The 243,233-nt window shown below is 45.5% G+C and overlaps 1 protein-coding gene and 2 non-coding genes across 4 annotated transcripts; all 3 read right to left on the bottom strand.

Annotated features, from left to right (window-relative positions):
• Positions 1-11,059: 11,059 nt before the first annotated feature.
• On the bottom strand, positions 11,060-181,192 carry ANKH (ANKH inorganic pyrophosphate transport regulator). Of its 2 annotated transcripts, XM_061393852.1 has the most exons (12): positions 180,772-181,192; positions 84,084-84,300; positions 66,817-66,935; positions 62,833-62,916; positions 56,299-56,469; positions 54,231-54,365; positions 50,943-51,035; positions 46,942-47,037; positions 16,607-16,736; positions 14,296-14,419; positions 13,475-13,574; positions 11,060-13,077 (listed from the first exon to the last, which is right to left on the bottom strand). In XM_061393852.1, exons 1-12 carry the CDS (start codon positions 180,865-180,867, stop codon positions 12,964-12,966), a joined length of 1,479 nt encoding a protein of 492 aa, XP_061249836.1. In that variant the 5' UTR covers positions 180,868-181,192; the 3' UTR covers positions 11,060-12,963. The 2 variants fall into 2 exon arrangements, with proteins under 2 accessions (XP_061249836.1, XP_061249837.1); XM_061393853.1 differs by lacking the exons at positions 11,060-13,077; positions 13,475-13,574; positions 14,296-14,419; positions 16,607-16,736 and adding an exon at positions 43,653-44,153 and having other exon boundaries at positions 180,772-181,112.
• On the bottom strand, positions 102,687-102,759 carry TRNAG-UCC (transfer RNA glycine (anticodon UCC)). The gene has a single exon. It is a non-coding gene; the product is annotated as a tRNA-Gly (tRNA).
• A 40,257-nt stretch (positions 181,193-221,449) lies between the features above and the next one.
• Positions 221,450-221,555, bottom strand: LOC133233856 (U6 spliceosomal RNA). The gene has a single exon (XR_009731900.1). It is a non-coding gene; the product is annotated as a U6 spliceosomal RNA (small nuclear RNA).
• Positions 221,556-243,233: the final 21,678 nt, after the last annotated feature.

Here is a 243,233-nt window from a genome sequence, read left to right as displayed (position 1 = left end):
GTGTTCACACTTACCATCATCCCTTGCTTGAAAGCTGGGCATTCTTTCCATAGATTCTCCAAATCGTCTCCCCTTCCCACTCCTCCTACCACCACCTCTGGCCTGGGCTCCATGGGAGTGGCCTGGTAATGACCTTCTGACTTGCTGGGTCTGGAGGATTCCCTCCAGACTCCCGGCCCTGAGCACAGCCCCAGAGGCAAAGCCAATTTGGCTCTGGGGTGGGACAGCCTGGGGTGACACTTTCTAGCTCCCTAGGGCTCAAGGAGGGTGTTTCTTCTGCCTTCTCACCACCCTGCAGCCCCCAGCCCTGTACCCTTGCAAGATCCTCCCAAGAATGGCTGAGAGATCTGGTGATGGTGGTTTTTCATTCTCTGCTGCAATTTGGATTATTCAGTAAAGCTGAGGATTCTGTCTTCCAAATACCCCTCTACTGCCATTTCCCCCAAATCCAGACGTAATTACGGCAGAAAACACTGCCGTGCTGGGCCGTTCACTTAGGAGACAGCGCTCCTTGGAGCATCGGAGAGAATGCTGAGAAAATAAAAAGCAAACACACCATGAGCATTGTCTTCCGTGTTCGTGGAGATCACATCCTATTTGTGCTAGATGGTGAGGAGCTGTGATATACTCTGAGGTTTAAAAAAAATCCTAGGTAATTAACACCATTGACTATTTCCAGTTTTCTCAATTATGATAGTGCTATAATGAGCCTTCTCATTCATCAGTCTTTTTATGCATCTCTAAATTGACCCAGTTCAAGGCTCTCCCAACCTTCCCTCAAAAAAGTTTCAAGAATTTCACCCTCATCAACTGATCCTGCTTCATTGTCCCTTGGGTGACTCTCAGTTCAGTTCAGTTCAGTTGCTCAGTCATGTCCGACTCTGCGACTCCGTGAATCGCAGCACGCCAGGTCTCCCTGTCCATCACCAACTCCCGGAGTTCACTCAGATTCATGTCCATTGAGTCAGTGATGCCATCCAGCCACCTCATCCTCTGTTGTCCCCTTCTCCTCCTGCCCCCAATCCCTCCCAGCATCAGAGTCTTTTCCAATGAGTCAACTCTTCGCATGAGGTGGCCAAAGTACGGGAGTTTCAGCTTTAGCATCAGTCCTTCCAAAGAAATCCCAGGGCTGGTCTCTTTCAGAATGGACTGGTTGGATCTCCTTGCAGTCCAAGGGACTCTCAAGAGTCTTCTCCAACACCACAGTTCAAAAGCATCAATTCTTTGGCACTCAGGCTTCTTCACAGTCCAACTCTCAGATCCATATATGACCACAGAAAAAACCATAGCCTTGATTAGACGGGTGACTCTAGGGGTATTTTAACTTTAAACTTTGACCACCTGGCAAGAAAAAAAAAATTAAACGAGACATTTAATGCTTTTGATTCTCATAATGGTGAACATTTTTCCTAGATAATTGTGGATCAGTGGTATTTCTTCCCTGCCTTGCTTTTTTATGTGCTTTGCCCATGACGTGAACCTCTCCTAGCTGAGTGTGAGCTTGAAACATCTCGCCAGATTGTCCTCTGTAGAAATGCCGCTGACTGATATTTCACTGCAGAGCAGGAGTGCCAACACTTGCTCCATCAAACTTTGATCTTTGCCGAGTCGATAGCTGGTCTTTCAGTATGTGTTCCTTCCCTTGAGGAAGCCTGCTTCCCTTTTGTAGAAGCTGTTCACTAGTCATTTTCTGGGAGCCTTCTGCTCATGCCCTTTGCCCAGCGGTTATATTCTCTCACTAGGCAGTTGTGTGTGAGAATACTTTTGGCTTTCCCATCTGTATTTCACAGATTAAGGGCTGGGAGCTTCCAGCAGGAAAGTCCAGCACAGGGGCTCCCAGGGATCCGTGTTAAGTGGCAAGTGACAGGAACTGGCTCAGGTTATCTTAGTTCGTGGAGGGATTGACCTTAGTGACAGAAAGAGGGGATTTGGAGGTGCGAAAGGCTGCAGGAAACAGGGCTCTCACGCGGGGGACCAGGGATCAGAGCATGTTCGGGGGAGGAAGGTGTGAGTGACTTTATTCACCAAAGAATGTCTGCTCTGGGCAGGCACCTGCCAAAACCAGGGCTGTGAGACGAGCTGGTCCAGGCCTCCTCTCCCCACCTCTCCGGTTCCCTCCTCCCCAACCCCGCCTGCCCCTTGCACAGATCAGCTGGACCGGGGTAGAATCGCTGATCACTTCCTGCCCTGTCTGGAGCTAGAGCAGGAGGAAGGAGGCTGGAAGGGCAGAGGGTGAGAGATCTCTCTTCATAGTTGCTGTCTTGCACCAGCCTTACTCCCAGGCCTGCCCGGGCTCAGCTCTTTCCTTTCCTTCCCACACCAGGTGCTTCTAGGGATCTTGGAGACCCCTCTGCCCTCAGGGCCTCTCCTGGCAGTTCCTGTGCAGTGGCTGAGGGTCCCTCCCCTGGCCCGCCACTTCCTCCATTGCAGCTCCAAGAATCCAGTGTCACCTCCAGCCTCTTTCTGAGCCCCTTTCACCCCCCTCAGGACCTCGGACGCCCCCCTGGGTCAGCTGGTTGATCTGTGTGGGCCAGGCCTGGTTCACAGGAAAGACCTTGGCACCTGCTGTCATCAAACGTGGCACGCGCCCCTTCCCCGGTGACTCTGTCTTCTGTCAGATCTGACCGTCCTGGCGGACACCTGTTCACTGAGTGCCCATCATTGTAGGGGCCCATCTCAAGTTCGCTGAGTGTCTCCTCTGGAGCCCTACCCTTAGGCCTAAGGTGTCAAGAGACCCCTCCATCCTCTCCCCCATCACACATGCATGCACACACACCCCTGAGGGGAGGAAGGGACCAGTGAAATTCTGCACAGAAACCATCTCTACAAATTCTCTCTCTTTTTTTAAACAAATTCTCTTTTTAAAATACCTCCTCTTGGGCCTTTGATGCCTTCATGGTGAATGAGGGATGAAAGTGGAAACAGGTGTGAGGAGGAGGCGTGGCATTAAGAAGCTTGGAGCCGAGGGCCGGGCCACCACCAGGGGGGTCCCTGTTTTGTGTCGCTGCTTCTCCACGGGTGTTAGCATCCTCCTTTCTAGCCGGGCCCTTGTCACCCAGACTCAGCGTGATGCCCACCCAGGTGAGTTCAGAGTCCTTCTTACGACACCCCCAATGCCTAGTGAGAGAGAGGGAGGGCCAGCCTGGAGGAGCAGGGTGAGGTGGGGTGGGAGGAGGTGGGCAGGCTGCTGGGAACGGTTGTGCAGGTTGCACACTGCAGCACTGGGTGCCATTCATGGTCCAGGAGGACACGTGAGATTGGAGAAGGAAAACTATTTTGGAGATTTAGCATTCAGGCCATAGTTGACCAGGAACCCCTGAACTAAGCAGTGAGACTGCAGAGGAAGGGAGAGGAGTGAGCGATGCTGGGGGAGAGAGAATCACCAGGGAGAGTGACTTGACTGAGGGAGGGGCGGGACGCAGTGTGGGTTGGTTTCTGGGTGGGTGCTCATGTGATTCATCTAGTCCGGAGACAGCGTGGGAGGGCTGGTGGGGGAAGGGTGCCAAGGTCCCCGGGGGACCCCTCTGAGGATGGGTTGAGTGGTGACTGGACTGCAGGTCTGGAACAAGTCAGGGCTGGCAAAACAGCCCCGGGGATCCCCAGCATGCCCTTGGAGTTGGAAGCAGGCCCAAGTTAGGTCACGCAGGGCGTGTAGGACTAGATTCCAGCTGAGAAGGGAGCAGGTCTGGGGCCCGGGCTGTGGACACCGCTTCGAGTCTTTTTAAGGCATCAGATGGAGTTAGATAGCTTTGAATAAACACAGGTGGAGAGTGAAGAAGGCAGCCGAAGTCTGTGCAGTGGCTGCGCTGGGGGAGAGGCAGAAGTATAGAGCTGAGCTGGGATGTGGTGTTGCCAGGCATGGGGCAGAAATCGCTTCTTGACTACATCACCCATGAATCTGGGAGCGTCTGTCCTGACAGAGCCCCGGGACTGGGGGAGACTGGAGCTGACCACAGCCAGCTCTCTTCAGCCATTTACATTTAAAGCAAGAGAGCCTGGTACGTGAAGCAAGTTAGATGAGAACTGTTCTATCCGTTCATTCTATTTTTGGTCTTTGAATTCAATGGTTCTGAACCTAAAATGGGCTTCCCACTTGGCTCTAGTGGTAAAGGACCCACCTGCCAAAGCAGGAGGCCTAAGAGACACAGGTTTAATCTCTACGTGGGGAAGATCCTCTGGAGGAGGGCATGGCAACCCACTCCAGTGTTCTTGCCTGGAGAATCCCATGGACAGAGGAGCCATGAGGTCCATAGGGTCACAAGGAGTCGGATGCGACTGAAGCGACTTAGCGCACACAAACCTAAGATTAGTCTTTGTTTTGTTCTTAAAGCTCTAGTAGTTTTCCTCTGTTGAAAGCAGCTGGCATGACTTTCCTAGATTTCTTGGCTGGGGCACTTCCAAGCTGCTGGAAGCTCAGCAGATGTGCACCCTCGTCTTCATGTGCCGCTGTCGACGGCTCTACAAATCCTGATGTCGCAGTGGGTGAGAACTAGAGAAGATCTCGTTCTGTCAGTAGAGCAGAAGAGGCCGATCCAGAGTCAGCCAGTAACTTGCCTGGCTCACAGCTGATAAGCAGCAGAGATGGAACTAGGACTCACGGCTCCTCATTTCTTTTGTTCCTTTTGTGCAAAGACCAGTGTACTGAGCTGTGAAATCAGCATGGTATTTACTGGCTTGTGTTGTCCAGGAAGAAGCCTGGAGCTTGTTGGGGGCAGAAGGTAATGAAGACAAGTAGGAATGCTAGAAGGGCTTCCCTGCTGGCTCAGTAGTAAAGAACCTGTCTGCCAATGCAGGAGACGCAGGTTCAATCCCTGGGTCGGAAAGATCCCCTGGAGGAGGAAATGGCAGCCACTCCAGTACTGTTGCCCGGGAAATCCCTTGGACAGAGGAACTTGGTGGGTGACATAGAGTCCATGAGGTCACAAAGAGTTGGACACGACTGAGCAACTAAGCAACAACAACGTGGACACCAGAGGTCCTCTGCAACGTGCAGGGGATGGGGAGGCAGGGGCGGGCAGGCCGCTGGGAGTGGCTGTGCAGGGGGAGGCAGAGGGGGGCAGGCCGCTGGGAGTGGCTATGCAGGGGGAGGCAGGGGTGGGCAGCCTGCTGGGAGTGACTGTGCAGGGGGAGGCAGGGGAGGGCAGGCTGCTGGGAATGGCTATGCAGGTTGTGCACTGCAGAACTCTGGGAAGTGTTATTTACATCATTGCCCAGGGGGAGCCTGGGGCCAGGAGAAGGGAACGTTTCCTTAGGTGACAAGAACCCCTGAGCTGAGCCAGTGGGACCAAAGAAGATGCAGGGAGAGGGATGGCTGTGCGAGAACTAGCAGGGAAACTGATCGGGGTTAGGAGGACCCCACTGGCAGGGGATGGGGGTGTCGTGGAGGAGGTTTCTGGGACAATGATAATGTGATCCACCTGGGGCATCAGGAGAAAGAATGAGAAGGGGCAGATTTGTCCCTTGTGGTAGGACTGCTCCCCACAGGGAAAACTGACAAGGCTTAAGCCAGGACGGCTGCACATCCTGACATCACAGCCAGACAGGAAGCCACACTGCGTCCCAAGTGTGTGGGTGGAAAGAAGCATGACCTCTTGGACTTTGTGTCACATTAGAGGCGGTCGTGGGGAAGCATGCTAGAGGTCACACTGAGATCTGGGATTTAACTCAAAGAAGGAAAGAAACAGTAAAGAAAATATGTGATCTCAAGCAAGTTGGTAGCAGGCTAGCATCCTTGCTGATTACAGGCAGCTAATAAAGCACGCTCTTGGGACTCCCCTGGTGGTCCAGTGGCTAAGACTCCATGCTCCCAACGCAGGGAGTCCAGGGTCCAATCCCTGGTCCGAGAACTAGATCCTCCCTCAGGCCTCCACTGAGGATTCCACGTGCCACAGCTAAGACCCAGTGCAGCCAAATAAATATATACATATTTAAAGCAAAAACTCGTACTCTATATAATCTTTCATAGGTTAAAAATATGCTGCTGGGCATACACACTGAGGAAACCAGAATTGAAAGAGACACGTGTACCCCAGTGTTCATCGCAGCACTGTTTATAATAGCCAGGACATGGAAGCAACCTAGATGTCCATCAGCAGATGAATGGATAAGAAAGCTGTGGTACATACACAAAAATATGAGAGCCTTCATTCTTTGAGGTTAAGACGTTAGGGTTGAAAGAAGAGAATTGCTTTACGCATAAAGACTGCTAAGAGCAGGATTCCTTAGATGTGGGCAGAAAGGGTTTTCACCTTCTGTTCCTCCAACGTTCCTAAAGCCCGGCCATCTGGTATCCCCATTCTAGAAGGGGTGGGGAGAAGCCAGGCCTCAGAGAAGAACTTTCAATATTACTGCCGTGATGGGAAGTAAAAATTCATTTTAATACAGATTAAAATTTGAAGAAATAGGTCATATTTAAATAAGACAGAGTTTGGGGAAATACCCCAGTGGGCAGAGGTTTCAGCTACCAAGGCAAAGGGAGAAGTTTGAATATCTCCTGTACGTTTGGCAAAAAAGGGAAATATAGTCAGGATTAGGAAACCACATACTGTGGGGTATGTAAACAGACTAATGGTCAGATTAAGAAAATCAAGAAGCAAAGCAATCTCAATCATATGCCAACCGTTTAAGTTTTACTTAAAGTAGAAATTATTTGAAAGCTATTTGACAGTATATGAGCACAGATTTCTTCCTCTCACAAAAAAGTACCCCTCTCCCCAAGAAAAGCACATATAAACTCTCTTAACAATGCAAAACTAACATCTATTTAGTACATACACAGCACTTGTTTAAATGCAACATATATTTTATACTCACCTCTGCAATCAGTTTTAATCAAAGCTGTGCAAATGTTTTAATGTGATTGGTGTCAACAGTTTAACTTAAACCCCTGGTTTTTATAAGAAACTGAAAAGCCTATAATCTGACAGCCATATTTAGAACAATGACTCCTAGTACATTTGGTTTCATTAAAAAAAGTTCTGGATTGCTGCTAATGTTCAGATCTGAAACAAAGAAAGAGGTAATTGTATTTTTCCATTGCAGGACCCCATACCATGTTCTACACCACAGCTCCCACAATAGCCTGTTAGACCAGGAAGGAGCTTTAGCAATAACGGCCTGAGCCTCTTATTATCCGGGTGACCAACATGTGGCTGGAGAGGTGTGAGTGATGTGATTTGGAAGGTCTCCTTAAATGAACGAGCACAGGCTTGTCAGAGTTGAACAGAATCCCATTTGTGGCTCTGTCAAGATTCCTGAAGCTCTATGACTGGTTTCTTGGTCATTCTAGCTTTAGATACTTGCCTTCTGAATATATCACTAAGCAAACCAAATAAAGCACTGACTCAGTGCATCTGCCCACAAGCCTTGTGAATGTGGTACCCCCAGGGGCGTGGCTTGCTTCCAGGTGACTGGTCCATGCAGCAGGGGCTGGGAGGCTAGAGTTGCTGTGAACTCTGAACCTCCTTGGTTCCAGCAGGGTAGCTTTAACTTCTTCAGTATCCAGTTCATCCAGATTGTGGGTCCCCCACATCCATGGCCCCACAACTTCAGGGAGCCAGAGTCCACCTGGGCGTGGTGTTTTCCACCCCGAAGGCACCCTTACCTGTCCCCGGTCCATGGTTGATGCACATCTGCCTCTAAATCTTATAGTAACGACTGATCTCCATACATCACTGAATTTCCACGAAGCCAGACGGTTGATGGTAAAAGCATTTTTAGCAGGTTTCTCCCCATCTCCTCCTTCTTTAACCTAAGGAAACCATGTATCCTGGAGAGAGAAAGGCATTCTGGCTCTTGTGAGTTTCTGTTTACATATACGGGTTGCAGACACCAATGCCACATCTTGCTAGTAAAGTGCACTTTAGGTTAATCTCCTAATTTAAAAAGAGGCACCAAACAGAAACATGAGCTGAAGCCGTGGGTAGCTGACAGCCATTTATAAAAGTGCATGGATCTTACACAGTCTTTCAGAGACCCTGCTTGATTGCAAATGAAGCAGAAAAAAGAATTCTTCTGGAACCCCTTGGACTGGACGAAGATGATTTAAAAAAGTTAGAAGACTTCAGACACGCATCTTTGGTGCTCTTCTTTGCTCAGAGTACAAGAGATGATAATAACCAGAGTACAAAAGATGATACTAGCCTCCTGTCTGGAGGAGAAGGTGAAATGTTCAAATGAGATCTCACCATCTCCTCTTCCCTGGTGAGATCAGACAGCAAACTGTAATTGGCTACGTGTTTTCTGATTTGGGAGTGCGGTGTGGGCTATTCTGATTATGTAATTACATGTTTATCATTATGCACGTTTAGGTGGTTAATTTTAGACATTTAACCTTTAAAAGGGCAACAGGGTCTTTTACTGTATTTTTCTTAGATTTTTTTCGACATCCTGTTTCATGTGTGGTTAGATCAGCTGATGAGCCACGTGATGTTTTGCTGCTTCAAAGGACAGAAATAGAGACCCCAGATAACCCCCCTGAGGAGCATCCTGAATGTTCACTAGACATGGTGCTCAAAAACATGCTTTCCTACGGTTCAAGTGCTTTTTATGAAAGAGCCTGGTGGGGGCTGTGCCTGGGGGTGGGTAGGGGGCAGGCAGGAGCCTCCTTTCAGGGATGGGCTACACGTGAACCCAGAGATCTCAACACTTACAAATTGCCACGAGCTATAAAGCCTTGCTCCTTGCAATTTCGGTTATAGTCTTAAAAAAAAAGATTTAGGACTGAGAACATGATAGCCCCTTTCCTAGACCATGCATTGCTTTGATTGATGAAGACTTCATCCTAAGTTTAGAGGTCAGCTCACTTGCAAAGGGGCTTCCCTGGTGGCTCAGGAAACATAAGAGACGTGGGTTCGATTCCTGGGTCGGGAAGATGCTCTGGAGGAGGACATGGCAATCTATTTCAGTATTCTTGCCTGGAGAATCCCATGGACCGAGGAGCCAGGTGGGGCTACAGTCCATAAGGTTGCAAAGAGTCGGACATGACTGAAGCGACTGAGCACGCATGGACCTGTAAAAAGGCCTGAAAGCCTGGCTAATTTGTACACACCAGTTCATGCTGTGGGCTTCCCTGGTGGCTCAGACAGTAAAGCATCTGCCTGCAATGCGGGAGACCCGGGTTCAATCCCTGGGTCAGGAAGATCCCCTGGAGAAGGAAATGGCAACCCACTCCAGTACTCATGGATGGAGAAGCCTGGTGGGCTACAGTTCATGGGGTTGCAAAGAGTCAGACACGACTAAGCAATTTCACCTAGTTCATGCTGTCTTGGGCACTGGTCTGCATAGTTACAGATGGAGAAAAAAAATGTTTAGTATAAGAAAATATTTTTCAAGATAATGTCATTTGATACAACAACGTAAATACTTGCTCAGTCTCTCTCACTTCAGTTTGAAGTAAGAAAAAGAACCCAGTCAGAGAACTATTGCGTGTTTAAACAGACGTGTGTCTTGGAATTAAAGGTACAAAAATGTACATCTCCCCCTACCCCTTCCTTCCAGAAGACCTCCAAATGAGGATGAGTTAGGAGGGTAGGAAGCCGTTAGCTTTTATACTTCTTGCTCTAAAGGTGTCATTGAATAACTTTTCTGATGTTAGGGACGTGCAGTGATTATCCTAACCCCAAGACAGACCAGACAAGGCTGCCGGGGGGACCACAGAGCTGGCCCCTGGCTGGGAAGTGCCCTGGACTACTCTAGAGAGCTGGACCAGAGTGGAGCCCTGGGCCTCTCTCCTCGTGGGCCTCCTATCGTTGTATGCTGGGAGAACTCAGAGAGTGATAAAGTGCTTTTTACTACTGTAGCCATGTTTATTTGGTCCCACCTGACATATCTTAAACCAACGCTGGAAATTTCCATTTCTGAGAGTAATTGGCTGTCTCTGGACATTTCCAGAGCCAAATTACCTGCTAGAGCTAAAAAAAGCAAGACAAAACATACATGCAAAACCTCAAAGATGGACTCTGGGACAAGAGCAGCCGAGGCAAACAGAGAGTGGGCACCCCTGGCTCTTACACTCGGTGACATAAACCAGCGGCCTTCATGCCCAAATTAAAGAGTGCCAAGCAGGTGAGGGGTCCCAGCCGTTGTGCAAACCGGTGTGCAGACCTCTTGAGGAGCCCTGAGCCGAGTGGTGGCCGGCAGGCCCCTTCCCGTCCGGACTTTGCTGGAGCAAGCCTGGACGGCTCCCTCCTGGCTCAGATTGTGGTGTCTCATCGATGCCAGGGACGCTGAGGTCTGGCTCGGAGCCCACAGAGATGCATCGAGAATGACCTCAGCAGTGCCCCCCAGAAAGCAGAGGCCACATGACCAGCTGCTCTTGACCCGAGCTGGCCCAGAGAAGGCCTTCAAGATGGGGAAACGCCTGTGAGTGGTCCACTCTCACTTCTTAGCATCTAAATAAAAGCAGCTGTATACCCCCCACAGTTTTAGCTTCTGTGCATCTATGAGGCATGGGTCCCCACTGAGAAAGCCATTTCTGGTCTTTCCATGGTTCTTGACCTGAGATTCTCCAGGCATGGCGCTGTCAGCTGAGTAATGTGCATGAGAAAAGAAACCTGTGTCCGGGGGAATGTTTCTTTGGGGGGGGGGGCTAAGTCAAAGGGGTGCCCTGCCGTCTCCCTGAAATGTGGAAAGGAGACTCATCCCCATCCCTCTCCTGTCTGTCTTGGTTAGAACAGCTGCAGAAGAGCCTGCCGGCAGTGGGTTTTGCTTTAGAAGCTAAGGTGTGTGCCTGGGAGCCCAAGCTGTGACGTGAGTGACTTAAGCAGCCCAAGCGAATGGAGGACGGGGTGTGCACCTCAAGGAGAAAGATTTTCCACACCTGTTGCCCTGCCATTGTGGCCTGGGTCTGGGCGTCCTTCCTGTGTTTTCTGAAACCCTAACAAAATACCACAGTCCATCCTTCTTTATCCCCGAAGATGTCTCTGATGTTATAATGCCATGTTCTAGCTGCATAATGAAGGATCTAGCTGGTCTGTCCCGATCTAGAGGGAACGGATTTGCTTTTTCAATGTACTCTTTAGGTTCCAACCCCACAAGCATGAAATACTAGTCACACACGTTAAAAAATACTGCCGTTTAATTTTCTAGTCACGTATTTTAAAAAAGCCGATACAATTAGACTCTTTTTCCCCACATCTTCTCAGATCTGCCCCCTGCAACCACCCCAAAGCAATGCATCTTAATTCTAAGCGGAAAACCCACTCAGAGGAAGCCCATAAGAATTTGTCCCCCAGTGGTCACTGGGTGTCCAGACGTGTGAACGAACCCTGTGAATGTTCATGGCTGACTCTGAGCCCTTCCATTCTTTTTTTTCTATGAGGAATGATATGATTACATGGCACTGAAAGCAATAAACACAAAAGGCTTGGCTTTTTCTTCTTTGCCCTGCGAGCGTATATTTCTATTCCCACTACGGTCTACATCAGCTGACCCATTTACACCCCTGTTACTCATAATGAAAAATAGTTCTTTTGTCACTGACTGGCCCTTACATTTGTATACAAATGACAGACTGTAAAACTGCTGCAAACAAGACACACTCTTCATCAATACAATATGTTTCCACTGCAGGTATGTTGAGCACACAGGCAATCACCGTATTGTATTAGAGACATTTTATTGAAAATGCGAAAATAGGAAATGTATTATAGCCTAAAATAAATTACATAACATATACAGTATATATTTATATCTTTAAAATATTTTTGTGTTTAGGTTCTTTCCGTCTAGGAATTTTGACTAAATCAAGAATTTAGTGAACCGTGTCCATAATTTTTTAAAGAAAAAACCCGCTTTCCAAAACTTAGAAAAATATACTGCACTGAATGGATTTCAAATGTGTCATTTCAGGGAATATCATACAGTGACTTTGCTGTCGTTTATAAAATGTCTTGCTTTCTCATGTGATGTCAGAGGCGAGGACAGAAGAACACTTGGAATTACCTGTACCCCAGGGTTAGGACTAAGAACGGCAGGACCAGGTCATAAATCTACTTCCAAAGCGAGGACATAGCAACCTGGCATTAGATGCTAGATTATGACTTAAAGCTTCAGTTCACTTTATAAAGACTAAAATGTAGTTAGAATACTCCTTCTCCCTTGCTTTAGTGCCATCTTCAGGAAAGGTGAGTGAAAAACAAGCCTTCGGGGAAACTCATGCCCAGGGACGCCGGTGATGGGGGGACAGGCTTTGGGACAACTTTGACAAGGCAGCTTTCGTATGTACACGGCTGGTGTGACAGCGAGCGCACACGCAGATCCACGAAGCGGCCAGGGGAACGCTGTTGGCGTGTTGGTGTGCTGCTCCCGGGACACCTCTAACCTGCCCGCCGGAGATTATTTCCGGCCGGCCGTCGGTCCAGCACGTTTGCACATCCATTCCTCAGCGCCGCCGGCCACCCCGGGCTGCAGGCAGACCCTGCCCTCGGCCCGGGTATGGCAGACGGTTCAAGACGCCACGGTGCGAGGCCTCAGCCACAGCCCTTGGCACAGCCACGTGACCTGGAAGCGAGTTGTCACCGTGATTCTTGAGCGATGCGAGGGGACAGGGTGAGTCTGCGGCCTGCTGGGCGGTGGTGGCCGAGGGGACGCTGGACGGCACAGCCGCGGTCCTTTGGTTCCAAGTGGAGATTGTCCGAGGACGGGAGGGGTGGGGGGAGGCGACTGCAAGGCGGCTATGTCTTTGGGCTTTTCACGAAGCGGGGGCATGAAGTCAGTTGTTTTGTTTCCACAAAGCAGTGGTGAGACCGTTCCACAAGTCCCTTCATGAGTGTGGGCACACCCGGTATGCCAGAGTGTCCGTGAAACCTTTAGATCAAGGCCTCTTTTGTTACCCAAACAAAAACCAAAAAAAAAAAACAGAAAGTGGAAGAAAACACGTCGGGGAGGAGTAGATGGCGGCGCTGGGGCATCACCTGGGCCCCCTGCGCCTCCCACCCGAGGGGTGAGGGGTGGGGGGCGGCCTCATTCCTGCTCCTCCCGCATCTCCACGATGTCCGTGCCCTCCTCCGCCGGAGGTATGTCCGTCATCGCCGAGTCCTCCCCCTCGGCGGCCGACTCGTTCTCCATCTTCTTTTTCTAGACCAGAGAAGACGCATCAGGGGGGCTGGGGTGGCGGTGGAGGGGGTGGTGGGTGGGAAGCACAGCGTGGCAGAGGTCTCAGGGGACCCCTCGCCATGTACTTGGATCTCATTTATGTTTGGGGGCGACCTCGTCGAGGCTGCATTTTTAGGTCCGCGTGTTCCTTTCAGCGGGGTGACTGGGGAGTTGGCTGCGTGCTGGGCTCTGTGAGAGGCACTGGCGGGGGTGGGGGACTCTTGTCTCCCATCTCCCCTCCCATCATCTATGAAGACCTGGCACTGCCCGAGGACACCACCTCTGGTGCCCTCCCCTCCCCTCCCGCTCATGACCATCTGCAGGCTCCCACACCAGGGGGCGTGCCCTGCAAGGGTGCTGTTCTGTTGCCCTCTCTCACCTGTTTCCGATAGACATAGCACGCTGCTATGGCGACCATGGTGGATTCTCCCACAAACCCCGCGAGGAGGGAGCCCACGCCCAGGGTGGCTCCGTGTACCCTGGGGATGAGAACGCAAAGGGCATCTGTCTGTTAGAGACCCGCGGAGGCACAGAGAATCAAAACCCAGCCAAAACCCAGGCAAGGTGTAGGCGACAGGGGTGCCTTCGAGATCTGCCTGTTAGCGCTGCACCTAATAAATACTCCACCTGGGTGGGAGAGCGGCCTGGGACCCCCTCCGGGCCCTGCGACTCCCACTCCTGCTCCAGATCTCAGCTCAGCATCTGCTGGGGAAGGGGCACGTCTCCCCGCCCGGCCCCAGGTGCCCGCAGCATCCCGCCCCTCCTCTCTGTAGAGTGCAGTTTCCCAGTAGACGGGGTCCCAGGAAAGTGGGGATCCCCGAGAACAAGGGCAACACCCTCGCTCGCTCCCTTGCGTTTTTCACCTTGCCCCTGCCCGCCACACCACGGTGGATGCTCAATGCTGACCGTGTAGGTGGGCATGACCCCGGAAGTGCTTTTCTAGAATGGATCTCAACAGCCTCCAACCTGGTCCCCTGGGCAGAGAAATGAGGCATCACTCAGCATTTCTAACTCTAGACACGCTTGGGGATTTCCCAGGAAAAAAAGCTGATTTAATCTTCTGGACAGAGTGCCGCGGTGGCAGCAGGATCCCATAGCTCCGCCCGCACCTCCCCCACCTTCACACGTACCCCAGGTAGGGCAGGACCAACGGCAGCAGGATCCCATAGCCCAACGCCCACCCCCCACCCCACCACGTACCCCAGGTAGGGCAGGACCACGAGGCTGGTGATGAGAACAATGATCCGCAGCACGGAGCTGGGCGCCAGGACGAAGGTCTTCTTCAGGGTCATCAGCCACCCGGTCAGATGGGCCCTCACGGTGACTGGAGGGAGAGCCAAGGACTGGTCAGCAATGCCCCCCTTCTCTCCATCCTGCTGCTTCTACCCCCAGCTCCGCCCCCCAGAGCCCGCCCGCAGCAGCACATCCCTGGTCCCAGGGGCGGCTGGGTGGGACCCAGGCCCTGCGGCTGCCGCCCTGGGCCCATCTTCCTGCCGGGGTTCCTGATCCCTGCCTCGGGGTTTGGAGGAGACCCGCCCCCCGCCTCTCCCCTTCCCCCACTCCGCTCCGTGCGCAGCATAGTCCTTAAGTGGCGTTTTCCCACTGTGATCGCCACCCCTGGGCGGGGAATGGAGGGGTGGTGCTCCCTCCACCCCACCCTCACCCCCACCCAGCCTCAAGCTCCCATCACGCCCGTCTAGGAAAACTCAAGAGAAGAGCGGCGACTTGACGGCGGTCCAGTTTGATTCCCGGAGCAGAAAACCTGAACTGGACGCCCGGTTTCCCCGCGCATGTGGGCGGGGCGAGGAAGGGGCGAAGAAGGAGGTCCGGCTCACTTCCGGGTTTCTTTCACAGCCTTCCGACCGCGGACCGCGGCCGGCTCCATCTGTCCACGCCTCACAAAGACCTCACAGCAGGTTCCCAGTACCCCGTCTCCCCAGCCTGATCTGTGAGCTTCGGGAGCGCAGGCAGGGCACCGGCCCCAGCACCCAGGAGGGGCTCCACGGAGGGTGTGTCAGTGACGACCGGCTGATCTTGGCGGACGTTTCAGTTCAGTTAAGTCGCTCAGTCGTGTCCGACTCTTGGCGACCCCATGGATTCCAGCACGCCAGGCCTCCCTGTCCATCACCCAAACTCATGTCCACAGTTTACTCGACTCATGTCCATTGAGTCGGTGATGCCATCCAACCATCTCATCCTCTGTTGTCCTCTTCTCCTGCCTTCAGTCTTTCCCAGCATCAGGATCTTTTCCAATGAGTCGATTCTTCTCTTCGCATCAAGTGGCCAAAGTATTGGAGTTTCAGCTTCAGCATCGGTCCTTCCAATGAATATTCAGGACTGATTTCCTTTAGGATGGACTGGTTGGATCTCCTTGCAGTCCAAGGGACTCTCCAGAGTCTTCTCTAACACCACAGTTCAAAAGCATCAATTTTCAGCACTCAGCTTTCTTTATAGTCCAACTCTCACATCCATACATGACTACTGGAAAGGCCATAGCTTTGACTAGACGGACCTTTGCAGACATTTAGGTTTGATCTGAAACTGGACGGGGTTTGAGGAAAAAGGAGGTCTAGTCCTTTATGGCAAGTAGGGGTAGCACAAGGCACAGACCTATGGAGGGGAAGGAAGCGCCCACTCCTGGAATAAAAGCTCATGTCCAGTTTGGAGGAAGAATCTGCATCTGACGCAGTGTTCCTCCCGCCCCCAGTGGAAGAGTTGAATTTTGAGGTACAGGTGGCTGCACAGGCGGGATGCTAACCTGACGGGCCCAAAGCCAGCAGGTTGCAAAGATAGGTGGGGTCGGCTGTCTTCAAGCACCTGGTTTGACAGGCGAGGAAGGGGCGAGGAGAGGAGATTCAGAGTCCTACCCCAGTCCTAGCTCTGGGACTCCAGCCCCTCCTCAGGTTCAGACTGAGGAGTCAGCAACTAGTGCCTTGATCTCCAGGTGGCGGCAACTCTCGGGTCCCTCAGTGTCCCGCCCCAACCTCAGGGACCAGGCAACACCCCAGGCAGCCGCCGGGAACGCTTGACATCTAGGAGCAGGGGCAGCTCCTGGCCTGACTTGGGAACAGCTCAGGGTGGCAGGTGAGCCATCAGCCGCGGCGTCGACTGGCCCCACAGCCCATTTCTAACCGCCGTCTTGCTCCTGGATGCTTTTCTCCAGCAGTCCTTTTAGAATCTCAACAGATGCATAGATTTGTGTCACCAGTCGCTACAGTGAAGGCAGGGAATGGTTCTACTGCCCCTGAAAACGACTCATACTATCCCCTCAGGCTCTTTCTACTGAATCTGCAACCACTGTCCTTTAAGAAAGAAACTATGCCTTTTTGACTGGCTTCTCCAACTTTCAACCTGCTGGACAATATCTTTGCATCTTTTTAATCCACCGTGAAACTTTGAAGTGTATACATTTATTTTGTTTGGGACAGAACTGATAATGTTTCTAAAGAAAGAAAACTGAGTCAGGCATGAGAGTGATTAGGAATTTTTCTTTCATTCTGTTTTCCTTTACCTGGAACCGGGAAGAAGGAAAAGATACGCAAGGGAACAACGCAGAGTTCTGCAAAGGCAAAGTCCACACCGATGATGTCTATCAGAATCTTCTCGGAAACGTTGGGAGTCCAGAACATCACAAAACAGAGCTGCCAGGGGGAAAAGGGCAGGAAGCAAGATTATTAGAAAAAGGTGTAAAGGAGTGAAATGTGACAGGTATTACATGGTCCCCGAGGAGCTAGGAAAGAGGGTGAATGTGCCCAATTGGGGGGCTGGCATGTGGGTCCTCAAGTGCCACTGCCTTGCTCTCTTCTTACCTGACACAGGTAAGACCCTGGCCATTCATCACACCTGCCCACAGGAAGCCTGGCAGGGGGGCCCAGGTGGGAGCTAGGAAAGAGGGTGAATGTGCCCAATTGGGGGGCTGGCACATGGGTCCTCAAGTGCCACTGCCTTGCTCTCTTCTTACCTGACACAGGTAAGACCCTGGCCCATTCATCACACCTGCCCCACAGGAAGCCTGGCAGGGGGGCCTAGGTGGGAGGCAGGCATCTGAGCAGGTAGCCACACCAATGTAGAAAGTTTACATAGGCTGCTGGACAACTCAGTTCAGGGTGAACATGTGTATTAATGTAATTTTTACAACTTTAAGCAAATAATAAAAAGTAATCTGAAAGTATCTGGATGCATGCAGAACTCCACTGAATCAGATCTGGGAGTAGGAGAAGGGGTGGGGCAGGCTGAGAGAAGAGCTGCTGTTGGGGGTCAGCCCTTAGGGGACCGACTTTTTAAGCTTTGTGTAGGTATAATCGATAGAAAAACTGAATTTAAAAATGTAACAATATAACTTTGGAAGAGGGTGTTAGACAAATGCCAGTTTGTCTAACACTTGGCCAAGTTAAATGCCAATTTTCATAAAATACTTCTCTGCTTTTCTTAAGAGGCAAGTGATTCTTCTCTAAGATGAAAGTGAATGCATTATAAAGTGAATTGCAGTTGTTCCCTGGAGGCTCAGCAGTGAAGGATCTTCCTGCCAATGCAGGAGATACGAGAGACTCGAGTTAGATCCCTGGGTCAGGAAGATCCCCTGGAGAAGGAAATGGCAACCCATTCCAGTATTCTTGCTGGGAAATCCCCTGGACAGAGGAGCCTTGGTGGGCTACAGTCCATGGGGTTGCGAAGTGTTGGACACAATACCACAACAGAAACAGAACTCTGAAGGTTTAGAATATGGGCTCCTCTGTCCGTGGGATTTTCCAGGCAAGAATACTGGAGTGGGCTGCCATTTCCTACTCCAGGGCGTCCTTCTGACCCAGGGACTGAACCACGTCTCTTGTACCTCCTGCATTGGCAGGTGGGTTCCTTACCACTGGCGTGACTTGGAAGCCCATAACAATGTTCAGGCTTTGGGTAAATTAAGTTTCATAGAATTAGACTGGTCCTCAACCCCATGGACTGCAGCCTACCAGGTTCCTCCGCCCATGGGATTTTCCAGGGAAGAGTACTGGAGTGGGGTGCCATTGCCTTCTTCGAGTTACTATGTCATGTTGAAATTTATTAAAAAACATCTTGGTGGATTTATTATCAATATGTTTCACTTTTATAAGTGCAATGGAACTTTTATTCTATCTTGTATTTTTCAACATCTGGGAAAATATTCCATTTGGTTTTCAAGGATGACAGACATACTGTCATTTAATCCTGTTGCCTGATGGCAGTACTTCCACCGCATATTTGACAAGAAGGGAAAAATACTTAGATCTAACAAGAGCTCAGAGGCTTTATTACCGAGTGGCCTGGACAAGTGGCCCTGTCGTCTTTTCCCACTGCAAAGCTGGTTGCCAGTTAGTCATTCATGCCCACAGCTGGGTGTGGTGGCAATTTCCCTGAGCACAGCACTGGGACTCAGTCCCTTTTCTTGACGGGATCATCCCTCCCTCCAAATATTTTCCACAGCTATAAGCATTACGTGCTAAGTGAGCATCACCCCAACTCTGGACTTGATCAGGACTTATGGAGGATAAGCTATCTGGGGTTCCTCACTGGCTGGAGTGAGCTCTCTAGGCTGCATTCTGATAAAAGAAAAATTTAAGCTTCCAGGAAAGTCATAGGCAGGCTTTCCTTAGTTTGTAACCAATGATTATTTGAATATGAGATAATGCAGTCTCTCTGTGCCTTGCAAAATCACTGTAAAGTGGCTTTTAAATGACAAAAAACTGAGGAAACAGGAGAGGGTAACTTCGTGTCGGAAGGAAGGTGTGAGCAAGCGCCTGCAACAAAGGTTACTTCCTCCCACCAACTTCTCGGCACCGATAATGTCCACCTGGAGGCTTTCCACTGCCCTGGAGGAGGGGGCCAGTAACCCCTGGAGGAGAAAGTCCAACCTCAGGCTTCAAGATAGTGAGTGCATCCATATTAACAGAGACACTGCCATAAGTACCCTGAGCAGGTGACTAGTTCTGGTCCCCTGAAAGCAAAGCAGTAAGGCTTGATGGATCTCTAATGGAGCTTCTCAGGAGGGAGGCTTGTCGTTAGATCTAAGGAATTATTTTTCCCTTCTTGTCAAATATGCGGTGGAAGTACTGCCATCAGGCAATAGGATTAAATGATAGTACATCTGTCATCCTTGAAAATCAAATGGAATATTTTCCCAGATGTTGAAAAATACAAGATAGAATAAAAGTTCCATTGCATTTATTGATACATCATTTCTAAAATTCACAGTGTGGTTTAACTTGGTACCACTAAGCCCCTCTGTTCTCCATGCGGTACCCGTCTGTGCCAAGCACATCCTACAAGGCCCTGTCAAGGCCACTGAAGTGCTTCTTCAGAGTTTTTAGCCCCACACACCTCCAGCCTAGGTTGGGTCTTTCTCTTTAGCTGCTCAGTCACGTCCGACTCTTTACGACACCATGGATTGTAGCCCACCAGGCTCCCCTGTCCGTGGAATTTTCCAGGCCAGATTACTGGAGTGGGTGGCCATTCTAGAGCAAAGTAACTGACTGCTCTCAGTCTGATCTGGGCCTCAGCAGTCACAGGTTTAAAGAGAAGAAATACCACATGGATCAATGCTTCCTTTCTTTATCTCCCTCAAGTCTCTGAATGTGACTCAACCTTCGCCAATCTGACCCATGTTTCCAGTATGAAAATGCTCCTTGCCTTCCAGCTTGCTTCTTAAAAAAAAAAAAAAAAAAGACTGGTTCCAGCATTGCCCAGAAAGGAATAATGTAATTCAGCATTACGTATAGTGTTGGTTACAAGCTGCAATACCTATTTGCGGGTCAAAATTATCCAAGAAACATACTGAGCCCTAGCACTGTAATCAGATGAGATTTAACCAGTCTGTTTCAGGAAACAGGAAACTCTAGAAGGTAACCTAACAAAGACTCTTTCAGGCAAAGTGTCTTTCTGATGCGTTCACCTGGAGTAGTTTCAACTTAGCTAATGCCCTCTGAGTTGACCAGAACATGCTGTGTTCTTCAAATATTTGCAGAGCCTAATGGCATTGACTTTTCCAAACCAGAACACAAACCTAATAAACGACTGACAGCGAAGATGATTTGTTTCTTGGAGTCGCTGCAGGGTTGGGTTTTCTGCTGCTGAGTGTGCAGTCAACATTATCTCATTAGGAAGCAGCCAGCAAAACAGAACAACCCACTCCATGCCCAGATCTTGATTTTTCTGTTTATTCTCTAATAAAAAGAACCAGAGCTTCTTGGAGAAATGGCTTATTCTAGGACTAGGGTGGGAAATGTACAAGATAATCAACTTGAAACACAGGAACCCGGAAGGGAGAGATCCCAATGGCAAAGCTGGAGGAGTCAGAGCAGCTAAAAATGATGAGTTAGGACCACAGGACACTCATATACAGATACGGCTTTCCTGGGGACATGGGTAAAAAATGCCTGCCAGTGCTGGAGATGCAGGTTCAATCCCTGGGTCAGGAAGATCCCCTGGAGAAGGAAATGGCAGCCCACTCCAGTATTCTTGCCTGAAAAATCCCCATGGGTGGAGGAGCCTGGCGGGGTACAGTCCATGGGGCTGCACATAGTCGGACACGAGTTAGCGACTAAACAACGACAAACTACACTGATATAAGTAAACAAACGGGGAGACTTACCTGGTGGTCCAGTGGCTAAGAATCCAGCAGGGAACATGGGTTCGATCCCTGGGCTGGGAACTAAGATCCCATATGCCTCAGAGCAGCTGAGTACATGAACCACAACGAAAGAGCCCACGTGACCCAGTGAAGATCCCGAGCGCCGCAACTAACAACCAGAGCAGCCAAACGTCAACGAACCAAGCAAACAAGAGGGACGGATCTCCGGCACAGAACGCCCAGTCATGTACGTAGCTACTCTCCTCTTAGGGAGGTGGGCATATCTCCCACATCTGAAATGTGGGCTGATGACTAACTTCCCTCTAGAAAGAGGACAGGGAGAAACCCAGCAAAGACAGGCTTAGCCGTCAAGGTAATATCATCAGTAGTGACAAGTCACGTTGATAGCGTGATCTCTTGATAAGATGGGATGAGAATGGCCATTTACCTCTGTGGTTTTCCCCTGGAAAGCAGTCTAACCATGAGAAAACCCCCAGACAAACTCAAATTGAGTACCTAACCAGTAGTCCTTGAAACTAATAAGGCCACAAAGACAAGCCAAGTCTGAGGACCCCCCACAGACCAGACGAGGCTAAGGAGACGTGGTAGCGTGGATGGGATCCTAGAGAAAGGACGTGAAGAAAAAGCTTGTGAAATCTAAATAAACTGTGGCATGCATGCATGCTCAGCCTCGTCCGACTCTCTGCCACCCTTTGGACTGTAGCCCACCAGGCTCCTCTGTCCAGGGAAGTTTTCCAGGCAAGAATACTGGAATACCCCATTCTTTCTTCAGGGGATCTTCCTGACCCAGGGTTTGAAGCCCTGTCTCATGAATTGACAGACAGATGCTTTACCACTGAGCCACATGAGAAGCCTGAATAAACTGTGGAGTTTAGTTCATAATAATGTACAGGGGTTGGGTCCTTAGTCATGACAAATGTACCATAGCAGTGTAAGACGAAGTGTGGGGTGAAGGGTCTGTGCTATCTTCACAAGGCTTCTGTAAGTCTAAAATAATTCTAGCCAATTCTCTGGCAGTCCACCTGGTCTTCCCATGTGGCACTAGTGGTACAGAACCCGCCTGGCAATGCAGGAGACCTAAGAGACCCAGGTTTGATCCCTAAGTCAGGAAGATCCCCTGGAGAAGGGATATGCTACCCACTCCAGTATTCTTGGGCTTTCCTGGTGGCTCAGATGGTAAAGAGTCCACTACGATGCGGGAGACCTGGGTTTGATCCCTGGGTTGGGAAGATCCCCTGTAACAGGGCAGGGCAAGCTCACTCCAGTATTCCTGCCTGGAGAATCCCATGGACAGAGGAACCTGGCAGGCTACAGTCCATGGGGTCGCAAAGAGTCGGACAAGACTGAGCAACTAAGCACAGCAAAGCTAGGTTCCCAAATAGGGTGAGAGTGTACAGAAAGAATGGAGGAAGCCCCAACCTTACAGAAATAACACTTCTGGGCCTAAGATGCTACAATCTGACTCAGTGTGACTGGGATCACACAATGGGCATCTCTCTCAAGACCCTCCTCATCCGGAGTCAGTCCCTGACCCGCCCTGGGACTGAGTCTCCTTCCCAAGAACTAGGGATTGGAATTCGAAGAAGCTAATGGTCTCCATCAGCATTTGAACTCGGAGAACAACCAAACCCAGCATGTTGGGATGTCCGTTTATGCGATGTTGGGACATCCGTTCCTGCACATCCAGAGAGGATTCCTTTCCATGAAGGAACAATGCCATGTCTTCACTTAATTTCCAGAAGCTGTTGGCCATGCTTTTGAGGAACTCACAAAGCTGTCTCCATTACCCTGAGTAATCAGGATTAGCACTGTCAGAAATTCTGATGCCCTGCAGTTAGAAGTGAACTACACTGCAGCTGTTTTGAATTAAAATAGTCCGCGCTGGGCATCAGTTTTATTTGGAGGTTTTACTGAGAAAGAAGGGTTCAACTTACGTTTAATTGGGTTTAAGTCTCCAGTAAGGTAAACCGGTGGTTAACCCTCAACAATGCCACATACAAGGCGGTGGTTACAGGCCTGGCTCAGGACTGTGCGCTGAGGGGCCCGGGATCTGCACAAAATGCTCCCATCAGTGCCATGCACAGTGTAGGTGATCGATCTTAGCTGTCATCATAATAAAAGGTTTCCTGGGACCACAATATAGCGCTCACTGTGGGGTCATCAGCAGGTGTTGAGATTAGCATCAATTTTATTTTCCTCTTTGTACTTTTTCCTGTTTTCCAAAAAACTGTGTCTTCTTTTTTTTCTGGTTCAGAAAACATTTTAGAATAAAAGAGACCCCTCTTACTGTCTTTACAGATTAAGTCAATCAGGGCTTCCCTGGTGGATCAGACGGTGAAGAATCTGCCTGCAGTGTGGGAGACCCAGGTTTGATCCTTGGGTCAGGAAGACCTACTGGAGAAGATCCACTCCAGTATTCTTGCCTGGAAAACTCCATCCCCGGGGTTGCAAAGAGTCAGACACACCTGAGCAACTAACGCTTTCACTTCACTGTTCATCGTGCTGCTGACAGGGACGGGAGCAGTCTCATTTCAGCCAGAGGAGCACCTTTCAGAGGTGGCTGATGGCTCGACTTTTACAGCAAGGGTCTTTGGAAAGTGCATCTGATGTCCGATCTGATTTACTTGGGGATGGGGGTGGAGGTGGGGTGGGGGGCAAAGCAAGGCTGGACACTATCGGACACACACAGGCCTGTCTGGCTTGTTCTCAGAGAGAGCTGGGGGGGACCTGAGCAGCGCATCTGGCCTTTCGACTCTCAGCTGCACATCGCGTTGTCTGTCCTCGTGTGGTGGAGGGTGGGGTGGGGGCGTTTCTGAAGGGTTTTGTAGGGCATGGTTGTGACTCTGGGAGCCTTGGGACATTGTGGATTGGAGGAGTGATATGATTGGATTATAATTTTGACAGGCTGTCCAACCCTGAATATTCACTGGAAGGACGGATGCTGAGCTGAAGCTCCAATACTTTGGCCACTTGATGCGAAGAGCCGACTCATTGGAAAAGATCCTGATGCTGGGAAAGATTGAAGGCAGGAGGAGAAGGGGACAACAGAGGATGAGATCGCTGGATGGCATCATTGACTCAATGGATGTGAGTTTGAGCAAGCTCCGGGAGATGGTGATGGACAGGAAAGCCTGGTGTGCTGCAGCCCATGGGGTCACAGTCAGACATGACTGAGCAACTGAGCAACAACCCAGATCATGTGAGAACAGACTGTGGGGCGGTGGTGGGGGGCCAAGTGCAGAAGCAGGGACGGATCTTGTTGGGGGAGGGGCTACTCTAACCATCCCGCTGAGAGATGGCCCAGGACCAGGAGCTGAGAAACGGTCAGATCTAGCAGTGTTTGAAGTTAAGGGAGCTAACGAGATGTGCTAAGCGCTCCACGTGTGGTATGACAGGGTGTCATGTGACTGACTAAGCACCGCCTTCCTTTAGCTAGAGGCCTGGCTGCCCACGAGGGCCCCTCCTGGCCTGTCCTCTCCGCAGTCACTCTCCTTGCGGGTAGCCCCCTGAACCAGACGGGGCCATTTCTAAGAGCTTTCCTAATGCAAACGGTGAGGTCTTGAGAAGTCACCACATCCCCAACGGAATGACAGCATCTCATCAGGACTGACTCTTAGACCCAGTTCAGTTCAGTTCAGTCGCTCAGTTGTGTCCTACTCTTTTCGACCCCATGGACTGCAGCACGCCAGGCTTCCCTGTCCATCACCAACTCCAGGAGTTCACTGAAACTCACGTCCATTGAGTCAGTGATGCCATCCAACCATCTCACCCTTTGTCGTCCGCTTCTCCTCCTGCCTTCAATCTTTCCCAGCATCAGGGTCTTTTCAAATGAGTCAGTTCTTCACATCAGGTGGCCAAAGTAGAACCAGGGGGAGCCCAAATTTTGAAGGAAAAAAGAATGCCGTTTTACTAGTGTGGCAATGCTTAAGCAGACCACGTGTGATAAAGCTGATGAGCCCGATTCCTGGGGAGCAGCCTTAAAGGCAGTGACGGGAGCAAGCTTGTAGTCATCGCCAGACAGAACGGGCCGCTCTCCTGTGGGGCTGCTGATCAGGGACCACTGACCCAGCCTCTGAAACGGCGAACAGTCACGTGGGCATGGAGACAGAGGGGCGTCATGGGAGCGGGTGATGGAGAAAAATACTTCAATGCGGGAGGTAGGACCGTGAGTATTACAATAGGGTACAGTGAGGAGCTACATAAAAAGGGGGACTTTTTATGTAAGGTCAAGCCAGTAAAACTTTTAGTAAACTGAAACAGATGGAGTAAACCACATCTATTAATGAGAGAAGAAGAGCTTGGTTTTCAGTTAAGCCAGAGAGCATGGCAAGGCTTTTTAGAAAGTGTTTATGTACTCTCTAATATTCTCAGTGTGGCTAGTCTCTAGTTACAATTATTATTATACATCTACCTGGAATACTTTCTCATAGGGGGGTTGATGCAATGGTTACAGCACATTTCTGATAAAATATTAACATTTTCAGATGCGATTTTAAAAATGCATTTGAGAATATGAAAACGAAATCACCTCTGTTATCATTTAGACTTAGTGAAACTGCCATATACACATAAGAGCAGTTGGTGCAGCTTTCAGATATAAGATGATTAAAATTCTTGGTAACTCTAACTAACATTAAACACTCGGTAAGTGCTAGTCGCTCAGTCGTGTCTGACTCTGTGACCCCATGTCCTGTGTGTAGCCCGCCAGGCTCCTCTGTCCATGGAATTCTCCAGGCAAGAATACTGGAGCAGGTGGCCATTTCCTTCTCCAGGGGATCTTCCTGGCCCAGGGACTGAACCCAGGTTTCCTGTATTGCAGGCAGATTCTTTACCATCTGAGCCACCAGGGAAGAATTGATTGGTTAAGAGTTTTTGAGATAAACAATATGCTTCCAACAGCAGGGGGCGCCATGCACTAAGCCCGCGGATGGAGCTCCAGTTCGCTTGTGCCCATCCCATCTCTGCAGAATGTTCTTTCCTTACACGATTTGAAGAATGTTTAGAGAGTTCCAACCTTAGTTTATGTTGAGCCTTTACTTTTTTGACTGTTAATAGTCAAATCAGAGCTTGCTAGAGGCTGGGGGGGGATGGGGGGATGGAGAGTTATTGTTTAATGGGTAGAGAGTTTCACTTTCCCAAGATGCAGAGTTCTGGGGACAGACAGCAGTGACAGGTGCGGTACTGAACTGTGCACTTAAGCAGGGGCTAAGTTATATGTGAGGGGTTTTTTACCACAATTTTTAAAAATCAAAAAAATTGGAACCTCTTTGTAACAACACAATATGCTTGTTCATCTGCTAATTGTTTTAAGAATGCACTGTGAACTGTTGGTGGGAATGTAAATTATGACAACGACTATGGAGAATAGTATGGCAGCTCCTCAAAACACTCGAGTTGCCATATGATCCTGCAGTTCCACTCCTGAGCATATATCTGGACAAAACTATAATTTGAAAAGATACACGCATCCCTACGTTCACGGCAGCACTATTTACAACAGCCAAGACATGGAGACAACCTGAATGTCCTTCAGTAGGTGAATGGAGAAAGGATTTGTGTGTTTTTTTTTAAGTTGCTCAGTCATGTCCGACTCTTTGCGACCCCATGGACTGTATAGTCCATGGAATTCTCCAGGCCAGAATACTGGAGGGGGTAGCCTTTCCCTTCTCCAGGGGATCTTCCCAACCCAGGGATAAAACCCAGGTCTCCCACACTGCAGGTGTATTCTTTACCAGCTGAGCCCCAAAGGAAGTGAAAGAATACTGAAGTGGGTAGCCTATCCCTTCTCCAGGGGATCTTCCCGACCCAGGAATTGAACAGGGGTCTCCTGCATTGCAGGCGGATTCTTTACCAACTGAGCTATGAGGGAAGCCCAAATACATATAATAGAATACTACTCAGCCATAAAAAGAATGCCATTTGCAGCAACATGGATGGACCTAGAAGGTATCATGCTAAGTGAAAAGAAAGAAAGAAAGTGCAGCCGCTCAGTCGTGTCCGACTCTTTGCGACCCCATGGACTGTAGCCCGCCAGACTCCTCTTTCCATGGAATTCTCCAGGCAAGCATACTGGAGTGCGTTGCCATTTCCTTCTCCAGATACTAAGTGAAAGATGTCAGAAGGAGAAAGACAAATACCATATGATATCACTTATATGTGGAATCTAAAATACGACACACATGAACTTATCTAGGAAACAAACAGGTTCACAGACGCAGAGAACCGACCCGAGGGGCAGAGAAGGGGTGGAGAAGGGATGGATTGGGGGTGTGGGATTAGCAGATGTGAACTATTATATATAAAATGAATAAACTACAGGGTGCTACTACTGTATAGCACAAGGAACTACATTTAATATCCTGTAATAAACCACAATGGAAAAGAATGTGAAAATGTCTGTGTATATATATACATATATATATATATATAATGACTGAATTGTTCTGCTATACATCAAAAATTAGCACAACATTGTAAATCAACTATCCCTCAATAAAATAAATGTAAAAAAAAGAATGCACGTGTGGGTTTGTACTGTCATGCTATTACAAGGTAGGGATTTGGGGAACAGTCTCAACTGTTTTTATCTCCCCCGAACAAAACAACCGATCCCTCAAGTCTACAACTAATGATGACTTAAAAACTGAACGCTGGACTTCTGAAGATTTGGAGAGAAGCGTGAAGGCAGGCAGAGGTGGAGTTCAGGGGAAAAGCACTAACTCTTATCAGTAACTTACTGTAAGCCAAGAGGTTTCCTTTACTGTTGTTCAGTCAGTAAGTCGTGTCCAACTCTTTGTGACCCCATGAACTGCAGCACGCCAGGCTCTTCTGTCCTCCACCATCTCCTGCTGCTGCTACTGCTGCTAAGTCACATCAGTTGTGTCCGACTCTGTGCGACCCCACAGATGGCAGCCCACCAGGCTCCTCTGTCCCTGGGATTCTCCAGGCAAGAATACTGGAGTGGGTTGCCATTTCCTTCTCCTAGATTTGCTCAAATTCAGGTCCGTTGAGTTGGTGATGCTATCCCACCATCTCATCCTCTGCTGCCTCTTCTCTTTCACCTTCAATCTTTCCCAACATCAGGCTCTTTTCCAATGATGTCATTTAACCCTTATCCCAACCCCAGGATCGTGGCATTGTGGAGTGGGGCCAGGAGTTCGACCCTGGCCGTGGGGACTCAGAAGGCTTGCTCCCCCATGTTTCTGGGGTGTCTGAAGGCGCTCACCTGGCCAGTGGCACCCAGTACCCAGAGACTGAGAGGAGCACCAAATGAGAAAGTCTTAGCTTCAGCACCTTGGGTGCTTTTCGTCCCTACCCCACCCCGTCCCCATCCACAAAAAGTCCTTCTCTTCTCCTGGATAATCTGAACAATGAGAAAGCAGTCTCGGGGCGCGGGGGTGGGGCGGCCAGCAGAAACAAAGCCGCAAACAGGCCGTCCTTGTTGGCGACAGACAGGACCAGCATGGTACCACGACTGGAATAAGGCTCATAGTGTTCACCACCCCGGCGGCCGAGGGGCAGCTCATGGGTCCAGTGCAGCCACAGGAGTGAGCCTGGGTCACACTCAAGAACTGACCTTTTTTTTGGTGTTTGAAGATTTTCTGATGTGGCTCATTTTTGAAGCCTTCATTGAATTTGCTATAATATTGCTTCTCTTTAGGTTTTGCTTTTTGGCCCTGAAACATGTGGAATCTTCGCTTCCTGACCAGGGATCTAACTGGTATCCCCTGCATTGGAAGGCGAAGTCTTAGCCACTGAACCACCAAGGAAGTCCTGAACTGATCTTTTAACTCTGAGCACAGGAGGTCGTCCTATGGGATGGTGGCTTTTGCCCTTCCTTGGCTCAGATTTCGCACCTTTCCAGCACCTATGAGAAGGACTCAGGGCTGAATGCTTGGCTGAAATGCAGCTCTGACTAGAGGGATGCAGTAAGAGAAGGGGATTCTCGCTGTGCTTGTTGGATGCTGACACGTGTGGGTGCAGACACATCCTGTCCTGTGAAGCAGCAGCAGAGAAGCAACGTGCAGACCAGAGCACGTGGGACTGTCCATTGTACTTGTTGCTGTTCAGTCGCTTGGTCGTGTCTGACTCTTTGCGACCCCATGGACTTCTGCACGCTAGGCTTCCCTGTCCTTCACCATCTCCTGGAACCTGCTCAAACTCATGTCCATTGAGTTGGTGATGCCATCCAACCATCTCGTCCTCTGTTGTCCCCTTCCCCTCCTGCCTTCAATCTTTCCCAGCATCAGGGTCTTTTCCAGTGAGTCGGCTCTTTGCATCATGTGGCCGAAGTATTGGAGCTTCAGTTTCAATACAATATGGACAGGGAAATAGTGGGGCTTATCTCGAACTGCAAGATGCAAAACTGCTCCTTTTTTAAAAACTCTTTTACACTGGAGTAGAGCTGCTTTATACTGTTGTGTTAGTTTCTGCTGTACAGCAAAGTGAATCAGCTCTATAATCCCCTTTTTTGGATTTTCCTTCCCATTTAGGTCACCATGGAGCACTGAGTAGAAAAACTGATCCTTACGTGATGAAAAAGTCCCCTAGCTGGGGGAAACTGAGGCTGTGACAGGCAGGGCTGGATGAGCCTCCAGGCCTGTGACCGGTAGGCCGGGTATTTTCTGGTGTTTTCCACTGGCAGCCGACCTTAGCTCAGCTGTGCAGGCCTCGCAGGGAGCAGGTGGCCGGAGCTGGCCTGGCGGGATTAGAGGCGCTATAAATACTACCACCGTCAGTGAGCTCGCTGCCTTTCAAAGGCAGTAGCCACGTGGGAGGTGGGGCAGAGGGGACACGGCAGAGTGGAGCCGTCTGCATCTGTGGGATTTGTGCTTCCTGAGGACTCACCTAGTGTGAACAGCAGAAGCAGCATTTCAAGATTAGCTGAACCTCCCCACAAGGGACTAGCTCAGTGTGTCCCAGAGGAAGATGCTGATGCAGTGGATTTTTTTGACTGCTTCCTTCTCTGATGGAAAGCCTTTTTGCTTTCTTTCCCTCAGGGAGGGTCCCTCTGGGGCCCTGAAGTTCTGAAGCTTCAGGACACAAATGTTTTAAAGGTCAAACCTCAGCCCTTTAAATTCTACGGTGGCCACCATCCTCTGGACGACATGTGATTTCCATGCTGGCCTTGGCAAGATGAGACAGGTACCTAATGGTGTTGCAATTCCAAGCTCGATTTCTACAGAGCACATGCTCACCTCCTCCCTCTCCAGCAACCTTCCAGCTAACCCCTCCCCGACAAGGCTGAGCTTGGGAGGCTGGGGATCATGGCCATCAGGGAGGGGACGGCCACTCATGTGGGAGTGATCACGTCCTGTTAAGTTCACAACAACCAGGGAAATTGAAAAAAATGAAATAAAGAGATTTCAAAATTTGTGAGAAACAGGCAAGGAAGATCAAATAAAACCAAATTTTCTGAAAGGAGCTGGAATGCTCTCGAAAGAGAAATTCCTGCCCACCCGCCACAACTAGAAAGGAGAATGGGTGGTCCCCAGGCTGCTTTTGGTGGGGAGGGAACGTGCCAGGTGAGGAGGAGGTATCTGCCATCTCCCTGCCTTGGTCTGCCAGCTCGCAGGCTCTCTCTTCCCCAGTTCCTGGGAGGTGAGCCCAGATGAAGTCTATGAACTACCACCTCCAAGGGCATGCAATCTCATGGACGAATAAAGTCAGGAGGGTGAAGCCCAGATGGGTGCAAGTGCTGAGATCCAGAAAAGAGCTTTAAACAAATATGTTCAAGGTACGAAAAAGAATGGGAAAGAACCACTGGGTCCAAGGATACACTCCAAGCCCCCTTGCTCTGAGTTTGCCGTTTCCATGAAGGAGGGTCACCTTAAAACAGGTGAGCAAACATGGTTAAAAGAGATTTGAAGACCAAAAGTAATGAGAGGCAGCGAAGCATTTTGTCTGTGCAAGTCCCAGATTGCTAACAGCATCTGTACTGAAAACACTCGTAGACGTGGCAGAAAAAGTGATTGCAGAGATTCTAGGAGCTCAAGGTGGGCAAATCCCCTGAAGATGGATTTGAGAAGGGGCCAGTCCCCGACCACCATGGGAATATGAACAACTGGGTCTTACCAGCTCTTGTGTTTTCCCTTCTAACCGTGCTACGCGGCTAAATGAAAAAGCCCACATAGCCTTAGGCTGCATTGATGAGAATTATAAAGTCAAAACCAGACCAATTTACTCCATTAGCTCAGGTCAGACCTGATTCCGAGTTTGTGCTCCATGTTCTCAGAGGAGAACCAACAGGCACAATTCAAAGAGCAGAACCAAAACACCTCAGGGTCTGGAAGTCAGGCTGTTAAAAGGGATCGAAATGGGCTTTGGCTATTTGAAAGGCTGCCACGTGGAAGGTGGATTAGATGGACTCTGTGGCAAAGGGTCGGCTTCCCCGGTGGCTCAGCAGGTAAAGAATCTGCCTGCAAGGCAGGAGCCATAGGAGACGCAGGTTTGACCCCTGAGCTGGCAAGCTCCCCTGGAGAAGGAAATGGCAACCCACTCCAGTATCCTTGCCTGGAGAATCCCATGGACAGAGGAGCCTGGCGGGCTACAGTCCACGGGGTTGCACAGAGTTGGACACGACTGAGTGACTGAGCATGCAGGCACGTGGCAAAGGACAGAGAGACGAGGATGACGCCCCATCAGCCCTTTATCTGGGGGGCGTTACGTCACCACCTCCTCCCTGCCTCCCAGGTAGCCGCGTTCTAATTACTTCTACAGTTTTGATTCTACAGGGACCTATTGGTTTCCGCAGCTATCAGTTTGTTATTATGACAGTGCGCTTTATATGTGTATTCGGTCAAAAAATAATTACTGGGCACCTGTCCCATGCCAGGCGCTATGGGCATATATTGGATTAATAAGTTTGTTCAGGGTTTTCCATCCAACATTATGGAAAAACCTGACCGAACTTTTTGGCTAACTCGACCCAACGGCGAACACGGCAGAGGTGATGCCAGCCTCACGGAGTCCCCGTGACTCCAGAGCGCGGTGTCGTGATGGGGGGTTTGGGGACAGCAGCGGCCACAGGGTGTGGGAAGCCGGCTGACCACATCCAGTCCCGGTCCCAGGTGCTGGACGAGGAGGTGGAAAGGGTTTCAGACTAAAGGGATGACGCAGGCAGAAGCTTGGGCGAGAGAACACACGAAGCGACCCTTCAGTCCCAAGAGCTCTGTGCGGCTGGAGTGGGGAGCAGGACACTGAGATGGGCCTGGCACTGTGTTTCAGGCTCAGGTTTACATTGGTACCAGGGATCCAGTGGAGGGGCCGTATGCCGTCCGCTCCATGAGGACTGGTTTGGACGCGATGTGCGTGGACCCCCGCCCCGGGAGCTGTGGTCCCAGAGGAGGGGGAGCTATATGAGTAGAAACAGGGATGTGCTTAGTTGCTCAGTCATGTCCGACTCTTTGCGACCCCACGGACTGTAGCCTACCAGGCTCCTCTGTCTATGGGGATTCTCCAGGCAAGAACACTGGAGTGGGTTGCCATGCCCTCCTTCAGGGGATCTTCTCAACCCAGGGATCGAACCCAGGTCTCCCTCATTGCAGGCAGATTCTTTACCAGCTGAGCCACCAGGGAAGCCCAAGAATGCTGGAGTGGGTAGCCTATCCCTTCTCCAGGGGATCTTCCAACCAGGGTCTCCTGCATCACAGGTGGATTCTTTACCAGCTGGGCTATCAGGGAAGCCCAGAAAGAGGGATATGAGGTCGCGAATGGAGAAGAGGGAGGTCCCATGGGTGTTTAGGAAGCCAAGACAGGGCTCTGCACCCGAGTGGACCTCAGGGTGAGGAAGACGGCCAAGCTAGGGAGGAGCCCAGGCTTCCGGTTCTGCCAACTCCAGGCAGAAGTCCATGCTGGTTACTGAAACAGGGTAATGGAGAGGAGAAAGAGTGCCAGCCATAAGCACCCTGTGGGACAGGATGGGCTGGCGCCCGAGGGAAATAATAGCACATCTCCACAAAGGAGGCAGTTAGTGTTTGGGTGAGAAGCTCGGGAGACAGATGCGAGGCAAAGATGCTGCTTCAGGAAATCAGCCAGATGGGCAACCAGAGTCACATTCTACAGAAGGAGGGCTGAGGAGGGAGGTCACTCGGACAGAAGGAGGTGCCCACCTGCAGTGAGGAAGAGGGATGTTCCAGCCAGGAGCCTGTGAAGGGATACTCAGAAAAGAAAGTGAAAGTGAAGTTGCTCAGTCTGTTTGACTCTTTGCGACCCTGTGGATTGTAGCCCATGGAATTTTCCAGGCAAGAGAACTGGAGTGGGTGGCCATTTCCTTCTCCAGAGGATCTTCCTGACCCAGGGATAAAACCCCGGTCTCCCGCATTGCAGGCAGAGGCTTTACCTCTGAGCCACCAGGGAAGATACTCAGAAAGGAAGACAGCAAAGCAGCTGAGCTGAGAGCCACCGAAGCCACAGGAGATGAGCCTAGGTTGTGGACAATGGCCGCCCCAGACACGGGGACATGAGAAGAGGACAGTGTCCATGGGAGCTGCGGCCTGAGCGCACGGGGATTGGGGTCAGCTCTCTAGGGGGACAGTGGCAAACGGGGGCAGGAATGCAGCAGAGGGACGATCTCGGAAGGAACAGGTGTCCCTCGCTCCAGAAGGAGGAGGCAGGTGGGCTGCGGTGGGGACCGCAGATGGCCCAGGTGGGGAGCACAGATGGGGGCCTGCAGCAGTGGGAAGCGTGGGCGAGAGGTGCTTTTGCATAATTCTCTTGAGGAGCTTGGATGCCACGGAGTGGAGAAATGTAGGAGCCTGCTGGATAAAGGTTTTCATGTTTTCTTTAAGTTTTTTCCAAAAGTTGGGAGCCTTGAGCATATTTAAACACTGATACGAAGGAGCGATTTGGGAGAGGTTAACATCGGAGACAGGGAGACACTGAGACAGAGTCCCTGACCAGAAAGAATGGATGAGATTGTGCAGGTGGGCAGACACGGAGGTGCCACTCAGATGGGGGGTGGGGGAGTGTGGTTCACGCCTCCACGGCTGCAAACACACAGGGGCCCTGGGCCTCGGGGCATGCTGATTACTCTAAGTGTGATCCCTCAGTCCAAAGCGGCATCTCCCTCCTCTTTGCCTTTACTTCATTTTTTCTCCCAAGCAGCTGTGACTACTGTGGAAGGCTGCGTACATGCAAGCGTGCTCAGTCGCTTCAGTTGCATTTGACTCTTTGCGACCCTGGTGGACTGTAGCCCACCAGGCCTCTCTGTCCATGGGATTCTCCAGACAAGAATTCTGGAGTGGGTTGCCGTGCCCTCCTCCAGGGGATCTTCCTGACCCAGGAATCCAACCCACGTCTCTTATGTCTCCTGCACTGCCGGCAGATTCTTTACCACTGAGCCACCAGGGAAGCCCAGAAGGCTGCGGAATGGGCCCTCAAAGAGATGCTCCCACCCTCATCCCCAGCACAAGGGTTCATTACTGTATATGGTAACAGAGATGATGAAATTATGGAGCTAAGAGTGCCTGGGCAGGTCCTAAATACTGTCACAAGTGTCCTGATGATAGAAAGAGGGGCACGTAGAGGAGGAGATGATAAGAAGACCAGAGATGAGAGTGACTTGGCCAAGGAATGCCAGCCGCCACCAGGAGCTGCAAGGGCAAGGCCTGGATTCTTTTCTAAACCCACTGGAGGGAGTCTGCCCCGCTAGCGCCTCAAATTCAGCCCAGTGAACTGAATTTCGACTTCCGGCCTCCAGAACTAGGAGGGAATAAATTTCTGTTGTTTTAAGCCATCAGGTTTGTGGTCATTTGTTACAGGAGCCACAGGAAACTAACACACTATCCAACACCACCGAATGTGTCAATTGCCTGTCTTCTCCCAGAGATTATAAACCCCTCTAATAAAATAGACAGTGTGTGTTTGTTTCACTGGGGTAGCCATAGAGCCTGGTGTGGAGCAGCGGCTCAAGCATTTGCTTTAAATGACTGCATGAATAAACACGCACGTGCTCTGTCTCTGGGGAGCTGTGTTGTAAATAGAAAAACTCTAAGCCAGGGCTCCCCAACCTCCGGGATCTAATGCCTGATGATCTAAAGTGGAGCTGATGTAATAATAACAGAAATAAAGTGCACGATACATGTAAAGGGCTCGAATCAACCTGAAACCATCCCAACCCACCCCACACCAGTCTGTGGGAAAACTGCCTTCCATGAAACTGGTCCCTAGTGCCAAAGACGTTGGGGACCACCGCTCCAAGTGTCACCCAACCCACTGGAAGTCTTCCGTCGCCCAGGCTTTAGACAAGTTTGGCAATGCATCCGTGAGTGCTCAAAAACTCTTTCCTTACTGGCATTTCTAACATTTGGCCGGTGTGTACAGATTTACCAGATCTAAGCCAAAGGATGACATACATCAATTTCTCTCTTTCAGAGCTCACCGAAGCTTGTGGGTAACGGCATGAGTGCGTGCTCAGTCGCTCAGCTGTCTTTGTGACCCTACAGACTGTAGCCTGCCAGGCTCCTCCATCCATGGGATTCTCCGGGCAAGAATACTGGAGTGGGTTGCCATTTCCTCCTCCAGGGGATCTTCTCAACCTAAGGACCGAAGCTGCATCTCTCGTGTCTCTTGCATTAGCAGGTAGATTCTTCACCGCTGAGCCACCTGGGAAGCCCCGTGGGTAACGGACATTTCTGAATTAGCAAGACAACCAAAGGTTGGGATGAGCACTGTCGACACCTGGCAGTGGAGACTGTGAACAGGTTCTCAGGGAGAAAAACACGCAATATGTGTCCCGTGTGTGGGTGAAGTCTATCTAGAGAAGGACTGTATAAATCTATCAAGAGGTTGAATTTATTTTAAACACAGAAAAGAAAAGAAAAAAACACATCCCACAGAAATTTGGAAGGGTATGATAGGTATCACTAGAAGAATTCACAAAATGATTCACTGGCATCGACTATACCAGTAGCTGTTCATTGACATACAGCCATCCTTCCGTTTCACGGGAGCCAGTGTGTCTGGGGACCACGGAGCAGGGAGCTGGCGTTTTCTGCTTCCAGCGTGCCAGATGTGATGCTAAGCTATTACTCCTTTGAAAAGTCTCAGAAGGTGGGTATTCTTACCATGTCTGCATGGCAGCTGGGGAAGTCTAGGCTTTCAGTATTCAGTGACCTCCCAATGGGTGAGTGGTGGGGTCAGGGTTTGAACCCAGGCCCGGGGGGCCCCTAGACCCACACTCATGAGCACTGAGCCACGTGGCCACGAATTCAAGCCTAAGCTAACCCCTCCCCCTTGGCTCTCTGCCCCCTCCCCAACCCACCCGTTTTAAATCAAAATCCACAAAGAGGGCAGTCAAGTGTCACAAGAGCCCAGGGCCACTTGGCACAACTCACAGCCCTGCCTTTGAACCCGTCTCCGGTTCAGAGAGGGGCCAGCTCTCCAAACCTTCTTGTTTTCTGTTTGCTTTGGTAAGGGCCAATTCATTCCTCAAGCCACATGGGTTAAGAACCGTGTCTGCGGGAGGATTAAAGGCGGGCCTTTGAGAACTGTCTGGTTTCTGATTAGCGATGCGCAGCTTTCCTAGGCACTATTATCTGCCACACGTGTTTTTTCTCAGCATCACACTACGGTTCTTTGAGGTTCACCCTGGGCTCAGAAGGAGTGCAAAAGGACTCCCAGAATAATCTCCTGAAGCAACTTAATCGTGTTTCCTTCACTGCCTGAACAAGCGGGCACTCCCACCCAGAGCTGGAAATTGTGCGAAACCCTTTAAGCTAAAATTTTATTTAAGATAAAATAAAAGAGCACGTTCAGCAAAGGCCATGGATCAGTTAGCTAAAGGCAACTGTACTTCTCCATTCACTCTTTCAGTCTGCCTGCAGATACAAGAGACACCTAAGTGCTGGGCGAGGTACAGCAGGTGTTAAGTGCTCCACTGACTGTTTTCTTAAGACATTTCTGTTCTTGTATATTTCCAGCTTCTCCAGGTGAGAACTTGAATCCAAGGTTTGCTTAGAAATATTGTTTGTGCAGGTCAGCACTGTTCCCAAATTTATGCGCTTAATTATGTCTTTTCGGATGGGGCTTTTGGGTGGCGAGGGGTGAGGGTGGGAGGGTGTTGGTATCACAGCATCCGATAGAAGTACCAGTGTGTGATTCGTTCCTTTGACCAAACTCCGGGAGATGGTGAGGACGGGGAAACCTGGCGTGCTATGGTCCATGGGATTGCAGAGTCGGACACGACTGCGTGAACAACAGCCATGCTGTTGGGAAACACTTTTGTGTAACCAGGATGATACCTGATTGTTTTCTCTTATTTCTGGGTCCAGTGGTCTCTATCTTCCCTCAACACAAAATGACCAACTGAGCATACCAATCAGCGTTTTCTGTCCTCATGTGCTCATTTCAATAAGTCTATTCAGTGTTTCTTGAGATAGTTTACAAAAAAAAAAGTGTTTAAGATATTTTACATCGGCTCTGCTGACTCCCCGCATGTCCTTGTCAGCATGGATCTACCGGACATCAGAGTTCCAGGCCACCAGGAAGGTGCTCCTGTTCATGGCCCAAAGCACCAGGGAGTGACAGCAGATGCTGAAATCGGAAAGCCATTCAGCCACCAACACCATGGCCCCGTTTTGTCCACAAGGGTCTGGACCATGCAACCTGACCAAGCCAATGTCTGGGCCCTATATGCTATAACAGGCCCATCAGATAAGAAGAAAAATGCTCCCCTATTTCTGTTATCTTTAAACTGTGCGTGCATGTATCCATGCTAAGTCGTTTCAGTCCTGTCTGACTCTGTGCGACCCTATGGACTGTAGCCCACCAGGCTCCTCTGTCCATGCGATTCTCCAGGCAAAAATACTGGAGTGGGTTGCTGTGTCCTCCTCTGGGGCATCTTCTTGACCCAGGAATTGAACCCATGTCTCTTATGTCTCCTGCTTTGGCAGGCAGGTTCTTTACTACTAGCGCCACCTGGGAAGCGCAGGCATCTCAGTCTTTAAGCTGAGATGAATAACAACGTTTTTTTAAAAAGCCACAGACAGACATAAAATACAATTCCTGGAAGTCTATGAGTTGATCCCCACTGGGTTATTTGGCTACTGGGTGGGATGATTCCTGACTGCTGTCTTTCTCTAATAAATCTGCTTTTGCACCGGGAGAGCCTCGGAGTGCAGCCTGGGAACCACATCCTCGATATGAGGCTGGGGTCTGGCAGGCAGCACCTGCAGAAGCCGGAGGAGAATGCACGCGTCTTCCCCCTGGTTCCCAAGCCGTTGCAGGTGGCCGCCCTGCACCTGTTCTTTGCAGAACCCAGGTGTCTACTGATAGGTGAAACTGAAACTAAGTAATTACAATTTTGTGCCAAATCAGATACTACTGTTTACGCAGGAAGCAGCAGAAGGGATCAAGATCGTGAGACAATTTGGGGTGGGGGGCGGGAATGGATAAACACAACTGGATAAAATACTAGAAACTTAATTTCTTCCCTGAAAATTGTGAACGTGTTTCAACTTTTCAGGGTTAGTGATGCTGGGTTTGCAGGGCGTGGGTGAGATAGCACTGGATTGTTCAACTAATGGTAAGCAGAATAAACCCAAAAAGCAAAGGGACCCGACTTGAACACTGGTACTTCTACTGGATACTACGATGCCAACCACACCCTCCCAAAAGCCCCATCTGCAAGGATGTAACTAAGCACATAAATCTTGACAAGTGTGTTAGTCACTCAGTCGTGTCTGACTCTGCACGACCCCATGGACTGCAGCTCACCAAGCTACTCAGTCCATGGGATTTCCCAGGCAAGAGTACTGGAGTGGGTTGCCATTTCCTTCTCCAGGGGATCTTCCCCACCCAGGGATCGAACCCGGGTCTCCCACATTGCAGGCAGACTCTTTACTGCTGGAGCTTGGGACAGTGCTAATGTGCAAGAAGAATATTTCTAAGCAATTCCTACACTCAGATCCTTACTTCAAGAAGCTGGAAACACAAGAATACCTAAGTCTTATGGAAATAGTAAGTGGGGCATTTCAAAAGAAAGCAAATGAGTTGGATAGTTTGTTGTTGTTTAGTCACTAAATTGTGTCTGATTCTTGGGACCCCATGGGCTGTAGCCTGTCAGGCTCCTCAGGCTCCTCCAGGCAAGAATACTGGAGCAGGCTGCCGTTTCCTTCTCTAGGGGATCTTCCCAACCCAGGGATGAAACCCATACCTCTTGCATTGGCAGGTGGACTCCTTACCACTGAGCCACCAGGGAAGCCCCTAGTTGACTAGTTAGGTCTGGTCAATCAATCCATGTGGCCTTAAATGACAAGAGGGTGCCTCTCTTTCAGAGTTTGCTAGAGCTGCTGTAACAAAGCACTGCAAACTGGGCAGCCTAACAACACGTTATCATCTCTCAGTCCGGGAGTGACACCAAAGTCAAGGTGCCAGCAGGGTCACGCTCCCTCTGAAGGCCCAGGGAAGGGTCTGCTCCAGGCCTCCCAGCGTCCAGCAGCATCCAGCATCACTCTGGTCTCCAGGCGGCACCCTCCTTGTGTCTGTGTATCCATATCCCACCCCTGCAAGAACAGCAGTCAGATGGAACAGGGGTCCACCTGACCCACCCACCAGGACCTCACCTGAACCCTATTTCCAAATAAGGTCTCATTCCAAGGTGCTGGGCCTAGACCTTCAATACAGAGCTTTGGGGTGGACACAGTTCAACCCATAACCATCAGAACAGAACACTTGGGATTGTGTACAGAGTCATACTTTCCCTTTTTACCACCCATTGACGTCAAAAAGCAAGGCTCAGGGTGGATCCAGGGTAAAAACCTATTTTAAATCTTTTTTAAAAAATAACCAGATCCTTAAGTAGTAACAGCCACTGGCCTGAGATACTCCTGCATCCTACTGTGAGATGCTCTGGTTGGATGCTGAAGCTGAAGCTCCAATACTTTGGCCACTGGATGCGAAGAGCCGACTCACTGGAAAAGACCCTGATACTGGGAAATATTGAAAGCAGGAGGAGAAGGGAGCGGCAGAGGATGAGATGTTGGATGGCTTCGCCGACTCAATGCACATGAGTTTGAGTAAACTCCGGGAGATGGTGAAGGACAGGGAGGCCTGGTGTGCTGCCATCCATGGGGTTGCAAAGAGTCAGACATGACTGAGCGACAGAACAACAGCAGCAACCACATGGTTGGATAGCAAGGCTGCCTTCTCTCTCTGCCCTAAGTGACAGCCACACACACGCACACACACACTCCCCACCCCACCACTACCACCACCGCCGCCATCAAACAGCCTCCATTTGTTGGAGCTGGGGGAGGCCAGTGGGGTGCAGCCTGGAGGCCTTGGCACGGCCCCACAACCTCAGCAGAATCTGAATCTGGGGCCATGAAGCCCACCCTGCAGCAGCCTAGCGAGAGAATCCCTTCATACCCGCCTTCCTGAAACAGCTGAGTTCACCCACATCAACCTGTGGATAGTCTATTTAGCCCATTGACAACTTGTTGCAATTACTCATTTCTTAAGAACCTGCCTCTTTTAAACTCTTCTAAAGTTCACAGCGGGCTTCCCAGGCTGTGGTAAAGAACTTGCCTACCAATGCAGGAGATGTAAGAGACTTGGGTTCGATCTCTGGGTTGGGAAGATTGCCCTGGAGGAGGGCAGGGCAACCCACTCCAGTATTCTTGCCTAGAGAGTCCCACAGACAGAGAAGCCTCTCAGGCTACAGTCCATGGGGTCACAAAGAGCTGGACATGAGTGAAGCGACTTAGCACGCACACGGTTTACAGCAATTGCTATTGGAAGGACTGGCAAGGCCCGGGGTGGGGGTGTGGTGGCACTGGGGGGGTCTCTGGGGCCTTCCCATCCTCCCTGCTGTCTGCCCAACCCACCTCCGCCACTCTGCTCCATCTCCTCTGACACTCCAGCGCCCCCTTCCCTCCTGGGCTTTGCGGTCCCTCCCCTTCCCTGCTGACCTCACTCTCCGTTGCTCTGACTCTGTCTCTCCCTTTCCTCTGCTCCTAGCTCTTCCCCTCTGGCCTCTCTGGGTTCAACATCCAGAGCTGCTGGGTGTGACCGTCAGGTCGTTCACCGCACGCAAGTGCTTTGGTGGCTCTTCCTGCCAACATCCCTCTGGGTGGACGCCATTCCCATTTTCTATGAAGGGGGTTAGGGAGGTTCAGCAGCAGCCAAGCCTGTGCTTTGCAGGGATTCTTCCCCACCTCTCAAGACAGAAGGGCCCCCTCTCTTGGCAACGGCTCCCCCACACTAGAGCGGCAGAGAGCGTAAGAAAAGAGCAGATGTTTAAAAACTGGCATTGTGAAGTAAAAATGGAAACTGGTCAGCTAAAATCATCTAAAGCTGCTAAAACTTGCCTACTTAATATGATTTGCTACGAATTTTAGAAAAAAAAAAAAACCAACCACTCCCTGGTGGCTCAGATGGTAAAAGAATCCGCCTGCAATGAGGGAGAGACCCAGGTTCGAACCCTGGGTTGGGAAAAAGGGAATGGCAACCCAACTCCAGTATTCCTTCCTGGAGAATCCCATGGACAGAAGAGCCTGGTGGGCTACAGTCCATGTGGTCGCAAAGAGTTGGACACAACTGAGCCACTAACACTTTAGAAAAAAAAGACCACGCGTTTGGGGTACCAAATTGGCAAGTTGGGTACATTTAGCAAGCTCATCCATTCACTTCACCACAGTGGCCTCACATCCAGGAATATGGGGGTCTGGTACCTTTTGGAGTGCTTCTCTGCACTAAAAAGCCTATTGAAAAGACATATCCTACCTGGTTAGTGGTTTCTATTCTGTCCCCAAGGCTGGGATTCAGGGGGCAATTGTGATCAGTTCCAAGGGGCTGTGTTTCTGTAAGTTTAGTGTTATCAGTTCCTCTCCCCAAGAGGAAGGAACACCTGCCTCCTTCACCAGCTCATGGCCACCACCCTCTGTCTGCGATCACCACAAGTGTCTACTAGAGAAACGCAGCCTCTCAGGACACTGGGTGTCATGGGGCTTTATACTCAGTAACGTTAGGGACGGAGACCATGGCTCTGCCGGAAGGTTCTGGGCCAACCTGGCTGCCTGCTTCTGACCCCAGCGCCAGCTACAGCCTTGTTCTTCGTGGTGCCACCTTGTCCTGCACAGCTCGGATCGCTGGCCTCCTCTGAGTGGCCGCTGCACCACACCTGCTCCCGCCATGCGGCATGCCTTCTGAAGCTATTCTTTCAACCTTACTTAAAGAGAGCATATTTCTGAACTGTGCGTTCCTTCACCCCAAACAGCAGTGTGTCCGCCTGCGGTCACCCTGCTGACCCTGGTCTGCATCATGTCTGCTCCTTTGTTGCTATTGAGGGGATTAATTTTTATCAGGGGGTTCTTACTATTTTGAAGTTGATCTTTCAGATCAGCTAAAGCTCTCCCTTTTCACCCTCACTCCCATCAAATGGTCTAAAGAAGACAATCAGTGATTTTCTAAGTTTCCTAAAGGCAGGGAAGCAAGATGCTCTTTGGGACAAACTTCTGCTTTCCTACCTTACACTCTTCCTAAATCCACTTCCTCTTCCAACTGGGCAGAATGCATTCTGGGCTGCTTGTCTTAAAGCCCAGTGGTTCAGACAAACTCTCAGATAAGAAAATGAGGGAAGAATGAACTTTTGGAGTCAGGGATTCACTCTAAGTTAAATTGAAAATCTGTACTCGGGTATAAGCATATACATGCATTGTAGCATGCTGAAATATTAGTCTCGTGTTGTTGCTAAGTTGTGCTCAACTTTGCAACCCCATGGACTGCAGAATGCCAGGCCTCCCTGTCCCTCACTATCTTCCAGAGTTTGCCAAGTTCATGTCCCTTGAATCAGTGATGCCATCCAACCATCTCATCCTCTGTCGCCCTCTTCTCCTTTTGCCTTCAATCTTTCCCAGCACCAGGGTCTCTTATTAACTGTCAAAAGTATTTTTCACAGGCAAAGACAGATATTGAACTGAACATGTCAGGGCCTGAAGAATGGGCCTGTTCTGACTGCAAGATGAGTTTCTGCTCTGGAAAGTACAGGTTTTCCTTCAAAAAGCAGTTAGCATCACTGGGTCACTGAGTGTCTGCAACATCTGTGGTGCCAGCTCTTCTCAAAGTCCCGGAGAGAAGAGTCACTAATGACCAAAGGACCAGCGCTTGGCAAAGTGCTCTAATCCTAGGCAATGCGTAGAAAGCTCTGGAACCATCAGAAGGCTCGCACTTGGTACAGAATATCGCCCACTGCAATAAGCACTATGTGTCTACCCTAAGTGCTCTGCAATGTTAATTTCCTGATACTATGTAGTTTAAAAATTAAAAAGGTGAAAATAGACTCTCAAGTAAAAGGCCTCTTAAGAGCTTTAAAAAGAAGATAACCTCAGTATAAATAAGGAGACTGTGGCTCAGGAGGGGTGAATGCCATCGGCACCTTTCTGATCCTGATCACACAGGTAAGTATTAATTGATTCCTGTGTTTGTGTTTTGCTTATTGTGCCCCTTCTGTGTAAGGCAGGATGCTAGGCCCTGGGGATAAAAGGTGACTAACCCACAGACCCTGCCTAGGGAAGTTCAGGGCCTACAAGGAATAATAGATGTGAAGAATGAACATGGTAAGCGCTATACAAAGCTGTATGCACTAAAGTGACAGCATACCAATGAATTTAGGGGAAAACCCTTATATTTTTTCTATATATCTTTTAAGGGCAATTCCTGGTGGCTCAGTGGTAAAGAATCCGCCTGCCAATGCAGGAGATGCAGGTTCGATCGCTAGGTTAGGAGGATCCCCTGGAGAAGGAAAGGGCAACCCACTCCAGTATTCTAGCCTGGAAAGTCCTATGGACAGAGGACCCTGGTGGGCTACAGTCCACAGGATCATCAAGAGTAGGACATGACTGAGTATGCACACAGGCCAGCCTCTAGCCAAGATGTCAGAGCCGACTGATTGAGGACCAGTTGATTGAGTCATTATAAAGATAACGTATCTGCTGCTGTGCTGTGCTCACTTGCTCAGTCATGTCCAACTCTTTGCAACCCTATGGACTGTAGCCCACCAGATTCCTCTGCCCATGGGATTTTCCAGGCAAGAATACTGAAGTGGGCTGCCATTTCCTATTCCAGGCGATCTTCCTGGCCCAAGGATCGAACACTCACCTTTTGCGTCTCCTTCATTAGCAGCCAGATTCTTTGGCACCACCTGGGAAGCACCATCTGAGACACACCATAATACTACCGTTTGTGTTGCTGAAGAAACCACTGCTTCAGGCGTGCCGGCAAGCCCTGGCCTCAGGGCCAACTATCTGTTCCTGTTTGCTGGAACAGCACAGTGCAGAGGAAGGCCCTGGAGAAGGAGCTTGGAAGGCGGGCTTCTAGCTGGTGCTATCACAGGCAGACCTCGGAGATAATGCAGGTTTTGGTCTAGACTTCCTTGGTGGCTTGGATAGTAAAGAATCTGCCTGCAATGCAGGAGACCTGGGTTCAATCCTTGGGTCAGGAAGATCCCCTGGGGAAGGAAACAGCAATCCACTCCAGTATTCTTTCTTGGAAAATTCTACGGACAGAGGAGCATGGTGGGCTACAGTCCATGGGGTCACAAAGAGTCAGACACAACACTTTCACACTTTGACTTTTTACTGCCACAGTAAAGTGAATATTGCAATAAAGCATGATTTAAAATTTAAGCTTTATTAAATACATGTATAGACATCTCTTGGAACTATTTTGCGCCATCACCGTAAAGTGAATATTGCAATAAAGTGAGTCACATGAATTTTTTGGTTTCCCAGTGCACATAAAAGTTATTTGTTGTTGCTAAGTTGCTAAGTCATGTGCGACTCTTTGCAATCCCATTGGCAGGCAGATTCTTTACCACCAAGCCTCCTGGGAAGACCTTTTAAAAAGTCAAATTTACCCTATACTGTAATCTGGGCTTCTCAGGTCACTCAGTGGTAAAGAATCTGCCTGTGAATGCAGGAGACTCGGGTTTGATCCGTGGATCAGGAAGATCCCCTGGAGAAGGAAATGGCAACCCACTTCAGTATTCTTGCCTGGGAAATCCCATGGACAGAGGAGCCTGGCAGGGTACAGTTCACAGGGTCGGGGTTGCAAAGAGTTGGACACAACTGAAGCTACTTAGCACACATGCACAGATGGTAGGATTAGAATAATTAAATAGCTAAAACTAAATAACTAATACTAAAAATTAAATAACACCTATGGGAAAGCGAAGCATTTTTCTAGCTTTTACATGGTTATCACTTCAAAATACACTTGCTGCTTTTATTTTAGAAGTACAGAGTATTGCCTGTGAACTGAAGGAAGGAAGGAATATCCGTAAACTCAGTCTGCTAAGGTTCTCCATCAGACTTGACCGTAACTGAGGGAGGAGGTCCACGTGGAGTGAGAGGAGACAGGGGAGCCAGACCCTGACCGCAGAGTGAGCAACAGCCCAAAGCTTCCAGCTCTTGGAACTGGATGGTGTCCAAGTCACAGACCCTGGCATCCGAACCAACTTCCAGTCTCTTAACACAGGCTCCAAAAGCTGAGGTCTGCTCCGGGAATAGAAACCTTCTCTGTTTTTCCTAAAATCCTCTTTTAAATGGTTTCAAGGTTGTGCAGTGTTTTGCTAATGTTTTAGGGAACTATGGAAAAATTTGCACACTGTAGGGAGAAATAATACAACCAGGAGAACCAGGAGAACAGGGTTGCTGGGCTACCTGACTCAGGCAGCCGTGCTGTCAGGGGTCTCCCCACCCAGGGGAGGTGGCCTGGAATATGCTTCTGACATCCCCTTGCAGTTTCCCAGTTTCATGGGGGACGGACTGAGAGGGAGGGCTGGGCTGGGGTGATGGAGTGGCCAAGGATGCCGAGTCATGACCCAGTGTCAGAGGGCTTAGGTGATGGGGCTATAGACCTCGTGTTGTCCTTGATGAGTTTATTCAGGTGCTGGGTCAAAGGATCAAATATTAAACTATGGGTTTTTTTTTTTTTAATCCAAGCGAAGTTTAAAATGTGTGTCAGACTTGATTTTAAGGGACCCCTCTTAGGGCTCATCTAGCTAAGTGGTTCTTGTGATAATGGCCAGTGACAACGCTCATGATGTTCCTGTCATCACTTGTCTCCAAACCTCTTCTTGTCTTATGTCCTCGGTACCAGTCATTTATGATGGGAACTGCACACACTCAGCTATTTCTGTTATGGTTTTTCCATTATGCTGTAAAAAAGGAGAATTTCTACAGGACTTAAATATGTAGTCACCACAACAAACAAGGAACTGAGTTCAAAAGACCTCTATTTCATCTTATCCTCTTCTCATCTCCATCTTTAAAACTCACAGAGCACAGTCTACGATGTGGAGTTGTTTATGAATGCCATTATTATTTTCTTGCTGCTGTTGATAAATGTTACAAACAACCTTAAATTATATACTGTGTACTTTGGATTATAGAGCATTTTGGAATTTTTTCTCATGTTTTCTGAACATATCTCCTACATCTGAACTGCCCAGGTGAGTTGATAAAGGAAGGGTGTGTACTGCTTATTTAAGGCTGTGCAGCACCACCGACAGGCCCTGCCAATGAGGAGGCTCTATCCACTCTTGTTCACACCTCTATCCTTGAAGACGGCACAGGGTTTCAGATCCTGTAGGTGCCTGGTAAGTGTGTGGTGAATCATGGCTCCATAGGAAGGATATAGCAGTGTAAACATACAAAGAAAGGAACTTTCACCCATGAAACAATCATACCAATTAAATTTGGAAAAGAGACAGTTGACTCTGGGTGTTTAAAGATGGGCTGGAAATTATTCAGTAAGACAGAATATCATTAAGAAAGGCAAAGCCTGCCTTCTTCAGCAGGAGGAAGCCCCTTACAGAAATGCCAGAAGTTCTTAGACCCAGTGAAAGTGAAAGTTGCTTAGTCGTGTCCGACACTTTGCGGCCCCATGGACTGTAGCCTGCCAGGCCCTCTGTCCAAGGAATTCTCCAGGCAAGGACACTGGAGTGGATGGCCATTTCCTTTCTCTAGGGGATCTTCCCAAACCAGGGATCGAACCCAGGTCTCCTGCCTGCAGGCAGATTCTTTACTGTCTGAGCCACCAGGAGAAGCATAGACCTGATGCCATCCTTGATTAACTGTCATTTGTATTTTGGGATGAAAATATCTAGGAGAGGCTGTCACCTTATCCAGCACAGCACTGCATTATGGAATACAAGACTTCTCCCTTTAAAATGGCAATTTCCTCTTTTCTAAAACCAGACACAGAGGCGGGGGCGGGGGTGGGTCTGTCCTTACCGTCAGCGACAAGGCCATGCAGACGAACGTGAACTTCTTGATGTGGGCTGCCGTGACCGTGTTGCTCGTGCTCACCAGTTTATTGCTGGGGTTATTCTAGAGGGGGCAAGAAAAGGCTCCGGGTTATCCTGGGCTGACCACTCATGCTTCTTACCGAGCATCTCGTTTCTGTTTGATTTGACGCGTCTGAAGCATAGATGTCAAGGGACAGCTTCGAAGACGGCTGCCACTGGACGTCTCTCTCAGACAGCTGTCAGGTTTTTGGATGTGATCGCTAACCAGAGGGAGCTCCGGACTGAATTGCCCAGCAGTGTCTCCAGAGTCAGTCCCCTCTCTGGGGCGCTGGGTGCCCAGCCACCTAGTTCAGGGCCCCAGCACTTCCTGCAGTGTCCGACCATCCTGGGCTCTTCAGTCAAGGATGGCAACTGAGCCTGCATCAGGGGGCAGCTGAGCCCCCAGATCGTATCTGGGGGCACATGTCAAGACTCCTGTGAGGGGCACATTTGCTCCCTAAGATAAAGGACTGGGTGTTTTACCCATCTCTTTAGCTCCTGCAACTCAGCACCACCTTTCTTAAGTAGAGAAGATGCTCAAACAGCCCTTGTTAAATTGAAATGTGAGCACACGGATGTAGGGGCCCTCTGACACATCCCCGAGGCTGGCTGATGCCATCTCAGCGTCATTGCTAAGTGTACCCACCACTCAATCAAAACCCTTGATTGAGGGTTGCGTGTCCGGCCCTCGACTATGAACGGCAGCTGAGAAAAACAACGCCCGCCTCGTTATGGATCCACCGAGCCCCAGAGTTGACTCACGGAAACAAACGACAAGCCCCTGGCTCCCACATCAGCCTAATGACAGATGTACAAGTGGAGGTGTTACAGGTCCCACTTGCAAGAGACCTTTTGATGTGTGCTTCCCATCAGAGGCTGAGACAGTCTCTGGAAGCCCTTCTCATTTGTGCTGCCAGCGCAAACCCCTGGAGGGGTTTCCGTTTTCTTCACTCCGGTCTCTAAAGCACACCTGCTTTTCCTGGAAAACAGACTGCTGTGCTGGCACAGTGCCCACCACAGCGTGGAGGACATCTCTTCATCTGCTCTCCCCAAGGATCCACGAGGATGGTCCCCTGGTGGGCTGGGTGAGGAGGAGGCCCCTCTTCCAAATGCACATGCCTGCCCCCTGCCCCTTCGTGGTGGCAGCCACAGGCCCCAGCTCCCCCAAGTGTGCTTTGATTTTTAAGACAGCAAATATGTTTGCCAATATGGTTGGAGTAAACCAGCACGTATCATTAGCTCAGCATCAGTGTCTCGTCTTGCTTGCCCCGTCAGCTTTTTCTCAGAGACACAGTCTTTTGCAAGATGATAACCAAACACTAGAGAGAATGTGGAAGAGTGGAAAACTCTCCCATCTCCCTGTTTAGCTAGAAACATCAGAAGTTATGCGAGAAATGTTAAATCTCTAAGTCTGGAACCCACAAGCAGGCTAAGGATTTTCAACTGTCAATGCAGCAAATTCCGGAAGTCCACACAGAGGTGTCTAAGATCTGGGTGAATAGACGGCATTCATGGGAATGGCCGGGGAAGTGTGGTGGAATGCATGGTGACGACGGGGAGGTTTCACAAGGATCCTGATTTCCTCCAGCATCGAGCTTAAGGGATGCTCCTTAAAGGGATTTTTTTCACAGCATCTAACCTCTGTGATCGTGAATAAAACAATGTTTTTCTTGGCTGCTCTTAGCGAAATTGTACAGGGCTGTATTGTTAAGTTTAATCATTTCAAGGTAGCCAAAACCAATTTCAGATGAGACGCTCACAACCAGGAGGTTTGAACACAAGTACAACCCTGCTATTGGATGTTATTGCTGCTGCTGCTGCTACTAAGTCGCTTCAGTCATGTCTGACTCTGTGCGACCCCATAGACGTCAGCCCTCCAGGCTCCCCCGTCCTTGGGATTCTCCAGGCAAGAATTCTGGAGTGGGTTGCCATTTCCTTCTCCAATACATAAAAGTGAAAAGTGAAAGTGAAGTCACTCAGTCATATCCGACTCTTAGCGACCTCATGGACTGCAGCCCATCAGGCTCCTCTGTCCATGGGATTTTCCAGGCAAGAGTACTGGAGTGGGGTGCCATTGCCTTCTCCGATTGGATGTTATTATATATTCTTATTCTCCAAGAGCTAAACATTTAGCAAGAAGACTTATATCCATCTTGGTTTTCGAGGACTTATTTCTATACACGTGTTCCTTGACATGAGAATACTGATTTCCCTCCATAGATTGGCTTAAACCCAGTCCAACATAGCTCTCTGCTGCATGTGACTCAGACCTTCTGAAGTCCACTCTCAAAGGGCTGGGAAGCAGGCATCAAAGGCATTTTTTAGGACACGCTCTGCATTCTGATGCTCCGAGTGAATGTTGGCAAGCAGTGGAGCGACCAGCTCATTGTTTACTGGGGAAGTTCCAACCCTGTAAAGAGTTCTGAACGAGAGCCTCCCTCTCTCATGTGTGGCTGTGTGGGGGTGATCCCTGTCTTGCCTGGAGGGGAGCTGCTACTCATAGGTGACTGATTATGGGTTGGGGGAGAGAGGCAGGTAATCTGCTGGGGATGCTGGTGAACACACTTCCTCTAGTCACCTCTCAGGGCTCTTTTGGGACCAGATTAAAATGATGTCAGCAATGACTCTGAGCTGCTGCTGCTGCTGCTAAGTTGCTTCAGTCGTGTCCGACTCTGTGCAACCTCATAGACGGCAGCCCACCAGGCTCCCCCGTCCCTGGGATTCTCCAGGCAAGAATACTGGAGTGGGTTGCTATTTCCTTCTCCAATGCATGAAAGTGAAAAGTGAAAGTGAAGTCGCTCAGTCATGTCTGACCCTTAGCGACCCCATGGACTGCAGCCTACCAGGCTCCTCCGTCCATGGGATTTTCCAGGCAAGAGTACTGGAGTGGGGTGCCATTGCCTTCTCTGACTCTGAGCTAGTTCTACATAAATCCAAACAGTTGCTATTATGAGTACAAGGGGTACGTTGTTTGCTTTTTTCCTATTTTTTCATTTTAAAACATTGCATACCATCTTTTGGGGGAGGGGTCTCTTTTTCTACTTATTTGCTTTAGGTTGAATGTTTAAATAATTATGCTTGAATGAAAAAGGCATTTCTCAAATGATCTGCAGGTCAGTGTTGACCTGGTCTCAGGTTACAGGTCTGAAGACTTATGTGCCTCCCTGAAATGTCAGCAGAAGCTTTCAACTAGAATAAGTTCATCCCAGTCCTGAATATTCATTGGAAGGACTGATGCTGAAGCTGAAACTCCAATCCTTTGGCCACCTGATGTGAAGACTGACTCATTGGAAAAGACCCTGATGCTGGGAAAGATTGAAGACAGGAGGAGAAAGGGAGGACAGAGAATGAGATGGTTGGATGGTATCACTGACTCAATAGACATGAGTCTGAGTAACCTCCAAGAGTTGGTGATGGACAGGGAAGCCTGGAGTGCTGCAGTCCATGGGGTTGCAAACAGTTGGACACGACTGAGCAACTGAACTGAACGGAACCAGCCTGGACCCAGGGTGTGCATGTACTCCCTTGAAAGAAAGCCATTAGCTTATGAACTCAAGCACACAACTGTCTGTACCTTCACATCAGCTATGAGGTCAGTAAAAACAAACAAACAAAAAGCAACAAACCACAGAACTGAAAACAATATATTAATTTTTTTGAGAGTATCGTTTCCCTTTTGCAAATAATTTCTCAACAGGAGTAACCTAGAAGTGAGGACCAGTTTGGAGACACGTCCTGGGAGCCGCATCAAGGCAAGCATCAATTCGCCTCTGTGATTTCCTGAGGGACGTGTTCCACAATTACCTCCGCCAGCCCCAATGCTAAATCAACCTTGAAGAGGGAGGTGAGGCTGAGAGACACTGAGGTCTCCATCACCGGAGACTGCTGTCTCTCAAACGCTAATTTTAAAGAGAGTGTTTTGGAAACCGCGCCACAGGAGGTTCTCACCTTGTCAAAAGCGGGGTAGACAGCACGGATTTCCGTCAACCAGCCATACGGCATGTGACCCACGGGGTATGTGGCCGTCAGAATTGCCACAGCCTGCAAGAGGAAGAGCAGGCAGTTAGCAAGGCATCCGCAGAGAGCATCTCCAGCCTCTGCCTGCCGCCTGCCACGTGGCAGCACGAGCCCACTCAGCTACAGTCCCCCGACAGGTCATTCCATCCTGGGTGACAGCATGGCCAGCCTTGGAACGGCCCTGGAGCAGGAGGAAGGGGCAGAGGCCCCCTGCATCCTGGGGAGCGGGCTGAGCAGGTCCAGGGTATGCATCTTGTTTTAGATACGTTTATCCAGGCCCCGATCGCCAATTGAAAAGCCAAGATTTCAACCCTGGTCTGCCAGGTTCTCACGGAGCCAAACGGAACCCTCTAGTCTAGCCCGATTCTTGAGTCTCCAGATGCGATTCTGAGCTCCACCCCTGCTGTCTGAACACTCGGCACTCAGGGACCACCTCTCCGCCTCCACGCTGTACTTCAGGGAAGCTGCGCACCTGTTCATGGCTTTATGGTACTTGCCACCCCACTCAACTCCCTTCCAGTCTGTTCAGCCCAGGAGAGCCCAATTCTGATGTTTAACTTGAGACAACTAATACTTCTCACAGGAAGCCAAACAGGTTCTTCCAGGAATAGGAGACTTTCATTTCTTTGTTGTTGTTCAGTCTCTAAGTCTCGTTCCACTCTTTGCGACCCCACGGACTGCAGCATGCCAGGCTTCTCTGTCCTTCACCAACTCCTGGAGCTTGCTCAGATTCATGTCCATCGAGCCGGTGATGCCATCCAACCATCTCATCCTCTGTCGTCCCCATCTCCTCCCCTGCTTTCAATCTTTCCCAGCATCAGGGTCTTTTCCAATGAGCCAACTCTTTGCATCAGGTGGCCAAAGTATTGGAGTTTCAGCTTCAGCATCAGTCCTTCAATGAATATTCAGGGTTGATTTCCTTTAGGATGGACTGGTTTGGTCTCCTTGCAGTCCAAGGGACTCTCAAGCGTCTTCTCCAACACCACAGTTCAATTCTTCGGCACTCAGCCTTCTTTATGGTCCCACTCTCCTATCTGTACGTGACTACTGGAAAAGCCACAGCTTTGACTATACAGACCTTAGCTGGCAAAGAGATGTCTCTGATTTTTACTACGCTTTCTGATCTTGTCATAGCTTTTCCTCCAGGGAGCAAGCATTTTTTAATTTCATGGTTGCAGTCACCCTTCATTTTGATGCCAGAAATGTGAGTGAGGTAGGTCTTTAGCTGGTGAAGACACTGCTCTGAGGAGCAAGTGGTAGAATCAGGCAGATCTGGATTCCAGCATCACTCCATCACTTCCCAGGTGTGTGTGAAGCATGAACCCTCTCAGGCCCCCTCTCTGTTCCTCCAGCAAAACCACGAGACTAACAACAACCACAGCACAGGGCTGTTGGGAGTCAATGAGATGTATGCAAGCACCAACACCATCAGAAGCAGACAGTTAATTCCTGTCAGTTCTGTCCCCCTATGCTGAGGTCTGTCTCTATGCACTGAAGTCCATTTAGAAATTATTTTAACATACAAATTGTCTTGGTTGTTTTTTTATTTTTAGGGGAAGATGGAATTCTAGCACACAGGTGATTGGTGGTGGTGGGGGGGCGGGGGGCACGTCCCATGCTTTTTACAGGACAGCTGAAACAAAAGTATTAGGTTAAAAAGCTGCTGTGTCACAGAAGCCACCCCAGAGGACATTTATGAGTCAAGAAAACAAAATCCAGGAACCTACGGAGGCAAGAGAAAGCATTCGGCTTGTGATTTATGTACTTCTCTTTCCAGGCCAACATGAGCTGCTTCCCGGGACATGGAACCTGGCAAGAGACCCCGGCCTGGAGACGTGCTGAAAGTGCATGCAAGGGCACTTGTGTAAACAGGAGGCCCTCAGGAGCGGCCACCGGCTTTCCTGAAGGATCAGCAGTCCCAGAGCCAGAATTAATTCCCCAGAAGGCAGCAGATGAGCAAACAAACGAAGTCTTTCTATTTGTTTATACCATACTGGCATGATGGAAAAAAATTAAAAAATGCTTCGACTCTCTCCCTAGAGGAGCTGCCAGTTTCCCGAACAATTTCTTGAGTTGTGAGTAAACAGAGGAGACTCTCCTTTGAAGGAGGGCAGGTTGCCAAAGATGCAGAAAGCCATGGTGGGTTGGGTGGCACATGCAGGAGGCAGAGCAACGACAGGTGAGGGAGGTGGGCAGAACACAGAAGCATCAGCCCTTGCCCTCTGGGTACTTCTGCACATGGCCGGTCCCATCGTCTTCTATGACTACAGTGAAGAGGCTCCATGCTGACTCCATGGGAAAATGGAGAGGCCATTGAGTGGGAGAAAGAAAACCTGGATTCTAACACAGTCCAGCTTCTTGCTACTTTTGCGTCCTTACCTCGGTTTTTTCATGTGGTAAAAGAGAAGGAAGAATAAAATATCTTCTTCCATACTCATTATATTCGTTCAGTTGCTTAGACGCATCCGACTTTTTGCGACCCTAAGGACTGCAGCCCGCCAGGCTTCTCTGTCCTTCACTATCTCCTAGGAATTTGCTCAAACTCATCTCATCTTCCGTCTTCCCCTTCTCCTCCCACCCTCAATCTTTCCCAGCATCAGGGTCTTTTCCCGTGAGTCGGCTCTTCGCATCAGGTGTCCAAAGTATTGGAGCTTTATCATCAGTCCTTCCAATGAATATTCAGGGTTGATCTCCTTTAGGATTGACTGGTTGGATCTTCTTGTAGTCCAAGGGACTCTCAAGAAGTCTTCTCCAGTACCACAGTTCAAAAGCATCAATTCTTCGGTGATCAGCCTTCTGTATGGTCCAACTCTCACATCCATATACAACTACTGGAAAAACCATAGCTTTGATTATACAGACCTGTGTTGGCAAAGTAATGTCTCTGCTTTTTATTAGGCTGTTTAGGTTTGTCATAGCTTTTCTTCCAAGGAGTAAGTGTCTTTTAATTTCATGGTTGCAGTCACCGTCCAGTTGATTTTGGAGTCCAAGAAAATAAAGTCTGTCACTGTTTCCATACTCATAATAAAACAAAATCACATCATTCTAAGTCACGGATGGAGATCCTCAATGCTTCCTTGTGTGAAGGTATCATAGAACGTAATATCACAGAATTTCTTAGCTCTCAAGAGGAACTGGAAACAAATTTGTCAGCCATCTCCCCGCCCCGATTTGTTACACGGTGACTTTGGGCACCCATGTTCCCAGAAGGTGCCTTACCTCCGTAGCTGCAGAACTGCCACCGAGGTCCCGGGAAACAAAGAGGTTGACAATGGGCCTACTGATTCTTTGTGTGGCCAAGATGAGCGCCAGAGGCCACCAGAAACTCAGCATCTTTCTTATTGTTGCATCTCCCTGTATCAACAAAATGGGATAAAAGTTCGCTGAACTTGAGAAGAAGAACAGAAAAAAATAATTCGGAGTCAAAGCCTTTTCTTTTGATGTCAATCATGAGTCAGTTCACTATACTTAAAAATAATGTAGGAAAAGCCTCTGTAGACAAGCCAAGTTGAATTAAAATAAAATGTACAGTCTTATTAGAATTGAACTTAGACAGCTGGCAAGCTCCCGTGAAATCAAAACACGCCTTTAAGCTTGATGGCTTCAAACCACTACTGTCTAAACAGGGCAATGCTAACCCAAGCAGAACCCAGCTTCACAGCCCGAGAAACAGGTGGGAAAAGTTCTTGTTCATATCATAAAACGGACTGGCTAGAAGCCATGTCGGTAAGAGGTAACTTGTAGAAGTAAAACATTATTGTAATTTATTTTGGAATCAGTATGGTCACAAATGTGCCTAATTATTTGGGCACTCTATAAGTCTATGACAGACATTCCTAATCTCAAGGCTCTGACATGTAAATGTTCACAAGCATAAGCAAAATAAAAGCACAGTAAAGAGAAGGCTATTTATTAACAATTCCACAGCAAAGATAGGCACTATCTTTAACACCTGGCTTTTATCAAGTGACTTTGGTTTTGAGCCTTCATAAAGGTAAGTGTTGCATCCTGGAGCCATCTCAGTCACTTTATTTCCCTTTGCTAGCAGCTGAATGTTAGGATGGGTTGCTACCATCAAGACCAATCTGATGTGGTGGTCCTCATGATGGAAATATCTCAATCTGATATTATTGATGGCCTGACCTCAGATCAAGGTGAGTGGTCAGTACAAGGACTGTTTTGACATGACAAAAGTAACATATGGTCAAAGGTGGGATCAGGGTTAGAGTGTGGTAATGTACTTAATTTATATATATATATATATAAATTGAAATTGCTAGTCATTCAGTCACGTCTGACTCTTTGCAATCCCATGGACTGTAGCTCACTAGGCTCCTCTGTCCATGAGATTTCCCAGGCAAGAATACTGAAGTGCGTTGCCATGCCCTCCTCCAGGGGATCTTCCCGACCCAGGGATAGAGTGGTCTATTTATATTTATATATAAATACAAAGTCATGTCTGCTTGCCTTATAGCTGGCTAGATACCAACCCAACTGATATTAGAAGGTAGAGAAGATTAGCATACATATAAATCAGATACTGTTTACACCAGTGATGAAAAGTATGCTTTGGGCATCTGGGTAAGATTATACCTTGCTTGTACCATATTCACCTTTTGAGGCACAGGCCAATCTCTGTGGGCTTCTGAGACCACATCCCTCTCTTCCTTCTCTCAGCCTCAGAGGGGAAGCTCTTGTATTCCCATTGTGGTCTCTGTGCTGTCTTGTCTGAATATTGTTCCTGTGTTGGTGACTAAGCCAAATGGGACATAAAGCTGACTGAGGCCACAGGCCATATTTAAAATTTCCTGTGTCACCTAAACCTTCCCCAACTCTCTGTGTAGAAGGTACCTGAATGAGTGTGTTTAGCCAGTACAGAAAGCCCAAACCCAGTCTGGATCCCTGATGTGAAATTAAACAAATATGAGTTCAATGGTACCAGGGCTCCTGAAATCTTTGTTGATCAGAGTGACTTCCTTTTGACCACAGAGTAAGAAGAACCATCAACATTGTGCCTCCTCCTCCGCCTGACATGACTCACCGTGACTCAGTCTTCTTGTACGGAGATAAGAAGGCTGGAGAGTGACCTCTAAGGTCTCTCTTCCATCTCTACAGTTCATCAGCTCTCCAGCTGTTTATCCCTGTGGACATTACCAAGCACTTGACCTTGGGATATGACATCCCAGAGCACCTGCCTGTTAGCTGATATGTCGAATCACAGGGGTAGGATCAAACTGTATTCCCCTCGGATGTACAGACAGGCTGTCCTCAGGGACTAAGGACCTACCCCCAGCTCCGGTCCACTCCTGTCCGGGATGATGTCGTGGATGTTCTTGTAGTAGCCCAGACACAGGGTGGTGCAGCGCACGAGGGCGCCCATGTACAAGGACAGGATGGGGATAAGCAGCGGCTCCCTGCATTCCAGGTGACTGTGAAGTAGAATGGCTACAAAAACGACCTGAGGGGAGGGGAAACAGACAGTCATCAGGGAGAGGACAGAACCAATTAACAGAAGCCCAGCCCAACTCTTGCACCCGGAACTGAGATGGATGTCTGAGCAGAAGCCTTGACACTGAAGGTGAGGAGAGCAGGACCTGGGGTTACCGCTCAACGCTCCTCTGGGAGAATCCAGGGTCAAATGTTTGGGAAGCACTGGAAGAACACACAGCCACCGTGTTATGTTCACCACTAAGTACTTCTTTTAAGGCAACTGCACACCTGGTCAACGTTATTGCTAAAGACTGTCCAGAAGCTTTGGCTTCCCAGACCCTAAACGATGCCCGCCCCAGGTGTACATGTAATCCATGCCAGAGGACCTAAGTGACCTTCCGCAAAGGACAGAACAGTGAAGTGCGACGGGCCACAGAAAAATGACCATTTACATTTATACCCTGGATTCCACTAAACATGCTGCGAAAGCCGTCAGTGTTAATTACAAAGCAGAGAATCAAAGTTTAAGATATGGACTTACAAAGGTGGCATAGGTCAGAAAAATACAAAGTCAGCAGGGATTGAAATAATAGTAAAGTGTCAGTCTCTATTGAATGGTACAGGCTCCGAAAGCAAATTTATCAAACCATTTAACTTCCCATCTTGTAGAAATGAGGGAATCAGTCCAGCCTCTGGGCAGAGTCCTGGGATTCCCATCTTGGGAGGAGCCCTGAGGAATAGAGGGTGAAGAATGGAGGGTGCTGAGGTAGGAAAATGGGGGAGGGGAGAGAGGATCTGAGCTACATCAACCTTCTTAGCCAATCATCCATGGAAGGATAGGCTTGTGAAATATACTGTTGCTAAGTGAGTCTGACCCAAGGAGGCATATTCTGATTGCTGCATTCTCAAGAAACGACTGGTGACAGAAAGTTAAAAAAGAAGCTGGAGAATGAGCATGATTCATCAAATGTGTGCATTCGACTGCTATAGGGAACAGAGCAATCCAGAGGGACTTTGGAATGAAAAGTATTAGACGTTAGAGGTGGTCAGCTTATCCCACAACCTGACACGTGTGCCGGGGCTGTTGTTCTTAAACCACTAAATGCGACAGAACCTGTCAGAGATGCCCGCAGGGGAATGCAGACGACAGAGCTACGAGACCCGGCTGCCTGGGCAGGACCTGGCTGCCCGGAGCACGGATGACGTGAGTGTCCATTCACGCTCAGGATCACACACTCACGTTCATGCTCACTGAGGATACAGCGGAGCCCACTGATGGAAGGAAAGATGCCCGTGACCGTCTCCACGCCTGCTGCTTCCCAGGGGAACAAATGTTCTGTATTAATTGAAGGATGGCAAAGACCAGCTGGGCAAAGCCTTGTTAAGGCCCTATTGTGTTTGGAACAGAAGACTGAGTTTTGCAATGTGGCCAAGATGCCCATTTATTTTGCTAACTAATCAAAGACCTCTCAGGGGCCCTAATGTGCAAACGGACTAGTACATCTGCAGCAGGCTTCACATTAGACATACACAAACCTATGGCGTTAACGAAGATGACAGTGTTTAGAGACTGAGAACACGCTGGAGGGAAAATGAGTATGTAAAGATGAACCCCTCCTCTGCCAAGTCCAGGAAGGCTCCTGGTGGCGTCATCAGGACGGCCAGATGAGCAGAATCGAAGAAGGAGATCTGGACATGAAGGAAAAAGGAGGGGGAGGTATGGAGAGGACCAGAAGGAGAAGCAGAGTGGGCTAGAGTGGGACAGAGGCGGGCAGGAGACTTTCGGCCCAGACCAGTCCAAGGCCAGATGGTTTTGTCAGCCTCCCCTGTGTTGTTAACAGCTTGATGCCGTGTGGTCCAACACTTATTGTACATCTTACATCTTCACTGCGGGCTGGGTCAGTTATCAATTTAAAACAACAGCTGGCCCTTCTGCATTTCAATCTAGAATTAAGATTTTCAGATCTGATACAGCCATCAAAACTGTATTGGGTTATTTTGCAAGCGGAACCTACAGACTCAGTAGTGAGGATTTTCCCAGGGAGAGCCTGCTCTGGGCTGGTGATTCAGTGACGGATAAGGTGGTCCCAGACTCTGTTCTCCTGGAGCTGACAGCCTCACAGGGAAGGCAGGAGTCATGGTCAACCCCTGACAAGGCCGGTGAAAGGAAGAGGGTGGCGATGATGGGAGTGAGGAGGAGGCTGTGGAGTGAAGAGGGTCGCCCCGTGGGGTGCATCTGAGCTGAGACCCAGAGCCCAGGCAGCTGGCTGGCAGCAGGTGGCGGGAGCCAGTGGTTGGTGGGGATAGCAGAGGCCAGGGCATTCCCTTCTGGGCAGAAGGATCCAGGCAAAGCCCCCAGGGGGAGGGGCTCGGCTGCATTGGGTCTGGAAGGGAGGACCGGGGCCTGGAGGGCAGAGAGCAAGGGGACAGAGGAGAGTGATTGGGCTGGGGAGGAAGCAGGGCCAGTGGGTTTTCAGCTCCTCTCAGCCTGTGATCAGGATACTGGCTTTTTATCTTAAGAACACCAAGGAGGTAATTTGAAAGCAGGTTTGAGGAGGGGGTGAGGTGGCCAGAATGTCACTGAGAATCGATTACTGTGGCCCCAGTGGGGAAGGAGGGAGGAGACCCAGAGCAGAGGGGCAGGCCAGGGGACAGGAGGCATCTCTAAGGATCCAGGTGGGAGAGCTGACCTCTCAGAACTGAGCAGCCGAGATGGGGAGAAGTGGGCTGATAAGGAAGCATCTAGGATTAAATGTTTTAGACAGATGGGAATGAAGAGGGGTGCTGCTAGGGTGGCTCCCGGGTTTCTGAGCAGATGGCAGGGGCAGAGGTTCATTCAAAAATGCAGCCATCAAGATCATGAAGATTATGAATGGAGGCTTATGATGCCTTTGAAGGATCTGAGTAGAAATATCATAGAGACATTCAGATGCCTTGTCTAGAGCCCTGAGCAGAGGACTTGGCTGCAGACAATTATTTGGTGAATATCAGTCATGTTACAGATGGTATAAATGCAGGGCAACCATCAGATTCTTCATGAATAGAATACACAGTGAGGAGGGATGGGTCTTGAGCAACTTCAGCATTTACACATCAATAGATGACCTGGGCTGTCGGAAGTAGGAGAAAAACCACGATATGGTGGTGTGAGAGCCAGTGGGAAGGGGTGTTTCATGGAGGAGGGCGAAGTCAACAGAATGAAGAGTTACTGAGACATCCGTGAAGTCAATGGAAACTGTTGTACTGGATTCAATGGCAGGCAGGTTATTAGTGAGAACTGTGTGGGTGAGCTGATGGGGCGGAAGTCAGTCTGCAGCAGGTAAAAGAAGGAAAGAGAAGGGAAGAAATGGAGACCCTGGGTGGAAACCACCTTTCTGAAAGGCCTGGCTGTGAAAAAATAGAATTGTAGCTACAGAGGTACATGGGAGCCAGAAAAAGCTTGTTGCTGATGCTGTGGTTGTGGTTGTTTTAAGAAGGCAGAAGTCTGAGCATGTTTCCACGTCAAGAGAAATGATCCAGGGGAGAGAGAAGGAGTCACTGATAACCGATGAATAAAGTTCTCCAGAAAGCGGGACAGGACGGGCTCAGAGGCACCGGAGGAAGAAGTGGCCTGGGACCAAGGAGGGACATGTGCTTTCCTGTAATGGGGACAGCAGAGGTGATGCAAGGGTCTGAAAGTAGGCATGTGGCTTTGAGCTCCTCAGTGAAGTAGGCAGTGAGGTCGTCTGCTGGGGACAGTGAGGTGGGTGGAGACGCTCGGACATGGTCACTAGAGTCAGCTGAGGTGAGTGATGGGATTGTGAATGTGTCCTGCGATCAGTTTGTCCCACTGTGAAACTTTCTGCAGGAGCACTTGCTGCCTGGGTGCACGTGGTGCGAGGTGCACACCACTGGGTGGCTCAGGACCGGGATCTCGGCAGCAGGCTGCGATGGAGAGGCAGGAGACAGGGGACTTACAGCAGTACAGCCAGATTACTCAACTGGGTTCCTGGGATCCCACCTCTGGGGCCTGAGCTGACTTCAGAAGGCCAGGGCTGACGAAAATAGCAGAAAGAGGAAAGAACTAGAGGTTCCAGCGAGGTCCAAGAACCCGCCCCACCCAGCCGCCAAAAGTTTCATTTAACACTGAGCAAGCTAAGAAAGTCCAGGTGATCATGAAATATATACAAAAGATGTGATTATTACAATAATGGTGACACAGAAAACTGTATCATTTTGGAACCAAACCAAGAGCTTTTTTTGTATTATGACATGAAATTAATTAGCTTACTAAAAATTACTTTTTAAACAGGAGTTGGCACTGACACTCAGGCATTACAGACTGTTTTCACGTTATCATTGGTGATCACTCCCTTCCTATCTATGCCAAGCTGGTATTTCAAGGGACTTTGCCTAGGACTCTACATGATTTCAATACGTTTAGACCATGAAATTTTTGCACCTTGTTTTATGTCCCTGGATAATTCCAATGTCTCTTAGTTTATAGTCTATGGGAACTTGAATATAATTTGTATCCTACTTCTGTGTGAAAATTGTACAAATCTTAATTATGTTGAATTGGTTCATGGTGCTTTTCAGGTCTACCGTATTCTTCTACTTTTCTATATATTCATTTTATTAATTTTTGAGAGCTTGATATTGAAACTCCAACCAAAGATCTTAATTCATCTACTTAAAAGTTGTAATACATAGTGAAACTGTATGTAACTTTGTTCTGGATTTTACAAGTCTCCTGTAAATGTGTTATCATACTTTCATAATTTAAAAAATTAAAAAAAAAAACCTTTAAAAATGTTTTTTAAAAAGGACTTTGCCTGGGATCTATTTATTCATTACCAGATCTGGTAATTCACAAATGCTTTCAAGTAATGAGAGGAATGAAGTTGAGGGTGGGAGTGAGAGCAAAGGACTTACGAACCAAAACTGAATTTATTCCCTCAACCAAACCGTGGTAGGGACTCAGGCTATAAGGTTTAAAATAACTACATCACTGGGAACAGCCCGAGGTCAGATGGCACCTGAATCCAGCTTCCATTGCCCCGAATAACCAGGTAGGTTTATTCTGAAATTTCGAGCCCTCCCAGCAGGCAGGGGTCAGTACTAGTTTTAAAATTAAGAAGGAAGAAGGCTGTGAGCATACTGGGAAAGCATTTTTCAGGGATATGATTTCTTTCTTTTACTCTTGGATGCCTGCTATATTTATCTAAGGCAAAGATGTGTGTTTTCCTTTTTGCCTTTGAGGATACCACATCTACAAATGCTTACTCAGGCATCAATGCTCATGTTGAAAATGAGAGGTGTTCCCTTAATTTCCAAGTAAGTGATTAGCGTGAACGAGGCAGTTCAGTTCGTCCCTCAGAGGATGAATCAAAAGTAAGACCAAGCAAAAAATCTCCAATAACTCAATAAGAAAATTAACAAAGATACATCAAAGAATGATGTTAGGGGATATTCAGGCATGTGCTAGAAAATGCACACACACTCATACACACACAGACTCACACACATAATGTTAGCAGGAAGCAATTTAAATTACTTTAAATAGTGATCCATGGAGTCAATGCAATTAATTTGGAAATTTAATTCTTGGCCTTTAGGGAGTACTAACAGTTGAACAGTAGATTACTTAAAAAAGGTGATTGAAAGACTAGCATGCTCAGCAGGGAAAAACCAGGAAGAACCATGTGGACATGTTCCTAGCATGGAAATGAGAATTGGAAAGCAAGTTTAGAAATCAGTCTGCCTCCTTCTCCATAAAGAGATCATTCTCCAAATCCCCAACTGTAGGAACTAAGTCTAACTTACAGACGATAGCAATTAAATATCTTCTGCTAAAGTCTGTCATGTTATCTTTGATGGAAGAAGAAAGGATGGAGCATGGAACTCAGGGCTGGTGCCAGACCCTGGGGAAACTGGACAGAACATGTTCTCAGACTCAATTTCCTGATTCTAAGTTTGGGGGAAAGATGCCTGAATTGCCCAGTGGCGATGACAATTAAAGACTAAGCTCTAGGTGCGCTCTTCTAAACCCAGCCCCGGGTGACTTGGCCACACAGAAGCCCGGGTGTCCACCCCATCAGGTGCACAGTGGCCCTGTGACTACGTGCTAGCCATGGCTTTAGAGTCATTTCAAATGCAAGAGCCTTAACAATACAGGTCAAAACCTCTGATAGTGAGATTCAGTTCCTACAATCCCCGCTTTTCACAAGGTTCTACACACTAAATCACGGAAGGGTTCGTTTGCTCATTCATTTAACTAGCTGTTATCAAAGTCCATGTTTGATTTGAATCAAGTAGGGATGCACTGCAGAGTGGATGGATGTAGATGAGGCGTCGGCCAGTTCTGCCCATCACCTAAAAGGAGCAGCTTTGACACACGCACTACACTTACCTGAGCTATGACATCTGAGATTGAGGCACATCCGACCAGGAAACTGTATTTGTGTTTTAAGAGAATGCCAGCATGGGTCCATGCCTGCCAGGAAGGAGAGATTTGGGCATGAGATACATTCAGGATTAGGTTACTTCTGGTTCCTATGACTTCCTGGGCATTCTTGAAATAGACTTTATACCCACCCACCTCCAAACCTTAGTAGCACAAGTTTAATGAATCTTTGATTGATACAATGATTGTAACTTAACCTGGCACCCAGGACCAAGTGAGGTTTTTAAGTGGAACCAGTGACCACATAGCATTTGTTTCGTACCAATTATCTGAAGACTAGTGTACTGGTTCATGGGCCTGGCAGGAAATCTGGGTGAATACCAGGAACGGGGACCACTGTGAGTCACAAAGCACAGCTTTCTGGTCTGTGAAGCAGGTTCCAATGAGGAGGGCTCAGAACTGGTTCTGAGTTACTGCAGTCATTACAGGCTCCCACTGAATGATCAGGGCTCTACCACTTCCTTCTCTTTAAGTTTGGGCAGGATCTGATCTGACACTTTGTGCCTTTGAGGGGAATTAAGAGGAAAGTGCTAGAAAGCCTGCAGACAACGAAAAGCCCAGCGGATGGCAGGTTTGGAGAAGGTTTGAAGTTCAAAGTAAGATCTGTTTCAGTATCATCTTTCTAACTAGTAAAGGTCAACTTGAACTGACACAGAAATAACATTTCACGTGGGCTAAACCCAAGCACACCTAGGGAATAACCTAGGTCTGTGTCAAGACTATATAAATAACTGCTTCTATTGCTACTTCCTCCTCAGCTCACAGGTCCCAAGGTGCCAAATATGAAAAGAAAGGCAAAGTGTAGATGACAATTGTAAATTGTGGATGGTAGACTGTCTTTATTGACTGAAAGTGACCTGGATGATAAGATTCAAAAATATTATCTCTCCAACTAATACATCTGGGCCATGTGGTAGGGTGTGTGTGTGTGCACGTGTGCATGTGTATGTGTGTTTGGGGAGATGATATGTATTATTTTGGTCTTTATCAGTAATCTTTTACTACTGGTCTTTTGGGGGAGTTGGTAGATGAAACATGGAAGAAAAGTGTGCTGATCACAAATGTTTTGAGTTCTGGGAACTTCTTTGGCAAATGAGTCTGTGAGCCACTTTTAGTCCTGCGTTCCCTGATTAATAGTAGTTCTTCTGTGTGTTAGCAGAGTCTCAGTGCAGATAGGAGGAAGGGCATTAGAATCTCAGACTCTGCCTAGGAAGCTGGGTCTTCACTCTCTTAGGCTGTGAAAAAGGTCGGTCACCCCATTCAGTTCTCTCACTGCTTTGAGGGCACTGTGGTGCCACCTCAGTCCAGCCTGGGCCCCGTGGGGACTCTGCTTCCATACACCCCAAATCCTTGGCCTTTTTCTTTTGGAGGCAGGGGGCATAGGGGTGGACGGTCTGTGTCAGCTACCAGAGTAAACACACCTGGTGATAAGTAAGAAAAGGGAAATCCAGGTACAAGTGTTCCAATGGCCAAATTCTTAGCCTAAAGTGATGTCAGGACAACTGAAAATCAGAACCTTTGGTGGAAACTGAGGGTTTAGTATCTAAGGCTCCCCCACACTGCTAGGAAGTCGTCAGATTCAGTGAGGCTGTGCCCGTAACACAGCTGTGGGCACAGTGAGCCTTCTGATGACATTTGAGAGGATGGACCACGTGCATTTTTATTAGTACCTTGCCTCCTTCCTCCGAGGATTTGGGGCTGCTGCCTTAACCTTGATACAGAGGTCCACTCACCTCACACATCTAATGTATACAGAACTGGAGGAGAGGGGTGGTTAAGCAAAACAAAACAAAACAAAACCTATATAACAGTAAGATCAAAGGCCATTTCTTATAAGAAATGCCTTGTTGCATGCTAATGATTTGTGTTTACTTTCATGTATGTCTAAAATTTTTCATAATAAAAAATTGTTAAAAACTAGAAATAACCCCATACAAATGATCATATTTTAAAGCTTCCTTCCAAAGGTAATTTAAAATGGATCCCAAAGAAAGGGTTTATTTTCCACCATCAGCCATTATTGGAGATATATGTATATGTGTGTATATATATATATACATACATATATATATATTTTTTTTTGCTAAGTCTCTTTTATATCTATAATACAGACAAATAGGAAAAAAGCATTCTTTGAGAACTCTTCAGTATCAGGACAAAGAATGTAATCTATGGAAGTGAGTCATCCTCAGCTACTCTAGCGAAGCTGGTTATTAAAGTAATAAAGCCCTATCAGGATATTCAAGTGAGTCTTACTGTAAGCAGCTTTGGGTGCTTATACCACACAAGTGGTAAGTTTATCTGAAAGCTATCCTGATCTCTTGAGCCTGAATATATCAGAAAAGAATTTATATTTGAATCAAATTTTCAAGGGAGCTCTCTTGCCTCCTGCCAGAACTTGTGGCAAATGCAGACAATTCTCATAAAATAAACTGACAAGATGGACTGGTTATAAGTCAGTGAGTGGTCAGTTGGAACCCTTCCGCACAGCTGGTGGAGAGGTAAAATGGTGCAGCTGCTCCATCAGTATGATGGAGCCTCAAAACCTTAAAAACAGAATGATTATATGACTTAGCAATTCCTCTTACGGGTATATACTCAAAAGAATTACAGCAAGGATTCAAAGGGATATTTGTACACTCATCTTCCTAGTGGCAGTATTCATAGCAGACAAATGTAGAAATAACCCAGATGCCCAAGGATGGATGAAAGGATAAACAAAATACAGCTTATACATACAAGAAATATTACTTAGCCTTAGAAAAGGACATTCTGACACAGGCTACAACATGGATGAACCCTGAAGATAGTCTGTGAAGTGAAATAAGCCAAAGAGCCACAAAAAGACAAATACTGTATTATTCTATTCATGAGGTACCGAGAGTAGTTGAGTTCACAGACACAGAAGTAAGAGTCGTGGGTGTCAGGGACTGGGGGAGGGTGGGGAGTCAGTGTTCAGAGGGGAGGATGGAGAGAGCTGAGCATGGATGGTGGGGATGGGAGAAGAGCAATGTGAAAGCACCCAAGGCCACTCAACTGCACTTAACAACGGTTCATATGGGAAATTTCACGTTATATGAATATTCCTCCAGTGAGAAAAGTGTAGAGGGCAGTGAAGAGAGCCTCAAGGGTGTAGGTCATTTTGTAGAGAGTTCAGTTCAGTTCAGTCACTCAGTTGTGTCCAGCTCTTTGCAACCCCATGGACTGCAGCACACCAGGCCTTCCTGTCCATCACCAACTCCCGGAGTTTGCTCAAACTCATGTCCATTGAGTTGGTGATGCCAAGCAACCATCTCATCCTCTGTCATCCCCTTCTCCTCCTGCTTTCAATCTTTCCCAGCATCAGGGTTTTTCCAATGAGTCAGCTCTTTGCATCAGGTGGCCAAAGTATTGGAGTTTCAGCTTCAACATCAGTCCTTCCAATGAACGCTCAGTACTGATCTCCTTTAGGATAGACTGGTTGGATCTCCTTGCAGTCCAAGGGACTCTCAAGAGTCTTCTCCAACACCACAGTTCAAAAGCATCAATTCTTCGGCACTCAGCTTTCTTTATAGTCCAACTCTCACATCCATACATGACTACTGGAAAAACCATAGCCTTGATGAGACGGACCTTTGTTGGCAAAGTGACGTCTCTGCTTTTTAACATGCTGTCTAGGCTGGTCATAACTTTCCTGCCAAGGAGTAAGTGGATCTATTGTAGGGAGTAAGTGGACCCATTTCCATTTCCGAGTTGCCAGGGGCTGGGAGAGGGGTGGATGGGGAGTCAGTGTTTAATGGGAATAGAGTCCGTATCCCAGGATGAAAAGAGTTCTGAAGATTCACAACAATGTGAATATACTGCACACACAAAAATGGTTAAAATGTAAGTTTTAGGCCATGTACTTTTTCCCACAATGTAAAAAAGAGTGCCAACGACCTTCCTACTCACCATCGCATCCATAAAAGGGAAGGCAGCAAGATACAGGAAGGCCCTTCTTGTTTTATTCCCCACCGACTCATCCACATGGTGCAATTTATTGATGATGTAGTAGCCTAAGTCACTATATGCTGCAAAAAAAAAAATACCCGGCAATATTTAGAAAAAGTTATCCTCATAAGCTTTTTATCTCAAAAGTTTAAAAACAATTTTAAAGATTATATATATATATATATATATTTTGTAGAAAAATCTAGACAAGCAAAAGGATGAAAATCATCTACAATCTCATCCATCCTTCTGCCCAGAAGAGGTCACAGTTGACACTCTGGGTGCTGATCACCCAGTTGTTTTATGGGTGTTATGTGGTGGAGTATGCTTGGGTGTTTTAACACAAAAATGGCCTCACACTAAAAGGTTGTTGTTGAATCACGCGAAGACACGGGGATTCTTGGCCCCCGGAGGAGAAGAATTCAATCCGGGGCCAGAGACGAGGCTTGATCGCTCAGAGCTTTTGTGTAATAAAGTTTTATTAAAGTATAAAGGAGATAGAGAAAGCTTCTCCTAGGCATCAGAAGGGGGCAGAAAGAGTGCCCCCCTGCTAGTCTTCAGCTGGATGTTATATAGTCACTAGCAGTCTGTTAATGAAAGAAAGGAATGTCTTAAAACTCAGAATGGCACCAGGCCCCTCACCCATAAGATGCATTTTGGGATAATCTTGGCACCAAATGGTTTATCCTGGGCCATAAAATGATTAACTTGGATCTTGAAGAAGGGCAGATCACCATACAAATAGTTTTGTTTACATAGATTAGGGGAACAATATCTGAGTATAACATACTGGTTTGTCAAGTAGGTTCTGAGCCAAGAGGAGGAACCGACTTGAAGACGGAGTTCGGGGTAAACGCATAGTACATTAGCATAGCTTAAGACAAACGTTTCAGTAAGAAAAAGGCATTGGTTATCTCTAGGTTTGAGAATAGTTAACTTCAGGCGAAACCAGGTGTCATTATGGCAACACAGTATTTTAAGAGAAACCTCCTTTTAAATTTGTATAGAGAAGGAAAAAAATATCGCGTTTGTTTCCTCCTGCCGCTTAAGAGAGATAAAAATGTCTGACACTTGCAGGCTATTTCCTCCGTTTGGAGAGCCCTGGCCTTCCTGCCTGTTACCCTCTCAACACTACATACATACTCGTTTGTGAACCATAAACATCCTTTCCATAACATGCTTCTATATGTGATTGGTTGTACTGAATTCCTTTTTGCAGGTTTATTTAGTATCACTTGCTCAATCTCCAATTAGTATATATTTAGGTTGTTTCCATTCTTTTGATATTATAAAAGAATGCTTGATGGCTAGTTTGAAAGCTCAATGCCCGTGTAGTTGTTGTTTAGTTGCTAAGTCATGTCTGACTCTTTTGCGACCCTATGGACTGTAGCCCACCAAGCTCCTCTGTTCATGGAATTTCCCAGGCAAGAATACTGCAGTGGGTTGCCATTTCCTTCTCCTGGGATCAAACCTGCATCTCCTGCATTGGCAGGGGGGTTCTTTACCACTAAGCCACCAGGGAAGCCCTCAATGTCTGTAGGTATTCTTAATTATTTACTAAGAGAAAATTCCTATGTATTAATATGCCTTTTCTTTAATAAGTTTAATGGATCTACAATATTATGCTAGTTCCAGGTGTACAACACAGGGATTCAACAAAACGTGGCTTGTCAATAGAAATTTAAAGGTAGCTAGTCACTGTTTGTAATTCCTTTTGTTTCATTTTTCCAAGGAAGGCAAAAATTGTGGGGGATAGAAACTGTGTGTATAGTTTGCCCAGTGGAAAAATGCTGTCTCTGTGCTTTCCAAGTCCCTCCAATGTGAGGATTTGGGACCAGTGTGTAACTAGAACATAATGGGCTTTAACCGACAAAGGCTGAATGAGTGTGTACGTGCCGAAGGGTGAGAAAGGTAGAAAGAGAAAAATTCCATAATGTATGAACTAAGCACTGTGGCACTGCTGTGTGTGTGTGTGTGTGTGTGTGTGTGTTATTTGTCTACGACTCTTTGTGACCCCATGGACTGTGGCTCTCCAGGCTTTTCTGTCCATGGGATTCTCCAGGCAAGAATACAGGACTGGGTAGCCATTCCCTTCTCCAGGGCATCTTCCCAACCCAGGGATTGAACCTGGGTCTCCGGCACCACAGGCAGATTCTCTACCATCTGAGCCACCAGGGAAGCTCCCTGACATTTTAGTAAAGGTTAAATAAAATATTGACTATTTCCTACCTCACTGATACAAAGTTTAGACCATACAGGAAAACAATAATCTTTGTGTTTTCATAGGGTTTTACATAGTGCTCTAATAGCAGCGTTCCTGCTGTGTTCACTCTTTCATTAATATGAATATTTATACACTTGAGAAGTGCAGAAGCTGCTTTAAAATCAGAAAGGAGGTCAAATGCAGTGTCCCGCTTACTTTTTGTGAAACAATCAGAATCCCTTTCTCCATTTCAAAGTGTGGGGGACGATTTGTTACCACTTGTTATTGTCATTGTTCGGTCACCAAATTGTTTCTCTTTGTGGGTTTATTACCATATTAATTGGTAAAAAGAAATAATTCTCCATCTTTTGTTGGGATTAGCCTGGAATTATGAGAATGTGGCGGAGAAGGCAATGGCACCCCACTCCAGTACTCTTGCCTGGAAAATCCCATGGATGGAGGAGCCTGGTGGGCTCCAGTCCATGAGGTCACTAAGAGTCGGGCATGACTGAGCGACTTCACTTTCACTTTTCCCTTTCATGCATTGGAGAAGGAAATGGCAACCCACTCCAGAACCCTTGCCTGGAGAATCCCAGGGACGGGGGAGCCTGGTGGGCTGCTGTCTATGGGGTCGCACAGAGTCGGACACAACTGAAGCGACTTAGCAGCAGCAGCATGAGAATGTTGAATCAAGCATGCTCTTCAGGATGAAAAAAAAGATATTTAAATGCACAAATGGAAATCCCAGTGGGAGTGACGTATGAGTAAGTGATTTCAAGAGGCAGGGGGCTAAGATGACTGAGTCATACAGAAAACAGGGCTGGTGAGGGAGGCAAATGCAGGAGGGGAGATCTGAATCCTCCCAGGAGGAACAGAGGTGGAAATCAAAAGGCGAACCTCCAGGTGAGCCCAGGTGTCAGGGGTGGAGCATGGTGGGGCCAGCAGAAGAGGAAGGGAAATCCAGGAGGGAGGCTGGCACTTGGCAGAAACAGCAAAGAAGGGAGAAGTGGGATGAGTTATGGCCAGGGACCAGGGAGGCAGCTGTGATGTCCTGCTTGGATCAGAAGGTACGAAGGTGACCTGACCCTTGGAGGCAGGGAGGGAGTCCTCCAGCCCCACTTTGCAGCGAGGTGAGAAATGCATTCAGATCCGAGATGAGCCGCTGAAACCCGAAGCTGGGATGCAGATGTTACTGAACCACACACACAGCTTACTGTGAGTGCTGAGACTTGGAAATCATGGTCACTGTTGATCTGTACATGCCTTTTCATTGTCGGTCAAGTTCATTGTGTGGAGATCCCCAGAGAGATGTCCTGATCCTGCCCCCTTGCCCTTCCTGGCAGAGGCAGCTGCAAATGGCAAAGGCAGCCACGCTGGGCAAACAGAGCCATGCCAAGTGCAGGAGCCCAGGGATGGCTATGAATAGCTCAGGAACTAAAATTCCCTGGTAAAGGTTAGAGCTGATATAAATGCCAGCTGAGCAGACCTGACTGGATGGCCAAAGTGGGGACCTTGAGACTGGAGAAAGGCTGAGATTCAGAGGGGGATGTATGGGTTGACCTCTGTCCCCTCACAATTCATTTGTTGACTCCTAGCCCTGAGGACCTCAGAAGGTGACCTTATTTGGCATCAGGATCATTGCAGGTATAATTAGTGAAGGTCGGGTGACCCTGGGGCTTCCCTGGTGGCTCAGATGGTAAAGCATTCGCCTTTAGTGCAGGAGACTCGGTTCGATCCCTGGGTGGGGAAGATCCCCTGGAGAAGGAAATGGCAACCCACTCCAGTATTCTGGCCTGGAAAATCCCATGGACAGAGGAGCCTCGTGGGCTACAGTCCATGGGATTGAAGAGTTGGACATGACTGAGCGACCAAGCACGCACGTGCAGGGTGACACTGAAGGACAGTGGGCTTCCAACCCACGGAAACTGGTATCCTTCTAAACGGGGAATTTGGAGACCTACAGAAATGTGCAAAAGGACAAGCTCACAAGACCATCAAGGGAGAGATCAGGGAGATGCCTCCTCAAGCCAAAAGACACTAAGACACTACATATCACAAACCCCCAGAAGCTGGAGAGGGGCCTGGGACAGGTTCTCGGTCATGGCCTTCAAAGGAACCAACCTCACCACCACTGCCTCGATCTCCCAGCCTCCAGACTGTGAGACTACGCACTTCTGCTGTCTGTGGTGCTTTGCTAGGACAGACCTAGCAAACTCATACAGGTGGCTTCTAGAGAGAATTCTTTTCCCATGAGACTGTAGGATAGCAGCCAGAGAAGAAAGGTTGTGTGAGTTTGAGAAGCTGTGAGCAGAGCGAGCAGTTGGCTCATGTGGTCTGAGTGTATAGGGGTCAGTATAAATCAGTTTTTCTACTTCTATGAATATACCTAAGTATTGCCACTGTTGCTGGTTGCTGTTAAGTCATGTCAGACTCTTTTGCGACCCCATAGTCTGTCGACCGCCAGGCTTCTCTATCCGTGGGACTTCCCAGGCAAGAATACTGGAGTGGGTTGCCGTTTCCTTCTCCCATGACATCTTCCTGACCCAGGGATCGAACCCAGGTCTCCTGCATGGCAGGCAGATTCTTTACCGTCTGAGTTGCCTGGGAAGCCCATATCTAAGTATACCAATTTATTAGAATATTTGAACTAAAATGTTAAAAACAGTGCCTTTACGCAGAGCAATGAAGAGCAAACATCTAAAGTTGAAGAGAGTCTGCAGGACTGCTGGGTGCTGAGCTCAGCCAAAGCTCTGATTCTGCCAGGATGTCCCCCACCTCCTCGTTTTGTTCAGACTGCAGCTCCGGGGTCCCCAAGTGCCAGGGTACTTTAAGACCAATGGGCCTGAGGATGCTTTTGCTTCTTTTTACTTCCTGTCCTCTTTTAGCTACTAGAGGAAAATTCTGGAGGCCACGGAAAGAAGCTTTTCTTCCTGTTTTTCTTCCTTCCTTTTACTCCTCGCCTATGCGGTAGAAGAGTCTGATTTTAACTACAAAGGTTGTTTCCACCCTGGGAGTTGGGAATGCTCAATTCCAGCAGCTGTTTTTCACCTAATATCCCCTCACCCTCCCCTCTGTTTCCCAGAGCTGTTTCTGGCTGGAGCTGGAGGCTGGGGGTAATTTGTTTAAAGTGCTTTGCATCGAGTCTATAATTACCAGGCTAGCTGCCTTCATGACACTTAGTAACCTTCAACTTTTATAAACGGCCTTACTAAGACTGTTCTGAAATAGCCTATATTCCTTATGAAAAGTAGAACATTAGAAAGAGAAATTAAGGGAGGCTTTTGAATAGATGTAAATGGATTTCATGGCCTGGCTGCAGCAAGAGGACACGGACTTGACCTATTTACAGGTATTTGAGCTGCGGAAACAGGAAACAGGAGGGGCCGTCAGTCATTCAAATCCCTAGCTCCTCCTACCTCAGCCCACTGGAGTGGTGGACCCTCCCAGAATCAGTGGTTCCCAAACTTGTTCAACCAGAGTAACCAGTGCTTGTTGCAATATGCCATGAAATATTGGTATTAATCAAAACAAGTCTCATTACCTAAAATTTTCCCATGGGAGTTGACGAAAAAGCCTTCCTCCCATTTTAGGGAAAGGTTAATGTGTGCGTTTCCGAGAGGCAAATTTGGGAATCCTTGTTGCTGTTGTTCAGTCGCTAAGTCGTGTCCGACTCTTTGCAACCCTATGGACTGCAGTGCACCAGCCTCCCCGTCCTTCACCATTCCCCGAAGCTTGCTCAAACTCATGTCCATTGAGTTGGTGATGCCATCCAGCCATCTCATCTTCTGTTGTCCCCTTCTCCTCTTGCCTTCAATCTTTCCCAGCATCGGGGTCATAATTATATACATTGTATATATGCTACATATGATAGCACATAATACAAGTGATAACATATAATATATATTAAAGTATAGGGAACTGTACTCAATATCTTATAATAACCTATACTGGAAAAGAGTCTGAAAAACAAATATATGTACAACATTCACTTTTCTGTACACTGGAAACTAATGAAGTGAGGTGAAAGGCGCTCAGTCGTGTCCGACTCTTTGTGACCCTGTGGACTATACAGCCCGTGGGATTCTCCAGGCCAGAATACTGGAGTGGGTAGCCTTTCCCTTCTCTAGGGGATCTTCCCAACCCAGGGATCGAACCCAGGTCTCCCGCATTGCAGGTGGATCCTTTACTAGCTTAGCCACAATACCTCAATAAAAAAAGACTTGATTGAGTGGGTAATGTAATAATTTATTGCATGATTTCTGCTTCTCTCTAGAGAACAAGCCTTACGCCTGAAATCCCAGGATATAGGCCAATATTTTCCACGTAGGAAGTGTTCAGTCTCTATGGATGGAATAAATGCATGAATCCATAATCCTGCCAAGAAGTGAGTGTAGCAGGCTGATGGCTACAGTGTCCTCAACTCTTCTCTCCTTCTTACGTCCCTACCCTGCATGTGATTTTGTAGTTCCTCCTGTCAAAAGTTGAAGTCAATTTCCCTACTCCTGGAACCTGGGCTGGCCTGTGACTTGTCCTGCCCAGGAGCGTGCAGTGGCAGTGAAGTTGAGCCGCATCTGATTCTTGGCCCAAGAGACCCTGTGTGTCTCTATCCATCGCTGGAGGTACGGGCACAGCTGTTTAGGCAAGCTTGGGCTGGTGGAGGAGGATGAGAGGCGATGTGGAACAGAGCTCAGCTGTCCACGGAGCCACCTGGACCAGCCTACTGTTACCTGACAGATCCTGGTGAGCCCACCAAGACTGGCAGAGTCTCCTTTGGATTCAGCTGACCACAGAGGCATAAACATGGCCAAGTGCAAAACAGCCACCCCACCGACCTATGGTCTAGTGAGCAAGAATGAAAGCTTGTCTTGTGAGTCAGTGAGTACCGAGGTGATTGCCACACGGCAATAGATCATGAGACTGTACAGACCTGCCTGTCCATTCCTACCACCCTTGCTGGTTTAAATGATACCAAGTTGTCCCAATTTACTCTTTACAGGATTGGTTTATAATCCATGAATAATGGACAGCTTTGTTGACAAGGGAACAAGGACAAACAGAGTCTCTTGAGAAACTGTAGAAGCACAGGAAACTGTACAAGTTTTGTTCCTCTGAGCTCTGCGGATTGCCTGGACTCCTCTGTGGCATGGAAGAGGGCTTGCAGATCACTGGAAGGAGTAAGTGTGGAAAGAAGTAAACAAATCCACAGCAGTGGTTTCTACCTCTGTGTGAATTAGGAGGCCAGGCCATACTATAATTTCCATGCATGTGAAGTTGACTTGGACCCAATGAAACCAAACACAAGGTTGGCAAATTTTCCTCTCTTTTATAGATAAACAGGGAGAAACAGGAAAACATCTGACCCCTGGGTTAAACTAAGGTCTGGGGCTGGCAAATCTCATGACTTGCATTTTTATAAAATGGAGTCTCATAGATGAGTTCATGACTAGGGTAGCGGCTACAATTTAGCTTAAGTAAAAGTATTAGTCACTCAGCCATGTCCAACTCTTTGGGACCCCCATGGGCTGTAGATTGCCAGGCTCCTCTGTCCATGGAATTCTCTAGGCAAGAATACTGGACTGAGTTGCCATTTCCTTCTCCAGGGGATCTTCCCGACCCAGGGACTGAACCTGGGTCTCCTACATGGCAGGTCGATTCTTTACAGTCTGAGACACCAGAGAAGCCTATAATTTAGTTTAAAAGGGACACTTACTGGCAGTTGCCCAACAAATGACAAGAACAAAAAGCCAGGAATACTTTCAAGGCTCCTGCAATTTGGGTTTCTTGAGCCAGGCCACAGGTGTACATAGAACAGACATCAACTTTTCGGCCAGTGGATTTCTCGATTTCAAGTCTGTCCGTTCGACAAGTTCCAAGTGTCTACTTCTCTGACTAATTGTATAAGGTTTGGGGCAGGAAATTTTCTGGAACCATCTTTTCCTCAGCATCTCCCCCACAAATTCCTGGGGAAGTGCCTGTCTGGTCAGTGAGAATCTCCCCAGTCATGTCAGGGGAAAGCCACCACCATGTGCAAAACTCCAAGGATGGGAGAAGATCTGGCTCAGCAGCTGGCTCCAAAAAGAACAAGAAATCAGAGAAAATGAATATGAAACACACTAGGAAAAAACCTTATTGTAAATGTAATAGGCAAATGCAATAAAAAGGACCTAGTGAAAGATTTCTCTTTTATTGGGACAAACACAAAAACCCTACAAAGGATGACCCTACAAAGCAGTTTTGGGTCCTCTCTGACCTAAGTCTATAACATCTTGCTGTAACCCACCAGTGGATGTCCAGATATAATACCAGGTAAGTGAAGGAAAGGAGAGACATCTGAAACTGGGTTGCTCAAAGCTGGAGACGCTCATTTGAAATCTCTTCCAAGTAAGAAGATCCTGCAGGAACTGGTAGATGACTAGTAGACACTGAAAAGTTTGAAATGTCAAAGTTCATCCAAATTGGGGGAAAAAAACTCTAAGAGATCATTCTGGGAATGATGATTTCTCCAATGGGAAATACACAATTTTTGGAAAGAAAAAATCTCAGAGTACTTAGCTAAGGCATTAGTTCATAACCAAGGAGACTATGCAGAATGACAAAATATATTCAGCTTTTCTAAGCAATAAAAATTTCTTTAGCGACCATAAAGTTAAAAAGCAGTAATCAGAACATATAGATCTGCCTTGTTGTTAAGGCTGTATTAAACATACTTATATGAATGTCTGTTGGATCATTGAGAAAGCAAGAGAGTTTCAGAGAAACATCAACTTCTGTTTTATTGACTATGCCAAAGCCTTTGACTGTGTGGATCACAACAAACTGTGGAAAATTCTTAAAGAGATAGGAATACCAGACCACCTAACCTGCCTCCTGAGAAATCTGTATGCAGGTCCAGAAGCAACAGTTAGAACTGGACGTGGAACAACAGACTGGTTCCAAATTGGGAAAGGAGTACATCAAGGCTGTATATTGTCACCCTGCTTATTTAACTTATATGCAGAGTACATCATGCGAATTGCTGGGCTGGATGAAGCACAAGCTGAAATCAAGACTGCTGGGAGAAATATCAATAACCTCAGATTTGCAGATGACACCACCCTTATGGCAGAAAGTGAAGAGGAACTAAAGAGCCTTTTGATGAAAGTGAAAAAGGAGAGTGAAAAGTTGGCGTATAACTCAACATTCAGAAAACGAAGATCATGGCATCTGGTCCCATCACTTCATAGCAAATAGATGGGGAAACAATGGAAACAGTGAGAGACTATTTTTCTGGGCTCCAAAATCACTGCAGATAGTGACTGTAGCCATGAAATTAAAAGACGCTTGCTCCTTGGAAGAAAGATATGACCAACCTAGACAGCACATTAAAAAGCAGAGACATTACTTTGCCAACAAAGGTCTGTCTAGTCAAAGCTTTGGCTTTTCCAGTAGTCATGTATGGATGTGAGAGTTGGACTATAAAGAAAGCTGAGCCCCAAAGAATTGATGCTTTTGAACTGTGGTGCTAGAGAAGATTCTTGAGAGTCCCTTGGTGAGCAAGGAGATCCAACCAGTCCATCCTGAAGGAGATCGGTCCTGAGTGTTCATTGGAAGGAGTGATGCTGAAGCTGAAACTCCAATACTTTGGCCACCTGATGTGAAAAGCTGACTCATTGGAAAAGACCCTGATGCTGGGAAAGATTGAAGGCAGGAGGAGAAGGGGATAACAGAGGATGAGATGATTGGATGGCATCACCAACTCAATGGACATGAGTTTGAGCAAGTTCCGGGAGATGGTGAAGGACAGGGAAGCCTGGTGTGCAGACCATGGGGTCGCAAAGAGTCAGACACAACTGAGTGACTGAGTTGAACTGATAAATTTGTTTTATTTTATATAGTTGTCACTGAGATGTAACAACAACAACAAAAAATGCCCACTGGTATCAAAGGCCCTCCAAGGGACCCAGGGACAGCTGCAGGGCTAAGTGCCTAATGCCCTCTTTGCTGGTCCTCTTTCTGCTTGGCCCTTCCCTGCTCTCCTTCCCTTTCGTTCTTCCTCCGCCTTGGCCATCTGTGTTGTTTAATGGGCTCTTCCATAGTCTCAGGCTGCACATCTCCTGTGCTGGGTTACCTGCCCCAACCTGAGCATCAGACATCCACCTGGTACTTGTGACATTCAACACTGAACCCTTTTTCCTGCTTTATTATCCCCTATTTATAAATGTATGGTGGCTGTGTGCCTCCCACATCTTCCCCCACCACCCAATAGCCCCTTGTCTTGCCTTCTCCACTGTCACTGTGCTCGCTCAAATCCACTTTTGACTCCTTCAACTTTGACTCTGGTTTACTTCTACCATCTTGCTTTTCTTTTTAAAAATATTTATTTTACAGTAGGTTCTCATTAGTCATCTATTTTATACATAGTAGTATATATGTATATGTATATAGTAGTATATATGTATACATATAGTATCAGATCAGATCAGATCAGTCACTCAGTCATGTCCGACTCTTTGCGACCCCATGAATCGCAGCACGCCAGGCCTCCCTGTCCATCACCAACTCCCGGAGTTCACTGAGACTCACATCCATTGAGTCAGTGATGCCATCCAGCCATCTCGTCCTTTGTCGTCCCCTTCTCCTCTTGCCCCCAATCCCTCCCAGCATCAGAGTCTTTTCCAATGAGTCAACTCTTCACATGGGTGGCCAAAGCACTGGAGTTTCAGCTTTAGCATCATTCCTTCCAAAGAAATCCCAGGGCTGATCTCCTTCAGAATGGACTGGTTGGATCTCCTTGCAGTCCAAGGGACTCTCAAGAGTCTTCTCCAACACCACAGTTCAAAAGCATCAATTCTTCGGCGCTCAGCCTTCTTCACAGTCCAACTCTCACATCCATACATGACCACAGGAAAAACCATAGCCTTGACTAGACGAACCTTTGTTGGCAAAGTAATGTCTCTGCTTTTCAATATGCTATCTAGGTTGGTCATAACTTTGCTTCCAAGGAGTAAGCGTCTTTTAATTTCATGGCTGCAGTCACCATCTGCACTGATTTTGGAACCCAGAAAAATAAAGTCTGACACTGTTTCCACTGTTTCCCCATCTATTTCCCATGAAGTGATGGGACCAGATGCCATGATCTTCATTTTCTGAATGTTGGGCTTTAAGCCAACTTTTTCACTCTCCACTTTCACTTTCATCAAGAGGCTTTTGAGTTCCTCTTCACTTTCTGCCGTAAGGGTGGTGTCATCTGCATATCTGAGGTTATTGATATTTCTCCCAGCAATCTTGATTCCAGCTTGTGTTTCTTCCAGTCCAGCGTTTCTCATGATGTACTCTGCATAGAAGTTAAATAAGCAGGGTGACAATATACAGCCTTGATGTACTCCTTTTTCTATTTGGAACCAGTCTGTTGGTCCATGTCCAGTTCTAACTGTCGCTTCCTGACCTGCATAGAAATTTCTCAAGAGGCAGATCAGGTGGTCTGGTATTCCCATCTCTTTCAGAATTTTCCACAGTTTATTGTGACCCACACAGTCAAAGGCTTTGGCATAGTCAATAAAGCAGAAATAGATGTTTTTCTGGAACTCTCTTGCTTTTTCCATTACTCAGCCATAAAAAGGAATGGAACTGTGCTCTTTGCTGAGAATGTGGATAGATTCAGATACTGTCATACAGAGTGAAGTTTAAGTCAGAAAGAGAAAAATAAATGCTACATATTACAGTATCATAAAAATTTTCACAGGCTGAAAATAGCTTTTGCTTCTAGAAATCCATGCTGAACAGGCACACTTTCCCATTAACTACATCTTTTTGAGAAGAAGGGTGTATCTGGCCACCATCTGTTTTGTATTCGTCTCACTTCTGCACCCAGCTTATCGTTAGTAGGACTTGAACGACACGCACATACTATTTGGTCAGTAAGCAATTTGTTGGACCACTGATAGGACAGACAGGGATTAAAAGTGAGTTACTGCTGCTGCTGATGCTAAGTCGCTTCAGTTGTGTCCGACTCTGTGTGACCCCATAGACGGCAGCCTACCAGGCTCCTCTGTCCCTGGGATTCTCCAGGCAAGAACACTGGAGTGAGTTGCCATTTCCTTCTCCAATGCATGAAAGTGAAAAGTGAAAGTGAAGTCGATCAGTCGTGTCCGACTCTTAGTGACCCCATGGACTTCAGCCTACCAGGCTCCTCCGCCCATGGGATTTTTCAGGCAAGAGTACTGGGGTGGATTGCCATCACCTTCTCCAAAAAGTGAGTTAAACAAAGGGCAATTCTTAGTCTCACTCCCCTTTAGTCAAAGCCCCTCAAGTGAAAAGCAGGAAGGTCAGCTCTACTAATACTAATGGTATGTCTCTTTAGAATTAACAAGAATGCTAATAATATCATAAGGGAAAATGGTCGAATTTTATCTATAAATGTGTTTGAATAAAGAAGTATATTCATTAAAACTACAGATGACATCTTGCTGGGAAAAGTAACTATGATGGTAAAGAATAAAATGAAGAAACAGGTAAATTAGGAAACAAAGCAAAAAGAAATCAAGGAGTTGGCCATTAAACTGAAAAAACAAACAAACGCCCAAAGGGTGGTGGTGTTAAAGCCACAGCCTGAGATTGGATGGAATTAAGGAAACATAATAGATAAGAAAAGTCACCATTTGTAATCTTATGCGGTGAGACAAAATAGTCATTTAGAGCCTTGGGTCAAACTCACAAGTCCATCTTGTATCAAAGATAAGGGAAAAATTAGAAAGGGATGCGTGATCCACACATGTCACTAGTGGTAAAGAACCTGCGTGCCAATGCAGATGTCAGAGACGCAGGTTTGATTCCTGGAGGAGGGCATGGTAATAACCCACGCTAGTATTCTTGCCTGGAGAATCCCAAGGACAGAGGTACGTGGTGGGCTACGTCCACAGGGTCGCAAAGAGCCAGACACGACTGGAGCAACTGAACACTGCACGGGCTGAAATACAGCTCATGTTTTCAGAGCCAGTTAGAAGAGGACTGAGTCCCTTGGACTGCAAGGAGATCAAACCAATCAAGCCTGAATACTCCATCCGGACTGATGCTGAAGCCAGAGCTCCAAGCCTTTGGCTACCTGATGTGAAGAGCTGACACACTGGAAAAGATCTTGATGCTGGGAAAGATTGAGGGCAGGAGGAGATGGGCAACAGAGGATGAGATGGTTGGATGGCATCACCAATTCAATAGAAACGAGTTAGAGCAAACTCTGGGGGATAGTGGAGGACAGGGAAGCCTGGTGTGCTGCAGTCCACGGGGTCACACAGAGTGGGACACGACTGACCGAATAACAACAGAAGATGACACCTCGTGAGCTTTTCAGAACACACCCCTAAGAGAAAGAATCTCTTCCTCCCCTCTGCTCTCAAATGTCCTTACATAAATGCTATGGAAAAGTTAGAAGGTCTTGATAAAAGAAAGAAATCCATTAAGGAGATAGGGAAATAGCACCTAAAAAGGAACGTTTAAGGCAGTAAGACTGGTTTCGCCTGAACAAAGGAATATAAAGAAACTAGGCTTCTGGCCTCGATCACTCTGGTTTCTCACCCTGTGAGTTAAGCTGGTGAACCGGGAACACCTTGCTTCTTGTACGGACTCTGAGCCTTACCGAGGAGCTGCTCGTGTGAGGAATGGTGGTCGTGGTAGTGGTTTAGTTGCTCAGTCATGTCCGACTCTCGCGACCCATGGACTGTAGCCTGCCAGGCTCCTCTGTCCATGGGATTTTCCAGGCAAGAATACTGGAGTGGGTTGCTGTTTCCATCTCCAGGGGATCCTCCCGACCCAGGGATTGAACCTGGGTCTCCTGCATTGCAGACAGATTCTTTACCTACTGAGCTAAATACATACTCAATTCACTCTTAGGCCAAGCAAATACAATTAGAAGACTGCCTGAGAACAGATGATGGCTTCTCAAGTCAAATATATCTGGAATATTTGCCTTTCTGTTTTATCTATCACTGTTTCCTTGTCCCAAGCATAGACATCTGAGAGCTAACTGTTTAAGTAGAGATGTAAGTAGCTGTTTTTAACATGACTAAGACATGAGAAATGGGTTTTAGTGTCTAGTGTAGGTGACACATTGTAACGTAGAAACTAAATGGGTGGATGTTTATTGATGATGAGAAAATTATGTTGGAAAATGAGGCAAAGAGATCAACATCCTATCTGGAGCTTGTGGTCAAGCTTCTGGGAAACCATTGGCAAGATCTGAGGACAGAAAAGCTTGAGTGCTCAGTCACTTCAGTTGTGTCCAACTCTTTGCAACCCCATGGACAACATCCTGCTAGGCTACTCTGTTCACGGGATCTACCTGCCAAGAATACTGGAGTGGGTTGCCACGTTCTCCTCCAGGGGATCTTCCCCATCCAGGGATTGAACCCACATCTCCTGTGTCTCCTGCATTGCAGGCGATTCTTTACTCCTGAGCCACCAGGGAAGCCCCAGAAAGACTTACAGGATACTTAAAAAAAAAAACCAGAAAGAGGAGACAAGAAGATGAGCAAATATGTCTGATGTAGCAGACAAGGCAAGAGAAGAATTAAACCCTTAGACAGAAAATTGAAATGAGACCAATATACTACAGGTGGAAAAATCATTAAATTTTGAGTTTTAAATGTTTGAAAGAAATTGATATGTGCTTCTGTAGTGACTGTGGAAAGCATTTGTTTGGGGGGGAGGAATGCTATATAGTAATTGTAAAAATATCAACAGTGATAAAAACAATTGTTAAATATCTGGAGGTAGAACCATTTTGGTTCAATTTTAAGATTTTAGGATTCCATCTTAAAGTTGAAAAACTTGGATTTAAATTAGAAAATGACTTCAATTTTTATTTCAGTGACCAAATTGTTCCTCCCAACAGTGTCAATAACACAGAAAACTCAAGTTTTCCTTAATTACAGACAGCTAGTAATTAGCTATGAGTCCCAAAGTCTCATTCCCTCATAAAACAGGAAATGTTGGGTTTATTTGGAAGGAATTTTATAAAAAGGAACTAATTTGTCTTCCTTTTTTAGGCAAAAACTTATTTAGACCTGCTCATTTCACGTATGTCATTTTCTCAGATACACATGGTGTTGGTTGGTGGCAGCTTAGTTGTTAAATCGTGTCCGACTCTTGCAACCCCGTGGACTGTAGCCCACCAGGCTCCTCTGCCCATGGGATTTCCCAGGCAAAAATACTGTGGTGGGTTGCCATTTTCCTCTCCACGGGATCCTCCTGACCTAGGGATCGAACCCAGGTCTCCTGCACTGCAGGCAGATTCTTTACTGACTGAGCCACTGTGCCATCTATGAAAATGGCCCAGATGAATTCTTGTTGCTGAAGTTTCCTTTAAAACTCAGTAGAGAGCTCAGTATTCAGGGTGTAAGTTGAGGGCAAGAAAGGCATCTCCTCTCCACCCCACACCCTGAAGCTCTCAGTCCAAATGAAAATGATCAACAGCAACACTTGGTCTGGATATTTGGCCCACGGGAAGCATCTTCTGGTCCTCATTGTTCTTAGCACAAAATCCTATGCTCTATTAAAAAGGAAACCCACAAAGAGCTGGCTCTATTTACTTTCAGATTCACAATTGTATGAGTAAACTTGAGTTGACACCTGAGTACATGGGAAATGGTGTGGGTTAATCTCCTGGCTCTTCATTCAGCACGGACATTCATGGTTCTCAGGCAACCAGGGCCAAGCTGAAGACACACAACGGGTTTGTGAAGGGTTGTTCACGGGCTTCATGTAACTGGGTTCAGTAGGTGGGCCATTCAACTTTTATGCCAGGTAAGCTGAGCTGTTTTGAAGTCTATAGGTTCTGAAATTGTGCCCTTAAGGGTTTTTATCACTACCCTGAAGGCAGCAGAAGTAGAGCTCTGACTCTAAAGGAAAGGGCTTTCCAACCACGGGTCAATCACTCTGTGTGACTTAATTTTCTTGTTTGATGCAAAGAATGTTATGCCCAGAGTGTCAAGTCTCATCTAAAATAGAAGCATGAGGTCCTAAAATGAGACAATTTTAATACAGAAGACAACCTCATTTGTTTTCACTGCTGATGAGAATTAATCCTAAATAATGCTCATTCTGTTTTTATTCTTAAGATTAAGTGAGTCTGATAAAGTAGATAAGCACCAAGGTCCTACTGTATAGCACAGGGAACTCTAGTCAATATCTTGTAATAACTATAACAGAAAAGAATCTGAAAAAGTTATATATATAGCTGAATCAGTGTGCTGTACACCTGAAATTAACACAATATTGTAAATCGACTACACTTCAATTTGAAAAAAAAGGTTAAGTAACGTCTGTCTAACAAAAGCACCTGACTTTTTTTATCTTTGTGTGTGTGTGTGTATGTTGTGCTTAGTTGCTCAGTCATGTCTGACTCTTTTTGACCTCAAGGACTGTAGCCCGCCAGGCTCCTCTGTCCATGGGATTCTCCAGGCTAGGATATGGAGTGGGTAGCCATTCCCTTCTCCAGAAGATCTTCCCTAACCAGGGATCGAACCCTGGTCTTCTACATTGAGATGGATTCTTTATAATCTGAGCCACCAGGGAAGCCTTAACAAAAGTGAGTGAGGTCGCTCAGTTGTGTCCAACTCTGCGACCCCTTGGACTGTAGTCTACCAGGTTCCTCCGTCCATGGGATTTTCCAGGCGAGAATACTGGAGTGGGTTGCCATTTCCTTCTCCAGGAGATTTTCCCGACCCAGGGATTGAACCTGGGTCTCCGGCATTGTAGGCAGACGCTTTATCGTCTGAGCCACCAGGGAAGTCCTAAATCTGATCACATATTAACGGAACTCCTCCTTCTCTGACACAGGGTTCGGCAACCAGAGACATACAATTTCCTAGAGAAAGGATGTCTCTTTTTTTTGCCCTAGAAGTACCAACTCCATTCCCCCCAGCCCTTAAAATTCTCATGATACTTAATAATTATGGAAGAAATCACTTACTACAATAAATACACATAAATAGATTAAGAGGAACAGGGAATTGGCAAAGCTGGATTCTTAAGGGACGACCGACAGTCTTACCTATGAGGGTGTGGAAGACGGCAGCAATGGCCCCGGCCACCACCATGCACAGGACAGCTTTGGTCCTGTCCCGCTTGCTGTTCACAAACACCAGGCCCACGTTCTTGAAGTCACTCATGGGCCCTGTGAAGAACTTCATTAAGGAGTAGGCCAGCCCGTAGCTGGCCAGCATCTCTACTGCATCTTCCTTGACAGCAGCGATCCCCCGGTTCAAGGCCTGTGGAGGGAAGAGACCCACAAACAGCATTAGAAACGTCGTCTTCTCTCCCACAATAAAACGCAGCAGGTTGTGTTTCCATAGGAACGCTAAGCAGCTTATAGGGTAAGTCTCACTGTAATTTGATAAAGGTTATTTATTTTCATTTTCATCCATATTAGCTTCAGTTTGAAATATCTTCTTATGGGGGAGATAGCTGTCCACTATCACCTATGAAATTCCTATGAAAGGAATAGAAAAAACCCAACAAGTGTTCTATGTTAATATCAGAAAATAATTCTAAGATGTTCTGGTTAAAAGGTTAACATGTTAAATTTTATTTGCAGGCTGAATCTACACAATAGCAACAGACATTTTGGAAATGGGTCAACCACTTTATATGGAGTGGGTGATGGGTCCTTTTTTCCCCTGTGTGTATGTATGTGTGAAATATTGTACTTATGTATGTATCCTTCATAGCATAATGTAAGCTCTATGTCATGAAAATGGGTATTGATGGAATTTTTATACCACCTGTGGATGCTATTCACCTGATTCTTATTGTGCTTTAATTTGAAATATATTCCTGATCTTTGTGCAGACAAATAGGAAAAGAAAATCTTTAAATACACTGTTTTTGAATAATTCTTGCCGGAGATGTGGCCATAGAATACTCTGTTTTAACCATCCCCTATGAGGGACCACCCTCTGAGCTTCTAACTTTTCCACCTACTAGATGAGTAAATTGGGGCCTCCCAGGTTGGCACTAGCGATACAGAATCCACTTGCCAACGTAGGAGACACAGAGCCTGGGCTTTGATCCCTGAACCTGGAAGATCCTCTGGGGGAGAGAATGGCTACCCACTTCAGTATTCTTGCCTGGAGAATTCCATGGACAGAGGAGCTAGATGGGCTATAGTCCATAGGGTTGCAAAGAGTGGGATAAGATTGCGAGACTGAGCACACAGACGAATAAATTAGATCGGAGCTTGTGGGAATGGATGTCTAAGTAGAAGAACTTTGTTTTAAAAATGTCACCAGATGGCTGCTATCAAAAAGTCTACAAACAATTAATGCTGGAGAGGGTGTGGAGAAAAGGAACCCTCTTACACTGTTGGTGGGAATACAAACTAGTACAGCCACTATGGAGAACAGTGTGGAGATTCCTTAAAAAACTGGAAATAGAACTGCCTTATGACCCAGCAATCCCACTGCTGGGCATACACACTGAGGAAACCAGAAGGGAAAGAGACACGTGTACCCCAATGTTCATCGCAGCACTGTTTACAATAGCCAGGACAAGGAAGCAACCTAAATGTCCATCAGCAGATGAATGGATAAGAGAGCTGTGGTACATATACACAATGGAGTATTACTCAGTCATTAAAAAGAATGCATTTGAATCAGTTCTAATGAGGTGGATGAAACTGGAGCCTATTATACACAATGAAGTAAGTCAGAAAGAAAAACACCCATATAGTATACTAAGGCATATATATGGAATTTAGAAAGATGGTAATGATGACTCCATATGAGAAACAGCAAAAGAAACACAGATGTAAGAACAGATTTTTGGACTCTGTGGGAGAAGGCAAGGGTGGGATGATTTGAGAGAATAGCATTGAAAAATGTATATTATCATATGTGAAACAGATCACCACACTCCAGGTTCGATGCATGAGACAGGGTGCTCAGGGCTGGTGCACTGGGATGACCCTGAGGGATGGGGATGGGGAGAGAGGTGGGGGGCTTCAGGATGGGGGACACATGTACACTCGTGGCTGATTCATGTCAATGTATTGCAAAAACCACTATAATATTGTAAAGTAATTAGCCTCCAATTAAAATAAATAAATAAATGAATTTTTCTGACTACAAAAATAAATAAATAAAAAAAAATGTCACCAGAATATCACCTCTGTCTTTAGGAACAGGCAACTGCACAGGCAGGAGATCAGCTTTCTGCATACACTTCTCATTTTTTAAATTTAGTTTTTATTGAAGTTTAGGTAATTTATAATGCTGGGTTAGATTCTGGTGTGTAATTAAGTGATTCAGTTAAACATATTCTTTTCCAGATTCTTTTCAATTATTGTTCATTACAAGATGCTGAATATAGTTCCCTGTGCTGTACAGTTAATCCTTGCTGGTTATCTATTTTATATATAGTAGTGTGTATCTGTTAATCCCGAACTCCTAATTTATCCCTCTCCCACCCTCTTTCCTTTTTGGGAACCATGTTTGTTTTCTGTCTGTGAGTTTGTTTCTGTTTCATAAATAAGTTCATTTGTATAATTTTTTTAGATTCCACATAGAAGTGATATCATATGTTTTTGTTTTTTTCTCTCTGACTTTATTTACTATGATAATCTCTAGATCTATCCATGCAGCTGCAAAGGGCATTATTTCATTCTGCTTTATAACTAATATTCCATTGTATATACACTTTTAAAATAGACTTAATTTCTCGGATTAGTTTTAGGCTCACAGTAAAGTGGAGCAGAAAGTACGGAGAGCTGCTACATTCCCTCTTCCCCAAGCACACACAGCATCCCCGTAGAAAGCTACACTGACTACAGTCCATGAACCTACACTGACACGTCATTATCACTCAGCGTCTACTGCTGATCCTGGGGCTCACTCTCTGTGCTGTACATTCCAGGGATTCTGGCAAGTGTCCCTGTTGTTTACCTACCATTATATAGTTGAACAATCTATGCAAAGCAGTTAGCCAAAAATGTATTTATTGTAGAAAATACCAATGTGTAAGGTTATTTTAGAAAAATCTATAATAAAAGTATATGATACTCGTAGAAATTCAGTGTCATTCTTCTGACAGGTGGTGTTATATAAGGTGTCATATGCTATGTACTCAGTCATGTCTGACTCTTTGTGACCCCATGGACCACAGCCCACCAGGCTACGGATTTCCCAGGCAAGAATCCTGGAGTGGGTTGACATTCCTCCTCCAGAGGATCTTCCCAAGCTAGGAATCAAACCCTTATCTCTTGTGTCTCCTGCATTGCAGACAGATTCCTTACCCGCTGAGCCAATAACATTTGTACGATTATATAAGGTAGTTTTTGATAACTGCTTCCAATTATACCTCTCATTCTCTTTTCCTTTTTTTCCAGTAATAACTTAAAATTTTCCATCAGAACCTTCATACCTGACACGAAGCCTTTCTTAGGAACAAATTTCCTTCTACCAAAGCTGATCTAACATCTTATCAGCCTGAAGCAAACTAAAAACCAACAAGCTCTTTGACAATAAATCCTGTGTTCAAAAGGTGTATGGTGTCAGAGGACTCCTGCTATGTGTCAAGATCTATCACTCAATAATCTTCCCAGATTAATTTCCTTTCAGACCTCTACAGTAGATATGGTTGATTTCCCACCCAGATGCCCCTTACTGGTCAGCACATCCATCCCCAGGTCCTGGGACTTGGCCACTCAAGGCTCACAGCTGCCTCCTTCTCAGGAAACACTGCTCCCAGCCACTTTGGGTTGGTTAGGGCACTTCTGACCCCCGCCAGGCAGCACCCAGATAATGAAGGGCTGATACAGGGATATACAAGATCACCTCCCCTACCTCCCTGTGGGATCAACGCTGGTACAATTCATGCTCCGGAGCTCCCTGTGGGATCAGGTGGGAAGCAGTGTCCAGAGAAGACCACATCCTTTTTAAATTTTCCCCACCACCCACTGCTTCCCGCTCCCCCTCTCCCGAGAGCACACACTCAATAAATCAGTCACATGAAAATTTCCCAAGGCATGCTCTGTTTCCAGGGACCCCCGCTCAATACAGCTTCTAATTACATTTCTCTCAGTCATAGAGAACAGTGTATGGTTTGTTCTTTTTCCTTCTCATCCTTCTCCACTCTGACTGTAAACTGCTTGCTTTTCATTGCTAAAATTGTGTTCAAGTTTAAATATATAGTTTAAATTAAATATAATTTAGGGCTTCCCAGGTGGCACTAGTGGTTAGGAACCCACCTGCCAATGCAGGAGATTTAAGAGATGTAGGTTTGATCCCTGGGTTGGGAAGATCCCCTGGAGTAGGAAATGGCAACCCACTCCAGAATTTTTGCCTGGAGAATCCCAGGACAGAGGAGCCTGGCAGGTTACAGGCCATGGGGTCAAAAAGAATCCGACATGACTGAAGTGATTTAGCATGCACTTAAATATATAATTAATGATATAATTAATATATAATGATATATTACATATTAGCACAAGTTTTAAAATAACGTAGGATTAGTCTTCTTAGGTGTCTTGCTGGCAAAGCTTTATTCTTTGCTAAAAAGCAATCAGTCTGGCTGGGGCATCCACGGTAATGCTATTTCCACCAACTTCTCCTTGACAGGGTCCTAAACCCAGTGCTGAGGCAGGAAAGAAAATCAAATTACATAAGGAATGACAGCTCTGTCAGCAAGACTGGATGTGAACACTCTGCTAAGCTCAACAATTATGGTAATTTGAGGAAAAAGCACAGGGTTTAGAGCCATGCTGACTTGATTGGATCTGCTTCTATCACAGTTCTTATTCTCGCTGAAATAATAGATCTTAGATCGTCTATAAGTAGCATACAGGGCACCACGCACAACTGGCCTAGAAGAGGCCCTTGAAAGCAAGGATTTATGCCCATTCTGTTTACCACCATACACTTACCACCTTGCTACACTGTGTGTGCGTGTACACTCAGCCTCTCAATCGCGTCTCACTCTTTATGACCCTATGGACTCTAGCCCACCAGGCTCCTCCACCCGTGGGATTTTCCAGGCCAGAATACTGGATCGGGTTGCCATTTCCTACTCTGGGGATCTTCCCCACCCAGGGATTGAACTGCGTCTCTGGAGTCTCCTGCTTTGGCAGGCAGATTCTTTACCACTGTGCCACCTGGGAAGGCCCCCCTGCTACATTATAAACACTCAAGAATTTGTTTGATGAATGAATGAATTAGGTGTTTTCTACTAGGAATTTCAATGTTGATACTAATTTGTGTACACTTGGGAAAAAAATCACATTTTGATTGTAAGATGAAGATGTTATTGTCTGTAAGAGCTAATATTTTAACATTCTTATTGGCCATACTAAATGTATGCTGTGATGACAAAACAAATCCTGACTTTAAGAAGCATTAAAATGCAAGGAAAAAACAGCTCTAGAATTGAGGAGATTTGCTATGCTAATATTATGAGCCTTTTATTATTGGCATTTGTAGTACTTCCCTCAGTTTGTTCCCAATTTTATGATTTTCTTTTGATACCAGAAATATGAAGTTATTATGCAGTCAATCCTTCATTTCATGGAGTTTCTCTCCATACTTCTGGACTTCGTCATTCTTACTCATCCTTAGCTAAGGCAATTTTGTTTAGCTTATAGTTTCATTTGCACATTTAACTTTCTACTCCTCCTGGAACTTACATTGTGAGGTATGGCTTGAAATTAATTTTCTCATAATAATTTACTTCTTCAAATTAGTTTGAATAAAGCACCTATTGCTTATTTATTTGTGATGTTTTCTTATCAGCCATTAGTTCTCAGGCACCCTTCTGTCACCTACGGTTTGCTTTATCTGTCGTTTCAATTTGCTTACCCTGTTTTTCTTCATAGCATGTTCATTCAGTTCAGTTCAGTCACTCAGTCGTGTCCGACTCTTTGCGACCCCATGAACCACAGCACGCCAGGCCTCCCTGTCCATCACCAACTCCCGGAGTTCACCCAAACCCATGTCCATTGAGTCAGCGATGCCATCCAACCATCTCATCCTCTGTCGTCCCCTTCTCCTCCTGCCCTCAATCCTTCCCAGCATCAGGGTCTTTTCCAATGAGTCAGCTCTTCTTATCAGGTGGCCAGACGTTATTTGGCTATTTACTTGTCATCTGTCTTCCTATCTACCTTCTCCATTGGATGTAAGCTCCAGGGCACAGAGAACTTAGGTTCATACCACATTCCCAGTCCTAAACATAACAGGGGATCACATGATAGGTGAGTGATGAGGGTTTGAAGGTATGAAGTGAAATATACACAAATAGTATAAACATTTCCCACGACGGACGCTGAAGAAATGAAATTACTGAGCTGGAGATTCCTGGGAGGAGCCTATTCAGATGTACCAGACAAGGAAACTCCTTCAAAGAGGTGACATTTGAGCTGAGAGTTGAAGAACAAGAATGAACCCGCTGTAGGAAGAGCTGGAGGAAGACCTGGACCTGCAGGAGGGCAGCCAATGAGAGTAGAGGGGATATAAGGTGAATTCGGAAGAGTAGGTAGTGCTCATCGCAGGTCACAGTAAAGAACATGGGGCTTTGATCCAAGAGCAGCGGGAAGCCGTCAAAGGGTCCGAGCCCAGGTGGGAATGACCATCCTCCTGGCTGCAGGCACGGACGTGGCCTGGAGAGGGTCAGACAGAGCAGGAAGTGAGGAGTCCACTGGTGATCCAGAGAAGAGAAGGTGATGGCTTGGAAGAGGGTGTATGGGGAGACAGAGAGAAGTTGATGGACTAGAGAGCTTTTTTGTGTATTTTTTCTTAATTTAATTTTTATTAGAGTATAGTTGCCTTACAATGTTGTGTTAGTTTCTGTTGTACAGCAAAGCAAAATCAGTTATACGTACACATATCCCCTTTTTTTGGATTTCCTTCCCATTTAGGCAACACAGAGCATTGAGTAGGGTTCCCTGTACTATGACAGTAGGTTCTCATTAGTTATCAATAGTGAGTATATGTATCGATAGTGTATATATGTCAATCCCAATCTCCCAATTCATCCCCCTACTGCCCTGGCTTGAAAGCTTTTGGGAGGTAAAATAAATGAAATTAATGATGGACTACATGGTGGGTGTGAGGAAAAGGGAGAACTGTTTAGTTTTTTTGGCTTGAGTCACTGCTCAAATGGTGTTACTACTTACTGAGTGAGGGCACTTCGGGAGAGAAGGTTGGGGAGGAAAACCAAGGTTTCCATTGGGGAGTCCCCTACTGGGTGTGAGACACTGGTAGGATTCCAAACACAGAAATCAGGTAAGACATTTGGCTATGTGAGCCTGGAGTACAGGGGGAAGTCTGGGCTGTGGACATCTGGAGACCGTCAGCATATATAGATAGTATTTAAAGGCAAGAAACTAAATGAGATCATCTGGCCAGGGTACAGATGGAAAGGAGTCTAAGATTCAACCTCGTATCTTTCTAGAAATACATGTAAACAAACCTTCCCTGTTACCTTGGGTCAGCATCCATCAGTTAGCTAGCAGCGTCCTGGCTGGTCACTTGTGAACATGGCTGCATCTCTAGCCAAGACTGGGAAGAATGGCGGCTTAGGCTGGGAAAGAGCAAGTGCTGCGGTCTTGAAATTCAGCTAAGGAGGTGTCTGAGATGTCTTTGGAAAGAATTAGACTTGGAGTCACAATTCTGTCCCTAGAGAGTTGTAAGTACAGTGGTTCACTTGCTGTTCAAATCAAGTGTCTAAGGACTCACAAGTTTTCCAGAGTAAAGACACTTTAGGGCCACATCTACCAGGACTCCAACCACTATAACTATAAGCTGCCCTTCAACCCAGCTTGGTTCTGGGCCCAGATGGCTGGCACACAGCCCTCATCACACTTCAGATCAGCATTCTCTGTGCTGCGGATCCTCGGCAGTGTGCAACGTCTGACTTCAAAACTTATCTGGCTCCAGAAGGCTTTCTTCAGGTCCTACCTGCCTTCTTATCTCCCAGTATCTGCCAGGTTCATGGTGTTCTAGGGTTTAAATTTTTTCCTCCCGAAAGTCAGCAAAATGACAGGATATTAAAAAGTGGGGGAAAAAAAGAAAAAGAAAAAAACAAAGTAAAACAAAACAAAACAGAAAACCCTAAGAAAACCCACAACCTCTAGGGAAATGGCTAACAAATCCCACATGACCTTTCTGGTATGAACTGTCTTAGATTGTTAAACCCTAAAAGAGATCCTAACATTTTAAACTTGGGCTCTAGAGACCAGAAACATCTTGACACTGCACACTGAGTGTCTTCAAACTAAGAGTCACTGCCTCACCACAATCCTGCCCATCATTTCACACCAATGTGAACAGCAGGCGTTCCTCGCTAGCTGGGTGCTGGGTAGAGCTCTGTTCCCCCTACCCCCACCCCGGGAATAGGTCCAAGAGGTGATACCCTGTCCCTAAGAGTAGGCCTGGAGGCCACCACGGCTGATCTCCTGTCCGGGAATCTGAGGCTCTTCCTGTCATTCCCCTTCTGTCTATTCTGAACTCTGCTAAACTTGTCGCCCTCTCATCTGGCCCATCTCCTCCCTCGGCTCCTCCTTTCTGTCCTGCCTTATTTTACCCTCCATGTCATGGTTATCACTTTAACTACACCATTGTCAATACCTACAATTCACTGTCTGCAAATCTCTGACCTTGGAGTCATCGAATTATTTACCCACTCCACCCTCATCTAGAAGGCTCTGAGAGTGGCTGGAATAAAACATGTGACAAATAGGCTGCTGCCAGGACTCACTGGTCTCCATCCTCAACCGGGCTGTTCACTGCTCAGTTATCCTTCCATCCTTCCCATCTGTGCTCTCTGAATTTCTCAGCTGCCTTGTTCCCTCCTCAGTGGCAGATAACCTCACTTCCACTTCATCTGCAATAGGGAATCCATCAGGTCGGAACTAAATTTCTCCGGTTGCTTCTCTCTGTAAAACAATGCTCAACAAAGCACGTTTCCCAAACCCTTCTCCACCTCCTCTTGGTGTTACAGTGGAAAGGCCTGTCTGACCAGGGCTAGCTTCCTGGGTTTTCACATTTCTCTTTTTTTCACACTGCCTTTATTAAAAAAAAAAATCTTTATTGGAATATAGTGGCTTTACAATGTTATGCTATTTTCTGCTGTACAGCAAAGTGAATCAGATATATATATATATCTTTCTTTTTTGGATTTCCTTCCCATTTAGGCCACCAACGGAGCATCGAGTAGAGTTCCCTGTCTGTAGAACAGCTTCTCATTAGTTAACTATTTTATACATAGTAGTGTATATATATGTTAATCCCAATCTCCCAATTCATCCCATCCTCCCCATTCCCCCTAGGGGTCCATACCGCATATAATACGTGTATCTCTTTCTGACTGACTTCACTCTGTATGACAGAATCTAGGTCCATCCACGTCTCTGTAAATGCAGGTCTCTGCATTTCTGTTTCTTGGACCTGGGCTGGAGCCACTATCTTCCTCTCCCGCTTGTCTGATCTTTGCTATTTGTCTGGCTCTTTCCTTGGAGAAGGGAATGATTACGCACTCCAGTATTCTTGCCTGGAGAATCCCATGGACAGAGGAGCCTGGCCGGCTACAGTCCACCAGGTTGCAAACTGTCAGACACGACTGAGCGACTAACACTTTTCACCTTTCTACGGGCCCTCTCCTATCCTCAAACATGCTTAAGTGTCTTCCCTCTGAAAAATAAAGCTTCTCTTGACTCCTCTCTTTCTCTCAGTATGGCCTTCTTTCTCACCTTCCTTTCACAGATGACTTCTATGATGTGCCACCTGTGCTTCTTATTTCCACTTTTTCCAAACAATGTATTCCTCAGCCTGTTACAATAGCTGCCTCAGAGGTGCCGGAACCCAGAACTACAGCTCTAACAGGCTTTGGGCACACCACACAGGTCAGCACAGAACGCTGCGTTGAATGCAGCCACTGGGTTCCGGTTCCGGCTCCCCCTCCCCCACAGAGGCTCCTCCCACTGAACTAAATGCGCACTTCCGGTTCTGGTTTTCGTGTTTCTGACCTCTCAGCAGATCTGCCCTCTGGGCTGCTCAAACACTTTTTCCTCCCTGTCTTCGATGACAAAAGATTCTAGGTTCTCCTCCTAGCTCTTCTGCTCCAGTTCTTTCTCCTGGATGGATGCCTCTTCTTTGTCTCTTAAATACTGGTGTTCCCAGGGTTCCGCTCGCCTCCTGGCGCTCTCCACTCTGACTCAGCAATCTCCGCCCCTCACCCCTACCCTTCGCCACAACTTCAGTCGCTCCCTGTCCGCTCAAGAGTCTCCGGGCCATCTCTCCAGATTTTCCAGGCTTCTCTTAAGTTTCAGATCCACTCACCTCCATCTGAACGCCCCTTGGTTCCTCACACTCCACGTTTCGAAAACTTCACCATCTACTGGGCTACCTGGGTTCCTACAGTCTTGGCCTTCCTCTTGGGTTTCCTTCGAATGAATGCATCCAAGGTTTAAGCCCAGAAGCCTGAGGATCCCCCTGGATGCCTTTCAGCCGTCACACTCACTGATTGCTTGGTTCTATCCATACTCCTCCCTTAGTCACTCTTGAATCTGCCTAGTTCTCTCCAGCCCCACCACCGTGCCTTGTGTCAAGTCACTGGTGGTCTTCTCCTTTCCAAGCTCTTCTTCCCTCCACATGATGGTCAGATTACACAATCCAAATTCCTACAAGGGCATCGAGGTGCTTCAAGGCTGCATCCTGTTCACAGACCGTGGGCTCCATAAAAGTTGCCATCAGGGTCTGGGGCAGTGTCCGGCTCATGCATAGATGACATCTATAAAATCTATAAATAATAATCTATAATAATATAAATATAAATTGTATATATAATATATAAATAACCTATAAATAAATATTTGTGCACCGAGTGACCTCTCATAAAGGCCACTCGTGACCTGACCTTGCTTGTCTGTCTGATCTCAACTCTCTATGCTTGCCTGGCACTGTGTTTTATGAGTGTGTGCTCAGTTGCTTCAGTCATGTCCGACTCTTTGAGACCCTTTGGAGAGTAGTCCGCCAGGCTCCTCTGTCCATGGGATTCTCCAGACAAGAAGACTGGACTGAGTTGTCATTTCCTCCTCCAGGGGAATCTTCCTGACTCAGGGATCGAAGTTGGTTCTTCTGCGTTGCAGGTGATTCTTTACTGCTGAGCCACTGGGGAAGTACACCTGGACTATTAGTGGTTTTCTGAATATGCCATGTTCTCTTTCAGCTAAAGGTCTTTGCTCAAGTTCTTTTCTCTATACAGGATCACCTTTACCTTTGCCTGATCTCACTTGCCTAGTAAACTCATAATCAGTTCAGGAGTCACATTTTGGAAGGTGCCCCCCACACCCCCCCAACCTGCCATGCTCCCTGGTACCCTGACCCAGGTCCCAGTTCCGGGCTCACTGCACTGCACTGTGGTTGCCTGGTTACTCAACTGCTCGTCTCACCAGACTACTACTGCTGACCAGCCTTCCTGTGTCTACCCAGCACAATGCATGCCACATAACCAAAATTCAGTCTGTGAACCAAAAAAATGTGTTAACTAACATCCAGCTGATGTATCTTGTCCTTCATAAAATCCTCTGACAGCAGGTTTGGTTTTTCCGGGTAAATAAACCTATTTTTGGTAGAACTGATGTATTTGAAACATGCAAAGATATGGCAGTGGTACCATATACCTTCCTGTAGCTCTGATATTTTCTCACGAGATAGACAAGCATTGCCCCTGCTATTTCTACCCTGTCACAGGGGCACCCAATAAATCCTGGATAAGGTGACTCCTTAACAGTAGACACGTGGACATAAATAGGATTTAGCACTGGGCCACATGATTAGACTCAAGTGTAAAGCTTAACCAAAGATTTTTTCTGGCTGCTTTTCCCCCCATGTCCTTTGGATGTCAAGCTGTCCCCCTGTGAAGTCAAGTCCTATAACAGAAGGCTGCTGCCATGAAAAGAAAATCAGAAGTTTAGATTCAAAGGAGAATCTTCTCAGAGAAGCTGAGAGAACCCTGCGAAGAGCTAAGTGTGCCCTGACAGGTAAGCAGGGTGATAATCTCAAAATTCAGAAGGATGGGTGCTTGTAAGGGTAAGCAGGCTTGGGGAGAGAGGGCCACCAGTTCAGCAGTGCCAAGGACAGCTGGATGCCAATCTTGTAATTGACATTTATGGTCACACGCTAAGAAAATGATCATGTTGCTCATATAGAAATGGCTCTTCAAATTTTTCCACAACAAGGTGCTGAGTTGACACAAATTTATCTGCAAAAAAGAAACAGACTCACAGATGTAGAGAACAGATTTGTGGTTGCCAAGGTGAGGGGAGGAGGGGCAGGAGGGATGGGCTGTGAGTTTAGGGTTGTGCCAACACTTGTGACCCCATGGACTATAGCCTACCAGGCTCCCCCGTCCATGGAATTTTCCAGGTAAGAGTACTGGAGTGGGTTGCTATTTCCTTCTCCAGGGGATCTTCCCAACCCAGGGATTGAACCCTGGTCTCCCACGTTGCAGGCAGACGCTTTACCATCTGAGCTGCCTGGGAAGCCCGAGTTTGGGGTTAGCAGATGCAAACTCTGACATATAGAATGGATAAACAACAAGGTCCTACTGTATAGTACAGGGAACTATATTCAATATCCTGTGATAAATCATAGAGGAAAGAATATAAAAAAGAAGGTGTATATAGGTAAAACTGAATCACTTGGCTGTACAGCGGGAATTAACACAACATTGTAAACCACTATACTTCAAAAAAAAAAAAAAAATACCTGTCAGAAAAAGGTGTTGGTTTGGAAACTGGTTTTGTTCCCTAAAATAACAGACTACTACATAAAATGCTGCAAGTCCCTTTACTTTACTTCTAGTAAGATGAATACTTTCTTTACTTGCTTCACCCTGGATTAGAAAAACCAGTGGGACAAGGGATGGGTAATGTTCTATCTGGCTAGATTGTCATTTAATCTCTTTGATAAAAGACTATTCCTCTGTCTATAGCTTCAACCATCCCATTACACGTTCTGTGACATGGACATGGAGCACCTCAGTATTACTGTGGCAAAAGAAACATCATTAAAATTTTTTTCTCAAACTTAAGGTCCTCAGAAAATTTGCATTTGCGGGAAATGGAAAATTCAGAAGTACGTGTGTAGCAGAGCTACCTATGGGAACAGCGTCTTCCAGTGACATGGATAATCAGCACCTTGGATTTCAATCCTCTCAAAGAGTCTGGGTTCCTATAATTTTCCACTCTTATTGTTCTGTTTGTCTGTATTTTAAACAGTGGTTTGGGTTAAATTAGATCATTTATCTTCCCGGTAGTTTTCCAGCCATGTTTTATTTTCTCAAGGATCTATAACTCCCTAAAGGAGACAGCCTCACTCTGTCTATGGAGCTCTGGCCAAGAGCTTGACACCCACACACAAGGTTGTGGTTTAAAGGGAGTGGTGCTAAAATGAAACCTGGTCGCTTTGGTCATCAGAGTCTTTGCTCCGGGCAGCACCATCCGTACTTAGTGCTTCCTGAAGACTGGGAGACAACACAGGGCATGTCCAAAATATAACACTGCTTTTCTCTGTCATTTCTCACACCTGGAGAGGAGTTTCTATAAAGATCAAATTACCAAACAGGTACCAAATTTGGCAAACTCAATTTTCAACTGTTGGTTTCTTCAGTACTTCAGGGAAAAGAAAAAGCATTTTACTTTTGATCTTTTACTCCAGAAAGATGTTAGTTCACTCAAGGATAAATTTTAGTGTCACAGGACCCTCCTCAAATCCTCTTGATCTTTCATTTGAGCATGAAGCTTAGGGCTTCACTGGTGGCTCAGATGGCAAAGAATCTGCCTGCAATGCAGGAGACCCAGGTTCGATTCCTGGGTCAGGGAGATACCCTGAAGAAGGGAATGGCAACCCACTCCAATATTCTTGCCTGGAGAATTCCACGGACAGAGGAGCCTGGTGGGCTACAGTTCATGGGGTCACAAAGAGTTGGACACGACTGAGTGACTAACACTATTTATCTAAACTTAACTTTAATTCAAGATGGTGGGAGACTTGACAAGGAAGAAATATTACTATGAAAATTCTAGTATACTTTAAAAAACCAACACTTCCCATGCTATTTAAGAGTCCTTATGTATTCCTCACCTTGATCACACACCTTTACTATTAAAATTCCATATTTCCTACTAGTTTTTAATACTTATAAAGTTATATGGTCCCCAAATAATGCTAATTCTTGGTTAATATGTCAAGATTATATCCATCCCACTTTAAAACCAAGTTTAAAATGCTTTTATATTCAAAAGACAGAATAACAACTAACACAACAACAGCTCCATAAACAGTAGCCTGGAATAGACTGACCCTGGGATCTGGGGAGCCTTCTTACTAACCTTCCATGCTTTCTTTCTGCCTATAAACCAGGTGGCACAGTGGTAAAGAATCTGCCTGCCAGTGCAGAAGACACAGGAAATGTGGGTTCGATCCCTCGGATGGGGGATGATCCCCTATAGAAGGAAATAGAAACCCACTCCAGTATTCTCACCTGGAAAATTCCACAGATAGAGGAGCCTGGCAGGCTACAGCCTATGGTATCACAAAGAGTCAGACACAACTGAGCACATACTTATGTATTCTGCTTACTTAATACTGTCTTCATGATTAGGAATAGATATTTTTTCTTGATTCCTCTAGCATCTTAAATTTGGCTGTAGACCTCTGAGCAAGCAGCTCTGAAGCTCCATTCCTTTTCCTGACTCAACTGCAACATTCTGAAATGTCATCAATGCGCTTCTATTGACATTTACAAATGTATTTATTCTAAGAGAAGAAAAAGCTAATGCTGATTTGCCTGTGGAGCTTATGAAATCCAATGACCACCATAGTAACGATGATGGAAATGTCTTGGAAGCTAACATCTCCTGGATCTTGTGCTGTGATGGACACTGTTCTAAGAGCTTCACTTCTCCTGTCCACTCCGTCAGGGATATATTATTATTTCCCAGCTTACTGGCGAGAACACTGGTACATGGAGAGACTAAACCACTTTGTCTAGGAGGCACAGAGCTGGGAGAAGAAGCCAGAACATCTCGACCTCTGGGCTTAAGATCTTAACCATCATTCTGTTATCCTGAACCAAGCCCTCCTTTCACTTTGAAATAGACTTCACAGTCAGGGCCAAATGCTTTCTTTAAACAGAGAGGATTAGCTGAGCAGTACACAAAGAACTTTGGGATGAAGACTGATTTTATGGAAAATTCCAAAGACGTGGAAGCAGGATTATTTTTTAAACTGTGATGTGTTGCAAGCACTACGAGGATAAAAGTGGAAGATGGAAGGAGTGATGCTGAAGTCATCATACATCTGAGTCGTGCGAAGAAAATGAGGCTAAGAGAAATCAGGTCACTAAGGCTCTGGCATGAGCACCACACAACAAAGAGTATGGATGAAACCCGGGAACGCAGACCACATGGGCGTCTCCCCGAGCTTATGTACCAGTTCCATCACTAGGGTGGTAGAAATGCTAAGAGGCTCTCCAGCCTTCGAGAGACACCTTTCCAGAAAGTCTCTGATCTTCCTTTACACTTGGGATAATGCATCATCCTAGAATCTTTAGCTTGTGCAGAATTCCTACTGGATTCTCAACTGTGGGATTCATTTATTGCTGCTCAGGGTTCAGCTATGACTCACTGCTGGTATTTATGTAACTAGCACACACCAAATTTTGTGAAAGATCTCTAAGGGTCTGGGGCTTTTGAACTGACTGATTTTTGGAGGTGACTGTGAGATTCAAAATTAGTCATTAAACAGGTTGGTCCTTCCGGCCCATGGATGCACACACTGGTGCACGGCTACACAGATTCACACACACACTGAGAAAGGAATCCCAACACAATTCAAGTAGGTGATATACAATGGGATAAAGCTACGCCACTGTTTTCTTTGCTGTGTGAATAAGCTTGTCAGGACCTCCACTGCTATTATTGGTCTAAATTATCGACCTGATTTTGAGATTATAGGTAAAGTATAATCATCTCACTGAGTAAACTGTTGAGAACACAAAACAAGGAAGGGACACGAGTGTCACTGTAGCACAAGCAAACCAGGCAAGAGACAAATGGTGTCAGTAGTTGTAGCAAGGGCTCAAGAACTACATATTCTGAATTTATGTTGTCTTTGGGTTCATATCCTGGACGAGCCCAGTGTTTGGGGGCTTCCCTGGTGACTCAGATGGTAAAGTGTCTGCAGGCAATGCGGGAGACACAGGTTTGATTCCTGGGTCAGGAAGAGCCCCTGGAGAAGGGAATGGCAACCCACTCCAGTATTCTTGCCTGGAAAAATCCCATGGATGGAGGAGCCTGGTAGGCTACAGTCCATGGGGTCGCAAAGAGTCGGACACGGCTGAGTGATTCACTTGCTGTCTTGCTTGCTTTTACAACTATAACCATGTTTTGTGATGAATATTTTTCACCAGAAAAGTGATATGATAAAGGAATAAGCTATAGAATGGTGTGGGTAAAATTGAACTGCTTTGAAAATTTCTAAAGAGAGAATGAATTCATTTTGTACTTGCTATTTCATGTACATAATAATGAGCCAGTAAATGCACATACTGAGCTTCCTTCTGCAAATCCAGATTCACTATAATTCAGGTTTGGGATCTTGGGAATTCAGAGTAGACTGAAGCACTGTCTTTCGCCTACATGAATGAGGGGATGAAAGGACCCAATGAAAGGAGACATGTGGGCCCTGTCCACTTGGCCCTCAGAGCCCCAAGGATGCTGCAGCCACAGAAGTATATTTGCTGAGTGTACAATAATGTATTCCAGAAACGTGACTTATGGATCACATAAAGAATACCAACCTCTTACATAGGCAGTGTGGCAGAATCTTGAATGGGCCTTCACACATTATCTTATATAATGTATATAACAATGCTACAGCAACAGAGCAAGCATGGAAAATTCCTATTTTATAGAAAAGGGGCTCAAAGGGATTCTGTGACTTGCCCAAGTTTCTTGGTTAATACATGGTGTGGCCCAAACCAGAAGCCGGGGAGATCGAGAGTATGGCACTCTTTCCTCCTTCAACACTAGACTGAGGTTGGCAGGTGGAGGGGTAGGGGCAGGTGGGATAAACATCCCCCCTGCAATGCCCATCCAGATGGTTAAATACTAGAAGCAAATATTCCTAAAGGAAATCATTACTTTTTTCTGATGGCAGTGTAGTTTGAGGAATCTGAGAGCCTTAGGTAGATTAGGCTGGGTGAAGACTCCCTTGAGGTCTTTCCCTTTGAAAGGAGTCTAGGGTGGGCTCCTGGCTGCAAGTGATGCTGGCATAGATGGGAGAGTGTGGCCTTGACCTGTGGCCTGGTCAGCCTTGACCCTGCAGTCTGGCAGAGAAGTTCTGCAGGATGAGTGGCTCAGAAAGCTCCCTGCACAGAAGCTTCCTGTAAGCACCTGAGAAGGGCCTCCGTTAAAGTATTGGGTTGGCCAGAACGTTAGTTTTTGTAACATGTTATGGGCTTCCCAAGTTGTGGTAAAGAACCTGCTGCCCAATGCAGGAGATGTATAGATGTGGGTTTGATCCCCTGGAGGAGGGTATGGCAACCCACTCCAGTATTCTTGCTTGGAGAATCCCATGGACAAGAGTCGCCTCGTGGGTTACAGTCCATGGGGCTGCAAAGAGCTGGACATGACTGAGTGACTTAGCACGCACACACACATGGAAAAACCCAAATGAACTTTTTGACTAACCCAACAGCACAACCCCATTCAAGATCCCAGTGATTCCAAATGTCAAGACCCTGATGTCCCTGCTGCCAGTGGGGCAGGAGCTCAGGCCCCCTCTGGCTCCAGACAGACCTACTGGGCACATCAGGTGCTCCTTCCATGCCTCCAGTGAAGATACAGCGCAAAAGGAAATTTCATACAGGACTGGCTGGAGTGTCAACTCTAATCCTTGGCAAAGGAAGATGTCAAAAGATATTACCATTTAGAGCATACCGTCTCTTTAATTCAGTAATGTCCTGTTAGAATCTATCCAAACAAAATAAAGCCCGAGTACAAGATGCCTCTCAAACAAAGGCGTTCATTAAAGCATTCTTTGCAATGGCAGACAGTTGCCAACAATCTGTCTGCCAACATGGGAAAGGCTAAGTAATAATGATTATTATTTGCTGCATATATGGTCCATGCACACAGGGACATGCTGACCAGCAATCACAGAGCTTGAGGTGCAACTAAACATATCCAACTGGAAATAAAAGCTCATGCTCATAGTGTGAAGCTGAAGGTTGTACTGTAAGCAATATAGTATATTCTCATTCACTAAAATTTTTTTTAAAAAAAGATCCTCAAAAATGGGTAAATATATGGGGATAAGCAGAGAGAAAGTTGGAGAGTGACATACACCAAACCCTTAATACTGTTTATTTTAGGAGAGATGGGATGAAGGGAGGCAGGAAGAGGAAAATAACCAGCTTGACACTCATATCTGTATAGCTTTCCTTGTGACAAAGAACGTATGTTACTTCAATGGTTTAAAATGAAAAATGAATACACAGAAGATAGATGAAATATCTAATTCTTAGGCAAAGCCAGGGAACCACTCCACAGAGCAAAGTTTTTTTTTTTTTTTTTTTGGTCACACTGTGGCATGCAGGATCTTAGTTCCCTGATCAGGGATTGAACCTGTGACCCCTGCAATGGAAGGGTAGAGTCCTAACCACTGGACCATCAGGGAAGTCCCTTTTGATAAATTATAAGCATGCTTTTGTGAGGACCTGGGATGATGCCTCTTGGAAGGGTTCCCCTTGTTCATCTTGCTTGAAAGACACCCTGATTTCTGACAGCTTAAACACGAGGCTGAATTCTAGAAGCTGTGTGCCGTCCAAAGACAGCTGCAAGTCTCCAAAATCTAGACCTCTGAGTGTGAGAAAAGACAGATCTGCTCTTGTTTAACTGACCCTCCTGCTGCTGCATGTTCAAGCCCTTTGTTACCTACTTCTACCTCCCACCAGGGCTTCCCTGGTGACTCAGACAGTAAAGAATCTGCCTGCAATGCAGGAGACCCGGGTTTGATCCCTGGGTTGGGAAGATCCCCTGGAGAAGGCACTGGCTACCCACTCCAGTATTCTTGCCTGGAGAATCCCACGGACACAGGAGCCTGGTGAGTTATAGTCCATGGATTGCAAAGAGTCAGACATGGCTGAGTGACTGAACAACAACCACCACCACCACCACCACCACATATTTGACTTTAGCACTTAAGTCACGATATACTTATGAACAGGTGACACCACAATTGTAACACAGTCTGGCGACTGCAGAAAGGCGCTGAACCCAGGGGCAGGGAAGGTTTCTTGGAGTTCTATGAACTTCACTATCAGTGCTCCCCTTGGGAAGACCCTGACCTCTGAATTTCCCTGCTGTGCTAGCCCTTAATCCTAGCTGAAATGCCAGCATCTGCCATCCCCTGAGATCAGGGTCAAATCTTTCTTCCCACCAGGAACCCCTCTCTAATAAGTTTCAGCCATATGATTGCTCCTGTCATGAGAAATTATTGTCATCATTTATTTATTCATGGAATGATTTCATTCACTCACATATACTAAGTATGGGCAATCTGCCTGGCACCGTGCTCTTTATTGACCAACAAACATCATACGATGGTCAAACAGACAGTTAATCTTTTATGGCCACCATGTCAGGTCATAAGGGCTTCCCTCATGGCTCAGTTGGTAAAGAATCTGCCTATAATACAGGAGACCCCGGTTCGATTCCTGGGTTGGGAAGATCCACTGGAGAAGGGGTAGGCTACCCACTCCAGTATTCTTGGGCTTCCCTTGTGGCTCAGCTGGTAAAGAATCTGCCTGCAATGTGAGAGACCTGGGTTTGATCCCTGGGTTGGGAAGATCCCCTGGAGAAAGAAAGATCCACTGGAGTGGAAATACCCATTCCAGTATTCTGGTCTGGAGAATTCCATGGACTGTATAGTCCATGGGGTCTCAAAGAGTCAGACACGACTGAGTGACTTTCCCTTTCACCTTGGTACACATTTATAAAATATATAATAAAATACAATATTTATTATTACATTATTTATTAATTATAAAAAGGGAAAGGCTACCCACTCCAGTATTCTGGTCTGGAGAATTCCATGGACTATATAGGACATGACTGAGCGACTTTCACTTTCTTTATGTCATGTACCCTGATCAACAGAAAGCATGGGGCCAGGTAAATAAGCTGTACGCCCTAAGTGTATTTGAATATTTCTTTATATTCCCCACAAACCTTTGAATTAGGGGCTTGAGCCTGGCAGGCTGCAGTCCATGGGGGTTGCAAGAGTTGGACACGAATTTTTTTGCAAACGAACAAAAATGAATCGTTCATCAGTAAAAGTCCTGGGGATTAGGGAGGTTTTGTATGACAAGGAGGGGGCCAGGCTCAAGGAGAGGAAGATGGAAAAAGCAGTGGGGGAGAGGGAGAGAGAACACAAAGGTGAAGAGAGAAACACACAGAAGGATCATTGATGCAACCAGTGCTAAGATAGAAACACAGCAGCGCACCTCTACAAGCCATACAGACAGGATGATAATTCCAATTGGTCAGAATGAGTGGAAAAGAGCTTTAGAATAAAAGTATATGGAATGAGACCTAAATAGCTGTGCAAAAAAAAAATGTACAAAAACTACACTCTTTGGGTATAACTACATCTAAACTCATTTGGCATTACATATAACAGCATTTATAGAAGAATTTAAGAATCATTCCAACCTCAACGTTAGAACTGTTTTACCAAGCCCGAACCTTGAGCTTCCTTATGGCTTAAACACTTGTTTTTGAACCAACTTTAATATCCCCACTATACATTTAGGTCCACTTCAAGTACTTTAAACTCACGTGTCTCAGAGTGCTGATGACCAAGATGCTAAGTTCCTTTGCTAGAAATTCTTGGAAGTGCTCGAGATTTTGGCTTGATAACCTCTGCTTAACACTTGGGAATAAACCAAAGCAAACATTTCTTCCTATTTCACGCAGAGTAAAAGGGAATTTCTAAAGGCTATCTGTTAAGTTTCTAAATGGCAAAGTGCAGATTTTTTAAAAATTTATTTATTTTAATTGGAGGCTAATTACTTTACAATATTGTATTGGTTTTGCCATACATCAACATGAATCCACCATGGGTATACACGTGCTCCCCATCCTGAACCCCCCCGTCACCTCCCTCCCCATACCCTCCCTCTGGGTCATCCCAGTGCAGCAGCCCCAAGCATCCTGTATCCTGCATTGAACGTGGACTGGTGATTTGTTTCTTATATGATATTATACATGTTTCAATGCCATTCTCCCAAATCATCCCACCCTTGCCCTCTCCCACAGAGTCCAAAAGACTGTTCTATACATCTGTGTCTCTTTTGCTGTCTCGCATACAGGGTTATTGTTACCATCTTTCTAAATTCCATATATATGGGTTAGTATACTGTATTGGTGTTTTTCTTTCTGGCTTATTTCACTCTGTATAATAGGCTCCAGTTTCATCCACCTCATTAGAACTGATTCAAATGTATTCTTTTTAATGGCTGAGTAATACTCCATTGTGTATAATAGCCATGGTACATATACACAATGGAGTATTACTCAGCCATTAAAAAGAATACGTTTGATTTTTTTTTAAATTGCACATTAAGATAAAACCAATGAGAGCTCTGGACTTTGAGTAGTAAGTAGATTTTCTCATTGTGTAATTTTGACAGTACATTTTAATCTGTTTTAAAGCTTTAAGATTCCTTTCAATTACTCAATACAGAATATGATGTTTCTTTACAAGTAAAATGATTAAAATTTCCCCTTTGGTCCTGCTAAAAGACCATTTCTACAGAATAAAAGCTTTTTCTCTATAGTCACTTACTGCCATGTGAAGATGAAAGCCCACTGAATAGATAAAAAATGACCAAGTATTATATCACCTAATTTCTAACCCTCTCAAACACAGTTCCATATGACTGCACCACATGTGTTCCTGGCTGATGCAAAAAAGTGAAGAATTCAAAGAGAAAAACACTGATCAGGGAAAAACAGGAAGTCCCAACTTTGAAAAACACTGAATCCACCTTCTCGGCAAACCACAAAGAGATTAGACAAACCAAGTATTTGTTGACGTTGGCTGTAAGTTTTGGAAGGGACTAGAACCTTAAAATATATCTGGAATGAGACCCAATCCCCTTTTCACTGGTTCTTTTCTTTTGGAAAATGTATTTTAAAGGAACTTCTAAGGAGAAATCTAAACTTACATATTCATCCCTGTAGAGATCAGCATTCTGATATGAAGTTCTGTTTTCAAGAGCTGTCCTAAGTGTATAGGTGTGTGTGCAAGCCATCTTCTCAGGAGTTCTCACAGTGTATTTAATTCTTTTGAAAACCCAGCAAAGTAGGGAGTCTTAGCTCTTGTGAGAGATGGAGAGACTGAAACTCATAGGGAAAAAATAATTTTTCCAAGTCAGAAAGCTGTTTGTGGCAGAGCTGGGACTTTGGCCTGGAAATCCAGCGGAGTGAGCCGGGGAGCATGTGGGCCATCGCTGAGATCTGAGTTCCCCCTTGTCCTAGCTGTGTTCTTTTGGGCACAAGACCTTGCCTCTCTAAGATGCACAGTGCTTAGTAAAATGGGAGTGCTTGCCCCAACGGGTCTCCTGTAGGGCAGATTTTAGGGTTAACTGAGATTATGTCCATTAAAGTGCTTAGTACCAAAGGAGGCAAATCACCAACACTTTCTCCCTCCCCCAGACAAAAACTCTGGAGATATGATGCTGTGGACATCTGCCCTGACACAAGCCAGGGCACATCAGGGACTTCCAAGGCTCCCACAGGACCTCAGGATGCCATTGCGTTTTATTCTCTCAGTCAGTGCTCAGATGCTCAGTCGTGTCTGACTCTTTGCAACGCATGGACGGTAGCCTGCCAGGCTCCTCTGTTCATGGGGTTCTTCATGCAAGAATATTGGAGTGGGGTGCCATTTCTTCCTCTAGGGGATCTTCCTGAACCAGCGATCAAACCTGTGTCTCTTGTGTCTCCTGCACTGACAGGCAGATTCTTTACCACAGTGCCAACTGTGAAGCCCTTATTCTATTTATTTCATTATTCTTAATTAATTTTTTTATTTTAAAAATGTTTCATTTTTAAAGCCATTTTTATATTCATTTATTTATTTTTGGCCACACTGTGCAGCATGTCGGATCTTAGTTCCCCAACCAGGGATCAAACAGGTGCCCCCTTCATTGGAAGCACCGAGTCTCAACCCCTGGACAGCAGGGAAGTCTCAGGATGCAATTTTAGTTCAGGGCATACTGAAAATTATTCCTGAAGACCTGGGGCAGGTCTGGAATTAACTTGCTTTTTGGAGTAGCCGCAGTCTGTGGAGAGATTCAGGCTCCGAATTTTGTCCGGATGCACTGGGTTACACCCACACGGCCTGCAGTGTGATCTCAAGGGGGTTGGTGAAGGACTCTATTTCTGGGTGATGACAAGCTCAGTCCTCCAGAAGTGACTGTGATGACTCAAACTGTATGAAACTTCAGGCTCTCCAACAGTGAGCAGGTGAGGGGCAGCAGGAAGGGAACATTAGTAGGTGCTTTGTGATTTCCATAAAAATGCAAAGATAAGATTCAATGCAGTAATTCCCAAAGCACCTTCTCCACCAAGTGCTGCCTAACCAGGCTCCTTCTGCCTTAATAACGCCTTCCTGCCTCTCATTATTTATACACATTTCCTTTGCTTAAAAGATAAGTGGATATGGGTTCTGAATAAATTCAGCTGTGCAGTCACAAGCAGCAGTAGCAAAGCAAAACCAAGAAAATTCCCCATTACTCAAAATACATCTTCATTAATCTGTCAGCTTTAGAAGGAAACAGGCAGTGTGTGTCACGCAGCATGAGTTTCACATGTTCGAAAGCAGCTTTCAGCGATAGCTCATTAAGTCAGACATCTACCCAGGCGTCTACCTCGGGCCCTCCCAGCTCTGCCCGTCACCTGGTAAATCTTGGCCAGGCAGGTGCCGTGTGGACCTGGCCTGTTGGCAATCGCTTGGTTAGGAAGATGGTTCAGCAGCTATCACGTGCCCAGGGCCGTGGAGCATACAAAAGAGACTGGAGACAAGGTCTCTGCCTCTAAGGAAGTTAGAGAACACAGAACCAGTAAAGAGAGACTGGGACTTCCCAGGTGGCGCTAGTAGTAAAGAACCCGCCTGCCAGTGCAGGAGATGGAAGAGATGCGGGTTCGATCCCTGGCTCAGGAAGATCCCCTAGAGGAGGGCATGACAACCCGGCTCTGGTATCCTTGCCTGGGAAATCCTAGGGACAGAGGAGCCTGGCTGGCAACAGTCCAAGGGGTTGCAAAGAGTTGGACATGACTGAAGTGACTTAGCACGCATGCAAAGAGTGATTAAAATGCTAAACGGTGGTAAGATAAGGACTGACAGTGAGACATTTGATCAGCGACAGGCCCATGTGTGCTGGAGAAGATGGGAAGGGTTCTACAGTGGCAAGGAGAAGTGGGGAGGGCTCTGGGTGGGGCTTTGGAGTGATGGAGCAGAGTCTGCTCGGGGCTCACAGAGAAGAGGCTGGGCCTGGGGGATGGAGGGATGAGAGGTCGGGTGAGGTCAGGGGCGTTTAGAGTGGATGTGATTGGCAACTGGAAAGACTGAGAGCTTGTTAGCGTAGAGTTTTGAAGGCTGATCTGGTAGGAATGTGTGTAATGGGCTAGCATGAGAAGGAAAGAGCCAGAAAACCACCTCTTATCACAACACGTCAGGGAACAGGTATTCAGTCCAGGACCCAAGGGCCAACATTCATTTTGATGCAACAAGTGAGATCTGCTTCTCACATGCCTTGAACACCCCTCTCTTGGGTCAGTCTCCCTGAGGGCGGGACCTTATCCAGGTTGTCAATCAACACTGATGAAAGGAAAGAACAGGTCAGGATTGTTCGCTGAGATGCAGCGGGGCGGGCTGGAGTGGGAACTGCCTGAAACTGGGCACTCGGAGCACACAAGCTGGAAACAACGCCAGGGACTAACCATTCTGCAAGTTATGTAAACCAAAAAATAAAACAATAGCTACAGCAGAGCCTTAAAAAAAAAAAGAGAGAGAGAGAAAGATGGACATTCTTACGAAGTTATATTTTTGCCTGGAGAATCCCATGGACAGAACACTGGTGGGCTAGTCCCTCAGGTCACAAAGAGTCGGACATGACTTAGCAACTAAATAACAACAATCTTTAGGTAAGGATGTTTGACCAGGCCAGGCAGCCTTGACCTTGACATCTTAGGATCCTGGACTTGAAAAAATGCCCACAGTGGGGTGGGATGGGAGGGAAGCCACGAGGCCTGGGATGGATATATACATATGGCTGATTCATGTTGTTGTACAGCAGAAACTAACAGATCATCATAAAGCAATTATCCTCCAATTAAAAAGAAATGCAACTTTTTCTACTTAGTTCTAGGGGCTCTCCTCACTGAAATTTTTCATTGAGCTTCATCTATATATGAACATAAAAAATTTTTAAGTCAAAAAAAAAAGAAAAGAAAAATGCCCACAGTGATACCATGAGTTGCTGCAGCCTCAACAGATTCTGCACCGTGTGCAGTGACCGCTCACAAGACCTCGTTTATCTCTGGAGCATGCGCGGCCCTGGACCTCATCCTCAGTGGCCCCACCTCTGGCAGTTTTGTTCAGCAGCTCCTGGGAAATTTCTGCAGCCCGGAGGGGTTGTGCCTGTGCAGAAGGCTGGAAGCCTGGTGAATCCCAGAGGGATGGAGGCCAGTGAGACCACCTGCCATCCAGCAGTTTACTGCTGAGGTTAGTTTGCACACTCAGGCTAAGTGGGAAGAGATGCAGAGGTTACTGAGAGGCAGAAAACATCGTCCAAGGACCAGGTGGCCAGGCGCGGGGGATTTACGAGACAGGGGACACAGAGTAAGATGGCAGGAAAGGTGACAGGCTAGAAGGGACCCTGATGCTGCTCAGCTTTACTGCCTCTGCTCTGCACATGAGACTCCCTTATCCCAAGGGAGTCTGCCCTGGACATCTGCAGGGGACACCACGTGGCCCCGGCTGGCTAACCGGCTAGCCAGCTGGGACCCCTTGGTGTCTTCTGGCAGGGCAGCTGGCAAGGTCCTGGCAGGAGCCTTTTCTTGCCCTGTTTGCTCTCTCACGGGGCAGTAAGTCCTCTTCCTCTGCCATCACTGCTTTTCTTTGTTGACTGATGAATGGGGTGACCGCCCACGGGGGGAAAAATGTGTCTAAGTGTTAGAAGCGGTGCTCCTGGAGGATGCATTTGAATCTGCAAAGCTAACGTGTTTACAAAGCAAACGCTTATCTGATGGCAAACTTCTGTTGGGATAAACAGCAATATCGCCAGGGATCTGTTAACCCTGGGGAGAACCAGGTCCCGTGAGATGCAGCTGGAGTCTGTGCAGCTGCCCTGTTCTCTCCAGCAAAGGGCACCACGGTGTCTGTGCCCTGGGAGGACCTCACGGTTTCGAGCAGTGAAGCGCTGTCGGGAAATGCTGGGAACGCCAGCTGTTCTGGGGCAGCAAAACCCATGTGCAAAGGAGGCTTATTTTAGCTACAGTGGAGGCCTGGAAAAAGGTGAATTACTCAAGCTGGAAGTGTAACGTGCAGCTTCCTGAGTGCCCAGCCCCGCCTTGGCATTGACTGCGAAGCCAAGAAAGGCGGACGTGGGGTTGCTGAGAAAACCCTTGACCTGAAGGCAGCTGACGCGGCCCCGGAGCCCTGAGGATGTTCTAACAAAATCTTCCTTTGCTCTCTCTCTCCTTTTTTCATTGTCACCCTAATTACTGAATTAGTTCTCCTTCCACAGAAAATCCTTTTGCTTGCTGTTAGATCAGTTTAAAGATATATCACCCCAGGTTTCCTAATGGCTGCAATTTGTAAAAGCGCTGTGGTTAAAAGCTGACCCTCACAGACAGATCACTTCCTAAGGTGCTGCTGAATTTTTTTTTCCCATGGAGATGATAAACCCAACACGCAAATGACAGAGCTGGCTACAAATCATACAGCCAGTGTGCTTTTTAACAGACACAGCCTTAAGATCTGGAACGGACCAGTCTCCTTTTCTTGGAATTGGACTGAGGTTGCACTTAGCACTACCTTGTCCTAAAACTTCGAAGAAACCCATACTGCGTTCGCGTCAGCACCAGGTGAGGCAATGGAAATAGAACTGCTTTTGTGCTTTGGGAGGCATGCTCTTGTGTTTCCCTTTGCTTGGCTGTATGTTTCCAGAAGCAGTGGAACTAGAAGGCACGGAAATCGTGTGTACTCTGCAACTTGGCTGAAGGACCTCAAATGCCCGGATCCAAGTGTGGTCCAAAGCTTATCCACTGCACCTCACCCCTCACATGCTGCTGCAAACAGGAGCTCTTTTCAGAAGTTGGAGTTTTCATGTTCATGCACAGAAACATTTACTATTTTCTCTGCGGCATTTTAATGACAACACACAATTCGGTCACTGGTTTGGGGCCCCTGAAACTCCAATCCTTTAACCACCTGATGTGAAGAACTGACTCCTTGGAAAAGGTGCTGATGCTGGGAAAGATTGAAGGCGGGAGGAGAAAGGGATGACAGACAATGAGATGGTTGGATGGCATCACCGACTTGATGGACATGAGTTTGAGCAAGCTCTGGGAGTTGGTGATGGACAGGGGAGCCTGGCGTGCTGCAGTCCATGGAGTCGCAAAGAGTCGGACACAATTGAGCAACTGAACTGAACTTGGAGCCCCTATCACCAAACATCAAAATCAAGCAAGAAGAGGGTGGAAACAATTGACCTTAAAGGAGAGTAAAATTCAATTGTGATCTACTGAATATTGTTGTTTGCTATTTGAACAGGCATTTTGTTGTTGTTGTTTCGGATTTGAAAAAAAGAAAGATACAGCTTTTCCTTCTAAACTAGAGAATTCTCTTAACAATATTTTGGGGTTCTTAAGCTCACTTTAAGTGAAAGTAAGTCTCAAATCATGTGAAATTGACTTAAGGAGAAAATGAAGAAGGAAAATGCTGGATTCTTGAAGCAAGCCCTCACCCTTTTCAAATGAGAACTCACAAGACATATTGCAAAAGCAGATTGTAGCACAAAATATACAAAGGCAAATATAGTGAGATGAGCCCAGAGACTGTGAGGCTGGTTAATTACTCCTCTTGCAACGTAATAACACCTTATTACTATTTTGTTCCTTGGAGCCTAGTAGAGTTAAAATTATATTGGACATATTTTCCTTTCAGATTGTCAAGTGAATCGCTGCCAAAAAAAAAAAAAATTCTTTTTCATGTGATATTTCTTACAAAGAAATTTATATCTGTGCTCTTTGGGTTTCATTTTGATGTGTATATCTTAGAAGGTTTAACAGAATCCCTGGACAAAAAGGTTTCTTTTTTCCAGGCTGTTTCATTTCAGTTCAGTTCAGTATCTCAGTCGTGTCCGACTCTTTGTGACCCCATGGACTGCAGCACACTGGCCTTCCCTGTCCTTCACTATCTCCCAGTGTTTGCTCAATTCTCCGGAAACAAACTCCATTGCTTCCACTCTGTCCCTAACGTTTGACCTGGTGATTACCAACGTCACTCTAGGTTTGGAAACTGACAAGCACACTCGAGATTTCTGAAAGTATGTTCCAGGAACACTGTTTCCTGGATGTTAATGTGCTAAATATAAAAAAGCACAAGGCAGGCAAATAACTTTAGGATACAAAGTTGAAGTTTTTTTTTTTTTTTTAAGAACTTCTCAAAGCCTTTATGTGCCAATCTGTGTTATAAATCTCTAAGGGGACAATGGTTATTAGAGAGTTTCCCAGGTGATTCTGCCTACAGAATCCTGGTTTTGAAGCACGTGTCACACTGCTGACTTTTCTAAATAGGATATGCTCTTGCTAGGTGTGCACGCACAGCTGAGGAAATGAATATTGAGGGTAGGGTATTTTTTTTTGAACAGGAGGATAAAGACGTGTCACCAGTGCTCACTGATGATCAAACAGGGTGACACTGTTAGGAGCTGTAGGCTCCCTTGAATCTGGTTTCTGCTCTGGCTTTAGTGGCTTTGGGGTCTGGAGGAGTCACCCACACACCTGGCATGATTCGGATGGCCTCTGAGGTTTTCTGACTTCCCGTGGCTCAGACGGTAAAGCGTCTGCCTACAATTCGGGAGACCCGGGTTCGATCCCCTAGTCGGAAAGATCACCTGGAGAAGGAAATGGCAACCCACTCCAGTATTCTTGCCTGAGAATCCCATGGATGGAGGAGCCTGGTGGGGTACAGTCCACAGGGTTACAAAGCGTTGGACACGACTGAGCGACTTCACTTCACTTCTTAAAGGCTAAAGTTAAAGTTAAGTTGCTCAGTCGTGTCCAACTCTTTGCGACCCCATGGACTGTATCCCACCAGGCTCCTCCATCCATGGGATTCTCCAGGCAAGAATACTGGAGTGGGTTGCCATTTCCTTCTCCAGGGGATCTTCCCAACCCAGGTCTCCCGAATTGCAGGCAGACGCTTTAATCTCTGAGCCACCAGGGAAGCGACTTCACTTCACTTCTTAAGGTTTTCTAATGGTGTGATTCTTGATATATTTGCATGACAGCTGGAGGTTATTAAGGACTCTGAAATTTGGCTTAGCCTCTCTTGCTTTAGGTATTATTCTGAAGTATCTAGTTTCCCTTTTCATGCTGTTCATGGGGTTCTTGAGCCAAGAATAGTCAAATCTATGGTTTTTCCAGTACTCATGTATGGATCGGAGAAGGCAATGGCAACCCACTCCAGTATTCTTGCCTGGAGAATCCCCATGGATGGAGGAGCATGGTAGGCTGCAGTCCATGGGGTTGCTAAGAGTCGGACATGACTGAGCGACTTCACTTTCGTTTTTCACTTTCATGCACTGGAGAAGGAAATGGCAACCCACTCTAGTATTTTTGCCTGGAGAATCCCCGGGACAGAGGAGCCTGTTGGATACCATCTATGGGGTCACACAGAGTCGGACACGACTGACATGACTTAGCAGCAGCAGCAGTAGCATATACGGATGTGAGAGTGGACCATAAAGAAGGCTGCACACGGAAGAACAGAAGCTTTCAAACTATGGTGTTGGAGAAGAGTCTTGAGAGAGTGAGTCCCTTGGACTCCAAGGAGATCCAACCAGTCAATCCTAAAGGAAGTCAGTACTGAATATTCATTGGAAGGACTGATGCTGAAGTTGAAACTCCAATCCTTTGGCCACCTGATGCAAAGAGCCAACTCATTGGAAAAGAGTCCCTGATGCTGGGAAAGACTGAGGGCAGGAGGAGAAGGGGGAGACAGAGGATGAGATGATTGGATGGCATCACTGACTCAATGGACATGAATTTGAGCAAACTCCAGGAAATAGTGGAAGACAGAGGAGCCTGGTGTGCTGCAGTCCATGGGGTCACAAAGAGTTGGATACAACCTAGCAACTAAACAACAACAACAACAACATCTAGTTTGCATGGAAACTGCCTCCCGGTTCTTAACTACCTTGTTAGTATCTATCAGCCTAGTCTAGACCGTAATTCACATGGACTAGTTGCCATATGTTATCGAGGCTAGATGCACATAGAACTTGGTAGATGGTTTCATCCGACTGCAGAAATATTCACTTTGCCTTCCCAGACGAAGTTAAGACCACACCATCACTGGCTAGCGCATGCTGCTAGCTGTTCTCCCAGGTAAACTGAGCTCGCAATCTAACCAGATGTCAGTCAACAGACAGTTTGGAAAATCTTCAGTTTCAGTGGTCTATGCTCCTAAGTCTTTTGATTAGCAGAGACATTTTGAGAAGATATATATAAAATTAATAGGTAATTTCTGACTCGTTCACAATCTAGGTGGGGAGAAAAGATAAACTTATAAAACTTATACAAGTAGACATACAGTTATATGCAATGTGGGTGCAATTTTGTAACCATAATTTTCAATTGTTCTACACTTCTGCCATCTCAGTGCATCTGGGTCAAAAACACTAAAGGTACAAGCTGCTTAATTCAGTAGTTGTTGAATAAAATAAAACTATTAATCAGTTAAAGAGAATTATTCTCCATGTGCCACCTCTCCCGACTCGCTACCTGCTCCCTAGGGTACCTCCCCCCCCCAAAAAAAAAAACCAACGAAACTCTAAATATCCCATCATAAAATTTATTTGCGAGAGCAGAAACAGTCTACATAAGCCGACTGTTTGAACAGGGTTTAAAACAAGGGACTTCAATGTTTTAAATGCAATGTTCATCTCAATTTTTAATAATTACCATTAGTGATGATCTCAGAGTCCACCAGAGCACTCCCCCTTTGGCAGAGTCTGGGGAGCGTTTGCTATTTGACCACCGGGCACTAGGAACCCTTTTCTCAGGAAGTCAGGGGAGGGACGCTCGCTGTGGCTACGGCAAGAGGTCACCTTCCCGCTAGGAGGGCAGGGATGACTCTGCGAGCATCAGGAGCCAGCAGGGCCAGTTCCTGTGTGTGTTGATCTTGGAGGCCCTTCTAATGGGAATGAGCCGAAGTGGCTCTTCCATCAGATGGGATCCATCCTCCAGATGGTGCTAACCATTCTCTTGTGACCTCGTGTGCATAGTGCAGGAAAGAAATGTGGGAAAGACAGTGAATCCCTGAACTTACACCTGAGGAAGTAACAAAGCAGAGAGAGTGTAAACATGCAGTACCTTTGCACTGCAGCATTATTTTAGATACTAAATCACAACATTGGTCATTGTGAATTCAGAGGATATGGTTCTACCTTAAAAAAAAAAAAACTTCCACATGATGAAGATGAAAATTTTCTTGCACCTTCTTCCTCACTAGCCCAGTCTTAAACCCACCACCACTGAGTCACAGCTACACGGATGGAATCCCTTCCTACATCATCAATGTCAACACACTGAGTTCATGAGCGCTAAGGGATGAACACTTCTCCGTTGTTTAGGTACCAGTTTCCTTAACCTGTACCAGTTGTGAGAAAGGCAAGCCTATTCAAATATTTTGCATTTTTGTATGTACATCTTTACGTGGACCTTCACTGATTATAAATCTTTATTTGTTATAGATCTTTAAAAATCAGACCCCTGATTGGCATGTCCCCTGAGTGCGTGCCAAGTCACTTCAGTCCTGTCTGACTCCTTGCGACCCTCTAGACTGTAGCCTGCCAGGTTCCTCTGTCCGTGGGATTCTCCAGGCAAGTATACTGGCGTAGGCTGCCATGCCCTCCTCTAGGGGATCTTCCCGACCCAGGGATTGAACCCAGGCCTCCTGCATTGCAGGTGGATTCTTTACCGCCTGAGCCACGAGAGAAGCCCAAGAATACTGGAGTGGGTAGCCTATCCCTTCTCTAGGGGATCTTCCTGACCCAGGAATCGAACCCACATCTCCTGCATCTCTGGTACTACAGGCAAATCCCTTACCCCCTGAGTCACCTGGGAAGCCCACTGTGTCCCCTACAGTAAGTCCATATGGGAGCAAAGTGGCACAGGTAAAGGGAGCATTTAAGTGCGTCAGCGAGATGTGTCTCCGTCACAACAGAAAACTGATTCCCCCGCCCCCTCCCACCTTGTTTTCTATTTCTCCTTGAAATCAACTGTTCCTGGGACGAAATGATGCCTTTCTCTAGAGATGCAGGGCAAAAGCCTGTCCTGCAGATGTTCAAGTCTCAACCTTCTGAGTTTCCCAGACTTTTCAGGCTAAGGCCAGGGACCACTTAGATGAGAAGCCTCCAAAGAAAACTCTGGACCCACAGGAAGTGGAGTGGATGACTCAACACGATGGCTCCTTCCTCTGAGTCAGCCCAGTTGGTCTCAGTGTGACCCTGGAGTGGGCACCGGGCTCCTGAAGCCAAAACAGTATTAAGATCTGAAACCAAGCTTTTGCTCACAAAGGAGCCTAAACAGGAAGTTAGGTTTTGATGCCAGTTGAACTGCAGCCACAGACACTGACTCTGTTTTCAGTCTCTGCTGGCACTGCTGCCCATTATTCTGACTTTTCAGAGGCTATGTACCACCAACAGTTTCTGAACTCCACCCAAGAAAGGGAAGATGCAAGACACAAATCTGAGTTGCGTGGAAGAGGAGGATAACACTCGTGAAAGATACAAATTATTAACTTTTAAGATGCAAAGTAGAATAATGTTGAGCATGTTTGTACCTGGTTATACTGATAAGTCTGTCTAGGATACACAAAAGCACCCAAGTGACAAGACCAGTTACATTAACCATGAATTCGGTGCCTGGCCATTTATTCCTATATTTTCAGGTTTCAGGAATTTCTTGCAACCGTAAGAGACTAAAGGGACAAGCATATGTCTAACATCCACTTTCCATGCCCTCAGGAAGCATTACTTGTCCTTGGCTCCCTGACTTACTATTCCATGGTGGACTTTTTGTTTCTAAATTAAAAAGTCAGCAAAAGAACAAAAGATTTAGTAGGAGATTAAACCTTGCGAATCACTGTCAAGGTCTTTTTTTTTTTCCTACCTCTTCTACATTGAGACCACTGGCTGGTACAGTGCATTCATAAAATTCCAGATTCAATGCTCTCATTTCCATGGCGACAGAATGTCACTCGACAGAGAATTATGATCTCAGCGGGGCACCGTGGGGTGAAGAAGGTAGGAGGGAAATGAATGGACTCTTAAAAGCAAAAGATAAATTGTGTTCCTGCATGTACAGCTCATGACTCCTCCAGCACAAGCCCACGAAGTCTCCTGAATGAGGGGACCTCCTGCCCCCAACCCCCAGCAGCATCTCGCATTCCCAATGCTCTACGTTGGCTGTAACGAAACAGTTACTCGGCTGGCAAAAATCTCAACGCTGCCAATGAAACAAGCTCAGCCACTTTATGACCTGACTCACACAGAAGAGAAAGAAAGGGCTGACCAAGCTCCACAGCCCAGAGACAGGGGGAGGTGGAAGAGGAGAAACCAGTAGTCTGGGCGCCTGGACTCTTTCTTCCCTGACGACTCCACCTAGACTAGACACATTATTCTTTTCCAGATGAAAAAGTCCTCATGCACAACTGTGAAAAGTCAGTGGGAGGCAGGGTTGCTGGTTTCAGCTCATAAAAGCCCCAGTATACTGTAGAGACCTTTGAGTTGCCTTGTGGGTGTGTACTGTTGGAACTAACAGCAAAATAGCAGTCTGATGACCTTACCCATTGTCCCCAAAGGCAAGCCAACAATTAACCTTGTGTGATACCACAAGAATAAAAAGAATATTGAAACTTCAATCACTGAGTTTTTAGCTTACTAACATTTGAACACATTTCTGTTTCAGAGGAAACCCCTTTCTTTGGAGTCCTGGGGTCTAACACAGGGAGAAACTCTGAGCACTTTCTGTTAAGTTCCTGTTTTCTGCTGAACAAAATTTTGACCGCCATGAACCCTTCTCCAAGTTAAACAATTCACATCTGCATGGCAACAAGGTCCTAGAGCTGGAATATCTCATCCACATTTTTATAAAGAGTCATGCTTGATATTATCCATCTTTATTCAATTTCTCCTTAATTCTTCAAGGTCTGAAGACCAACAGGAAATACATGGCACATTATATGTGTTATACATGTTGCTCGTTCGAAGTCTTTTTTCAAGAATGAACATAGAAAATAATGCACTTTTCTATTTCAGTTCATGGTTCCATCAGAGCCTTTTCATTCCTTTTCCCTTCTATAAAATTCCTGATAGGATACTTAATTTTTTTTCTCAAAGAAGACACATTTAACAAAGATATCTCAAAAGACACATACCTAATTATAAAAAGTAAAACAGACATTCTTATGTTTAGTATCTTGGTGGTGGTGGTGGTTTAGTCACTAAGTCGTGTCAGACTCTTTTGTGACCCCATGGACTGTAGCCCGCCAGGCTTCTCTGTCCATGGGATTTCCCAAGGATCGAACCCACGTCTCCTCTACTGGTAGACTGATTCTTTACCTGCTGAGCCACCAGGGAAGCCCTTAGTATCTTGATAGGCTACTTTAAATCATTTGATGCTGAAGATAGTTTTTTACTGTTAGCAATATTTATTTTTAAAAATATACCAATAGGGCATCAAGAATCATGAAAACTACTGAGGGAAAACTGATTTTTCTTTAAAAGTTAATGTTTCCTCAAATTAAAATCAAAACCAAAAAGTCATTTTTGTTTTTTTTTTACCAAAGTGTAAGTAAACTGGGTAAATGTTTCTGATTTGAACCATGTTCTCAATAGACCCTTCCCTCTGCCCTCATTAATATACTGGCCAATTCCTCCCCCTAGAGCTCCCTTGACTGTTACACAAATCTCTGATGCTGCCTCTCGGTTCAGAAGCAAACTGCATGGGGCATTACAGGACACACACACACACACACACACACACACACACACACACACACTCTTTCCCTCTCTCTCAAACACTGAACAAGCAATACTCAGCCTTGTAGCTGACAAGACTCTCTCATCAACCCAACATCAGTCAGACTCCTTTGACCCTCTTTTCCACTATGTCTCACTGACCTTGGCCTGCTGAGTTATTTGCAGTGAGAATCCTGCCGGTCAGTTTATCAAGAACTCTCCTACCCTTGATATCTGATTACCCTCAATATCTGATTAAATACCTTATCTCCCTCACTTGGCCTGCCTTGAGCAAGGCCTGTGAGGTCAGGTTAGCAAGGATCCCCCACTTTTTGTTGATTTGATTTGTTTTGTTTTTTGTTTGTTTTATAGGCTGCACCATGGGATCTGGTTCCCCGACCAGGGATCAAACCCGTATATCCTGTCTTGAGAGTGTGGAGTCTTAACCACAGGACTGCCATGGAAGTCCCAAGGATCCCTCCATCCTTGATGTCTCCTCTTCATAATTTTCCATCCCTGAGCCCCCTCCTCAGCTCATCAGCTGTAAATTCCCACTTGTCCTGCTGGACTCGTAGCTGAGCTTGATCTCTTGCCTATTACAATAGTGTGGACCCCCTAGTGCAATACTGCTGCTGTTCAGTTGCTAAGTCATGTCCGACTCTGTGACCCCATGAACTGCAGCACTCAAGGCTTCCCTGTCCTTCACTATCTCCCTGAGTTTGCTTAAACTCATGTCCATTGAGTCAGTAATGCCATCCAACCATCTCATCCTCTGTCGCCCCCTTCTCTAGTGCAATAAAGAAAGTGAAAGTGAAGTCGATTAGTCGGGTCCAACTCTTTTCGACCCCATGGACTGTAGCTTATCAGGCTCCTCCATCCATGGGATTTTCCAGGCAAGAGCACTGGAGTGGGGTGCCATTTCCTTCTCCCTCTAGTGCAATAGTCCTGAATAAAATTTTCCTTATCATTTTAACAATACCAGACTAATTTTTCCCTTAACCTGGGGACAATTGAAAGATGAATAAAGTGTATATGTCCTCAAGCAACTGACTGTCTAGACGTGGAAAGAGGCCTGGGGTACAGCGACATGAATACAAGGCAGCCTGCACTGAGTGCTATGGACGGTTAACACTACAAGCAAAGTGCTGCGTTTTAGTTTTATTTTGTGTAATCATCCTTGTCATTTTTATATATGGTTGAACAGGTTCTTATGAGCGTTACCCATTTTTCAGTGCATGTAAAGGTTTTAGGGTGTTACAAGGAGGTGTTAAAATTGGCTCACAGAAACTCTCAAGGGTATGAATTTCAGCAAAAACACAAGAGAAGCCTGAATTCCCTTGGGGAATATTAAGTTCAGATGGCAGAGTTATTTTGGCCAAAATATAAATACAGAAGAGTCACAAGAAGAAAGGTGAATTAAATTGAATCAAAATGTGTAGCAGTTGCCTCAGCTTTGTAGTGCTAAGGTGGTCACAAAGTTCCATGTCATGTTGGAAACTCCCGACATGAAAAGGATCGATACTCTCCTGACGTGAAAAGGATCGATACTTGTGTCAATGCCTGGAGCCACCCATGGACTCCTGGGTGGGGCAACCCTCAGAGGCTAAGTTTTACAGGCACTTGGTCACCAATCAGTGAATCTGCCACAGCTCAGCAGCTCCAATCCACATTTGTTGGCTCCCTACTTGCTTCCCTACACTGCTCCAGAGACAGCTTCTTAAAACATGGACAAAATCATGCCACTTCCATCTTCAAAACCCAGTAAGGACTCCCACTGCCTACAACCATAAGTCTAAACCCCTACCTGTGTCTGATTTGTGTTAGGTCCTTTTCCAGCTGCTTCTTCTGCCCGCCTTTCTCTGCATCCTGCCCAGGTCCTGAGCATCACTTCCCTACTGCTTTGCTTGGATTGATTCCTCAGGCCATGCACACCTCTCTCCTAATTCCCCCTTATCCTTCAACATGCAGCTCAGGTGCTAAGGTCTTTGAGACAGCATTTCTGCCTCTCATATCAGAGTCAATCATTCCTTTCTTCAATATCATTTCCACAGACAATTGTCAATCTTTACATGGCATTTACTTCATTTATATATAGCTTTATAAAGTTAGTTACTTATATGTTTGCCTGCTCCACTAGATCATAAATCATGAGTGCAGAAGACTCTGTGTGTGTGTGTGTGTGTGTGTATGAGAAGGCGAGAGAGAGAGAGGGAATGAGAGAGAGATCAATGTACCAGCTTCTGGCAAATATCAAGTATCTAAAAATGTAAATATAATAAATCAGAAGAACCTGTGTGTGTGTGTCTGTGTGTCAGAGAGAGAGAGACAGAGAGAGAGAGACAGAGAAAAGGAAAGAGACAGAATGAAAAAGAGATCAATGTACTAGCTTCTGGCAAATATCAAGTATCTAAAAATGTAAATATAATAAATGGGCCCCAAAGCAGATGGATTAAGTCAGATCTTTTTTTTTAAACTCAACATGTAGTCTGTTTCTGACATGAAGGCATAATTTATAGCTTTCTTTGACTCCAACTCAAGGATACACTCTGGGTCTATTCATTTAAGAATATATCTGAACAGTTCATACTTTCAACCTACAGCATCTCCTGGGTCATTAAGTTTACTAAAAGTCGTCCAATCCAATTCTTTATCTCCCTCCCTCTCCTCTCTGAATAAAAATATAGTTCCTTCAAATTTCATGGGGGTGGTGAGGAAACTGAGTTCTAAATCCAGAACACCAATATTTATTAAACAAGGCCACTCCCTACTTGAAAACAGAACTGGAATATTTAGTAGAGTTTTCACCTTTCTAGTCTAAAGAGTCCTGACCTCTGAAGTATGTTCTAATATATCAGCATCTTATCTCTGTCCTTTTCAACATTTCATTTCGTCCTTTCTGGCAATTCTGTAATTATACCAGACAAACCATGCTCAGGACGTTAGGTCTGTGGCTACTTAGAAAAATAAGGGGAACATTTTCTGTTTCATTTTCAATATCTTCCACCTAATGAAATATACACATCTCTGGCAGGACCTCTGGGCTGATGTGTTCAAGTGAGATAAACAAATCTCCTGGGTTGTACCACAGGTGCAGATTTAACAAGTGATGCTCACTCTGATCAAAGGGACTCCCTCCCCATAAATTCACTAGTTAACAACGTGCACATACGTGAATGGGTATGTGTGTGCAAGTGCATGTGTTTTAACAGGACAAAGCCACGGCCTTCACAGTTCTCATCAACAGCCATGCTCATTATCTGTAATCTTAGCTGTTTCACCATGTACTTCCTCCCATGGATTATTATCAAAACATCAGAGATCTTGATTTTCCATATGATTCTGAATCTATATGATTTCCAGAGAACACCATGGGTTCTACGTTTCCCTGGAGATATGCTAATTCTTTGGCCAAAGTCAGTTCTCATGAACGGTAGAGTCTTTATTAGCTCCTGCCAAGGAGTATTCTTTACTTATAAGATAATATAACCACAGCTTGGCCACTTCTAGACAAATAGAGCAAGGAACACTAGGGGTCCATACGGAGTCAGGGGTCACAAGGAAGACACAGACAATGGCCAGAGGGTCAGTGAGCACAGAGGCACCAAACCCAGAGACCAGCCACTGCTGAGAACAAGTTGGAAAGGATTCCGAATGGAATCCTGTTGAGTCTAGTTATTCTAAAAATCAGCTTGCTCAGACTTTTAATGTAAAGATCAAGGGTTCCAGTTAATAAGCTAGTAATGTCCCACGGTGGGTGGGTTATTCTTACATTGGGTTGGCCAAAAAGTTTTTCTGTAAGATCTTATGAAAAAACCCAAACGAACTTTTTGGCTAACCAATACATGGCTAAGTCTGAATTCCGGTCCCTACATTTTTCTGTTTGCAGGTCCCGTCCACTGGACTGTTCAATTCTGCTAGAGGTATTGTTGGTGTATCAGTTGACAACACACTGAAGATAAGATGGTGAGAAAGTATTCCTGACCTAAAAATGCACCCCCCATATTGTTATTCTAATGTGGAGACCTATTACGATGAAGTTTCCTTTTTCCAACCTAAAAGCATTTTTGCTTTGTTGATTAAAGCAGTTGAAGGAAGGAGGTGGTTGTCTTAGGACAGGATATTCCACTTCTGGATCTGCCATATCTGAGTCTGTTACTTTCAACAAGGAACCTCTTGGGGACTCAGTTTCCTTACATACAAAATAAAAGAGGGCTGTTTTAGAAGCTCCAAGAAAAGAGAGAGGAGCTACTTTAAATGAACCTAAGTTTAGCTTCTTCTAAACCTCGAATAACTGGATGGGTGATTTTTTTTTTCTCTCACTGTGCTTTCACTGCCAAATGATCTAATTTAGCACCCAGAGTGATCTGGAGCAGTAGAAAGGAACAGGGCCTAGCATGAGAGAGAAGAGAAAGGTTCAGATTAGAAACTGTCAAGCTTAGAAGGAATAAATCATGACTGCCTCACAAAGGATGTCGAAGGCTTGTTGATGACTTGTCCTCTGGATCTCTTCTCTCACAAAAGCTTTTTATTCGGGTGTCAGTGTTTTCATGAGGCCATGAGTTTCAGCCGTCTTCCTTGGAACAGGAATGTCGAGTATATCTGACTGTTTCTCACTGGAGCCTCTGTAATAGGCTGGTCTGGAACCAAGAAAAGCTTCTCAAAAATTCACCCAACCAAGAGGCAGGGCAGTCAACATGACAAGCCACGGGCTTTGGACACTATGCAACGTGATGGCAAAACAAACTCTCCCACAGGGAAAAGAAAAACACTCACTTGGGATGTGAGGCAAGACAGGGTCAGGGACCAGGCACATGAGCTTTTACCTAATTTTATGGATCTTGGCTCTCCTACATGTACTGCTGTGAGTTAATGTTGGGTTAATTTTTTATATTAAAAAATAATATAAAATCTGCTTTGATGATTCCATGGTATGTTATTTTCTAAATTTGAACATTTCACTGGACAAAATGCACCAATGCCTTTAGACATGGGCTCTCCTCTTTCTGTTGTTTTTGCCAAATAGACAGATGGAAAGGATGTATCGTGTAAGAGCCTCGGATTGGACACCGTGGGGTAGAAATGATGAATCAAAGCTTACGGATTCTGTTTGGCTTTCCGTGGCGCACTTTGGCAGCCTTGGGGTACATGTGTCAGAGCTTGTCTGACTCTGCATGCTGGGTGACGGTGGTAGGATTCTGTGTGTGTCACTAAAACACAGGGAAGAAAACATGATTGGAAATGAGTGAGATGCAAGGATGAAACTAGGAAGAGCCAAAAGGGAACGAAAGAAAAAAAAAATGAAGAACTCATGAGGATGCCAGGAAGAACAGAGATTATTTCTTAACTATCATGAGATGAAATACAATTGTAGTGTTGAGTTCATCCTCCACCCGTTGTATACTCTGCATCCACCAGAGACTGTCCAACCAGCTTCCTTCTTACTCCTCTGCCCTCCTTCTGTATTTATCTTATACAGAGTCAAGAGGTTAGTCTCTTGATCCTCACCACCACTTTGTAGAAATTCACAATGTGAAGAATCAAAAGATTGGTTATTTCTTCAGGACATTTTGTCTAGAGAATCATTCCCAGAAGGTGGCTGTGCCACAGACCTGGCTACACCAGCTGTACCAACAGCATCCAGGACCCGGCTACACCAGCTGTACCGCCAGCATCCAGGACCGGCTACACCAGCTGTACCGCCAGCATCCAGGACCGGCTACACCAGCTGTACCGCCAGCATCCAGGACCCGGCTACACCAGCTGTACCGCCAGCATCCAGGACCCGGCTACACCAGCTGTACCAACAGCATCCAGTAGAAAGAGATTTCACCTGGAAAAAGGGGTCATCCACATGTTCATTGTGAAAGATAAAGAGCTCGTTGTAATAATAGCATTCAAATTTAAAATTTAAGAGCAGATGCAGAAAGGGCATCTATCAAATTAGTCTGCCCATCACAGTTATGATTCATGACGTGTCCTGATGAAGGCTTTAGCTTTGTCCTCTCGCCTACTTTACTCCACGTGGAAGTCCAGGCTTTGCCCAAACTCCATCTCCAAGTCTTTTCTGCTCTCCAGTGGGACCAGCGAGGGGAGAAAGCTGGCCCCCACCCACCATCGTCTACCTCTCCTTGAACTATCCAGCTTTATAAGAAGAAATTTTTTTTAATGCGGCAGAAGAAATAAAAGGATCATAAGCAGGTAAGTAAGTGAAAACCAGCCTCCACGCTACCCCCAGTCACAAGGCCGTCACTTTTCTGATGTGAATATGTGATTCTGCCCTGGCTTCTTTCAGAAAGAAATAAAAAGTGTCACTGAATTACTATCATTCTTGTCTATAGCCTGTTGAGATATGCATATAGTACACACTCAATACATGATCCTTTAGCAAAAGCCCCAACAAAAAACTTTTATTTCATTGCTTCGGCAGAGTCATTTTTGAAAAGAGCTAGCTTTTTTTAAAATCATGAAATATCTTATTCTATTTTCTGTAAGATAGTAAAGACAGGCCTGAACGAAGTTTTTGGTCAATCTAATAAACACAAACAGAAATTTGTTGAGGTTTTAACATGGAGATTGAAAGTAGTTTCACTCTAAGACTCAACTCTGAACAGGGAATGAATGATCAGGCTGCTGGCGTGAACAGGCCCTAGTCAGTTGCAGAAGGGCACCGCTGGTGTCCAGAAAGAGCTGGTCCAGTTGTGGAAGGTGTTTCTCCAGGAAGGTTCCATAATTATCTTCAGAAAAAAGAAATACTGAAACTACATATTATTCTGCTGTCTTTCTCTCTTTAGCATAACTTTTAAAATAACTAAACTTTGAATGAAGAAAGACATTCTGGCAGGAAACAGACTGATAGACAAACCTGCGTACCCATATCTTAATCTAGGACAATACTGGTGTTAGGCAGTCAGGAAGGTGTGCAACGTGGGTCAGGGCTGTCGAAAGAAATAAGCCCTCCAGATGAGCCTGGCATTTATACAAGCTTCTCGCTGCAGTTAAAAAACTGTTCAAAGGTTAAATGGAATGCTTTCTCATCTTCATTTTAGTATCCATTGAGAGAGCCACTTTCCAAGCCACCTCCTATGGACTTCCTGAAAGAAGGTTAAAACAAATTAAGCCTGATCTTGAATTAAGTTTGCAGCTCAGTAGAGAAGGAAAAGGCAACCCACTCTAGTATTCTTGCCTGGAGAATCCCAGGGACAGAGGAGCCCGGTGGGCTGCTGTCTATGGGGTCTCACAGAGTCAGACATGACTGAAGCGACTTAGCAGCAGCAGCAACAGCGGAGAACATCACTGGGAGATATACCTGCCCACGTATTTGGAGGCAAACACTGTGCTGTAAACTGAAAACACCTTACTCCTGCAGACACAGTTAAGACTATGGAAATCTGGTATTTTATAAATAAGATTTTTGTAGTTTTAGGCCAGTTTTTACACATTGGCGGTACATGCATGTGTGCTAAAGTCGCTTCAGCAGTGCCTGACTCTTTTCAACCCCGTGGACTGTAGCCCAGCAGGCTCCTCTGTCCATGGGATTCTCCAGGCAAGAACACTGGAGTGGGTTGCTGTGCCCTCCTCCAAGGGATCTTCCTGACTCAGGAATTGAACTCATGTCTCCTGCAGCTCCTGCATCGCAGGTAGATTCTTACTGCTGAGCCACCCGGGAAGCCCATACATTGGTAGTAAGTATAATAAAGTGTCTACATAAAATTAGCGTAACAGATGAGTGTACTTGCTAAATAAGTATGAACTTCAGTTCTAACCATCAGATCAGATCAGATCAGATCAGTCGCTCAGTCGTGTCCGACTCTTTTCGACCCCATGAATCGCAGCACTCCAGGCCTCCCTGTCCATCACCAACTCCCAGAGTTCACTCAGACTCACGTCCATCAAGTCAGTGATGCCACCCAGCCATCTCATCCTCTGTCGTCCCCTTCTCCTCTTGCCCCCAATCCCTCCCAGCATCAAGTCCCTTCCAATGAGTCAACTCTTTGCATGAGGTGGCCAAAGTACTGGAGTTTCAGCTTTAGCATCATTCCTTCCAAAGAAATCCCAGGGCTGATCTCCTTCAGAATGGACTGGTTGGATCTCCTTGCAGTCCAAGGGACTCTCAAGAGTCTTCTCCAACACCACAGTTCAAAAGCATCAATTCTTCAGTGCTCAGTCTTCTTCACAGTCCAACTCTCACATCCATACATGACCACAGGAAAAATCATAGCCTTGACTAGACAAACCTTTGTTGGCAAAGTAATGTCTCTGCTTTTGAATATGCTATCTAGGTTGGTCATAACTTTGCTTCCAAGGAGTAAGCGTCTTTTAATTTCATGGCTGCAGTCACCATCTGCAGTGATTTGGAGCCCAGAAAAATAAAGTCTGACACTGTTTCCACTGTTTCCCCATCTATTTCCCATGAAGTGGTGGGACCGGATGCCATGATCTTCGTTTTCTGAATGTTGAGCTTTAAGCCAACTTTTTCACTCTCCACTTTCACTTTCATCAAGAGGCTTTTGAGTTCCTCTTCACTTTCTGCCATAAGCTTGACTTTAGCTAAAGTACTGCTTTTATGGAATGAAATAAGAACTTCCTGTGTACCATTATACAATAAAATTAACCCAAAGTTTTAATACATGGGATTCCTATGCAACTCATTATCTTGTTGGGAGAAAGGTATTCTTATTTATTTTTTACCTTAGTATAGATGATAGGAAAAGTTATTCTGACACTTGTTAAGACAGTAAAGGAGATTTTATTCAGAACTATAGCACTAGGGGGTGGTAATGGGGAACAGATCAAGCTCATCACTGGTCAGGAAGATCCCCTGCAGGAGGAAATGGCAGCCCGCTCCAGTATTCTGGCCTGGAGAATCCCACGGACAGAGGAGCCTGGTGGGCTACAGTCCATGGGGTCACAAAGAGTCGCACACGACTGAGCCACTAAACAACAATTGCACTAGGGAGTCAACACTGTTGTAATGGATGGGAGATCAAGCTCGGCTCTAGACACAGAAAGACAAGTAAGGATTTACAGCCAATGAGCAGAGAGAGGGGTCAGTGGGTGGAAAATCACTACAAGGAGATAGCAAGGGTGGGGGATTCTTGCGAAGAGCAGGTCAAGAGCTTATCCATCAAAGTTGGGGGATGTGGAACTTGATTGGGTATTGAGGGTGATTAGACAGCAAAGGTGGGTGATTTCTCTATAAACTGACACAGGAGGACTCTTGCTAAAGGCAAGCCAGGCAAGGATAGACATTGAAGGTCAAGGTTCAGGCCTTGTTCAGAAGAAAGCTGGCTAAATACTCGGTTAAGGAGAGAAGCTTCATCAATTTCTCTCCAGTATTCTTGCCTGGAGAACCCTATGGACAGAGGAGGCTGGCAGGCTACAGTCCACAGGGTCTCCAAGAGTCAGACACGACTGAAGCGACTTAGAACGCACACACCGTAAGTGTGAGTTGCATGCATGCTCAGTTGCTCAGTCATGTCAAACTCTTTGCAATCCCATAGACTGTAGCCCGCCAGGCTCCTCTGTCTGTGGGATTCTCCAGGCAAGAATACCGGAGCAAGTTGACATTTCCTCCTCCAGGGGATCTTCCCGACCCAGGGATGGAACCTGCATCTCCTGCATTGGCAGATGGATTCTTTACCACCAAGCCACCTGGGAAGCCCCCTAAGATTAAGTTATTAATTTTCAAAAAGATGCAAAGACTTTATGAGAGCCTGACATCTCAAGGATGAGACATTTGTGGGTTTGCAGAGACATTCCAAAATAATTCCAAGCATGTGTCACTATCAGTTGTCCAGTGAGGGTAATAACCTAGCAAGACCTCCATCTCCAATCAACAGTATTGAGCTCAAAGGTCTTAGCTTCTTCACAGTGAGGGCCATCTGGTTGGCAACAACTCTTAATTGGTCACAAAGACAGAGCCTGTTATCACCTTAGAATTACAGTAAAAACTCTTGGACTTCCAAAACAGAATGACATAAAATAGCACATATTCTAGAGGAAACACTGAGGGAGGAAAATCATCACAAATAAAGATTCCATGACAGGTTTTGGCTAGGAGTTTTTGTTAATTATGGCTCATACTTGCTGTAAGCAAGGGCTTCAAAGCATTCAAAATGGCATTAATGCCCCACTGACCATACTAAATAAGAACATATGCCTTCATTAGTCAAAACTTCCACACTTTCAGTGGGAAAAAGCCCAATACAATAAAAACAACTGTTTGCTGAAAAGGAATATGATAACTAAAGAAGTTTTGGAACTGTAATTGAAGTCTTTAATTTCTACTGGATCGCTTCCCTGTAGCTATGGCAACAGCAGACCCAGATAAAGGAGTGAAAAAAAGGAATCCTTTACATTAAGGTTCTCACATGTTGCTTTTTAATTTCCTTTAAGTAATGACAAACATTAAATCTGCATTTGTTTGCTTTTCCATAAAAATAAAGTCAATCCTTCTACGGAGCAGCGTTTGACCTGTATAAATTAACAATTTAAAAAATTAAAGCTCTATTTTCCAGAAAGTCCTGTCAACATTTTGATTGGACAGGACGGCAGCTGAACTGACACTTCTTTTTCTGTAAATGAGCAAACATTTCATATGATTCTTTCTTCTTCCTATCTGAAGCTGCCATCAAGCCATTAATGGACTTCCTTTGTGAAAACATTAGACCTGCGCTGCTCAGTGCGGCAACCACTGGCCATGTGTGGCTTACAGGGCATCTGAAATGTGGTCAGTCTGACCTGAGATTGCTCCAAGAGTAAAATGCACACTGGCTATCAAAGTCTTGGTACAAAAAAATAAACGTCTCCTTAATAGCTTTAGTTTGATTACACGTTGAAAGGACGGTATTCGATGTATTAAGTTAAAGGAACCATAGCGCTTTTCTTTCACCTTTTAAATGGGGCTACTAGAAAATTTTGAATTAGATCTGCAGTTTACACGACATTAGTGTTGGACAGTGTTGCATTGATCTAGATCTTTGGGGGGAGGCTGCTTTCCCAGCCATCTGAACAGAATGAATAGTTCACACTTCAGAAACAGCACACCAGCAGAATCACATAATGACCCTACAATGGGCCCATCTGTTCAGTTACTGATTTAACTCTGTTACATAATCTTTTGACTGTATATTTAAAGATGGTGGGCTTTTTCATGATATACAGAATGCATTCAGAAGCAATGCAAACAGCAATAGTATTAATAAAAACCCTGCAAATAAATGATAGATATTTCATGACCACAAAACTGTAAATCCGAGAAATACATGAAAACCACTCTGCCCTTTCTTGCACCCTAAGCACCTATCATTAAATACCACTAATACATACTGTACTCATTTGTGGTTATCTGGGCTTGGAGAAATTAAGAACACCATTATGAAATTTTACAACACTAAATGAAACCAAACTTTCAACTATACCTCTGACACTGACTCTGTTTGTTGCAAAGGGCAAAGTATGAACTTCAGAGGTTACTGCTAACAGTTGCTTAGGCCATTGGAAAACTGAATCCATATGATTTTATGCCTATAATAGAAAAAAAAAAATAACTTTAGTTCATGTAACTGATTGGTCCTAAGTGCTTTGAACTGTGATTCATTTAAATGTCAGTGTGCCTATTTCCCGGAATATCAGGACTAACTGTAGCAGTAATTTAAAAAATAAAAATAATTTTTAAATAAGGAGTGAGACCTAGGGTATGAAATCTACAACTGACTGTGGAAATGAACAATTTACAACATTTGATGGCAAGAAAGCCATCATAGGGTAGAGTACGAGTAGGGGATCCTCTTACAAATAATTCAATAATTGAAAGACTGAGAGAGGAAAAGCGGATTATTTTCGAGCAGACTGGGGAGCAAAATGACTTTCAAGTTCACAGCCTCTGACGCATAAGAAGTCATTTCCACATTTAAACTTTCCTTTCTTCCTGTGGTGCCGTTGCCTAGAAAAACAGGCAGCAGACAGAAGCCCACTGAACAAGTAGGTGGCAGCAAGAATATCTTATACTGACGAGTCTGCAGAGCCTTCAGACTGAAGACAAGCACCATCTCTGTGATATTTTTTTCTCTACAAATATGAAGGCTGAAATGATTGAGCTCCAGGAGGACCATCCTTCCTTGAAAGAGGGAAGAAAGAACAGGTTCTGATGAAATATGAATAGGAAAAAATTAAAAAATGATGGAAAACAGATATCTACCCCCCTTCCCCCCAGATCTCTAAGGAGCTTGGCAGGGGGGTTACAGCTGTGTAGTCCCAGCCTAGAAATTATGTGTCTGTTGCAGGCACCCTACTCTTGATTAGAAATCCAAACCCAAACTGGACTAGAAGCCTAAAGGGGAATAATGACATCGATTTGTCCTAGAGCACAGACAGAGAAAAGAGGTTTCTTTCCTAGTGTTAAAATTGAGCTGAGTGTGAATTAGACAAGGGGTGAAATGCATGTCTGTGGTCATAAAATTGAAAACACAGCAGACCGACGTGCTATAAGAACCGAAAACACCCTCAATTTAACTCGTGGAATGAGAACAACCATATTGGGTTACGCATCACAAAAATAAGCAGTCATTTCTCACTTTAACATAAAATTATGTTTGCTGATATTTCCCAGAGAAGAGACACAGATACTGAATGGTCATAATTTTGAATCCCTGATTATAAGGTGTATATTTTCTTGCATGATGGATTCTCAGAGTTGTTATTTGCTGCTGCTGCTGCTGCTGCTAAGTCACTTCAGTCGTGTCCGACTCTGTGCGACCCCATAGACGGTAGACCACCAGGCTCCCCAGTCCCTGGGTTTCTCCAGGCAAGAACACTGGAGTGGGTTGCCATTTCCTTCTCCAATGCATGAAAGTGAAAAGTGAAAGTGAAGTTGCTCAGTTGTGTCCGACTCTTCGCGACCCCATGGACTGCAGCCCACCAGGCTCCTCCATCCATAAGATTTTCCAGGCAAGAGTACTGGAGTGGGGTGCCATTGCCTTCTTCGTTATTTGCTACTAAGTTAAAATCAAAGGATATAGACGGATTTATGAAGTTTTTATTTGTTTTTAATTTCAAAAAAGTTTTCTTGTTTCTTAAGAAAAATCTTACCTAAAGCATTCCTGCTTACAGGAAACATATAGCAAAATATATCACTATATTTAAGAAATTAGTCTTTTCTAAACAATGCCAAATAATCTACAGAGAAAAGTCCTGCAGTTTGTGCAATTACCCAGCTGATATAGGTAATCACTTGTTCCTGGTTCCTGATATGTTAAGAGGATCCCCAGCTCTTAAGAATGAGGTCCCAAGTCCCAAGTCACTATTGGGTTGGCCAAGAACTTCATAAGATGGTATGGAAAAACCCTAATGAACTTTTTGGCCAACACAATATATTACCAATGCCAACGGTCCAAAAAGTTGGCCCTGGATACTTGCATTTCCTGCCTGGCCCTTGCCTTGAGCTTGGCCTTGGGGCTCACCTCAGTACCCCAGGGCTCTGGTTACACATCCTCAAGGCAAGCAATGTCACCTTTTCAATTCAATGAAGATCACTTTAAAGAAAAAATATGATAAGGAAAATTATAACTTCATGTAGTGGAAGATACTCTGAGACCTAGTCGTGACATCAGTAATAGATAGCTCTGATGGTTAGTCTAAATTCTCCTCTTTTTTTTTTTTTTTTAAGATTTATTTATTTGTTTTTGGCTATGCTGGGCCTTCGTTGCTGCACGGGCTTTTCTCTAGTTGTGGTGAGTGAGCGCTACTCTCCGGGTGGGGTGTGCTGGCTTCTCACTGCAATGGCTTCTCTTGTCTTGAAGCACAGGCTCAACAGTTGTGGTGCCTGGGCTTAGTTGCTCCACGGCACGTGGGATCTTCCTGGACCAGGACCAGGTATCGAATCCCTGTCTCCGGCATTGGCAGGCAGATTCTTTCCCACTGAACCATCAGGGAAGCCCCTCTTGTTTTTATAAAATGAGGCCGTGGCCCTAACGCTGAATGTTCTGAGGTAGATATTCTCCTTATTTAGCTGCCACACTGAGACTTTTCGGAAGGCAGATGAGGCCATGCACAACTGGGCACACGTCCAAGCGTCTTGAGGCTTGGCCAACAGTGCAGGTTCCCCGGCACACAGAAGTTCTAATTACTCAGCTAGTCCATGGCCTATCAAAACCCTTCATACTATCACACTTCTGCTGCTTCCATCTGACATCTGTTTAAATCTCAGCTTTTTCACTGCTTTTACAAGCTTCTCTTTGTTCCATGGAGTCTATGGAACCGATAAAGATGGCAAGGAGCTGACTCATTTTAACTGATCATGCAGAATCTCTTAATAAGCTCATGACTCAAAGATCAGTCTTGATGCTGTCCACCTAGAGGGGCTCACGGAATTGTGGTTTTATCTTTTTTCTGTAGGATGCTATACTCAAAAGACAAAAGCACACATCCCAGTGACGTGAGATTATTTAACCTCTGTGATTAAAATGGTAAGATCCAATGCAAGTAAGGAAACTGATTTTTCAAGGAATATCTAAACAGATATCAGGTTAAGACAGAAAAGCTACTTTTTTAGAGAAATACAGAGCATGCATGGTTAACCTGGTAACAGCATGTTTAGCTAAGCAAATAAACTAAAATAAACCAAAGGATAAAGTACACACCAATGTGTGTTTTTCCATGCACATATGTGTCAGGTTTCCCTGACAAACAACCCAGCTTCTAACAAATTAATGAGTGCTGCATCAGGTAGAATGAACACCCTATCCTGGATTTAGTCACTTCTGGTGTACAGCTAGACTTGGTTTCCTAAGAAGAAAAGAGTTGAGGACTTTTAAATTTGCTCTCTAGTAAATTTTGTTAATTTTTGTTAATCCTGTAATTCTTCATCAATTCATATATATATATATATACTCCAAATGAAAATATATATTTGTTTCATTTGGATTAACAACTTCTCCATAATTCACTTTCTTCATCAAATTCAGACAACTCTGGTACTACACCATAAGGGCTGTGGTAGAGACTGAATAAATTAATTTCATCTTATTAAATAAGATAAAATAAGCATGTAAATCACTTAGTATGATGGTATACAGTAAATGCTCCATAAATGTTACCTTTCATTATTACTTTACTCAGAAATGATAATGGAGTTGAAGTTCTGCCTGAACATTAGAATTTGAGCATTGTGCACCAAACAAGGGAGTAGATTTTCCCATTAGTTTTCAAAATTAACCTGAAAAATGCTTATGCTTCATAGTGAAACCATAAACCAAAGTCAAAATCATCTATTTGCTATTGGTTTAGCCAAGTTCTGACCAATATTTACATTCTTCTCTGCCTCCTGGGCACATAGCTAAACTACATTTCCCAGTCTCCTCTGCAGGTATGTGGGGCCATGTGACTGGTTTTGGCCAAGGAAATGTGGGAGAAGTACCAAATGTGAAATCAAGTCAACAGGATGTGGGCAAAGTAATGAAGCCAGTGAAATGTGGGAGTGTGGGAGAAGCTCCAGTCTCTAAGAACTCCTGAGCAAACAAACCTCTTTCCTTATCTGCCAGTTGGATGCTGAAGATCAGTGAACTCAAAATATGCCCAGAATATGCCCTAGAATACGAACTATGACATACAAGGAACCTAGATTCCCGGATGTCCGCATGGAGCACAGCCACCTCATTGACAAGGGCTGTGGCACCTTTTAACAGGCTAAGTGACAGATGTCTGTATTTTTTTTTTGCTCAGGGTATTATCAGACTCTAATCCATTGTTTTTCCCTCCTGAGAGCATGATTATAATCTAGTAACAGTAACAGCTAATTCTTTCACCATGTGTCAAACATTGTGCTAAGGGCTTTCACACAAGAACTCTTAAAATTCTCCCAACAATCCTATGAGGAGGGTAGACAAGAAAAATGTTTCCTATGAGACAAGGAAAATGAACACAAAGAGTTCAATTACTACCTAAGGTATCTGGCCAATGTAAGTTGATGAACTAGGGTGCAAACTATAGTCTGGATCTAGAAGGCAATGGCACCCCACTCCAGTACTCTTGCCTGGAAAATCCCATGGATGGAGGAGCCTGGTGGGCTGAAGTCCATGGGGTCGCTAGAGTCGGACACGACTGAGCGACTTCCCTTTCACTTTTCACTTTCATGCATTGGAGAAGGAAATGGCAACCCACCCCAGTGTTCTTGCCTGGAGAATCCCAGGGACGAGGTGACCCGGTGGGCTGCCGTCTATGGGGTTGCACAGAGTCGGACACGACTGCAGCAACTTAGCAGTAGCAGCAGCAGAGTTGGTATTCTCAACCACTAGAATATATTGTCTTTTAAATATAAATGTGCACACATTACACACACACCTTTAGGATTATTCACCTGGGTGTTACATAGGGTCCAGGCACAGTTGAGAAGAAGGCTTGTTATCAATAAAGGGCTCCCAAAGCAACCTTTCATAGCCCACCCTACTTCCTGCATTAAGTGGGTACCTTGTCATTCCTTTTGCTTCCTGGGACTCCTAATTTAAGGATCTTGTTAGAAAAAGGAACCACAGTAATCCCATCGCACAATGAAGCTGTTCACGGCAGGTCACCTTGGCTATCACCCAGTGATAACTTCTATCGTAAAAACAGGTTTGTCTTTCCTGGAATGCAATTCTCTGAGCCCCTACCACAGAATAAAAACCATCAGTAATATGCTTGCTAGTGAGGATCTCATTATATGGAAAATTTACCTGTGAAAATGTTTCATGGCCTAGACTCCAGCCATGCTGCAGGAAAAGATCAGCTTACCAAAATATGGCATTGATTCCCAATCAGAGGTAGAAGAACAAGCTAGCAAATGACTTCACCCAAGTCAAATGTCCCTATTTTTAAGGTCTGAATTACTCAAGGGATTTGCTTATGGGGCAATGACTCAGAAGAAGCAATTTCAAAGCATGAACCTCTACCACAGTTTTAGTTAACGGATGACTTTTGTTGTATATTATAATGAAGAGGGATAATAGAATTCAGAAGAACTAGTCAAACATTCACTGCCACCCTATGAAACATATTTTCTATTATCTTTTCACCAGCCCTGTACAGAGGAGGAAGCAGGTTGAGACAAGTCAAATGACTTAATCAAGGTCACACCTGCACTTGAACTCAGGTGAATTCATTGGTATTTTCAACCATTACCATACTGCATCCAACCAGAAACACTTATTTTGATAGGCACGTGCTCTCTGTTCTTCTTCCTCATTTTGGTGGTCAGACTTCGAGAAATAATCCAGTCAAACCATTAAAAGCCGAACATACAGTACAGTCGGGAGCCAGTTTCTACTGGAGAATATCAGAGTTCTACAAATAACACAGCCTCTCTCTGAGACATAGAAAGAAAAGTGTCAAATTCCCACTTTATAAATAAACGACCAAATGCTTAGGAAAAATGCATCTGGACACGTTGCCTGTCTTTGTGCAGCAAATCAACAGGAATGTCCGACATAGGATCTAGAATTCGCTTCAGCCCGTGCTGCCCAACCATTACACATCAGTCTTTGAAATTGACTCCCCTCAAAAAAAAAAAAAAAAAGAACTCAAAGTGCAATTCAAAGTTTATTAGACATGTCTTGTCTTTTAGAAAAGGGACCTGAGACCGATATAAGCTCCTTTCCCCATCCTCAAGATCCATAAAACATGTAAAAAATGAGTAAGTTATGTGTCTTCATCAAAGTTTGTCAATTCTCTCCTAACCGACTAATAATTTCAGCCAAGAAAATATCAACCTAGCAATGGCACCCCACTCCAGTACTCTTGCCTGGAAAATCCCATGGATGGAGGGGCCTGGTGGGCTGCAGTCCATGGGGTCGCTAAGAGTCAGACACGACTGAGCGACTTCACTTTCACTTTTCATTTTCATGCATTGGAGAAGGAAATGGCAACCCACTCCAGTGTTCTTGCCTGGAGAATCCCAGAGATGGGGGAGCCTGGTGGGCTGCCATCTATGGGGTCGCACCGAGTCAGACACGACTGAAGCGACTTAGCAGCAGCAGCAGCAGCCTCTAAAATCACCCATGATCTATCAGATGGGGAATTAGTAATGCAGGATTTCTGATCCTGGTTTTGCAATTTTTAGATGTGGGGAGGAAGCCACTCATCTATTCTCTACCTGTGAGATGGATGGAGGGATGAATTAATGTCCGGAAAGTACAGTGTTTTAAGTTGAAAAGCAGTTTATTAAATGATACACTAAAGTCACCATGACAGACTGAATAGATACTTAAGGATAACCATTAAGCAGGTGTTTTGTTTTGTTTTGTTTAAATGGGCATAGTGAGCAAGATTGTTAGGCAGAAGTCTTCTTGGGGATTTGAGGCTACCCCTCAAAACAACCCTCTTTGGTGCCTGGGCTTGTGGGACAAGTGTGTTTTCCTAATGCAGGGCCCTATCAATGCGGAGAACACACTGATTGTGGCCAAACCCCGATGCTGGCACTCCCTCGCCGCTTACACACATCCACACCGCTTACACACACCCACACCGTAACACCAGATGGTAGGGATGGCAGGAGTAGGAGTTGTCCCTGTGCTCAATAAAGAGGCCAAATCCAACACCCCCCAAGGGTCTGGGGGTGGGAAGAGCGGGAAATAAGTGGGAGGTAAGACACTCTTGAGGGCTTGGGAGATTTCCACGTTGCGGGCTTGGGAGATTTCCACGTTGAGTGTGTGTGTGTGTGTGTGTGTGTGTGTGGAGAGGGGTCTGGATGTGAGATCGCAGCTTTGGGGGTAAAAAGCCACATCTCTAACTTGGGAAAGTCATTTGGGCGTAAGTGAAAGACTACAGCAACAGCAAACACAAACACCGCAGCAGAGGGCTGTTCACGTACCCCAGTCATGAGTCTGTTTTCCCAGAGTGCCTTCCTGTGGCCAGCCGCCCAAGCCTGCCCAGAAAGGCTGGCCCTGCCAGGGGAACACCGACCTTGATGCCTACTTTCTGCTACATCTAGCCTGGTGCCTGGCATTCAGTGGGTTTGCCTGGGTGTCGCTGAGCTTTAGAACTGAGTGTCTTAGATGGCTGCTGCTGCTGCTGCTAAGTCGCTTCAGTCGTGTCCGACTGTAGAGACCCCATGGACTGCAGCCCACCAGGCTCCTCTGTCCATGGGATTTTCCAGGCAAAAGTACTGGAGTTGGGTGCCATTGCCTTCTCCGTCTTAGATGCCTGGAAACCCCTCAATCTGGGGAGACTGGGCCAGTTGGTCACTGTAAAGGTATTCCATGCTCTCAGTAAGCCTTCATGGAGAGGGGGTTCAACTATCCTTCCCCTCCACCCCCACCTTTTTAAGGATATAGTTTTAGATGAAGGGACTTTTTTGATCAACAGAATTCAAGGGAAACTGTAATTTTGAATATTCCCAAAGCTGGACCTCATATAAAGTGACACATCCAAACACATTTAAAGCTTTTTAAAAAGTTATATAAGGCAATCTCTCATGTATTCTTTTTTTTTTTTTTTTACATTAAGAGATACTATTTGTAGTACCACTGCTGTTGCATTTACAAGCAACACTCTATGGGATTTCCCTGGTGGTCCAGGGGTTAAGACGGAGAAGGCAATGGCAACCCATTCCAGTTCTCTTGCCTGGAAAATCCCATGGACGGAGGAGCCTGGTGGGCCACAGTCCATGGGGTCGCTAGGATTCGGACATGACTCAGCAACTTCCCTTTCACTTTTCACTTTCACGCACTGGAGAAGGAAATGGCAACCCACTCCAGTGTTCTTGCCTGGAGAATCCCAGGGAGGGGGGAGCCTGGTGGGCTCCTGTCTATGGGGTCGCACAGAGTCGGACACGACTGAAAGGACTTAGCAGCAGCCAGTGGTTAAGAAGCCATTTTGCAGTGCAGGGGAGGTGGGTTCGATCCCTGGTCCAGGAAGATCCCACATGCCACGGAGCAACTAAGCCCGTGTGCCACAACTACTGAGCCAGAGCGCCACAGTGAGCCTGTGCGGTGCAAGGAGGAGCCCACATGGTGCTACTAAGACCTAACACAGCCAAATAAATAAATAAACAACTTTTATCACCCCCAGAAGTCCCTATGCCTGGCTGCAGCTTCCCCTGTGGAACTCTGCCCCTGTGGGAGGAGGGGCAGGAACAAAGGGGACCCGGGGTTCCTTTCTGATCTCCAGGCTCCCGTCACTGATACCTGACCTCACCCTTCTCCACTGTCCTTCCTGAAATGCCAGCCTCCCCCACTAGCTTGCTGCACTCACACTCTGAAGGCAGAGTGGGCAGGAAAAGGCTGAGGACTCAAGGAAGGATGCCGGCAAGGAAGGGCTGGAGGGTTTCTTCATTCTGCCACGACCATGATTTGGCCCTGGGCTGCAGCAGCTCCCCTGGGGGCTGCTTCATAGGTGTTGGATTGCTCCTTCAGCGTCCTGGAGGGCATGGCAACCCACTCCAGTATTCTGGCCTGGAGAGTCCCATGGACAGAGGAGCCTGGAGGGCCACAGTCCATGGAGTTGCAGAGAGTCGGACACAACTGAAGTGACTTAGCAGGCACTCACAGGGTCCCCTGTGACCCCACGTTGCCTGCCTGATGGCATCCTTTCAGTTAATTTACTGCTTTGAAATTCTGGACACAAAGCGTCAGGCTGCTGGCTTTTGTTGTTGATGATTTGCTGATTTTGAAAAAGTCATAGAACCCTATTTCTTTCAATAGGTGTTTAAATATAGGTCAGGTTTCAAGAAAAAATCTTTGAAAACGATTTACTCTAGTCAACCCAACATTGCCCAAGCTTAGTTGATCACAAGGTCCGATGTGCACCAAAGGTAAATCGTCCAGCAGCGTATTCTGGGCAATTTGCTCAACTAAGGGATTCACAGAACTGAAAGCAAGCGGTGTTTTTTCTACAGCTAGCATATTAATCTTGCTAGTTGAGGAAAAGCAGGTACCAAGTCATAGATTATTTCCCATAATCTTTTCCATTACCAGGTTGAATTTAGCAAATAAGGAAGACAAACTTTAAAGAACAAAGATTAATCATTTATGAAAAATGTTCTGCTTTTAAAAACTTAAACCTAAATTTTGAGGGTGTGGGCAGTACTTGCCAGTGAAATACCCAATGCTGCCCTTGTATTTCTCAAGAGCTCCTAATACCAACAGTGCACAGCTCTACTCAAAATCACAGTAAAATTTCCTGGCAGCCTCCTACAAAAAAAAAAAAAAAAGCAATTTTTAGATCAATAACCTCCAAATACAAGGTTTTAAAAATATTTTCTGGTCTGAAAATCATATGAAGAAAGTAGTCTTTAAGCAGTTACCTTTCCAAAATAGAATGCAATTCAAAAACTAAAACACAACAAAAAGTATTTTAAAGTTATTAAAAGGTTGCTGTCATAAATTTTATTGTCTTGGTGGAAATTCTGACAGTTTTCCAAATGTAAATAAATATCATCCCCACTACTGTGCTTTGTTATAAGATCCCTAAATAGTTGCAATGAAGGAAAAAAATATTTCCCGACAACAAGCAAGCAGTATCCTTGCCAAAAAAATTAATAACCAAAGTCAATGATCCAACTTCTGGTTAATAGTTCTAGGAGTTATACACAGAGAAAAAGTCAAAATAAACAGGTTACATTTAGTAAATAAGCAGATTTATAGACTGGTTCAAGACATCTAAAAACACAGCATGAGAATAAAAAAACAAACTCTCATGGATTGATTTAAAAACTGCTTCCAGAGGAAACAGAGAAGGTAAGTTTCCAACAAGGTTGAAGTAAGTTCCAGTTACTCTTCATACTTTAGTTTTTTAGTTCTAAAACGGGAATAAGAATATCTGGCCTGAGGATTTCCCTAGTGGTCAAGTGGCTAAGACTTCCAGCTCTCAGTGCAGGGGGGCCCTGGTTCGGTCCCTGGTCAGGGAACTAGATCCCACATACTGCATCTAAGACCTGGCGTGGCCAAATAAATAAAATCTTTTAAAAAGGCATTTGTTCCACTGTGAAAGCAATGAAAAAGTAGGGAAGAATATGACTATTGAGATCTTGGGAAATGCATCAACACCTAACCTTGCTGAAAAGGAGAAATCTGAGTCGTTTACAGAAATTACTTCCAGCGACCTTCCACTGGACGATTAAAATACATCTAGCTACAACCAACGCAGAAGGCAATGGCACCCCACTCCAGTACTCTTGCCTGGGAACTCCCATGGACGGAGGAGCCTGGTAGGCTGCAGTGCATGGGGTCGCGAAGAGTCGGACATGACTGAGCGACTTCACTTTCACTTTTCACTTTCATGCATTGGAGAAGAAAACGGCAACCCACTCCAGTGTTCTTGCCTGGAGAATCCCCAGGGATGGTGGAGCCTGGTAGGCTGCCGTCTATGGGGTCGCACAGAGTTGGACACGACTGAAGCGACTTAGCAGCAGCAGCAGCAGCAGCTAGAACCAAATGAGTGTGTGGCCAGAGACAATTTCTGGTGCTTAACATGCTTTCAGTTCCTTGATATAATCACACAGTTGCTTCCGTGGGCCCCAAGCTCAGGCAACTTGGTTCTTATTCCTGTGTCTCAGACAGAGAACCACTGGACAGCAAATAGAACCACCATGAGGTCAGTGGCTTCCCTCCACTCATCTTAAGGCTCTTGATAGATCATAAGTCTCAAAGTGGGTGAAGACTCATTCCATTCTTAAATCACAGTGTGGCATACATTTTTGGAAGTTCCACCAGAAAAGACTGGAAATAAGAATTGACTTCACACACTCATGAAAAATGAGGTATCTGTCTTGATACTCTGTCACCCCCTTCTCTGTAGAGCTCAGGTCTTGGGGTGGGAATGGGGTGGGGGTTCATTTGCTGACAAGGGAGTAAGCTATTCATAGTAATTGGTGAGAGACTGGCCAAAGCTCTCACCAACTAAAAACAAACAAAGAAAACCCGCACGACACAAAAGCCAGGAGTTGAGTTTATTCGGTGTCTAATTGAGGACTATGTGTGGGAGCTAAGTTGCTTCAGTCATGTCCTACTCTCTGCGACCCCATGGACTTCTCTGTGCCAGGCTCCTCTGCCCATGGATTTCTTTAAGCAAGAATACCGGAGCGGGCTGCCATGCCCTCCTCTAGGGGATCTTCCTGACCCAGGAAAGAACTGTGTCTCTTGAAGTTTCTGCATCACAGGCAGATTCTTTACTGCTGAGCCACCCAGGAAACCCACTGAGAACTACAGCCTGGGAGATAGTCTTTCAAACGTCTCTGAGGAATTGTCCTGAAGAGACGGGTGGGGAGGTCAGTATACATATGATCTTGACAAAGGGGTATGTGCAGTCAAGTCTACATCTCTGTAGAAGGTTTCTGCTAGTCACGAGGAGCAAGATGTCTCCATTCATGACTTTAGTGCTTTTCGAGATATGAGATGATGCAAGAAATTCGGTTCATCAAATTCTTCAGAAACTAACTCCGTGAAGGCCTGTTCTGCCAGTTTTTCTCAGAGCACAGTGTCTCATTCTTGATCTCCACCCTGAATTCCTTTCGGGGTGTGTTGGAAGTCAGCGGCTACAGTGATTGATGACCTAATTCTTTTTTTTTTTAAATTTTATTTTATTTTTAAACTTTACAAATTGTATTAGTTTTGCCAAATATCAAAATGAATCTGCCACAGGTATACATGTGTTCCCCATCCTGAACCCTCCTCCTTCCTCCCTCCCCATACCATCCCTCTGGGTCGTCCCAGTGCACTAGCCCCAAGAATCCAGTATCGTGCATTGAACCTGGACTGGCAACTCATTTCATACATAATATTATACATGTTTCAATGCCATTCTCCCAAATCTTCCCACCCTCTCCCTCTGCAACAGAGTCCATAAGACTGTTCTATACATCAGTGATGACCTAATTCTTGTAGAGCTGTTTGGTGAGTGACATTCCTTAGTTGGCACCTGTATAGCATTTTGGGCTGTTTGCAACACAGGCTTCCCCCCACTATCTGAAAGCACAGCATGCCAGTGAAATCTTTCTGAAGCCAAAATGATGCAAAGTGAGGATGCAATTACCTTTAAGACACATCTTGCTAATGGATGCACAGAATAAATCAAGACAAAGCATGGATGCTCACAGACACGTTCAAAGCTACGGCGGCTGGATGCTGAGTTGCCGAGTGTGGGTCTCAGTGAAGGAGCTTGGAGGTGCTGTGCTCCCTGCCCTATGTGTGAGCTGCTCTACAATGGCTCACGGAGAAACTAATACTGAACGCTCTTTTGCTCTTTGACTTTTCCCCTAAATATGAAAATTCTGTTCAGATCTCTTTCAGTTAGCAGAAAGGTACTAATGGAGGTCTTTCATAAAAGTGAAGTGGCCCAAAGCGAACTTTCAAGAAGTGGGGTACCCACTTTGATGGATACCTGGACCCATCCTTGTAACACTTGGAGCTTGCTCTTCCCTGGGCAGGGGTATAAGGTTTTAGAGTTGATTTCCAAGGCTATAGGAGTTAAAAAATAAAAAATAAAAAAATGAGGGGGTGAGGGTCACATTAAACATTCAGGACTGAAAAAGCTGCTGCACAAGCTTAAAAGCAAGTGATGATATTTGCCAGAGATCTTTGAAAATAGCCAAGATGCTACCCTTCGTGGACTGGCCTGTGCTGTGCCCAAGGGAGATGAGCCAGGCTGACCAAAGGTCCTGCTCAACACATCAGATTCTCTAAGAAGAGAATGACCTGGTGCATGGTCACAGCCCCCTAGTGGGTCATTCCTGTGTTCACAGAACAGAAATATTTAAGTTCAAAGGGACTGTCTGGGCCTCTGCCATCCTTCATAATGCACTCCCTTCTCTCCCCTGGGTTAAAACACTTCTCAGTAACCAACAACCTCAGTCTTGGCAGCAGGAAGGAATTAGGAAAGCAAACAGCACCCTCGAGGGGCTCGAGCACGACTCACGATGACACACAGACATTCCACGCTGATCTGGCTTCAACTCAGAGGGTGGTTCCCCTTCCTCAAAATTCATCAGCATCTTTAAAGCATGGAGAGGACTATGGTGATTTTACATACCATCCTGAAGTACAAGCAAAGAAGGACTGAGGATGGGACAAAGAACAAGAGCTCTGGGTTGCTGTGAGGGCACAGAGGAGAACACTGCTGTCTGACCCTGGATGAGTTATCTGCCAACTTTAACTCCAGTTTCCCTGTCTGTAAAACAGAGATAATCCCAGGAGCCACAACAATGGAAAACATCCATTTAAAATACTCAGTCATTGACTGGTTTAGAGTAACAAGTGCTCCACTGTGGAGATGTTCATTGGAGTTGGCGGGAGTGGGAAGAACCCACCTGCCAAAGCAGGAGATGTAGGAGATGTAAGAGATGGGAGTGTGCTCCCTGGGTCAGGAAGATCCCCTGGAGGAGGGAATGGCAACCCACGCCAGTATTCTTGTCTGGTTGCTAATTACAGTCAAGGCAAGCATGCTCTAAAACAGGGAGAAAAGGGCAGTGTTAGGGAGAAAACCCGAGTATACTGATGACTGAAATTCCTTGAGACTCTTAAAAAATGTTAAGATCTACTGTGTGGCCTCGGGCAAGTCACTTATGGTCTCTGAGCCTTATTTCCTCCTTTGGAGAAAGAAGATCCCAACAATCACGGTGTGGTCAGGTTATTTAGCAGATGAATGGATTAATACACACAAAGCACTTAGAGCCATTACCTAAACAGAGTCAGGGCGATTTAACCTTTTGTAATGATTACCATCATCAAGACAAAGCAAAGTACTGTCCTCAAATAAGTCAGCCCTGGGAGAGAAGAAAAGGTTGTTTATTTCACTAACATTTACAAATAAGCAGGTTTAATCAAACTCCTAATACTCCATTCAGTTCAGTTCAGTCGCTCAATCGTGTCCAACTCTGTGACCCCATAGACTGCAGCACACCAGGCTTCCCTGTCCATCACCATCTCCCGGAGCTTGCTCAAACTCATGTCCATCGAGTCAGTGATGCCAACCAACCATCTCTTCCTCTTCTCCACCTGCCTTCAATCTTTCCCAACATCAGGGTCTTTTTCAGTGAGTCAGTTCTTCACATCAGGTGGCCAAAGTATTGGAGTTTCAGCTTCAGCATCAGTCCTTCCAATGAATATTCAGGACAGATTTCCTTTAAGATTGATTGGTTTGATCTCCTTGCAGATCAAGGGACTCTCAAGAGTCTTCTCCAACACCACAGTTCAAAAGCATCAATTCTTCAGCGCTCAGCTTTCTTTACAGTCCAACTCTCACATCCATACATGTCTACTGGAAAAACCACAGCCTTGACTAGATGGGCCTTTGTTGGTAATGTCACTGCTTTTTAATATTCTGTCTAGGTTGGTCATAGCTTTTCTTCCAGGAAGCAAGCGTCTTTTAATACTAGTACAACTAATTTTTATGGTGATATCCTTTCAAGATTTTTTTTGGAGTTATAATTCTGGATTTGGACAGAGATGGTAAAATTGTAAAGTGCTTCCATAAATATTTTTAATTCTGTTGAGACGGAGATATGTTGCTAAAAGAGATGGATGTGTGCCTCTAGGTAATCATTCAGACAGTTTGTGTCTTGGAAGAGCCTGTCCTGTTGCAAAAGGAAAACCTGACAGTCTGTGCCCATGGTTCGCTCTGTGCGGTTGAAATGTTTCTCTGACATTGAAAAACAAAACTACCATCAGGCCACCAGTCCTTCTTACAGGAGGTATGCCGGTGATGCAAAGCACCGAGTCCTACACGCACCCCTTGAGGCGTCCACCTCATCCTGCTCCCCCATCATTTAATTTCAAGCCACGGGAAGGTCCAGAAACACCCGGGCTTGTGAGATTATAACAGATGCTCCTGCTGACTGCAAATTCCATTTCCTGTTTGCCTTTCTGCTTAACCAGGCACCATCTGTCACATTCAGGGGTAATCCCCTCTCCCTTTAGAAAACCACATATATATTTTACTCCAGAGCTGTGTTCTTCCTCTGTGCAAGCCTGGAGGAGCCACTCCCCTTCCTGGGTGTCAGAAGGAGAGGAGACAGGAGGAGAGAAGCTCCAACACAAACAACTGGTCCCTGAAGGACTGTTTGCTTAATTCCACTGGGATTGTGTTATTTGGCAGATGCTTCTTTGCACACTTTCTGATAAAGGGAAGCTTAGAAACAGTTTATTTTTTTTTTTTCAATAAATTACTTAATGAGCACAACAAAAATACTCCATGGCATGAACTTTTTCTGCCAAGGTATGCAAACTGCAGGTGTGCCCAGGTAAAAACCCAACCCAATCCCTCCCAGCCGCTAAGGTGTGCCTGTGTTGGCCATAGTCATTATCCACACGAAGACAAATAATTTGAAGGGCCTGAGCACTGGGACTCTGGTGTCTGTAAATATCATGAGAATCTCTAACCAATAAGGCAACCAGAAAGCTGTTCATGAACATCTCAGCAAAGTGTCGTAAAGTGATTTTGATCTGATCATCCCAATGGGTCTTTACTTCAGTTTAGCAAACCGAGCCTAGTCTCATGCTACTTTAAGGGGAAAGGTCTAGAAAGTACAGCAAGAGATGTATGAGTGAGTTACCATAGTGACCACGTGCATGCTAAGTTGCTCAGTCGTGTCCGACTCTCTGCAACCTTTTGGACTGTAACCCACTAGCTCCTCTGTCCATGGGATTCTCCAGGCAAGAATACTGAAGTGGGTTGCCATGCCCTCCTCCAGGGGATCTTCCCAACCCAGGGATCAAACCCGTGTCTCTTATGTCTTCTGCATTGGCCAGTGGGCTCTTTATCACTGATGCCACCTGGGAAGCTCCATAGTGACCAACTCCATAGCATCCAACATTTTTACTTCCTGACCTATATCCTTAAGTTTAAACCTAAGTTTGAACTTAGACAGAATGCTTCACTACTGTCTTCACTACTGTCAAAAGAATGCTAACACAGGGAATAAAACTTCATAATTTGAAAGGGCGGGCATGCATGTGCATACACACCCTCTCACACACACACACATGGTTTTGTCTTACTGTCTGACTTGGTCCTTTTAAAGAATATTGTACCAGCATATTCTGTCAAGTTTAAGCATGTAGCCTCAATTCTTAGAGTTTTATCAGTTAAGAACAAAACCCAGACAGAGTCCTTTTTTTTTTTTTTTTATCTTTAGTTTTAAAAACGGGCTTTTGTTTGGTTCTGCTTTCAAGACTGGTTAGATTTTGATCAGTCTCCAAACTCCTATTACTGTCAGGCTGAAATCAAGACTAGAAAAAGCCAAGCCCTAAATTCTCCTTTTCCTAGAAGAAACTACCAGACACTGGACAACAGAATGAAAGGTCCTAAGGGTAGCCAGCTGTAGCCAGTCATTCTCAATATTCTAACTTTGCACTGTAAATAAGACACTTTACACAAGTCTCGGATGTCCGTGAAGTGGAAGTAAAAGTCTCTCAGCCGTGTCCGACTCTTTGCGACCCCATGGACTATACAGTTCATGGAATTTTCCAGGCCAGAATACTGGAGTGGGTAGCCGTTCCCTTCTCCAGGGGATCTTCCCAACCTGGGATCAAACCCAGGTCTCCCGCATTGCAGGCAGATTCTCTACCATCTGAGCCACAAGGGAAGCCCCAGATGTCTGTGGGACCCAGCATTCATCTTGACCTGTGAAGGAATGTAAGACAGAATATTCCCCATCAAAGGCAGGAATTTCACCTTGACTATGTCAAGGTCATGTCAAGTACCATGTAACCAATCACACATTGAACCAATGAAAATGACCAGTATCTGACTTTTTTGTAATCTAACATAATAAATGTCCAGGCTGGCCTCATCTAAGACACATAGCCACGCCCCTCTGTGACTGTCACAGAAACCTTCTGAGAATAAGCAAGAGAATATACATGACATTCTTCATGTCTTAAAAGGGGCGGGGGTTCTTGCCACACAGCAATGGATGATACCATTTGGTTTTCATCCTGACCACACCTCACATCTCCTATAAACCGTCTGTTCATGAAGAGATCCCAATATTCTTTTCAATTCTCAACAGGTGGAGCATCTGGCCAAAGCCAGGAATTCCCCCAACACTTTTTAATAATAGCTTGGCTTTCCTCTTTCTGTTTCATCCAAGTTATGGTTCAGCGATTTTAAAGAAGGAAGATTATTCCAGCAAAGTATTTGTGTCCACCATTTTCTATTTTATGCTAGGACAAACATGTTAAGAATCACATCAAGAAAGTTGTTTCTGCTACAACTTTCTAGGAAGGAGGGGGCTGTGAAACCTGAAAAAATCATGAATATGGATCTTTCTTTTCTGGACTCAGAGTGCAACCAAATTTTGATTTTTTAAAACTTTCATTCACATTAAATGTGAAATTGAATAATCTATTTATGGGCTTAATTGATCTCTGCATTTTACTGATTTGTGACAGTTACTCTTTTTTTCATTACATATCTTCTTTAAAAATTTTTTTAAACATCTTTTTATTGTGGTATATTTAATAGGTGTATTAATGTGTTCACTTTGATATTCTGATATATACATATGCCAGTGAAGCCATCACCACTATCAAAATAATTCAAACGTTTGCTCCCACTTTCTTTAATTGACATATAATTGACATACAACATCATATTCTTTTTAGGTATAAACTATGTTGTTTTTTGTTACTTAGTTGCTAAGTCGTGTTTGACCCTTTTGCAACCCCATGGATGACTGTAGCCCACTGAGCTCCTCTGTCCATGGGATTCTCCAGGCAAGAATACTGTAGCAGGTTGCCATTTCCTTCTGCAGGAGATCTTCCCAACCCAGGGGATAGAACCTACGTTTCCTGCATTGCAGACAGATTCTTTTACCACTGAACCACTAGGGAAGCCCAAGTGTAAGCCATAATGATTTATACTTATATATTGCTAAATGATCACCATGGTAAGTTTAGTTGATATCCATCACCACACATCGTTACAACCTTTTATCTTGTGATAAGAACTTTTAAGATCTACTCTCTTGGTGACAGGGCTTCCCAGGTGGCTAAGTAGTAAAGAATCCACCTGTCAAGGCAGGAGACTCAGGAGACAGGTTTAATCCTTGGGTGGGGAAGATCCCCTGGAGGAGGAAATGGCAATCCACTCCAGTATTCTTGTCTGGAGAATCCCATGGACAGAGGAGCCTGGCAGACTACAGTCCATGGGGTGATAGTCAGATGCGACTGAGCACGCATGCACGTTCTTAGCAACCCTTCAACATACAATACAGTATTATTAACCACAGTGTGACAATTACTCTAATGATTTAGTTGCTAGCTTTAAGCAAAGGCAAATGCTTTTGAATTTGCTGTATAAGATGGCTTCTGGCAATGACAAATGAGCTGATTTAATAAGTACTGAGTTTTCAGATTTGCTTTCAAATACCACTGACTTGTCAGAGCTCTCTCTGACTCACTAATGATTCCTCGGGCAGCCTCAGAGTCTGTCCCAGATGAGACGGTTTGGACACCAAGACAGCCAAGGTGCATCCCAGAAGGTGCCAAGGGCGTCTATGAAACAGATGATGAACGGAAAACAGGGAAGTTCCCATTGAGTGAAACCTCAGTAAGAAAACCCACAGCTCCTCCAAATCAGTGTGCCTTTTGACAGGCTAATACTTAATTGTGATTTTTTTTCCTTCACCCTACAGCACAAGAGATGCAGGTTCAATCCCTGGAGAGGGCATGGCAACCCACTCCAGTATTCTTGCCTGGAGAATTCCAAGGACAGAGGAGCCTGGCATGGACAGTCCAGTGGGTCGTAGAGAGTCGGACATGACTGAGTGACCAACACTTTTTCACTTTTGACAGGCTAATACTTAATTATGGTTTTTTCCTTCACCCTACAGCACATGTCTGGAATTGTCCTAAAAGTTTTGAGGGGGAATGTATATGACTGACATGTCAAACCACTGCCTTTATATTCTTTAGGGAGAAGTGTTGTGTGCGCTAAGTTCCTTCAACTCTTTGTGACCCCATGGACTGCAGCCCACCAGGCTCCTCTGTCCATGGGATTCTCCAGGCAAGAACATTGGAGTAGGTTGATATGCCCTCCTCCAGGGGATCTTCCCTGGAGGGATCTAACCTGCGTCTCTTAGGTCTCCTGCATTGGAAAGCAGGTTCTTTATGACTAGCACCACCTGGGAAGACCCATTAGGGAGAAATGAGCAAACAAAGTGTTTAGAGGGACGAAGAGCCAACACACAAGGTTTTTAAAGAAAAAACCGGGCCTCTTCAATCTGGACAAATATTTCAAGTGCTTTCAAATGCCTGAAAGAGGTCCAAGGGAAAATAATTAAAGCATAAAATATTTTCTTCTTTAAAATTTATTTTTAATTGCGGTAAAAAAAAAACATAAACTTTACCATTTTAACCACTTTTTTAAAGTGGGAAGTTCAGTGGCATGAAGTGTGTTCACATTATTGTACAAGCATTAATTACCGCCATCCATTTTCAGAATGTTCTTCGCCTTGCAGAACTGAGACTCTGCAATCATCAAACACTAACTTCCCTCCCCCCGTCCCACCCTGCCCCAGCAACCAGCATTCTCCTTCTGTCTCTGATTTTGCCCCTCTAGGTACCTGATGAGTGGAATCATACAGTGTTTGATTTTTTGAGACTGGCTTATTTCAGTTTGAGTGATGTCTTCAAGGTTCAACAATACGTGGGCACTGTGTTTTCCCCAAACCCTAGAGTTCTAGAACTGGGTATCAGTTCTGAAGTTCTAAGGAGTTGGGCTTTGTTTATTTTTTGTTTTGTTTTTTTTTTTGGTTTTATTTTTAGAAAAATTAAATGGACTAGTGCTTTACAAAAGAATAATAAGCGTGAGCAATTTCTACCCCTACTGCTGCTAAGTCTCTTCAGTTGTGTCCGACTCTGTGCGACCCCATAAACAGCAGCCCATCAGGCTCCACCGTCCCTGGGATTTTCCAGGCAAGAACATTGGAGTGGGAGGTAGTAAAAGGCTAACTAGATCAATGGTTTTATCTAGATAACTAGATAAAATCAGATGAATTCCTAGGTAACAGATGCATAGAAGGCTATGTATTGTGAGGAAATTTACAGTGTTTGCTCTTTTAAAGGTAGATTTGGTAAAAAAAAGAGTTGGGAGCAGGGGTTCTTTGAAATACTGATCTCACCTGAGACCGCTTTGAGGCTGGGAGTGGGGTTTCCTACCCAGCTGACGGCCTTGCCAATCAATTCCCACCTGTCAGTCTGGAGACTGCTGGTGTGTTTTCAGCAGCAGTGAAGCACATGGAAAGCTCAGCTCACCAAGCAGATCTGAAGGCCAAGGGCAGAGACCAGCTCTGACCAAGCACCACCCCCAAGGAGGCTGGCCTGCAGGGGCCACACCAGTCCAGAGGCCTCCTTCTGAGCCCCAGGACCAGCTAGTTGTTCAGGCTTGGCCAGCGTGGTTGGGCCAAGAGGACACGCAGGTAGGTGAGCCTTGCCTAGTTCTTCCTAGGGAACGAGCTCTGTCTCACTCTGCATGTGTGTGTTAGTTGCTCAATCACATCCAGCTCTTTGTGACCCCATGGACTGCAGTCCTCCAGGCTCCTCTGTCCATGAGATTCTCCAGGCAAGAACACTGGAGTGGGTAGCCATTCCCTTCTCCAGGGGTTCTTCCTGACCCAGGGATTGAACCCGGGTCTCCTGCATTGCAGGCAGACTCTTTACCATCTAAGCCACTGGGGAAGCCCGTCTCACTCTGCATATGCAGAGAAAGGACAGTGAGTTGAACATCCAGGTGGCCTACTGAGCCTTTAGTTTGCAGCATCCTGAGAAAACACTAGCTAAGTTTCTTGGGCAGAACTCGAATTTGCTGGCAGGTGCAGGGAATAGGAATTTTCTTCAGTCTCCCAAGCACTTCACTAAGTGCTCAGGAGCTATGACTGAACAGCCACGTCACCGGTAGATGACGATTTTCCATCCCTTTTCTTTCAGTAACAGCACCTAGAGCAGGATGTTCTGGACATGCAATGCAGAACACATGAAGATGCCTAGAGAGAAAAATCTGTCCTTCCCACCACCTCCTCCATTCTCATGTGGTTCCGCTGCAGGACAGCAGAGTCTTAGGGAGCTTCATGGTAAGGGGCTACTGAGCAGTGGCCAGAGCACTGGGTGATTAGAACACCTTGAGGATGGTAACTGCCTGCCCTGAGGTGGTGGGAGCCCATCTCCTGGGCCATTCAGCTCCCCAACTGCGTCCTTCGATTCTCATTTCTCTATAACATTGTCATTCAGTCCCTAAGTCATGTCCAACTCTTTGTGACCCCATGGACTGCAGCATGCCAGGCCTCCCTGTCTGTCACCAACTCCTGGAGTCCACTCAAAGTCATGTCCATTGAGTCCATGATGCCATCCAACCATCTCATCCTCTGTCGTCCCCTTCTCCTCCCACCTTCAATCTTTCCCAGCATCAGGGTCTTTTCCAATGAGTCGGCTGTTCGAATCAGGTGGCCAAAGGATTGGAGTTTCAGTTTCACCACCTGTCCTTCCAATGAATATTCAGAGTTGATTTAGACCCCAACAGATGGGAGCCTCTGCTGACGAGTATAGGGGTTGGCCAAAAGGAAAATAAAAAAGCCCACCTCCTAGGGGCAGAAGAGGTCAACCAGACAACCCTCAAGCAAGAGTGGGCTGCCAGGACCAGGCCTGCCTGAGCCTGAAGAGGCAGCGGATGGGAGGCAGGAAACTCAGGTGGAAGGTTCTTCTCTCTCCTAGATGTGTCCTGGTTTGTGCTGTAATGTAAGCTCTGGGTGGCGGAGGATATGGGTCTTCGCCAAAAGAAGACGATGCAAGAGAAGCCTTAAGAAGAATCTTCCAGGGTTAATGAAATCCTGACTTTCCAAACTGACCGCCAGGCAGCACCACTCACACACAGAGAGCATGCATTGTGCACACACAGGTAAGTAAATATACCTGGGATGTATTTTAGACACCTGAATGCCCACTGGTTTTTCCAGTAGTCATGTATGGATGTGAGAGTTGGACTATAAGGAAAGCTGAGCACCGAAGAATTGATGCTTTTGAACTGTGGTGTTGAAGAAGACTCTTGAGAGTTCAACCAGTCCATCCTAAAGGAAATCAGTCCTGAATATTCATTGGAAGGACTGATGCTGAAGCTGAAACTCCAATACTTTGGCCACCTGATGCGAAGAACTGACTTATTTGAAAAGACCTAATGCTGGGAAAGATTGAAGGCGGGAGGAGAAGGGGATGACAGAGGATGAGATGGCTGGATGGCATCACCGACTCAATGGACATGAGTTTGAGTAAACTCCGGGAGTTGGTGATGGACAGGGAGCCCTGGTGTGTTGTAGTCCATGGGGTTGCAAAGAGTTGGACACGACTGAGTGACCGAACTGAACTGAATGTGACCTTTTTGTAATGGGACAATGGCACAATGCTTTTCTCTCCCTCTGTGAATCCACAGAGTGGGGGGTGAAGGGGAAAGAACAGGGTGTTCTTGCATCATCCCCACCATTCTGGGCTGCAGTCAAGTTCACACTCACCACAGAGCAAACAAGCCCCTTGGCTTCAGAGCAGAACAACTTCAGTAGCCAGGCCATTGGGTCTGTCTTCCTCTGCCCCATGCCTTTCTTCCCCTGAATTCAGGTATAACTTAAAGCCTTTTGAAATTTTTTAATATCCCCAAGGTTGGCAGTCTTGGGACAACTCTAATGTCTTATGTTTCTCTCTGTAGTCCATTCTTTCTCCTCACAACAGGCTCACTTACTTCCTAAATACCCAATTGTGTTTCACTTGCCAAGTTTCCCTGACCTTTCTTTGGGCCCAGCGTTGTTTCTAGTTGCTGCTGCTGCTTCAGTTGTGTCCGACTCTGTGCGACCCCATAGACCGCAGCCCACCAGGCTCCCCCGTCCCTGGGATTCTCCAGACAAGAACACTGGAGTGGGTTGCCATTTCCTTCTCCAAGGCATGAAAGTGAAAAGTGAAAGGCAAGTCGCTCAGTCCTGTCCGACTCTTCGCGACCCCATGGACTGCAGCCCACCAGGCCCCTCCTTCCATGGGATTCTTCAGGCAAGAGTACTGGAATGGAGTGCCATTGCCTTCTCCTGTTTCTAGCTACATGTACTATTTCAGCGTTTTTGCCAACCTTCCCGACTGTCAGCTCAAAAGCAGGTGTCAAACTTTAACTTAGAAGATGTCCTCAACCTAAAGGAAGACCTGAATGCTGGGACTTCCCTGGTGGTCCAGTGGTTAAGACTTCACTTTCCAGTATAGGGGTGTGTGTGTTTGATCCCTGGTTGGGAAGCTAGAATCCCACATGCCTCGGGGCCAAAAAAAAAAAAACCGGAACATAAAACAGAAGCAATGTTGTAACAAAATCAATAAAGACTTTAAAAATGGCCCATGTGAAAAAAAAATCTTAAAAAAAAAAGACAGGAAAGCTATTTTGATCTCGACTGTAGCTTCCAAGGGCTTCCCTTGTAGCTTCTAACTCTCCAGGCTTGTCCTCACTTTGGTGAGTTTTCACTGTGGCTGTTTAGATTCTACTAAAGGGTGACTTCCTTGGCAGCTCAGTGGTAAAGAACCCACCTGCAATGCAAGAGCCCTAGGAGACATGGGTTCGATCCCTGGGTTGGGAAGATCCCCTGGAGGAAGGCATGGCAAGCCACTCCAGTCTGGTGGGCTACGGCCCATAGGGTCACAGAGTTGGACATGACTAAAGCAGCTTAGCAGGCACACACCACACCCAAGGGGTTGTAGCTGTAACTCGGAGATCAGGGGACACAGAGGAAGTCAGAAATGACTTTATATTTGCCAGGCCACCTGGACTCAGATGTGCCCAGTCCACCGTGTAACGTTCGGCTTCGCCATGGTCCAGCTTGAAGAGCAGGCAGATTAGGACTTGTTCATCGGCACAGTCTCCAGACTTTAAGGATTTTTCGTGTTTGCTTTGAATGTGAGAGTTATTTCTGTCTTTCTTGGCGCCTGGCCCCCAGTCTTTCCTTTGTGTATAACAAGCTCTTTGTCTGGGTCCGAGAATTCTGGTGCTTCTAGGACTGTCTTCCAGGGAGGATTGGAGCCGCTGGCTTGGTATCAATTTTCTACTTAAAAATGCTTCCCTCGGGGGAGAAATGACTTAGCAACCTATCATATTATCAACCTCTTCCTGCTCTTCTATTCCTGTTTAGCTCAGCAGGTGAGGGGAACACAAACCTTTCTTTACAGCTGAACTTTCAGGGAGGACTTTAATAAGATATCTGATCATTTACCATTCAGATGAATGGTGCTGACAGAAACGTGCCTTCCAATAAATCTTCCATTTGGTTTATTTTGGCAAAGAACAAAAATGTAGTATCGTTTTACCTGCTTATGTAATTAGTGAATCTGGTGAGAGTCTAGTCTGGGCGGATAAGTGAGCCCAGAGCTGTCTATCTACCTTCTATCCTGCAGCTGAAGCCACTACCCTGAGGTTTAAAGCAGCGGATTAAACTGCCCTTTTTGGCACCTGGGACCGGTTTTGCGGAAGACAATTCTCCATGGATGGTGGGGGCGGGAGGAGAAGATCTGGGGATAATTCAAGCACGTGACGTGTCCTGTGCACTTCATTTCTATTATTATTACAGCAACTCCACTCAGATCATCAGTCATTAGATCCCAGAGGTTGGGGACCCCTGGTTTAAAGGTTTTGCTGCTGGTAGAAGAAAATAGGATGGCTTTGGTTCTTTTCACATTTTCTGGTTTCATTAAGAAAGGACAAGGACAAGAAGGCACTATCAAGTGATCAAACAAAATGAGTGTGTGTGTGTGTTTAGGTGCCAGAGTCCAGGAGTTTCTCATAAGACTTGAGTACCTGCTGCTTTTATCACATAGGGCCACACACTTAGGAGCTTCCCTGGTTGCTCAGTGGTAAAAAGAAAAAAGAAACCCAACCTGCAAAGCAGGAGCTGCAGAAGATTCAGGTTCGATCCCTTCCCAGGGAAGGAGAGATCCCCCGAATAAGGGCATGGCAACCAACTCCAGTATTCTTGCCTGGAGAATCCTACAGACAGAGGAGCCTGGTGGGCTACAGTCCATGGGGCCGAAAAGAGTCAGACATGACTAAAGCAACTTGGCACCCCCACGCACGCACACATGCCACAGACTTACAGGGTCTTCTGAATCCCCCTACACAAAGAGTGGGTTGACAATGACTCAAAAGGAATTTTTTGTTTTGGCCCTAGGAGAAGCAAGACAGGGTTGCCCAAATTCCCCTGGGATTCCAGTCCACCAAGGGAACCAGACAGAGCCCAACTGGACTCTCCCCACACTGGGCTCTTTGGGGGTCCCCTTAATGTCCAGTGACACTGGCCAATGGCCAAAGGAGCAAGGGGACAAAGGTAACAGGTTAATCCTGGTGCTGCGAACTGGACACAGGAAAATCTCCTTGTGGGCTTTTCACCATCTAAGAGAGCCCAGTAAAACAAATTCTAACCTTGTGAGTTGTTGCTGAGTCACTAAGTCATGTCTGACTCTGTCATTACTCCATGGAATGTAGCCCGCCAGGCTCCTCTGTCCATGGGATTCTCCAGGCAAGGATACTGGAGTGGGTTGCCGTGCCCTCATCCAGGGGATCTTCCCGACCCAGGGATAGAACCTGTATCTCCTGCACTGGCAGGCTGGTTCTTAACTGCCTGAGTCAAGGGAAGCCCAACCTTTGAGTATCTTTTGGTAAATCATGTTTTTAGCACCATGTCAAACTGCCAGGAAGTGGCTATGATTCTTAAAGTTTACAGACTGTTACCAAGGTGTCCAAGAAAACTATTTCCATGAGTCAAGGGTTTAAGAAGGCATTCCTATCGTTTACATGGATTCAGTGTAACCGTCAGTGGAGTTTGGACTCTGATATGAAGCGGGTAAGATTTATTTAATAACCACTTCCAAGTGCTTTTTAGTCATTCAGCCTTCTAGGGGATTTCTTTGGCAGTTATTTCCTATGTGGGCAACGGAATGGGAGTTCAAGAGGAAATGAAAAGTCATGGCTAAGCAACTGATTATTGTTTCCTGGGCTGTTTCTATGAGAGACTGAGTCTCCTTCATCCAGCACAACTCGTCTGAGAGAAAACACACATACGTGACCCACTACGAAATGGTCTAAGAATAAACTTCAAGTTCAGGGCTTTTCAAACTTGCAGATTGTCCTGTAAGATGAAGGGCTTCGCCTCAAAATCAGCGTGTTGTTCTCAGGAGAGGAAGCGGCTGATAAATCACAAAAAGCACAGTGTTCGTTGACAAGAGCTAAACCTTTATTATCTCCATTGATACTTGCAGGGGGGCGGGTGCGAGGAGAAAGAGAGGTCAAAGTAGGCACCCCAAAATGAGTGATGACATGGCCAGTAAAGAAGACAGAGATGACTGAGGGGAAAATGAGTTGTTCCTGGTCTTGAAATGCAGTCTTTGCTGCAGAAGTGGCGCCGCGGTGCTCCGGATAACAGCTGTGTATAAGGAGGCCCTGACAGCAGAAGAAAGGAAGGTACCCTGTCTTCCTGCAGGACCTGAGGCTTCAGCCAAGAGAAGCAGCCAGCTCCTGGTGCTGCTAAGCGAACAAAAGGGTCGTCATCAAGAAGGATGGTGTCTATCCAGGGCTTCATCTGTGCTCCCGGGGAGCAGCCCTACCCGGGGCTGATGCTGTCACTTTAGCTGTCCTCTGGGTCCCCAACAACCGCCAGGGCAACATCAGCCAAGGACAACCTTACTGCTCAGGCTGAGCGAGCACAGGGGTTGGCGGAGGGACAGGTGCTGTTTGTCCTGTGCCTGCAGACAGGGACCCAGCCTCTCTGACAAGCTGAGGATGGACAGCAAGGGAGGACCGTGTGTTTCTAAATAACCACAGCTCGTTAGGAGATCCCACCAAAACTACAATGGAAAAATTCAGTAAGGATGCTCAGTTTGCTTTTTTTTTTTAATGGGACACTCTGTTCTTTGATGATGAGAAACTTCAAATGTCACGACTGCACCTTTCCGTGATAAAGCAGGAGTGACTGTTACGAAGCAGATGACATCTCATTATGAGGAAAGGTAAGGGATAAATTATTTTTTATGATCTATTGAAAGGAAAAGAGTGTTTCATCTCCCTCTACCCTCCCCAGCATCTCACCCCCTTCCTCGCTAAAAACAAATAGAAAAACTACAAAATGCAAACACATCTCAGAGGAGATAAAAGAAGAAAAAATGCTTCCAAGCTTAGGAGCTGTCCACCCTTAAAAGGGACAGCAGCACATGCATAAAACAGTTATCTTTATATTTTGGGAAACCACACTGACATGCAGACTAGAGGGGCGGGCAGTCATTAGGGATTAATTGTACTGTTCTCATCCAGTCTGGGTTGCACGCTTTGTTTTCGAAGTCCTGCCATCAGCTTTATGGGAAATCCATGCTTTGCTTTCTAAGGGTTCTGTTCTGTGCTGTTTCTCTCCTTTTTTAAAATTAGCTCCATCCCATTAAAAAGAAAATCTAGCTTATTTCAAACAACCTGTAAATATTTTACATCAGGCTAAGGGCAACCTCAAATGACAGAAAATGAATAGAATGTTGCCGAGGTTATGTACTCGATGATTTAATAACCTCAAAAGGGAAATAAATGCAAACAAGTACATGTCATATCATGGGTAAAACAGAACAGAGTTTAGTTTACCAAACAGTGCTGTGTTTTAAAAACATACCACTCTTATTTCCACGGTTCTCCCTTTGGACTAGGACCTCAACTTCAGTTGCTAAGGAACTGCATATACTGGAGATCAGATTTCTTCTTTACAAATTTGATGCAGTGGTTAAGTCCCAAATGCATTTTGTCTCTTGCCGTCTCATTTAGATTTTTAGGAGGAAAGCATTCAAGTTCTATTTCTGATCACATTTTCTCCCTCTGTGTAATGGTAAATGATGTAACAAAATCATGATGTAACAAAATCAGAATCCCTTCTGAGTAGGAAATGGCAACCCCTGCCAGTATTCTTGCCTGGAGCATTCCACGGACAGAGGAGCCTGGTGGGCTACAGTTCATGGGGTCGCAAAGAGTTGGACCAGACTGAGCACGTGTAGCAAGGGACTTTCCCCTCCTACAGCATTAAATAGAGAGAGAGCTTATAAACTATGATTACTAAACTTTATTTGTACAGACATTTTTGCAGGTTATGAGGCTAAATGTTGGGAAAGATTGAAGGCAGGAGGAGAAGGGGACGACAAAGGATGAGATGGTTGGATGGCATCACCGACTCAATGGACATGAGTGTGGGTAAACTCTGGGAGTTGGTGATGGACAGGGAGGCCAGGTGTGCTGCAGCCCATGGTGTCACAGAGTCGGACACGACTGAGTGACAGAACCGAACTGAAGGCTAAATGTTGGATAGATAGAGGTAGGGAAGGCGAGCTTAATAGCAACAGTGTTTGGTAGCCATCAGATGACTATTACTCCAGTGTTATTCTGTTCCGATCCCATGTTAAAACATGTAACGTTGCCATTGCATGACATATAATGTGGTATATTCAGAGTGTTTTGGTTTGGCCATAGCCCACTCTGATGACCTAGAAAGTGCAGAATGCTCTTTCTTAGGAGACAATAGCTAATATAATAATGCTGTTCTTCACCTCTGGATCTTCTCAGTCTAATTCTCGCCATGGTTGTGCAGGGTGATTCCTCTTCCCTGGATGAAGACAGCTGTCAATCAAACAAGATCCCTGAGCACTGAGATACTGCTCTAACGTCACCTGCCTGTGCATTGCTAATGAGAAGCTGGCCTTTGTGGGCTCTCAGGGTTGAGGGTTGGAAGTGGACTGGGGGTTCCCCGGGCACCCTCCCCCATTTCCCTGGGATGATGCGCCTTTGTATGGTTAAGACCGTCTCCACATCAGGGGGGCACCCCAGTGGTCACAAATCACCCCCCTTCCCCTCGGGCTGAAATCACCTCCCCAATAAGGCATCATTCTGTATGTTTTATTTCACCAGAAAAGGATTTCTCACCAAAACACAAGAATAACTGTTTTTCAAGGTACTCAATCTTCCAGGCATCTACTTAAGACCGGCTGACAAGCCCAAATATCAAGTCTGTGCTGTTAGTAATCCCCTCCAGATTCATCACTGTTTCAGCTGCTTCCTGGCTGGGAGAGGAGGGAGGCCACCCTGGTTGCACACTGAGATGCCAGCCCCATCAACCCTGAGCAAATCGCAAGTGTCACGTGGCTTATGTTTTCAGGAAGGGGGCTCACTGCACCCAGTTATCTCACTTGTGCCCTTCTGAAAGCTGTAGGAAGGGGAGCCCGGAGCAGATAAAGTAGGTAGGTGACATCACTCGCCCTCAGGGGTTCATGGGGGGATGGGGACACAGACATGTAACCATGGAGACGCTGTGGATGGTGGAGATGGACCAGGTGCAGAGGGCAGCAGAGCCTGGAGGCCCCAGGAAGGGTAGAACAAAGGCTGCTCACTTCTGGAGCTGGCTGCCATGAAAAGGCAAGAAACTCAGCTGGGGAAACTAATCTGAAATTAATGAATGCTTGGAAAGAAAAAAAATCTTAAAAAAGAAAGAGAGAGAGAGACATGATTTATGAAAAGGTGCTGAAAAGCAAGGAAACTGCAGTCTTCCAGAAGGTATAGCCAATGAGAGCCCAGGAAGCCCACATGGAGTGGTTTTTTATTTTTTCTTCACTTGATTAGATTTGAAGACAGAGATACTCTGCAGCATAGATTAAGGGAGAGGACCAGGAGGCACTCACGTTCAGAGGAGAGAGGGAGGGGCAGAAGGAGACTGCATTTGGGGAAGGTAGAGCTGCAGGCAGGGATGCTGAAGGACAGAGCAGTGAATAAAAAGGGTGGAGCCAGCAAGTGGCTCTGACCTGCTAAGCCTAGGCTGTGACCCCACTTCAGTGCTGGAGTGGAAGCACGCATCCTCTTCCTGAGGACAGAGCAGAGCCTCGAACAGGAAGAAGAAGAGGAGGCTTAGTCTAGGGAGACGCACAGGGAAGGAAGGTGGTCCTCTAGCTGTGGTCTGCTGACCTGAGCATAGATCCCCAACTCCCAGGAGCTCCATACAGCTCATGCCGATTTCTGTAACGCCAAGACTGGACTCTGTACTCCTCCATGCTCAAGGGGACCCCTGTGAAGAAGCACCATCCAGGGCACAGAAGGAAGATGCGGCTCCCCTCGGAGAGGAGGCGCAGTGAGGGCTGGGGACCACTGGGTTCTCATGTCCAGGTTCATCTTCCACAGCCATCCCCTGTTGATGGTTTCACATTCTCCCAAAAAGGGTCACCCAACGTGCCCGTGGGTTGTGCCACACCTACTGCATTCAATGAGAATATATTTTATAAACTGTGAAGTGCTCTCCAAATGTGAAGTGTGCGCCAGGCAAGGGAAAGAGTGATGTGCATTTTGTTGCATGAAAACTGAGACACCCCCCCCGCAAGTTTGCAGGAGAATGGATACATGTATATGTATGGCTGAGTCCCTTTCAAGGTTCACCTGGAGCTATCACAACATGGTTAACTGGCTACACCCCCATACAAAATGTTTTTGGCGTTAAAAGAAAGAGCTGATCATGCGATTTTCACCCTTTCTTTTGTTGATGTCGTGTACCACATTGGTTGATGTGCAAGTGATAAACCACCCTCATAATCCTGGAATAAATCCAACTGGATCATGAAAAAAAAAACCCCAACAAAAAGAAGAAGTGAGTCCCCCTCGATCTGAGTTCCCTTGCTGAGTTGATGATTAATCTCTCTATCCAAAATTTGATTCCCTTCCTTGTCCCCCCCGACCTCAACCCCTTTCTTGTCCCCTCCGACCTTAATCCTGGGCTAACTGAACACTCATTGACCAGAGTCAGAAGACTAAAATTGCTGCTGTTAACAGACTATAATTGCTATTGTAGATATAATCATTAACATACGGACTCAGATGGCTTCTCCAGAGCAAGATAAGCTAACAGACCCCCCAAGCCATGGAACGCCTGGCCAGAGAAGGCAAGGGGGCGGGGAACATCCAGAACCCCTACAACTACAATGAAGCAATGGCAGGAGATATCACGAGAAGGTGATAAACCCCAGCTTCTTGGTTCTTCCCCTTTAAAAACAGCCCCAGCTCAGAGACCAAGTGGCAGTGCATCTGAGGCTGTCTCCCGCTCCCTTGCCTGACGCCCTGCAATAAACCCTAACTTTGCTGCAAACACCTGCTCTCAGAGCTTGGCTTTCTGTGCTGCAGGCACACCAGTCCTTGCTGATTTACAGCATCCTGAGAAAAGCCTATCCATTTCTGCTGAACTTAAAGAAAAAAAAATTGGGCTGAATATTTGTTTCACACCCCCCTTTTAATTTAAGGTATTTATAATAACCCTGGCTGACTCTTAGAAAAAGAAAGAAACAAATGTATTTGGATACATATATATATGTACACACACACACAGAGCTTCCCTCATGGCTTAGATGGTAAAGAATCTGCCAGCAATGCAGGAGACCTGGCTTCAGTTCCTGGGTGGGGAAGATCCCCTGGAGAAGGGAATGGCGACCCACTCCAGGATTCTTGCCTGGAGAATTCCATGGACAGAGGAGCCTGGTGGGCTACAGTCCAGGGGGGCGCAAAGAGTCAGGCACAACTGAGCTACTAACACATACATACACACAGATACACACACATGGGCTTCCCTTGTAGCTCAGTTGGTAAAGAAGCTGCCTGCAATGCAAGAGACCCGGGTTTGATTCCTGGGTCAGGAAGATGCCCTGGGGAAGGGAACTGCTACCCACTCCAGTATTCTTGCCTGGAGAATCCCATGGACAGAGGAGCCTGGTAGGTTCCCAATCCATGGAGTCACAAGAGTTGGATACAACCACACCACCACCACCACACACACACATTAGAGGTATTTCTTTTACAATATGGATATGGTCCAATTATAGAAAATACTTTTACTTCCCCCAAGTCTCGTTTCAGTTCTGTGCTTCCTAGTAGCTTATTGTTGTCTTACTATTAAGTGCTGCTTTTTGACTATTTTTCAAGAGCATATCAATTGCAATGAAGGCATAGGTAAGCCTACCTCAGTAGACATATATCATAGTTGTTTTAAAATTCTATTCTCACTAGAAAACCTAGTGATAACACACTTAATTAGAATTCAAATGCCACTTACAGACTAATTACAGAAAAGGAACCATGATACAGGAGTGGCAGGGCCCTTGAAAATTAGCCAGGCACCTAAGATGATTGCGGGCATGCTCAGCCTCTCAGTCGTGTCCGGCTCTTTTATGACCACATGGACTATAGCCTGACGGGCTCTTGTGTCCATTGGATTATCCTGGTAAGAAGAGTGGAGCAGTTGCTGCTGCTGCTGCTGCTAAGTCGCTTCAGTCGTGTCCGACTCTGTGCGACCCCATAGACGGCAGCCCACCAGGCTGCCCCGTCCCTGGGATTCTCCAGGCAAGAACACTGGAGTGGGTTGCCATTTCCTTCTCCAATGCATGAAAGTGAAAAGTGAAAGTGAAGTCGCTCAGTCGTGTCCTACTCCTAGCGACCCCATGGTCTGTAGCCCACCAGGCTCCTTCGTCCATGGTTAGATCACAATAAATTAGAGAGCAGGGAGGATGAATTCTGAAGTCCAGGGAGCTACTGATTGTGACCAGCAGAGCAAGTATTTCTCTAGCCATAAAGAAATCAGAGTTATTTTCCATATGAAAACATTTAAAATTGCCTTCCCCGTCCCACTAGGAGGGGAGGCTCACCACTGCAGACTTCAGATGCCTCCAGGTTACAGGCAGTGGTTTCCCACAGAAGTGGATGAAGGCACGTGACCTTCATCTTATCCCCACCCCCACCCCTACCCCCACCCCGGCTGCCCTGGGTCCCCAGTACCAGCAGGAAGTAGGGGTCCCACAGCAGTCTACAGGGGTGTCCAGCCTCACACTTTCCGTTTCTCCCACAGTCCACCCAGGAGAATCTGCCCAGTCCCGCCTGTTAATTCCACTCCAGGAAATCTGTTTCACATCTCTCTCCCAAGTCTTGTCAAGTCATCCTCCAAGGACTGTCTGACACTCCCGTTTATGAGTTCTCAAATGACCACGATCACAGCTAATGAGGCACGCGGATGGAGAAGACATTCTGATTTTAAATTCACCCAGTCTCAAAGGCCCGGGGACCCATCTCTTCCCTTCCCAACTGCCAGCACCTTCCCTACGTTTTACGAAGCCAACTGTTTGTAAAGTTAATTAAGATAAATAATATTTTTCAGCATCACTGCTTTCCCCAATGACTACTATTCTAACAGCATGATTTTCTACTACTCTTTGGTGCAAATAGATAATATTTTAATAACATTAGGGGTTATGTAACTTTGGTCAAGTGGCCTGGAAATCTACCCACAATTTATCATATTATTTTTAGAGCAAAATGTATTCTCAATAAGGTTTCTGAATTACAACCAGGCTGTAAAGCTGCAGACAATACCAAATACAAACACACAAACGAATACAAAACCATAAAAAGAACCCCTCTAAGGCTGGTCCCCTCTCTGCTGTTTACACAGTAAACATTTAATATACAGAGAAATGGAGCAAAATCACGGAGCCTCATCAAATTTAATTCCAGATGGCACCTCTCTGCTGTCACCAGGCACCAAGTCTAACTGTAATAGTATCCTTAGCACAGCGCGATGATGAAGCAGATAAACATGCTTCCCCCAAAGTCCTAGATGTATTCCAAAGTCAAATATTCAGAAGTGCTTTTGAATTTTCCAGTCACTGTTTCCTTAAGGCAAATGGCTGAGAAATGACTGTATTACAATAAAGCATTTTTACATTGTGAAGGAAAAAATGAATATTCATAGTATTTGCATTTAGGCAAATAGCTCCCATCTATGGTAACGTAATGGAGTTGCCCCTTCGAGAGGATGGGCAGAAGAGAGACAAACAGCAGCAATGTGATCCGGATACTATTTATCACTGTTCCCGCCGTTATGCATAACTTGTCTTCTCTCTCAGGCAAGCAGTTTGAAACATGTCACTAAATCCGGTTGTCAATGAATTAACACGACTGAGATGGAACCCACCACCAGCTCTTTTAAAGTTCGGTACCATCACCATCGGCTTCATCTTCTCCCAGCCCACCCAATCGGCAGCCAAGGCCCTTTGACTCTGGACATCATGTCTCTTGTAGCTCTCCCTCCCTGCCCCAGCCCTTCTCCAGGTCATCCGCCTCTGTCTCTCTGGTGGCGTCCACAAGAGCATCTCGATCGGTTTCCCCACCTCTGTTCTCACCTCCATCTCACTCACTAGCCACAATGGAACCAAAGTCACCTTTTCAAATAGGCAAATCCAAGCAAACCGCACTCCACTGAGAACCCTTCAAAATTCCCCACTGCCCTAATGATCAAGGCAGAGCTTCTCACCCGGACTGGGTGGGTCTTCCCTGGTTCTGTTCACCTTGTCACCCGCCTTCCTGCCCGCTCCTGGCTTGTCCCGTGTCCCAGTCATTCCAAGCATCTACCGTTTTCTACCTGGAATTCTCTTGCTTTCCAGAAGACAGGACCTGTCACTGTCTCTAGATCTCTGGTCTCAGCTTGACCTGACACTTAGGGTCCTGGGGTAAACACCCTATTCTTTTTCTATCTCCGACTTGATCACATTCTTTGATAGCTGCCTGCCTGTCTGTTTGCCTTTCTGGATTAATTACTGCACCAGCAAGGGCTGAGTCAGTCCTTTTTCCTATTTCACCTTCAGTGACTAGCACAGGACGTGCCACATTGCAGGTGTTCAAGAAACACCTGTTTAAGGAACACATTCATGGAGGCACCCTCGCCCACTGTGTTCCATATTATCCATTAATAGTGAAATGATTCTCTATTTAATAGTGAAACACTCCAAAATTTTATACTAAGCACCCAAGAAAGAGGGTGACAACTTTCAACTCATTAAGCAGCCCCCATACTTGGTTTCAAACATCTTGATGTGTTACTGCCAGAAAATGAAAGTTGCTCAGTGTGTTTGACTCTTCGAGACCCCATGGGCTATATATAGCCCATGGGATTCTCCAGGCCAGAATACTGGAGTGGGTAGCTGTTTCCTTCTCCAGGGGAGCTTCCTGACCCAGGAATCAAACCAGGGTCTCCTGCATTGCAGGTGGATTCTTTACCATCTGAGCCACCAGGGAAGCCTTTTGAAAAAGGCTTGGTCCTGTTTATATGTCTAGATTAGAGAAGCAGTCAGTGGTCCCCATAGCCACCCTCCCCCAAATCTGTGCCAAACAGCCACCTATAATTAAGAGCAAATAGAAATTTAACCTACCATTTCAAAAAGCACATTACCTAAGCCTTAGTAACTCAACTAAAAAAAACAAAACAAAACAAAAAAAAAGTACTACTGAGTAGATCCAGTTGTAAACATCTTTCCCCCAAAGTAGGGGAACCCAGCAGAAGTATTGCTGATACACATGTTGTAAAAGCCAAGTATTTCCAGCATCTGTCCTCCAGCATACTTCTGCTTGCCCCTCACTGGCCCTAGTTTAACAAGCCCCTTAATGCAAGGCAGAAATTCAATACAAGGGAAGAAAGGTCAGCTCTAGTCAAGGATGGGGGAAAATAAACAGGCGTAGCAGCAGCCTGGAGTAAAGCCCGAGCATATTTCTTTACATATTTTTCAAAGCTCTTCATATCTTTCAAAGCTCTTTGTGTCCAGTGTCTGTGTGGTCTACACTTTCAAAAGAAGGGATGGAAACCCTTTGCACCCATTTAACAGCTGGGGAAACTGAAGGCCCCAGAAGTCAAGGCCTTTGCTCAATGTCACAGAGCTGGGGTGTGGTGCACAAACGAAGGAGGTCATGCCCAGGGGGCCTGGCAGAAGTGGAAGTTCTTTCCCTCAGCCATGCTGAGGTCAGCTTGCAGCACTGCTAGAAACTACAGAGGAGAAGCCGCAGGAATCCAGTGCATCTCTCAATCAGCCTGAACCATCTCCCTCGGTTCACGCTGCCCCTTTTCTCCAAAGTGGGCTCTAAATAGCAAGATGACTGGGTTAAAGGAAGAAGTCACAGTCAAGGAGAGTAGAAAAGACAGGAGGACCTTTTATCTTCCCTTTCCTCTAAACATCACTAGCTTCGCCCTTCCCTAGAACACAGGCAACTCCAAACATTCTCCTCTGAGACTCTAGGCATGAGCCACTGGTCAGAGGAGCCTGGTGACTCTGCAGAGGCTGAATGACCTGGCACAGCTATTCAATCTGTTCATCTTTAAAGTGGGGGTGGGGACACCCCCATGGTACCTGCCAGGTGCCTCAGGCAGGACCTGACACCTTGGAAGATGGGTTAATTTTTCTTCCCCCTCCCACGAATTCACACAAGAAGTTTGGGAAGCATCACTTAAAAAAAAAAAAAGCACTTTTCTCTGCCTTAAAACCTGCAGAGACAGGTATCTTCCCAGAGATACAAGAGTAAAACCAACTCACTCCTCTTCCTTCCTGTGCTCATGTCCAGCCCCAAGTAGGCACATGGTTGAACTCTCCTGGTGGCTCAGACAGTAAAGAATCTGCCTGAAATGTGGGAGACCCAGGTTTGATCCCTGGGTGCGGAAGATTCTGTAGAGAAGGAAATGGCAACCTCTCCAGTATTTCTGCCTGGAGAATTCCATGGATAGAGGAGCCTGGCGGGCTATAGTCCCTGGGGTGGCAAAGAGTTGGACACGACTAAGTGACTAACTCTTTCACTTTAGGCAGTGAACATATTGATACATGCTTCCTGGAAAGAATGTATGGCCTGAAAGAGTTTAAAAGTATTACATGATGAAACACTGAATTGATCTCTCGGCATTTAAAACATGCTTTTAATACAAGAAGTCACTCGAAAGAGTTCAGTACCACATGGCTTTGAGAGAACTAGAATGCCAGATCTAGCAATGAGGGTGGGAAGGCCTGCTCGGGATGGGGCCGCATCCAGTAGGCGCCTGCAGGGGAAACTGCGACAACTGGGACAGCATGTGGTGTCACACGCAGGGGAAGCCTTGGAAAGGGGCACAAGCCCGCAAGCATTTAATCCAAAGAGATAATCAGAAACAGATTCCTGAACAAACACGTTTCAGAGCACTGTTCGTAATAGAATGAAACAGAAATCTAGCCACAGAGTATCAGTTAATCTGGGAATGGTGTATCCTTGTGAAAGAATGCCATCTGAGATGAATACTGGAAATTGAAGGGAAACTTGCCTCTGAGGTAAAATGGAAAGAGGTTACAATTTTGTTTTAGAATATATACATAGAAAGAGATGAGAAGGACAAGCACTAAAATAATAAACAGCACTAGTTCCAGGTTGCGGGGGGGGTTGTCTAGAGATTATGTTATATATTTTTATTTTCTTCTCTATGAAGAAAAGTGAAAGTGTTAGTTGCTCAGTCATGTCTGACTCTCTGTGACCCCATGGACTGTAGCCCGCCGGGCTCCTCTGTCCATGGGATTCTCCAGGCAAGAATACTGGAGACGGTTGCCATTTCCTCCTCCAGGGGATCTTCCCCACCCAAGGATTGAACCCAGGTCTCCTGCATTATAGGCAGATTCTTTACCATTTGAGCTATCAGGGAAGCCCTTTCTTTTCTATACTTTTATTTTCCTTCTTTATACAATGACTATAACTAGAATACGGAGAAGGCCATGGCAATCCACTCCAGTCCTCTTTGCTGGAAAATCCCATGGACAGAGGAGCCTGGTAGGCTGAAGTCCATGGGGTCGCTAAAAGTCGGACATGACTGAACAACTTCCCTTTCACTTTTCACTTTCATGCATTGGAGAAGGAAATGGCAACCCACTCCAGTACTCTTGCCTGGAGAATCCCAGGGACAGGGGAGTCTAGTGGGCTGCCATCTATGGGGTCACACAGAGTTGGACACAACTGAAGCGACTTAGCAGCAGCAGCAGCATATCTAGAATAAAATTAATAAACTTTTTTTTTTAAAAAGAGAGGCCTCTTCAAAACCTATTGGCTTTCTGAGCATCTTATGCAGTTCATGAAAATTTTAAAATTTTGATAAAATATACATAACATAAAATTTATCATGTTCACCATTTAAAGCAGCAGTCCCCAACTTCTCTGACACCAGGGACCAGTTTTGTGGAAGACAATTTTTTCCTCAGATGGGGTGGGGGGGATGGCTGGGGAATGACTCAAGTGCATTATATTTATTGTCACTTTATTTCTATTATTCTTACATCAGCTCCACCTCAGATCATCTGGCCTTAAGATCTCGGAGGCTGAGGATCCCTGATTTAAAGGGTACAGTTCAGTGGAATTAAGTACATTCACAGTATTGTGTAACCATCACCACCATCCATCTTCAGAACTCTGTCATCCCAAACTGAAACTCTGTACCCGTTAAACAATAGCTCAGATTCCTCCCTTCCTTAAACTCTAGTAACTGCTAGTCCACCCTCTGTCTCTGTGACGTGACTATTTGAGGTACTGCATATAGGTGGAGGCATCTACACACACAAAAGCATGTCCTTTTGTGTCTGGCTTATTTCACATAGCATAACGTCAGCAAAGTTCATCCATGCTGTTGCATACATCATGATTTCATTTCTCTTATAGGGCTGGAAAGAACCCACTGTATGTACGTACCACATTTCATTGTATGATGCCAGCTTTCTAAGCAGACTTTAATTTTTAAGCATATCTGAAAATCAAAATGATCATATAACTGACGGATATACACTCATTGAAGAATTACAAACACCAAATTGTACAAAATAAAGAGAAAAGTTATTTCACACAGTCAAAATTGTCTACCTTAAACCCACTATAATCCACAATATCGAGCCATTTTTTTTTTTGCAGCAGGAAAAAGTCACAGGGCTATGGACTAATAACAACGAGCGGCCTCAAACTCAGTTATCTGGGACCGAAGGCATGTGTGTCGCTTTGTCCGAGCAATTAAAAAGGCTCCCACAGCACTTGGAACAGCAGCTGGCCCTTGGGAGGGGGGTACCAGAAACCTTCTGGGCTGATGGAAGCGCTCCATATCTTGACTGGTGTGTGTGTGTTTAGTTGCTCAGTTGTGCACAACTCTTTGTGACTCTTTGGACTTAAGCCCAACAGGCTCCTCTGTCCATGGGATTTTTCAGGCAAGAGTACTGGAGCGGGTTGCCACATTCTCTTCCGGGAGATCTTCCTGATCCAGGGACCGAACTCACATCTCCTGGATCTCCTGCATTGCAGGTGGACGTTTTACCCACTGAGCCATCAGGGTGTGGGTTATACACGGGTATACATTTGTCATCGGTCAAAACTCATGGACCTGTTCACATAAGATCTGTACATTTCACTGCATATAAATGGGAAAAGGAAAGAAAAACAGACTCCTCCCCTGAAAGAGGACATATGAAGCCTAAAAGCAATTAATCATGAATTTTAGGAAAACAAAAGTGGTTCTGCATCTCAGCCACCAATCGCTCGGGGCCCTACAGTGGATCTTTGGAACTAAGTCCAGGCTCCTAAAACACCGGCTCATCCAGGGAAGCCTGGTAAACACTTGGACTGAACTGCCAACAGCTCCAGGGAGCCTCACTGGGTTTGGTAAGCAGCCCAAGAGGTGTGAGACGCAGGTGGTGTTGACACGGAAAGATGTGAGGCTCAGTGTGGGAGGCTGGGAGGTCCACCCTGACCTCCCGTGGGACTCCAGGTGATGCAACGCTACAGAGGACATGGGAGGGGGTGGAACCATAACCGGCCCAAGAAAAAACAAGCTCCCGGGAGAGCTCCAGGGAAACAGAACTGAATGTGAGTCTAAAGCAGAGCAGAGACCTCTGACTCCCTGTTTTGGATCAAGCGGGTGGCAAGGGGTCTTTTCAGTTGCTTCTGCGTTGGACTTGGCTAGGATCCTGAAGAGGCTACAGCTACCACTCTCTTATGAAGCATCGTTATTTGTTACTCTCCTCTGTGCTGTCTGTCCTTATAAAATATCAAGTTTAGGCCACACGTCGTGGGAGGCAGCTGTGTCCCAGCCACGGTGAATTTCCTGCCAAACCATTTAAAGGAGTCAGATGACTTTTTTTTCTCTTTTTTTGTAATCTGCTATTTTAGATTCTCCACATCACCATTGCCCTGTGTTAAAATGCATGACCCAGTGGCCAACAGATCTTGGGGCTGTTTATGGAGCAGCAGTCAGTAGTATATATACTTCTTATCATCCTAAAGACACCTCTGAAAACACTAAACAGCCACATGTATGCCAATTGGCAAGTGAAAAAAATGACAGTCTGGGACTCAGAAACTTCCCTAGACTTAATGGTGTATTTCTTAAAAAAAAAAAAAAGACAAAAAACTGAACAGGGATGCATACAAACTCATTGATGTGGGCTCATTATTATTTGGCTTCCCCTGGGCAGCTCAGTGGTAAAGAATCTACCTGTAACACAGAAGCTGCAAGAGGTGTGGGTTCAAGCCCTGGGTCAGGAAGATCCCCTGGAGGAGGAAATGGCTACCCACTCCAGTATTCTTGCCTGGAGAATCCCGTGGAGAGAGGAGCCTGGTGGGCTACAGTCCATAGGGTTGCAAAGAGTTGGACACGCCTGAATGGACTTAGCACACGCGCATTACGCTTTAGTTAAGAAAATCAGGAGTGACCCGCTCTCACCATGTAAATGCTTACGCTGGACCACAATCCTGAAAGTTCCCCCACCCAAACCAACCCTTCCTGTGTGCCTCACAAAGTAAGTTACCTTTACTTCTGACATCCTGGGAAGATCATGGCCACAGAGCCAACTCCTGTCCCTCTCATCTTGGCTCAGTTTGCTCCTTTAATCTGCTGGTAAACATTCTGCGTTCCAACCGTTTGGTTCCAGTTGCATGCCCTGAGGAGTCTCAGCCTCACGTTTCTAGTCACCTTTGAAAGTTCTCAGCCAGAGTCCCAGTTTTGCTGTTCACTTCCTCCCAGCCTGGAGTCATAGGTCCCCCAGGGCCAGCCGCAGTCCCCATCCAGGCGGGATGAAAATGGGCACACTGCAGCCGGAAGAGCAGGCTCAGGACGTGTGCCAAGAATGGGGGCAAGGAGGTGCCTCTTGCCTCCTTATGCTAGAGAAGAAGGAGCCATCCACCCAGCCCCTCACCCACCCCAAGGTTGGGGACAGAGACGTGGACTCATTTTGGTAAGAGGTCTGTCCGTTCATACTGACAAACTCACCTACAAGAAAACAACCTTGCGCTGGGCATCAGTCTCATGGAAAGCCTTGCCAATCTTGTGATATCAAAACCCCATGAAAAATGTATAAGTCGGCTAGACCCTGTGAGCTGTAACTTAGACCAGTGGAAATGAAGCTGGTCCATCTGCCCTTGGGACCATGTGGCATTTCCTGGACCAGATGTACACGCTCATTATCTAGTGGAATAAATACCACCTTTGCCCTGACAAATAAGTAAGTTATTTCCCTTCCCACGATGGACTTGGAAAACATTTTTGGCATGGAGAAGCAACTATATAGAACCAGGAAGTTGTGATGCAGAAATCATCAGCTGACCTGAGATAACTACAGTCTTGGTTGTTATAAGCTCATTTGTTCTCAGCATTGTGAATGGTACTTGGTTGTTGGCATTGCAGCTGAATGACCCCCAAACCATAGAAACAGCAAAAATAAAACAGAGGGACTTGCTTGGTGGTCCAGTGGTTACACTCTGATCTTCCAGTGAAAGGGGCATAGGTTTGATCCCTGGTTAGGGAACTAAGGGGTTTTCCAGGTGGTGCGAGTGGTAAAGAACCTACCTGCCAATGCAGAAGACACATGAGATGTGGGTTTGATCCCAGGGTCAGGAAGATCTCTTGGAGCATGCAACCCACCCCACTACTCTTGCCTGGAAAATTCCATGGACAGAGGAGCCTGGCGGACTACAGTCCACGGGGTTGCAAAGAGTTGGACACGACTCACTGACGCGTGCACGCAGGAAACTAAGATCCCATATGCCACAAGGCATGACCGAAAGTATGTATTAAAAACAAAACAAAACAAAAAACAGGAACAAAACCTGTGGTTTATATGGCTTGGTATGAAGTCCACTAATTTCCCTTCCTGTGACTTCTATTCTCATCTCTATGGTGGTTTAGTCGCTAAGTCATGTTCGACTCTTGTAGCCGGCCAGGCTCCTCTGTCCATGGGATTCTCATCTCTATAGACAGGTGGTATCCACTTTGGGGACAGGAGAGTTTAGAGAGAAGGAGGCAGGGGAGACAAGCTGTGAGAATGACCTCTTCACAGCTTACTATTTCATCGCCAAGATCACACACTCAGTGTGTGCTACTTAGAATGCTGAATGCCTCGCTTCACGTTATCACAAACAGCAGTGCACAACGAGCCATCTTCTCTGTGATGCTCCGACTGCAAAAGTGTTTCCTGTTTGTTTTCTCAACTGATGTGACCTGATTTGAGAGCAGGGCCTGTGTCAAATGCTTCCCTTATTCAAATATCACCTACCTGACAGGGACTCTAGAATCTCTCTAGAAGAGAAACAAAATTAGGCCAGGGCAGGAGGGCTAGTGTCATAAAGTATATATGGTTTTTTTTTTTTTCCCATGGGAGGCCTCCAAAATTATATATTCTTCATTTTTTTCATGGCCTTCTAATGGAGTTTAGTTTCTGGGGTCCAGGGCAGATCCAAAGCAGAAAATGAAAAAGCAAGTATTCAACATATATTTGCTATTTTCATTCATTATTATCTTGTTATTTTTATTTTATCAGTCAGTGCCAAACTCGTTGTTAAGTCTGTTGAATATCACCTGTCAGTGGACATCTTGTCAGCTGATTGCCTTGCACAACATTCACAAGCCACGAGAAAGATGTTCTTTGTGCTTTGCATACAGCATTGATTTAATATGGTAGAAAAATTGCAATATAGCTTTCCAGCAATAACAATCTCGTGCTACAAAAAGAAAACCAGTGATCTGCGTTTTAAGGGATATGCTTCAATTATCAAGAAAATGCACTCACAGAGAGGTAGCTCGTACCCAGAAAATGCAGCGCTGTGGCATCACTTCATCGACTAATTAAGTCGCAGGTGCTAAAAAAATTACCGAATTGATTTTTTAAAATGTAGACATGACCCAAGTCACTCTGGTATAAGTTTAACGAGTTTATTTATTCTGACTTATACAGGACATTAAAGGAATGACTTTCCACATATGACCTCTCACCTCTCATCCCAACATAATCTACCCCATTGCCCCAGATCAGACAAGGGAGAGCAAAAAGACATGGAAACCAGTTACTGGCCACAAATATGAAACTGGGTTTGTCATGTCAAAAAAGTGAAATGGTACCATAAATATTATTATTATTATGTTATATATTATTATTATTATTATTTGGTATACTTTTAAAACTGCTTTTAAAGAATTTGATGTATTACTAGAAAAAGATTTAGATATTGTCTTGATGCATGAAGTATTAGAATACCTTCTGAAGGAAGAAGTGTTCTGACAAAGTAGTAGTTAGGCTGCTCATCAAACCACCCCAATAAATAAATGAGTAAAGAAACAAACCACAAGATTATATCTTTGAGGTTCTAGAAATAATCTACTTACCTAAATGCAATGGAAGAGAGGTACTTTAGATGCAAATACATCAGTATGTCTAAAGGAAACTGGGAAAACACAGTGGAGAAGTAACTGTCAATGGAACTAAAGAGGGCCAGTGTCCTTGACTAAATACAGACTGCCAGTGACCTCAGTTCCTATGTAGGAATGAGAAACTGAAATAGGCATCAACTTATGCCAGGCATGACGCCCAAGGCAATCAGAGAAAACACATTATCTACCTATTACACAAAGATGTCCACTAAGTTTACACTGGAAAAAGCAAACAAAAAAACCCCTCAACATTTAAACAATAGGAGAATATACAGCAAATGAAATTATGCATGTTCACACAATCACAAATTATGCTGCTACTTCAAACCACAGTTAAATACTTTAAGTGACATGGGAAAAATACATGTGAGTTCTGTGAAACATACATATATATATATATATGTATATATATCTCCTTAATTATGTAAAAAAAAAAAGGCAGGAGATATCTAAAATATTATAGGGTTTTTCTTCACAGTAGCATTAGAGGTAATTTATGTTTTCCCCCATGTTTTTTTAATATGTAACCAAACTTTGGGGGCTTCCCAGGTGGCATGGTGGTAAAGAATGCACCTACCAATGCAGGAAATGCAAGAGATCGGTTCAATCCTTGGGTCAGGAAGATCATCTGGAGAAAGAAATGGCAACCCATTCCAGTATTCTTCCCTGGAAAATCCCATGGACAGAGGAGCCTGGTGGGCTAGAGTCCATGGGTTTGCAAAGAGTGGAACCTGGCTGAGCCCACAAGCAAACCAAACTTTAAATGGCATATGTTACTTTAATAATTCAAAAACATAAATGCTGTTTTGAGAGTTAGTCCAAGAGTATAGAATAGACTGAAGGAGGAAAAAAGTCTCTCGCCTACAGTTACTTAGAAATGCATTCTGGGGTCTCCTTTTCTGTCAGTACTTTGGAAAGTGAAACAAGCAATGGACACTTTTGTTATTACTGAGGGCAAGCTCAGCCTGGGGAGCTCTTCCATCATGTACTGACCTTGGATGAAGTGGCCAGTACCATGTACAACATTCACTGAAAAACACTCCCATACCTCCTGGAGACCTTTTTAAAACTGGGGTGGGCTGGAGCTCATTTCTCTACTAGCAGACAAGGGGAATATTTATTAAGCCACTTTTCTGGGGCTTCTCTCTCTCTCTCTCTTTTTCTCCCCCCATTTTATGATGTTAGTAATTTGAAACCCTCTTACACCATGGAAACCTAACTAAAGGTTTCACAAGTAAGAAAGGGGGCTGGGGAAACGTGAAACATTCCTGTCACACATCTTACTCTAGTAATTAACAATTCATATGCAAAACTCTTCGCTCACAGATTAACTTGGGTCTTTCCTGGTATCATACTGGACCCAACCAAATTGATTGATTCACTCAGGGTTATCTGAAATAACCTGCAATAACAAGTAATCACTTGGGTGTCAAACTGCCTGGCACAGAGCAGAACACGTTTCTTCCTCAATGAGAACAACGTTATCTTTTTTCTCTTTCAAGTCTCCCCAGCAAAGCCATCTTTAACATTTTCAGTGTCATGGCGTGTGTATGTGCTAAGGCACGTCAGTCACGTCTTTGTGACCTCACGGACTGTGGCCCTCCAGGCTCTTCTGTCCATGGGACTTTCCAGGCTAGAATACAGGAGTGGGTGGCGTACCCTCCTCCAGGGGATCTTCCCCACCCAGGAATCAAACCCGTGTCTCTTAGGTCTCTAGCATTAGCAGAGACTAATTTACCAATAGTGCCACCTTTAAGTGTTAACAGATACCCTAAAAAATGAATTACTGATTTAGTCTACATAATTTGGCAAACTTGGCTTTTAAGGAATTCAGGGACCTTGTATCAAGTTTGATTTTAAACAGAAATCACAGCCCTTTGAATACGGTGACATCAAATGGACATTTGCAGACACTTCTGAAGAAATACATCATTCATAACTTCTCTCTGCATCTTCCATCTTTCCTTAGCAATCTGTATTGCTCAGATGATAAAGACTAAGTGATTTCTACACAATTTGGGGCAATATCACTTGTTTCTTCCTCTTTCCCCTCACTTTTAACCAAAGGCTATGCCAACCTAGTCAAAGTAAGATACAGCATTGATTTAATTAATGATCTAGATAATCGGACACTTCTTACATGACCCTCTTGGTCACAATCTGCCTTTCCTGAAAGACTTCTGTTATGACCATCCTACATCTGTTGAGTCTTTTAAAATTCAAAATATGACAGCTAAGATTACATCTAAACCAAGGCTGGGACTTAGAAAAGCCAGAAGTTGCTTCTAAATGTCTAAGAAAACTCTTGGGGTGGCTCTCAGTGCATAATCAGAGACCAGAATGGCTAAGGGCCAGGGAGACATGGTTTGAACCCTGACTCTGCCCTGCACTGTCTGTGTGAACTTATGCCTTAACATGCCTAAGCCTCTTATTCTTTCCCCATATATAACATGTGCTGAGACATTACAAATACAAACGAAGTGCTCGATGAATGGAAGCAATGAATCCTTTTGATTCTTAATCTGTAAAAATAGAGATAAAATGATAATTTCACATATAGTACAATTTTCATAAAGTGTTCAACACACCTAAAGGGTTCTACAAACATTATTCTAGTTTCTGCAATAAGCGATGTGTTCTCTTTTTTTCTTTCTTCTTCTATCTTTTGGTGCACTGCAGGGCATGTGGGATCTTAGTTCCCTGACCAGGGGTCAAACCCTTGCCCCCTGCATTGGAATCTCAGAGTCTTAACCACTGGACCGTCAGGGAAGTCCATTTTTTTCTATGATGCCTATGCTTAATATTAAGAAGCAGGTCATTCTATTTCATATAGCCTTTTTTTTTTCCAGTGTAGAATTCAACACGTGCCCCGACCTCCAAATTACTGCCACCATCAAAACTGAAAAGTGTGATGAAAGATTTTGTTAGAATAAATATTCCATAATATTCGGGTTTCTTCCTTGGCTGACCTTAACATTACAGGGAAAGCTATACAAAACAGGTAATGTTCATGGAAAACCATCAGGAGGCCCTGGATAGACCGTCACAGGCCTTTTCACAGCGCCCTCCCCCCAACACTAACAGCTCTGAGATGACTGTAATAACTTCACGTGGTCACATGGGCAGCTTATTCAAATTTCAGTGGAATCGTGCATATAGCTGGATTTTCATTTTAAAAGTTCTGTCCACATTTTCTACAGAAACCACAAACCAAGATGTTTACGAACAGAAAAACCTTAACCTAAGAAACATTTTAAATGATTTCAGTATCCTTTCGTTCTTGAGACTTAAAAGCAAGTGAGATGCTTTATTTTTTAATTTTGGGTTTCCTCTCGAAAGCTTGGGAACCAGGGGCTGTTCTGACCTTTAGACACCCATGTCACCTGCCTACTTGAGGATTAGTAAATTACTGAAATGTGAATCACTGTTCGCCCAGAGCAAGGTGTAACACACCTGCCTGCTTGGAAAGAAGGTAGAAACCTACATGTGTCCATCTGTCTAGAGAACTAGATAAGACTCCATGTCAAGAGCTGCATACTTTCAGAAGTCTAAAGTAGATCCATATTTGCATATAATGGGATCATTTTTCCTCCTCTTTATTGTGCCTAAAAGCAGTTGGGCTAAAATGTTCTTTTATTCACAACCCACCTAAGACCCAGTCACTCTTTAGCTCACACTGTTTTTCTTCCCCTTCAGTTTTACAGTAAGAAAAAGTCAGTTTTGTTCTTTGCACTCTGCCCTGTTTTGTCAAATTATCATCTGATGCCAGAAGGCAAAGCAAGGTTTTGGAAACATATCAGTTTCTTCCCTCCATCTCTCTACCCTCAACTCTGATAAACTATCTCCACCACCAGGCAGCCTGTAACTCCATAAATACACTGGCACTTAAGGGATAAGGGCCTCAAAAAAAAAAAAAAAAAAAAACACTTGTTGATAAAACTTGCTTCTGTGAAACAAGATGACTCTTTCAGCACTTTGCTATGTCACCTACATCGAGGAGCTTAGCATCTCAAGGATGAGTTTCAACTAGACCCACTAGGATAGACCACTTGTATGGCTTCTTTTATGTCTAGCCTCCCTTTTATGATCTCAGGGAGACTCCTTTCTTTACACTAAAATAAAATTCTTAGTTGTATCACCTTGCATTAAATCAAGGCAAATGTGAGGCAACACTGTGGTATGTTTCAGGCCGTTTAATTATGGCAAAGAAAACTCATTTCTCCCAGTTATCCCTATAGCGCACGCACACACACACACACACACACACACACACACACACACACACACGCAGGCACCACAGTTCAGGAAGAAGGGATCAGTTGAGCAACCTCAGAGCCTTTAGGGCAGCTCCGAGAAGACAAGAAAATAGTAAAAGGTTAAGGTGAACACATTGAACTTAACTCACCTAAAATGTGCAATGTAATAAGTTCGGGCCTAAAAACCTTTCCAAATTTTAGAGGAAATGCCCAAAGTCACCAGTTAATTATGCAAGAAGGAGAGGGGAGGGGGGAAGGTGGAGCCCTTGGAGGACCCTAGGGAGGTGCTGGCAGAGCAAAGTGGCAACAGAAAAGACATAATATTTCATCAAAAGAACTAAGCTGGCTTCCTAGCTAGACAGAGGTCTCCAGAGGCTTTGCTACATTGTGAACACTTGTCCGCAATACAATTTCAAGTAAAAAAAAGTAGCTTTTAAGATGGGCTAAGCATTCCCTAGCTAAACAGTTGCATTCAGTCAAAAGTTCTGAGCACAGAGAGACAAAGGAAAGCAGATACTCACCAAAAGGAGGAGTCAAATGTATCCCCTTCTGAAAAACTATTTGTTTTAGTTTGTTTTCTTTTAAACTAAAGGTGCATCTAAATAGATGCTTTTTCTATACAAACATCCTTCAAGTCTCCTGACTTAAAGGAAAAGACATATGTTACGACAATGGCAGGTGCTGCTCAGTCACTCCCCGGGCCCTTTCGGACACCTGCCCATCAAGGTGACAGGTGCTGCCCCCCCCCCAACACTCTTCCCAGCCTTAAAAATGCAACCGCATCCCACAGGAGGCCTGCGAAAACGGTCCCCACCGGCGGAGTGGGGAGTGCCAAGCACCAAAGCCCCGCTGCTGGAGTCTGCAGCGCTCGATTTGCAATGACGCCACATGGACAGAAATGGGGGAAAACAAGAAAAAGAAACAAGGATGAGAAGGCAACAAACAAAAATGTGCGCCCCTTCTTTGGTGATCCAAGACGGGAAAAAAAAAAGAAACCCCAAACTAGAGATGGCCAATGGCTGGCTTATCAGAACACAGCTGGGACACCTCTAATTCATACAAGAGCTTAAAAAAAAAAAAAAAAAAAAAAGTAGTAGTACCTGGGAAATCAACTTGAACACATTCTAATGCAAAATTCCCCCCATCATCACCATCACCACAAACTCGGGATAAATAAAACCGCCGGCACTCAAGCTATTAGAAACTACATTTTACTCATAAACCAGAGGTTTACATAATCACAAATTACATAATACTCCTTCCGTGCACGAAAAACCTTTCTATAGGTGAAGCTCCAAGCCCTCCGGGTTTTTCACGTTTTCCAGGGAGAGCTGGAAAAGTCTGCTGAATAATTGGGGGAAGGAGGAGGAGGAATGGAATGCCAGAAAGTCATCTTTGACAAGCTGTCAACCCCACCAAATGTTCTAGGATTTTAAAAAGAGCCTCGCGGAGCAGGTGACTCGCCTCTGTCCCCATCCACTAAATGCCCGGGCATCTGAGGCCAAGGCAGAGAGGGAGCAAGGAGCTGGGCGCGGGGCGCAGAGTGTGGGGCGTCGCTGTCCGGTGGGGGGAGGGTGGTGGTGGCCGGGGCTTACCTGCTCCCCGAAGTCGATGGCTATGTTGGTGATACCCAGGGGCACCAGGAACCGGATCAGGGGCCAGTAGTGCGTGAGCGCCGGGAATTTCACCATAGTCCCCGCCGTGGGCTGACCCCACACACATCTGCCGCCGCGAGGGGACTGTGCCGGGAGGCGCGGGCCGGGCGGGGGCGCGGGAGGACGCGGAGGCCAGGTCCGGAGGGGCCTCGGGGCGGCGGCGGCGGCTCCTCCTCGCGGCTGCGGCGCCCTCTCTCCAAGCGCGGCTGCTCTAGCAGGAGATCCTCAAGCTCAAGTCCATCCCTGCTGCCCTCCCACACAACAAAGATCTGCCGGGAAAAAAAAGAGGAGGGACAGCGGCGGCGGCGGCGGCGGCGGCGGCGGCGGGAGGCTCTGCTGACAGCGGCTCCATTATAAGCGCTTTGGGCCCGGAAATAAATAACCGCGCGCACGAGGCGCCGCCGCCGCCGCCGCCGCCGCCGCGCGGAGGAAATCAGGGGCGGGCGCGGAGGCGCGGACACGGCCCGCGGCCCCGGGGGCTGGGGGCAGGCGGCGAACTGGGGAAGGGGCCGGGCCGGGCCGGGCCGGGCCGGGCCGCGGCGGGCGGGCGGCGCCCTCCTTCCCGGCGCCGCCGTCTGCGCTCCGCTCGGCCGCGGGGGGCGCTGCGCACGCACGGGCCGCGGGGCCGCCGCCTCCGCCGTCCGGGCCGCGCGGTGCCCGGGACGCGGCGAGAGGGCGGCGGCGCGGGGCTGCGGGGGAAGCGGGCTGGGGGGGTCTGGCGAACGCGCGGCCTGCACCCGAGGGCGCCGCCCGGGGGACGCCTGAGGAGGAGAGCGCACCCAGCAATCGGGAGGCTCCGGGGCCGCCCCGGCTCCCTGGCCGGGCCCTGACGCCCGAGCCGCGTGGGGCCGGGGGTGCTGGGCTCCCCTCACCGTCCCGGGAAGAGCCGGGACGTGTGGGAGATGGGCGGCTGGAGCGCGGATGCTCTGGAAAGGATGGGGCGCGCAGGGGCCGGGAGGGAGCGGGATTAGGAGGACCCCACCTCCCATAGCAGGCGCCGCGCCAGCCCCATCCCCGGGTGGCCGCCTAGAGCGGAGTGGGGACCTGCCTGGGGCCCACCTGGACAGCTGGGGGCCCGGGAGACATGGAGGCTTCGCTCTGGGCGGGCGGGAGACACCCAGAAAACGAGCATCTCTCTCTCAGGGTGTCCAGGGGCGACGGGGACCCGCATCCTTGGGCGCGGGCGAGGAGGGCGTGGAATGCGCGCAGGGCCGCGGGCATCGTGCCCAAAGGCGCCCAGGGTGGGGGCGCCGGCTTTTGGGGGGCCCAGACCGGTTCCCAGCCGACTTTGCCAACTGTGAGCTGAGGTTCCTCTGCAGACGTCACGATTGTAAACAACAAAGCAAAACTCAAAAAGTGTGTCTCTTTTTCATATAGAAGGAGAAGGAAAGAAAAATCTGTTTTATGACACTTGCTCAGTGATTTGAGGGTAAATAAGAGCTGTGCTGAATGTTTTACCTAAAAATTTAAAACTGTGAGCCAGGCAGCAAACGCGGGCATCCACCATGGCTCTCTGCACTGGTGCGCTGTGACCGGAGGGCCCAGGCCCGCATCGTCAGGCATCTCATGAAGGGAGAGGTGCGTGGAAATCACTGTACCTTAAAGGAGGACACAGAAGGCCTCGTGTGCACATCTAGATTCATAGGCGTGTAACCTGTGTGCTCGCAAAGGCCCTGCACTTGGAGCTGTACCCTGTTAAATGCTCTGCCTCCAGAAATTCGTAATTTTTGAATGAGGGGTTGGTATGTCTGCACGTTTTTTAGCCTGTCTTTCTCATATTATTTTGCACTCGCTCCCCCATCTCTTAAAGTTTACTTAGCATATTAAATAAATTAATTATTAGAATGTAATTGTACACCCAGGCACAAGCCTGTTACCTCCCATTTAGAGTTGTTAAGCTTGCGTTCATAGTAAGCTTGCAATCTCCACCTCCTGGGTTCAGGTATTTCAGAATTATTTGAAAATATTAGATGTTTTCCTTACTTCCATGAAATATTTCCATTTTCTATTTTTTTTTTAATTTTAAAAGACCTTTTAAAATTCCAAACAGAACAAGGCCTTGAGAAATAGGAAGCTCATTTACCTTGCAGCTCTGATGTAACATCATATTACATGGCCTATAATTAAAATTAAGATTCTGGTAATTATTTGTTGTGTTATATATGTCAAATAGTATTATTTAAGAGATTTTCCAGCAAAACAGGAAGTTCTTGTGTACAGGACTCTCTTTAATAGGAAGTTCTTCAAAGGTATGTTTTACTCTCGTTGGATCTTGTTTTAAGTGGATCAAGAGAGCCTATTATTTAAAGGATATTCAGGGAAGGAGTTTTTTTCTAAAGCAAATATTACCTCATGGTTTATCCATTCTGTCGGCTAGCAATTTTCCTTAAAGCAGTCTAATTACACCGACCTTTGTCTAGGATCCGGGGTTGATAAGGTTCTCAATCGATCCTCAGCAAGTTCAATTTCCCTGGACAAGGACCAACCACACGGCTGTTGCTGCTGCAAACACACAGCTTTGGTCTCAGGAAGGAACAGTGAGAAAGTTCCAGTGAATCAATGAGAGATCATCATCCTTGTTTGAGTATTCTAAGTGTGCTTTTTTTTTTTTTAAGTAAATGATTTAATTGTGTCATCTGGCTTTGCATTTCAGTCACATTATGACAATGTGGAATTGAATGGAACTGTTACTTTTGTTTTTTTTGTCAAAGATTCAAAATCGGATTTCATAGGGAGTTTTTGGTCTTTCTCTCTGTCTTCCTCTTTTTAACCTAGCAGTTGTTTGAAAGCATAACTCCAGAATACTGGTGATAGTTATGAATAGGAAGTTTTTCTAAACTACCCAGAAGCCAAGAAGAGATCACAAAATCATTTAAATTAGATTCAGAGTATTACCTTTCAGAGGGTACAGCTTTACTTTCAATGTACAAAGTTTTTAGTTTAGAGTTGATTGCTTTTGTCTAATGATCATTACCAGATGCTGCTGCTGCTGCTAAGCGGCTTCAGTAGTGTCTGACTCTGTGTGACCCCATAGACGGCAGCCCACCAGACTCCCCCGTCCCTGGGGGTCTCCAGGCAAGAACACTGGAGTGGGTTGCCATTGCCTTCTCCTACCAGATGCTAACCAGGTGACTTATTGGAAAAGACCCTGATGCTGGGAAAGATTGAGGCAGAAGAAGAGGGTGACAGAGGATGAGATGGTTGGATGGCATCACCAATTCAATGGACATGAACTTTTGCAAACTCCAGGAGATGGTGAGGAACAGGGAAGCCTGGCATGCTGCCATCCATGGTGTTGAGAAGAGTTGGGCAGGACTTGGCGACTGAAAAACAACAACAAACATCATTACAAGATCCACAGACCCTATATCCAATAGTGTAAGAAAAAATTGTGTACTACAGGAAACAATGCTGGAAAAAATATGCTCAACTATTAACAGTGGTTAGTTATAGCTGCATAGTGTTATTTCCTTTTATACTTTTCAATATTAAACACAATGGGCATATATAAGTTCATAAAAAGAAAATGAGTTCTAAAAACTATTTATGAAACTTCCTTAGAAGTACAAGTTAGCACTGATTTCAAAGCATGGAAAAATTTACTCTTCCCAAAACAATTTCATAAAAGACCAGGAATATACTATGATTTTAATGCCTGAAATTGTTAATACCCAGTTTTGAAGACTCTAATATCAAAATCACTGCAGATGGTGATTGCAGCCATGAAATTAAAAGACCTTAGTCTTTAGAAGGAAAGTTATGACCAACCTAAATAGCATATTAAAAAGCAGAGATATTACTTTGCCAACAAAGGTCCATCTAGTCAAGGCTATGGTTTTCCAGTGGTCATGTATGGATGTGAGAGTTAGACTGTGAAGAAAGCTGAGTGCTGAATAATTGATGCTTTTCAACTGTGGTGTTGGAGAAGACTCTTGAGCGTCCCTTGGACTGCAAGGAGATCCAACCAGTCCATCCTAAAGGAGATCAGTCCTGGGTGTTCACTGGAAGGACTGATGCTGAGGCTGAAACTCCAGTACTTTGGCCACCTCATGAAAAGAGTTGACTCATTGGAAAAGACCCTGATGCTGGGAGGGATTGAGGGCAGGAGGAGAAGGGGATGACAGAGGATGAGATGGCTGGATGGCATCACTAACAGGATGAACATGAGTTTGAGTGAACTCCAGGAGTTAGTGAGGGACAGGGAAGCCTGGTGTGCTGCGATTCATGGGGTTGCAAAGAGTCAGACATGACTGAGCGACTGAACTGAACTGAACTGAATGCAAAAAATCTAAAAGTCACATACATGTCTGGTTTACTGTTTTCTGCTATTGATCATAAATGACTATGTTCAAAAGCCCACCCTCAAGGATGGGCTTCCCAGGTAGTGCTAGGGGTAAAGAACCTGTCTGCAATGTGGAAGACTCAAGAGACACCAAGTTCAATCCCTAGGTCAGGAAGATCCCCTGGAGGAGGGAATGCCTACCTACTCCAGTATTCTCGCCTGGAAAATCCCATGGACAGAGCATCTTTGGTGGGCTACAGTCCATAGGGTCACAGTGAGTCGGACACGACTGAAGCGACTGAGCACACACACACCCTCAAGGAATATCTGCTGCAAAGGACAGAATAAAAGATCACGTTTAAGATCATACAGTTCTAGGACTCTACTGTTCGGTTCCTTGATTTGGGGAGCCCAATGGCATCCAGTTGGAAAGACAGCAGTGGACTTCATCTGGCAACAGTTGTCATAAATCTTTGTGTAAGATTGACTTCAAAGAATTATCATTAACACACTGTGTGTGTGCTTTTTTGCTTAGTCATGTCCGACTCTTTACAGTCCCATGGATTGTAGCCCACCGGGATCCTCTGTCCATGAAATTTTCTAGGCAAGAATACTGGAGTGGGTTGCCATTTCCTACTCCAGGGGATCTTCCCAACCCAAGAATCAGGCTCCTATCTTCTGCATCTCTTGCATTTGCAGTTGGATTCTTTACCACTGAGCCACTTGGGAATATTAATACATGGCTCACACAGAATTATCCAATATCATGCATTTAGTATAACCACTTTTTTTGATAAAGTAGTGAGGAAGGATTTTAATTATTTTTATTTTTTGGTTTCACTGGGTCTTCATTGCTGCTTGGGGGCTTCCTCTAGGTGGGGTGAATGGGACTATTCTCTAGTTGCCGTGTGAGAGCTTCTCACTGCAGTGGCTTCTCTTGTGGCAGGGCACAGGCTCTAGGTGAACAGGCTAGGTAGTTGCGGTTTGAGGACTTCCATTTTCCGGGGCATGTGGAATCTTCCCAGACAAGGGATTGAACCAGTGTCTTCTGCATTAGCAGGTGGATTCTTACCCACTGTTCCACCAGGGAAGCCCTAACAGACAGTTTTGATGGAAGATTTAGACCCAGATGTCAGTGTCCAGTTTTGAAGTGGTCAGTAAGCCCTCCCAAATCGAGCAGACTAGATATAAATTCCAGCTTTATGGTCCCACATCTGGGCCTAGGGCAGTGTTACTACATGGCTCACTGTAAATGGGCCAAGGGGGTCTTCTGATTCTAGACTATGTAATTGCGTTCATGTAAATACTGACCTCTTTCATGATGTCATGGTTTCTGCCCACATCCAAGCTTCCAGAGAGCAAAAAGTTCTGCCCAAATCTTCAAGTTTTACTTTTACCACCTCAGTGTCCTTCCAGCCCAACGCCTGCTTATAATTTGCTTGGCTTAATTTTCAAAGTCAGTTTTAGCTCTCAGCATATCCCCACAATTAGAGGTAGGAGGTAGGTGGCATAGGTAAATTATCCTGAAATTGAGCTTTTGCTGTGGATAAGCTAGAATTTGCTAGTTAAATTTTGTCGTGAGTTACAGTTCTCCAGACCTGTGATTGCCACCGGGGTGGAGCGGGATGGATCAGGAAGTTGGGGTTAGCAGATGCAAAGTGTTACATACAGGGTGGATGAACAACAAAGGCCTACTGTATAGCACAGGGAACTATAAGAATACCCGTGATAAACCATAGTGGGAAGAATGTGGAGAAGAATATATCCGTAGAACTGAGTCATTTTGCTGTACAGCCGAAATTCAACACAACGTTATAAATCAATTATACTTCAATCAAAAGTTTTTAAAAGTTATAGTTCTCACTTTCAATAACTTCTTTAATAATATTTTTTAAAGGGACCATGCAGATGCTTCAAAATGTGCTGTAAAGGTGAGTGGAGATTTCTATGTACTAATATAAAGTAAAATAATATGGCAGAGGATGAGTTGGTTGGATGACATCACCAACTCAATGGACATGAGTTTGAGTAAGCCCCTGAGTTGGTGATGGACAGGGAAGCCTGACGTGCTGCAGTCCATGGGGTTGCAAAGAGTCGGACACGACTGAGCGACTGAACTGAACTGAATAGAAAGTGATCTTCAGACTATTTTTTTTTTATTAATTAATTTTATTTTTGCTTGCACTGGGTCTCCATTGCTGCGAGTGGGCTTTCTCTAGCTGTGGTGAGCACGGGCAGTGTGTGGGCTTCTCATGGCAGCGGCTTCTCTTGCTGCGGAGCACAAGCTCTTGGCAAGCGAGCTGCATTAGCTGCAGCACGTGGCTCAGTAGTTGTGGTGTGCGGTCCTAGCGGGAGTGCTCTTCAGTAGTCGTGGCACACGGCTTTATTCCTCTGAGGCACGTGGTGTCTTCTGGAGCAGAGATCGAATCCGTGTCTCCTGCGTTGGCGGGTGGATTCCTATGCGCTGTGCCACCCTGCAGACTATTCAGATAAGTGAAAAAAAGCAAGGTGCCAATCTCAAATGGTTTGCTACTGGGGGATAAAAAAGGAGAGATATATGAATATGGCTGTGTGTACCTGTGTATACTTGCTTATATTTGTGAAAAGATATATTGGAAATATAAACAAAAATTTTTCAAATGTTTATTTATAAGGAAAAAAGTAAGAGACCAATGTGGAACAGGGAAGGAGGAAGAATTTCTCTGAATGTAACTTATTATCAAATTTTGGCTTTGGAAACATTTATGTCTTACATATTGAAACAAATTTAAATCAAAAGAAGACAATATGGACAGCAGAGATAAAATTCTCATGCCTGTTTTTTTCTTGTTTATTTTTCTTTTATTCAGAGAAGAGGATTTGAGACAGATTTAATCAGAGCACAGATGTGTGCCTTATGCATCTTATTTTTATTTTTCTATAATTGTTGTTTAGCTGCTAAGTTGTATCCAACTCTTCACAACTCTATAGACTGTAGCATGCTAGGCTTCTCGGTCTTGCAGAGGAATTTGCTCAAATTCATGTCCATTGAGTCAGTAATGTTATCTAACCATCTCATCCTCTGCCGCCCTCTTCTCCTTTTGCCTTCAGTCTTTCCCAGCATCAGGGACTTTTCCAGTGAGTCTGCTCTTCACATCAGGTGGCCAAAGTATTGGAGCTTCAGCTTCAGCATTACTCCTTCCAATGAATATTCAGGGTGGATTTCCTTTAGAAATGGTTTGATCCTTTAGACTGGTTTGATCTCCTTGCTGTCCAAAGTACTCAAGGGTTTTCTCCAGCACCACAATTCAAAAGCATCAATTCTTGGGTACTCAGCCTTCTTTATGGTCCAACCCCCACATCCATACTGGAAAAATCATAGCTTTGTTGGCAAAGTGATGTCTCTGCTTTTTAATACACTGTCCAGGTTTGTCATAGCTTTCCTTCCAAGGAGCAAATGTCTTTTAATTTCATGGCTGCAGTTACCATCCACAGTGATTTCGAAGCCCCCAAAAATAAAATCAGTCACTGCTTCCGCTTTTCCCCCTTTCATTTGCCATGAAGTGACGGGACTAGATGCCATAATGTTAGTTTTTTGAATGTTGAGTTTTAGGCCAACTTTTTCACTCTCTTCTTTCACCCACACCAAGAGGCTTTTTAGTTCCTCTTCGCTTTCTGCCGTTAGAGTGGTATCATCTGTATATTTGAGGTTGTTGATATTTCCCCCAGCAATCTTGATTCTAACCTATGATTCATCTGGCCTGACGTTTCTCATGATGTACTCTGCATAGAAGTTAAATAATCAATCAGGGTGACAATATCTAGCCTTGTCATATTCCTTTCCCAATTATGAACCAATCAGTTGCTTCATGTAAGGTTCTAACTGTTGCTTCTTGTCTTGCATACAGGTTTCTCAGGAGACAGGGAAGGTGGCCTGATACTCCCATCTCTTTAAGAATTTTCCACAGTTTGTTGTGATCCACACAGTCAAAGGCTTTAGCATAGTAAGTGAAGTAGAAGTAGATGTTTTTCTGGAACTCCCTTGCTTTCTCATGCTCCAAAGACTTGCTTTCTCCATGCTCCAAAGAATGTTGGCAATTTGATCTCTGATAACTATCAATGCAATAGTTCTAAATAAAAACATGAGAGAAAATCTCTGTGACCTTAGGTTAGGCCAAGATACACATCAAAAGCACAAACCATATGCAAAAGTGTCCTGAATTGGACTTCAGAAATTTAAAACTTCTCTTTAAAAGTATGGTTAAGAAAATTGATACTAGCCACAGACTGGGAAAAATACTGACAAAATATATATCTGATAAAGGGCTTGTATCCAGAATCATATATATATATATATATATACATATATATATATATACACATACACATACACACACATGTACTTTCAAAACACAATAATAGAAATCCATATAACCCAATTAAGCAATGGGTAAAAATGTGAAAATCGGCCTCATTAAAGAAGATGTAAAGGAGGCAAACACATGAAAAGACCGTCAGCTTCACTAGTTACTCAGTCACTAGAGAAATACACATTCAAACCATTCGATACCTATAAGAATGGATAAAATTAAAAACAAGGAAACGAGCAAAAAACACCGAATGTCACCAGGTGCTGGTGAGGAGTCAGAGCAGATTGTACTCTCATACAGCACTGGTGGGAATACATAATGGTATAACCAACTGCTTGGGAAAGCAGTGCGAGAATTTCTAATACACATACACATATCAAACAACCCCTTTCTGGGTATTTACCCAAGAGAAATGAAAATATATGTCCAGAAAAGACCTGCTGGTGAATCTTTGTAGCAGCCTTTACTCATAATTACCAACAACTGCAAAAAACCCAAGTGGCCATCAGATGGTGAATGGAAAATAAATTGTGATATATCCATATGTGGAATGCTACTGAGCAATAAAACCATAAACCATTGATGCATGCAACGAAATGGATGAGTCTCAAGTGCATTATTAGGACCAAAAGAAGCTAGAGTCAATATGATAATATTTATATGACATTATGGTCTTCCCTGGTGGCTCAGAAGGAACAAAAGCCATCTGCAATGTAGGAGACGCTGGTTAGATTCCAGGTGCCTAAGAGTTGGACACAACTGGAGTGACTAAGCACTCACACAAATCACATTATGGAAAATACAAAATTAGAGGACAACAATTGGACCAATAGTTGCCATTGGCTGGAGATCTGAAACGATTGTCTACAAGATGGTATAAAGAAACTTTTAGGATGATGGAAATACTCTGTATTTTGACCGTTGTGGTTCCCCAATGCAGAGAACTATCCACCTGAAAGGGGTGATTATTTTATTTATATAAATTATTATTTTGATAAACCACCTTTGAGTTAAGCATATATGTACATTAAAACACATAATGTACAATCCGTTCTTTCCTGGAACAGCTATTAAACAAATAAATATAAATGCGTAAATATACAGTTTAGTTCAGTTTAGTCACTCGGTTGCATCCAACTCTTTGCGACCCCATGGACCACAGCACACCAGGCTTCCCTGTCCATCACCAACTCCTGGAGTCTACCCAGACTCATGTCCAATGAGTCAATGATGCCATCCAACCATCTCATCCTCTGTCGTCCCCTTCTCCTCCCCTCTTCAATCTTTCCCAGCATCAGGGTCTTTTCCAAAGAGTCGGTTCTTTGCCTCAGGTGGCCAAAGTATTGGAGTTTCAGGTTCAACATCAGTCCTTACAATGAACACTCAGGACTGATCTCCTTTAGGATGGACTGGTTGGATCTCCTTGCAGTCCAAGGGACTTTCAAGAGTATATAAATATACAATTACATACTCCATTTAACAATACAGCTGGCCATCTCATAGAGGGCTGGATAAGGAAGTTTGCAATTTATGTTTGAATATTGTGCTGAGCTGTGCTGTGCTTAGTCGCTCAGTTGTGTTCAACTGTTTGCAACCTCATGCACTGTAGCCTACCAGGCTCCTCTGTCTATGGGATTCTCCAGGCAAGAATACTGGAATGGGTTGCCATGCCCTCCTCCAGGGGATCTTCCCAGCCCAGGGATGGAACCCAGTTCTGCCACATTACAGGCGGATTCTTTACTGTCTTAGCCACCAGGGAAGCCCAAGAATACTGGAGTGGGTAGCCTATCCCTTCCCTAGGGAGACTTCCCGACCCAGGAGTCAAACCGGGGTCTCCTGCATTGCAGGTAGGTTCTTTACTACCTGAGCTACCAGGGAAGCCCAGAAACAGGATATGAAGTGTGAATGGAGAAGAGGGAGGTTTGATTGATATTAAATCAATCAAATCAATCCAATTCATTTGCTTTAGAATTTGGTAGAGTCTTCTATTTGCTATATTACAAGTAATAGCTAAATTACAACCTTTCTGTATGTTGGACACTACACTAGATTCTTTACATACATCATCTTATTTAATCCTAAGAGTAATCCTATACATTTGCTACTATTACCCTCTTCTTTTTAGGCTGTGGAAGCATGAATACGTAAGTACAGCAAATTGTCTAAGGCCTTACAACAAATAAGGAGCAAGCTTGATACTGAACCCAGACCTGCATGACTAAAAAGACATTGATCCCCATGCCAGGGTGTTTTAAATGTTGTTTGCTTACCATGCAGAATCCCAGTCCTTGCTTGGAGTCTGGCATTTAGACTGAAGAACAGGGGGAGTCCTGGGGGGCTGTATTTTCACAAGCACCTCATGAGATCCTGGCCAGGTCTCCCCATTCAGACCATCTCCCCTAGTCTGTAGTCTGTGTGGTCAGTAGAGTGGGTCATTATAAAGAGACTCAGAACCACAGGATAGCAAAACTGCAAGAGATTTTGAAGGCTGTTTAGACCAGTGGCATATCTCCAACCTAAAGGTTGAAAAGACAAAAGGCGATGGACTCCTGGGTGTAGAGCAGCCGTGCTGATGGTTTCTCAGAAATGGGGGCCTGGGGATGTCTTGGGAGCAAGGCCTGTGTCCCCAGGCTTGAGAGAAGAGACAGAAAGAAGTCAGGGTTTCTCCAAACTGGGGGCAAGTTCACTAGATAGAGCAGCAATAAGCAGGGGCTTGTTATCAAGCAGGGGTTGCCTTGATAACAGCCTCTCCAATGCTGTGCCCTTTGCAAAGTATTTTTCATGTGAATTACATTCCTTGCTCAAGGCAGAAAGAAGGAAGGGTGAAGGGAGAAAGGGCACTGAGTCCCCTGGTGGCTCAGACAGTAGAGAATCTGCCTGTTCTGCGGGAGACCTGGGTTCAGTCCCTGGGTTGGGAAGATCCCCTGGAGGAGGGCATGGCAACCCACTCCAGTATTCTTGCCTGGATAATCCCCATGGACAGAGGAGCCTGGCAGGCTGCAGTCCATGGGATCACAAAGAGTCATATATGACTGAGTGATTAAGCACACATTCCTTGCTCACAGTTGATCTCTGAGAAGGTATATTGGTTAAACTTCTTGATTGAATGTAAGAGAAATCAGTTTAAACTAGCCGAAGTTGAAAAGAGGATTTCTGATGAAGGTATAGATACAGCTCACAGGAACCAGACCTCAGGAAGGGCCTGGAAGGAGGGACTGAGCATCATGGGGACTCTCTCTGCGTCTCTAATCCCGATTTCTCGCTCTCCTTTTCTCCCTGCCCTCTTTTCTTCCTTTCCTCCCCTATCTCCTCTCTCATCCTTTGCCTTTCTGGTCCTCATGGTGGTTAGAAAATGCCCAGCCATAGCTCCTGAGCTTAGATTGTCAGGTTCTTTTTGGTCCCAGGTCTGTATTTCATCAAGAGGGACCCTGAGTGGGCCAGCTTTGGTCAGGTGCTCACCTTGGTTCAATCAGAGGAGTCAGGGATGGGGTCCTAATGTCCCCAGTGACTACTGGGAGCCCCAGAGAGGAGCTGGCAGACAGCTCAACAGGTGTTCAGTGCATGGCCCCCTGCACGCTGGCTATGTAACACCTATATACATCATCCCACACATAAAATTTTTCAGAGATGCCTCTGCTTAATGAGGCCCACTATTCTAGTTACAGCTGCAAATGTATACTCTCCTTCCCCTAAAGGAAGACAACTCAAGGTCATGGCTGGCTGCTCTGTACAGAAGTGAGGCCTATGTTTTGTAGACAATCTTACCTTTGCCATAGAAGACAGTAGCCACCCTTTTGCCATTTAGGTGTTGGTCTCAGATTGCAGGGAGTAGGTATCCTTGGAGGCCATTATTTAGCCCACCACAAGTAGCTTTGTTTAAAAGGTAAAACAAAAGAGATGAAGTTAAAAACTTTCAAAGACATTTATTATTTATTTATTTATAGCCACGCTGTGTGGATGTACAATCCTAGTTTCTCCAGGGATCAAACCCACACCCCCGGAAGTAGACGCCCAGAGTCTTAACCACTGGACCACAAGGGAAGCCCCTGGGTGAAATTAATTTTAATCATATATTTTATTTAACTGAATGCAACCAAAACATGGCTTCCCTAGTGAAAGTGAAAGTCGCTCAGTCGTGTCCGATTCTTTGGGACCCCATGGACTATACAGTCCATGGAATTCTCCAGGCCAGAATACTGGAGTGTGTAGCCTTTCCCTTCTCTAGGGGATCATCCCAACCCAGGGATCAAACCCAGGCCCTCCCACATTGCAGGCGGATTCTTTACCAGCTGAGCCACCTGGTAAAGAACCCACCTGCCAATACAGATTCCTGCCGATACAATTCCCTATTCTCTCTGCATTTTATGTTGAGGTGTTCTTGAGCTGGGTCACAGCTGCACACACCATGGGGTCACACTCCAGTGGGGAGACCCTGTCCAGGTCTCTCTTTTTACAAAGTGGGATTCGCCCAGGGGAATAAACATCCAAGATGTTTATGTTGCATCTAGCCAAGATGCCAGCTGACTAGCGGAGGGCTGGGAAAGGCCAGCTGTGTGGTCCTAGAGACCCTGAGTGTTCCTTGGGCACAGGAAGTGGAATTCAGGTATGGCCTCTTGCTATCAGAGAACTGGCCTGGTAGGACTGCATCCTTGGACCCACCACCTTGTTGCCAGGAAATAGAAATGCAGGAAAGCACCCACAACTGTCAGTGGGGTGGTCCTGCTTTGTCTTCAGCTGAAAATGGTGGCTACAGGCTTCCCAGATTGTGCAGTGGTAAAATAACCTGCCAGCCATTGTGGAAGACCCAAGAGATGCAGGTTTGATCCCTGGGTTGGGAAGATCTCCTGGAGTAGGAAATGGCACCCAACTCTAAGATTCTTGCCTGGAGAATCCCATGGACAGAGGAGCCTGGTGGGCTACAGTCCATAGTGTCGCAAGGAAGTGGATACGACCGAGCAAGGACCCAGAGAGGACTTTAGGGCTCCAGTTTTTTCCCAGCTGCTGTTCTCTTCTGCTGCTTCTAGTTTGACCACATCCATGCAGGGTTTGACCCAGGGTCGCCATCTGAGGTGGACTGAGCTAGGGATTGTGTACGCAGCAGGCCCCTGTTGGCCTGAGATCAGTCTGGCAGCGTGTGAGCAGGGCCAAGTCTGTGGCCAGTCGGGGACCCCGACATGCCAGGGTGTGGTTCCTGTGGCCGAGGGAAGGAAACTCCTGTAGTTTCAGGAGCAATCGGAGTGGCCTGGCCCGAGGTGGAGGCCGCGGTGGGGCGGTTCACGGAGAGGCTTGTTTGGGGTGGAGGAGAATTGCTAAGTTGTTTATTTTCAGGGTGAGCTGCTCCACCCAAGAATGTCTGTCATGTCTTCAAGGCTGTAGCTCCTCCAGAGAGGCTCTGCTTTGCCCGACTCAGTGATTTTTGTCTCCTTCTGTCTAAGAAACCTGCCAGTTTGTCTCCCAGAGAGTGTTTTGCCCTCGGGGGGAGGGAGGATGGGAATTCTGGTGACTCTGGACCTAGACAGAGTCCTCTTGGCCTTTGGGTTAGTAATTTTCCAATTCCATGCAGAGCTGGGGCCGCAGGTGGGTGTCTGACCTGAGCTTGACACCCTAACTAGCGCCGTCAGCTGCAGGCGCCAGGGTGTCTGCACAGACCAGGCCTCCCTGACAGGCCTTATCTGGGGTGGCTTGGCTGCCTACCAGGCCCGGGGAGCCATGTACCTGAGGCCTCATCCCAGGAGTCAAGAAAAACATCTTGTCTTTGCCCCAAGTTTTCCCGAGGACCCTGCTAAGGCTTTTTGAAGGTGTGTTAACAGTGACGCGTCATTTGCCTGCTCATCTCTCCTTGACGTGCCCACAGAGTATGTGGTCCAAAGCTCAAAACAATGGGCAGGTCAATAACAGTTACGTTTGATGTGGATCTATTATTGTAACAGTTTTCAGTGCAAACTCTGGGACGAGCTTATTTGGTTTGCCTTTCTCAAGGTTTGCCTAACTTTTCCCGATGAAATTCCCCATATTTCAGCCATGTCCAACTCTTTGCGACTCCATGGGCTGTAGCCTGACAGGCTCCTCTGTCCATGGGATTTCCTAGGGAAGAATACTGGAGTGAGTAGCCGTTCCCTTCTCCAGGGGATCTTCCCAACCCAGGGACTGAATCCAGGTCTCCCACATTGCAGGCAGATTCTTTACCATCTGAGCCACCAGAGAAGCCCATTTAAATGTGTACAATCTCCAAAACAACATAGTAGACATTAATAAGTAGTGCAGTGGTAAAGAAACCTGCCTGCCAATGCAGGTTCGATCCCTGGTCAGGGAAGATCCCCTGGAGTAGGAAATGGCAACTCATTCCAGTATTCTTTCTTGAAAAATCCATGAGCAAAGGAGCCTGTCACCCCAGGGCTACAGCTGTGGGGTGACAAAGAGTCGAACACGACTAAGCACTGACACCTAACTTTTCCATTTGAAACCCCCCATATTTAAATGTGTGCAGTCTCCAAAACAACACAACAGTCATTAAAGGTAAGACTAGTTGTGTTTTCTGAGCCCTGAATACTGTTTAGGGCTGCTTTTCAGTCTGGTAAGTGTTATTTGGAGGCAGAAATCTTTACGTTTTAGCTCTTAAGTTGAAAAGGACAGAATACGTTATTGGAATTGAGGTTGTCCAAGAATACATCCAGGCCACTTGAGGGCCATAGCTGAAGACAATCCATCCAACCATCCTCCCTGTCTGCGTATCTGGCAGAATCAAACTCTGTGACAAGTAGAAGAGGGTTGGCCGTTGACATTCTTTCTCGCCACGATGGTAATCTTCATCATTGTCTTCTGACTGTTCTTAGGTTTCAGGGGAGAGGTACGGGCATGGCAGGGAGAGGTCTAAAATGTTGAAGGGCCAAGAGGAAAGGCAGGGCATGGAAAGCACCTAAACAAATAATAATTAAAATAAAAAGAACAAGTACAGCAGAAGGTAGTATTTATTAGTTACATACCTTATCTCAGGTAGCTTGGCTGTCAATGCTATGCTCAGGGCTTTAGATGTAGAACCTCATTCATTGATTCATTGTGGATTCACTTATTCATTCTTTTATTCCATTGTTCAACAGTTATCCATGTGCCAGGCAGTGTTCTAAGTACCAAGGATGCTGCAACGAATGCAACAAAGTCCTTGTTTCCTAGAGCTAACTTTCTAGTAAGGACAAAGCCAACCAGCATACATATAATGCAAACTACATGAGTCCGAGGAAGAAAATTAACCTGAACACGGGGTACAGAGGGACAGAGGGTGGCTTAGGAAGTTGCTGTGTCTAGTGGGTATCTGTCTGCTTCCCAGGCAGAGGGAACAGCCGTTCCCTGAGTCTGAGAAGGGCAAAGCATGTTGATGGAGGGTGGAAGAGGGAGAGGGGCTAGGGGTGAGGGTAGCTAGGGATTCGAGTGGAATGGGGAAACTCTTGGAGATTATAGCAGTCACACATTTTGATGTAGGTTTGAAAGGAATTGCACTGCTTCTTTAGTGGAGAAAAGGTTAGGTTGCGGGTAAGGATGGGAGCAGGAAGCCCAGTTAGGAAGCTCCTGCAGTCATCTAGGAGGAAGATGGTGATAGTTTGCAGCCTTGACCTGAAGTTGGAGGAGGTAAGAAGTGATAGATTGCAGAAATACTCTGTTATTACGATGGACATATTTGTTGATGGATTCGGGTGTGAGCTGAGAGCAAGAGAAGAAGCATGTTGTGACTTGAGTCCAAACTAGCAGCTCCATTTACTGACCTGGACAGCTAGGGGAAAGGAGCAGCTTTGGAGACACAGATCAAGAATTTGGTGTGGACATGTCCTTTTGTGATGCTTGTTACACATCAGGTGGTGTCCGAAAGACAGCTGAACGGCCCAGTGGATTAAGAGCTCCCAGGGGAGGCTGGTTATTTAGATTCGGGTATCATCAGCAAAAAAAGGCCTTTCTGAAGTCAAGGATCTGGAAGAAGCCATCAAGGGAGTGAGAAGAGGTCCAAAGTACTCCAGCATTCCTGCTTAGAGAAGGGACAGTGGAGGGGAGTTCAGGGAGGTGGGAGGAAAACCAGGCGCTTATGGTGACGGCAAGTCAAGAACGTGACCATCGATGTCCAGTGCCCGAATCGGTTGAGGGAGACGGAAACAGAATTGATCTCAGGGTCGAGCCACTTGTATTTCCTTCATCTTGAAACCCTATGCAGTGGGCACTATTTTTCTTTACACTTTACCAGTGAGAAAGCCAAGGCTCAGAGAGGCTGAGTTATTTGCCAGGGCTCACACAATCAGAGATGGAGCTGGGGCACAGTAAACCGGCTAAATCCAGAGACTCCATAGGGCTACAACTGGGAACGACACATTCCCTTCTCTACTTCTGGTGTAGTCCTGGGCTTTATAACCTCACCTGCCAGGTAAACAGTGCTCCAGGGAGGAAAACTTTCTCAGTTCCGCTCAGAGGATGACAGATTAGTGCAGGATCTTCAGAAAGAATGATTCAAACTGAGGACAGAGAGAGGATAATGTAGTGCATTTAAGAGAGGCCTGTCTCCGTACTTATGTTCAGTTTGGGCTCATGATTGCTTTAAAAATGTCTTATTAGTGTGAAAGAGAAGAGGAAAAACTCAAAATAGAAAGTGTTTATACAAAAAAAAAAAAAAAAAAACCTAGTTGGGGATTTGCAGGCTTTTCTGACAGATTGCAGGCTACAAAACAGATTTGTGGGTGAAGTCTAGGCTCTTTGTATTCATTTGTTCTTTGTTTCCTCTCCTGTATGCTTAATGCCCATTTAAGAAAAGTCAATTAGGATACTATAGAAGTAGCATAAGTAACCCTCAGCCTGAAATAATGTTATCTATTGACTACAAACTATTTTATGTGAAAAGGCATTTTTATCTTTCAGGAAAATAAAGTGGCTGATGCACTGCCCCACTTTATATATGCTATGCTATGCTATGCTAAGTTGCTTCAGTCGTGTCCGACTCTGTGCGACACCATAGACGGCAGCCCACCAGGCTCCCCCGTCCCTGGGATTCTCCAGGCAAGAACACTGGAGTGGGTTGCCATTTCCTTCTCCAGTGCATGAAAGTGAAAAGTGAAAGTGAAGTCGCCCTGTCATGTCTGACTCTTAGCGACCCCATGAACTGCAGCCCACCAGGCTCCTCCGTCAATGGGATTTTCCAGGCAAGAGAACTGGAGTGGGGTGCCATTGCCTTCTCTGCCACTTTATATATGTGTATATATATATATATATATATATATATATATATATATAATTTTCTAATTGTATATTCTTAAAACCAGTAATACTCTGAATCTAGATTTTCAAATCTGGGTGAATCTAGAGTAAGGTAAGTTTTGTAGGCTGCATGCGGGCTTCTCTGGGTGGCTCAGCAGTAAAGAATCCCCCTGCCAATGTGGACACGTGCATTAGATCGATCCCCAGGCTGGGAAGGTCCCCTGGAGAAGGAAACGGCAACCCACTTCAGTATTCTTGCCTGCAGAATCCCATGGCCAGAAGAGCCTGGTGGGCTACAGTCCATGAGGTTGCAAAAGAGTTGGATACAACTTGGCAACTAAACAACAACAACAGCAGGCTGTAGGCAGCGGCACAGTTTGTGGATGGTTGTTACAAAATGAAGGGTCTTTCGTTGCAGTGTGAATTTGTTTCCTGTGGCTGCCATGACAAAGCACCGTAGACTGGGGTTCTGAAGACAACAGGCATTTACTCTCCAGCCGTCCTGGAGGCCTGACATTGGAAATCAGTGAGGCCAGGCCCTGCCCTTCCCACTGCTGGAGGCTGAGACATTTCCTGGCTCATGGTTTCACAGTTCTGTTTTCATGTGGCTTCTCCCTTGAGTCTCCTGAGTCTCAAATCTCCTCCGACTTTTTCTGATAAGGCTCTTATCCTTGGATTGGCATGCATGCTTGCTAAATAGCTTCAGTCATGTCTGACTCTTTGCGACTCCATGGGCAATAACCCTCCAGGCTCCTCTGTCCATGGGAGTCTCCAGGCAAGGATCCTGGAGTGGGTTGCCATGCCCTCTTTCAGGGGATCTTCCCGACCCAGGGATTGAACCCTTGTCTCTGGCATGTACTTGCATTGGCAGGCAAGTTCTTTACCACGAGTGTCACTTGGGAAGTCCCTTGGATTTAGGGCCCAGCAAAGATCTGTTTCTCCAAATAAGGTCACAGTCATAGCTTCTGAGGTTTAAGATGTGGACATAGATTTTTGGAGACTCTGCAGAAATCTTGACACAGTGTTAGACCCCAAAGTGGTGGGAAGGACTCAGAGGCCCAGGATATAGTCTTCCCTCTGATGTTTAGTTTTGTAAGTTAACACACAACACCACGATCAAGAGACTATAACACACGTGTGTCAGAAGTTTCTGGAAGCACATGAGAGAAAGGCGAGGATGCCCACTCTGCAATCCTCCCTTGCAGGCATCAACATCCCACAGAAAGAGAACGTGCTCTGGACCAGACCCACCAGGGTTGAAACTCATTCTGCCACTCACTGGCTCTGTGACCTTGGCCATTGATTTAGCTTGACTTCCATCTCTTCAACTGTGAAATGTGAGTTGTAACACTGAATTCAGAGTATCCCTGAGAAGATCCAAAGAGCTGTCCAGTGTCTAGTCCCCAGCACAAGCCTAGATGATTCTGAGGGTCCACACCCCCCTTCCCTCCATGCCAAGCCAGGTGGCCCACATGCCCTTCCTGATGCCTTCAGGATTCAGCTTGTTCTGTTGGGCAAGGTGAGAGCTCCCATCTGGTTCCTCTAATCCTGCCTCTGCCAGCTGCTGTGTTTAGGGTCTCTGTTCCCACAAGATGTTTCTGATTCACTTACTCAACCTTGTCCCTAGGTAAAGAGAACTTTTCTCATCTGTTCCTCAGAAATCCCTGGCATTTAGATTTACCTACCCAGTTCAATTACTAGTTCAATTATTAATATTAATTCAAGTATTAAGAAGAGGTGGCAAGAATACACAGAAGAACTATACAAAAAAGATCTTCATGACCCAGATAACCACAGTGCTGTGATCACTCACCTAGAGCCAGACATCCTGGAATGCTATGTCAAGTGGGCCTTAGGAAGCATCACTACGAACAAAGCTAGTGGAGGTGATGGAATTCCAGTTGAGCTATTTCAAATCCTGAAAGATGATGCTGTGAAAGTGCTGCACTCAATATGTCAGCAAATCTGGAAATCTCAGCAGTGGCCACAGGACTGGAAAAGGTTAGTTTTCATTCCAATCCCAAAGAAAGTCAATGCTAAAGAACGCTCAAACTACTGCACAATTGCACTCATCTCATAAGCTACCAAAGTAATGCTCAAAATTCTCCAAGCCAGGCTTCAGCAACGTGAACCGTGAACTTCCACATGTTCAAGCTGGTTTTAGAAAAGGCAGAGGAACCAGAGATCAAATTGCCAATATCTGCTGGATCATCGAAAAAGCGAGAGTTCCAGAAAAACATCTACTTCTGCTTTATTGACTATGCTAAAGCTTTTGACTGTGTGGATCACAACAAATTGTGGAAAATTCTGAAAGAGAGGGGAATACCAGACCACCTGACCTGCCTCCTGAGAAATTTGTATGCAGGTCAAGAAGCAATAGTTAGAACTGGACATGGAACAATAGACTGGTTCCAAATTGGAAAAGGAGTACATTGAGGCTGTATATTGTCACCCTGCTTATTTAACTTATATGCAGAGTACATCATGAGAAACGCTGGACTGGAAGAAACACAAGCTGGAATCAAGATTGCCGGGAGAAATATCAATAATATCAGATATGCAGATGACACCATCCTTATAGCAGAAAGTGAAGAGGAACTCGAAAGCCTCTTGATGAAAGTGAAAGAGGAGAGTGAGAAAGTTGGCTTAACACTCAACATTCAGAAAACTAAGATCATGGCATCCAGTCCCATCACTTCATGGCAAATAGATGGGGAAACAATGGAAACAATGAGAGACTTTATTTTTGGGGGCTCCAAAATCACTAAAGATGGTGACTGCAAGCCATGAAATTAAAAGATGGTTGTCCTTGGAAGAAAAGCTATGACCAACCTAGACAGCATATTAAAAAGCAGAGACATTACTTTGCCAACAAAGGTCTGTCTACAAAGCTATGGTTTTTCTAGTAGTCATGTATGGATGTGAGAGTTGGACTATAAAGAAAGCTGAGCGCTGAAGAATTGATGCTTTTGAACTGTGGTGTTGGAGAAGACTCTTGAGAGTCCCTTGGATTGCAAGGAGATCCAACCAGTCAATTTTAAAGGAAATCAGTCCTGAATATTCATAGAAAGAACTGATGCTGAAGCGGAAACGCCAGTACTTTGGCCACCTGATGTGAAGAACTGACTCATTGGAAAAGCCCCTGATGCTGGAAAAGATTGAAGGCAGGATGAGAAGGGGACGACAGAGGATGAGATGGTTGGATGGCATCACTGACACGATGGACATGAGTTTAAGTAGGCTCCAGGAGTTGGTGATGGACAGGGAGGCCTGGTGTGCTGAAGTCCATGCAGTCACAAAGACTTGGACATGACTGAGTGACTGAACTGAACTGAACTGACCCAGTTCAATCTGGGCTTCCATGGTAGCTCAGCTGGTAAAGAATCCGCCTGCAATGTGGGAGACCTGGGTTCGATCCCTGGGTTGGAAAGATCCTCTGGAGATGGGAGTGCCTACCCACTCCAGTATTCTGGCCTGGAGAATTCCATGGGTAGAGGAGCCTGGCAGGCTACAGTCCATGGGGTCTTAAAGAGTCAGACATGACAGAGTGACTTTAAAAAACAAACAAAAAAACCTCCAGTTCAATCTAGTACTCATCCAAGGGTCCAGTAATTCTTTCGCTTTGTTTCATTGCATATCCATTAAGGTTTTGCTCTGACTCAACCTGCCCTTCTCTGTTCTTTGTGCTCTCAATGCTCTGCAAGCCCCATGGCTTCTGATCTTTACCCCTCTTTTAACATTGGTTTCACTGAATCTGGCCACCGGCTTGTGGGTCTTCTCCTTTAAACCATGAGCTCCTTGAAGGAAAAATAGTGACTTTTGACTCTGTGTCTTTAAGGCATCAGGTGGGCTTGAGAAGAAGACAAACATGAGTGTAATAGTCCTGGCTCACAGGACTGGGTGATTACTTCATATGTTTCTGAGCTAGCCATTGATAATTAGGGGACCCAGAGCTAGGCTTCCAGTGGTTGTCCATGTACTGAAAGCAGCAAGCAGTAGGCTTGACTGGCAGCTCAGAACTGTGGCCTGAATGGTGCTTCTAGTTACGGGACTGGAAATAAAGGCCATTGCGACTAGTTCATGTGGCCTGTCTTTTCAGTTGTGGCAGATGATGCATTGCTCTGCTTCAGGGAGGGACCCTGGACTTGGAATCTGACGATGTATGTGGACCCAGCAAGCCATCTAACATCTCTGAACTCTAGCCTTCCACGGTGTTAAAAAACAAAGCAAAACACAATTATAAGTTGTTTGGGAATATAAATAAGATCATGGATAAACTTGCAAGTAAATGTTATTCAACTTCAATGTGTAATGTAAGATAATTGGGTGGTTATAAGTCACATACCTCTGGGGTAGCCCTGCTCTCTGTTCCATATCTATTATTCTTTAATGCATGGTGGTGAGAAATGAATGCCAAGAAATGAAAGTAAAGTCAATCTAAGTCAGTAGGAGGGTTTTTATGATGATCACTTCCGGTCCAGTGGTTATCTTTTGTTCACTGAGAGTTAGGCTAGGATAGAGTGTCTCAGACCTTGTTCACTAAGAGTGAGGTTAGGGTAGCATGTCTCAGACCTTTGTTTTTTCACTAAGAGTGAGGCTAGGGATGTGTATCTCAGACCATTGTGTAGTTGCCCAGCCCCTGGGGAGCTTGTGGAAATGCAGTCTCTCATTCAGTCGCTTTTGGCTGGGACCTGAAATTCTGCATTTCTAGCAAGTTCCCGGATGATGCGGATCCTGCTGGGTGGAGGACCACACTTTGAGTAGCAAGGAGCAGGGCAATACCCTGGGATTCACTCACTCAAATACTCTGGTTTTCTCTAAAGATCTACGTTCAGGATTTTCCCAAGGCTAGCTTGAAGCTCTAACTTCTCTTTTCTTTTTTTTGCAAATAATTCATTTTCTTCAGGTCAGAATTCACAGTGAAGAATCTTCTCAGGGCAACCCAAACAGGATGGAGACAGTAAGGCAGAGGGAAATTCCTGCTTTGATGAACCATTTCTTCAACCAATAAACGTGCTGACCCAGGGGCTTTTGTCCCACCAGACTTTAATCTGCACATTTCCAGTCTAGCACTACAGATCAATCTAGGACTCATCTAGTTAGTTGCTCAGTCGTGTCTGACTCTTTGTGACTATAAAGGAAAGCCCACCAGGTTTTTCTGTCCATGGGATTCTCCAGGCAAGAATACTGGAGTGGGTTGCCATGCCCTCCTCCAGGGGATCTTCCTGACCGAGGGACTGAACCTGTGTCTCTTGCATCTCCTGCACTTTGCTCTGATTCTACCTGCCCTACTTCTCTTTTCTCTGTGCTCTCAACCCTCTACAAGCCCCATGGCTTCCAATCTTTACCTCTGTTTTAGCACTGGTTTCATTGAATCCAGCCATCCTCTTGTGGGTCTTCTCCTTTACACCATGAGCTCCTTGAAGACAAAATGGTGACTTTTGACTCTGTGTTTTTGAGGTCTTTGACCATGTCTGACATGTGTGACAACTCCAGTTCTAGCAAATGACTGGTTTGTTGGAACAAATGACCAATCTGTTTAAACAAACACGCTTTCGCTGCTGCTGCTACTGCTAAGTCGCTTTAGTTGTGTCCAACTCTGTGCGACCCCATTAGACGGCAGCCCACCAGGTTTAAACAAACACCCTTTTGCTAATCCTCATTTGTTCTTCTTAACAACTCTGTGAATTTTTGCTGTCTCTCCTCTTCATAGACCTGGTAATGGGAGCTTAGAAATGTTAAGTGCCATACCTAAGCAAGTGATGGACTTGAGTCTGGTTGAAGGTATGTCTGGCTTGCTGGTCCAATTTCTTTCTGACCACTTTGGAATGATTGAATGAATAAATGCATCCATAGTGAACTTTGTTTACCATGACCTGCAGAGTGTAGGTGGTTAATCACAGCTTTGGCCAGACATGTCAACATCCAGAGTGATGGTTTCCAAGTGCTGGTCCCTGGGCCAGTGCCAGGTCAGGACCAAAGATTCACCAGTCTCTGATAGGAGGAAAACATGAGCATAAAATTAAATTTATAAAATTAAAGAACTGCCTTCATGATGAGACCATGTCAATTCTTTTCTGATATTCAAGTGACCTTCTTTTCACAAGATAATGCAAGAGTAATCATTAGTTATTACTGTATTTTAACATTCTTATTAGGAAAATTAGACCAACCCCACTGAGTTGAAAATCCTACTTCTTAAAAGTGTACCAACACTTAAAAGTAGGACATCTGTGAAGTCCCCAAATCTGGGAATGACTGTTTTAGAGAAAGTTAATAAACGACTGACAACAGAGCCTATATTTGAGGGTAAAAAGGCAGGCGCCTTCAGTGGATGACTTTGAGATTATAATAAAATTTCCTGCTCATAAATATCTTTTTTTTCCACCTTGCCTTGCTGACTCTGAGCAGCTGTTGACAGAAGACCACAAATCCATGAAAGGAACACCTCTTTAATTTGGGCAAAATGGTTGCAGGTTTTCTCTTGTAAAGAGTTCTGCTTAAAGGGGGACTCTTTCAGGTGCTTGGAGAGCATACATTTCTAAAGACTGAGAGTCAGGCTACCAGAATTTCTGGGACATGGTGAGTGAGGGGTGAGGAGAGGGAGGGGAATAGGGCCCTGACCAGAAAGACCAGGGCCATTTGGTTGAAGGGTCAGGGCAAGAGAGAGGAAGTCTCAAATAATGGGCACACCCAGAAGAATATTGAACAAAATCCCAGAAGACAGAAGCATGGGAAGGTCAGATTTTACTTTTTATTCTGTTTCAAAGCAAAATCCCCAATCAAAATAAACACAGCCACCAAAAGTCCCATGATATCATCAGGAACTGGACACTGTCTGCCTGGAAGTGTCAGATGAGCTGAGGGAATTCTTCCAGCTTCTCCAATTCAGAGAGAAGAGTCAGGCAGGCTCTCTTTCTCGTTGTGTTCATATCATGGTCTGGTGATTGGAGTGACTGACAGGATAAGTACAGGTAATTATTACATCTTTTCCTTACATTTCACAACATTCAGCCCTACCTAACAGAATTGATCTGGCGCCCATGAGTATGAAAAGAACATCCATGTGTAGAGCAGTGGATCACAAAATTAAAAAAAAAAGCTGACATACATCACAGCAGGATCCTCTATGACCCACCTCCCAGAATATTGGAAATAAAAGCAAAAATAAACAAATGGGACCTAATTAACCTTAAAAGCTTCTGCACATCAAAGGAAACTATTAGCAAGGTGAAAAGACAGCCTTCAGAATGGGAGAAAATAATAGCAAATGAAGCAACCGACAAACAACTAATCTCAAAAATGTACAAGCAACTCCTACAGCTCAACTCCAGAAAAATAAATGAGCCAATCAAAAAATGGGCCAAAGATCTAAATAGACATTTCTCCAAAGAAGACATACAGATGGCTAACAAACACATGAAAAGATGCTCAACATCACTCATTATCAGAGAAATGCAAATCAAAACCACTATGAGGTACCATTTCACACCAGTCAGAATGGCTGCGATCCAAAAGTCTACAAATAATAAATGCTGGAGAGGGTGTGGAGAAAAGGGAACCCTCTTCCACTGTTGGTGGGAATGCAAACTAGTACAGCCACTATGGAGAACAGTGTGGAGATTCCTTAAAAAACTGGAAATAGAACTGCCTTATGATCCAGCAATCCCACTGCTGGGCATACACACTGAGGAAACCAGAAGGGAAAGAGACACATGTACCCCAATGTTCATCACAGCACTGTTTATAATAGCCAGGACATGGAAGCAGCCTAGATGTCCATCAGCAGATGAATGGATAAGGAAGCTATGGTACATATACACAATGGAGTATTACTCAGCCATTAAAAAGAATACATTTGAATCAATTCTAATGAGGTGGATGAAACTGGAGCCTATTATACAGAGTGAAGTAAGCCAGAAGGAAAAACACCAATACAGTATACTAACGCATATATATGGAATTTAGAAAGATGGTAACAATAACCCTGTGTACGAGACAGCAAAAGAGACACTGATGTATAGAACAGTCTTATGGACTCTGTGGGAGAGGGAGAGGGTGGGAAGATTTGGGAGAATGGCATTGAAACATGTAAAATATCATGTATGAAACGAGATGCCAGTCCAGGTTCGATACACGATACTGGATGCTTGGGGCTAGTGCACTGGGACGACCCAGAGGGATGGTATGGGGAGGGAGGAGGGAGGAGGGTTCAGGATGGGGAACACATGTATACCTGTGGTGGATTCATTTTGATATTTGGCAAAACTAATACAATATTGTAAAGTTTAAAAATAAAATAAAATTAAAAAAAAAAAAACAGCTGGGCAGGCCCCACAACTCCAGGAAAAGCTTGGTGTGTGGGGGACCTCATTTTTATTGTCCCCTTGGTGAGTCATGAATCACAGCACCCAATAAACTCTCGGTACACTTTTCAGATGAGCAGAACTCACCATCCAGATAGTAACATTATCCTTCATTGCTAAGTAGCTCAAAAGTTAAAAAGCCATCTTTGTAAGGTAACAAACATCAGAACAACATCAGACTGTATATGATTAGAACAATAACCTTGCTGTAGAATGGGTTTATTTTATCTATTGTGTAACTGCATTTTTTTTCTGATCCAGCTACTGTGGACATTAGTAATGACAGAGAATCAAATCTGGTGTTATTCCACACCTGTAAATTTTTCAGTAATTATAAGGAGTCAAGGATTTCTGGCTAGTGAAGGAGAGAATGGTCCAGGAATATCCCTTCACTATGAGAGAGCTACTTCACAGTGGCTTGGTGGTAAAGAGTCTGCCTGCTACAGCAGGAGACATAGGTTCGATCCCTGGGTCAGGAAGATTCCCTGGAGGAGGAAATGGTAACCCACTCCAGTTTTCTTGCCTGGGAAATTCCATGGACAGAGGAGCCTGGCAATCTGTAGTCCCTGGCATCACAAAAGAGTCAGACACGACTTAGTGATTAAACAACAATGAGAGACCTGACCCCACAATTGAACCTAAATGTGCATGTCTTGATTCACTTGTGTAAGTGTGGGATTGAAGTGTTCACAGATTTTGCTTGTGAGTGGATCTTTCCATTGAACACACCATGCCAATGTCCTAAAGTGTCTTTCTCCCAGGAAAGTGTCTGAGTATGGGAATGTGATGGCTAGTAAGATGGAACCTCTACTCTTATGCAAACTAGATGGAAATGTAAGATGCTTTTGTACCTGAATGTAAGATGCTTTTGCACACATGGAAAACAATGTGTGGAGGGAGATACTGAGGAAGTGAGGGCAAGTGAGAAGAGTAAGGTCTCGGAGGCAGCTTCATGGAATGTGTGGTATTTCCACTGAGCCTTTGGGGATGGGGTCTAGGAAGTTGATTGGTTAACACTGACTATCTTGGTAAAGATTAGGGCACATCAAGATGTAGAGGAGTACATTCCTGAACTGTGAAGTAGCATGAAAGTCCAGGCTTTTTTCCATGGGGTCACATGGGCAGGTGGGACATAGGGATCCTAGCGATAAGACTTGGAGAGACAGGCTGAAGACACGATGGTGGTAGGAGCTTTGAAATCCAGACCAAAGAGCTTGGCTTTTGTTCTGTCCGTGACTGTTGCAGACAGATACTCTTATTTGCCTACCCAGTAGCTATCACTTGCTTGCTTTTTTTCCTTTTGCTAATAGAGCCACAGTGATCATAAACTTCCCATTTTATAGGCAATCAGCATCTGTAAAATGGTTTTGTGGGTGTTTGATCAGAGGAATAGTGCTTGAGTTGATTTGTCCTTTATACGGACAACCCTGGTCAGGGGGTGGTGGGTGGAGAGTGTGGAGGAGGGAGAAAACCTTGACCAGCCAAAAAGATAAAAATGAAGGCCATGGAGCATAGCAGCAGTAAGACACACCCAAGAACCTTCTAGAATCTAAAAGCGTACAAAAATCACCTCCAAAAGAGTAGAAAGGGAATAACTTCCTAACCACTCTGGAATGATAAGAGCACATTCATTTTAATTTGGTTCTTTCTAAGGGACAGCATAAACCACCATGGAATTCTAAGATCTGTACTAACCAATGGGAGAGGCCACCAGAAGGCTCTTGCCATGTGCTTTACCCCGTGCTCTGGGCAGAAGCAGTAACTGTGTTAAACATAAAGGGACTGTGCTGTGCTGAACTGTGTATCTACCAAAAGATATGCTCCATGCCCCTGGTACCTGCGAATGTAACTTATTTGGAAATAGAGTCTCTGTGCTGCTGCTAAGTCGCTTCAGTCGTGTCCGACTCTGTGCGACCCCATAGACGGCAGCCCACCAGTAGATGTAATCAAATGAAGATGAGGTTTAAGAAAGTAAATGCTAAGACTTCTCATTACACGGAAAAAAAAAAAAAAACTGTTTTTCTTCTTTTATATCCATCTGCGATGAAAGATGTTAACTAAATTAATTGTAGTCATTATTTCACAATATATGCAATTCATCATCCTGGACATGTTAAACTTACAGTGCTGTATGTCAGTGATGTCTCAATAAACCTGGAAAAAAGTTTAAGATGAAGTCACACTGGATTGAAAGACATTTTATTTAAAATGTGTCTCATAAGCAGCATATAGATAGCTTGTCATTCAGCATGACAATATTCATCTTATCATCACAGTGATTGGCCTAGGTGCTAGCTTCATAAGATTGCTGTAAGAAATCAACAAAAACTAAATGACTTCACTGAAACTTATTCTCTCAAAAGCATGGATGCTAGAAGTTAAAAATCAAGGTGTTAGCAGGGCCAGGCTTCCTTAAAAGACCCTAAGAAAAAATACTTCTTCACATGTTGTATCTTCTGAGGGTTGCAATAATTCTTGGTTTTCCTTGGCTTGTGGCAGAATAATACCAATCTTTGCTCCTTTGACCTTTTTGTACAACAAAACAAAACAAAACCCAAAACCTAACCCCTGTATCTGGGTCCAAATCTTCCCTTCTTCTAAGGACACCAGTCATTGGATTTAAGGCCCATCCTAATCCAGTGTGGGGTTACCTGGAGGCTCAGATGGTAGAGGGTCTGCCTGCAAAGCAGGAGACCCGGGTTCAATCCCTGGGTCTGGAAGATCCCCTGGAGAAGGGAACGGCAACCCACTCCAGTGTTTTTGTCTGGAGAATTCCATGGACAGAGGAGCCTGGTAGGCTACAGTCCACAGGATAAAAAAGAGTGGAACGTGACTGATGTGACTTAGCACACACACACACCAGTTACACAGACATTTTATAAAAATAGAGAGGGAAAAGCTTACAGCTTTACTACTTAATTTTGTGACCCTCAATGCTTTGGCAGCAAGGTATTAGTGCCAGAGAAGAGGAAGAAAGGGATCAGGACACTTAGGATGTGAGGGGCTCAAGAAATATATAAACCAAGGCAAGATCAGAATTATAAATGCAAAGATTGATTTGAGGGGACAGTGGTTAAGAAATCATAGCAGTGTGAACCGTGGAGCCAGTGTGCACGATGACCACAGACTGGAGTCAGAGTCCAGACCCCAGGAAGCCTCACATCTCTGCCTCATAGCAGGTGAGAGGTGAGACTGTAAAAAGAAAAATGAGATAAGAAGTTGGCTCATGGAAAATTCCGAGAGGCACAGAGGTTAAGCGTGTGGACTTCGGAGTCACACTGTCTAAATTTCAATCCACTCGCCTATGCTACCGCAGGCACGGAACCTAACCTCTCTGTGCCTCCTCCAAGTCCTGAGGCTTAAACAAATTCATAAGATTCCTGATGCTTGCTATTCTAGGAAGAAGCATGTCAGGCATCTAGTGGTTGGTGTCTAGGCAATGGAAGGTATTAGTAAAGGCCAGGGCAATATAGAGGGTGCCTGGTTAGGGACATCTGGGCCTTCAGGTCCTCTTCAGAGCACGAGAGAACTCCAAGACAGGTGGCCTCTGGAGGGCCCGGGGCAATGAGTAAGAAACCGGAGTGTGAAGCAGAAGCTCTACTTTCTCAGACTCAGTGTAACCTCCATCATCAGCTTTGTCCGTCTTTTAAACTTACTGACCTTTTTCTGATGATGAAGGTTCTACATTGCAGCGTTATTTGTAGTAGCTACAGACTGGAAAGAACCTGAATGTCAGTAAGGGAATAGATTAATTGTGGTATATTTGATGAATACTCTACAGCAGGTTTCCCAGGTGGCTTGGTGGTAATGAGCCAATGCAGGAGACGCAAGAGATGCGGGTTGGATCCTTGGGTCAGGAAGAGCCCCTGGAGGCGGAAATGGCAACCCACTCCAGGATTCTTGTCTAGAAAATTTCCATGGACAGAGTAGCCTGGCAGGCTACAGTCCATGGGGTTGCAAAGAGCTGGACGTGACTGAGCATGAACACATGCACGCACTACAGCAGCTAAGGTAAATAAATTAGTTACATACATAGCAACCCGAATGGCTCTTGAAAATCTACTGATAGTGAAACAAGTAAGTGACAGTGTGATCAAGTTTATGTAAACAAATTACATCATGTTTATGAAAGCTCAATGAATAGAAAAGTATACAATCAGAAATTAGATGGATGCATTCTCAAGAAGAGAGGGGTCTGGACTAGGAACAAAGTACACTCCAACTTCATCTAGAACATCTACTGTTAGTGTTCAGTTGCTAAGTTGTGTCTGACTCTTTGTGACCCCATGGACTGCAGCATGCCAGGCGCCTCTGTCCTCTACTATCTCCCAGAGTTTGCTCAAATTCATGTCCATCAAGTCAGTGATGCCATCCAACCATCTCATCCTCTGATGTCCCTTTCTCCTCCTGCCTTCAACCTTTTCCAGCATCAGGGTCTTTTCTAATGAGTCGGCTCTTTGCATCAGGTGGCCAAAGTACACTGAGCTTCAGCTTCAGCATCAGTCCTTCCACTGAGTATTCAAGGTTGATTTCTTTAAGGATTGACTGGTTTGATCTCCTTGCTCTCAAGAGTCTTCTTCAGCACCACAGTTCGAAAACATCAGTTCTTTGGCACTCACCCTTCTTTATGGTCCAGCTCTCACATCTGCACACGACTACCGGAAAAACCATAGCTTTGACTAGATGAACCTTTGTCAGCAGTGATGCCTCTCCTTTTAATGTGCGGTCTCATAGCTGTTGTTCAGTTGCTCACTCGTGTCTGACTCTTTACGCTGTATACGTTTGTCATAGCTTTCCTTCCAAGGAACAGCCTATTACTTCATTAAATTTTTGAAGCAAAAAACAAAAGTTAGGAATGCAAGGGATTTCTGTGTGTTGATTTTATATCCTGCAACTTTACTATAGTCACTGATTATTTCTAGTAATTTTCTGGTGGAATCTTTAGGGTTTTCTATGTAGAGGATCATGTCATCTGCAAATAGTGAAAGTTTTACTTCTTCTTTTCCAATTTGGATTCCTTTTATTTCTTTTTCTGCTCTGATTGCTGTGGCCAAAACTTCCAAAACTATGTTGAATAGTAATGGTGAATTGTCTTGTTCCTGACTTTAGAGGAAATGCTTTCAATTTTTCACCATTGAGGATAATGTTTGCTGTGGGTTTGTCATATATAGCTTTTATTATGTTGAGGTATGTTCCTTCTATTCCTGCTTTCTGGAGAGTTTTTATCATAAATGGATGTTGAATTTTGTCAAAGGCTTTCTCTGCATCTATTGAGATAATCATATGGTTTTTATTTTTCAATTTGTTAATGTGGTGTATTACATTGATTGATTTGTGGATATTGAAGAATCCTTGCATCCCTGGGATAAAGCCCACTTGATCATGGTGTATGATCTTTTTAATGTGTTGTTGGATTCTGATTGCTAGAATTTTGTTAAGGATTTTTGCATCTATGTTCATCAGTGATATTGGCCTGTAGTTTTCTTTTTTTGTGGCATCTTTGTCAGGTTTTGGTATCAGGGTGATGGTGGCCTCATAGAATGAGTTTGGAAGTTTACCTTCCTCTGCAATTTTTTGGAAGAGTTTGAGCAGGATAGGTGTTAGCTCTTCTCTAAATTTTTGGTAGAATTCAGCTGTGATGGAGAAATATACCATGTTCATGGATTGGAAGAATCAATATCGTGAAAATGAGTATACTACCCAAAGCAATTTATAGATTCAACGCAATCCCTATCAAGCTACCAACAGTATTCTTCACAGAGCTAGAACAAATAATTTCACAATTTGTATGGAAATACAAAAAACCTCGAATAGCCAAAGTGATCTTGAGAAAGAAGAATGGAACTGGAGGAATCAACCTACCTGACTTCAGGCTCTACTACAAAGCCACAGTTATCAAGACAGTATGGTACTGGCACAAAGACAGAAATATAGATCAATGGAATAAAATAGAAAGCCCAGAGATAAATCCACGCACATATGGACACCTTATCTTTGACAAAGGAGGCAAGAATATACAATGGATTAAAGACAATCTCTTTAACAAGTGGTGCTGGGAAAACTGGTCAACCACTTGTAAAAGAATGAAACTAGACCACTTTCTAACACCATACACAAAAATAAACTCAAAATGGATTAAAGATCTCAACGTAAGACCAGAAACTATAAAACTCCTAGAGGAGAACATAGGCAAAACACTCTCTGACATACATCACAGCAGGATCCTCTATGACCCACCTCCCAGAATATTGGAAATAAAAGCAAAAATAAACAAATGGGACCTAATTAACCTTAAAAGCTTCTGCACATCAAAGGAAACTATTAGCAAGGTGAAAAGACAGCCTTCAGAATGGGAGAAAATAATAGCAAATGAAGCAACTGACAAACAACTAATCTCAAAAATATACAAGCAACTCCTACAGCTCAACTCCAGAAAAATAAACGACCCAATCAAAAAATGGGCCAAAGAACTAAATAGACATTTCTCCAAAGAAGATATACAGATGGCTAACAAACACATGAAAAGATGCTCAACATCACTCATTATCAGAGAAATGCAAATCAAAACCACTATGAGGTACCATTTCACACCAGTCAGAATGGCTGCGATCCAAAAGTCTACAAATAATAAATTCTAGAGAGGGTGTGGAGAAAAGGGAACCCTCTTCCACTGTTGGTGGGAATGCAAACTAGTACAGCCACTATGGAGAACAGTGTGGAGATTCCTTAAAAAACTGGAAATAGAACTGCCTTATGATCCAGCAATCCCACTTCTGGGCATACACACTGAGGAAACCAGAAGGGAAAGAGACACGTGTACCCCAATGTTCATCGCAGCACTGTTTATAATAGCCAGGACATGGAAGCAGCCTAGATGTCCATCAGCAGATGAATGGATAAGAAAGCTATGGTACATATACACAATGGAGTATTACTCAGCCATTAAAAAGAATACATTTGAATCAGTTCTAATGAGGTGGATGAAACTGGAGCCTATTATACAGAGTGAAGTAAGCCAGAAGGAAAAACATAAATACAGTATACTAACGCATATATATGGAATTTAGAAAGATGGTAACAATAACCCGGTGTACGAGACAGCAAAAGAGACACTGATGTATAGAACAGTCTTATGGACTCTGTGGGAGAGGGAGAGGGTGGGAAGATTTGGGAGAATGACATTGAAACATGTAAAATATCATGTATGAAACGAGTCGCCAGTCCAGGTTCGATGCACAATACTGGATGCTTGGGGCTAGTGCACTGGGACGACCCAGAGGGATGGTATGGGGAGGGAGGAGGGAGGAGGGTTCAGGATGGGGAACACACGTATACCTGTGGCGGATTCATTTTGATATTTGGCAAAACTAATACAATTATGTAAAGTTTAAAAATAAAATAAAATTAAAAAAAAAAAAAGAAAACATGCTAAAACGTCTCCCTTCTCCAAAATAAAACAATACAAAATAAAAACATTCCCCTCCAAAAAAAAAAAAAAAGACAAAAGTTAATTTTGGGTGGAGGGTCCATTATTTTCCTGTACTTTCTTCTATTTTTAAAAATGTTTCCTGCCCATTGTAGAAAATAAAGTATAGGAAAAAAACATAACTAGCATGTAGATATCGCTGTTATCATTTTGTCCAATTACTATGTGTATGTAGATGTGTATTTAAAATTATACTGTCTGTATATACAGTTTTGTAAGATGTTTTTTAAACTTGATGGATTATATTTTCCTATGTCATCAAATGTTCTTTAAAGATATGATTTTCAATGACTGCAAAATAGTTCATCTTCTGTATATGCTATAATTATTCCATCATTTTCCCATGACTGGATCTATAAACTGTTATAAACTACTGGGTTAGTCAAAATTTTCATTCGTGTTTTTCTGTAACATCTTGCAGAAAAACTCAAATGAAATTTTTAGGTTTTTGGCCAACTCAGTACATCTGACTTTTGGGCTCTGTAAATAATGAGACTTTATTATATAAGAATTATTGTATAAGTAATTATATAATTATATATAACCTACATAATTAATTAATAATATAATTAATATGTAATTAGAGTAATTATTATATAATTGTATATTTCTGATTATTCCATTAAGATACATTTCTAGGAATAGAATTATGGGTTCAAGATGTATGGGTATTTTAAAGGTTATTGATAAGTAAACTCCATGGACGATAGCTCACCAGGCTCCTCCATCCATGGAATTCTCCAGGCAAGAATACTGCAGTGGGTTGCCATTCTCCTCTCTAGGGGATCTTACTGACTGAGGGACTGAATCTGAGTCTTCTGCATTGCAGGCAGATTCTTTAACATCTGAGCCACTAGGGAGGCCCATTGATACAGATTGACAAATTAGTTTCCAAAAGACAGGAACAATTGACACGCCCTCCAGTTCTATATGAGGTAGCTGCTGATCTTGAAGAAAGTGAAAGAAAGAAAGTGAAGTTGCTCAGTCGTGTCTGACTCTTTGTGACCCCATGGACTGTAGCCCACCAGGCTCTACTGTCCATGGGATTCTCCAGGCAAGAGTACTGGAGTGGGTTGCTATTTCCTTCTCCAGGGGATCTTCCCGACCCAGGGATCAAACCCGGGTCTTCCGCATTGTAGGTAGATGCTTTTACCGTCTGAGCCATCAGGAAATGATGATCTTAAAGTTCCATAAATTGGATAAAACCCCTGACCCACTCCACCACCACCGCAAATTTGATTTTCCTGGTCCTCCAGTCTTATTTTCTTTTGGATTTCCTCTAGCGGTGGTTTCGAGCTCAGAAGAGAGTGGCCTCTGGCTGGAAGACAGGCGTGGTGGGCGATTCCCCTAATATTTGCTCCCATGGGAGGCTCTCTGAGCCAACCTCCTCCCTCCAAGGAGCTCAGTCACTTCCAGGCATTGGGGTGAGGGCCAGTCTTATTACTGCTCAGCACCTCCTACTCTGTGGCTGACACCTACGCTGCGGCCCGCCTTCAGAGGAAAGACAACCTGTTATTTTGTACTTGCTGCTGTCTTATATCAATAGGAAGCCAGTGATGCTGTTCTCAGCAAACACAGATTCACCCTAAGAAGCTGTCCTTTCCGAAATGGGATAATCCTGCCCTGGTGTTCCCTGACTGGCAAGAATCACTTCCATATGGGAACATCTGTCTGTATCTGAAATTGATTCTAGTCACAGGACTACTGATGAGTATCAGATGGTTCAGTAGAAGAATTAATGGTTTAATCCTGGCTTATTAGTTGATGGGTAACATATATTTATTGCGCTTTCCCTGGTGGCTCAGCGATAAAGAATCTGCCTGCTGATGCAGGAGACATGGGTCCCATCCCTGGGTTGGGAAGGTCCCCTGGAGAAAGAAATTGGCAACCCACTCCAGTATTGTTTCCATGGGAAATCCCATGAAAACAGGAGCCTGGTGTTCTGCAGTTCATGGGGTCACAGGATCAGACCAAATAACAAAACAACAAACGTGTTTGTTACAGACCGTGTATTTACTTCTACGATATCTGTAGAGAGAAGCCACAACTATTATGAATGAGCCTCTCACCTTGTGATACTGTGCTGCTTTTAAACCTACATTGACATAAAGCAAATTATTTGTACACTTCACTGTCATCATACAATTTCAGATATTTTGAAGTTAAAAAAAAAAAAAAGTAGCTGCCTCCTGCTGCTTTTTCGTTAAATAGTCACATCCTCACCATGACCCTCAAGCCTGTCTGGTTTGACTGTGGGCAAACTCCCCTCTTCAAAACCTCTTTCACCTTCTTCCCAGATCTTAAAGTCAGCATTCTCCCTTTGACCTCAGGGCTTTTGCACATGCAGTTTCCACAGTATGGGATAGTCTGCTTCCTCCTGCATTGTTCCAGACCTAGCAGATCTCACCCCACGGCACTCCTTTGCCAGTCTTAGTAGCATCTTTTAGATGAGCTCAAAAAAAAAAACATCTTCAGAAAAGGCTATCCCTCAGACCCCAGACTATGTGTGGACCCTCTGATTAATGTTATCATAACATGGTGTGTTTTTGCTTGTGATGATTTGTAGTTTGCCGTTCAATGTTTGCCTATGTCATTATTGTTTGAAGTCTGTCTCTCTCATTGCTCTTCTGTGTTCCCCTGGCAAAGAGGCTGTTTTTCTTACCATCAGAAGCATGCTGGCCAATAAAATGTGGGGCAGACAGCTGCTGAGTCACCGCTTGTCAAATAAATAAATGGATACCGACTAGTATGGCTGCCGGCTTTGTTGGGTTAGTGCGCTGGCTGAGCATCCTTTCGTGCAATCTCCTCATAAGGCAATGAACTATTTCTCAAGCCATAGAAGAGTGTTATTCAGAGTGGAGCCTTTATGACAGCTGGGCAGCTTTTCTTACCTGCTTTCTTGCCTACTCGTGATGGGAAAGTGTTACTTCATCTGCCTTGCATTTAAAAACAAAGACAATGTCTTCACTTTTCCTCCATCTGAGACATCAACAACATCATTATTATTTTGTTTAGGAGGCACGTTTTTTTTTTTTAATTTACTTTTTGCTGCTGCTGCTAAGTTGCTTCAGTCGTGTCCGACTCTGTGTGACCCCATAGACGGCAGCCCACCAGGCTCCCCCGTCCCTGGGATTCTCCAGGCAAGAACATTAGAGTGGGTTGCCATTTTCTTCTCCAGTGCATGAAAGTGAAAAGTGAAAGTGAAGTCACCCAGTCGTGTCTGACTCTTAGCGACCCCATGGACTGCAGCCTGCCAGGCTCCTCTGCCCATGGGATTTTCCAGGCAAGAGTACAGAGTGGGGTGCCATCACCTTCTCCGAATTTACTTTTTGGTTGGAGGGAAATTACTATACAATGTTGTGTTGGTTTCTGCCACACAGCAGTGCAAATGAGCCATAATTTTACAGATTTCCCCTCCCTCCTCAGCCTTCCTCCCCTCCCCCCATCCCATCTTTCTAGTTCATCAGAGAGTGCCATTTTGGGCTCCCTGTGTTATACAGCAACTTCTAACCAGCTATCAATTTTATACATGGTAATGTATATATGCTAAGACATCATTAGGAAATGACATAATTTAATAGTAACTTTTCAGAGGGAAAAACCAAATATATCCCCCAAATATTGCTCCCACATTAAATATATATTGATTGTAAAACACCCAATCCTGGATGTGTTAACATGTTATAAAAAGGTGAACATCTTTGAATTTAGACAAAATTGGCAGTCCTACCACAAAGGCTGGTTATGAATATTAAAACAGATGAAGGCATGTGAAGTGTATTGCTAAGTGTCTGGTACACAGTGTTGAATAAAATGATACTTATTAGTAAGCTTATTACTATTATTCCTATCATTTTACTTTGAGAGGATTAACTTGAGTTTATCCTGTGGGTTGTAGATTCCCAGTGACGTTAAAGGGCCCATATTCTTGTTGGGGAGGAAAAAAGTTTCCTCTGCCTTTCTAGTTTCTTCTGCCTGCTTTAAGAACTAAATTAACAGGAGGCAGATTAACAGGAGAAAATCAAACAAATGTTTAATAACATGTATTCATGGGAGAAACCTAGGAAAAGTGAGTAAGTCACCCAAATGACTAAATCCCTCACCTTAAATGCCATCCTCAGCTAAAGAGAAAAGAGGACGTTGAGGGTAGGGAGCGCCTGTTACCAGAGGTGACCAGGAGGAGTGCAGTGAACAAGCCTAAGGGTGTTGTGCAGATTTATTTCTGTAGAGACTTGCTCATCCTTCTTTTCCTGGTCCAGGCAGGGAGACACCTTTACAAGTGGAGAATTCCCTTATAAATGTAAATATTTCTTACAAAAGGGTGACTTCTACTTGATTTTCAGAGTTTTTCCCCTTGTCTGCCGTTTCTTAGAAAATGTGCCCAGTCGATCAGTCCTGTCCCACTCTTTTACGACCTCATGGACTGCAGCCTGCCCTCCAGGCTCCTCTCTCCATGGGATTTTCCAGGCACGAATACTGGAGTGGATTGACATGTCCTCCTCTAGGAGATCTTCCCCACCCAGGGATCAAACCCGCATCTCTTGCGTGTCCTGCATTGGCAGTCGGATTTTTTACCAGTAGCCCACCTTAACCAGCTTAAGATAATTAATACGCCAAAGCGACATATTTAAGGGTGTCAAATTCTGCTCCCCTCCACCTTGCATGTCTGGGTGAATGCAGTCTCCTCTCAGTACTCAGGCCTCAGTAAGACACAGTGACACACAGGAGCTAGGCATCAGCGTGGAGGTCCCGGAGCAACCTGAATTGGGAGTCCCAAGCTGTTCGGACCACACCTCCAACGTGATCGTGAATGAAGGGAAAGAAGCCTGGAGGGTGAGTCTCTAGCCTTCCTCGGACAGTCAGCACTCCGTCTCCAGCTCCTTTTCTAAAGAAAAGCCCCCTCTTGGTGGGCCAGGATGTTCATGTCGTCTTTTCTATGTTTTCACAAAATAACTGGGGAGTATATTTATTCCAAGAGATCTCGGTTGGGCATTTCCGGTCCCACTGCTGCCCACTGGCCGGGACTTTCCTGGCTCTCCCCCAGGCAGTCACTTCCCACCCACCTCCACACTTTCCGGCTGCAACCCTCCCAGTTTAATTCAATTCTTACGAACAAGTGCCTGCTGTCCTTGGAGTCACTCCTCTAACTTTAGGTGGGTCCCCTTCTCACTCCCCTTCCCAGTCTGGCTGAAAAAGCTCAGCGTCATGGGAAACATTATTCTTATTCATATGGAGGGAATAGTCACTGCCCTTGGTTAGTCTGGTATGTGAAGCTCTCCCAAGTCAGAGCCCATTCAAACTTCCCAGACTTTCTTCTGCTTCCCCCTGTTCCGTACCTGACTCCCTGCCCGTCCCATCTCACTCTCTTCTGCTTTCTGGAACAATCTCCTTCACTCCTATCCCCCTTCGCACTGTTGAGGCTTGTCCTGCGGCGCTCGATTCTATGTTTCCAGCTTGGGGTGTAGTCAGACATGCACACGGCTGGTGACTCTTCTAGATGATAAACTCTTTGAAAGCAGAAAATCCACCTTACTTCTTATATTGTAGTTTTACCTACAGTACATGGAGAAATGAGTAAATGACCTTTTGGTTTCTTAAACATCAAAAGGAAGAGTAATTATGTATCCCTTATGTGTCGCAGAAATTAAATCTGCAAGAAAAAAAAAGGTGCCCAGTGGAGGGATCTTTGTTGAGCAAGTCATTTCTTCCTCTGTGTGTTCTCCCTCTGAACTCGTTTAATGGTGCAAAAGGAACTTCTTTCCTCTGGTGGGCAGAGCGGAGAGGTAAATGCTGACAGATGATGCTATTTTGGGCTTCCCAGGTGGCATGAGTTGTAAAGAATTCGCCTTCCAGTGCAAGAGGCTCCGGTTTGATCCCTGGGTCGGGAAGATCCCCTGGAGAAGGAAATAACAACCCACTCCACTATTCTTGCCTGGAGAATTCCATGAACAGAGGAGCCTGGTGGGTTGTAGTCAATGGGGTGGCAAAGAGTCGGACATGGCTGAGCGAGTGATACGACTACACTGATGCTATTTTAGCTGTGTGTCCATTCATGCATGGATCCCGTGCTCAGAAGGCAGCCAGTATACTTTGTTAAATCAACACCAGTGCTTTACTGTATGAAGGGTGGGTTGAATTCGGATGTGTTACTGAACTAAACCTGGGTCTGCTTGCCCTCCTATAGCAGTCAAGCCAATCTGCTGGCACCAGCTTGGGATGAAGGTGAGGGTGGTATTTATTATAAGGCTTCAGATGAGGAGTCCAGGCATCACGAATGCTCAAAAACTTGAACTCTCTGATGGGTTTCAGGAAAACATTTTTAAAGGCCAGGTGAGGGATGAGGTCACTGGGTCTGTGATGCGCAATTCTTTGGTTGATGATGAGGTAATAGGACCATGTCACGGGAGTTAACATTATCAATCCTTGGGCTCCAGTAGGTCTGGGGGCTACTGCTCATGGTCATTAAGTAGTTAACTTTTTCCATTTCGTGGGAGTTTTGGCATCTGTAAAAGGACTCAAGGCAATTTGCATCAGATACTGTTATCTCAGTAATTCAGAGGGGAGTTAAAGCAGAGGACGTGGGGGGATGGGTCTGTCCTGGGAAGTCTCCCTAGGAAGATGGGATCAGCTGGGAAGGGTCCTGGATTTAGGGCACAGCCAGGCAGGGTTCTGCCCCCCCTGTGCTCAGTTGCTTCAGTCCTGTCTGACTCTTTGTGACCACAGGACCTTTAGCCCACCCGGCTCCTCTGTCCATGGGATTTCCCAGGCAAGAATACCGGAACGGTTGCCATGTCCTCCTCCAGGGGTCTTCCTGGCCCAGGGGTCCAACCAGCATCTCTTAATCTCCTGAACTGGCAGGTGCATTCTTCCCAGTGCCACCTGGGAAGCGAGTCCCACCCCGCCCCCACCAGAGATGGACCGCTTCCCAGATTTGCGTGTCATCCTTGCACAGGGCCATGCTAATCTTCCCTGCCTCATTCCGATGTTAGTGTATGTGCGGCTGAAGCAAGCACTCTGTCTCCTCCAGCTGCCCTCTTCTCAGCCGCAGTTCCTGAGGGGAAAGAGTAGTCACTCAACATTCTCATCTTTAAGAGCGAAGCTGAGTCTACCTACTTTTAAGGAAATGGGTGTCACAGACAATTTTTCAGAGCCAATAACACTGTGATACCTGCAAGTGGAAGTTCTTGGCGTTTTAGGGCTCCTGAACAAAAGAGTTGTGTAGGCAACATAGCCTATTGGGTTTTCCATGTTATGTGTTTTATGGTTCCTTGGAGTCTTAGGTGTTCTCTTGAATGTAATGACTCATTGCATGTGTCTACTGAAAACAAATGCACAGCCTAAGAGCAGCGAGTTTCAGTTTTGTTTGGGGACCTGACTAAGGACAATGGCCCAGGAGATAGCCTCTCAGATAGCTCTGAGAAACTGCTCCGAAGAAGTGGGAAGACCCAGTATATACATACATACATACATATATATTATTTTTTTGGGAGGTGGGGCTGGGAAATACATTTAGTCAAGCATAAAATATTACTGCTAGTCACAAAGGCTTCCCTGGTGGCTCAGTGGTAAAGAATCTGCCTGCAATGCAGGAGACTCAGTAGATGCAGGAGACTTGGGTCTGAACCCTGGGTCGGGAAGATCCCCCTGGAGGAGAAAATGGCAACCCACTCCAGTATTCTTGCCCGGAGACTCCCACGGACAGAGGAGCTGGGTGAGCCACAGGCCACACGGTCGCAGAGTCGAACACGACTAAAGGGACTGAGCACACAGTAGCAAGCTAGTCACAAAGAACACGCATCTCAATTAATGATTTCAGTGCTTTTCTCTGTGTGGGACAAGGCAAGAACCTGGACCTGAGATCACGGAAATTCCTCCTTAGATATGCATCTTCACTAGCTAGGGGCCCATTTATCCAAAGCACAAAATGCTCCCTTCTTTCCCGCCCCCTCCCCATTCTGAATTCCCCTCAGGGTTTGGTGTCCTGGGTGATACAATGAGTTGGGACTTAATCATTTGTATAAGGGGATGATGAGCGATACTCTTTGCTCTTTCTGTTTACACATGTTTTACAATTGTGCATGGGATATAGTTTCTAAACCTGATCTCTTTTTTCTTTCAGTGACCAAGTAACACGGTGTTTATCTTGTAGCAGACGTGTTTCTAAGTATCAACAGGCTCTGAAGAATGAAGTCAACAGTGTGGTTGATTTTCAGATTTCTTTCAATGACTGCAAAGTCAAAATAGAATTCTGAATTCACCAAAAAAAGCTGCAAAGTCCCAGGAAGTGTTAGGACATGCTCGGGGTTGGGGGATCTGAATTTCAGCCTCCACCTGGAGTTGACTGAATGTGGTGATCTACAGCATATTATTTTTTCTCCCACTGTTGTCCTCTCCAGGCTATAAAGCAGAGGCGATTGTGACAGTCCCCCTTCCTCCCAAGGATGTGACGTGGAATATATCCTCAGACTAAAAGGTTACACAGATATTTGAATTAAGTAGTGGGCCTACTTAAGTGTTTCTCAGTGCTGTTATTTCTAGGTAGATTGCTTATAAAAAATTTCTATCTCAGTGATAGGTGACAAGTTGCTCATTCACTAGTCTGTAAGAATCATTTATCTTTCTCTCCTTCCCTGCATTATCGCCTTCATTTTCAGACACTGCAGAAATGGCCTTGTTTTCAGTGGTGGACATAACCTGGATGACCATTTGGTCTGTGTGTTCCATGTCACCCTATCCCCTTCGAGCTATGAGCTGGTTCTCAGTGGTGGGGAAGAGGCTGCTGCCACAGTGCCAGCCTCTCAGATAATGATACACCATAGAATTCTTTCAGGGCATGAGGTTTTAGGGCAAGGTACTCCTGAATCTAATTTTTCCTGCATTATTTTAACCAGATGCTAATAGGAATCGACAGGAGACTGACCTCAAACAGTGGAAAATTTCTTAGATAGAAGCTGTTCAACGAGAAATGTCATTCTCTAGCCATTTCAGAGTCCTGTGATTTTTATCAGAATAGAATTATTTGCCTTAAGGATTTTTCTAAACCTATTACTTTCCTATAAACGACTTTTCAATTGAAGTAATACATTTCTCATTATGTAGTTACTTTCATTGCTGGAGAGCCTAAATACTTGAAAAATGTCTTAAACTCCTATTCAAGGACCATTTTCGCCACCGCAAAATTCAGAGGGTGATATACAGTGACTGTTTTAATACCTTGATGCCGTATTAATAAAATCCAGATGTAATAAGAGAAGAAAGGATCCTATATCTTAATAATATCACAGTGCTCTTTCAGGAATGCTGAATAATCACTGTGGCTGGAGTTGGAGAGGGAAGGGCATACCATTATTTGAAGAACATCATATGGTGCCTAACAACTTAGAGGAAGCATGGCAACACTTTCTGTCTTATCTGAAATGTACCCCTCCTTCACATCAGCTCTGTGGGGATAATGCTTCTCAAGGCAACATTTTCTCATCTGCCTTTTGTTCTTTCACATCCATGAAAGACACTAGGTTTAGGGTGGATCTCACATAATCACTGATGATCACTGCATCTCAACCCTTTCCCCCTTCATTGGAAAGTCCATCTTTGAGGGGTTGCAAACTTATCTACTCACAGGTCTGCTTAATCCCCTGGAACTGCCAACCTTGTCAGTGATCTGAAAGCTTATATAGTCTTCCCAGGTGACTCAGTGGAAAAGAATCTGCCTGGCAATGCTGAAGATGTGGGTTTGATCCCTGGGTCAGGAAGATCCCCTGGAGGGGGAAATGGCAACCCACTCCAGTATTCTTGCCTGGAAAATCTCGTGGTCAGAGGAGTCTAGCAGGCTGCAGTCCCTGGGGTCATAAAGAGTTAGACATGACTGAGCATGCATGCACACACCCAGGCACTAGTCTGGATGAAATACTACCATTATTCAAAATAACACACTGTAGAATTTCAGCACCTTTTATTTAAAACATTAAATAATGTTTTGTAGAAGGTGCTTTTTCAATCTTACTTGTAAAGTGAGAAAACACTCAAAGAGTATCAACTGTAAGGTTAGAAAAGGAATCTCTAGAGACATGTGTTCTAGCAAAATAGGAATTTTTAGAACTGATATATTTTACTTTAAAATAGTTGACAAGTTAATAGTTAAGTTTTCCTTCCCTCCTTCAAGAAAGGATTTCCTGAGTATTAGCAGTATTTTTGGCATGCACAGTTATGTCATTCCTAAGCTATCAGTGCCTGAAATCATTCATTTTAATACATAAGGAGAATTTCCTCAACATTCAGAAAACGAAGATCATGGCATCCAGTCCCATCACTTCATGGGAAATAGATGGGGAAACAGTGGAAACAGTGTCAGACTTTATTTTTCTGGGCTCCAAAATCACTACAGTTGGTGACTGCAGCCATGAAATTAAAAGACGCTTACTCCTTGGAAGGAAAGTTATGACCAACCTAGATAGCATATTCAAAAGCAGAGACATTACTTTGCCAACAAAGGTTCGTCTGGTCAAGGCTATGGTTTTTCCTGTGGTCATGTATGGATGTGAGAGTTGGACTGTGAAGAGGGCTGAGTGCCGTAGAATTGATGCTTTTGAACTGTGGTGTTGGAGAAGACTCTTGAGAGTCCCTTGGAGTGCAAGGAGATCCAACCAGTCCATTCTGAAGGAGATCAGCCCTGGGATTTCTTTGGAAGGAATGTTGCTAAAGCTGAAACTCCAGTACTTTGGCCTCCTCATGTGAAGTGTTGACTCATTGGAAAAGATTCTGATGCTGGGAGGGATTGGGGGCAAGAGGAGAAGGGGATGACAGAGGATGAGATGGCTGGATGGCATCACTGATTCGATGGACGTGAGTCTGAGTGAACTCAGATGGACAGGGAGGCCTGGTGTGCTGCGATTCATGCGGTCGCAAAGAGTGGGACAGGACTGAGCGACTGATCTGATCTGATCTGATAGCAGAAAAAAAAAGTTGTTTGCTTAAGATTGTACTGAAGTTCATGGTACTTGTGTCACAGCAAATGCTTAGAGTTCTTTGTGTTTTTGTCACATATTTTAGCCAAGGATTCAGTTTGTGTTAGTATTTTTGCTCAATGGGCACATGCCTTGCCCTACCGATCAGATACCTGGTTGCTAGTGGGTTCAGAGAACATCTTAGAGTTCCTTTGCCAGTGGTCTTTCAGCATGTTGGGGATCGGAGGCCAGAAGGCATGTATGGCAGGAGACATGCCAGTCCACCGGAACTGTCTGTCAGCATCAACTGTGTCATAGGTGGTGCCATTGCCACATCTGAAATTTAATGCTCAAAGGAAAACTGTGATGCAACCTAGAATGGAATATAGGTGTGTCAAGTGGGAAACATCTTCTAAAGATTCCTGAGATCATATTACTATTTGTGTTGTCACTTATCTTTTTGAGGTATGTGAGAGAACAGCTATTGAGCATTAGAGAAATTATCCTGTGAATGAAGTCATGGATTTGAGAGCTCGTTAGCCCCTGGCAATGATGACTTTAGGTTTCCTCACTTTTTTCCCCTCATCTCTTCTCTTGCTAGTGTTCTGTATGTACGAGACAGCAGATCTTCTTGGAGGCCATGGACTATGGTGGCATTTCTCCTAACTGACTATTCTTCTTGGAACTCTAGTTAGTCTTGCAAAATTTAACAGTTGTTTCATGGGAAAATAATTTTCCTAGCTGTATCAGTCAAGTTTCTGCAGGAAAACGGAACTGTTTTGTTGTTCATTCGCTCAGTCAGGTCCCGCTCTTTGAGACCCCATGGACTGCAGCACACCAGGCTTCTCTGTCCTTCGCTACCTCTCGGAGTTTGCACAAACTCATGTCCGTTGAGTCGATGGTGCCGTCCAACATCTCATTCTCTGTCGTCCCCTTCTCCTGCCTTCAATCTTTCCCAGCATCAGGGTCTTTTCCAATGAGTCAGCTCTTTGTATCAAGTGGCCAAAGTATTAAGAGTTTTAGCTTCAGCATCAGTCCTTCTAATGAATGTTCAGGCCTTCCCAGGTGGCTCAGATGGCAAAGAATCTGCCTGCAATGCAGGAGACACGGGTTCGATCCCTGAGTCAGGAAGACCCGCTGGAGAAGGAAATGGCAGCCCACTCCAGTATTCTTGCTTGGAGAATCCCATGGACAAAGGACCCTGGTAGGCTACAGTCCATGGGGTCACAAAGAGTCAGACATGACCGAGGGACTAATGGAAGTGATGAATGTGTATTAAAATAGAAGGGGATTTGTTATTTGTTGTAAGGAATTGGCTCACATGATCATGGAGGTTGACAAGTCCAAAATCTGCAGTGTAGTCCTGCAGGCTCCAGACACAGGAGGGTCAATGGTGCAAATGAAGCCTGAAGTCATTTTGTTGAAAAATTTCCTCCTGCTTGAGAAAGACTGGTCTTTTGTTCTATTCAGGCCTTCAACTGATTGGTTGAGGTCTATGCACATTGTGGAGGTGAATTTGCTTTGTTCAACAGTTACCACTTTAAATATTAGTGTCAAAGTATTAGTTGCTCAGTCATGTCCTACTCTTTGCAACCCCATGGACTGTAGCCCACCAGGCTCTTCGGTCTGTGGGATTCTCCAGGCAAGAATACAGAAGTGGGTTGCCATTCCCTTCTCCAGGGAATCTTCCTAATGGAGGGATCTAACCCGGGTCTCCTGCATTGCAGGTGGATTCTTTATAACCTGAGCCACCAGAGAAGCCACTTTAAATATTAACCTCTTCCAAAAACACCCTCCAAGGTGACAAATACCACTAACCACCACAAGTCCACTTCTTGTCAACATGGCACTTATATGCATCTCTTTTAACTCCAGGAGTTGGATATGGACAGGGAGGCCTGGTGTGCTGCAATTCATGGGGTCGCAAAGAGTCGGACACGACTGAGCGACTGAACTGACTGACTGACTGATACCATAGAAAAAGAACTAAGGGGAAAAGGCAGACATTTGCTTAATACACACCTGTGCACACACACATATTCGTAACAAAATAACATGAAGCACTCATGATACTCACAGTCCTCATTTCTGTAACTGGTCCTGGCAGTTGCTGGTATTCATAACTACCTTCTTCCACTCCCCATTCTGTGTTCTCTTTGCCTTCAGCAAGCAACTCAGTTGATTGTGGCTCTCTACCTGGTGGGGTAACCCAGAATTCCATTCCTGAAGGATCTAGGTCATTAGTAGTTCTACCTTAATTGGGTTGTTATAGGTTTTCAGTGACCTTAATCACAGGGTGTGGGAATACTTGGAGACACGCTCAGAAATCTCCTGTGGCTTCCCAGGTAAATGGTAAAGAACCTGCCTGCCAATGCAGGAGATCTGGGTTTGATCCCTGGGTCAGGAAGATCCTCTGAAGGAGGAAATGGCAGCCCACTCCAGTATTCTTGCTTGGGAAATCCCATGGACAGAGGAGCCTGGTGGGCTACAGTCCTATGGGGTAATACTTGGAGATAACCAAAGAAATCTCCTTTATTCCAGGCATACTCTTCCTTTGCAGCCCAAGTTCACCTGCTAGTCAAGATCAGTCACTCCAGCCAGCTGAGTGACTTCCTAGCTTGTCTGTTGTTTCAGAGTCTTGCAAAGCCCAAGGTGGTGGTCTTAACTTCCAGCACAATGGAATCATTGCTGGATTTCCTGGTATGGTTTTCATCTCTTTGTAACTATGACCTCCAGGCCTCCTAGCAGATATAAGGTCATGAGGAAAGAAAGGAAAAAATTTGCACTTGTGTTACTAGGGGTGATTGTAAATGATGCTGCTCTCATTCCTACCCTCGATTCCTGGACCCGTGGATTCTATCAGAGAAATAACACCATTCATTGGACACCAACTCAGAGCATATACAGTCTCCTGGAGAACCTTGCCCCAGCCCTGCCAGGTATTGCCAACTACTTGGCACTGTAACTGAGTCTTTTTTTTCTTTTAATTGAGGTATAGTTGATTTACAGTATTAATTTCAGGTATTCAGTATAGTGGTTCAGAATTTTTAATGACTATACTTTATTGAAAGTAATAAAATATTCACTGTAGTCCATATACTTTGCAATATATTCTTGTGGCTTATTTATTTTAAACATATCAGTTTGTACTTTTTTTTTCCATTGTTTATTTTTTCCCATTTTTAATTTAAAAAATTTTTAATGGGAGGGTAATTGGTCTACAAAGTTGTGTTGGTTTCTGCCATATAACAACGCTGATCAGCCACAACTATACATATATCTCCTCCCTCTTGAGTCCCTCAGCAGCTCCTGCCACTCTAGGTCATCACAGAGTGCTGGGCTGAGCTCCCTGTTATTTGTACTTCTTAATCGCCTACCCCTACTTTGCCCCTCCCCTCCTGCATCTCCCCACTAGTGATTACTGGTTTGACTGTTCTCTGTGGCTAAGCCTTTGGCCATTCTACCATTCTATCAATCTAGCCTCTTTAGGGTGATGCAGAACATGGTAAGTTGAGTGACTTCCACGAGCACGGGCCCATGGCCATGCTTCTTTTGCTGCGAAGTGAGTTCCTGGATCAGAAGCAATGCCGTGTGGATATCACGATGGTGTCTAAGGCCTCCTGTAAGTTCAAGGATGGTAGTTTTGGCAGAAGGATTATACGCAGGGGAAGCAAATTCATATCCAAAGAAAGTGTTATTTCAGTAAAAACAAAATGCTGCCCCCTTCCATGATGGAATGGGCTCAGTGAAACCAACCTGCCACCAGCGGTTGGCTTATCACCCCACTTCTGGTACCAAAATTTATATTAGTCAGGGAATACAACTGAGAAAAGATATCTCTCTATATCTGTCTATCTATCTGCCTATCTATCTATCGATTTGTTGTAAGGAATTAGCTCATGCTATTATGGAGGCTGACAAGTCAATATGCGTTGTTCTGGTAGGCTTGAGATTCAGGAGGACAGATGATGTAGCTCCTGTCTGAAGCTTGCAGACGAAGGAGAGCCAATGTTGCAGATGAGGTATGAAGGCCTACTCCTGGAGTAGTCCCTCTTGCTCTGGGAGGTTGTTTTTTTTGTTCTACTAGGTCTTCAGCTGATTGGATGAGGCCAATCACATTATGGAGGGCAATCTATTTTACTCAAAGTCCACCACTTCAAAAGTTAATCTCATTCAAAAATTCCCTCCAAGTTAACCATCAAGCTGGAAAAAAAAGTGTTAAAAAATGTTACTGTACCCTTATGGAGGGAGAATCACTGTGCACATTAATGGCCCTGAGAAATCCTTCAGTGAAAATGATTTTTCACATTTGTATAAGCCCATGTTTGGTGGTTTTGACGGTAGAGAATCTGCCTGCAATGTAGGAGACTCGGGTTTGATCCCTGGTTTGGGAAGATCCCCTGGAGAGAGAATGGCAACCCACTCCAGTATTCTTGTCTGGAGAATTCCATGGACAGGGCCTAATGGGCTACAGTCCATGGGGTCACAAAGAGTCAGACATGACTGAGCAACACACACACACACACACATCTTTCTTAAACATATTTTCTAACGGGAAACTGTCCCTCCGTTTTTTCCCTTGAAAACTTATTGATCTCTTGCTGGTTACCAATGTTGAGAGAAATACAGTCACAGAAAAAGGTAGTCTATGGAATGGTGCTGATTTAAGTAACTGGCTCGTTTGGGGATTAAATTGATGATACCAACTTCATTACCTGAATCTAGAAACCCAAATGGATATTTATGCATTTGATTTGTTGGAAACTTACTATTAACTCTGGTACCAATGGATGGAAAGTGAGATACAGAAATGGGGGTGGGAGTGTGTACTGTCAAGATCATGGACGAACATGGTAATGTCTAAGCAGATTGGGGATGGGGGAGGAAGGCCCCATTGCTGGTTTTGCCTCATTTCTTGATGAAAAGCCCAGCTGAAGCAAAGAACATGGAAGAGAGGGCACGATGGCTGCCATTTACAAACTCTGTGTGTCGATTTGGTCCCCAGCATGGGATTCCACACACAGCTGGCAAGATATGAAACTTCAGGCACACTTATGATTACTGTCAGCACTAACAATCTCCATCTGAGAAAGACACAAAAAGAAAGGGAATCGTAGGTAAAAGAAAACATAGCCATGTTTTTTTTTTTTCCCCCACTTGTATACTTAAGGGCTTATGATTTCTTTCTCAACTCAAGGAAAGAATGAACCATCTTAAATATTATCATCCTGGAAAATCGATGAGTAAGTGTCTGAGGGCTAAAAGGCATGGAAATGTGATATTATTTGATAAAAATTTCCTGAAGTCTGCATTCAGGAATGTGACAGTCCCACATGGATCCCAGGCAGCTGTCATGCTGTATAACTTTATATAAAACCAAATATGAAGCTTGTCCAGGTAACTCATCAGTGATTATCATGTTGAGATAGTAATGTCTTCACCAAGGGTGCTATCTCCTTTGTCTGTTGACCCAACCTCAGCCACCATTCCTGATCCTCAATGGCAGAAGGGGACATCGAAGAGAGACAGGTGGAGTGGAGGGGTGGGGAGTAGAAAACTGAGGGTTCAGAAAAAATGCTCTTGAAAAGGACAATCACTGAGAAGGTGACTTGCAGACTAAATTATGGAGCATAGGTTTTACCCACCAGGAAGATGCGGATAGGGCTTCCCAGGTGGCTCAGTGGTAAAGAATCTGCCTGCCAATGCAGGAGATGTGGGTTTGATCCCTGGGTGAGGAAGATCTCCTGGAGAAGGAAATGGCAACCCACTCCAGGTATTCTTGCCTGGGAGATCCCATGGACAGAGGAGCCTGGCAGGGTACAGTCCATGGGGTTGCAAAAGAGCCAGACATGACTTAACGACTAAACAGCAACAAGATGTGGATAAGTACTGAAGAATTTTATTCAGGGAGTGATAAATAGATACACGTTAAAATCACTCCAACATCCACTGAAGCACAGATTAGAGGATGGGGTGGTGATGGGGGTTCTGATGACAGTAGGTCTTCGTATGCTTTTCTGTGTTTGAATAGGAACATAGCTTCTGGAGAGGGTCTTCCCTGGTGCCTCAGTGGTCAAAGAATCTGCCTGCAATGCATGAGGCATGGGTTCCATCCTTGTGTTGAAAAGATCCCCTGGGAGAGGGCATGACAACCCATTCCAATATTTTTGCCTGGAGACTCCCCATGGACAGAGGAGCCTGGCAGGCTACAGTCCATGGAGTTGCAAAGAGTTGGACATGAGTGAAGCGACTTAGCATGGCACAGCACAGCTTCTGGAAAACATACAAGTCCTTGTTTAAAGTCCAGTCTGTTTTGCTCTAGTGCTCAGTTTCTAGGACCTGAACGAACTCACAGGCAATTTGCTAATGAAAGAATAAGGTCAGTACTGAACCCAGTTTTGGCACCTTCCTGAATGGCTGACACCCCCGCACCCCTGCATTCCCCTCTACCCAACCAGCAAGGACTCTTGCTGGCTTGGGCTGCTACCTGGTTTCCAACTAGCTGTCTGTCTCCCCTGAATGTGATGGGCAGGTTTGGGGGCAGCTTCCCCGCCTGCCCAACAGGACGCCCCTGGTACCTGGGCTGGTGGGGGTTGGGGGGTGTGTGACACACCCCAGAAAGTAGCAGAATTCATGCAGCTTGAGGTCAGCTTTACAGAAGAAGGAGACAGAGAGAAGCTGGCAGAGAAATTGCCTCCCATCCCCCACCCCCGCCATCTTTCCTGTGATGCCATGGTTCCCAGTGACCCAGAGTCAAGGTGATGCTGTGGCTATCTTGGTAACAGCCTTCGATTTGTTCCCTCTTTCCTTGATTCATTCTGCTTTTCCCTTCATTCACGCAAGCCTCCACAGGATGAGCTTTGCCTCAGGGCTCTGTTTTCCAGGGAAGTCAGCCAGAATAACAGCAGCAAACCGACCCAGATATCATTTTGGTTCAGTGGTGGGTTTTCCTTCACAAGGGAAGCCAGCATAGATAAGGGGAGTGGAATTATAGCCTCCAACAGGAGAGCTTTTAGCTCAGTTGCTGCCCAAGCGGCAAGAGCCCTTTGACTGCATTTTGAGAGAATTGAGATGAATAACCCCGTCTGGGGCTACCTCCTTCAAAGTTGCCTGTGGCTCTGGGCTGGGTCAGGTTGCCACACCTCCTGGACTCATCTTCAGGTGAGCCCTGCAGCTCAACACTCCCTTCCCATCTGCATTGTATGCATCTCCAGCTCAGCTCTAATTAGTAACCTGCTCAAGTTTTCTCCACGTAGTTGTTGTTGCATTTTAAACAGGCTGAACTGCTTGTTTGCTCTGTTCCAGTTTTGTTGTTGTTTTTGTTGTTTTTCAGTCGCTAAATCATGTCTGAGTCTTTGTGACCCCATGCATTGCAGCATGCCAGACTCCTCTGTCCTCCATTGTCTTCCGGAGTTGGCTCAAATTCATGTCCATTCAGTTGGTGATGTTATCTAATCATCTCATCGTCTGGCGCCCTCTTCTCCTTTTGCCCTCAATCTTACTGTTTTTTTTTTTTTTTTTTTTGGTAAGGACTTAGGTTACAAAGCTGCATAGGTTTGGTGTGGTCTGCCCAACCCTATTTTTCTCATAAACTGTCAGTTTAGTGCCTGATTTTTAAGAAGGTAAGGGTGTGTTCAGGTATGCTTATGTTGCAATCCAGCAAAAATGTCCAAGGACACTTTACTTTCTTTGCAAGTAAACAGGAAACAAAGACTTGTTGAGTAAAATGCATTTAAAATATTTCTTGGGTTATGGAAAGTGACTTATTCAACTTTTTTAACCTTTCTGCTTATGTCAGGGAAGATTTAAAGCTCTCACCTTGTAGCTGATTTAAAAAAAAATGGTTTGTCCACATTTGAGTTGGTTCTAATGAAATGGATGAAACTAGAGCCTATTACACAAGGTGAAGTCAGAAAGAGAAAAAGAAATACCGCCTATTAACACGTATACATGGAATCTAGAAGGATGGTGCTGACGGACCTGTTTGCAAGGCAGGGATGGAGGCGTGGACTTGAGGACAGACTCACGGACACAGTGGGGGAAGAAGGGATGATTTGAGAGAGTAGCATGGAAACGGATCCATTACCGTATGTGAAATAGGTAGCCAGTGGAAATTTGCTGTCTGATGCATGGAGCAAACCACTGCTCTGTGACAACCTAGAGGGGTGGGATGGGGTGGGTGGTGGGAGGGAGGTTTAAGAGGGAGGGGACGTATGTATACCTCTGGCTGATTCATGTTGATATCAGTATGGCAGAATCCAACACAATATTGTAAAGCAATTATCCTCCAATTAAAAATACATAAAAATTTAAAAATGCCCCCCAAAATAGAGTTTCCCCATGGCAACGGTGTATCTGTGGATAACAGGGGCTGAGTATCTTTGCCCCTCACTGTGCCCTGGGATGCTGGACTCAGTGGGTTACAGCAACTGTCACTTTTCTGCCGTCTGGCTCCCTGTCGGGTCCAGCCAGTGGGACGCAAATGAAGGGGAAGGTAGATGGGGGAAGGGTGAGGTGGGGCACCCACAGTTCTGTTAATGTTCTAGGTTTATGGGTGCCACCTAGTTCTTGCTGTGATCCTGATGGCTAGACAATTGTCTTTGAAGATTTGTGTATTTGCCAACCTTCAGTAGGTGAATGAGGAAAGCAACTCATTAACTCTTTGCTATGTTCATCCTTGACTAATAAGAAATTCATAAGAAATAGGGGAGGGAGATATTTCACTATGTCTTTAAATAAGAGTGGGACTTCCCTGGTGGCTCAGACGGTAAAGCGTCTGTCTACAATGCGGGAGACCTGGCTTCAATCCCTGGGTTGTGAAGGTCCCCTGGAGAAGGAAATGGCAATCCACTCCAGTACTATTGCCTGGAAAATCCCATGGACAGAGGAGCCTGGTAGGCTACAGCCCATGGGGTCGCAAAGAGTTGGACACGACTGAGAGACTTCACTTTACTCACTTAAATAAGAGTGAAGAACACCTCCTCTTTGGCAAATGAATATCTGGAAAAAATGACACTAAAAAATACATTTGGAAAAGTGTCATTTTGCACAAGATTCCATCTCTCTTTTGATGATTCAGAGGTATTTCAGTAGACAGCACTGTCTCAAGAGCCACAGTCACGTAACAATTATAGTAGTTCTGAAGATGTATGGAAATTCTCGTTAATAGAAAACCAGAGAGTAGGGTCTTCCGTACTTTGGGTAAAATAATCCTGTGTCTACTATAAAAATTCCCCATGAACACTGCTAATTTACAAATAAAATGGAGGTACAGGAAAAGGACTCTGCAGTAGGTTTTCCTCTTTTTAAATAATATCAGAAATATTTGTTGATTCTCTCCCACTTTCCAGACACCATTAAGGTGTGTTTATCAAATTTCCTTTCATCTCCAGGGCAGCCCAACAAATTGGGTTCTATTATCTCTGTTTTATAGATGAGGAAACAGGCTCAGAAGAATTCAGTTACCAGTCTAAGATCACACACCTGGGAAGGGGCAAAACCTGAATTAGAAGCCAGGTCTGTTTGATTCCAAAGTCCAAACTCTTGCACTAGATCAACTGTCATTTCAAGGAATGGGAATTTGAGAATTCACTTCTTGGCTTCTCTGAGCTTTCATGGAGGAGGAGGTTCAACCCAGCTGGTGATGGCAAGCAGCGCTTTTCCTTCTTTGTTTTCTCCTCCTCGGCGGAATGGATTCTTATGATTCAGGCCTTGCGGTGTGTCATTACCCACTGCAACAGCGTAATGCACCAACATTAGTCAGCAAGACAATCCTTCATGGTAATAGCAGCAGTCGCTGGGCTGGGAGACCCTACAGTTGAACTTTTCACCTGAGGAAATATTAGGAAGCCATTTTTTTTTCAGGCAATCACTTGCAATGCTGTGTATTAAATCATAGCATTTCAGAGCTGGGAGGGAGTGCTTATAATGAAATCAGTAATTTTTACTTACTCCTGAAAACCCATCTGAAAATGTAGACTACACTTGGCAGGCAAGAAAAAACAGCAATCTTTATTTTTCATGTCCCATAAACAAGGCAACAAACTCTGTGTGAGAAGGTAAAATAAAGGCTTATTTTTCAATATTTCTCATCCCTCAGACTTGTATCTGAGAACGTGTTAGATTCTGAAGAGTGACTCAGACCTGCAAAGTTAATTCGGGCTTGCTGAGTGGCCGTGGCAGGCCGTGGGGGTGAGCCTGGCAGGAGTTGTGTTGGCGGGCATCCATCCACACGTCCCTTGCTTGGAGCCCGCTGCGGGTTGACAAGCCAGTGAGGCAGCAGTGGTTTTAAGAGCAAGGGTGCTGAAGAGAGACTGCCTGGGTTCCCATCCTGACCCTCTCCGTGCCTCAGTTTCTATTTTTGTCAATACAAGCACGTGCACCTGAGGGATTGCTTTCCTCCTTGAGTCACATAGGTGAGGAACCCAGATCAGTCCTTTGCACTGGGTTAAACCATAGATGTGTTAGTGACCATGATTGCAAGTCTCCGTTTTCAGAGGCTCAGAGAAGTGAATCAATTTGTTTAAGGCCACACAGCTAGCAAAACTCCACGAACAGAAGAGCCTGGTGGGCTATGGTCCATGGTAGGAAAGAAACGGACATGACTGAGCACACGCATGTGTGCTCACACACACACACATACACACACACAGCTAGAAAGGGGATGAATTGGGACCAGACCCAGGTCTCCCTCTGTCCTGGGCAGAGAAGAGTGACTGGCGAGAGCTGTTGTAAAAACTAAAGATGCTCAGCTGACGTCCTTGGCTGATGCTTTGTGTCTTAAGGAGGGGACACTCTCAAGAGGCAACCCCAGGGGCTGCCAGGACAGGTGGACGGTGTGGAGCCCTGCATCTTGGAACTGCCCAGGGCATCAGGGAATGAGTTTGTGGTGCCAAAGGCAATAGTCAGCACTGAAACCCAGACCCATCTGAGATCCCACTCAAAAGAATTTGGCAGACACATAGTTTGATGCTCAGTAGACAGTTGGGTTCTGGCAATTTCCCTGGCAGAGGGCTATGAAGGATAAAAGACCTTCAGAATGTATTTGGTGTGCTATTTGCTCAGTGTTTTGTCTTCTAGTTCCTTGAACGGTGCCTGGAGCATTCTTGGCACTCACTGAATACTTATTAAACAAATGGATAAAGGGATGGAGGCAGGGAAGAAAGTGAAAGTGTCTGACGCTTTGTGACCCCATGGACTGTAGCCCTCCAGGCTCCTCTGTCCATGAAATTTTCCAGGCAAGAATACTGGAGTGGGAGTGGAGAGGAATACATTCTCTTCTCCAGGGGATCTTCCCGATCCAGGGGAGTTTCCTGCATTGCAGGCAGATTCTTTACCATCTGAGCCTCCAGGGAAGCCCCTGGGAAGAAAGGAGAGGCAATTAGTGAATAACCTTTTTGCCTGCTGAAGGAGGACAGAGCAGAGATTTAAGGAACCTCACCTGGTATCTCCAGGCTGGGGCCAAATGTGAGCCCTGGGGCAGCTGGCGGCAAAGCTGGGTGTGTTAAAGGGCAGGCTCTCTCCACGCCTCTCACACTTCCCCTTTGCCTTCTTCCCCAGCATGGGTGGAAGTACTTAGATCCACCCACCGGGGACCATGGGAGCTTTCAGGACACCCAAGGAGGGTGAACCCCTGGTGTGTCGATTTTTCATTCCTAGGTTCCAAAGATTCCTGGAGCCTTAATAAGAAGCACATTGTGCATCCAGCCGGCGATGGGGGTGGAGCAGCGTTTGGGAGGCTGTTTCAGTAAGGCAGGTGAGAACCACCAGGGCTGGAATTCAAACACAGGTGGTGAGGATGGCCCGGAGGTGAGGAGTTCTGGAAATATTTGAAGGGAGGATCGTCAGCACTTACTGGACTCATCACATCCTGCCCCGAGGCCTTAGATGTCCCCAAATAAAGTGAGTTTATAGTTTCCAGCTGAGAATGCTGGCGAGACACCAGCTATTGCTAGGAACTGGCTTTTTTAGAATGGCCACTATATTCGTTGACTTTGAATTTCTGGGTACCCATCTGTTTGGTTCTGCAGTGTGTTTCTTTCCATACTTTATAAAGACCTGTTGAAATGGCATTTAATTCAGAGTGTTTACACCTATGAAGTCACTGTAGCTTTTTCCTACTACCCTAGCGTTGAAGCCCCTCTCCATCTCTGTCTGTCTCTTCCCCTCCCCGTCCCTCTACAATCTTTCTGCTTCAGCCGCAACTGGCTCCACATGTGAAAGGGTTAGTCAATCAGTTGTGTCTGACTCTTTGCGACCCCATGGACTGTAGCCCGCCAGGCTCCTCTGTCCCTGGAATTCTCCAGGCAAGAATAGTGGAGTGGGTGACCATTCCCTTCTCCAGGGCTTCACATATTGCAGGACATCCTGACCTATAACTTTGATCCTAATCCCAGGAAGGGACAACTTGTGTAGCTCAGCGGTACCCTGAGAATGCTTTCATGGTTCCTTAGCCCCCATCCCTGGGGCGGCAGGAGATAGAGGCACCCGCATCTAAAGGTAAAGGGTAAAATTCATGTCTGGTGTCAGGCCCCTGTCATTCTAAAGGCAGGTTCTCACTCGTTCCTGTGTTCCCATGAATTCTCCAGCCCTTTCCTCCACCTGGGAAGCCTCTTCAGAGTAACACTGCAATCGCTAACAGCTTTAGGGCCCGCCCTTGCTCTGGGGAGTGACATCTGCCTGCCTGGAATTGTCTGCCCATCCCAGGACAGTCGCTCGGAACAAGGTGGAGGGCAGACCAGGCTCAGTCCACCTCGAGATTTGTTTTGTGTCATCTTCTACAGACCTGCCCCATTTCTCTTACCAGTTTTCTGTGAAAAAAAAAAAAAAAGTGAAAATGTTAGTCCAGCTCTGTGTGACCCCATGGACTGTAGCCTGCCAGGCTCCTCTGTCCACCAGATCTCCTAGGTAAGAATACTGGAGTGGGTAGCCGTTCCCTTCTCCAGGGGATCTTCCCACCCCAGGGATCGAACCCGTGTCTCCTGCATTGCAGGCTACTCTTTACCGTCTGAGCTACCAGTTTTCTGTGCTTGGTTCCAATCTTGAGGCTCTTCTGATCTGCACCTTGCTGCTCACCTGGACTCCTGGGTGCAGGCTTCCTGGACACGACTCTACCCATGTACCGACCTAGGCTCACTGCCCAGCATGGACCTCTGTATGCCATGCCCGACTTGGAACCTTCTCTGTGCCATTTGGTTTGGTCTGGGGACCCCAGTGTTTGTCAAGCCATCGCCCTTTCCCTACTGGTCCTGTCGTGCGGTTCTTCATGTCCCCAGATGGCATGAAGCTGTTTGCCTGGCTGCCCCTACTTGAGTCCTTTCGGCTAAAAGAAGGTGTGTGTTTTAGTTCCTGCATTGCTATATAGGACACCCCTTCTGGGCATCTTTCAGTCATTCCAGGATTTGGGCCTGAGATTTCTAAACTCTGCCTCTCCCATCACTCACCAAAACATGAAGCTCTAACTCACACAGAAATTTCATTCAGTGAACTCAGCTTCATTGATTACACCTTAAGAGAGATTTAAGCTGTGTTCATTGGTCTGTGTGGAGAAGGCAATGGCACCCCATTCCAGTACTCTTGCCTGGAAAATCCCATGGACAGAGGAGCCTGGTGGGCTGCAGTCCATGAGGTCGCTAGAGTCAGACACGACTGAGTGACTTCACTTTCACTTTTCACTTTCATGCATTGGAGAAGGAAATGGCAACGCACTCCAGTTTTCTTGCCTGGAGAATCCCAGGGACGGGGAAGCCTGGTGGGCTGCCGTCTCTGCCGTCTCACAGAGTCGGACATGACTGAAGTGACTTAGCAGCATTGGTCTGTGTATAAGGAGTGTATCTGCTTACTTGAGTACCTCCTGTTTCTCTCTTGGAGGGTGGGCATGCATGCTAAGTTGCCTCAGTTGGGTCCAACTCTTTGTGACCCCATGGACTGTAGTTCGCCAGGCTCCTCTGTCCATGGGATTCTCCAGGCACGAATACTGGAGTGGGTTGCCATGCCCTCCTCCAGGGGATCTTCCTGACCCAGGGATCAAACCCACGTCTCTTATGTCTCCTGCATTGACAGGCGGGTTCTTTACCACTGGCACCACCTGGGACAAGAGTTACTTTTCTGCTTCAATTACTTGGTAGTATCACCAAAGTCACCACTTAACATTATAATGCAGCCAAGAATCAGCTTAGAGAGAATTAATGCTATTAGTGATTACTGAAAGATGAATCTTTTTGGGCAGCGGAAGTAATATTATGGAAAATATTCATGTGTTTCATCTTCTGTACTTTTGCATGTTGCTTTGTCCCTGATCACCCCAAGAATGGCACCTGCCTTGTGGGTGTGCTGCTGGGGTGACTGATAGGGATTTGTTGACATTACAGCAGAGATGTCAAGGGAAATTAAAAAGAATTAAAATGCATCCCGTGACACTCTAAAGTTTTTCCTGTAAGTTTTTCCTTAAAGTTTTATTCTACTGTAAGCTTGAGGATTTTGCTGCAAGAGGATTCCCACGTTGTTGTATCAGTTTCTGAAACCCAGCCCCTCTGTTTCTGAAGAATTAGACATGGAGTCTTCTCCCTATCCTCCACTTCAATGAGGAATAATTGACAATTAAAAATTACGTGTATTTAAGGTGGAATTGTATGTATTTAAGGTATACAATCAATGATTTGATACATGTATACATTGTGAAATGATCACCATAATCAAGGTAATTAACATATACATTACCTCATGTAATTACTTCTTTGTGTGTGTGCTGAGAACATTTAAGATATACCCTTCTAAGCAAGTTTCATGTTACAATTTTTCTATTTCTGAGCTTCCCTGGTGGCTCAGATGGTAAAGAGTCTGCCTGGAATGCAGGAGACCTGGGATTGATCCCTGGGTTGGAAAGATCCCCTGGAGAAGGGAATGACTGTCCACTCCAGTATTCTTGTCTGGAGAATTCCATGGACAGAGGAGTCTGGTGAGCTACAGCTGAGAATATTTAAGATATACCCTCCTGGACGTATGTATACCTATGGCTGATTTATATTAATGTTTGGCAGAAACCAATAAAATTCTGTAAAGTAATTACCCTTCAACTAAAAAAATAAATTAAAAAAATAGTTATACCCTCCTAAGCAAGTTTAATATTGTTAACCATAGTCACCCCACTATACATTAGATCCCAGAACTTATTCATCTTGTGTAACTAAAACTTCATATCCCTTGACCGGCATCTCCCTCTTTCTCCCTCCCCCAGCTCCTGTCTACTACCATTCTATTCTCCATTTTAGATTCCAAACATAAATCCATTCATGCAGTATTTGTCTTTCTGCATCTAAACTTATTTCACTTAGCATTATGTTTTCTAGGTTTACTTATGATTTCACAAATGGCAGGATTTCTCTTCCTTTTTGAAGGCTGAATAATATTCCACCATGCATACATGAGCTTCCCAGCTGGCTCAGCAGTAAAGAACCTGCCTGCCCCTGCAGATGTGGGTTCAATCCCTGGGTTGGGAAGATGCCTTGGAGGAGGAAAGGGCAACCCGCTCCAGTATTCTTGACTGAAAAATCCCATGGACAGAGGAGCCTGGTGGGCTACAGTCCATGGGGTTGCAAAAGAGTCTGACATGACTGAGTGACTGAACACACACACAAAGCACATTGTTTTAAAACTCATTTGTTTGTCAATGAACACTTAGATTGTTTCTGGATTGTGTCTATATTGAACAATGCTGGCAATGAATATGAGGGTGCCAATATCACTTCAATATCTTGATTTCAGTTGTTTTGGGTATGTGTCCAGAAGTGGGATTGCTGAATCGTATGATAATTCTATTTTTAATCTTTTGGGGAACCTCCATACTGTTTCCATAGTGACTACACTGATTTACATTACATCACATTTACATTGCAATATACTCCTACCAACATTGTGCAAGAGTTCCCTTTTCTCTATACCATCTCCATCACCTCTTTCTGGGAGAGAATCCAGAAAAAGGATGGGAGTTATATATTGACAAATTGAAGAGATGCTGAAAGTGTGGGCCTTTTACTCCGACTTTATCTTTGGAGCTGTGGGAGCAGACCATTTTGTAGGCTGCTCCACCAGGAGTGTGGGGACTTCCCCATCAAAGTAAACTAAGAAACACAGACTGGACTGGGATTTCATTAGCCTGGGTTTCTCTTGGTTCTGGAGGAGCATGCATGGGGCTCAGAATTTCCTTCTGGCTCCTGCTGGTGGAAGCAGGATGGGAAACACAGAAGGGAGCTGAGTTTGGGGCCATTAGGTCAGCCCAGGTCTCCCTGTGGTGAGGGGGAAGATAGTCCTTTAGCAGAGGCCAGGATGGACACTCAGGCTACAAACGAAAGGACGATTTGCTGACAACTCAATGCTCCACTGACTGAGGGACTGGGAGCAGGTCAGCAAGAAGGGAACGCCTGACCAGGTGTTATTAATGGTTCATTTGACCCGATGAAGGAAGCTGAGAGTATAGTACACATGATCACATCGTCCTTAATCACGTAATCTAGAAAGTTGTGCTTCATGACTTGATGGTGGTCACATGGTTGTTAGAATTATGATCTTGACTTTTTCTCTGCCACTTCTTTATTTTTTTAAAATGTATTTTGTTATGAGAAGGTTATTTTTATAAAAAGGAAAAAATAAAGCTATTTAAAAAAATAAATAACAGGGACTTCCCTGGTGGTCCAGTGGTTAAGACTTCACTTTCCAATGCAGGGGTTGTGAGTTCAATCCCTGGGTGGGGAAGATCCCTGGGAGAAGGACACAGCAACCCACCCACTTCTTGCCTGGAGAATCCCATGGACAGAGGAACCTGGTGGGCTACAGTCCATGGGGTTGCAAAGAGTTGAACACAACTGAAGTGACTTAGCACATAAGCACACAGCTCCAGGGATTCTTCCCAACCCAGGGATTGAAACCGTGTCTCAGGCATCTCCTGCATTAGCAGGTGGGTTCTTTACCACTCGTGCCACCCAGAAAGCCCAAACATAAACATGCACATAAATATTTAGAGGCATACGTATATAAATACATTTACAGGCATTTCATCTCTGCATTTTGACTTTTGTACTCACTCCATCTCCTGGAAAGCCTTGTCTGTTAACTGACATAACTCCAATTCATTTTTTATGTGGCTCTATAATATTCTATGGGGTTGTCATATGATAATTTATTCATCCATCTGTGAGACTTCTGAACATTTCTTTTTGCTTGATTCTTGGACATGGTGGCTATTTGGCTACTGTCATTTGAAAGCTTATTATATGTTCTATATTTCAAGTAAGTTTATCAATTAAATTGTATTAATGTGATGATGTTAACACACCTAGATTTTTATCCACTTACTTCTAATAACATTCAAATGTGTTACTGTTCTATTTTAGGGCCAAGATAATGGTCCTTGATTAATGTGAGTGCTATGGAGTAAAATTATAAGACAGTTTATGAATAAATAGTTGAAAATATTATGTAAAACTAATTTCAGTTTCATTCGTGGTTCCTAAAAAATTCTTTAATAAGATGTGTGTGAGGAATTTCCCTGGAGATATTAAATCTAGACCACAATCAAGAAGGTGGTGACTTCAATTTATCCATTTCAAAAAATGAGCTCGATCTTCAGAAGGCAATAAAGTTTTTACAGTCTAATTGGAACTTTCATTGCAGTCATTGCATATAGTATTTTGCATTCAGATTAATGTCATATCTGATTTTTAGAGATTAGAATAGTACCTTACTAATCTCTAA

This window comes from Bos javanicus, chromosome 20 (assembly GCF_032452875.1).
Source record: "Bos javanicus breed banteng chromosome 20, ARS-OSU_banteng_1.0, whole genome shotgun sequence".
In the NCBI taxonomy this organism is placed as follows: domain Eukaryota; kingdom Metazoa; phylum Chordata; class Mammalia; order Artiodactyla; family Bovidae; genus Bos; species Bos javanicus.
The sequence above is the reverse complement of the archived record's forward strand: the minus strand, read 5'-3'. Positions and strand labels throughout refer to the sequence as shown.

Coding starts and splice junctions, on each gene's coding strand:
- ANKH (XM_061393852.1), bottom strand. CDS start 180,867: ATGGTGAAATTCCCGGCGCTCACGCACTACTGGCCCCTGATCCGGTTC. Junction 62,917..66,816: donor TCCCTTTTATGGATGCGATG/GTGAGTAGGAAG, acceptor CCTTCCTGGCAG/GCATGGACCCATGCTGGCAT. Junction 51,036..54,230: donor GCAGTTCTGCAGCTACGGAG/GTAAGGCACCTT, acceptor TTCCTCTTGCAG/GCTGTGGCAATTCTGACGGC.